At 44.8% G+C, this 239672-nt stretch overlaps 8 protein-coding genes across 37 annotated transcripts in view; 2 read left to right on the top strand and 6 right to left on the bottom strand.

Moving 5' to 3' along the window:
- Window positions 1–10298, bottom strand: part of MAPK8IP3 (mitogen-activated protein kinase 8 interacting protein 3) — a 71191-nt gene extending 60893 nt beyond the window's left edge. For 16 of the 19 annotated variants that reach the window (XM_059861617.1, XM_059861609.1, XM_059861618.1 and 13 more), the window contains exon 1: window positions 9886–10295. In XM_059861617.1, the coding sequence (XP_059717600.1) occupies window positions 9886–10203 (318 nt within the window). In that variant the 5' untranslated portion in view covers window positions 10204–10295. Of the gene's footprint in view, window positions 1–9885 lie in introns of all 19 variants that reach the window. The other 3 variants (XM_059861610.1, XM_059861599.1, XM_059861611.1) reach the window with 2 other exon arrangements.
- A 17245-nt stretch (window positions 10299–27543) lies between these two features.
- Window positions 27544–37903, bottom strand: JPT2 (Jupiter microtubule associated homolog 2). The gene is made up of 5 exons (XM_059861630.1): window positions 37725–37903; window positions 31931–32079; window positions 31330–31472; window positions 30676–30721; window positions 27544–29909 (listed from the first exon to the last, which is right to left on the bottom strand). The coding sequence occupies exons 1-5, from the start codon at window positions 37766–37768 to the stop codon at window positions 29725–29727; spliced, it is 567 nt and encodes a 188-aa protein (XP_059717613.1). The 5' UTR covers window positions 37769–37903; the 3' UTR covers window positions 27544–29724.
- Window positions 37904–41576: 3673 nt separating this feature from the next.
- CRAMP1 (cramped chromatin regulator homolog 1) lies at window positions 41577–90727 on the bottom strand. Of its 5 annotated transcripts, none has more exons than XR_009488668.1 (22): window positions 88709–88822; window positions 87888–88237; window positions 78757–78950; window positions 77162–77315; window positions 74187–74270; window positions 71683–71731; window positions 64256–64341; window positions 63463–63586; window positions 62275–62356; window positions 59958–61217; window positions 57577–57751; window positions 55182–55363; window positions 54449–54523; window positions 53165–53246; window positions 52372–52476; window positions 51552–51730; window positions 50947–51015; window positions 49416–49650; window positions 48918–49082; window positions 48118–48263; window positions 45399–45813; window positions 41577–43617 (listed from the first exon to the last, which is right to left on the bottom strand). XR_009488668.1 is itself a non-coding variant. In XM_059862020.1 (21 exons), exons 2-21 carry the CDS (start codon window positions 88234–88236, stop codon window positions 45649–45651), a joined length of 3960 nt encoding a protein of 1319 aa, XP_059718003.1. In that variant the 5' UTR covers window position 88237; window positions 90421–90727; the 3' UTR covers window positions 41577–45648. The 5 variants fall into 5 exon arrangements, 3 of the variants coding, with proteins under 3 accessions (XP_059718003.1, XP_059718002.1, XP_059718001.1); XR_009488667.1 differs by having other exon boundaries at window positions 45344–45813; XM_059862020.1 differs by lacking the exon at window positions 88709–88822 and adding an exon at window positions 90421–90727 and having other exon boundaries at window positions 41577–45813.
- Window positions 90728–94708: 3981 nt separating this feature from the next.
- IFT140 (intraflagellar transport 140) lies at window positions 94709–179752 on the top strand. Of its 3 annotated transcripts, none has more exons than XM_059861691.1 (30): window positions 94709–94833; window positions 98724–98899; window positions 100008–100229; window positions 103666–103787; window positions 104448–104590; window positions 108655–108830; window positions 111875–111966; window positions 113096–113202; window positions 114359–114507; window positions 121553–121756; window positions 122151–122223; window positions 123363–123454; window positions 124249–124376; window positions 125841–125958; window positions 126543–126670; window positions 131179–131326; window positions 132919–133050; window positions 135300–135496; window positions 170892–171069; window positions 173236–173426; window positions 174438–174533; window positions 174879–175011; window positions 175102–175245; window positions 175636–175764; window positions 175971–176153; window positions 176847–177053; window positions 177220–177432; window positions 177511–177677; window positions 178625–178766; window positions 179297–179752. In XM_059861691.1, the coding sequence occupies exons 2-30, from the start codon at window positions 98753–98755 to the stop codon at window positions 179495–179497; spliced, it is 4362 nt and encodes a 1453-aa protein (XP_059717674.1). In that variant the 5' UTR covers window positions 94709–94833; window positions 98724–98752; the 3' UTR covers window positions 179498–179752. The 3 variants fall into 3 exon arrangements, with proteins under 3 accessions (XP_059717674.1, XP_059717673.1, XP_059717675.1); XM_059861690.1 differs by lacking the exon at window positions 94709–94833 and adding an exon at window positions 94865–94992; XM_059861692.1 differs by lacking the exons at window positions 94709–94833; window positions 175102–175245 and adding an exon at window positions 94865–94992.
- Window positions 135792–163965, bottom strand: TMEM204 (transmembrane protein 204). The gene is made up of 3 exons (XM_059861703.1): window positions 162875–163965; window positions 149904–150059; window positions 135792–137955 (listed from the first exon to the last, which is right to left on the bottom strand). Exons 1-3 carry the CDS (start codon window positions 163152–163154, stop codon window positions 137711–137713), a joined length of 681 nt encoding a protein of 226 aa, XP_059717686.1. The 5' UTR covers window positions 163155–163965; the 3' UTR covers window positions 135792–137710.
- Window positions 178966–199648, bottom strand: TELO2 (telomere maintenance 2). Of its 5 annotated transcripts, none has more exons than XM_059861696.1 (21): window positions 199204–199648; window positions 198483–198760; window positions 197917–197985; window positions 196807–196954; window positions 196325–196427; window positions 195507–195575; window positions 194506–194647; window positions 193061–193197; window positions 192251–192339; window positions 190899–191009; window positions 190095–190180; window positions 189750–189847; window positions 188731–188847; window positions 187704–187775; window positions 187002–187172; window positions 186252–186343; window positions 185336–185435; window positions 184758–184822; window positions 184045–184160; window positions 181003–181113; window positions 178966–179308 (listed from the first exon to the last, which is right to left on the bottom strand). In XM_059861696.1, the coding sequence occupies exons 1-20, from the start codon at window positions 199524–199526 to the stop codon at window positions 181010–181012; spliced, it is 2490 nt and encodes an 829-aa protein (XP_059717679.1). In that variant the 5' UTR covers window positions 199527–199648; the 3' UTR covers window positions 178966–179308; window positions 181003–181009. The 5 variants fall into 5 exon arrangements, with proteins under 5 accessions (XP_059717679.1, XP_059717680.1, XP_059717678.1 ...); XM_059861697.1 differs by lacking the exon at window positions 178966–179308 and adding an exon at window positions 179597–180136; XM_059861695.1 differs by lacking the exon at window positions 178966–179308 and adding an exon at window positions 179597–180196.
- A 143-nt stretch (window positions 199649–199791) lies between these two features.
- RNPS1 (RNA binding protein with serine rich domain 1) lies at window positions 199792–208421 on the bottom strand. Its single transcript, XM_059861701.1, has 7 exons — window positions 208356–208421; window positions 205072–205227; window positions 204605–204796; window positions 203327–203429; window positions 202626–202779; window positions 202027–202168; window positions 199792–200871 (listed from the first exon to the last, which is right to left on the bottom strand). Coding segments are annotated over exons 1-7 (855 nt in total). The 5' UTR covers window positions 208358–208421; the 3' UTR covers window positions 199792–200765.
- A 3451-nt stretch (window positions 208422–211872) lies between these two features.
- Window positions 211873–224882, top strand: LOC132335297 (uncharacterized). Of its 2 annotated transcripts, none has more exons than XM_059861700.1 (4): window positions 211873–212099; window positions 220715–221677; window positions 221809–221981; window positions 222708–224882. In XM_059861700.1, the coding sequence occupies exons 2-4, from the start codon at window positions 221293–221295 to the stop codon at window positions 223083–223085; spliced, it is 936 nt and encodes a 311-aa protein (XP_059717683.1). In that variant the 5' UTR covers window positions 211873–212099; window positions 220715–221292; the 3' UTR covers window positions 223086–224882. The 2 variants fall into 2 exon arrangements, with proteins under 2 accessions (XP_059717683.1, XP_059717682.1); XM_059861699.1 differs by having other exon boundaries at window positions 211873–212070.
- The last annotated feature ends 14790 nt before the right edge of the window (window positions 224883–239672 follow it).

The following is a 239672-nucleotide window of genomic DNA, read 5'->3' on the forward strand; positions in this document are numbered from 1 at the left end:
CCAGAAGATACAGAGAGACCCTCCCACATCTTGGACGCTGCTCCAGGCTCTGCCTCAGACAGTGTTCACCCATCCAGCTGCTCTCTTCTCCGGGTGGGACTAATGACAAGGTTAATTGGGACAGAAGATGCATAAGAAGAAAGGGGTGCACACAGAAGAGATGGGCTTCTGGCAGAGCAGCTGGCCTTGAGAACAGCCTTGACCTTATTTCCACCAGGATGGACAAGAAGAAAGAAGGTATGACTGTGAAGTTCTGAAGATGACACTAGACCAGGAGGTGTCACCAGCACTAAAGAGAACAAACTACTGGAGGGAAAAACGGAATTATACTGGAGACCAGAGCAGTGCAGGGCTGAACAGCACTTGAGTGCATGGGCATGGACATGAGAACTACCAGTTGTGCTGAGAGGAGAAGGGCGGAGAGGAAGGAGCTGATAATGGCACCGTCAGCTAATTGGCCTCACAGTGACATGCTGTAGGCCAGGTGCAACTGCAGCCAAGAAGGCCAGAGAGGAGAGGGACATGCTACTGTCTCAGCCACTCCACGTTATATAGGCCACATCAGACTTACTAATGAGGGTGAAAGCCCTCACATAAACTTTATTACTAACACTTTGATGTGGGCCATCTTCATCCTCCCCAGAGGACAAGAAAAAGAATGAAGGTGGGAAAGATGCCTTTGCTAGATGGAACATTGTATCATTTTCAAGTAAATGAAGACTGACTGGGGATTTTTCTTGAAACTTCAGTAACTGCAATCCCTCTCCAGACTTGATGGGATAAGGGGGGATGGCTTTAAACTAAAGGAGGTTAGACATTACAATTAATTATTCCCTGTGAGGGTGGGGAGGCCCTGGCACAGGTTGCCCAGAGAAGCTGTGGTTGCCCCATCCCTGGAAGCGTCCAAGGCCAGGGTTTGGATGGGGCTTGGATCAACCTGGTCTAGGGGGAGGTGTCCCTGCCCATAGCAAGGGGTGGAACAAAATGAGCTTGAAGGTCCATTCCAACACAAACCAGTCTGTGATTCTATGATTTAAATCCATCTGCAATGGCAGTAAAGCCAAATCCTCCCAGACTTCTAGGCTTTTCTCTTACAGTTGCTTCCTGAAACTCCAGTAGTAACTTCTGCCTACATATACCTGGGGAAATCCCAAAAGTATCACAGACAAATCAATCTGCAGAGCCGTGAACAGAAAGGGACCAGGCAGCAGCTGCTCCATTGCACCAGAGGGAAAAAGGTTTCTCATAAAACCTCACTTGGGGATCACATTTTGACTTATGCAGTTAACCCTGTTGAGGAGAAACCTGGCCATCACCTCTGATCATCATTATCAACTGATACTCAGATTACCCTGAACTACTTTTTAAATAAATTGCAGCTTGCAGTGCTTGCTCACTATTTTACTTTCAAGGCACTTTTTAGTAACACACTGATATTTATGAATATTAGTAATTGCCATGAGCTTGAGTGAGGATTTGTAAGAAGGAGTGTATGGATACAGATTTTTTTCAGTCCAAGATTAGCGAGAATAAAGGTTACCAAATGGCAAGGACTGATTGGCATAACATGTGAAAAGCCTGATTCCTCACGGAGAAGTCATTTAGAAATATGCATCATATGGCCAGTCTCTATTGGAAAAACAGAATCACAAACTGTCTGTTACACTCCTTTAAATTAAAAAAACTTGTAAACAGAAGAGTCTCTAAATGCATTTCACCCCATCAGTGTAGAATTCATACAATTTGTTGGAAAAAATTGTAATAACTAATCATGTGTTTATAGCAAGTGGCTTTCCAACAGCTGATGTCCTATAACATCACCTCTAATAAGGCAGAAACATGTATAGTTTTCACCAAAAAAATTTATTCTACACACAAACTTTTGATGGGGAGAAGATCAAAAAAGGCAAGGGAAGGACAAGTTGCCTCTGCATCTCTGGAACATAACCCCAAAGCATTTGTACTTCAGCTCTCAGTCTGCATTGGGTACCCTCTATCAGACCAGCTGGGGAGAAGCCAGCAGCGGGACACACCTCACTCTACAGCTCAAAGCCAGCACTGGTTGATGAGCCGAGGTCTCCAGAACAGCACAGCACATTCTACATCCTTCAGCATGCCTCCCTGCTGCCAGCCAGGGTTCCACCTGTGCTGTCACCCCACCCCACAGCCAACCATGCCTGCACCGCCCTTCTCCTGTAGAGCCACACACAAAGGATAAGACAGAGAGAAAAGGGCAGACTGCCACAACATGATACCAGGAAAGGGAAGAGAGTGGTCCCTGCCATGGTGTCCTGTGGGCAGGAGCGAGGGAGGCAGCACCTGATCCAGAATGGCAAGCAACACTCCTGCTGCTGGTAGAGGCAGCTCTCTATCCTCACTTTGAGCAGAGAAAAGGCATCACTGAGTTATCCCTCAACAAATGCCCCCCAGTCCACCTTCAGGGGAAGGAAGGAAGGAATTATTTCCTTACAGTTATTTGTATCAACATCAAACCCAGTCCTGCATCAGAAGACACATGATGGGATGGTAAATTTTTGGCTTACAATCCTATTCAGTTTAATTGCTACAGGTTTTGTAAGGCAAGGCATGCTCAGCATCCTAACATTGCCAACCTTTCACCCGGGGCATGTGCTGATGGTATGCCAATGCAGTGAGCCGTTGTCAATTTTAGGAGCTCTCTAAACAAAGATACAAAGTCTAATTTAGAAACGAGACGTTTATTCTGTGCAGGTTGCAAGGTGTAGGCTTCTACAAATCAAGCACACTCTGGGGTAAAAAGTTACATCTTTTATACAGTAAAATTTATATAACAAGCCTCTCTAATATGCATCCATGAGTACCTAACGCATATTTATTTGTATGGCAATTTAAAATAATACTTGAAACACAAAGTTATTTTTCTTTATTAAGCAATTTCTATTGCAGAAGTTGTCAGACGACATGTTTACAAAGGTGAGAAAATTTAGCCTGGGGAGAGATAATTCAGCATGAAGACATCCTGAGGAGGCTGTAAGGATGGCCAGTGAGTTTCTTTTACCAGTTCAGAGAGAACATTAGAATCTTCATCTAAAATAACTAACCCACTTAGATATAAAGGTATCTCCAGAAACAATTTTATGTTGTTGGTTACTATAATTTTACAATCTTCAGTTGCTGAGTTTTATTCATAATCTACAATATTGTGTAATTGTATTGTCAATTGATCATTTGACCATGATCAATTCTGAATCATGGTCAAATGAAATCACTGAAAAAAAGGCATAAGAGAAAACTGAGACATGATGGTTAACATCCCCAAAATGTGAGCTTTGCCTCATCCAGAAGACACAATGGGATCACCACAGATACTTTCACTTGTGTTTCTTTCTACTTCTGAACAACAAAATGGATGTATTTTGGAAAAAAAGAAAAAAGTAACATAAATATATAAGCGAACATCTGCCTGCTCAGCAGAAAATTATCTTTACAAGTATCTCAGTAGTTCTGATGAAAATAAAGAATCTGGTTTCTCCAGGACCAACGACTTTTGTAAATCAAGACAACTGCAGAAAAGAATTCAAGGTAAATTGGAATAACCCTCTAATAACCACAAAGACTCTCAGACTTGTTCTGTGGGTGAAATCTGACAGTACCTGCAGGCTCCAGGAATGGACCAAGAGGGCCTAAAGGATATGGAGACAGATCTGGTACAAGGTGAACCTGCACTTCATGCTTGTCAGTTTTTTTCACCAGCCTATAGTGCAAAGGATCCAGCACGCTTGTCAGTTATTTTCACCAGCCTATAGTGCAAAGGATCCAGATAAAAGTATCTGGTCTCCCATATTCCACAAAGCTTTCCTCCATGGATGGTACGAGGTCACCATCAGGCTGCAGAAACTCCCATTAATCAGCTATTTGTAAGATCTGTTTTCTGGGTGGGGAAACAAAATGCCTTCCCAGGCTGCAAGTCATTCCACAGAGAAAACAGATATAAGGCAAGACAAAAAGAAGGACTTCTAGTGAACACCAGGGGCTGAAGCCCACAACTATGACTTTTGTCATCCTTCCTCCCCACCTTCTGAAAGAGATGGAGGGTATGAGGCGGGACATTATTTAATGTATCCGTTAACAAAGGGGGGAATTTTTACATGCTCTTGGGCCATTTGAGATGCAGACAGAAGCCAGCAAGCTCACTATATTGCCACCCAGTTGGAAAGTTCTTCAGGTACATGTGGCAGCCACAGCGCCCCTCACAAAGGACCAGCTCTTCCAAAATACTGCCACTGATCTTCAAACAAGACACCAGAGCCTTCTTATTACATAAAAATTACTTACTGGTAATTGAATGTGCTTATAAGGTAGATAACAATGCAAAACAGTAAGCTATAATGACGAGTGATGGCCACAGAGACATGACTGCTTCTTGTCGGAAAGGATGACAGCAACCACGTGCCTTTCAAGTACAAGTCCTACACTTTGCAATGCCAGCAAAGGGCTTTCACAGTTCACATCCTGCCCCTCGGGAAACACAGGCACCTGCTGGGTCCACCCAGCTTGGCAGAAAACTGGGGTTGCTAGTGGACGCCAGGTTAAACATGAGCCAGTGATGTGACCTTGAGTGTCAGGACAGTGTGTCCTGGGCTACGGCCAGCAGGTCAAGAGTGCTGTGGCCAGGGATGGACTCTCCAGCACAAGGGAGACAGGGACAGACTAAAGAGAGCACTGTGAAGGGCCCCAAGGATAAAAGGACTGGAGTACCTGGAAAGAGCAGACTTGGGGGTAGGGGGAGTTTCATCAATGTTTATTAATACCTGAAGGGGAAGTGCAGAGATGAAGGAGCCAGTCTCTCTCCAGTGGTGCCCAGTGACAGAACAAGAAGAAATGGGCACAAACTGGAGCACAGGAAGTTCACTTTAAACATCGGAAAACCAGTTTTCCCTATGAGCACTGGACAGGTTGCCCAAGGAGGTCTTGTAGTCTCCCACCATCCTGGAGATACTCAAACACTGCTTGGACACACTGATGAGCAGCCTGCTCTGGGTGACTCTGCTTGAGCAATGGGTTAGAGCAAATGAGCTCAAAGGCTCCTTCCAACCTCAGCCAGTCTGTGACTCTGTCAAAAGACCCATAGAGAAGCCCACAAGACAACAATGCTGAAGATGGCCCATTGGGAATGTTACAGGAGGCAGGACACAGTGCTCCAAGGGCTTATTGCGCTGCTGCACCCCACGCTGCACCCCAGGCAGCTCGAGGCAGCACCGCCCATCTCCCGGCCAAGTCCAACATCAACACAAGTCCATGAGAACTACAGCTCAGCAGGCTCTGCCACACATTTACAAGCAGACTCCTTTCTCCAAGAGCCTAGCAGAGGCCCATGACGCTGACATGGCGGCAGCACCTGCCCTCCAACACCTGCAGCCTGGAAACGCACCAACCACCCCAGCAGTCAGTGTATGGGAACAGCCACCAGTACTGAGACAGGTTTTCCCAGTGACATTCCAACGGAAGTTGCTCCTGGGTTCTGGGCTGCCACAGCACAGAACACCAGCTACAAAAAGCCTTCAGGAGGGGTCAGACCTCCTGATCAGCACCGAGTCATCTTCAATGATCACCATTTTAAACATTCTAATGAGCATGAACTTATGCTGCAAATCAAACAACATTCTTACTTTGCTACTAAGGCACTTTGGGTTCTGTGGACAGCCATCACCATTCCCTTGGGATGTAAATTTCCCTAGAAGCAGTTTTCATGTAACAAGAGGTCTGAAGGCACCTCCCACATGGCAGAGGCCCATCGGACTTTCCTAACTCCAAGAAGCCATGCTAACATACCCCAAACATCCCTGTAAAGCTTTTATGTGCATTCATCTTGGTATCAGTGCCCAGTGTGACGAACAATCACTGCAGAAACCAGCATTTAGGGCACACAGTGATGCTTGTATTCAAGAGAGAAAGAATACAGAACATTAGGAAAGCAGCTTGCATAAATTAAAATGTCTCATTAAGAGTGGACCCAAATAAGGCCTACTTTCCCTGGGGATTTCTGCAGACGTCCCTAGCCCTCTCCTCATTCCAGCTCTACACCTACATGCTTCCTGAGCAGACCCCAGAAAGGAACACCGTGTGCATGCTGGACCCACCTGCCCCAGACCCACATGCCAACTGTCCTGCTGCCACCAATCACTTGCACGCTGGCCACTCTGTCCCTCCCTTCAACACGCAGGACCTTCATTTAACCTTTCTCTTTCACTATTCACCAAAAAGACACCCCAAAAAATTCAAGTAATTTTATTTAACAAATATGTCTGAAAGCACCCACAAGTTTTCCTAAGTTATTTGGGGCAGCTCCTAAGAGAGCAATCACAACAGCTTTATTTCCTTAAGAGATCAAGCTAAACCAAATACTTAGCCAGTAAAAATAAGTAATGTCCTATGCACCAGTGCAAATACCAGGGCCACAAAGGTGACAGAGGGACTGGAGTATCTTGCACAGGAGGACGAGCCGAGAGGGCTGGGCTGCTTAAGAAGGCTCTGGGAGACCTGGTCAGTGTGCTCAAGTACCTGCTGGGAGGAAGCAAGAATGAGGGGGCCAGACTCTCCTCTGGACAGGAGGCAATGAGCACAAGGGAAACCATACAGAATTTCATCTGAACACAAGGACATACATTTTTCCTGTGAGGGGTCAGACACTGGGACAGGTAGCCCAGAGAGGCTACAGAGTCTCCATTAATGGAGATGTTCAAACTCTAATCAGGTCCTGGACAACCTGCTCCAGCTGCCCCTGAATGAGCCGGGGTGTGGGACCCCATCTAAGGAGATCAACAACACACTAGAGGAGTCTGTGATTCCACAGACCACCACACCGCACAAGCAATAATGACCCTACGTTCACACATATGTATTCTATGTTCGTATGAAACAGATGGAAGAAAACAAAACCACAGAAATCTGGTGCAATCCCATATCTTCAGTAGCTGGGAGGTCACAGAAAATTGCAAAATTCTGTACTAAGCTCCGCAACGACAGCAACTGACAGCACTGCCTCATGCCAACAAACTCCTATTCTAAATCCACTTGCCCAGATGTTTCTGCTGCCCTATTTTAGGACAAGTGAAAAACATGGAGTCTCTACAACCTAAGAATTTACAAAGTACAGCATGAATTTGCTTTTGGCAAAGATTGATTTAAAAGACAATATACAAAATTGTTTTAAGACAGTTATTTTGAAAAGGAAACATTCCTTTATGGCCTTAATGAAAAGGAAGTTGTTTTTCTGCCCGTGGCAGAGGTGTGGGAACTAGATGATCTTTAAGGTCCCTTCCAACTCAAACTATTCCACATTTCTATGATTCTGTGATTAACCCTAATTTAACAAACCGTACCTGTACAGTCTGTTCGTGCTCAACTGCTGCATAAAGATGAACAGCAAGGTGTGATGGCTCTGCACAGTGGTAATCAGCCAATACAATGCACATTTTAATGCCAGAACAATGTCCCCCTGTGGTTTCAATTACTTTGAATTTAATAAATTAATACAAAGTAACTATAACTCAGGTTTTTTGACAGGATATTGCAAGAGAACAGATCCATTTTTCATCTCCAACCTCTCAGTGTCAATTTAAATTGTAGTAATTGGCACTCATACACAGAGAGGAATCAAGACTGAGGTCAAATCCTGTTTCCAGGGGAGGATCTTCTCAGTTAGAAGAGAAGATCTCACCCAAGACTTGAGGCACAGCCCAGGAAACTGATTTGGGAGGTGGGATGGACAGTCCCTGGTCTCTAAGGCACTGTTTCAGAGCAGCAATGCATGTTCTGGGAAGAAAAGAGTTTTCTGGTTTTTGATTGTGTACAATTACCTGGTAGCCAGCAGAATTCTTTGTCATATACAGACTTTCAGCCCCATACGATGCAATTTACTGCAGCGTAAGCAGTGCATGGGAAAGAGGCATGGATAAATAATGTATTTTCTTATATACTGAGGGAAACAGGATCTGTGTAATAAGCATGGCCTTGTAATAAGGGGCTTGTAGAGCAGAATGCTCATTTATTCTCATAAGAAACACATTATCTATTCCTTTTTGATAACAATCTCCTTGAAGACACTTCTCCCACTTACTGTGTGTAAGGATGACAGAGTATCTTCTTCATCATCATCATCACCGGCACTTTTTAAATCTCACTTTCTAAAAATATCATTGGCAAATGGTATTCTGCCAAGGTTCTGAAATTTCCTTGCAGGGAATGTAACTGCCACCAGTACATTTGCTTCCAGAAAACACATCCTGTATCTAGTAAACCCAGAAGAGAAAGCCACCCCAGTCCAAAGATGCAAGATGATTCCAACTGGTCTGTTCCAACCCCAATTGGCAGTCCCATTTTCTTCCCATAAATAGTGCACTTTAAAAATTACTTCTCAAAAGCTGCAAAATGCTGTCTCTACACAATATAAAAAAAATAATGTACTCAGAATAATTTTTCGACCCCTACAAGCATTCAAAAGAACTTTAGGATCATTTATTAGTCCATTAATACATAATTAGAACTTGGGACTAAAACTTTTAACTGACTGGCTCTTGCTTTCAGTATCAGTAATGGACCACAAGTGTCCTCCCCACTGAGTTACCAAGCTTCTTGCCCACGATTATTAGGCAACACGAACATGTCTATGAAAATCTCGCATCTGCTTTACACCATTTTCCAGTTCAACAACTATTTCATTACTACCATTTCTTTTATTTTATTGATTGCCCCATATCAAATCAGAACTTGACTCCAAGGAAAGCAAATGAATCTTAAATCTGCTCTTCCTTAGTCTTAGAGACAGAAAAACCCCACTTTTGAAGAAGTTTAAAGGAGATGATGTGGTGAGGATGGACTGTTTTCCACCAAAGGGCTACCCCAGCTCACAGACTGTCACTCCAGGAGGCTGAACAGCAACCCCTATGGCTCCCAGCCTTCAAGGCTGAAAGGATGCTCTGTATTTCAGCAGGGACAGGCGCAGATGCAGCAAGATGACAGACTGCAGATCACCTCCCTTCTGTCTTGTCTACATCCGAGCCCCTGTAACCGGAGCATTCTTCTTCCCCTCCATCAGAGGGGTTGGATTTCTCATGAGTCGCTTCCAAACAACCCCACAGCTGGGCAACCCTGCCCCCGCTCTCCCGAGAGTGCATCCCACGCTCCAGGAAACAGCAGGTGCTGACTTGGGAATGATTTTATTAAAACTCAAGGCATAGTTTTGATACAAATAAGTTTCAAAAATAAGACCTTATACTCTAAAGGCAATTCCTTGCTCCAACGAAACAGCTTACAGCTGACGTTGAGAATGCTGGATGACTGCACAAATCGCCCATTTTAAAAACTATTTTTTACACAACAAATTATGCTGACCCCTCCGGATGCTGTTGGCGTTACAAACTGAATTCCTAATTCTGCAGGAATTCCACAGGATTGCAGCTATTGTGGTTGGGTTTTTTTTCCTCCCGCTATCACGGAGCAGCTCAGCCGCAGTGGCCCAGGCCCCGCGGTGCGGCGGAGGAGCCGGGCCGGGCCTGCCGGGGCCGGAGGAGTTCCGGGGGCAGGAGCCCCGCGCCCCCGCGGGAGGGGAAGCGCCTCGCCTCACCCGGGCCCGCCCCCGCACTTCGCTTCTAGAAGGTACCGGCGGTCGCTGTCCCGGGGCGCCCGGCCCCCACACCGCCTCCCCTCGAACCGGGCACACCGCGGGGGCACGGGCAGCAGGGACCCGCTAGTGGTGGCGATGGGGGCGATGGAGCGAAGGTCTGTGAGAGGTGGCCGAGGCCGCATCCCTGAGCCGCCCCCGCCACCCTCTCGGCCCTCCCGCTTCCCTGCATTGGGGCCCCCGCCCGGCCGTGGCCAAAATAGTCGCGGGGCGGCGGCACTCACCTCCTCGGCCTGCTTGCGCAGCGCCTTCTCCCGCTCGTACTGCGTGAGCAGCTGCTCGTTGTCCTCCCGCAGCAGCTCCAGTTCCACCTCGTGCTCCTGGTTGTCGGTGAGCACCGAGTCCAGGTTCTCCAGCACCGTCACCACCAGCGGCATCAGCTCCTTCACCACCTCCTCGTCGTAGCAGTGGATCAGTCGCTCGAACTCGCGGTAGATGCTGTTGGCGAGGCCCGAGACCCGCTCCGACATCACCGACCCCGAGCAGTAATCGTCGCCCGGGTACCCCCCCACGCCTCCATCGTCTAGCTGGATCTCCAGCATCCTGCCGGCCGACAGCTCCCGGCCCCGCTCCGCTTGCCTCTGCTTCGGGCCCAGCTGACGCCGCCGCCACCGGGCGCTGCCCCGCCCCGCCCCGCACGCGGCGTCACGGTCCGCGGACACCGGTCGGGGCGGAGCGCGGCGGCACCGCCCAGAGCTTCTCGATCGGGGGTGCGGGCTACCGGTGCTGAGAGCAGGCCCGGCGCCGCAGTGCTTCTGGCACTGGAGACAGGAGCGGTAGCGGTGACGGCGAGCCGCCCGCGCAGCACACCGCGCCGGCAGCGAGCCCGCCCGCGGCCGGTCCCGGGCCCCGCGGCAGACAAAGCGCCGCGCACCGGGGCTCCACGCAAGGCGCGATGGGCGCGCGCCAGGCCCCGCTCTGCGGCGTCACGCGCAGGGACACCGAGCCGGAGCCAGCGCATGCCCGGGTCGCGCCGCATTCTCGGACCCGCACTGGCTCTGGGAGGCGCGTTAGAGACCCGTTACAGCCGGGGCATTTGTACTTCCAAGATCAGGCAGCCGTAGTTACTACAGAGAAAGCAGATAAGGACCTGTTCAAGGATGAACTGAAACCCAGAGGGCCAAATTGGCCATCTCAAGTCTTCAAAGAAAATTCAGCACAACCACCGAATTTTATCAGTAGATTTCCCAAAGCAACAGCAGCACACACCACATTATGGCCAGAAGCTCCAGCAAATTACGGGCGGCAGCCTCCAGCATCCTCAGCAGGTGTCACAAAAGTCAGTCTGCCACATCCTGGGCTCAGCTGAGTTTGGGCTGTAGAGTTGGAAGAATACAGCAGAAATCATTCTTCTCTGTACTGAGAAGAGCCTGGCAGGAGAGAGAAATAGGCTCCCCTATTTGAGGGAAATTTGAGAAAAGGCTCCCCACACCTTCATTTGGCTTAGAGCTCTGACGAAGAGTGTAATTCCAAAGTCGTGACTAATAATCACCCTAACAGCTTCATATTGCACAAAGGGAAAGAACTTTAACCCTATCCAGAAAGCCTAATTGCAATGGGAATATCACATCTCAGTGGTAATTAAGAATTTTAAGTTTCATGAGTGTTTTGTTCTATGTTGCATCATTATAGCTGACTCCATACTGATAGATTCAGAGCATAACAGCTTTTAGACAGCTACTTTTACAGCAAAAACCTATTTGTCTCTTAAAAAAGGAGAATTGAAAGGGAAGGAATGGAATGGAACGGAATGGAACGGAATGGAACGGAATGGAACTGAATAGAATAATACTGAATGAAATAGGTGTAGCTCACTTGGAAGGGTCCCACAATAACTGAGGCTGAGGTGTAATTAGTTATGGGATGGAGCACCAGTAGATTGTGAGGCATCTGAATGTAACAACCAGATTTTCAAATGTTTCCACACAGTGCAGACCCAGCCAAGCGCATCAAAGGCACTGAGCACAAGAAACAAATGTGAAGAAACTCCTGCTCAAAAATTTAAAATTAAATAAGTCACCCATGTAGGGGCTTTGATTTACTCTGTCTTGTATGGGAAACTTTATAGACCAAGAGTTGTACTGTTATTCACAACAAACACAAGAGTGTGCTTTATAAAATGCAAGATTGTATTTAACATATTATGAATAAAAATGTACAGGTGAACAGACAGAGAAGCAAGGCAGGCAAAGAGAGAGGTAAGACTTATTCACTAATTCCATATTACACTGAATTTCTAATCTCCTGTAATCTCGAGAGCATGTAAAAACATTTATAAAGTTTTCTTGCATTTTGTCCACATACATAAGAAACTGAAACAGTGGACGTGACACAAACTAAAGTCTGTTGAACCACAGAGACTGATGAGCTCATGGCATTATCCAGTCTTCTGACTGTAATCCCAACAGGTCTAGCAGGCATCCCTGAGGGGAGGGGATATCAGCTGAAGTGCATCCTCCTTTCTACAACAGAATCCTGGTTCAGGTCCAGTGACATTGTTAAAGCTCCCGCTGAAAGACAGTGATTGCCTTAACTTAAACTGTACATTAAAAAATACATTCCTATATTTATAAATTCATAAATAACTTCAAGTCTAGAGATCAGTCAAGAAATGGCAGGAATGCTAGATGCTGCCATGCGTGAGAAAGAATTAAAATACCACTTCCAGATCAAAGTTGGCAAGCAAAATATTTGCTTATTCTACCATTTTGGGGTTTTATTGCATCTAGCATATGAGTTTATTGAGGATTCAAATTGTTACTTGCTTAGCACTAAAAGCAAAATAAAAACTGACTGTGCTATACGTATGCAATTGTGTTATGGCTGCAAGGACACTTTGCTGAAGAGCTCACCTTTCCAAGGAGGTAAAGGAAAGGCACAAGGAGTGAGGAATAGATAGAAACACTGAGACTATGCAAGGGAAATCAGGATTCTTTTGTAATAACCATATGATCTCCAATTAACTACTGGGTTTTTTTTCCCTTAGACAGGTAGAGCTTTGCTTTGTGAAAGAATAAGTATTTTTAGGTGTCTTGGTGTGGATATTCTCAGTTCAGTTGAGGAAAGAACAGAGATAACTTCTCCCAGTCTGAGCCTGGAAATCATAGAGGAAAAAATTAAAACAATTATTATCTCTCTTTCTGTAACCATTGTTTATAGATATGGTTCTCCAGAGTGTGCTATTCATAGTTCACCAATAGTGTGAGATGTTTCTACTTTGAGACCAATCAAGTATCACCTTAGTGAGTCACTTTATAAAAAGACTCGCTACTTTCATTAAACGCTTTTGCCTTCTGATCCACCTGAAGACTGGAGTCTTCTTTCCGTCCCCAACTCAACAGTGTCATCTTGGTTTGAAAGACAGGTGTCTGCCAAGGAAGGTGGGAACCTCCCTTGGAATAGAAAATGTGACTGCCTTCCCTCCAAATTATTATAACTCTGAAATTATGGGGCTTTCGGGAAAAGATATGATAAAAGGAATAACGGCTCTTTACTAGTAGATATATATATACATATAACAAGGCAAACAAATATCAACAATGGCAGTAACAGCAAACAAAAAACCAGAAACCCAACCACAGCCTTGTCTCAGCTGCAGGCACCTTCCCCTTTGGTGCACTTCTGGTCAGAGCCAGCAGGGGCGCTGGTGGCTCCTGGCCTGGCAGGGCAGGTGCGATGATTCCCCCGCTGCTGCAGGGGGCGCTGTGACGTGAGCTCAGCCCCTTCTCCACATGGCGATGGCCACTCAGCTGGCGGGGCAGAGAGAAAAGGGCCTTTATTTACAAACCCACAGTCCCAGTGCCCCTCCAGATGGGGAAATGGGCTGCAGCAGGAATCTCGGAGCACTGCCTGGAATAGCAGAGTTGTGTGCCCAGGGTGACAAAGAAAACGTAGCAGAAAACTTCAGCTTTAGCAGGAGCTGCAAGCGTTGGATGGACGCAGCATGTTGGGTTAGGTGTAGCACCAAGGCAGAGGCGGAAAGCAGCAGGCTGGGCAGCAGCAGCTGGGCTTCTCCGTAGCAGCGGCCGCACACACTGACGAGACATGGCCTCGTGGAAGAGGGAAGGGTTTGGGGTTCTGGGTTTTCCCTGGCGGCACCCAAGTAGATGGTGATGGTCCTTTCCAGTCAGATCAGGTATTACTAAGATCCCAGTTCAATGGCTGCTCTTAGGAGCAGAGGCTCATCCGCATTAAGGAAGAAAGCAGTAATGGGCTAGACTTCACAGTGGCAGCAAATTCCCCCAAGGTAGCAGCAGCTCAACTGTTCCCCTCTGAACCCGACAGTGAGAGAAGAGCCAAGCCCAGCCCCCTGACCCCCCAGCAAAAAGTCTCCAGCTATCTTTGTCCTTCCCAAGAGAAACGCCCCCAGCTAAGTCTGCAGCCAGCTGCATGCCTTCCCCCCCACCTTGGGCACTTCTTTTGTCTCTCTTAACTGCTGGTCATTATTATCTCTTAGGCAACAGATGGGAGAAAATTCCCTGTGTGGGGGAAAAAAATCCTAACATTAGGTTTCTACATTGATGGCACACAACCAACGAAAATATTATCTTGTTTTTAGTACTAAGAATTCACCTTCAATTAGTACTGAGCTGAAATTCAAGGTGTTGTTTCAACAGCAAAAGATGGACCACAGTACCATAGGACAGTTGTGGTAGAGGAAGAATTTATGTAAACCAGATTTTATGTGAGAAACAGAGTTCACTTTCTAGAATTTTTTAAAGTTTAATAAAGGATAAAAGAATAATTCAGTGCTGGGGTGCTTTTGGCCAAAGAGCACACTGGTAGCTTAAAATCATGTTCTCTATACACAGTTACATTGCTGGGGTTACATATATATTCATTATGAGAGGAATAGCAGATTTCTTTACAAACAAGCTGCTGGTAGATAAAACTAGCTCTGGAAGATAAAAGAAACAATGGAAAGGATTCCAATGATTGATGAATGGAAAAAGATATTTGCTTTTACAAATAAACTTTAGGTTTGCTGATAAATGAAATTAGGCATTGAGAGATGAAAGAAACAATGAGGAAGAAAACCCCCTAAATTTCGTAAGAATGAAAAATTAAAAGAGAGGGTTATACATTAGAAGGAAATCTTTAGTATCAAGCATATTGGGAAGTCTGTACCTCTCAAGTACCTCAGCCAATGGGAAAAGAGAGAAGGGAAATGCGGCCGGGAAATTAGGATAAAAAGAAGGCTGCATCCTCCAAAAATTGGAGAGATCCCAGGGGAATGCCCCATTGCATCTCCCTTTATTCGAATAAAGCCAGAAAGGACTGCTCTGTCTCCTTTTTGGACATAAACCTCTGGTGTTTGTGGATTAATTTTCTCAACAATTATCTTATAGATGAGTGAATGGTTAACTCTCACAATTAAGGGGTGAACATTGTATGTATGTTAAAAGAAGTTTTATAAATGTATAGTTATGTTACTGTAATGTGCTCCCCCCACACTATGTCTTATTGTGGTGGAACCTGGTGCGTTTTGTTCATGTTTTGTTCACTAAAGGGCTAAAGATAGAGGGAATAAAATACTTAGACCTAAAACCACGTGTAACCAAAACCGCATACAATCACAAGTATATTCTTGCTTTATAAACGCTTGCTTAAAATATTCTTGTTTAATAAGTGCTTGCTCAATAAACCATAAGTTCTAGAATTTTAGGCATGACCACTAAATAAGGAGAAGTCGACCAGAGGACGACCGAGGAAGACTAGCAGCCTTCATCAGACAACTACCAGCAGAGGAGGACCCCTTAGCAACAAGAAGACACGTGCGCAGAGTACTTTCTGGACACGTCCCCAACGAGAAGAGATACAGTATAAAAGTTAGACTGTATCGAACAGTGGGTGCGGCAGTCCTTGGCGAGCGGAGGCTCCCCTGTGTATATATTATTGCCATCTGTTAGAGGTGGGACAGTTATCTTCTGTTCACTGGGCAGTTTTCTTTATCTCTTCCAGACCCACCCTCCCTCCAGGAGATATCTTCTATTAACAGGGCCATTGAGTGCCACTGCATGGCTGACAAAATTCCATCATCCCATTGGGAGAGGCTCCTCCCAGGGGGAGGAGCCAAGCATTCCTACTTGGATAGAATCTGACGTTTGAACACCACAGCAGCCTTTTCCCACTGCATTCCCAGAGGAACAGCTTTCTTCTCCACTGCATTCCCAGAAGAAGACCATGCCCATCTGCACCACCACTGGACCTTCAGAGGAAAACTCCACCCTTCTCCAGGATCCCTGCTCCAACAGAAGCACACCTGGCACTGCAGGAGGGCTGCAGCCACCACTTCAATCGGACTGCTTCCAGAACCCTGACCAACAGGGGGTCAGGTCCTATTCTGTCAATGTTGTTTTGTATTACTGCATTCTTATTTTTATTTTCCCTAATAAAGAACTGTTATTCCTAGTCCCATATCTTTGCCTGAGAGCCCCTTAATTTCAAAATTATAGCAATTCAGAGGGAAGGGGCTGACATTTTCCATTTCAAGAGAGGCTCCTGCCTTCCTTAGCAGATGCCTGTCTTTTCAAACCAAGACATGATGTTAAAGAGGGAGTCGGGGATGGGGTTTTTTTGATAGATTTCTCAGATGAAAATAAAGCAAATGGGACAATATTGTATCTGAGAACCGTTTATTGGTAAAGGAGTGTTCCTACTGAAGGGGATAGAGACGTGAGCAGAGAGGGAAAAAGAGAGACGGAGAGAGAAACAGAAGACAGGGACAGTGCTACTGTAGGAACCCCAGCGCTCTGTCATCATCAGCATGGCAGAAGGTGTTGGTGTTGCCAGCCATAGCGAGCTGTGTGGTTTAAGTGGTGGCTCGGCGCGGCTTTCAAAGCGGCAGCGTGCCTCTGGCGTCGGCTGCAAGCCGCAGTGAGCCTTGCGCCACGCCCGTGAATGGCTGCGTGCACACTGGCTCCAGGCTGGTCGCTACGCGTTGGTATTGCGGTGGATGTGGTCGTAGCTGGGTGCAGGCGGCAGCAGCGCCCAGGAAACGCGGCGGGGATGGCTGCAGCGGCGGCGCCGGCTCCGCTGGGCAGGCATCAGCGTGAGAGGTCGCCGTGGCTATGAGCTGGTTCACGGAAATGGTGAAGCAGGGCAAAGCAGGTGCGGACAGGGAAGCAGGACCACCAGGATGAAAAACTGAGGAGGGAGGGGCCAAACCGACCCTTCAGGCGAGAACCCGCTTACTCCAAGAAACCCAAGGAATAATGGCTCTCGTTGTGTCACAGTTAACTGCTTTTATCCGCTAAAGCTCCTCCCATAGCCCGATTTCCTGGGTGTTCTTCCCAGGCATCGGGGCATTTGTCCCCGCAGCAAGTGTGGGGGAGGGGGATGTCGTTCACAGCCTGATCGTGGAAGCTTCCTCTGCCCTGACTGGCTGCCGGGCAAAGCCTTCCCAGGGACAGGGCTGCCAGCACACCTACAGCCCTTACAGGAATCTTCCATATGTGTAACATATGTTCAGGCATGTAGTATATGATAGCGATAATTCATGCTTTGTAAACGGTATAAAAATTATAAAGATCCAACCATGCCTCTGACCCCCACGGCCAGAAGCAGGGCTTTCTTTTCTATCAAAAGATTTCCCAGACTCACCCAGATAAAATCATGACTATTAACGAATGAATGAGTCTTTCCTGGGCAATCATCGACTATTTCCAGGAATGTCCAGAACATTCACAGAACGCACCTGGAAGAAATTACATCGAGGAATGGACGACGTCCTGGCTACAACTGAAAAGAAGACTATCTCGAGGAGCCCAGACAGCCATCCAAGCCTATGGACTGACTTTTGTACGGGACTGAATCTGTATAGTTCCCGTTATACATGTGTAGGAACGTACAGAAATCTAAGGTCATTTCTGCTCCAGGCAGAATAAGCTGTATATAAGCTGGCTACCTGGAGCAGTTGGGGTGACACTCTGGGGAGACGCTGACACTACGTCAGTTTGACCCAAGTTCACCCAGCGTCAAAGTCTGGGGTTGACGCTGTTTTGGCTGTGGCGGTTTTATAATATTCTATTTTTTGGTTGTTGATCTAATAAATTTATAAATTTTTTTTATAAATTTGGCTGCCAATTTGATCATTTACAACAAGGCATAAATAAAAATCAGGTTAGTCCCTCTCACTCGGTATCACAGAGGTAGACGTCTTAGGAGAGAAGCACAGAGGGGATCATGTGTCAGCCTGACAGTTTAATTTTCTTGACATATTTTAACATCTGCAGTCACAGATAGTCAGTACTTAATACAGGAGTACTCTCATGGAATAGAAACTTTGGAGTGAAAGAGACAGGAATGAAATGTGTTTGTTATTCTGTACTGTGGCCAGCAGAACCTGCTGATTCTGCAGCAGTGTCTGTATTGGTCCCAGCAGAAGATGTCTTGCACAAGGCTGACTGAAACCACGTTTAAATTACTATGAGAAGAAGAACATGAATTGCACATTTCTTAGTGTGAATCTTCTAGGGCTTGTATCTTTAGAAGAGTTGAGCTTCTCTCCTTTTTTTGGTGCAATGAGACGAGATCTGTCTCAAGTGGAAGGAAAGGGTTAAACAGCACATGAGTAGTCTACTGGAAGGGTGATGTTAGGGAGACTTGCTTCAGTGATTATAGAAAAGTGTGATTATAGAAAAGTGTTATTTACAAATCAAGGCAGTATAAGCCATCATCCACAGAGAAGACATGAATCTCTTGCAGAAGTTGAAACTGATTAGTGTCCTCTGATTCTAGCTTTCAGAGAGAAAGCTGTGGTGGGCATGGGGTGTCACATCCTGTCTGACATTTAGTTTTGTGCTCAGGCAGCATTTGCAAGCACAGCACAGTAGTTCTTTCAATACTTCTGTCAGTGAAGGGGTCAATAAATCATATAAAGTGTGCATTCATCTCAGAAGCTGTTTTGGCTCTTTGGAAAACAAAATGTGTACAGAAATCATTCTGAGAAGGACATCTGCAGCAGATGACCACTGTAAAACTTGCTTTGGTGTAGGCAGCATAACCAGACTCACTGCTCTGGAGCTGCTTGTGCTCACAGACCAGACTGCCAGGGTAACTGCAGCAGGTCACACCAATGAAGGGGTACAGCCTGGCTTCCTGTAAAGTCATGATATGTCTCCCCTGCTCTGAGGAAGTTTCCCAATGCTTTTATCTTGGGTTTATTGCACAGTTCTCCTGCAGGTCAGGAGCATCTTAGCCACAGGCCAGCTGAGCTCTGCCTGAGAGACTCTGGTGGCTTTAGCCTCACTGGCCTCAGGCAGTCCTGCAGCCATGGGAGCTCAGTGGCAAGAGCTCAGGGATTGTGTCAGGGTAGTGCAAGCTGAAGGCTCTTACTCTGTTTTAAGAGAATCCAGGCTTAGGAGTCATGGAGAAGTCTGCATTTTACATGCAGTGGGTTTTGTCATTCAGTGTTCTCCACTCCCAGGAATTTCCAACACCTTTTTTTTCCCCAGAAAGCGTGCTCTGTGTGCTGGGGTTTGTTTCAGCCCTCACAGTCAGTGTACTTGATAAAGTGGGTAGCTGGGCTTGGATGGTGTTATCCAACAAGAATCCAAAAAAGTGATAGGTGTTTTTTTTCCATCTCTGTCCTGGAAATCCCAGGTGTGGGAGCACTGCCACTGGAGTGTGGCAACAGGAGCCAGTCCTAGCCAGGAGAGGGCATTCGCACCCCTCGGTTCAACCTGGAGAGCAGGGCTGAGGACATGGCATCTGTGAGCCACCAGCCAAGAGTTCCAGAGAGCTCAGGGAGTACTCAGAATAGCAGTAGCTTTCTGGGCCAGTTATTTTCTGACTGTAGGTAGCTCAAAGGAGCATCCTGCTGGGAGGCTCCCTCTGAACTGCTTTCAGCTCACAGGATCCAGCATAGGAAATAGCTAATCTGGGCAGTACTGGTCTCTTGCCAGCCCTTCTCTTCAATTTCTCCTTGCATTGTCTAAGAACAAGCATTATGAGCAACTTTGGTCTGCAATTTTTATGCACCTTGATCTATTAGGTGGCTTCCTTCTCATGACAGTACCCTCAACTAGTTTCTGTAGTTGTGTTGTGACTCCTGTTTATACTGTACCTTTCTGCTGTGTTTCACTTAAGGATGTGCAGCGGACTCTTAACAGAGCCTGCTGGAAACAGTCTCTTACAGCCAGAACTTTTATAAAAATAAGAAAGCTTTTTTGTTTTCTTTGCAGAAAGAATGTTTTAGAGTCAGTACATCTTAAATTTTACTTAGAGGTGTATGAGCTGCCTTTTATTACCCTTTAACCTGCCATTACTTCTTAAATCTCTTGTGCCCTTCAGTTGCTTGCAGAAAGTGACAATGGTGTGAAGCTGGGCTATTTTCTTGGGGAGTGAGGGCACCTCTTGTTTTTGCAGCAGATTCAGGACATAGAGCACCTTCCCCTTCCCTACCAGATCCTGGTCCTCACCATCATGTTCTTCTAAAACTGCATCTTCCCCTTTGTGGCAGGCACCAGGTATTGTTCTATGGCTGTGGCCCACTGACTGACATGAGCCAACAGAGCCTTGCAGGCCTCAGTTTTGGAGGGACTAGGAAATACAGGGGTAATAGGCTTGTTCCTTCCACTCGTGAAATGTGGAGAAACATGCCTTTGACGCCTAAAGGTTGGAGGGTTCCTTGACCTTTTTTTCCCTTCATTGACGAGAGAAGCTTCTGAAAGACTGCAAAAATACCTTAAAGTAAAATGATTAATCCAATATTTAAAGCCTCAAACACTGCCAAAGGAGGATCAGAAGGATTTGGGAGAAGGGGAAGAAATACTCAATTTAAAAAACAGCCCACAGACATTTCACCTTTGTGATAGACCAGAAAAGTGGGTATCTCCTGAGCTGGGTGGGGTGCCAACATCACAGGCCTGGGGCAGCTCTGCCCTGCAGCTGCTGCACTCTGCTATGTCTGGAATATAACTGAGCTTGCTCAGCCTGGGTTTGTACAAGCAGAAGCCTTTGTATCTGGTGAAAGCTTCAGACTTCTTTTTTAATGCCTGCCTTTGCTTAAAAGAAAGCAGCAACCTGGCTATGTAAACTGAGACTCCTGCTTCTGTCCTGGGGCTCTGCCACAGACTTGTTTTGCTGCTTTGCTGGCCTTTGTGGATGATGTAGCAGCTTCTGTCAGATTATGAGGGTGAACTTTTGTATTAGGTAAGGCCTGCAGTAAAAAAAATAAAATTATTTTGTTAGTATTTCATTAGTGATTTGAAAAAGGCCACTGTGAAATCAAGACGGAAGAAATGTCATCAGCATGACAACTGATGGGAAGCAGCCATAGAGATAGCCAAATCAAATTTAAGTAGGTACAAGATCTTTAAATAAACCTCTGTAAAAGCTGTTAAACTGAATGATTGCAAATTCTATAAAGAATTGGAGGAAGTTTAATGAAATTTCTGCATGTCCCTACCAAAACTGAAAGGCTGGTTTTGACAGTTTTTTGTTGTTTTCTTTTTTTTTTGTAACCAGGTCTTCTTAAACGAATTTCCTGCGCAATTCCCAGTATTTCTCAATCCTGCCCCTCAGCATTCATCCCCTTGAACTGATAAGGCTTTTAGCCTCTTAAAAGAGGATGTCAAAACTTCACCCATGTAGCAAGGACATGCAATGGCACACTGCTGCTGTGAGCTGTGCTGATATAGGGAACACATGCTCCACTTTAACCTGCAGTTTCACTCTGCACTTGCAGAAGTGTCTTGAAAGTGTCTGAAAATACCAGCTCCTCTGTGGTGTGCATTAATTAAAAAGAAAGTAAACCATCAAAGGCTTGGCATTACAAAAGAGACAGAATCAAGCTTGTTTACAAGTCCTCTCATTCAAACTCTTCCTGCCCATATGCTTGTGCTCAAACTTACTTTCTATCAAAATAACCAGATCAAGAATACTAATATTATTTTATTGGCTTAATTTTAGTTTTAGCAAGTTTATCCAGGATAAATATTCTGGTTAAAATCAGCAGGCAGCCGATTACATTTTTGGGGTTGTATATGAAAGCTCCCTCATTCTCTCTCCAGCAGCTGGCATATTAATTGTGAGTACCCAAAACATGAAGCACTCACTGATAACTTGTTCCTGCTTTTTTGAAATGTCCGCTACAGCCCCCTCAAAGAGAATTTCACCTGTTGTGGCTGAACAAGGAGTCCTTTATATCCTTGCAAACTGCAAGATGCACCTTAACCTGACTTAAATGACAAGAAGTAACATTTGCCATTTGAAGTTTTTTACCTCTTTCCTGTAATTGTGCTATGGTAGCATCAACCCATGGTATATGGCTGTGTGTTTTGGGAAGTCTGAGATGGAAACAGAAAGGACTGGGATAAGCTTTGCAAGTAGATGGGAAAGGACAATCTGCAGGCAATCAGGCCCTGTTTTGTCAAACAGCTTCCACTCCTTATTTCCATAATTATCATGGTATGATGTTTTCCCTACCCCTTTGTTAAAACCTGGTGTTTCGCTTCAGTACCAGACACCTAGTAACACTTCAGTCAGTTCAGAGGTATGCAAGAGGTAGAACAGCTGCTCTGCTACACTGCCAACAGCCAAGAAGTGCCACACCACTGCCACTCCTGCCAGCCCCCTTTGCGCAGCCCCGTGTGCCACTAGGACCCGTGGGAAGCAGGGGCCCCTGGAAGAAGCTTTCCGTTCATTCCCTTCACCAGAACCATGCTGGACTGAGAGGTGTCCTTGCTGTTGTCCGTGCCATGCTGACTCTACCAGTCTTTGCTCTCCTGGTATTCGCGTCTGTGCCCCTGCTGGTCTCTACCATCTGGCTGGGGATCACTTACCCCCTCGCTACTGCGAGCTCCCAGCTGTAGCTGGGTGTATTGTGGCTACACTCCTACATCTGGATGGCATATTACTGCTGCCCCGATTTCCTGCTGAGCAGGTTTCGCAGCCACAGTTTGAAGTCACTGGCTCTGCAAGCCTGACATCTTTGCTTAGTAAACAAATAACCCTAAAGAATCAACATGGAGCAGAAGGCAGAGCACAGAGCAAACAGAGTTTGAACATCTCATGGATGGAGACTCTGCAGCGTCTCTGGGCCACCTGTTCCAGTGTCTGACCCCTCGCAGGAACAATGTAGGTCCTCGTGTTCAGATGGAATTCTGTGTGGTTTTCCTTGTCCCCACTGTGTCCTCTCCAGAGCAGAGTCGAGGACCCTCATCCTTTCTTCCTCCCAGCAGGTACTTGAGCACACTGGTCAGATCTCCCAGAACCTTCTTGAGCAGCCCCAGCTCCCTCAGCCCCTTTCTCCTGTGACAGATGCTTCAGTCTCTTCATCACCTTTGTGGCCCATCACTACATTCCCTAAATCACATCTGTCTTGTACTAGGGAGGCCAAAACTACACACAGTACTCCATGTAAGGCCTCATCAGTATTTTAACACAGACGGCAAATCAGACTCCTGCTAGACTGTGGTTTCAAAATACCCTTAGGCCTCCACTTGCTGCACTACTCTTTGGTGCTGAAATCCTGCACTTGCATTTTTCCAGAGGAAAAATCCCATTATGAATTTCCAGCTGTAATTATGAAAAACCACATGCAGCAGGGCTGCAAACTAATGTTGGAAACTTGCACACAGAAGAAAATATGTGTTCAGAACTGATTTGTGTGTTAATACCCTGGCTTAAAAGTAGTGACTTCAGCCTGGTCTGCTGAAGCCATCAAATTTCTTAGTTCATGCCATGTGACACAGCAGCTAAACGCAAAGGGGGTTGGTGCTGTTACAAGTGCTGGGATAACCACTCAAAGTCCTGTACTTACTCTTTCATGGGAGAAGCTCACTCAAAAGCCAGCCACTCCTGTTTGACATCCCACATCTACCTCCAAATTACTAGAAAAGGAACTTCACTCTTCTGTTTTGAAGAGTTGTGACACACTTTCCTTGAAGTCTGCCAATGATTAACAAGATTCTCCCTGGTGTAGCACCAAAGCCTCACTACCTGTTCTGCTGGGTGTCACTGGGAAGCATTCCTGTCCCTCTCCTGTGTTCACTGCCTATTATGGAGAACTTCTATTGGCTAGAGAGGGTTTTATAGAAACCATTGAGCAAAGATCCTTGCACTTGCTTACAAAAGCCCTGTCACAGAATCTGAAGATATGGGGACATCCTGGTGACCTTTGGGTCTCTTGCACAAAGACCATCTTCAAGGTGGGAGGACTCTACTGGAGCCTCTCACAGGCAGAGTTCTTCTGGACAGGCTGCTCCTGTCTTTCAGCTCAGATGGACAAAACTCAAAGCTGACATAAGAGTAGGGAGGGAGATGATGACCCTTCCTTGAACAGTACCTGCTCACCTCTACTGGGCACACTGATTGCTTAATCTTACTCAGGTTTTTTCAGTAATGACCCCCTGATGACCAAGAAGCCACCTTCACTTTGCCTGTCTTCCCCATTTTTGCTGGATACCTGCAGCTGGGATACCAGAGCTCAGCTCTAAGCTTTCAAAAAGGCAATTGCAAGGCTCTCATACTTTGATTGAGCTTGTCATGGAAATGAAAGGGTGGCATTCACAGAGGTCAACATGCTGCAAGAAATGGAAGGAAACAATCAGTTTTTGTTTTTTGTTTAACTTTTGTAGTGTCGCACTGATCATGATTACGGGTAACTGAAACCCCCACCCCTTACACTGTCCCCACCACCCTTAGACAACCTGGGCCTTAACATTTAAGCTGCACATATTTTCTGGCAGAACATTCTTCTTGCCAAAGACACAGTGGATTGAGACTCTTAAAATACAGACTGAAGCCTGAAAGTGGACATTAGTTCAGGCAGTTCACACTTGGACTTGTGCTGCCCTTCATGCCCAAGTACATGCTCCCAGCAGCCAGGATGTTAAACATTGACACAGTAGAGCACACATTTATGTAAGTCTGTGGGACAAGACTGGAGAAAAAGCCATCATCTTTATGATCTTCATGAAGGACCTGGTATAATGATAAGTTCCCATTACTTCAAGAGGCCCCTGTGCTTCTGATACACCTGGACACAGAGTGGTCTGTGGTTTTGGCTTAAGTGGCACATGGCACACACACAAGCAGCAGCACAGGAGGGGTCACAGAGAAGCCAAAGGCAGCACAGCTACTGTTTCAAATATCCGTATATGTAGGAGGGAGGAGGAAAGCAGTGGGTAAGAATTACAAAGTAGCTGGACCTAGAGAGGCTGATAAGTAAAGCAAATTTCTGCATTCTTGCTGGCTATGGAGAGTATTTTGATCTGCTTGAGGAAGAAGAGGTTGTCCTGCTAGCAATACAAGGAACTTGAAAGAAAGGGAAAGCCAATTCAAGATGAGACTGTCTTAATTCCCAGAAGCAAGATGAAACTACAAAAATAATCAGAGCTACTAATTTAGCCCAATAATTTAAATCTGCCTATTCCTGCTCACCAACTACGTTCAAAAGGAGGAGTGGTGACTGGGCAGACTAGGCAGCCAGCTTAGCCTGCTGGGAGGCTTCTAGGCATCAGTTTTTGGTCAGCAATGAATTGTGACCCAGTCCACTTCTTGCACAGCTGATAAGCAGTAATGACAGAAACAGCTTGCATGTGACCAATCTCTTCCCAGTCAGGATGCTGTGTCCTGTCTTTGCTCCTTAAGAAACAATGGAAAATTCTAGCCTCAATGACATTTAATCCATCACCTTTTCCAAAGGGAAGTGAGACAGGGTTTCAGCAGAGCTTCAAGCTGAAATTCAATAGGAGACATATCAGGGGCTTGCACAAATCACTGGGTGGCCAGCTCCACCACACAATCACCCAGATAGCTAAGACATTTGGACATCCATACACCACTGTGATCATATTATACATAAGCAACTCTGACAGCCTTCCAGGAAACATACTACAGCAGTTACTCATTTAGTGCTTAAATAACTGTCTCCACACATCACTACTTTATGTACCTTCTCTCACTAGACAAGCTCCAAGAATGTACTTGGGATATTCCAAGTCTGATTAGCCCATATAAATAATTCAAAAAACTCACAGTAATGCTGCTTAAAACACCAACAGAGAGGACATTAATCTTCCTCATTGAGAATGCAATGTAGGATGTGATGCAACAGAGGGACAGTATCAGACCATGCTAGCTTACAAGGTTTTGCACAGTAGCCAGAAGTCTTCACAGGGAAAAACATGCATGATCTGGGTTAACTGGCACTTATGGGGATCAGGAGTGATGACACACCGCAGCTGGGCAGTTCACTAGAGCTCTGAAGTCTTGTCCAGGACACACGCAGTGACATATTTAGGGACTAAGCAACACATAGGCCTAGAACCACACATGACTCATGAAAGCACACAAGTTTTCCTGTAACCACTTCCTAGGCTAAGCCCACTATGGACACCATACTTCTCCTTCCCAGACTGAAGCAGCTACTCCAATAATATTCTGTCCCAAGTGTTTAGCTCCCAACCAGCAGCTTTGGGGAAAGCCACAAGGTAACACACACAGTTGCAAACTGGAGCTATACTGCAGTCTACTGTTGGCCGCAGCTCAAAGGAAAAACAGTACTTGATTGCTAATGTGCTATTTATCAAGGACATTGCACATTCCTACACTGTGCAGATCCCACCTGTTGTGTGATTTCAGGGTTAACCTCAGAAACCTGGGTCCCTCTCCTGAAGATTCCCTCCCAGGTGTGTCAATCACCTCTCCTTTTCCCTCCCTGACTCCTGCTGAGCACTGTCTGTCAATCCTGGAATTCCAGAAGGGCATCAAGTGATTGGCAGATTCAAAGAATACCCTCTACTCCTGGGGGGGAACTGGGCCATCCAGGCATCCTTTCTCCCTTAAGACCTCCTCTCCTACTGTACCTGGTTGGTGGCTTCCTACCCCTTCCCCCCCGCGCGGTTTGGGGAGTTCTGTTAGAGCTGTTGCTGGATTCAGAGGCCTGTGGGCCAGAATAAAAGCTCTGGATTGAAACCCTCCATCAGAACCAGCTCCTTTCCTTCACCATTGCCTTAAAGCTTCTCCATCAGAGGTAAACCTGAGGAGCGGCCCCTCTTACGGAGGAAGCTCCATCCTGCAGCCACTGGAGCTCCTGCATGCCTGGACTTGTCTCCACGTGCCCAGCTGTAAAACGCAGCCAGCCAAAAGTGTCTCTGGGGTGAAACACCACAGTTGCTGCTATTTAGTTCAGCAGCAAGGCCCAGACAAGCTAAGGCACACTCCATCCAGCAATACTGGTAAAAATACCAATACCCACCCAAATTGTACATGCTTCAGAGGAGAGTTCTGAACTGTAAATGGCCAAACACAGAAGTCACAGCCAGAGGGCTGGCTGAGAAGCTGTGAGAGCATCACAGCCTGGAAGTTCAGGGATCAATGCCACAGACACAAAATCCTGGCTGAGAGGCCACTGCGTCCAGCTCACCCAGAATTGTAATGTCAGTAGCTGGAGTTCCCTCCTCTGTCAGCCAAGGCAGTCTGGCACATGAAGGGTGTTTTTTGCACTCTCTAGAAACACACAAGTGAGGGTATGACTTCTCCAAATAAAGAATACCCCTCGCTCAAGGGGAATTACTATGTTTTTCTACAAATAGCCTTAACTATTTAAAATATTTGAATATTTAATTATATTTACAATACTGCTGAAGAACATAACAGAATCCCAGTGTGGTACAGAACATCAAGGAATGTTGCCCACAAAAAGGCATTAAGCTGAGCTCTTGCTACTGTACTACCCCTCCCCAGGGATAAGAGGTGTCTGTCTCATGGGCAGCCTTGGGCAGGATGTCACAGCTCCTGAGCACCGTCCCATGTACAGAAGGCCTGAAAACATATGTGCATGTTTCCCACTTCAGACCATAAAATTCACCAGTCTATCTATGGTGAAATACAGTACTGACTAATTTATAAAAGCAGGCATCTATAGCACACAATGAAGTAACAAAACACTTGTTTATTGGTAACTGCATGTTCTGTCACTTGATTTCCAATCCCATTCTGTCCCACAGAAATGCTCAGATCAATCTTACTTGAAGAGCTGAAAACATTGTTTCCATTTCAAAGAAAGAAATGCAAGAAATTTAACATAGTTTAACTAATTTAAGGCCTAGTTACAATTTGCTCTTTAAAGGACAGGCACTGAAGCCAATGCACATTAGGTACTAAATAAAAGATGCCAAATGCTTGGCATTGCAGATAGCATCAGCTACACCAGAGCCTGCAAAGTAGGAAGCAGCTTCTGGTTGACTTTTCTATATAACAGGTTCCTGTCAAGTACTGGAACAAGGAACTGAAATGGCTAATGCGTCTGAGACTCAGCCAGAGGCTGGAGAGCACAGACTCAGGAGGAGGTGGTAAGAAACACATACTTGGAAGTAATGTAAGTCCATTCCAGGGTTGCAGTTTGAACTACTACCTTGTTTTTCTGGGGGGAAAATTAACAGGCAGCTCCAAACCAATCTGAAAGTTGCAAAGGCATTTGAATCCCTACTTTCCATGGCTCTTTCTATCCTAGCACTGCCCCATATGTTTCACTATTTGAAAAGGCAACTAAGTCTTAAAGCAGTCAGCCACAGCTGTGACAAAAGGGAGCTGTGCAGCCTAGGAAGCATTACAATCACAGAAAGGCTTAGCACCTGGCCCAGCATCCCATCGCAATGGCAGCAGTTCCCACAGAATGTGGGCTAGACAGCAGTGGATATACACAATAAGGCCACTTGTTCTTTGGTGTACCTGAACAACGCCTGTTTTGATATGTCAGATTTAAAAGGTCAGTATTCAATATATTTAACAGTAAGCACCTAGAGTTAACAGTCATATATCAAAGCTCTGGATATGATAATAAAATCCATTCAGAGAACAAATCCTCCCCCAAAAACATCTGGGCAAAACATGCACATCTTCCAAACATGATTTATGACAGATTTTAGTAATACAAACCTTCTGTTTGTGCTGGCTTTGATCTTCCAACTAAGGTAATCTACAGCAAAATCAACTACAACTCTAAGCTGGGGAGAACTCACATAGCTTTCCCAACAAAAATCTGAGACAGTCAAAGGCAAAGATAAGGCTGATGAAAGACAGGAGAATTCACTAACAGACTCAGCACGGGCAAAACCAATGGGAAATTCACTGAGGAGGAGACAGGAGAACTGTCCTGGTTTCCACAGGGAGCCAAGTGAAAACCTGTGCTGAAGCTAAGCCCTTTCTACAAAGGCTGGGTCAGAGAGACCTTGCTGACACCTCAGTGTACTCTCCATGGTAAACTTTCAAGTTGCCTCTGTTCAAAGAGTACCATAAAGCTATTGTTTGCATCCAAATTTTTACCAGAAAACATACAAGCACTCAACTAGAAGCACCTACATGAAACAGCAAGTTGGACTGCCACATGTCAAAAACTAGTCACAGTAATCAGCAAATTACTAAAGGCATCCAAAAGACCTGAATACCTAGGCAGGGGAAGACCACAATCTTTACAAACATATGACTGTTTATGAGTATAAAAGAAACTTTCAACACATTTTGTCCTTGTATCAGCAATCATGTGCTGCAAGCAAGAAAGAAGAAGAAGTGATGACTGAAGACACTCTTAACCATGTCAGCACTACTCGTTCCAGCAGAACACATTTACAGTCACATGACTACAAGTCAGCTCACACTGGAAGCAGCATCCCATTACCTAGGGGAAAGCCCAGCCTACCTGCTGTACTCCAGAATCTTCAAGTGTGACCTTCAGGCCCCTTCCTATTCACAATGTTGGACATATTGACTGTACTGTATGGAAGCCTGATTCCACAAGGGCGTCCTGAGCCACAAGCTAGTTAGTTATGCTCTTATCTAACAGTCTGAGGAACTCACCACTAAGTAGCACTAATTTTTCACAAAAAATTACACTAATGTCTGGCACTGCCACCCACCCAGGCAGGCCAGTACTCACATCTTCCACAAGGCACCCAATTCCCTCCCCAGCCCTTCCTCCCCAAATCATCTTTCCTATGTACTCTAACATAACCCTCATCCATCTGCCTAAGAATCTATCCACAAGCAATAGTGTATAAACTGACCTCACCGCCACAGACAAGAGTTTTTCCATTAGTGACAGTGACATGATGACCCTAATAGAACGCAATGCTGGATTTCCCCCCTGGTGGATTGAGGACTTTGTTGTGTGAGCGTGGCCTTGGCCCTAGTCGGGGTTCGTGACTGTCCATCTTGGGTTCTGGCTCCTTGCATCGCTCCTCTTTGCCCAGAGCTTTTTTCTCGCCTCCGTCTTCCAGGTGTGGTTTGATATTTTCTGTAGCTATATTAAAGAAAACATAATAAATAGATCATCAGATCACTCACTATTCTGTAGTGCACAATGTGCCTCATCTTCAGATGGCTGCATTTTTTCCCCACATCTCCCATCCACAGCACATGAAGGTTTCTCATTACCTGTTAATTTTTCCTGAAGGAAACATGTATTAAGTAAAGAATTTCACTTCTCACCATAATTCCTCTCTTCTTTCAGCAATCTTTCTAGTCTTTCATATCCTTTTTAAGGATATAAAGACTGAGCAATACACCTTCAGAATTATTTTGGCAGTTGCAGGCAATTGAGAGATACAAGGTACCAATAAATCTTTTCATACTGAGCTTGAAAGCAGGGATCCCATAATTCTTTAACAGTTAGCTGAGCAATAATAAATTTTGTCAGTCAGCTGTTTATTATTTACAACTACAGGAAGCAAAATTAGCCATTTGAAGGAGATAGCAAGAGAGGAAGTGGTAATCTGATAAAACGTTATGCCATATTCAGATTCCATACATATTTGTATATACACAAACATGGTATCAAGCAAAGTGTAAACACACAGACACAGAGTATCACAACTCACACCGGTGTTCTTCTCATTAAGAGGAAGAGAACCATTTCCCTGAGACAAGCAATTAGATTTCTGACTAAACTTTTCAGTCATATTATCCTAAAAACATGAGACTAGGCTAATGCTTAAGCAGAAGGACAAGAAACTTCCTCATAGCTTATCTTCCCAAAGAGAACAAAGAAAATAAGTTCTCTTGCTGACCTTCTAGCTTCTTTGGTACTTCCTCTTCTTTTAAGACAATGTGATCCTGCAAAGAAATCAAAAACTATCTTAGTGTATTATTATTCTCAAACAGCAAGTCTGTCACAAAATCCCTCTGGAAATTTTGCTTCATTTTTAAGTTTATAGATCACTTATCAAATAAAAGCAAGCTGTGTGCAGCCCTCATCCCTTCCACTTCTACAGAACCTCAAGAACAGGGGAACAAATCTTCTATGTTAAGGCAAGATGTACATCTCAGACAATTCATTGAAACATGGATGAAGAGGCTACATTAAATCATCAAAATGGTAAGCACAGCAGTGGTGGGTTAACTGCTAGACTCAATTTTAGAGGCCCTCTGTCAAGAGCTCCAGGTGTACCTCACTTACAGGAAAGACCAAAGGCTTTTTTCTTTTTTTTTTTTTTTTTGAATGCACATCCACAGTCTAATTAATATTTTTACAAATAACTGCAGAGATCTGATACACCCAAAATAACAAGCTATCAAAGAGACTTTGGAAATAACTGTCTAACTCAAAGTCACTCCATGCACATTCAGTTCTGTTCTTAGGGAGAGCATAGGCACATGACAGAACACTACAGGACCCTGGAGCTGCTTGCTTCTTGATCTGACAGCAACGGAAGTACAAATACCTTGGGTTTGTTAGGGTGTGCTCGCACAATGCTAGGAGAGACAGGAGACCCAAAGATATCGCTTGTCTTCCCACCAGGTGGATTCAAGCGTGGACGAGGCTGAGCAGAACTAGAGTCCTCAAAAATGCCACTTTCTTTTCCTCCTGCAAGGCAGTTGTTAAGACTTTTTTTCTAGATTAGTTTTATCACGTTATATTAAAAAAATAAAAAAATATATAATTCAAGGACTTCTACAATCCTGCTGCCTAGGGACTTAGTCGTATTTCCCTAGTTGAAATCCTTCATTACAATTCACCTGCAGGTCTCAAATTGAGCTAACTGCTGACAACTCTACAATAGAAGTGGTTTCCTTTCATCATTTCTTAGAACCTCAATTTGAAAAGAATTTATACTTGAATAATGTGCTAAAAAGTCTGCGAACATGCAAATCACTGAAATATTCATATATTCAGAAGTTTGAAGAGATTTGTTGTTCAAACCTACTCAGTATATAAGAATGCAACATAAAAAGACAGATCCCAGTGTTCCAGTTTAGGAGCACAAAACCATTCTATGCTGCAATTCAGAGGCCAGTCACACAGAAAGAGGGGGCAGCTTTTACCTGGAGGGTTTGTTCTTTTTGGAATGTTCTGAGGTTTTTCTGATGCTCCAAAGATATTGGATGCCATCCGGTGTGGCCTGCTTGAAGAAGACACTTCTTCTATACTCCCAAAGAGATTACTAGAATCTCCCCCTGGGGGCTTCAATACCCTATATCACAGAATAAGAAACAAGATATGAAAGTTCAATTAAAATTTATAGCATTCAACATATTTGATATCCCCTTCCCATTCTCTCCTTGTACGTAACTATCCTGATTTTAATTTACTTTAGGTAATTCTACTATATCCATGAATATCTACTTTTCAAGAGCTGTTTTAATATTCTTAAGTTCAGCACAAATAATGCCAACCTACTGGTCAGTCAACTTGATCATTAAGGTATCTATGATTACATGGAATGATCCCAACACTGCCACCTACACAAATGGCTACACTATCTAAGGTGTTCCAAAAATAACAGAGATCATGATGGGTAGGATTTTAAAAATAACCATTACAGAATCAGACTTTGTGCTAAACTGCACATACCAACTTTGAATCTGTGATACAATTCATACCCACTGACTTTTAAATAAAGGCAGACATTTCATAACTACTAAAGAATTTGCTAGTCTCAACCATCAGTTATCATAATAGCTGCTGTAGTTTAGAATGGAGAGACAGAATACCAAAAAGTAAATTCTTTAGCAGTCAAGCTGCAAATTCATTAAAACTAAAGCTTTGCACCAGAGGATATCAAATGGATCCGCAGAAAAATTGGAGCTTACAGCAGAAATCATCTGACTTCTTTCATGCTTGTCCTTCAGTAGTAATTCCATGGTTAATGCCTAGATCTTGTTCAACATACTACAGGTCCCTTCCCAAAAAGGAACCAAATGACTATCTGGGAGTAGAATCAGTGGAAATTAATTGGAAAATTAATTGGAAAATTAACAGAAAAAGCAAAGGAAAGAGATTATTACCTAAATATGCCTGAAAGAAGTTCAGAAAAAAAAAAGGGCCTGGGAGTGCTGGTGGACAGTGGCTGAACATGAGCTGGGTGTGCCCAGGTGGGCAAGAAGGCCAATGACATCCTGGCTTGTACCAGGACCACGACAGCAACCTCTGCTGGGCACGGTGAGGCACCTCAAACCATGGGGGCAGTTTTGGGCTCCTCATGACAATAAAGACCTTAAGTGGCTGGAGCATATCCAGAAAAGAGAATGGAGCTAGGGATGGGTCTGGAGCACACATCTGATGAGAAGCAGCTGAGGGAGCTGGGGAGGGGCTCAGCTTGGAGAAAAGGAGGCTCACGGGGAACCTTCTGGCTCTCCACAATTCCCTGATGGGAGGCTGGAGCCAGGGGATGTTTGGGCTCTGATCCCAGGGAGTAAGGAACAGGACAAGAGGAAACAGCCTCAGGTTGGGCCAGGAGGCCCAAATTATCAAAAATAATTTTTACAGTTTCATCTACCAATTCCCACAGTCTTAGCAGCTGAACAAAGGTAGCAGCTCAATTATACTACTTCTAATCTTAACCCATGATCTATAACCTAAAGCAACCTTTGCTTTAGACCAAGAGAACAGTTATAAACTGCAAGATCTTGATCCCACCCTTACATTTTAATTGAACACAATTCAAATGTAAGCGAATTATTACAACCCCTACTCTCCCTAGCCCTGTGACAGCAGAATGTCATCAGAAGTGAGCTACACCAAGTATAAAATGAGGTATCTCTTAGTACCAAGATCTATTCCAGTTTAAGATTTAATTTCACAAAAGTAGAGATATTTGGCTGCTCTGTCAGAAAATGAGCTTTGTGTGCATTTCAGATCTCAAGATGCAGAACATAGTTTTAGGCCTTTTGGGAAGGAGAAAAAAGTTCCTCTTTTGGTTTGGGAACAGTTTATATACTCAGCACTAGCCTCAGAGGGACTGTCTTTGCTGGCCAATATCAATATTTTAATTCTTTGTACGATTGTGGATTTAATAAATGCCTTTAGCTTAAGGAGTAACTAGAATTTAAGCAGACAGGACAACTCCTTGTCCAAAGCACAGGTTAGATCACACAAAGCTTATTTACAATTTAGTGTCCAAGAGACTACAGATCCAACTAGCCTCTGTGTTCTCCACATATATTAGAAGACTTAAACCCACAATTAAAGCAGATATTGTATAGGTAAATTATGTATTTCAAACATTCACAATGGTCCAGAAACCATGAGGCAGTTTAAGTACTTAAAGTGGGGAGAGAAAGAAAAGGGAACTCTACAAATAAGTAGTTTAGGAAGGGGTCTCCTCACACATAATTTATTTTTTACTTTACCCATTCTTTTCAGCTATTTTTGAACTGCATTTAGTCCTTCTTGCATTCCAACTACACTAAGTATACCAGCAAAAAAACTGAAAGGAAGTAAAAAGCTGTTTATACAACTGGAGTCTCTTACAGCCCAGATTCATTCAATTTACCACACTGTTTCCTTAACACATGCCTACAAGCATAGGAGGGAATAATAAAATAACTACATTCAGATTTTTTTAAAGAAATATAGCCAGTCACAAGAATCAAATTACTTCTCTTTCTTGCAATGGGTTTTAAGACCTATTGCAGAAAGAAATTCTAGAGAAAATCCATTTTAAGATTAAAAGTCTTGATAATTCAGTAAAGAAACTTCATCAAAATAAATCCACCACTGATTAATCTTACCCTGTCCTCTTATTTTCCATTTAGTAGCCACACTATGCAAACCCTACTGCTGAATAATTAACCAGAGGCACCACTGGTGGCACTTACAAAGTAGAAATCAGCACAAGTACCTTTTCTGCCAGAATCATGCAAAATAATGTCCTGACGCTACATACACGAAGTGGATTTGCCATCTCAATTTCAAGAATTTCGAAATGCTGGGAACCTTCCTTCCAAGCATTACATAAACTTTCAAATGGCAGTGACACCAGGTTAATAAAATTTGAACTAATACAAAGTCAGATAACTAAGTAATTGACAAGAATTGCCAAAAATAACCTTGAAGTACGGCAACAAAGTCTGTCAGCTGATGCCAACAAGAGGAGAGGGCTTTGCACTTGCTTCCTCCAACCAAATATGTGGGAGACTACAAAGCTATTTTCTTTCTGTGTAGCCTCTAGAGCACTGCCGGTCTCCCTGTACTACCACGTGGTTAGTTCTAGAGCAGTGAGACATGCAGGTCCCCCACACCAAGCAAGAAAATCAGATTTCAACTGTAAATCCTACCAAAGGAAAACAGCACACTAAACTCAGCTAGCCAAGACGAGCTGCTACAACAGAGTACACAGAAATTTAACATATAATTTAACATATGTATAGTAACTTTAGTTTATACTTTATAGTTATTTTAGTTTACATCAGTATTATGCTAGTTTATACAGAGACATTTTTGTTTCTTGTAGCCAGGTATGTTGGGTCTTTATTCCTTTGGGAAGGTATTGCTTTATTCTTTCAAACCATGAAAAAACAACACTTTGTCTTCTACAAAATCTAAATCTGCCTTTCTCTCCCTCCCCTCCAGCAGACCAGAAGTTTGTGAACTCCTCTAAAACAGCTAAATCAAGAGCCCTATTCTGCAAGTTTAAAAGCCCCCACTAATTGCTTTGTTCTCTTCTGGCAGATTTGAAGAATTTTAATTAATTTTTCTGGTCTTTTTTTTAATATCCCCTACATCCTAAAACACTTGAATTTGAATGCCCTTTCCTCATTAAGCCTTTCAGCCAACCTATAGAAGGCTTATTTATTACTTCAAGACACCCACTACATAATATTTTTTTAATCCTGCCTGAAAGTTAAACACTGAAGTTTTACCAGTTTTTAGACTGTTCTAAGACAGTAGATAAGTGCTGCATTATGCATAAGAGGCTAGCAGAAAGCAAGTGTTGAGGTTTGGAACCGCAGGCTCTAAATCAAGATAGAGGTCCTGGGGTGCTCCTGATGTGGGATCAATGGAGATTCACGCCTCATTAAAGAGCTCACTCACATACAAACAGCAAGCTGTGTTATGAAACCATGCTCTTGCTCTGAAAGGCCCAAGATACTCAGCAGTGGCCCCGATGGGAATTGAGGAACATGAGTACTACATTTCCAAGATGGTTGAATTTACCATTGTCAGCTCTTTACAATGGCTGTGAAACTGCTCATATACAGGACAAATCGAGTGTATGTTAATACAATGCGTCTTTATAGCGGACAATAGCAGAATGATACAACTCTGTCCTGTTCTGCTTTTAGAAGCTCTTAAACATGTAGTACCATGTTTTATTTTGAAAAAGCAAAACTTGCTTAAAAATACAGAGTGTCATTGTTAAAGTTTAAAAAAATAAAACTAGGCAGTTAATTATATTCAGCAAACTAGTTGCTTGCTCTATCACTGCACACATTTATAGGATCACTAGAAATACATTTCACTGGACATTTAAGTGAAAGTTTTCACTTAAAATCTTCTTAGTATAATTTATTTCTAACAGTAATACCCCTGTGCTATGAAGTTCTCAAAATGCAAACACTTGTTTATAATTTTCTAGGCGTGATTTTCACACTGGGAAGACTTTTCTTCCCCACTCCCACAGCTGGTGGTGGTTGCTGCAGGGATTTGGAATTAGGCTCAGATTTAAACAGAGCAACTTCTATGTACCAAGAACTGCATTCTCGCTAAACAAAGTTTTGTTCAGGAAATGAACAAAAGCCGTTTAAGCCGTGTCTTTCAACCAGCTACTTTTACCCTTCATGGCACAGGCCATGAGTCGACATAGTAAATGCCTCAGAGACCACGCTGCACACCCGCTAAAGGAAGTTCCTGCGGCGCTGCCACAGTCTCTGGTACAGAGCTGTAGTGGCTCCAGCATGCTCTCAGACACCACAAAAACACCCCAACACGGCGACAGGGAGGAAGCTGTAAGGCCACCTCTGCTCGCTGTTAACTAATACGTTGCAATGGTCTGCCTGGAAACCCAATTTATGCGTTAAACATAGTTTCAAAATTACCATGAAAACAGACACTTCTCAGAGACTACACCAAGGACAGAGCATCCTCAAAAGTCTTCTAAAACCATGTTACAGCTTGGAGCGACGGGAATACGGGAAAATTTACAGTATTCTTAGACAATTTCGAAACCCTTCCTCCTTCCCCACGCGACAGCCTCGCAGATGGATTAATTACTGCACTCACGCCCTGCAGTATTCAGGGTAACTGCCCTCCTCCAAACAAAGCAATATACTTCATCTTGGTAGGGCGAAAACATGCCGACATCTGTAGGCGTTTGTGCAGAGAGAGTAGCTGGGGCCCCTCGCTCTCCGTGAGTAGAAACACAGCGGAAGAAGGTGTTCCCCAGCGCTGGGTCCTTCTCTCCGCGCTGGAGTCCCGGCAGGAGTTCTGGGGTCGGGCCGGGAGCGGCAACTGTGGGTGCCCCGCCCGGCCGGGGACTCTCCTCGCGCGCCCCAAGCGCGGCCTCAGCCCGAGGCAGCACCGACGGCAGCGCAGTGCGGCCACTCCCCGCCCAGCCCCGGGGCGCGGCACAACTAAACGGAGGGACGGCGGAGGCGCCAGCCGCGCGCAGGCTTCTATCCCGCGGTACGGGAGGTATGGGGCTTCGCATCCGCCCGCGGTGGCCAAGAGGTCCCTCGGGGAAGCCCGATCTCCTCGACTAGAATACTATATCCCCGACCCTCCACCCTCTCTCCCTCACGGTCCTCAGCTGGAGCCCGCACCTCCCGCGCCCGAACAAAGCCCCGCCGCCGTACGACTACTTCCCCCCGCCCCGCCGAGCGTCCCCCACCGCCCCACCTGGAGCTGGGCTTGGCCGGCTCGGCCTCAGCGCCCTGGAACATGGTGGCACTCGGCAGCTCCGCTCCGCAGCCGCGCTCCAACCGCGCCGTGGGGAGGCCGGCTGCCCCGCCTTGCCCGGCTATTGGCCGATTTAGCTGCCCATCATGACGAGCAGCCTAACGAACGCAGTTCACTCACTCGAGATCCTGCTGTTCGGCCAGCCTCGTAGAGGGAGGGAAGCTTAAAACGACCCGCGTCGGCGCTCATCCTGGATGCCTTCCATTGGTTATTCTGCCCGTCTGTCAAACGAAACTGCACAGCCATTGGCTGGAGGAAGGGCGGGGCGGGCAGCGGGAGGGCATTTAAAGCGACGGGGTGATGAAGGGGTGTGGGCTGTGTTAGTGGGAGGGGTTTGGTCCTGGCCGCGGTCTTATGTGAGGGTTTCACCTTGAAGTGGCGATGCAACGCAGAAAACAGAAGGAAGATCATCGAATGGAATAGCCTCACGGAGGACTTCGTAGCCTTCGTATCCTACCCAGCGTTTCCGAGTTCGAGGATAGCCGAGCGGCGAGCCCCGAGCCGCGCCCGCAGCCGCCGGCAGCCCTCGGGAGCCCCTCAGGCGCGGGGGGAGCGGTTCGGCGCGAGAGATTGAAGCCGACCCGGGCAAGCGAACCGGACATGGAGCGGGAAGGGCGCTGCAGTGCAGGCAGTTTGCTCAGTTTTCTGGTCATTACAGTTGTTGAGAGAACTCAAATATATGGTACCCACTCAGCAGGGAACTGAGCCCCCTAAACTCACCAAAAAAGATGCGGTGTCTCAGACTGAAGTCCCAAAAAAACCATGCTAAAACCCCATGTAGCCACCCAGGCTTCAGGCTGTAGTTAATGCCTGAGCCTGTCAGTGGATTGTATCTGTGATGGACAGCTGCATCAGATAAGACCAGGTGGATGACCTGTCCAGCCTGGTAGCAGAGCTACAAGACAAACTAGAAAGGTTGAGACGTATTAGAAAATCAGAGAGGGACTAGACTGGTGGGATCATGGCCTTCCTAAGACAGGAGCATCCAACAGAAAGGAGATCCTCTATCCATCCTCCAGCAAAAAGCAGGTACCAGTTGTGAAGTGAGAAGCAAGTGGAGGGCAATCCATACTCGGGGAAGCAAGCAAAATTCTTCTTTGCCTGTCTTGCTTTTCCCTCACAATACCCTCATAGGCAAACTCAAGAAAAGTGGGTTGGATGTGTGGACAGTGGGATGGATTGAGAACTGCCTGAGTGGCAGATCCCAGAGGGTTGTGATCAGTAGTACAGAGTAAGGAGACTTGTCACTAGTGGTGTCCCCCAGGGTTCTCTGTTGGGCTCAGTGCTGCATAACTTGTTCATCAATGATTGGATGAAGGAGCAGATGTGTCCTCAGCAAGTTCACTGCTGATACAAAGGAGTGGCTGATATTTCAGAGGGTTGTGCAGGCCTTCAGAGGGACTTCAACAGCTTGGGGAGGTGGGTAGAGAAGAACCTTCTGAAATTCAGCAAGGGGAAATGCAGGTCCTGCACCTGTGGAGGAGCAGCCCTGGTCACCAGTACAGGCTGGGAGCCGACCCACTGGACAGCAGTGCTGCAGAGTAGGACCTGGATGTCCTGGTGCACAGCTATCTGTCCCTGACCAGCTGTGTGCCTCGGGGCCAAAAAAGGGCAATATTGTCCAGGCCTTAGAAAGAGTATTGCCAGCAGGTCGAGGGACATGATCCTGCCCCTCAACTCAGCCCTGGTGAAGCCACATTTGGAGCATTGTGTACACATTTGGGGCCCACAGTGAGACATGGAATGCCTTGAGCAGTTCTATCAGAGTGCTACTAAGTTGGTCAAAGGTCTGGAGAATCTCTCTTATGAGGAAAGGCTGAGGGCATTGGACCTGTTGGACCTTGAGAAGAGATGGCTGAGAGGGGACCTCATTAATGTGTATGAATATCTGAAAGGTGGGTATTGAGAGGATGGACCAGGCTCTTCTCTCTGGTGTCAGCTAGTAAATCAAGAGGCAAAGGCAGCAACTGATGCCCAGGAAGTTCCACGCCAACATGAGGAAGAACTTCTTCACTGTGCAGTGACTGAGCACTCAACAGGGTGCCCAGAGAGGGTGTGGAGTTTCCCTCATTGGAGATATTCCAGAGCCATCTGGACACAGCCCTATGCCATGTGTTCTGGGATGACCCTGCCTGAGCAGGGAAATGGGATCAGATGAGCCGCTGTGGGCCCTTCCAACATGATCAATTCTGTGATTGTTGTGTGTTGGGCCCCTATACCTCATCTGGCCTTGTCAGTGTGCACAGGGGTTTGTCAGCACAGCGTTGAGCAGAGTCTGGCTGCTGTGATCCACCCTGCTCCCTGGCATGTGTCATGGTTTGTTCAAAGCTCTGCAGCTGAAGCATGGGATGACTGCCATATGAAAGCCACTGGCTGTCTGGACAACCTGTACTGGAAGGAGATGGTATAGCTGCACCTGCAGAGCCGCATTTACATGGCCTTTCTAACCATTTTTCATTGACTGCAACATTACAAGCTAACATTTTCAGCTGAAGGTTTTATTTCACAGCTCTACAGCTGTGATATGTCAACAATTAAAAGCATAAATTTAGCAGCATACTGCTGGTTTTGTTTTGAAGGACTGAAAAAACTAAATCAAATAAAGCTAACAAAAAAGCATGAAACATATGTACTATCACTGCAGCATCTTGTTTTGTTAATAATTTTTCAGACTCATTCCTTTTGTTTTTACAGTCTTAAATTTTGGTCATTAAGGACAAAATTAGCTAAATTGCGAGAGAAGATTCAGTAGCAGCTTTGACAGAAGGTGGAAAAGATTTAAAGGTCTTTTATGCTGATGAAGGCTCACAGCCAGTGGAGGGGAGAAGCTGCACAGGAAGAGCTCAACTTGGTCACAGCCCAATTTTCTTAGTAAACAAGTGGGAGAGATAACTATGCACTTTTTAGATGGGAAGGAATTATCAAAATAATACTAATAAATCTTATGTTGAGCTTTTTAGAACATTCTTAATTTCTGATCGATTATACACGTACTTTCTCAGTGCAACATTAAAGCAGCCTTTTTGTATGTCATAGAGACCAAAATCCTGTAAGTGTACAAAAAAGAGTTAGTTACTGACCTAGATCACAGGAACTTCAGGCCTTAAGTCCAACTTGCCCAAAGCAGAGTGTGCTGGGTCAGCCCACCTTTCTATGGGTTTTAGTTTTATCTTGGAAAACTCTGAAGATAGACTATGCAACCCTATCAGGGCTTCCTGTTCTTGAGTGTCTAGGGTGAAAAGGTGTTTCTGGTAGTGGCTGTATAAAACATGATGGCCTGAATACAACCTCCACAGCCAAGATTCTGCCTATCTGAAACTGTGGGGAAAAAAAACAAACCCAAACCCCCAAGATAGACAGTATCATTTTTATTGTACCTTCTTGGTGGTGGTGGTTGGATTTTTTTGGTGGTTTTCTTGTTTGTTATTCTCTCTTTCTCCCCCTTGTTTCTGGTGCCCATGGCTCAAGACAGGCCATTCACGATAACCACCCCTCTGGTTTGCCACATTTCTGAAGTTCACCATGAGCAGATACTAATGAGAATGAAAGCTATAAAGCAAAACAACACTACCAAAATTTTCTCTGTTCATGGTGAGAATCATCAAAATTCTGGGATGGGAGATGCCAATGGGAGTTAGGCAACTGATTTCACTGCAATCAAATCACCCCGAAAGACTTGGCCTTATGGACAAATCTTAACTCCCACCCCCAAAAAGCCATGATCATGTAAATAAAGCTTAAATTAAAAAAATCTGAGAGGACCTGAACAGCAAGGAACACACTGAACACAAGTTAGATCAAGTATTAGTATGTATTTATGCACAAGAATAAAAACAGCTTTACAAGTTGAATTGGAAATTTAAACAGAAGAAGTTTAACAGCTTTTGTATATTATATTAAATAACCAAAACACCTTTTTCCAAAATTGGTAAAGAATAAATAATATAATTTACAGTATGGTACAAAAAATAATCAGTAAGGACAGGCATTTTGCTTTATACATACACTATATAGGTATATTTATAATCTATAAAACAAATTCACATCTCAAACAAGCCAGAAACCTTAGATGATATGGCTTAACTATTATTAAAAGAAACAGCATTACATTTTGCTGCCAGAACCATAAGCTCTAAAGCAGTTATCACGTTTCAATAATTACTGATAACTTATTGCCGTAGTGCTTGCCAAGGTTTCACTTAGGTAACATTTACAACTTGCTGTGAAATTAACAGATTGAAAGGTTTGAAAAGGTTAAAAAAAAGTGCAGTACTTTCCTTATAAATGCATCTGAAGTCTGGGTGTAGAAAACAAAATGCAACTGAATTTCCACTCTGGGATCTGCTGTCAGTAAATGAGATGTCTTTATAAGTTAGATTTGAATCAAGCCACTTACTTCAATTAAAAAATACAGAGGGCGTCAAAAAAAGGCTTAACAATGCTGTATGAAAAACAATTACTATTCCTATGCTTAGTAGATTTAGGGATGCAGTATAAAATGGACTGTGTGAGTGATCAGAATGCAACACCCTGTACAGATCTCTGTCAGATCTCTGCACACACACTTGGGAGGATCCAGCCTTGGGCTATGGTACTACTCTGCACCCCGCCCATGGTGATGAGACACCCAATCCTCTGCCCTTTACCTTGTCAGCTACTCAGAACTGCCTTATGGTCACTGAGAGGGAAAAGCCTAGAGCAGTTAATCCTAGACCTGGAGACTGCTAGTGTCCCTTAGTCCTCTCCAACTCCTCATAGTGCCCCAGGAAAGTACTCACCTAATTAAGTCACTTCTACCTCAGAAATGATACTGTGTGCATTTCAGCGTCACTTGCTTGGATGTCTGCTTAGCCTGACATTGTCCCTCATACAGATTTTGTTACTGTTGTTGGGGAAGCTGAAATAATTAAAATTGAAGAAGTTTTGAGTATTACCACCCCCCCTCACCATCAGTGCACGCACATGCACATGTGTGTGTGTGTATACACCACCTCCTTAGCAGTCTCAGGCACAAACTGATGATGACCACTATTGTAAAGTATGTTCACCTATAATCTAGAGCTGGTCTGATCAGAAATGTGTTTAAATGGCCTTTCATATAGTAAGGGTAACAAATACTGCATCAATTCAGAATTACCACAATGATCTTAATTATTCTTAAGTTCTTCCCTTTTCCTCAAAGGACTTTATTCTTAAAAAGCAGTTTGCAATGCATTACATTTCTGAAATCAAACTCTGCTTCATAATGCCAACTTTTAAGGGGCTGATGGCAAACACTTCTAACCCAGCATTCTGAGTGCTGAACTGATTTCTGTAATTTATACTCTGTTATTACTGGGTGGTTCAAGCCCACTTGTAGAGATTCAGGGTATTAGAAGTTTTCTGATGTCATGGCATCATCAAAAATAGCCACTTGTTCTGCCTTCCTTCTGCAGTTGGGTCCTTTCCCCTGGGTAGGCTGAGGCAAGGCAGCTGACAGCTCCTTGTATCGCAGGCAAAAAGCCTTCACGGATCAGGATGATCTGCTCTGCTCTCCACTCCTGCAGCAGGTACAGCAACACTGGGCTTTATGCTAGGCAACTCCAGGGCCAAACCCAGTGTCATATCCACTGTGTTACCAGCATCAGTAGGGAAGATGAAAAGTTTGTCAAGTTACAAATACACTGGAGACCCTCACATTACTCTTGCAATATTAAGAAGTTTTAAGAATGAGAGTTCAGATTTCTTTTTAGACAGTACTTGATTAGAATGTAACACATTTCCTCCTGCACGTTCTGTAATCCACAGCCATAGTAGGTGCCTTCTACTTTTGTCCTGCAAATCTGAAGGATTTCTGGAGACACAGCATACAGAATAATCAGCATTAGTAACGGAGGAACCCAAAACCAAGAGGGAACAATCTGGGAAACTCCAAACCAAAACACAGCTAAATTATAAGTAAAACTGAAAAGTTTTAGTGGGCATGACTCTTGAGAGTAACAGGTGTCTTCTCTATACCAGGGGGGGAATGCTCAGAACAAAACAGGCCCCAGCATTCATTTCTGTGACAGCCTTCAACTTTTCCTATTCCAGGTTAATGGGATTTCCTGACAATTCTATCAGAATTCTCAAACTAGGCTCTGTGTGCATCAGAAAACTTGTTCAATTTTCTCCTAATGACAGAAAACATGAGGCCAACTCTGAGAAGATAAAAATCATCTGCCCAAAGCAGAGTCACTGCATTGTGAGCAAGTTACAACAGACTCCCAGTCAAAGAAATGCCTCCTACGAGTAGCTAAAGGCAAGCAGAACTACATCCACCAAGTATAGTGCAAGTTGGGAAATGAACCTGCCATAACAGCCTATGGGATGGAGAAGGGTTGTTTATTCATTATTAATACAAAGTTGAGGTCTATATAGGAGCAGCGCTGAGGAGAGGAGAGGAGAGGAGAGGGAGAGGGAGAGGGAGAGGGAGAGGGAGAGGGAGAGGGAGAGGGAGAGGGAGAGGGAGAGGGAGAGGGAGAGGGAGAGGGAGAGGGAGAGGGAGAGGGAGAGGGAGAGGGAGAGGGAGAGGGAGAGGGAGAGGGAGAGGCCTCCTGAGTTACAAAGCTAGAATTGACGGACAACCAGCTCCCCAGAAATTAACTATGGATTAACTATTAACTTGCTATCCTGTTGAACCCACTGGAATCAGTATCAGGGTTTTTCCTACAGTAAAACACAACATTTAATGCACAGGGATTTGAGAGAGGGGGTGCCAGACCCACTCACGCCTGGGAGTGACTGTAATGAAGAATGATGGTGAGGTACTACAGAGCACCCAGAGTTCACAGAAGAAAGAGGAAGTTGGGAAGGAGTAAGGGATCAAGCTAGGACTTGACACTTCTCTTCATAACACAAAACCGATCTCAACGGCTTTAGCATTAACCTAGTATTTATTCCTATATATTACAATATTCTTTCCTATTTCCTCTCCCAGGTAAATCCTCAGTTTCTGTGAAGATGACAATATTTACATGTTTCCAGCAAAGCCAAGACAAATTATGACAGAGTTTTCCTAGTGTAAGCTCTTTTGCCATGTTTCCAGACCTAAAAAGCAACTGTTCTTCAGGGAGAGCAATGAAGCACTCTCCCACTCACAGGGTTAACTGTGCCATGTGCTGAAGAATCTCAAAGGTTAAGAATATGAGTGCAGTCAGGGTGATGATGATGATTGTGATGTGATGGGGTTTAAAAGTAGGGGATCCAAGCAACATGGGAGGAGGGCAGATCAGAGCTTCCCTACCAAAGAAGCAAGCAGGTGTGAGCCCTGCTGAAATGCTCAAAGAGCCAAAGGAACAGGGTGGTCTGTAAGAACACAGCATCAAGGAGTGGAAGTGCCCTGAACAGAGTGCAAGAACTTCAGTTTGACTGAATGGTAAGAAGGCTGCCAAATAGGATGTGCCAAGATATACAATGGTTCCCCTACCCACGCTACCCTTCATCCTCCACAACTTTCACAGGGCTCAGAAGGCGTGGCATTTTGATCACTATGCAAACAATAATTCATAAACAGGAACTTGTAGCAATCCCATCCCTACCTGAGCTGCTTGCTTAGGCTATTCCAAAGTACAAGTTCAGGACTGTCCCACAAACCTGCAGTCTTACATCGCTGATGCAGGGACACACTATCTTCTGTAATGTTATTCCATGTTCTATCGTTGACAGCATATTGCACATTCCAGGACTTGCAAGTATTTCTTGAGACCTTTGAAACAAATGCTTCTCTCTTAGAAAGAAGCACACAGGACAGGGATAACTCAGACTCAGCTGCTCCCTCGTCAAGTTCCAGCTTTGCAAGCTCCAACTTAGCTGAACAGTCTGCACCAGCCTGCTGGTCATTCCCTTAGTGTGACAGATCCCCAGTGGGGGGACCACCACCTCCTCCATCGAACAGGATCTCCCTGCGAGTGGGCTCAGGTATTGACAGTTCCTGGGCAAGGTCATTAAACCGAGATATGTAATCTATGCTGTTCTCATTCATCATGCAAGCCAGCTGGGAATCCACCACCTGGAAGAGACAAGGAGGGAAGAGATGAGCTACATGTCAGGGGCAATTTCATGGAATAACTGAGGTTAGAAGGGATATCCTGAGAGCATTTTATCCAACCATCTCACTTGAGCAGGGTCAGCTTAGAACAGGCTGCCCTGGACCTTTGGCAGGTATTGAATTATCCCCATGCACAGACATTCCAAAACTCTCTGGGTATCCTGTTTCCATGCCTGACTACCTCAAAACAGATCTCTTGTCTTCAGGCGGAATTTATTGTGTTTCAAATTTTGCTTGCAACCTCTCATCCTGAGAAGTGTCTGGCTCCCTCAGCTTCCTTCCCAACCTCTCCTCATACGAAAGAGACACTCTATCTCACTTGACCTGAGTTAGAGAACAGCTCTTCTCATCCACAACTAAATGGAAGCTTCTAAAAAGCCTAACCACCTATAGCCTCAATGGGTCTCACCTGCTCCAATTTTGCATTAAGGTGCACAGATCTAAAGATATTACCTCTACCACAAGAGCTGCTCTCCTGTGCATAACATGGAGGCTTACCTCATTTTCTTCTAAAGGGAGTTGGTAATACTGAGGGCTGCAATGTCACTTCAAAACCATGCAAATAGATTATTATCATATATTTCTTTAATTAGAACACACTTTGACAACTTCTTACCACCAAGCAAACAGAATCTTCATATTTATGCCAGAAGTGGATCTCTGTTTCAGGTTTGAAGCTGCCAACGTCACACCAAATTAGCATGAGTTTGCTGCAGCTCCTGGTTACATGGTCTGTACAGAACCACCTTATCCAAATCCAAAGGGCAATAATAGAGAAATGACACATTCCTTCCATAAGGGAAAGTCCCCAAGAAATTACAAGTTATGTGATGTTGTAATGAGTTTAACAACTAAACTGTGGGACAACTGAGACTGGAAGGGATCTGAACAGGTCTCTAATTCAACCACCTGCTCAAAGCAGGTTAAACTATAAGGATAGATCAGCTCACTCAAAGCTTTATTGATGTGAGCCCTGGAAAGCTCTGAAGACAGTCACTGCATAACATCTCTGGGCAACTTGTTTCCTTGCCTGCCTATTGTTAAAGTGAAGTTTTTCTATAGATAAAGCAGAAGCTTTATCAGTTCAGCTTTTGCTTGTTTCTCCCACCTCCCATCACCATTCTGTAAAGGGCTTGCTACATCTTCCTAACGACCCTACTGCAGGCATTGGCAGGCACGGGTCCCCTCCCGCCCTGAAGCCTTTTCTAGGCTGAAGAAGCCCAGACATCACCCTTTCTTCACTGCCTGATTCTCCCGGTAAACCTCAGCTGAGCTTGCTCTGGTTAATCTCTCTCTCCTATATATTGGGTATTCAAAACTGGTGACAATATTCTAGGCATGATCTGCAGGTAGACACTACTACTCTATAGAGTACAGCATGTTAATAATAATTTTGTTCAATATCCTGGCCATGCTCCTGTTAAAAACAGCTCATGATATCATTGGTCACCTTTGGTTCTACACCTTTGGATCCCCCCTGGATCACGCCCAGTTCGTGTCTGAGGTACAGCAGAGATGCTTCCCAGATGGCAGTCCCCAGCTGATACTGCTGTGGGGTTATTCCTTAGTCCCTTCCTAGGGCAGGACTTGGCGTTTTCCTTGCTAAGCTGCATAATGTTCCTGCAGCTCATTCTTCCCGTCTGTCCCTCTGAAAGGGAGCTCTGTCCTTGAGTGTGCCACAGCCTTAAAAACTGCTGGGCTTCATTCTACCCCTTCAGAAGAGTTCAAAACAAAGGGATACCTCTGCCAACAGAGACAAGTAATTCAGCAGCACAGAACCTTCTGCCATCCTCTCAGGTGACTTGCTATTAGCCATGTCCTACTTCTTCCTTCTGGACCTATCTGTTTTTTCCTACCAGGCTTCCAACTATATTGTAGCTGCATCACTATTAATCTTGCTCTTATCTTTAGCACTTTCAGTTCTTGCTCTACAAAGCAGAACACACACCAGAGAATGGTTGACTCTTTCTCTGTCAGAACAAAGGTATATCCCACAGGTGAATATGACCTCCCTCAGCAAAAACAACCTGGGTTGAAGGCACTTACAGCAGCTTCTCACACCAGCTCTGGTGTTGGATAATTACCCTCAGATAATTTTACATCTTTCTGTTATGACTGTAATTCTTCTCTACTGAGCTGAAATGCAGGTGTCAAAGCACCTCTGCGTTTGAAGTATCTCAGGAAGGTCTGAGAGACAGTACCTAGTAACTGTAACTTCCAGCACTGCAAGAGGAAGCAGACTCTGACTGTAATTTGCCGACATACCTCTGCCACATCTGCGAGGGACCGAGACACAAAGGAGTCCCGTGAGTTTCCATCCAGCAGGCTGGGTCCCAGTAAGGAGGTGCCACTGGTGTTCCCAGCTGGAGTTGGTAACATTTTTCGACCCTTCTCTGGGGAGATGAAACTTGCTACAAAGAAAAGGCACATCAGTAAGTCACTGCACTGAGTGTTCTTAACTGGGAGGATAAAAAAGAAGGGCAAGGAAATTCAAAATGGAGGACATATATCCATTTCATTCCTTCTTTTAAAAATTATGTGTTGCCAGCATTGATACCACACTGCTAAGAGTAAGGATACTTATTACACTGGCCCCATGAATTATTAATTAAAAAAAAACTCTCAACAACTAAACCTCAACCAAACCCAGTGGGTGACCTCATGTCTTTGAGATAGTACTTATCAAGCACACAACAAAGACTGTTTTTCCACCAGCAGAGCCAAAGACATCTGTTCATTTTGGCACAACAGTCCAAATGTCTCACACCCTAACTGATGAGTCAGGCTCCAACAGACTACATGGAACTGCCAAGGAATTACTTGTCCCAAGCTACAGGCCCCAATCTAGCAACAGGATCTTTTCAGGAAGAGACTTGTAAAGAGAGAGAAAATATACTCAAGGCAACACTGCAGAAATGAAAGCAAGAAGTAATTGGAATAATTCTACAAATGTCCTACTGGGTTTAAAATTTTTCAAAGGATTCACTTCTGATAAAGAATGTTGGGTTTTTTTTGTTAACAGGAAAACACTTTTTGATTGCACTTCTCTGCGTCTGGACACTTACAGAACAAGCTGCTAAGGGAGGAGTCTGTGGAGTCATTGGGGTACCACTGGGGATCATGGGTGGGAGATGCAATCCAGTTCTGCTGAGGACTACTGGATGGGGACGGAAGACTTTTGGAGCTGTCACTGCCATTCAGCTTTGCAGGAGAGAGAGAAACACCTTCACCTGTAAGCCGATGTCAGGGATCACAAATTCAGTCAATATGGTAAAGTTACAGAACACAGCAACAATTTTTGTTTAGAAAGGAAAAAAACCCCAAACAACAACAATAACACCCCCCCCCCCCCCCCCCATATTTGCTAGAAAATAAAGGTTGGGCACAGAATTTTATTTCCAACAGATATTTGGAAACAAACAAACAAACAAAAAACAAACCCACGAAAACCTCATAATCTGGAAAAGTTTCTGCAGCTATGTAAGATGTTTTTTTAAAGGTTTTTTTTTTAAAGGGAGTTTTTTTAAAGTTGATAGACAGACTTTAGCTGGTCTTAGACTTACTGTATTGGCCAGAGCTAATGGCTATTTCAATGATGGAATCACTGATCTGAGTGGCAGGTTCGCCTTGGGAAAGCACATCTTCAGGTGGTCCAGGCAGGGAAATATCCAAGAGAGCAGAAACATTGGGAGGCGAGAGCCGAGTACTGGAAGCTTCTGATGAGGGAAGTGGAGGGGTGGACAGACCATTCTGGAGAGAAGTCTTGGCCAGTTCTGGCATAGAAAGGACTGAGGTACTCTGTTACAAAAAATGGAATTAAGTGTTCATAAATTTATTAAGAACACAGAAAACTAAAAAGGAACATTTTGGTTCTTGAGTATCAGATTACAATCAGACTTCTAAGGGAAAAAATACAGTAGATATTATGCCTAAATTAGAGGAATATACTATTTATATAATAAATCTGCATTTTTTAAATGAAAAGTACCTGTAAGCATAAAAAAATATGCTTCAGCCCATATCCTTCCAAATAATCTGAAAATATATGAGTCTGTAACATTCCAAAGACAGCCTACATAACAGAACAAGCATAATCTTACAATTAACATAATTTTGATATATCTACAAGATAGTTCCCAATAGATATGTACTAATTTGCCTTTGTGTAGGCAAACTTCTTTGCCTTTAACTTCTGGAAGAGAATACACATTTTTTAAACTGGTAACTCACATTTTTTCACTTTTTGCAGCCAGACCTCCCAAAATTCAACTGATCTTTAAGGAGTCTTATTACCAGTACCTCATCGAAGAACTGTAACATTTTTTTGATGTAGTGTATACACAGCTGTCCTAATAGCAAGAACCAGAACCCAAGGCCCCTTTACCACAATAAATGCCTCATGGGTTCATGTCCTAACATCTTAAAAAAAATCTTAATGTCTTTTATGCTCTCCAATCAAACTAATTTTTTCACATGCAGGCATCATAGGGAGCATGGAAAATGCTTCCACTGAAGAAAAGAAGAGCCTGTATTGTGAGGCCTAAAAATCCAGCACCAGGTCCTGGATCCTACCGGAGTAAGAGTCTGGGGACAGGATGACAACACTCCTGCAATAGTGCCATCACAGTTACTCTTTAAGCATCTGTCTATGTCTCACTGGATCCTGTACAATGAACAGTGAATCTCTGGAAAGGATGCTAACATTACAATCACAATTTTAGTCCTAATAATCCTCCTTTAGCTACATGGAGGTAGCAGGACTGCAAACTGCTGAAATGTCCCCCTTTGATGTCTAAAATATGCACATAGATATAACACAGCGATTATAAACTCCTCCACTCTGTTAAGAGATTTGTAAAGCTTGTTTGTCCCTCACAGGTGAGGGACTGTCACCGTCACTTTGATTTTAGTGAATGGCACACACACCTATTTAAGCAGCTTTCCTAAGTTTCTTTAAACTTCTTCAGATGCTAGGGATTTCACGTCCACCAGACAGTACCAGTGGTGCACAATTACCAGGGAGTACGGAGTTTTAACTAGCAATAGCAGAGGTATTTTCACAGAACATTACCCATTCCAGAGCACACACTGTACCTGGAAGCTATCCTGCTCGGGCCGGGTCGGCAGGCTGATGTATGGCACCCGGCACCCTGGGCCTGAGCCCTGCAAGCACAACAGAAACCACGTGAGTGACCAGCTGGGCAGGGAAGAGATAAAGATATCACAATTTATCTGTGCTCTTCATATATCTCATATCTTTCAAAACTGTACATCAACTCCCTGAGAACATAACATGGACTAACACGCGTCTGGGTCTCAATGAAAGAAATAGCAAGGAGAAATTACAGTTTTCATTCCAAATACAATCCCAAAAAGTCCATGTTTTGCCCCAGATTCCCTCCTGAATTTCTAAAATGCCATCATTTCTTTTCAAGCGAGATTTCTGGATTGGCAAGTTCAATGCTCTACCAACTGCAACCCATTTTACAGGATAGAAATTCATTCAGTGAGATGATGCTTTGATCCCTCAACCCCAAATACACAGTACACAACACAGACTGGGTCTGCCATGACAGCAGCGTCTAATGGCAAGCCCCAGGAGAAAGCTCACTGAGGAGTTGTACTAATACAGCTTTTTTATACAATGAAAGAACAAGACAGTTAAGCACTTGAAAAAAGCTTGTTTAAGTGCCTCTGACCTCCGCAGTGGTGATGGAGCCTCCATTCTGATGTGCTACTGCTGGCTCCTGCCCTGTCACTACTGTGGGCACTGCATCCGGTGACAATGGAGACACACCTGGCAAACCATCTGCATCCAGGACAGGCATGGGACTACCAGGGATAATGCCAGCACTTTTAGCTGCCAAGTCAATAGCACCTTGGGTGAGACAAAACACCAAAAAACATATCAAGCTTCTCTGTCACTTTGTTACGATTCTCTAAAATATGATTTTTTTAAACTTACTCAGAGTCAAAACTGCACCTATGTAAAAAAGCAGCAACGGTAATGATCTGATCATCTGGGTCAGCTGCTTCTCTGCACCAAGCGTAACACTGCTTTTAGCTAAAATGTTTCACTTTTCTGCCCTGTTCCAGCCTCTTATTGGTATATCAAAATAGCTAAGAAACATCCCAGCTCCCCTCCCATTCTTTTCTTTTTTTTCTTTTTGTCCTCCAAATTGGAAAGTATTTATGTAATTTCCAGAAATTTTCTATGTGTTATTAGAGGAGGTCTAGAAACAAGAGCCTTATTTTGTTATCTTGCCTCTGACAGCCATGTAGACTCTGTGTAAAAATTGTAGGTTGCTGTAAGGGTCAACCTCACCCAGACCTTTTAAAATCCACTTCAAACATCTGAATGTCTTCTCATCTCAAAAGAATCCTCTAGGTAAAACATACATGCAGACCCTGTTTTAAAGTCATTATTGTTCTAGTTATGGAACCCACTTTCTCCTGTGAGACAGTACCTGCCTGGAGGACACCAGCATGGGTTTTATTGCAGAATTCAGAATTACTTACTAGACAGATGGTTGGTGGCCTGTGTTGGAAGAACTTTGGGCACAATTGGACGAGAAACAGCAGCTTTAGTCAGGGAGGACTGGATTGGCCGAAATGAACCTCTCCCTGGAGGGAAGCATTAATATCTTTCAGGAAAATGAAATCTAACACCTTTAAAGCAGAACACAACACAATTCAATGGAAGCAAATAAATTCCAAACAGCAGCAAGCTGCAGGAATGCAAGTAGTGGAGATGATGGAACAGAGCTAAAATCGCGACGTGAGCTAAGCAGGCTGCATGCTGCTGCATGTCTTGCCATGGACATGCAACAGCAAGAGCTGCTGTTCCATTGGAGCTGCTCTCATACTGTCAGTGAAGACAACCCTTTAGGCCTCATGCTGCTTTTCATGGGGGATCACCTGTACTACCACTGTACTCAAGAGCGTACCAGCAGAAAAGGACATATGGGCAGTGGATTGCTTATGCTGTATAAAATTCAGACAGTATCCCAGGTACAAGGCAAAGTCCAACAGAAAATCTAGACAAATTATTACACCCTATAGAATAAAAATTCCTATCTAAGTATTTTGTCTCCCTGTTGAGAACTCCTTGCTCTTCTGTGATTTCAATGTTGGGAAATTGAAGGAAAAAACTTTTTAAAAAGCATGACTTGCTTCACAATGATCCAGGAGAGCAATTCCATCATCCTGAAGGCTAGTGACACTGTCATTTTGAAAGAGTATTTTCTTTTTTAATTACATTTTTATGCAGTTTTAAGGGACACTTTTCAGTTTGTAGAAGTGCTAGACTCACCTGTAATGGATGAGTTGGATAAGATAGAAAAGGAACAGACATGCTGGGATGGATTTCCAGATGGTCTAGGGAGCAGTGTTCTCTATGTGAGAGAAACAGTAAACCAGAACAGATTTAAACACAGACAGAGAGTAACACTCATTGTATAAGTTACAGGAGTTCACGAGACCTTCCAGAATAGCAGAGTATTTCTGTAGCATTACTATCATGCACCAGACACAGCAATGTGATCAGTGTGCTCTTGGGAAAAAAGCTACAGGAAGGAATTATGTGTTTTCTCTGTGAACTACTAAAATAAATTATTTCCACATGGAAAATTCTCAGAGAAATGCTGATTAGAACTATAATCCTCTCTGATTATACTTGCAGTGATTTACAAATCTCTCTCATAAGTGATCTTAAGCATGATACCTAGTCTGTGTACAAACTGATCTGCCCTTAAAATTCAGCAAGTGTAGATGAGTGAGACAGCTGTGTGTGCTTGGGAGCTCTTAAAACACATGGAATTGCCCACATCTGAAGATCTCAGAATCAAAAATAGTTTGGGGTAATTTCTACATCCCCTACTCTCATACAAAACAGAAGAGAAAAAATGGTATAGTGACACTTGTTAACTTTGTTTTCCGCAGTTTACTATTATTTAGGTTTCAGATTTCTTTTTTCTCACCTGCCTCTGGTGTCCCTGTCACATGTGCCTTTTCCCAGCGTTATCAGAGCAGTCTGAAGGAGGGTAATACTTGTCTGTCACCAAAGCAACACAACAACCAGCCATTCCTTCCATACATCTTTTTCCAAGTCCCATTTTTTCCCAAGAATCATTGTTCTTTCAAAGTGTCTTATGGCTTATTTCACTACAGAGGCTTATATCCACCACAGTTTAACAACCACTACTGAGCAGGAAGCAGGAAAAGGATATAAAGGAAAATGTTGTAGTTAAGAGGGCTGCCAGCTCAGAACAGTACAGGGACAACACTGCCTATGCCTCAGTGCCAGAAGGCCCAGGTAGCAGAACCTGCTTCCAGGTTTCAAAAGCCTCTTCCAGAGGCTTTTTTTTTTCTCCAAACTGCCTCAGGCACTGGACTTCCGCTGTTGTTGATATTCTTCATACAGGGAATGTAACATGGGTAGTTACACCAGAGACTGAAGTGTTTGTTCCTTCATAATTTCAGCTTTATATTTCCAGTGCATGCATGAGGGAAATTCAGGGTTTTTTTGTTATGTGCAAATTACTACAGCCTTACTGATACTCAGGGAGCAAAACAGGCATTTACATTTTGCTCTGACCTGTACTACCAGTGGCTTCCGCAAGTGCCTGTTCCGTAACTTCCTGGGCTTCGGAAGGAAGAAGTCCGACTGCATCTGGACAAGAACAGGAAATGCATTACAAGTATTTTAGGCATCCAGACACAGAATAAGTTATATCCTCCAAATTCTTATTTTTGATAAAGATGAATTAAGAATTAACCAAAATACTATGTTTTGTTTTAGATAGCACAATATCCTTCCTGCTAGAGTCAGAATATTTTCCACAAAGGATGTATTTTTTCTTCTTTTTTTATGGAGATAAAGCTTTGTCCCAAAAAGCCATTTCATAACCAACTACTTCAGCTTCCTACAAAATTCTTACTGAGACTGTGTACATAAAAATTAGAATTTGACTTATGTACAGCAATGAGGCTGTGTTACAATTAGCTACACATCAGAAGGGGATAAGTTTTTGCTAAATCTGGCACATATATTTGCTGGAGCAACTTAATTAAACAGCAAATAAGTGTCTCAGGTTGTGTGATGGTATTCAGATTTGAATTACCTGAACACATAATGTCAGTTCAAAGCACAGTCACATAGTCAAAATCTCACTCGTCTCATTTAATACAAAGTTAAACCTAAACATGGTAAGAAGCACTGCTTCACAAGGCAGCCCTTACTTTCTGGGGAGTTCAGAATCCCTGTGATACCTCCAGGAAGCTGGCTCATGCACACCATGCTGCGTTTTCTATTCAGTCCTCTCACTTACACTGATGGTGTCCAGGTGCTGCCGGAAGGTCAGCTCTGCCTCCTTGCTGGGTAGGAACAGCTTCCCATGGCGGCTGTTGGGGGGCAGGGTTGTAGGGACTGCAAACAGTCCACTGTCGGCCTCAGTGCTCCCAGAACTTGAAGGGCTAGCCACCAAGAGAGGTCTAGGGAGGTTTCTCAAACCTAGAATATTTTAACAGCAATTTAAATGTAAAAAAAGTGAAAACAAAAAGGAAGTAACTCTTCAGTAGCTGAAGGGTCGTAGAGAGCTGGGACTTAAGGATTCAGGCTTTGTCACCAGCTGTTTCCAAAATCAGGGATCTCTCCATATTTCAGTTGTCCCACCTGCAAACTGACAGTATTTAACTGCTATGAACACCACTGATATTCACTTGCTTTGAAATTCTTGGAAGTATGGGATTAAATGTAATTTTACACTACTTAAGAAACTAGAATTGAAGCCCTATTTTCAGCACCACATAGACTGTGATAATCAGTTTATCTGTTCGGCTTGTAGGCATACCTGAGGACCTATCCCAGTAAACAAACTATACCTACCATTTCTTATGTAGGGGAAGATAATACAAACACAGAGCCATTTTACAGTGTTTATGATTTATTTATACTCCCCACCCCTTCTTTCCCTATAGTAATTTGAAATGCAACCCCAATAAAATCAATCTGGTCATGGAGCGGAGATCAATTTACCAAAGACTTTCCCAAAGATAGACTGTCTTCAAAATACATTTGGCACAGTGAAATAATGGTAACTTGTCTGAGTAAAACTTCCCCATTTATGTTTAAGTTTAAAAAAAAATGTGGTAGGATTTCCCTCTGCACACAGCCAGCTTGGATGAGAGCCAGCATTGTTAGCCTGTCACTCTGAGGTAGCTAAGATCTACGCAGGTGCTTTACAGCACCAGTTAACCCAGTTAACCTGCTCCTGGGTTCACTGCTTCTCAGAGCAGGGGTGTGAAAAGGACTGCCTAAAAATCACAACTGGTCCCAGTACTGCCAACATCATCACAAACTTCCTGAAGTCATAAACATTTGGTGGCAAATGCAACTGGGCTGAAGCACAGAACCAAAACTCTTGGCCTGTATGACTGGGGCTCACAGGTTACAGCAGCCATACCTCCTATTAAAGAAAAGGCAATTCATAATCATTCTCTATGTTATAATCATAGAATCACACAACTAGTTTGGGTTGGAAGAGATCTTGAAGCTCATCTCATTCCACCCCCTGCCATGGGCAGAGACACTTTGACTATCCCAGGTTGCTCCAAGCCCCATCCAACCTGGCCTTGAACACTGCCAGGCACCCAGGGGTGGACACAACTTCTCCAAGCAACCTGTGTCAGGGCCTCATCCCCCTCACAGGGAAGAATTTCTTCCTAATATTTAATTTAAACCTATAGTGGCAGGATGACACAGAAAATTTTCAGTAAATATTTATCAACAGATTTTACATTGGGCATTTACTTGCCTGTTTTGTAAGCTGATATTCTCTTGAGATCTCACACTCTGTGCCAGTCAGCATGTACTGGTTCAGGCTGGAAAGGGGTCAGTTTTCTTCAGTGGCAGTTTTGGATTTGGTTTGCAAACAGTACTCATAATTCAGGGATGCTTTAGTTACTCCTGAGCAGGACTTACACTGGTCAAGGCCTTTGCTGCTCCCCACCCCACACTGCCAGTGAGAGGGCTGGGGATGCATGAGGAACTGGGAGGGGACACAGCCAGGACAGCTGATCCCAGCTGATCCCAGTGATATCCCACACCATGGAGGGGGTCATGCTTAGCATAAGAAGCTGGGGGAAGAAGGAGGAAAGGGGTGGACATTCAGAGTGAGGGCATTTGCCTTCCCAAGTTACTGTTACATATGATGTAGCCCTGCTGTCTTGGGGATGGCTGAACACCTGCCTGCCCAGGGGAAGCAGGGAATGAATTCCTTGCTCTGCTTTGCAAGCACAGCATTTGCTTTCCCTAATTAACTGTTTTAATCTCAAACCATGAGTTCTCTCAGTTTTACTCTTTTAGTTCTCTCCCATTCCACCAGAGGGGAGTAACTGAGCAGCTGCATGGGACTGTGTTGCTGGCTGGGATTAAACCATGACACAGCTCCCAAAAAAACCCAAGCATCTTCTCTAAGAGTGACTAAGGAGAGTTCTTCTGGATTGTGATCTGCATTACTGATATGCACTGTTATTCAAAATTCAAAGCAGCACTGGATGTAGGACAATTCTAAAGCAAATGAGCACACACCAGTGCTCTCAGACAGTGAAGTTCCTAAGAGTAAGAGCACTTCTCCTTCCAGTGTTCCATCTCCGGGAAGTTCTCATTATGGTGTGAGGTATTAGTGAGTTGATTTCATCAAGTGGATTTTTAGGAATACTCACCTGAGGAGCTGGAAGCAGCACCAGGAGAAGAAGTCTTGTTGCGTAGGGCAGACTGATTCCGTGAGCAGCCAGGACTCCTGGTGTTGATGGCAATTACCTTTCCCGGGGGAGTCAGGGCCTGCTCCTCTTGAGCAGGCTTTATAGGTGATGTGGCAATGGAGCTCATCTCAGGTGTCTGAAAATGCACATTAAGTGAAAATTGTGTGCTGGTACAACAAACGTATTGTGAAACTCACTGTACTTAGGAAGACTTAAAATTAAAATCTAACACACTACAACACCTTAAAGTACTGTAAGCAATACCTCCTAGTGGGCGTGAGGGGCAGCTGAAATTATTTTCCTGCCCATTTAGCATTGTTGGATGTCACCAATTCAATACATTAATTTATGTTACAATTGGGTTAACACTCAACAAGCTTCACGCAACGTGCTGGATCACCACGGGATAGAAAGAAAGAGAAAAAAAATGGCGCTGGTTTTAATTCAGAGCAAAGCTATTTTTCATAAACTCCATACAGAGGGCTGCTCTGGTGAGAAATACATCCGGACGAAAACATTTTAATTCTCTCTTAATTCTAATCAAGTAGAGCTTTCAATTTTTCCCCTTCCCTTCTCTTTCACACTGTAACACAGCTCTAACAAGAGACACGTGCGCTTCAAAAATTTTACAGGCCTATCCAGTTGTTTCATTAAGTTGTTTAAACTGTTTTCTAGAAAACCCTCCCTTTTTAAGGAATCTATTTGCAATCACAGGCTTAAAATTACACCCACTGCTCAACTGCAACACCACTTCACAGTTTATTTTATGCTGATGATCTTCATTTAAACAATGAACCACAGCACAGCTGGCTGCTTTGGCTGTTACAGATTATCTGGAGAAAACAGCAGGCACGCACACAATCAATCCTTCCTCTTAAAATATCCTGTGGCAAAAATACCATAGTTCCTGTCATTATTTGATGAAATGCAACTTTCAAGACATCTACAGTGCTTTCAGTCAGGCTGTAAATATCTTCCTGGCCTTTGCAATATCAGTGCCACAATGTTCATGTTTCAAGGAGAGTATGTTTTTCTGAAAAACAGTGAGAGTAAAGCGCTATTTGACAAATTAAAGGTTGTGTTCCTTTTTTTTTGCTGCAATGTACAACATAGAACATATCGTTGAAGAGCTCCTTTACTGTTCAGTAGTTCTATGCTACTATAAGACAGCCAAGAGTGTGAAAGTGACAGAAAAACACATGCAAATCCTAACTGCTGGTTCCTCCTCCCTCTTCAATTCCTCTCCCCCTATGTCTCAGGGATGTCCTTCTTTATAGCTTGTGACTGTTTCATCATGTCATGCCTAGCTGTCACCTGTGTCACCAGAAGTAAAAGTAGATGCCAAAGAAGAGACAGTAGCCCAGATCTGTGAGATGTCAGACCAAAGGCCTTTGCAGTTTAACCAAAGTCTGTATCTCGAGCAGCATCTGAACAGAGATGGGTTTAAATTTATAAAATCCTTCATTCCATGTCTGTAGAATCAGAATCAAAAGGAACTTTGAGTGGAGTTAAATCAACAACAAACAAGGATTAAAGAACTCTGTGTTTGGGAACAGTGATACATTTGCATCCTGGGTGGAACAGAATCTTTAGCTCATCGTATCTACCAGAGGCCTTTGAGCAGATCTGCTAAACTCTGTGTCTTTAAGATATTTTACTAAGTTTCAATTGGCTACACTAGGTGGAATTGGCTGCCCAGGTATCACTGGGGCAAATCTTAAATACAGGTTTACAAAGCACAAGAAGGAAAGCAAATTCATTCCCTAAGGCTTGCCTAATGACTGGGACTGTTGAACAGGTATCCCGGAGTCTAGGAACTTTTACACAAATCCACTGAGGCAGGCACAGTTCTATTGACTCTGCTATTCTGAGGAAATACATTATTTTCACTCTCACACTGTGTAATTTGAACTACATAAACACTGAAAATCAATGCAGTTTTCACGTGCAGTAATAATCTCATCCAGGCATCCCACAAAAGGTTGGATTAGATGATCTTCCAAGGCCCCTTCCAACCTGGGCTGTTCTAAGGTTCCATGAACCTGAGAGAGAACACCTCACCTCTCAACTGATCTTTTGAGTAATCACGTTCAATGTTCACTAGAACACCAGTGAGACTCATAGCAAACCAGAAGCTAAAAGGCAGTGTAAAAAGCATATTGAAGCAAAGTCCACCCTGTGGCTAGCTGTCTTGTGTGGTGGTTTTTGTATAATTTAAACCCAGGAATCTCCAAAGCTCTTGACATGGCTAGTTACCGATTTATTGTGAAAGCACAACTGGGCAATTATTCCCCAAATGAAACTAGAGTTTAGTATCTGGAGCATGAACAAGAGCTACTTACTGATTTGGGATTGACTTCAGTAGAGATGAGTCTCAGAAGGCAATTCAAGAGTCTCTGCTTGTGAAAGGCAGGACATGCAGGGACAGCACTTGACTCAGATGTCTGCCCTCTAGCATGCTGGGTTTCTGGCTCCAAGACAGCCAACCAGTCATATTCCAGCTGCAGCTTGTTCGGTTTGCCCATCATGAGGTAGACTTCAGCCAGTGTAAGGCTCTCAGAGGTTCGCAGACTCCATCCTTCTTCTCTAACTTGTTGGGAGAGCCGACTTGGGTCATCCTTGAGAGACTTTGTACTGGATTGTCCCTGAGGTGGAGGTGGAAATGAGGAGCCCAGCTTCTCTTGAGAATCCTCCATTACTGCATCTGTGATATCCTTGGTACAAGTATCAAGCTGCTGGCCCTGGCTGTGGCTGGCCTGAGTTTCACATCTGCTGCTGCCAGGGGAAGCCACACCACCTCTCAGCAGCTGGGAACAAGAGTCAGAGGTCTCTGCACTCCTCCTGCTTGGAAAAGCCACTGGAGAAGCATTACCAGCTGCTGAAGCAGTCTCTTTCCCATGCGGTTTGTCTGTGCAGGAACATTTCTCTGGGACAATTAGGTCCTGGCAGGACTTCATGTACCGTGGGAATGGATCGAGCAGAGAGAGCTCCTCCACATCAGGGATCTTGCTGCAAGCACACTCTGAGCTGCACGAGGGTAGCACACCTGCTTGGTCACCAGCCAGGGCCTCCCTGCCCTCCATGCCGGGGGCCACTGAGCTCAGCTTTTCCTGGTGCCCTCCTGGATCCTGAAGTCCAGAAAGCGGTTTCTGGAGGGAATTAGTGATGCCAAGATTTGAGGCTATTCCTTCCACCAGGACAGGCTCTGGGGCACCATCTTCAGTGCTTGCAGAAACTTCAGCTGTAGGCTGCAAGGTTCTGCTGGGCTCTGCAGTGCTCTCTCCCCTTCCCACACCCTTACCTTCCATCCCCCGCAGGTATTTCAGCTGTCCCCTTGCTGTCCCCTGACCACTCTGTATGCCAAGAATTTGGGCAGGGGGGAGTAAGTGAGAGTCTTTTGTGTTCTGTTTGCATTTGCCCGTTTCCTGCCAATGCACGGTACAGAAGGCCTTAGAGTGGACCACTCTGGCTACCCCAGGCAGTGGAGTGATGGTACAGTTCTCCCCTGGAAAGAGATGGAGCATCACTTTCTCCTCTGAGAAGCTGCCTCTTGTTTCTGAGTCTCTGGAGTCTCTAAGTTGCTGTTCTTCAAGTGTTTTACGCTGAAAAAGATGTGTCAAAGAATGTAACAGTCATCTGCCCCTTCCAAAAAAGCACCTGGGAGCCTATTTTGCAAGTTAAAAAAATAAAATAAAATAAAACCTAGCTGATCAAGGAAATGTTCTCTATTCGCACAAATTATAGTGAAGACAACTATAATCAGAAATTAGGTCCTTTGTGGTGATAGTGACTGCAGCGAAGACCTGCTACAAGCCCAAATAGCCATTTCAAACAAAATTACCTCTCTGTTTCACACACCACTGTAATTGTAAAAAAAAAAAAAAAATCCCAATCAACAAACCCTAACAAAACCAAGCAAAACCTCTAACACTGCACAGCAAAGCAGCCTCTTATAAGTGCAGCAAACTCCACCTTACACACTCTGACATCCTTCAGAATTTCAAGTGCTATGTCGCTGCTTCTTCCAGGCTCACAAATTTAACAGAAAAGCCTGAATGAAAGGCCAAAGAAGAGGATGAAACCTACAACTCAGAAGGACTAGTTTCAGAACAGAACAGTTGCTAACTCACAAATCTTTCTATTGCATGGATCAAATTTCAGAGGCAGGGACACCCTGAATGCTGTATGGCTCAGACAGTGCAGAGATACATTGCAGGGAGCAGCAGCTATCTCAGTAAGAAGCTAAAGTCTATATTGGTGAAACTGCAAAAAGTGCAAAGATCTGTCCTTAATCTCTTGGCTGAAACTGGAAACAGAATTGTCAGTTATTATCCAGGCTGTATTGGGGTCACCCAGTGATAATGAACCAGACTAAGATCACTGCTTGAGGAAATTAAATACAGGCAGGAACATCCTTTTTTCTTAACTAGCTTCTATGGGATCATAACAGAGAAGAGTTGAGGTAAAAGGAGAACACTATGGGATCTCCCACAAAAGCTCTCACTAGTGATGCTGAGAATTTATCTGCGTCTTTACTAAGCAGGGACTGGTATATTTATGAAGCAGAATCATTTTTCCGATGCAAAACTGAACTTGGAATAGGAAGCCAATTTCTCCCAGGACACAGCACATGGAACAGACTGAGCAGGAAAAGGATACAACCCGCACTTCATGTAGAGCCCACTTCTGCTTCAGGAATTCAAGGAGGCTGGAGACCTTCCGATGTAACTCCACGATCATCCTGTATGCAAGAGAAGCAAAGCAAGGGAACAGAGAACAACTGTCAGCAGAAGTTCCAAGTCCTAACCTTGATGCTAGAAGGGGAATTAAGGAAAAAACTGGCATTCTATAATGCCAGCACAAAGAAAACTCCCAAGTGCTAAGAAAAAAGGCCACAACAAAAAGCATATGTTATCCCACAACTTTAAAATTTAGGTTAACTGTCAACTGTGACAACTCACAGATTCTAAAAGCCTGTCAGATAAACCTGACTGCCATGATTCAAGAAACTATTTTTTTCCAGACGGAAGAAGATAGGAAAAGACGGCAGGACTTAGCTGAACGGCAAAAGTGCAGGCAAAGCATGAAGCTACTAAATAAAGTATAAAAAGAAAGAGAAAAAAGGGCACAAAAGACAAAAATTTACTTTTTGAAAGCATTTTACTAAATCAACCTAATGCAGAGAAGAGAATTGATATTTTTATCATGATCTTGGGTCACTACACTGAAGTGCTGCATTTGAAACAACAACTCAACATCACAGAGGCATCATCTTTGCTGTTCCAAGTTCTGGACTAGATGTAAGGACCAGGATGAACAGCCACTGATGACACTGACCAGCTGCACCAATAGTGTTTTGCAAGGGAAAAACTACAAACACTTTCCCTGCTACTTTAATCATTGGGTGCAGGTGAAATGTTCAGAGCCTTGGTGCAGGCACCTCTGACCACTGTGTATATTCCCTTCTCTCTGTCTGTGGTACATGCAATACAAATTTTAGTAGAATCACAGCAACTATCTCCATTTTACTTGCCCTCTGCTCTGACATAGTTTGTACCACATTGACAAGTGGCACAAACTATACTCATCTCCAAAGCTAGTAGCTCCTTCAAAACTCAAAATAAAAGATATAAAGAATGATGGTTATCTAATTTTCCCACGTGAAAACTCATGTTTATGAATCATGCACTGGTTGGACAAAGACTTCAGACTAAGTACACTTAGGGAAACTGCATTATTACAGATGAACTGCCCAACTGGCAAAGAGAACCTTGAAGAAAGAGGAAGGGGCTAGGATGCTGCTCATCTATTTCCCTATTCTGAGTACCACAATCAGTTCTCTATTACCTAAGCCGTGGGTTCTGGGCAAGACTCTGTACTCGAGCCCATGCATGATTATTCCGTGGCTGCAACTCCACAGGGACCTTGAGGGGAAGTCGTACTGGCTTTTGGTCCTCTTCATCACTCACACCTGAATGGAGATGAAGCACAAAGGGTCAAAGCAAGGACAACTCAGTCACAGCACTGTATGCTCAGTTACACAATACAAAAGATCAGACACCACCATCACCTTCAGACAACCTGGGCAGCTCAGCTTCACCAGTGGAGCCTGCTTCCTTAATTACCTTTTCTTTCAGTATGTTCTTATCCTTGGACACTGTAGTTGTACTGGGGATTCCAGCTGAGCAAGCAGTGTCAAAAATCAGATGTCTGGAAACTTTGAGCAAGTACAATATTTCAGATCTTTGAATATACTTACTTGGGAATGAGGAAGTAAACAAAAAACCCAAAATGAAATCATACATAGCTGAATAGGAGAAGGTAAAAAATTTAAAATGTTCAATACAAAAGACTATACTACTGCTGATTCACTAGCACCTTCACATACAGTGAAAGCAGCAGTGAACTGGTCTGATGTGGGTATTTCCTTTTCAAGTTAGCTGGTAAGAAAACTGCATGAGTCCTGAAGTTACTGGGGTTACAAAGGCAAACAGGCCAAGACAGAATACTATGCCCAAGACAAACATGCAACAGCCCAAATTTCCCTGCCAGTGATGGACACACCAGAACAAGCCTGCTCACTTTCTATGCTTCCAGCCATCTTCTAGAACACCTTCATGTTCCAGCACCTTTTACTCACCATCTGGATCACAGAGTTTCTTCAAAGCCCTGCACATGGGAGCTTTGATACGCAGGTTTCTGCCTTTGTAACGAACAGTTGTAGCCCTGGATATAGGGAAAGACAAGTATTTAGAGGAACCAGTAACAACAGTATGTGAATACAGACCTATCCATCTTAGGCCCTGTCCTCTTCCTCATCCTCATATAGGACTTGGACTCAGGACCGGAAGAGATAGTAAGCCAGTCTGCAGATGATACAAAATTGGGAGTAGCTGTAGACTCCCTTGAAGGCAGGGAGGTCCTGCAGAGAGAGCTCAACGAATTAGAGGACTGGGCAATCACCAATCACGTGAAGTTCAACAAGGGAAAGTGCTGGCTCGTGCACCTGGGATGGGGCAACCTTGGATGCATGGACAGACTGGGGAATGAGATGCTGGAGAGCAGTGCTGCAGAGAGGACCTGGGGGTCCTGGTCAAGGGCCAGTTGGAGCTGAGTCACCAGTGCCCTGGAGCCAAGAGGGAAATCCTTGTTCTGGGGGCACCAGGTCCAGCACTTCCAGCCAGGCCGGGAGGGGATTGTCCCACTCTGCTTTGCACTGGAGTGGCCTCACCTTGAGTATTCTGTTCAGTTTTGATTACTACCATATAATAAAGATATTAAACTATTAGAGAATGTCCTAAGGAGGGCAATGAAAATGGTGAAGGGGGAAGCCATATAAGGACTGGCTGAGGGCACTTGGTCTGTTTGGCCTGGAGAAAAGGAGACTGAGGGGAGACCTTGCAGTTGCAACTTCCTCATGAGGGAAAAAGAAGGGGCAGACACCAATTTCTTCTCTGTGCTGGTTACCAGTGACAGGACCCAAGGAAATGGCCTGAAGTTATGTCAGGGCAGGTGTAGGTTGGATATTAGAAAAAGCTTCTTCCCCCAGTACTTGGGCACTGAACAGGCTCCCCAGGGCAGTGGTCACAGCACCAACCCTGACAGATATCAAGAAGCATTAGGACAATGCCCCCAGGCACAGTGTGACTCTTGGGGATGGTGCTGTGCAGGGCTGGAAGTTGACCTTGATGACTCCTGTCCCTTCCAACTCAGCTTATTCTGTGATCAGGGACACAGAGCAAAACACCATCATGGCTACAGGAATGAATACAGAAATGTAAGGGTCTGTAGTGCAAGTCCACGGAGCATTCAGTCTTTCCTATCACCTTATTTTTCATTGTGGAAGCGCTACTCTTGTGACTCTCCTCTTCCAGACATTCGCGAAACACTTGGTTGTCCACCCAGGCAGGGACTTCTGTTTTATAAGTGGACCAGGATCATGTTATTTTGTTTCAAGAGTACCCTCACAGACAGCTGCTCCATAAAAGGCAAGTGGTTTTGATTTAGTCTTCCCTTTAGACTTATGACTCTTAATTATAGGAAGAAAGAGTCTGAAGTCCTTGCAAGTCTTTTATTTGGAAATACGATCACCATATCTGGTGCAGACCAGGTCTAAGAGCTTGTGCAAAAACCTAAACAAAGTAACTTTTTACAGTATGATTTCACTGGTTTCCTTTCAGTATCACTTTAGCAGTTTCAAAGATCCTTAAAAGTCAGAGGTCATTTTTGTTTTCACACAATGAAACTACTTGATTTCTTCACTCCATCAGTCCTGTTTTCTTTGTAGGGACTTAAAGGGCAGACATTGAGCCCAATCAAATTACCCAATGGCAGTATTACTACCTAATACTCAAAGCATTAAGGATCAGATGGCATAGAAGCACCAGGATTGAATGCCAGTCCTCGTAGTAAAACAAGATAAAGAAGAGTTCTATGCTGTAAGTAAAACACCATCATGCAGGAAGAGCAGTTATCTACAGTGCTAGGAGGAAAATTTGCAAAAGGGCAGCAGAAGTGGAGGCAGACCTGAGAAGATGGAGCTGATGGGGTGAGCAACTAAAAAGTTTCCATTACTGAACTGTGAATTTCTATAGATTTGGAATACCCCTGGGCTGGAAGGGCAGATTTCTTTTCAGCTTAAGTCTTGGAAAAAATAATTGTTTGAAGACAGTTGGTCCCACCAAGTCCCACAGTGTAAAGTCTCTGTCAGTGTCTTCCACTGTAAAGACTCTTAGAGAAGGACACAGAAACCCTTGCAGACATCTAATCAATAAGTTAAGGTAAGGACAAAAGTTAAAACCTCCTCCTGGGTACCTCAGCCTTAGCATGAGACTCCATATCCTCTTGTATTTATCCTTATATTAAAGTGTAGATATGATTTTATGAGAAAATCAGCATTTTGTACAATGATCCTCTTCCCTATTTGTAATCTGTTTTAATACAGCAAATTCTTTTCACTACTTGTGCAAGCTGAGACTCTCCTCCTTGATTTTAGCTAATGCAATTCTTTATTATCAAATGTGCCCTTGAAGCATGTGAGTGAAGAGTCAGAAATAGCAGTATTATTATCATCATAATTATTACCTTGACAATTATAACAGTACAAGTAAGAAGGGGTTTGGGGAGAGAAACATTTTTTATATTAACTGATATGACTATATAAACCAATCAAGTTTTGTGGAAACTGTTTCATCGCATGAGTGGAAATTTATTGGAACAAGGGCTTGGCTGCTCAGAAGGCCCAGAAGGTTTGATCTGCCTGAAACAGCTGAGCTATTTAAACTAAGAAAAATAAGAAAGAAGTGCTGTTGTTCATTTTTATATTTCCTATTTCTGTTCAAGAGCCCAGCTAGTTGGTCATAAAGCATTTATTGTTGAGTCAGGCTTCCTGGTAGTTGTTCAAGCTCCATTTGTCTGCCACCTGTGCAGGTGGACCTTGGGCTGCAGGTATCCACCATCTGTTACCATGGAGCGGCTTATAAATGAACATGGATCAGCATTACAAACGCCTGAATGCATCTCTATCTGTGCTTCAAAGGGCAGAGAGATGAGAAAAAAAACAACCAACCCAACCAAAACCTAAGATAAAAGCCAGAAAAGAAGTGTGAAAAATATAAGTATTTTATGGAAAAGATATTATTTGGAAAAAAAAAAAAACAAACCCAAAAAACCAAACAAAACAATGAAACACTAGGAGGGAAACCACATTGGAGGAAAACAAACAACTGCAAACCTGCTGATACCTATATGGAGAAGCAGGAACTACTGCCTTCCCTGAGAACGAGGGGAAATGGCACAGTTCAGAAGTCAGCAAGCAAAGTACACCACTCAATAAATGAAGAAACATTTACTTTAATGCTTTGTCATAAATGTGACCAAATAAAGACTTCCCATGCAAGTTTTCACCCTGCCACTACAGCACTCTTCCACAACAACAGCGATCAGTGTTATTTCCATGGTTCCCTCACACGCGCTTTAGAATATCCCAGCTCCCCACATTCAGGTGCTCTGCTTCCCCTAATTCCCTTTTCCACTAAGCACTTCTAGCTTCAAGCAATCTAGGACAGAGGCTAAAGAATAACTTGTTATCAAACTAATACAAAAGCAGATATATTTAGACACTATAATTTTCTAATTGAAATCTGTAGCTGGGAGGCTGGAAGAAGACTATTTCTACAAATTTAGGGGAGAGCACAGTAGAACAGTCAGTCTGCAACAGAACTACTTTTAGCTTCAAAATCCCTTTTTTCTTCTGTTACCTAGATTCTGGATGTCTCCAAATGCAGAAAAGGGTCTTAAAAAACATCACTCTACTGACTATGCATTCAGAATTACCTATCTGACTTGACACCAAGAGCACAACCCGCCTACTTAAAATGGTTTGGTTTATATACTACTTTTTTCAGTATACTAAAATGGTTTGGTTTATATATTTTTTTTTCAGTATGAACTGTTATTTTATGATCAAGATTTTCATAGAGTTACAGATTTCCCCTCAGCATGCCAAAGAGCTTTCCCAAGAACTGGAAGACAGTGAAGAATCACTCCTATCCCACATAATTCAGATTCAGAATCTGAACCAGACAGAACAACAATGGTTTCTGTCTTTCTTACCTTGTGTTATAAAGAGCCTCTCAGGTTGGGGGGCAAAACCACATACACTACAAGACACTGAAGAGTGCTCTGCTTAACTGGTGCACCATTACAACATTTCTTTAATTAGTTGTTTCTTGTGGTTTGGTTGTTTGTTTTTTTTTAACATACCCAAAATTTCTACATATTTACAAAGACATTGAGAAAATATTTGTGTTTGTTCGTATGTAGTTTTTTATTAAATGTAAAGAGTGTTGCAAAACCCAAGTTAAATAATGCTTCCCTCCTAAAAATGAAACAAAACAACAAACCTTCAGTTTACGGTTATTTAAATTAGTTACTGAGCAGTTCTGCTATACCACTATAAACCTTTTTTTCTCGTTATAGATCCTAATCAATGACATAATAAATGTGTAGTAAAATAAAAATGCTGTAATAAAAATCTTAGCACAAAGGACTGGACAGAGAGTGGTCCCGTCTTTCAGCAGCTAGAGCAGGCCAGTGTCGCCCTGAGTATGCTGAACTGCTCAGAAAAGTTACAGAAGCTGACAGAATAATTCTTAGCTCCCCCTTGCATGTATAAAGATGTAAATTACAATCTATTTTCTGCAAGATTCCCCATTTATTCAACAACTCCTGTACCACTGGGTGTTGAATAGCCTCATTTGCCTGTTTCTGCCATTCTGAAGCCAAGTACAGAGAAGTACAACAGCGAATAGCCTTAACTCCAACAGCCAAACAGGGATGTGCCACACAGAGACTTTGCCAGTACTTACCAGGGTCAGCTGACTGGAGTTGTCAGGCACTCCTTAGCATCCATGACCTGGGTTATAAGCTCAACTAGGAAGCTTTTAACTACGGTTTTCTTATGAGTCCCTGACAGGGTCATGTGTTTTTCCACACTCCATGAGATTAGTACAGAAAGGAGAGATGCAAAATGAGCACTGAATTAGAGCATGTAACTCCAGAGTCAGGAGATGTGCTGCAAATAAATTGCCATGTAGCTCCTCACAACCTTTCTTGACTTTTCTTACCAATTAAAAGAAGAGAATGTTTACCTACTTAAGGAGCAGATGATCGGAATAATGCATTCCCCATTTTTAATCACTTTGGTTTCACTTTCATTGCTTTCCTCAGTGACAAGCCTTACAAAGTGCACTGCATTCAGAAGAGGAGTGTCACACTTGAAAGAAACATGTTAGGTACTGGAAAAAGAGCTGATTACAAATAGGGAAGAGGCTGCACCATCACTGGTACCATCACTGAGCAAGATGAGAAGTTGAACCAACCAAGGTACATGCAGCATGTTTGCTTCTGGGAGCTATGAGGCTGCCCTGCACGTGCAGGTGGTGCAGACATCCAGGTGGTAATGAAGACACAGTTTGCTCTTCTTCAGCTGATGAGGTTCACCACCAAATGGGGTAAGGGATGCAGGAGAAAAAGGGAAACAAAAATGGGCCTCCCAGATGCAGACAAAAAGCCTATGCAAAAGCAACTAATTCTGAACTGGTTAATGTTATGTACACTTTTATTTTGGCCTAGAAGATTAGCATTAATACTTTCAAATGCAAAGATTCCTCTTCCCAAAATGGCTTGTTACAAGACTGGCTTTCAGGAAGTAAACACCTAGACTTCACAGAAATCACTAGCCCTCATTAACAATTAATTAGAAGAACTGAAGCCTGAATCATGCAAAGTGATAGACTGATACTACAACTCACTAAACATCATCAGGCTCATTTGCTATGCTTTAGTTTGTTTGGATAACCCAGTATAAGAAAGAGGCTCTAGTATAGCACAGAGTTACTAAACAAACTGCTGATACTCTGAACCATAAAGATATTCAGGAAACTACAGATAAGGCTCATCCCAGGTCCACTTCAACTGGTAACTCAAATTTAAAGAGGTAATTTGCTTTAAGAATAATGCTGTTAAACAAACTGTTCATATTTTCCTAATTGTACAAAACCCAAACCACATGGGAATTTATCTTCTAATTTAAAACCTTGCAGTTAACAGAGGAATGAACAAGTGATTCAAGCATCACATTGAAGACCATCAACACAAGCACACTGTACAAACAGCATTTCCCAGGAGAGGAAAGATGGTTCAACTCCTAAGAAACTGATTCTGGAAACTCCATTTGAGAACATGAGAAAGGCAGAACAACAAATATCCATATTTTGCAAGGTAAAGTCAAAAGACTGCAGCTGCTGAGGGGTCAAACTCCTGTTCCTGCCTACAGTGAAGTTTACTTCATCAATAACTTGCCTACTACGATGAACACCCTAAAAGCAAAAATGTAAAAGGTAAAAGCAGACCTGTAACAGACAGAAAATAATGATTTTTCAAATCACTTTTAAAGATGGGGTCAAGGACACATCAATGCCTCCTAAGTAATCACATGCCTTGTCCTTTGAAAGAGATTTCACTTTAAAAGACTTAAATTCTAAAAGCTGAACTATTTTGGAAAAATTTATGCACAAATCAGGTATGCCCTCAATCATAATACACAACTTCTAACCCCTTCTGCATTCTAGGAGTACATCAAATCATAGACTGCACCCCCAAATCCCACAATACTCTACAAGTGAAAGAGAACACTCGTTCTTAATGTCAAGGAGACACCTAAAGTCACTGAGGCTGAGGCCTCCAATGTGCTGAAGGGTCATTTCAGGTCTGATAGTCAGGACTTGTGAGCTCTGCTGAGGTAGAATGGTTTGGACATGAACCCTCACTGCAAGAAGGACATTTAAGGGGCTGGAATGTGTGCAGAGATGGGGATGGAGTTGGGGAAGGGTCTGGAGCACAAGTCTGATGAGGAGCAGCTGAGGGAGCTGGGGGGGCTTAGCCTGGAGAAAAAGAGGCTCAGGGGGACCTTCTGGCTCTGCACAACTCCTGACAGGAAGGGACAGCCAGGTGGGGGTCGGGCTCGGCTCCCAGGGAACAAGGGACAGGACAAGAGGAAACAGCCTCAAGTTGTGTCAGGGGAGGTTTAGATGGGATACTGGGAAAATTTCTGCACTGAAAGTGTGGTCAGGCAGTGGAACAGGCTGCCCAGGGCAGTGGTGGAGTGACCATCCCTGAAGAGATTTAAACGACCTATGGATGTGGCACTTGGGGACAGGAGTTAGTGGTGGAAGGGCTGAGGTAATGCTTGGACTTGATGATCTTGGATTCCAACCTAAATAATTCTATGATTTCCCTGAGTGAATCCACATGGTTAAGTGCTGTAGCTTCCGTAAAGAATTCTCATTTAATTATTTTATTAAACTTTACCCATAATTTCTTATTATTAACAATTAATGGCTTCATGGAAAAGGGGAGAAATATCCTAATACAAAACATACTAAGAATGGAAAACATTAAACTTCAGCTCTTGAAAATTAAAAATGCCCCAAACTTTGGATGATCAATACAACATCCAACTGAACAACACAGTTTTATGAGTGTCAGGAGTAAGTTCTTACTTACCCGGCTTGAATGAGCTCATTGAGTTTAGCTGCGTTCTTGTCATCCATACCTTTCCAGTAAATGAGATAACACAGTGAATTAGGATTTACACTGTTAAACCCATGGCCTTCTCTGTGTCCTGTTGGGTTTTCAAAGCTATTACATTTTATTCTCACATAGGATTAACGTGCATAAATGTGCTGTCACATAGCTCTTCTGGAAAGTTTGTATTTTCATAACATGCAAGCTTTAAATGATCCTTGCCACAAAAATTACTTTTTGCACATGGATTAAATATTCCTAGTTTAGGTACTACAGCCATCTTTCAACACTGGGCTTTAATCTGACATTGGGTTATTAAAAAGCAAAGCTTCTTCCTGCTCAGTCTCTGTTACTAAGGCAGCAAGGCAGAATGAAACCGCACCCTAGTGCTTAACACAACAAAAGAGTAAATAAAAATAGTAAAATGCATGTGCAACCGCCCTCACTTTTTTGTATGCATTATAGAGCATGTTTTCAGAGAGACATTTTGGTAACTCGATTTATATGACAGGCCCAGATCTATTCACTGAACAATTAACCTCCCTCTGGCAATGCTAAAAGTATTTCTGGAGTGCTTTTGTGTCTCAATAGCTCTCAGTAAGTCTTATCCACTAATGTGACCGTGAATACCACAAGAGGAAAAAAAGACGGGGGAGAAAGAAGAAACTGCTTTCCATGGCTTCAGAGTAGACCTGTCATAAATGGGTGTACAGTCTTGCATCTTGAGTACATTTGGTCCTGAAGACAAAAATTTTCTAAGTGACAGTGAGTAAAGTATGTAGCCAAGTCCCAAACTTCTAAAAAGACAAGCACAGAGGCTGCAGGCATTGGTATGGTGACTGTGTGAAATCTTACTCCCAGTCATAGCAAGAAGGGTCTGCTTGTGAAAGAGATGTGGGTACTGGAAAGAAACACTAACACTGATCCCTGCTGACAGTGCAATGTGCCTTGCTTCTGCACTTGCTTTGAAATCAAACAGCTCAAAATTGCTTCTCCAAGTTGAGCACTGCTTCTCCAATTAACACACTGGAGATTTTAAACAAACAGAATAAAGTCAGTATGAACATTCATAACAGTCTCGTTCATTACCTGTTATAACAGCAATCCCAGGTAAGGGAATAATATAGCCAAAAACCTTTCCCAAAATCCTACAATCCTTTTAGGAATTGTACATGTTCACTCATGAACACTTTCATGTCCATTTCACCTTACAACTAGTATGACTTCACAAAGAAGTGAAGGTATTTTGATGGTTTTCCAAGTCTCACAAATTAAACAAAGCAGGTAGAAGATGCGCTATGATGTAACACTGACTGCAAAAAGCCTGGGGACAAATGAAAAAATACATGGATAAAAAGGTGTATGCACAAACTGGCATGTTTCTCTGCCCATTCTTCAAGGCAGTCATGTCACAGCTCTCTCTGGTCTGGAAGCCATGAAAACCATAGGAACCATCTCCTGGGGCTCATCCCCCCAGTGTGAACAGTAGGGTAAGGTAGGGATCCTCTATTTTACTCAGGTGAAATTCCACCTGCAGCTCTGGGGGTCCCAGCATATGAAGTACCTAAAGAAATCTTAAAAAAACCACAAAAAACAAGGAAAGACTTTTCAGCAGGATCTGGAGGGACAGGACAAAGGTTGATGGTTTTAAACCACAGGAGGGGAGACTTTTTATTACAAGTGTGGGGAGGCTCTGGCACAGGTTGCCCAAAGAAGCTGTGGGTATGTTCCATCCCTGGAATGTTCAAGGCCAGGTTGGATAGCGGTTGGACCAACCTCGTCTAGTGCAAAGTACCCCTGCCCATGGCAGGGGGTTGGGATAAGATGGTCTTTAAGGTCCCTTCCAACCCAAACCACTCTGTAGTTCTGTGAGCCTAAGCTCAGGTATGTTGCAAGTGCAGTTAATCAACTGCTAGCAAACAGCAGAGCATTGTTATAGCACATACTCCTCCATCTCCACTCACTGATATGGACAAAACTGGACTCTGGGACTGACAAGATCAGAACCCATCTTGCTTAGCCAGTAAAGTTATTTCCAATTCTGATTTGTGCCTTTTCATCTTCAGGGTACAGTGAACAAACATTTAGAGAAAAACTTAGAAAAAGACACCATCCCAGATTTTGACTGCATGGGCACAAATAATTCCGGGTGTAAGTAGTATCATTTACACCCTTAATTGCTTAGGTTTCAATAATAACAGAATAGATCATCTAAGCTTTGTGTATGTTTTCCTATCACTTGTGGGCAATACATGCACAGCATTTTGCAGACAGATAAAACTAAAGAAAGCTATCAAAGTGGACTAATGCAACAGACTAAAAAGGTCTGTAAAAATAAAAATGCATTTAATCAAGAAATAACACCAGAGATTACAGCAACAGTCAAGAACTTAAACGTGGAACTGAACCAGACACTGCCAACCTCAAAGGTAGTAACTTCTGATTCTATAATGTAAAAATAACCTGAAGTCATTCATACTCACATCCCCCGATCTTTTTCCTTAGTTCCCCATAGCAGATTAAGCCATACAGCTCCAGGGAAGATTTTTTCAGCCCCTGAGAAAACACTAAAAAGCAGAAGAGGCGTCAGTGAGATGCGGGTTGCAGATATGCACAGCTACATTGCAGATGCTCATTTCAACACTAAAAAGGAGAGGATTTGTATTTTCAATGATGAGACAAATCACAGAGGCAAAATTAAGTTCTGGTTCAAGAAATACTATAATGGGATTGGTTCACCAACTTCCTTTTTATGGCATTTTTTAGATTACAGGAAAACAAACTCCATGGAATTTAAACAAATACGTAACTGCTCAATATGCAAAATAAAGCTAATTCATAATAAAGATAGGTCTAGTATCAACTGTTTACAAATTCTAAGGGAAATGTCCACATGCCCCCAAGCAAATGCATACAGAACACTTTTACATGAAAATTCAGGGTAGGTTTGGATTTTCCAGATGACAGATTTTTTGGGTGCACAAACACATCCTAAGAGATTTGACACAAATTCTAGATTCTAAATTTTTACACAAAAAATTGCTGGCATTTTCTTCAACTTTGCAAGGGTTTTTTTTTTGTCCTTTCTCTTCAACACACAAGATGCGGACATTACTGCTAATAGACCTAAAGATCTGTGACAGCAAGGACAATCTTGTGATTTACAAATCAAGTGAAAAATATTTATTCTCATCTATTCAACAAAACTTTAGTTCTCTTTGATCCCAAAATCCAACCACACATATTTCTACTAATACTAAACCTAATCAAACTACAGCACTGACTGTTAAAATTCCTTCAGGCAATGAGATTCTAGGCCCCAAAGATATAGATACACAACTGATTTTTATTTTAAAAATTCTTCCATACTGTGTTCACTGCAACACTGGCTTTTAAATAAAATACTAATGGCTTCATCTTAAACTGCTGCCTTATTTTGAAAAAAGGAACTCCCAAATACACCTTGTGCCAGGTTATTGAGATACTCAAGTCCTCCTTTAAGTAACCTAAGCTCAGGAACATAAAATTTCATCAAAAACTACATATTCATAGTATAGTATGAGTACAGTATGTACTATCATACATAGTATGATACTAAGTATGATACTAAATTGTACACTAGCTTTGCATTCCTTCAGCTTCTTTCTAGCCATATCCATTTCTCCTTAATGACTTACTTTTAATAACCATTATTTTTAATTTTTAGTGCAGTTAAGCAAGACCAAGTGCTGGGTCCTACACTTTGGTCAAAACTCCCTGCAGCACTACGGGCTGGGGACAGAGTGGCTGGATAATGGCCAAGCAGAAAGGGACCTGGGGGTGCTGACTGACAGCTGACTGAACATGAGCCAGCAGTGTGCCCAAGAAGACCAATGGCACCTGGCCTGGATCAGGAATACTGTGGCCAGCAGGACAAGGGCAGTGATTCTTCCCCTTGTACTCAGCACTGGTTGGGCCACACCTTGAGTGTTGTGTCCAGTTCTGGGCCCCCCCAATTTAGGAAGGATGTTGAGATGCCCAAATGTGTTCAGAGAAGGGCAACAAAGCTGGTGAAGGGTCTGGAACACAAATCCTGTAAGGAGTGGCTGAAGGAATTGGGTTGTTTAGCCTGGAGAAAAGGAGGTTCAGGGGAGACCTCATCACTCTCTACAACTCCCTGAAATGAGTGCGTAGCCAGGTGGGGGGTCAATCTCTTCTCTATCACAAGTCACAGAATGAGAGGACACAGCCTTAACTACATCAGAGGAGGTCTAGGATGAAAATTAGGAAGTTCTTCACAAGGATGATTAAGCATTGGAATGGGCTGCCCAGGGAGGTGGTGGAGTCACTGTCTCTGGAAGTGTTTATGAAAAGACTGGATGTGGCACTTGGTGCCATGATCTACTTGACAAGGCAGTTATAGTTTGGACTTGATGATCTCAAAGGTCTTTTCCATCCTAGCTGATTCTGTGATTAAGAGATTGTATTTTACACTAGCTTTGCATTCCTTTAACTTCTTTCCACATCCATTTCTCCCTGAAGAGTTATTTTTAACTTGAGAGGCTCTGGCCACAAACTATAGATGAATTTACTATCCAAAATTTTGCTGATATTTAGGAGTTATTCAAAGACCAAAAAATTCAACCACCACAAATTGCCATGTTTTATGCATCTTAGCATACACCATCAGAATGACCAGAAAACTCTGGAGACTATTACTTAATCACAAGCTAATGGGAGAAATTACATTTTTGACACAACTGAATCTTACTAAAATCTGGTCACTCGAAATACATTTCTTTAGCCTGTTATTCAGATTAGGCCACCCACAGACTAAGTTGAATCCTCTCTGCCCATTCCTAAGTAGTATGGATTTGATAAAAATCCATTCTCAATTATAATGTTACTGCTATAAAACACCACCAGCGGTTTACCTGACTTCCTAATTTCGTTTTCATTAAACCAGTTGCAAAAGGAGGGAAAAGAATTGGAAGGGAAATATGGCACTGGGAATCAAAAGTTATTGAACCCGTGGTACAATTTCAAAGTTCTTTGAAGTGGGAGCAAATATGTCACCATTTACACTTGTATTGGACTGTGATTTGTTTCTACCTTTCCCCAAGAATTGCAAAGTGGTGCTGTGTCAGTGTGCTTGAGGGAGCCATGCCTGATTAATGTTTAGGCAGGTCTTGAAGTTGTGTTCCTGAGAATATAAAAAGATTTCCTTGAACCTGGTTTTCCCCCAGAATTAACAGCAGGATCTGCATTTACTATGGTGTGGTGAATTCACAGAATAGTAGTGATATAAACACCAGGTTTTGGAAAGCATTTTTCACAAAACATGAACCTTGATAGGGCCATGCTAACAAAAGTAAGAAGTGAGACACTGAACTCCCCGTTCCTCCTCAGTATTTATTTCCTCCCCCTTAAAAGGCAGGACTGCAACCCTTGCACCAAGCCCATTTTGGTGCATACTAACCATTGTCAAAGTCAATGTACTTGGAGATCTTGTGCCAGGTGCGGTAGTAGAAGTGCCGGACCTGCTCCTTGTTCTTCACCATGCTTGCTGGTTTGCCTTTCTTCTTGTATTTCAGGGCAATGTTGTTCTGGATAGCTTCAAAATCCTTCCCATGCTGAAGAAAGAATAAATCAAATAGAAATACTCAAATCCGAACTTGGATCTTGTTGTAAGCCAAGTCAAACAATGTGAGGGGCTTTGGGGTTCTTTGTGGGAAATTGGACTTCAATGATCATAAACAAAACTTCTGGGGACCACAACTCAACTGTGAAAGAATGACACTGGCTTCCTTTGTTTTATATAAAATGCAACATGGATACCAAATTAATTACTTTCCAATTTCTTTAACGGTTTCAAAATAAAAACAGTAAGTTGCTAGCAAATTGAAAAAAATCACCCAACTTTACTAACGAATGTGTTAAGTAGCAGGACTGAAAACATTGATTTTCTCCCTGAACATTCTTTACTTTCCTCTGTATTCTCCCCACCACTTCTGACTAGAGTAAATGAAAAACATACTATATTTACCAGCTGCAGTTTTATTTACAGTATATTTCATGCTACTGTTACTAGGAGTAAAAAATTTGAGTTTCAAAAGACTTGATTTTATACACATTAACTCCTGCTATCACAAAATTTTTGTATTTGGAAAATGTTGGAACTGATTTCAAGATAAAGTATGAAAACCTTTCCTGAAAGGCAGCACCACAAAATGAATCGTAGGAGGAACTGAACAAACTGAGTCTCAGATCAACCTTAAAACAATTTTTAAAATATTTTCCTCACTATTCAAAAAAAAAAAAAAAAAAAAAAAAAAAATCAGTGAAGTGGCTTAAAAATTACTTGCTTCCCAGGAATATTACCGCAATTCAGAGGAGTTAAAAACAACCACTGTTCCTTTTGTCCACAAAACATACGTATGTGATACCATACCTATGATGAAAAAAAAAATTTCAAAAATATGCACATGTGCAAAGAAAACTCCCCATCACTGCTTTTGTTTTTACATTTGGCATGTAGTTTCAAAACAGATAAACTGTTGAAATCAACACAGGAACAGGTCAAGCAGGAATCCATCATATACAACATAAGAGACAGAAGATAAATGATGTAACTTTTTGTCTCTCAGCCCAAGGACTGAACTGGCTCTAGCCTCTTCAAGGCCAAAGATTAAATACAATTCTCTTTTGAACAGAGCAACTTTTCTTGTTTGGTATTATTACAGAGCAAGTGTGTTACTTTTGAAAGTTCAGATGGGGACATTATTTAATTATTTTTCATTTGAAACAGAACCATATTTAAATAACAACTGAAGTTACTATAAACATTTATTAATAAAACATAGAAATCTTTCCTGTGTATTTAAAGAAAAAAAACCAAGAAACTTGACACTTTTGACACATAGCTTTGACAGACAGCTGTTTTACAGCCTCATGTATGGCCCTACAAATGCTCATCTGTAAGTGGCCTTCTGCTCCTGCCAATCTCACCCTAATCAACCTTCTTTAGGAATATCCAGACTCTAACCAAACTCTGTTATTTTCTTCTACATGTACCTCATACAGTCCCTCAAAGAAAGTATTCTTGTCCTCTGTGCTCCATGACTCCCACTGCCGTCGGACCTTCTTCCCTTCTTCCTTCTCTCCTGCTGAAGAACCCAGGTTCCTTGCTGCTGACTTGGAATTCCCAGCAGGATTGCTGGGAGGAATTCCTGACGTGCCACCAGGTGCAGCCCCTCCATTATCTGCTGCTGTAAAAAACCATGACCAGAGTGAATATTAACCAACAGGAGGATTCATGGATACAGGTAAGGGAGTAATTCAGAATTTTCTCCCTTTTCACTTGAAATACAATGGGCAAATAACAAGCGTAGTTTTATAGGAATAAATTTCAAAGCACAAAAAACAAGGGGAAGATTTCAATGGCTTAATTTTTTATTTCCAGAAGTAACACAGATAAGCAGGAATGTACCAGAGCAGCCTCTACCAGATAACCCTTGCTGATGCTTATATGCTGGTGAGCTCTGCAGTCACTGCCCTGCAGCCAGGGGGACCTCCTGAGCAGTGCTGAACAGGGAGCTGAGCAATGGAGCAAAGTGATGTCCATGAGGAAAATAGGCAGAACGGTGATATCCTTGTCTTTGGTTTGATCCTGCTGCCTCTGGAATAACTGTGGAAAGGGAAGGATTGACAGATGTCGACTCTAGTTCACCACACAGTGATAGATCAGCATTTCCACAATCTGATCCACAGTGTATGATCCTCAGAGCACCACGCCTGACATGGCCCATCTAGTAAAACTCCAGCTATCCAGAGGATGGCAAGTCTCAACCCATTCTCCTTTCCCAAATCCTGCTGTGGCTTTCAGAAAAAGGCACAGAGGTGTAACCTTGATTGTCCCTTTGTCAGTTATCAGCATCCAAAGAACATGGAAAAAGAGATATGAAGAAATGAGAATAATGCTTTATAAAACTGAGAGAATTTGCTGCTTACTCAAGTAGGGACCTGGAAAGAAAACGGGACAGAAAAATCTATAAACAAAACATCATGCCTGGTTTGACACAGTATATCAGAGTGCTAATCCAGAAAATAAAGTAAACTCCCCAAAATGCACCCGTTTTTTTTTCTGTAAAAATATAAACATTCCCAGTAACTTATATTTCCAAAATAAATTATCTTCAATTTTATTTTAAAAAATTATTTAGGATTTGACTGTCCTTATCGATGCAGACATGTACTTAATAAAACAGAAGTCTTTTAACACTAAACATTCATTGCTCATTATAAAGAATGCTCCTTACACTTTCCTTTTCTCCAGTTGGCCCTTACATTTTGTGTTTTACCTCATGATATATTCTCTTGCCTTAGCTTATTTGCTTATACACCCAGCTTGTACAGTACAGTTGTCCCAACCGGTTTCCCTAACTTTTATATATATCAACATAATTCTCTCTTTCATAATCAGGCTTAAACAGTTCAGTAATCTTTTCAAACTCAACTTCATGAAGCAGGTTTTTTTACCTGACAAAGCCAGGGTTTTATATATCTATATCTATATCTATATATCTCATTCAAGAACCCAGAGATCCCACTATGACAATTCTAACAGTATTTTTTTTAAGCATCAGAAGAATCAGCTGTTACAGGCCCACCATGCTTTAGAGATTTAAAGACTTGTATGTAAATCTTAACAAGTCAGTTGCAATTTGAAAGTAATTCCTTTGGGTGACAAAATAATATTTCTCCAAATCCTAGAGAAGGTGGTTCGCACAAGTAATGGAGAATATTTGAAATCAAACCTGGAAGAGAGCAAGATGTGTGAAAGTACATTTTTGTCATGCATACAATAAATATTTTCTTGATATAAAATATGATATTGTGACTATTTTGGAGTTAATGTTTCTTTTATTTCTAGAGATGACTATTTGCCTCTTTTGAAAAGATTACTGTCTACCATAGGGAAGCATGCAAGGCAAAACATGAAAAACCATTAGACATCTAGAAGAAAATGCACTTATAAACAACTTCTCAAATAAACAGCTTCTTTACTTCCAAAGTCTTCAGCCACTGATAAAATAATTGAAACTTAAGCCATTTAATTCTGGAACTGTGGAGGTAAATCCTTTTAAAAAAGGAAACCACAAGAAAAAACTGATCGCTTTAACAGATGGCTGAGACAACACACACAGAACTGACACTTCCTCACTCTGTAAAGTGAGATTGGAATATCACAATTTGCACAGTAATAAATACATATCTTTGGTCAAGAAGGGGAAAGTCAAACCAGTCAGTCCCCAAAACTCAATCTCCAATCTCCTGTTGCTACCATCCCCCAACACAGAAGATGTCCCTTACCAGAAGAAAGGTACAGGATTTCAGTCCAGAGTTACTATTCTTATCACAGATCCCTAACTACTGAGAAATCCTTCAGAGGAAGAACAAACGCAGGATTTGGGGGTTTCATTTGTGTGCTGGGTAGTTGGTTTTTATCTGGGGTTTCTGGGGGGGGGTTTATTTTTTTTTTAATACTTACTCAAGTAAATAAAATCTAAGTAAGTTGCTTGAAGAACAGATCTTACCAGGGATTTTCTAAAGATTGTTCAGTGCACAAAGTTTTCCTTATTAAAAAGCATAAGAAGCTAAAGTGTCAGTGAAGATTTTATGGTCTCATTAGAATTTAAAGTTCAGTTAATGTTCATTTATATTTTAGTGGTAGGTAAAAGATGGACTGAAGATTTCTATTGGACATGCTGAGGACTGCATGAATTCAACTTCTACAAAGAACACGTAGCTCATAATTGATCTTTTTTTCCTTTATGCACACTTACTATTCCACAAGACAAACTGTAGTCCTGGGAATTTTATCAGAATCTTTTTTGTTTTAAACTCTTTTATAAATTACCGTCCAGACAATTGTTCAGAGTATTGTATATGAAGATCTCAATATCCTGTCACTTCTACAGAGCTCCTACATGCAATTCAATTTTTTCAGGAACAAAGGCACTTGCTCTATCATTCCTTTGCATAAACTTTCTCACTGCTGTGCATGGTAATATTTATCATCGGGTTATCCCAATCCATCTTAGAGTATACTGAACCTTGGTATGGCAATGGAATGTACTATATTCTAAAACAAAGAACTATAGACCAGTTCAGGATAAAAGGCAAACACAAGACCAGTCATACATCAACAAATCATACATCAACAAATCACCCCCCATAAATTCATTACTTCAATCTTACTATATGCAATTCTTGTAACATACAGAACAGCTAACAAGCTTTCATCCTCTCACTAATGATTGACGATTCAATTACTAATTCCCAATAATGGATGATCTAAAACTTCATCAATGCATTAAAACAAGGAGCTCCCCTGAGGCCAGCTATACAATTACTGCTGCAGAATGCTGGGGAGAAGGAGGGGACTCACTCTTAACAACCTGCTGGGGTGTTTGTTCAATGTGAAATCATTTATAGAAAAGACAAGACAAAGACGAGCTGGACATTCTCCCGCTGTCTACTCATCTTGCATCTCCCAGCCAGTGACCTAGACAGCCACACCACTCCAGCTATAACAACTCCTTCCCTTCGCTCCAGGTGCACCAGATCACCAGCACCTGTGTACAAGGTACAAGGCAGTCATTTGGATATGACTGCCAGCATTTTCCCTCAGCCTTCAACACAGTTTGCAAAGACTTCAGGTTTTTGTACTCAGTATTTGAACTGCAACGCCCAACAAAATCATGGGTCAGAACACCAGTGTTCCAGAGAAACTTATTCCTTCCTTTTGTCCAGTGTTCTCTACCCATCTATATGTCCCATTATTAGAACATAATTTATCTGTGACTGGCATATGATCACATCAAACTGCATTCCCATGGAAAAAGCTGTCTCTGTAATTCAAAGCAAAACATAAACACTTGCAAAAATTTATATAAAGACATTTAAAAACTGCAGTTTCAGAATCTGATATGAAAATGACAAACAATACGTTTTAAATAACAGACACTGATAGTATTAGGATCTCATAGTGACTACTGCCACAACTTCTTCCTTCTAGGTAGCATCTCAGAATCTGCCTTTCAGTCTTCCACTGACAGCTCTTACAGGCCAGCTGATTCATATCTTCTGTGACAGGTTACACACAGACAGAAGTTGGAATCCCCAGAGTAAATTCTCACTACACCCTTGTATCCCAACATACAGGCTGGGTTACAGGCTTAGCTCACAACATCTTAACTTCTTCAGGAGTCACCAGTCACTGTAGGTGGAGCATTCATTTGGGAATATCTTTATAAACAAGATGGGGCATTCACACTCTTGCCTGCTGCAAGGACTAACTCACTCCCCAAAGTGTGGGATGCAAATGTCAACTTGTAACAGACAAGTTCCCAACAAGTCAAGCTTCATTTTGCTAACTTTGTAACTGGAAAGGAAGTTTACACCCTGCCTCCACAGTTACAGGGTCTACAGCACAGACACCTGAGAAGGGCAAGTCTAGAACAGCTTATGCCTTATGGCAGGGTTATGCCATAGAGTGTTCTTGTTGTGAATTAATATCCAAAGTTTGAAACACAGACTCACAGAATATTCTGAGTTGGAAGGGACACACAAAGATTATGGAGTCCAACTCTTACATGAACGGCCCATACAGAAACCTGTGACCATGTCATTCTTAATACCATGCTCTAACCAACTCAGCTAATCTCAGGCTCATCGGGTGACTGTCCTACACAGACAATGGTAGCCAGTCTTCTCCTAACTGCTACTAGTTAGAAAATTAGAGATAGTTGAATGTGTTAAAAGCATACAGAGTGTCAACTGTCAACTTGAGCCTTCTAACAAACCTATACTGAAAGCTTGCTTCTCTCATAGCACAGGATCTCTTTAGTACACAATGTATCAAAGGCAGCACTATCTAAGCTAACCCACAAGAGCTATTAAAAAAATACCCCATGGTTTATTACACATTTGGCCACTCCTCCATCTCCTGTAAATCACTATTCTCTTGCTCTTCCTGAAGAAAACACCCATAAATCTCAGTATAAAACTCCACTTAACACTGTGGCTGTGCAGCCTTGCAGGCAGGCATCTGTCAGAGCTCAGTACCTACTGCAGAAAAGGAGAAAATCCTCCTCTTGCAGGATGGGATGAGATACTGTGGAGTCCCGGTCCTGAGCCACTTTGAAAGGGAGCAGGGGACAACTGGTGTACATGGGATGGCAAAGAATGAATCATGTCAGGGTAGGATGGAAGGAAAGGTACTAAGTGCAAGTGAGATGGACAGAATTAAGGAGAATGTCAGAACGGACTGTGCCAGTAGTTTTTAAACAGTGATTCGTGTCCTAGTGAAATAATGCTGGAGGAGCAACATCTCAAATAATGGTTACAATATATTCTGCAACACATGAACTCAGGAAGTTACAATAGAACACTTTGTAAGTACATACATCAGGTTTTTTGGTATCTGCATCCTCTCTACAGAAGACCGTAGCTGATTTAACCCACATGCTACCAAACATGAAACTCTAGCACACTGAAACAAACCAGACTGCTTTTTAGCAAGTTCTATACCATGCCAAAAGACTGAACACTTTAATTCAACTAAGCTTTCAGCTGAATAAGTCCTTTTTCAGAAAAGAACTGATTATTACCTCAAAACAAACACAAATACTTGTTTGAGACATTCTACACATTTTAGGAATAAATCCAGAACAGCATGAAAGACATCTTCAAGCTTCAGTTCATCACCATTAGGTTAGTCCTCCTGACTTCATTCTGCATTCAGAAAATGGATAAAAACATAGAAATGGCAATACTCTACTCAAGTTCAAACTGCATCTACAGCACACTGTGGTCGTGCATTCCATTATGTCTTTCACCAACATGGTCACAACACACACACATACATATTCCATCCACTCTGGCCTCATGGACCAAAGCCTCAAAACACACCTTAACACCTGTGCTCAGCGACCACGTAGCATACTGGTGTTTGAGAAGCAAACTCTCAGACATCCCTCTTTTTCAGCAACCTTAACTTGGTCTGCATCTCCTTCCTCAACAGACCTCTCTGCATTGGAACTCCCCCAATAAACTGTCTCAACACCACTAGTCCTTCAAGTTTCTGCTATGGTTTCATGCAAGTTACTTGAAGACTTCCTTTCAAGCTTTCATGCTTCAAAAGTCATCCATGAGTTGAGGTGTAGACTACAACCTTGAAAATACAATTAAAAGTTGATGAACAGAGTATGATAATAATTCTAAAAAAACCAGCAGAGATTTAGATATTTGTGCAGAAAATTTGATAAACCTTCTCACAATTCCAAATGGATTGGTTCCTGAAGTGAAATAGTTTCCAAACTGTATTTTACTGTATGTATTTTTGTAATTTTTGCCCTAAACTCAAAAGTGCACCTCAGTACACAAAAAGCAAGAGGCAGGATTCAAAGGTGCAATTAAAGAGTACATCAGGGCAATCTGACTATTAGCAGCATGTTTACACACTCCACGAGGCAGAGGGAATTATTATGAGCAAGTTTCCCAGAACCACAGTAAGATAAAGTTGAAAAGTCAGCAGCTGCTGAGTGGGCACACTCTTTTCACAGTTTATATCCAAGTTTATCAATAATTTGTCTGCTACAATTAAGGACCCTAAAAGCATGAATGCCAAAAGTAAAAAGGAATTTGCAACAAAACTATTTTCAAAACTTTTCTGAAGACAAACCTTCACCTGCTGAGCAACCACAATTTGAAAGAAAGTAAGTGCATTGATCACACTCCTTAAAAATTCGCAAGTGAGAATCTTCCTTTCAGAATACACAGGTTCTAGAAGTAGAATCACTTCAATAAAATGTTAAGGGTTACACAGCATTATTGAATGCCTGTGACAAAAACAAGTTTCTGGTTTCACTGGACCAAGCATAGGCATGGTCTGGTCACTCCAGTTGGCCACTGTCAGAGTTACTCGTGCAGCCATCACCTTGACTTTGACATAAACAATGCAAAAGCTTCCAGGTTCAGAGCTGATGCACTCCAGCTTTTCATAATTTTTATACTTACAGAGGGAGGAGAAAGTTAGTGGGACAGCTAAGGAAAGGATTTAAGTCCAATCTTTATTAGTCATCTCCACCCTTCCATTCATTCCCTATCAGAAGCTGGCTCTGTGACACACTTCGCTCGGAACACAGAGCACTGATCATAAGGCATTCCACTAGGGAGAATTTAGACAAGCCTGGAAAACCTCTCATTAGGCATCTCTGAACATAAAGAGCTCAAATTAGAAAGGATCCCACTCCATGGCTCTGCTCTCCAAAATCTAACAATTATAATCTCAACCATATCAGAGAATTCACTCAATTGGACACATTCACACCAAATCTGGCCAGGCAGAGCTGTGACTGGTCTTAAAATTGAAAAAGTGAAAGCACAGTCATAATTCTACCACTGTCACTCCTGATGAATTTAAGAAGTTCTCCCAGACCTGACAACATAGTACTGTGATTGCAAGCACTACCCATGACTGCTTACTGAGTTAATATTTTCTGTTCTGTATGTAATTTTCTTATGTTTGTTTTGGAGTCTGAATTGCAAAAGTGAATGAAATTTCTTTTCCTATTGTGTGGATATTCTTAGTTAAAATCATTCTGCTGCTCTAGAATTGGAAATAAATGTTCGTGTACAAACATGAATATACACTTACACAAACACATGTATTTGTTCACACATGTATGGACTTCCAAATCAGTGGAATAATTTCAAATGGATATATTCAACTTGTGAATCACAGACAAGACATATTTCAAAGAAACACCTCCTCACATCCAATACTATTTGCAATCCTGGAATTAATTATACATAGCTAAACACTCCTGGGTATTCCGTTTGTTTGTTTATTTGGTTTTGTGCAACTGGAAGAAAAATTATGTAGGCCTTTCTGTTCTGTCCTCTACCACCACACAGAGCTTTCATTTAACATTCAAGAGATTAAAGAGGACTTACTAAGGTATTTAGAAATACTTTAGTCAATTATAGCAACTGTCAAGCAACTGAGTTGAAGAACATTTTTCTGATATAACAATAACTAAAATATCCCAATTTGCACTGCTTTATTACTGCAACACAAAACTATTGCAACTGTAATGCTTACTTAATGCCCAGCACGTGCACACCCCTGAGATGGACAAGAGTGAGGTAACCTCCAACACATTTATGCTACATGGAATTATACTTCAATTTAGCAGACAAGAGTAAATTTCATTATTTTAAATGTTGATGCAATATTTGAGTGCTGTTTTTCTCAAAAATTAACAGAAAATAACACTTGAGTACTTTAGCACATGATATCCAAAATTAGGCTCAAGCACAGCTCAACTGCAGTGCTGAGATGTCATCAGTCACTGCTCTGCACACACAATAGCACCAAAATATTTAAATATCCCTGCTGCCTTCCACCTATTCAAGTTAGAAACAGCACCAAAAAAAAAAAAAAAATCAAATTCTTGTGTCCAATGCTAAGTGGAAAAGCAGGTGTATGTATGGCTGTACCTACAGACCTTCAGATGTATACAAACCAATCTTAATAAAAACCTCAAATCACACAGATGCTCAAACTGTTGTGAAACAGTGAAACAGGACTCCCAACACCTCAGAAATATGCCAATATGCGTACTTCATTGCTGTTTCCAAAATAATTATTTGGATAATAGAAATAACTGAGGGAAATCACCAATATCTTGTGGGTGGGATTTTTTTTCCTATGCTAACTAGCACCCAGTGAATATTTTGTTACTATCCAAGAACAGAATTCAGAGCGCAGCCACTTGATTACACAACTAGTTAGAGTCTGATTCCCTAATCAGAATACAGGAATTTCCCAAAACTCAAGAGAGATGAAATAAAGACATTAAAGATTTGATTCAATAATGTAGAATTTTTCCCTCCTCCACATAAATATCCAGACCCCCCCATTTCTGGAAGTGCAGAGAGGACAGTGGGCAGCAGAGAAGCTGAAGCCTTGGGACACAAAGATTTCAGCGATGAGAAACAAGCCCCAAAACACCTTCCCAAAACCAAACAAAAGATGGCATCTTCGGAAAGAGAATGACATCCCACAGCCCCACAGGTGCCTCCCCTCTTTGCCATCCCCCTTCCCTGCATGTTTTTAGGGTGTCAAAACACAGTACCTTTGCCTTTCCCAGCAGTGCTGCTGCCTACCGAGGAGGATGCCTGGGAATCCTTCTTCAGTCTCTTGCTCTGAGGTCTGACACTGGACCTGAGAAAATGATGCTGGTCCTGGCTCTGGGAGGGCTGGAGAGAGGCAGGGGCCGTTGACAAGCTGGGGTTCGGTGGGGGGCTGCTGGTAGTGTTGCTGTTAATGATCTTCTCTTCTTTCTTTGTGCTGCTGCTGCCTGGAGCTGCCTCTCCTCCTCCTCCTGCCCCTTCTTCTTCCAGGGACTCCTCATCTCCTCCTGCTCTCTTGCCCAGCTTTTTCACCCCTTCCTCCCCGCTGCTCTCTCCCAGTTTCACTGTCATCCTGCGGTGGAGGAGAGGGGAAAAAAGAGGGGGGGAACACAGTCAGGCCAGGGAGCCCCCCGGGGAGGCAGAGAAACCCCTGGGCTGAGAGGGGAGAAGTTTAGCTGCAGAAATTCCTCTCAACATGGCCGCCGTTGTTTGTTACTAAATCCCCTTTCGTTTGCTGTCCCGACCCAACAACCTGTGCCGAGGGTGGGAGGGGGAAAGCCCCGCCACAACCCCTCCCAAACCGGCCCAAACGGCAGCCAGGGGCCCCCGGTAGCCCCCCGTCTCCGTCCCAAAGGGCTCGGGGCCGCCTTTGGCCGAGAAATCGCCCGGCCAAACTCGGGCGTGTGGCAGCGCTCGCCAGCGCCGGAGGAGCGGCAGCCGCTGGGCCGGCGGAGCAGAACAGAGCGGGGAAGTGCTGCTCCCCCATCCCATCCCATCCCACCCCTCCGCGGCTCCCGGGCCCGGGGCTCTTCTCTCTCCTCACCGCGGAGCCGCAGCCCGGCCCGCCGCGGGGGGGGGATCCATGCTCCTGGATGCGGCGGCGGCTTCTCCTCCTCTGTGCGTGTGTCTGGGGCTGGGACTGGCCGAGGCTCCCGAGGTTCCCGCTCCCCTCCGCCCCCACCCCGCACCTCCCCACGCTCCTTCCCGCCGGGCAGCCCCGACCCCGCCGCTCCCGCCGACGGCAGCACCGTGGGCCGGGTCTGTTCTGTCACCGGGAACGGGCAGGGACCGGCTCCCCAGTCCAGCACCTCTGCCCCCGCCTCTGCTGGGAGAGAATTAATGCCACCCCATTTTCCCCCCTATTTTTCTTTCTTTTTTTTTTTTTTTTCCAATTTGGAGGGCAATAAACTTCAGATGCACCTACAGCGGTTGTGCACCCTTGCCTCGTTGCTCCTGACCATGGAAAGACCCTGGCAGGGCAGGGCAGCCCTGAACCCTTGTGCCAAGGGAGCATCCCAGGGCTTTCAAAGGCATCTGTCAACTTTTGGACCTGACATTGGGACCAGTTAGTTGCTGGGATGACCACTTCTTGTGCTGACTTCACAAATCCTCTCAATTTTGAAGGCTTTTTTCAACTACTTGAAACAAAACGTCAGATATGGACACAAGCTTAAAGCATTAAATCACATTATCTGTTAAAATCCAACAACTGCTTTAGTTTCTCCTAAAGAGTGTAAAAATATTACTGACAGCATATCTAAAAGAAGTCAACTTCCAAGAAAGAACCAGTTGCACCCAGAAAGGAGCAACACTTGGGATGCAGCTGCCTTGACACCATGGCAGGAGCCGCCATCCAACTTCCCTCTAGGGAAAAGATAACCAACAAGAGGAGGAAATTCCAAATATCACAAACACTGGAATCACTACAGATTAGGCTGACACCAGGATAAAAATGTTCAAATTAATGAAGATGCATCAACGTGATATGGCATATAAATCCATCAAGTTACTGCTTATGAGTTGTATTCCTACTATTAAATTTTATTTTTCTGTCTAATTTTCAGCTAGAACACTGAATCCATCCAGAATTGTGTTGAACAATGTTTTGAAATGCTCAATAAACTGTTCTGAACTGTGGATCTAAACTCACACTGAAATTTGGTTATTTAGTCACCTGACGGGTTCCTAGTTACAGACTGGTTCTTCACTCACCAAAACCTACAGTCTCTAGTTATTTTGAGGACAAAAATATTCCAATTCTGACAGTGTGTGCTCAAAAACTTTGCATAAGCAAGGTTTAAATAATTTCAAGCTTGGTTTTATTACTGCAAATTAAACGATGCACTCACCCACTGGCCTCCCCCAACAATTAGCGGGGAGGAAACAAAGACACACTCCTTGGGGACAGCTCCTCACAAGACCCGAGGAGCACATCCCAGGATCTGCCCCACTTCTCAACTGCTGGCTCCTTCCAGCATTCTGCCTAAGCCGTGCAGTTTCCCCGTTATAGCTGCTTTCTCCTTTCGTTTTCACCTTCTTCCTCCTTTCCCTTTTTCTCCCAAACTGAAAATTTCTTCAGCCTAGCTACTTTAATCATCTACACCTTCGTGGCCGTCCTTCCGCTGCCTCCCGTAAGAGCCGCAGAGACGCGTTCCCAAGCGCAGCCGGCCCGGAGGGGCCAAGCAGGGCCGGGCCGGTCTCCCTAGAGCCAGGTGCGTCCCGCCCCGCAGGCTCCATCCCCCGCCCCTGCCTCACCTGCCGCATCAATGCCGTCACGCAGCCTCCGCGCTCCGGCTCCTCCGCCGGCGGCTGCCTCGGCTACTCCGGCACCCACAGCTCCAGGCACCTCCGGGCTGCGCCCACACCCGGCAGCTCCGGAGGCGGCCGGCGCGGAGCCCAGCGGCCCTCCCAGTTTTGCTGGCGACGGCAGCCCCGCTCGCGGCAGTGGGGACGACCTCTTCTCCGGGCTGCTCCCAAACCCAGCCGCGGTCCCAGCGCCGCCAGGCTCGGCCGGGCTCGGGACTGCGCTGGGCTCAGGGCGGGCGGCGGCCGTGGCGGTTCCGGTTCCTCCTCACCCTGCCCGGGCCAGGGGCGGGGCCGCGGCGCGCGGGACCAGCTGAGAGCGCCGGCGCTCCCCGCCCTCCAAGCAACGCGCCCCATTGGCCGGCGGCGAGCGGGAGCGAGGCGGGGGCGGAGCCACGGCCCCAGCGCGAGCCAAACAAAGCGCGGCGCGGGGCGCGTGACGAAGGCTCCGCGCGGAGCAAGAGGCGGCGGCGTGTGTCGACTGGGGGTGGGGTGAATCCCGAGAGCTGGCTGTTGATTAGCTGAGTGAAAGGCCAATGGAGAGCCCTCTAGCTGAGCCCTGTGGGCGGGATCCCGGATTCCCTTGGGCAGGGTGATTTGCACGCGCCGTGGTATTCGCGGCTGCCGGGCTGCGGCGCTGCATCTGCGCGCTGCTCCGCCGCGCTGCCCCCGGCGCCCGCGGCTCTCCGCTGCCCGGCGACACCGGATCGGGCCGGCGGGGCCGGGGCCCGCTGCCCGGCGACACCGGATCGGGCCGGCGGGGCCGGGGCCCGCTGCCCGGCGACACCGGATCGGGCCGGCGGGGCCGGGGCCCGCTGCCCGGCGACACCGGATCGGGCCGGCGGGGCCGGGGCCCGCTGCCCGGCGACACCGGATCGGGCCGGCGGAACCGCTGACTCTCGCTCCCTTCGCCGGGACCCCAGGAAAGCCGTGGGGCCGCTCTCCCTGGGGCAGCTGGGACGTTCGTGGGCTGAATTTGGGAGCAGGCGTCCCCCCCCGAGGCCCTTCGCTGGACCTGAGTTTGCTGCTGGTCATTCTTCTTTTCGCAGTGGGGGCTCCTTGATGTGGACTGATACTCCTGTGTGGTGAATTCACGTTAACTGCTAACCAGGATAATTTTAAAAAATCTTATAACTGATACTGCATGAGATACTTTTCCCTTAATAACGTGTTTGTGGAAAGAACATTAGATCATCCTCTTTTTTGAATCTTTATAATTTTCATAGCAGGAAAGGGTGCCTTAGTCCTCTTCCAAGGAAAATCTTTGTAAGTTTAGAAATAAAGCCATAAGTACTTAAACCTCATGGTGGTGTCCAAATTCTGGAAAATTGGGCTCTCGTGGAGTATGTTGCAAGTAATTGTCTATGATGGTAGCAATGTAACATGCCTCGATCACCGTGTTATCACCCGTAAATATGCTGCAATTGTGTATTTGTGAGTAACCAAGTGGACTGCTCTAAATGGAATTTGTTAAAAATAGTTTTTCTCCAATGCGAGCTTTGCATTTAAATTTACATCTTAATTGTTTGGGGTTTTTTTAAGAAATTATTTTCCAATTTTGTTATACTCTCGCACAAGATCATATAGTTTATTTTTCCTCCTTGGCCACAACCAAACCCAACAATACTGTTAGGAAATGGATTCTGCACCTCCACTTCCATGTATTTCCATAGTGCTTTTCAGAGAGATGTGCAGTTATGTTCAGCTCTCTGGTTGAAGGTTTCCATTCTCTGTATGTAAATAACTTTCCCTGCTTGAATAGCCTCATTGCCTCCAGTGGACTGCTAAGGTGTGAAAATGCTCATGTGTCTAAATGTTTGTGAGAGAAAAGTTGACTGGAAAGGAGTTGGACAAGAGCTGAGAGGCAGGGGGTAGGGTGAGACACCAAAAGACACCTGAGCTTCCATTTGTTTGGTTTTGATCATGGCCCTTCCTCGCTATTCTGTTTTTACAGACCTGCACAGCTACAAAATGCAAATAATCTTCCATTGTTTGTTGTCATGGTTTTCTAGGCCAGGCAAAAACATTAACTTGGATTTGTCCCACATCCTGTGTATTTTAAGGTATGAATAACAAATTGCATTTTTACTAGAAAATAGAGCAAGCGATGCTGAACTGTTCAGCAGAAGGACAAAGTTAATATTTTAGATTTGTTAATTTTTAAAATTTTGAATCTAATGTGCACGATCATTGCAAATTATAACATGGAAATACTTTTTCCAAAGATCCTAGGTGTAAAAGCCACCAATATAGTGGATGTTCTGTATTTTCCTTTTAGATTACTTAGAAGCTAGCAGATTTCATTAATAATTTATTTCTTCTTAAAAGGCTCTGAAATTGTTTATTCTGGTAGAAAATAATGGATGATCTTTGTGTTGCTAAAGCAGTTGTTTCACGTGCATGTAAGAAGATTTAAATAGAAGGACAGACTGCTATTGTTAATCCCATATTGCTTACAGAATAAGGAAGCACCTAGTCTTGCAACTTTGTTTTCTTCTTGGTGTAAGAGGTCAAGCCCTTAGGGGAAGGGAGGAAATGGGCTGTGAGGAACTGCACTACTGCAGCCAGACCTGAGACTTAAGGGAGGTGTATCTTTTATCATACCAGGGACTTGGAACTAAATGATTTTTAAAACGCATTTCAACCCAAACCATTCTATGGCTATGTGACTTTATGAGTAGAAGGGAAGATGTTTAGATCCTAGGACTCCACATTCACTTGTCTATTTATCATAGAAGCAAGGCTTCTCTGTTGAATATTGAAGGGCAGGAAAGCTTCATTTCCAGCTAAGCATGCATAAGTAGGATAAGTAGGAATATGTAGTTATTGTGAAAAATATTGTGCAACATTGAACCAGACAATTCTGAGAGCTGTAAAGTGGTCACTTGAGCAGAGACAGTCAGTGGGTTGTTTAGACTATTTTTATTCCAGCCCAGAAAGGGATGTTAGACTAGATGATTTTTGAGGCTCCAGCTGGCTGTATGTTTCTCACTTGAGTGTATCATGTATTTGCAAGAGTTTTCATGACAGCTTGGTTGTCTGAGAAAACAAGGCACCTGCACATGGTCTGCTCAGATCCTCAACTTCTAGTCTGATGAACTCAAGGCTACAGTGAGAACAATTGGCTGGGCAAAGGCAAGAGATGAATTTCTGACTCTGGGAGTGGCACCTGAGTGAGCTAACTGGGCTACTGCATGTTCAAGGAATCCACCACGAAGAGATGCCATAAATGACTGTTAGAGCTGATGCCTTGTAGAGGGAGAAGATAAAAAGCTCCAGGAAACAGGACTTTGTCAGTTCTGCTGCTCTGATCTGTGAGAGTTGCTCACTTCTAACAAGGTCTAAAGCCAGTGTTTTGCCCCTCTACCTGAACACTGCCCATAATTCTAGCAGATATACAGTGTGTTTCAATGTACTGTGTACTTTTTCCTACTTGCTACCAAATGCAGAGTTGGGGTTTTTTTTGTGTTTTTGTTGGTTTTGTGGGTTTTTTTCTTTCACAAGAGTCCCTGCTTATTTGGGAAAGGAAACTTATAAACACCACATAAATGACACATTACACGTGGCCAGTCAACCTCGAAATATACAGGAGCTGCTTGTCGTAGCTGTACCAGGCGTGGCTGCTTTTCATCAGCTTGCATAGAAGTGTTGTGACTTCAGAGCAATTACAAATGACTATGGGTAGGACAGTGCTGTGAGGATTTGGTGTTGAATTTTTTTCAACCTTTTTGAAGGTGTTAGGCAAACCTGGCTCTTAGGGCTGGCTGCAGGCCCAGTCGGGGGGAGAGCTGGGAATGGAGCTGGGCTGTACCTGACATAGGTTGTAGGCGTGCTGAGGAGGTGTAGGGTGGTAGGAGGGCTTTACGGGGTGTCTTCATTTAGATGTTACTTGAAAGACTTAGTCGTTAAGTTAAAAACTTTTCCCCCAAAAACTCTGAAAGAGCCGCTGAGCTCCGGGCGGTACAATTAAATACGGTTACCTTACGCGTCTCTATATCACGGAGGTTCCGCCTGGGTCATACTCCGTCACAGCAGGTGCTTGATAGCGTTGGGGATCGGGAGGGTTTGGGGAAGGATCTCGATTCTCGGGACGGCGGCACAGTCCATCACCTGCGCCAGACAAAGCTACTCACAGGTCAAGCCACCAAACCCTGAAGACGCCTCCGAGACCGTCGGGGACAGCGCAGCGGGACCGCCGCCGGATCCGCTGCGCTCGTCACTTTCCGCCACTCTTCGTGTGCCGCCGGGTGGCCTCGGCCATTCCCGTCACTCCTCGGCTCCGCTCGGCTGTTTCCGCTCGCGGCTCGCCCCGTTGTCGGGGTAACGCAAAGCATCGCGGAGCGAGTGCGGCCTACGGCGCGGGCGGTGAGCGCGGGGGCGGGAGAGGGCGGCGGGCGCTGCCCACGGGTAGGGGAGAGCGGGCGGCGGGCTCTACCCGCAGCAGCCCTCGGCGTGTCGGCCGGCTCTCCATGGTTGTGTCTGGGCCTGGCCCGCGACAGCGGGGTTGGTCGTGGTCGGCCGGAGGTAAGGGGCGCTTGAGCTGCTGACGGCAGGGGCGGCCGAATCCGCCCGCGGGCGACAACGTGGTGGCGTGGCCCGCGTGTTTGTCCTCTCGGAGCCGTGGAGTTTGTGGAGCCCCTTGTTCTGTGCCGGCGATTGGCGATCATGGCCCGGACGGGGGACGCGGGCAGGGCTCGGTCCACTCCGGGAGCTGCCCACGGCAGCAGCGGCCGGGCTCCGCCTGGCACAGGATCCCCCCCTTCTGCCTCTGTGCGGGTGCAGGATTCAACCGGGTTTTTGCTTCATCTGTTTTACTAGTTAGAGAAGATTGTAAACAGTCGTTAACCATCTTTTTGTAGCACAGAGCAGTTTTGTATTATCTTTTTTTTTTTTTTTTCTGGGGCTGGCTCTTTTAAACAATTTCAAATTTTAAAACCAGCATTTCTCATAGGTAGAGGTTAAAGGAAAGACCTTTGACTTTGCTTTGGTAACTTGAGCCTTGCTGGAGAGTCTTGTTAAGGCAACTTGGACAGAGACCCCTTTCACCATGTGTGTGGTGACTGGGGGCTGATGAGTCCATAGCTCCACAGGTACAACAAACCAAGTTGCTATCAACCTCGATTAAATGTGCTAATAACATGTGACAGAACATAAAAGCAGCTTTTAAAGTATTGTCCCCAAAGACAGAATAGCATATCTTTTTTTCCTGATATTATTTTGTGAAATATGTGCACGTGTTCTGGCTCGCTGCTGTCATTTGCAGTTGTTAATGTTGTCTGTAGTGTTTATCTCTGTGAACCTCATGAAGTTCAACAAGGCCATGTGCAAAGTTCTGCACTGGGTTGGGGCATTCCCCATTACCAGTATAGTCTGAAGGATGAACAGATTGAGAGCAGCCCTGAGGAGAAGGACTTGGGGTACTGGTGGGTAAAAGACTGGAAATGACCTGGCAATGCACACTGGCAGCCCAGATACCTCCGTGTCCTGGGCTCATTGCCACAGCCTAGGCAGCAGGGAAGGGGGCAATTCTGCTCCTCTGCTCTGCTCAGGTGAGACCTTCAGGTGTACCTCCCACTCTGGAGCTCCAGCGTGGGAAGGACGTGGAGCTGGTGGGCAGAGTCCAGAGGAGGCACGGAGATACTCCAGAGTCTGGTGCCCCTCTTCTCTGGAGACAGGCTGGAGAGCTGTGGGTGTTTAGCCTGGAGAAGAGAAGGCTCTGTGAACACCTCATTGTGGCCTTCTAGTATTTTAGGAATCCATGCCAGTGCTGGTAGCTCAGGGTGCAGTTGCAGTGCAAGCTGCAGGTTGAGCTTTGGGTGGCCAGAGCAAGAGGTTGTGAACTGCTGACTACATAACATAGGGCATGGGGACCTGTGGCCCAGCCAGGTGAGGCACATTCAGAGACACTCAGCAGCAGCTGTCTATTAATTCCAAAAGTTAAATTAATGAATTGAACAAGAGATGCAATTTGGAAGCTTGATAAACTTATTTCTGTCATTGAAGGGGACTGAAATATCTGAATAATAATAAGTAATATTGATAACTACAGATGGAAGGAACAACTAAAAGTAGACATTACAGCTCTATGGCTAGTGTGATAAAACAGATTATTTCATATGAAATGCAGCTTTGTTTTCATTTAGGCATCTTACATTTTTATTTTAATCTGAAGTGAAATTCTTTATTATTTCAAATTTTGAGCCCATCTAAAGCTCATAGTCAAATATGGAGTAAATCCTTCCTCTCTTAGAGGAAAATGAAACAGATAAAATAAGGAGTAAAGTAGTAGTATGAACACAGAATTCTGGAACAGTACCAGAGATGTAAGAAAACTTTTAAAATACATGAAATCAAGACAAAAAACACTCCAAATTTTATTTGAATGGTTTGTTGGGGTTTTTTTTTTTTGAGTGGTGATAAAACTGGATCCATGCCATGCCACTTTGGGAATGCTGAGGATTTTGAAGGATTGTACAGATAAAAGTGAGTGGATCTTGTTGGAAGATGAAATGGTTTGTCCTTAAGGTGACTGCTCTTGTCTGCTCTCATAACCAGTAGTTGATGTTGTTCCTTGTATGCGTTAGAGGCAAGATACAGAACTCCCAATTTACTGAACAGAGTTGTCCATGTTTCTAAATTAAGTGCCCAGAAAATTACTTATTTGAGGCGCTGACAGAAAATTTAAAGAAAAGAGACCTTAAGAGTCTGTTGATGCTCATTTTACATGCTGGTGGCTTAGGCAAGTCTCATTGCTGTGCATGTGTGTGCCTGTGGATTCTGAACTCATGGCTTACCTGTGCAGAAGAAAACATCTCTTCCCTTTAAATGTCACAGAAGTCTTTTAAACGTTTCATGCTTGGGGGCTTTTTTGTGTGTATGTTTGTTTGTGTTGTTTTCTTGGAGGTCTTGTTTTGTTTTTCACTGGGTCTTGGCAGGGTTCTGTACCTGGGGACCAGCCCCCAGGTTGGGGGCTGCCCTGCTAGGCAGCATCCCTGTGGAGAAGGACCTGGGGGTCACCAGCTGTCCTTGACCAGCTGTGTGCCCCGGGGCCAGGATGGTGGATGCCGGGGTGTGTGAGGACAGGCATAGTTAGTGGGTTGGGGAAGGGATCCTGCCCCTCTGTTCAGCCCTGGTGAAGCACATCAGGAGCACTGTATGCAGTTCTGGGAGCCGGGCCTGTTGAGCCTTGAGAAGAGACAGCTGAGAGGGGACCTCATCCCTGTCTGTCAGTGTCTGCAGGAAAAGCTAAGAGATTGGACCAGGCTGTGCTCCATGGGGCTCAGCAATGGCACTAGAGGCAATGAGCAGAAACTGGAACACAGGAAGTTTCATATAAATATGGGGAAGAACTTCTTTACTGTGTGGGTGATTAAGCACTGAATAGGCACTGGATGCCCCAGAGACGATGTGAAGTCTCCCTCATTGTGGGTATCCAGAATTGTCTGGACACAATCCTATGCCATGTGCTCTGGGAAGACACTGCTTGAGCAGGGAGGTTGGACCAGTTGACCCACTGAACTCTGTGACTCTCTGATTATTTGCTAGGAATTTGAGGTGTTTTGCTCCAGCTGTTTTTGTTTTGAAACTGAGCTGACTGGATCCCATGACACTAATCCAAAGACCATTTCTGTCTATAAATTATTACAAATTGTTAGTGATGCCCTCAATTTCTGACCCACAACACTGAAAAGGGTTTTGTTCTCATTTTCTTTTCTGTGCAACATCAGCACTTACTTTTTTCATTCAAATGTTGGTAACAGTTCCACTATAAATAGCAGATAGTGTGATTTCAACAGTACAAGCTCCAAAGTGGTGACAACTGTTGAAACTTACTTTGAAAGCTGAGACATGAGACTTAACAACATAAAAGAGTTCAGTCTGTGCATTAATTAACATCTTTGAATATGAAGGTACTGGAAGTAGCTTTCTGGTAAATACTGAGTTATTTCAGAGTCCTTTGAGGTAGGCCAGCACAAGCCACTTGTGAGACTTGGTACTGGCTTATGCCCACTGTAAATCTACAGAGTGTGAAGCTCAGTGTTTCTCCTTTTATTTTTAAATGCCACTCTGACATTCTCATGTCTGTGTAGTATATGCAAGAAGATGATGCTGTAGTTTTATTTTCCCCCTTGTTTTAACCCGTATATATGTCATTATATATAGTACATAAATTCAATATAATATAGCATTTATGTAGTGTATATGTATTATCTGCATAAGCAAACCTGATAGAGATATTTTCATTCCTTGTACAGGTGTGCAGTCTGAGACAGCTGCTGTTTTTATGGCTGTGTACGTGGATCATCGAACAGATGCTCCTGATTCTGTTGCCTCCCCTTCCCATATAGCATGGCATCCACTTCATCCACTCCTGGCAGTTGCTTCCATCAGCACAGCAGGTGGGGGCTGTGTGGATATCTACCTGGAACAGGTGAAAAATCAACAGCTTTGCTTTTTCTCTTGATATAGTCACAGAATTGCAGGATGGTTTGGATTGGAAGGGACCTTTAGGATCATCTTGTCCCAGCTATTGCTGTGCACAGGGACACCTTCCATAGACCAAGTTGCTCTAAGCCCCATCCAGCCTGGCCTTGAACACTTCCAGAGATGTGAGATGTGTGAGAACTCACACAGCTTCTCTCAGCAACCTTTATCATTGTTCTAATTTAAAACTTCAGATTTTTAATCCCTGTTTTTGGAGGCTTACAAATCCTCCTGAAATATCTCTGGGTTTTAATTACTGTCTATGTCCTGTGCAATACAGAGTCATCAGCCACTCATTATATGTATTTTTAAAAAGATCTTCATAAATTACTTGATCTTTCCTTTGAAATTTGATGTTTACAGTCTATAAGTCTTGTTTGTGATGATTACTGATTTGCTTTTCGCTTCTCATAGTGTGAGAATTTCAGGCTTGTATGTAAATGAACACATGCTGCTGCTGCTGCTTTTTAACTCTAAAGTGAATAGAACATACTAAGAAATGGAAATTGAACAAATCACTCTACCACCACAAGACTGAACTGATTTTCTGCCTGTAGACAGATATTTCTTTTGTATACTCTAACTTTTACATGAGAGCCTTGTGTAAGACTTTGGTTTGCATAATTTTAGAGAAGTAGCACTAAAAGGTATCTAAGTGTGCAGCAAACTTACTGAAACATGTAAATCTCTTAATATGATAGCCTATAAAATGGGTACTTTTCAAAGTGTATTCTGAAAAATTGTTATCCAAGTTTAAAAAATGGAAAAATAAATACTTAGAGATGCTAGATGATTCACATGAAATATTCTTTTGAACCATGCCTAAAGGAGGATCTGACTTTAAGAGTTGTTGAAGCATTAGATTATTCTATGTCCTTAGTGATGTGCTTTCTTCTTTTTCAATAGCTGGAATTTTTTTTTGCTTTGAAATGTGCTTGAAGCCTTCTTATATCCTTTATATGGGAGAGTAAGCTTGATATTGACTGGGCTATGAATTGGAAGGTGTGGTTGCTGAGTTTCCACTGAACTGAGCTCACACTGATTTCTGTTTGCAGGGAGAACATGTGCCTGATTCCCATGTTGAGAGAAGCTTTCAGGTCACATTACTTGCCTGGCACCCTTCCAGACCCATTCTGGCATCAGGATGGGAGACAGGAGGAGTTCTGATACTGAACAAACAAGACAAGGAGCAGTACACTGTACCCCCAGATCACAGTGCCAAAATCACAGTCCTGAGCTGGAGTACAAGTGGTACCTGCCTTGTGTCTGGGGATGGGGTGAGTAGCTGAAATGCCATGTGGGTTGGTGTGGAACACAGTCTTGGAAGCTCTGTAATAGGAAAGGATCATGCAAAGCAGATCCATAGGGAAGGGAGAGTTGTGTGGGAGGGAAATTTTCTTTCCTTAGGTACAAATTAAAACTGTTAAGGAATAAAATAAAGTCTTAGTATTTTAATTTTTTCCTACAGTATTATTCTACAATTAAAGAATTGCCATTCTGTAATTTTTCTTTAAATAAAATTGTGTTGGATCTCAGTGAGTGCTGAGTGTTGATGAAGGTTTAAGGGTATTTCATGGATGGAGTAATAGAGGTGTAGACCATTTGAATTCTTTTGCTCCTGTCCATGCACAAGTTCTAGGGCACTCAAGAATAGCCATTGAGAAACAAATTCCAGGTACAGCATATTCACCCACACTGAGTGCCGAGCAGTGCTCACAGGAAACCCATGCTAATCTCTCTTTCTCTGGTTTTATGAATACCTTAAAATTGTGTCAAATTGATTTTATTGGGAAATGTGACACTATTTCTCGATTAGCTGGTTGCCCTTTTAAATAGTGAAGTGAGAAAGTAGCTATTGAATATTCAGGATTAAGTATTCATAGAATATTCTGATTTTGCCAGTTCCTGAGTCAACCAATGAAGAAAAAAATGGGTTTTTTTCCTGTATTTTCCCTGATTCAAACTTGAGCTTGCCCAAGAATTTCAGTTCTGCTCTTACCTATATGTTAGAATTCCCAATATTCTTATTGGGAAGAAAAAAATATTTTAATTCGTTGTTTGTAAACGAATTAAAATAATAATCCCTGCTGCTGCATTTGACATGCAGAAATGCAGAAATTCAAAATTGAGTAAAAAGAGAATTTATCATCTTCTTTATTAGAAAAGAGAAGGTTCTGCCCAGGCAAAAGATGGGCACATCTCAGTGTAGCTGAGGCCTTAATCATAATGAGACAATACATCGATATAGACAGAGCTTACATTTATGAACAAAATACTTTTCAAATTGATTTCAAACCAGTGTCACTATGCTATGGTCTGAGGTGCAGCACAGATATACTTCATTTCCTACATACGTATCCAATAGTTTGTACGTTTATTTTGAATATTTTTCCCATGAGGGTTTCTATTTAGGAAACCTCCATTAGGTGAGTGCTGCCAGGGTCATGTTCTGCTTACATTAGAGGAAATTCTTTAGAAAGAATATAAATATTTGGATCCTGATTAAGTTTCTGTTTCACCCAGCGGCTGGTTGGGCCCTGGAAAGGCTCCCCAGGGAATGCTCAGAGCTGCAAGGCTCCCAGAGCTCCAGGAGCCTTTGGACAAGCACTCACGCACAGGGTGGGATTGTAGGGTTGTCTGTGCAGGCCAGGAGCTGGGCTTGATGATCTGTGTCAGTCACTTCCAACTGAGCATATTCTGTGATTCTGTCTTCACTAGGATTTCTGTCATCGTACATCCTGAAATGCAAGAAAGTTATTTGAAAATAACTTCATAAAGTTGGAATAGGATACTGTGAAAATCAGAAGCTTTTATTTTGTTTTAAGTAAAAATAACATTAATGATTTCTCAGTGTTTTGATCACACTGGGGACCTAGGTGCTTTCTATAATGAAAGCCTGTTTGTAAGGTAAATTGCTTTCATACCAAGTAACTAAAGCTAAAGCTTTGGGGTTTTAAAAATTATTGGGGAGATATAGGATAGAATCAGAGAATATCTCCATTTGGAAAGGACATTTAGATAGATGATAAGGTCAATGTCCTGTGTCCTTTAAAAATATCATTTGAAAACAGATGAGTTCTGCATCCTTTCCAGTGTGACTTAGGAGAGGTTGTGAGCCTTTTTTGTTTCCAATCTCAAGTGCTCCAAACTAAGAATTGAGATTGTGCAAGCAGGTTATCTGGATACAGGCTGGAATATCTAGAAGGAGGCAGAACAAAGGCCAGCAGCATTAGAAAGCTGCAGGCTTTTCCTCCAGCTTATAAATGGTGCAGGTGGTTTTAGCTGGGATCCTTGGGAAATGGTGGCATATAAAGCTGATGGAAGAGTGAGAGGAGGAACCAACAAGGTTGTTCATAGGATCCTGTGATTTTCAGCGGTAACTAGCAAACAAAAAAAAACCTATTTTTTTTTAGTTCATAAACTAGTTTTATGAACTGCAAGTGTCCTCTTGGGAGAGGAGTGCAGCAGTGTCACAGTTGCACAGCTGAGTGGCATTCTTTAAGCTGCAAGACACATAGCACTTAATAAACAGTTTTGGATGGTATAACTATTGCCATCTTACCGTTGAAAAGAAGTTAGAACTTTGAATCTTAGGAAAAACAGAAAGAAATGTTACTTTGGAAGGCCTCGGCTGCATCTTGTGTGGCTTCTAGTTAGAATTGTGAAGAATAAGTGACCACTGCTACCAGTCTTTCACTTCCAGGAAAAGGATGATACTTCATTGAAAACAATAAATTAAAATAGAGCAAATTCTAATACCACTTCATGGTTGTCTATCTTAATGAAATAAAATGAGATTGAACTTGATATTGAAAATTGTTCCTGGGTTTTTTTATGTAGTGCTTACATGGAAGTTTCCTAAATGCAGTTTGGTTTCATAAGCACTAGCATAACAACAACAATAAATAATCATCTTAGCATTCCAGCTGTGAGGATATACAGTAAATCAGTTTGTTGGAATTTGTCCTCATTCTTTCCAGTCACCAGGTGTTTATTGCTCCTGAGATGGCACTGCAGGGTGGGAGTTATGTCAGCACCTGTGCAGGCTCGAGGGCTGGCCTCTGTTGACCACTGTTGAGTTAATTAGCTAACCAGGCTTCCTTTCTTTAGCATCTATGATTTTTCTAGTTACTAGATTATTTTTCTAAAAGTAAGCTCTTGAATGTCTGCTCCGAAAGAGGAGGAAAGCTCCAGAAATTAAAAAATTGTGCCCTTAGTCTTTCTGCACCCTGTCACTTTACATGTCTAATCATATACCCATGCTCATCTACATCAGTTTTATATGCACTTACTGAGGGATGCATATGCTCTGCTATTCTTTATTTCAATTGCTAAAAAATAAGCTATTAGACTACTTGCAAGAAAAAATGTGGAAAAGATGTTATCAAGACAAATATTTACATCTGCTACTTGCAGAAGAAGACCAAGACTGTTCCATGTAATTGCTCTGGCAGTGTGATTTGACTAAAAAAGGATAGGACTAACAAGCTTTTTTTTAGATAATTTGATTTTAGGGGAGCAAATAATATAATGTTAAAGATAGCTTTGATTCCCTGTGGCTTAGTTTTAAGTGGGCGTTATTCTATGTGTCAGCTAAACAAAAGGAAGGGTGTTGCTCTGTCAATAAAACATTTATTTTTATGTGCAGTGATTAGCTGGAGTCTGAATTCTCATCTGTGTGCAGAGGGTGATGAATTAACTTGTCTTTTCTAGCACGGTGTGTTGTGTCTGTGGAAGATGGACCAGCGGGGCAGGGTGCAGGGGCCTGCCCTGGTTAAGCAGGACTATGGGAAGTGCTTGTGGCACTGTGTCTTTCGGCCCCCCGCTCCTAGCGAGTGAGTATTGGCCCCGTCAGAGCTCTGCTAGACCAAGTCTTTGTCTTGTTCCACGGAAAGAAAGTCCTACCCAGAGATGAACTATTTTAAAATATATTCAAAAACGTTCTTCTCCTGTCTGCCCTATATTTCCAAGCTCTTCTCCCACCCTGGTAGCTAACTCTGTGTCCTGTGTGCAGTACCTGGATTTCTTCTCCACATCTGTCTGTTGCTGTTGACTCTTCTGTCTTGGTTCTTCTAATTAGCAATATTGCTGATTGTGGAAGGCTATAAACACACTGGAAACACAATTATCATTATATTATTGTCAAAAATAATTAAATTAAAAGTCAGTTCTTTAAGATTATTATTTCTTTCCTGTCCAAGCAAGAAATAGGAAGCAGCTGTCGTGAAAAATAAGAGTTTTCTTTGTCTGGGCTTTTCTGTCTCACATCTCTGAAAAAACAGTGATGTGTTTTGAAAAAAAAAGGTGAAACAATGCAAATGATAACTAATCTTGAAATTTTGTTTTGTATCTTTTTGAGTTTGCCCTTTTGTCAATCAGAGTATTAAACATCTTTGTTCTCTTTATACAATATGCTCCATTAACTGCTCATCCATTCTTTGAGACTGAAACTACAGTTATGAAAAGAATTGAGAATGAAGTATCTCTCTTTGCAGGGACTTTATACAGCTGGCAAAAGCCGCTGTGAGTGGTGATGAGAAAGCCTTGGACATGTTTAATTGGAAGAAAGCTGGAGTAGGACTGCCTCTGAAAATGGCAGTCCAGGAAGGACTCTCCTTTTTTATCACTTTGACAGATGGTAAGAGCAAAACCACTTTTCCATTTGGCTGGGAAGTTGTTTCCTTAGAGCTTCAAAATAGCTCAGTGCATGATGGTCTTATTTTCATATGTCTGACACCTTTGGTATATTCATAAATCCCTCATATTCATATATTCAATAGGGTAGAGTATTCTATAGGAATTGTAGAATGTTTGGTAAGAAATGAATAAAACTACTAAAATCTCATCATATTCAGGGTGATCTTGTTCACAAGATCACCAGAGGTACTGGGTTAGTCACGTTCCTGAAGAAGTGAGTATGAGGAAAATCTCTAACACACAAGTGTAGATGAAATTAGCTTTTGTGCAAAGCTTCAAAACAATGCGTGTGTTGTGGGTTCTTTTTTCTATAAAAAGGCAAATTCTGCTAAAACATACGTCTTAAATTCTCAATTTTCTTTTCACTTTTTTCTCATGCTTTGAAATGGTGCTTCAGTCTCACGGAACAAAAAAAAGTTTGAGAATCTGTTTTGTTAGTTTGCTGCCTAATATAGTTTCTTCTCTGCATTTTCCTCTTCCTTGCCTTTTACTCTTCCCTGTCTTTTCCTATCCTTTTTAGTCTTCAGGGTACTAGTTTGGTCTAAGCAAACTTTCTTCCCACCCCAAATTTTTTTGAGATGCCATCTCTCTGTAATTTGCTCTCTCTGAACTGGAGCCAGAATGTGTGTGAGAAGTTGCATAATGGGTGTTTCTGGTACGTGATTCGAGTCATCCTGCTGATTCAAGTGTTAACTGTTCTGAAAACGTTTCAGTTATGCTGGTTCTGCAGTTCTGTTACAGTTTGATTCAGTGTTGTACCAAAACTGGCCCCCCTTGTTTACATCAGTACAGCACCAGTGCAGCTTGCAGGAGGGGCATGGGCCAGCTGTGTGGTTGGTTTGCAGTGTATCTTCCTTTAATGTGCTAACTCAGGCCTCTTTACTAGAAGGGTACCATTTAAATGGAAAATGGACACAAGGTGCTTCCTAAAGATACAAGGAGAGAAGCTTTGAGAAGCTGTGCCCATGGTGTCCTCACCTTCAAAGCCGCTGTTGTGATGGTGCAGAGCCCCATCGAGGGACAGGCCGTGTGTCCTGCAGGTGCTGCCTTGGCTTGGGCTTCTGTCTCGGTGTGAGACAAGTTAGGAGGAAACGTCCTGAAAGGGACATCTCCTCTGAAAAAAGGCAGGTTTGCTGCGCACCCTCTTCCCATCGCACGAAAGGAATTTCTTGGAGAAAAGGGATAAAGACTTTATTTAACACACAGAGTGCACGCAGGCACGGGAACAAGAATGAATAATGTTAGATACTCAAACCTTCTCGCTGCGGAGAGAACTGGTGGATTTTGGAGTCCTGCTTGGCTTCTCCCGGGGTCTGGAGCCGGGTGTCCCTGCAACCTCCCCACACCGGGCCGCTGCGGGGGGCTCCCGTGATGGTCTGGTTTTTGGGACTGGAGCAAAGCTGAACTGTTCCAGAAGAAGAAGCCACAGTCCCGGGAAAAACTTCTTGACTCAGCTAACAAAAAAATGATTTAACTCTTCTCTCCTGAGAATGACCTGGGGGAGAATCTGCGTTTGAACACAAAACGCCGAAAGAATTCCCCCGGCTTCTCCCCCTCTCTTGGACCTAGCTTAAAGTTACAGAACCTGTGTCTGGGCATAAAGCAGACGAGAGGGGATACAGTATTATAAAGTCACCCCAAGACAGCCTCCTTGTCATACTTCTCAAATTTCAATCAAATGATACTGACTGTTCCTTGTGAGCAGCCTCATTGCTTGAGTTGGTTTGAGCATATGTATTTTGGACTCAGTTCTTAATCTGATCTGCTGTAACTCCCCAATGTCCTGAGAAGGACTTGGGGGTGCTGGTGAGTGAGAGCGGGACATGCCCCAGCTGTGTGTGCTGGCACCCAGAAATTCCCTGTCTGCTGGGCTGATCCCACAGTATGGGCAGCAGGGGAGGGGGGGATTTTGCACCTCAGCCCCACTCAGGTGAGACCCCACCTGCAGAGTTGCTTCCAGCTCTGGGGTTATCAATACAGCAATGACATGGAGCTGTTGGAATGAGTCCAGAGGAGGCCGTGGAGACGCCCCAAGGGCTGGAGCCCCTCTGCTCTGGAGCCAGGCTGGGAGAGCTGGGAGTGCTCACCTGGAGAGGAGAAGGCTCCAGGGACACCGCAGAGCCCCTGCCAGGGCCTAAAGGGGCTCCAGGAGAGCTGGAGAGGGACTTTGGAGGTCATGAAGGGGCAGGACAAGGGAATGGCTTCCCACTCCCAGAGCACATGGTTAGATGGGATATTGGGAAGGAATTGTTCCCTGGGAGGGTGCTGAGGCACTGGCACCGGGTGCCCAGAGCAGCTGTGGCTGCCCCTGGGTCCCTGGAAGTGTTCAAGGCCAGGCTGGATGAGGCTTGGAGCAACCTGGGATGGTGGGAGGTGTCCCTACCCGTGGCAAGAGGGTTAAAAAGAGATTCACTTTAAAAGTGGAAATTTAAACATTCTTTTTAATCAGATCATAGCTCTTACGTTTTAGTGTGGATTCTTAATGTTCATTCTTATACACTTGTGTTTTCTGCTTAAGCTCTTGGGGGAAGATGCTATTTAATTTAATAGGTTTTTTGATCTGCGGTGGTATAAAATGTTGCCCTTATATAGTTCTGTGATCTGCTAAGAAATTATGTGAATGTGACTTGTGATGTGTCAGATTTTAATGACATTGGTTTGGGAGATTTTTGGAGTATCACTTGCAAACAACTGTAGTGCTTGTTGGGAGTTTTGCTACCTAAACCTGTGCATGCAGTGGACCAAGGCCAACTGTATGAGATTCAATAAGGCAAAATGCCATGTGCTGCACTTGTGTGACAGCAACCCCACAGAGTGTTCCAGGCTTGGGGGAGAATGGCTGGAAAGTGCCCAGCAGGAAAGGCCCTGGGGGTACTAGTGACAGCAGCTGAACCTGAGTCCAGCTGTGCAAGAAGGTCAGTGGCACCTGGCTTGGATCAGCCACAGTGTGTCCACAGGCCCAGCACAGAGACCACCCCCTGTGCTGGATGCTGCTGAAGCACCTGGATTCTGGGCCCCTGGTGACAAGAGAGACCTTACGGGGCTGGAGAGTATCCAGAGAAAGGAACAGAGCTGGGATAGGATCTCAAGCAGAAGTCTGATGAGGAGCAGCTGAGGGAGATGAGGGGGCTCAGCCTGGAGAAAAGGAGTCTCTGGGTGGACTCTGGCTCTGCACAACTCCCTCAAAGGAGGCTTCAGGCAGGTGGGGGTTTGGGCTCTGCTCCCAGGGGGCAAGGAGCAAGGGGAAACAGCCTCAAGTTGTGCCAGGAGAGGGCAGACTGGAGAAAGGAATTTCTTCAAAGGAAGGGTTGTTAGGCATTGGAATGGGCTGCCCAGGGCAGTGGTGGAGTGATCATCCCAGGAAGTGTTCAGAAATTACTAGATGTGGCACTTCATTGTATGGTTATTGGTCAAAGATTGGACTTGATGATTTTAGTGGCTTTTTCAAACCTTAATGATTCTGTGATTCTATGATTATACAACTTAATGACATTATAATGGCTTTTGAAATGTTGATGGGTGCATTAGTTACCGATGTTTTTAGAAAAACACTGTCCCATTTGCCAGTCAAATTATGGATTAAATGAATTTGGTGTGTGGTGCAGTGTTTCCTAAACAATGGAAAACTTCAGGTCCACAGTTTTCTGTCATCTCAACTCTGCTGTAAATTGAACAATTCTTAGCTGCCATTCTTCTTTCACAGATTTTTTTCTAAGACTGAAGATTTCAGATGCTATCATTCGTACAGAAAGTTTATTTGCATTTTAAATTATTTAAAGTATTCCCCTTTGGATTTTATAAATGGGGAAAAATATGCTTTGGTTTATTGCTCTGGTCAGCTACCGTACTGTCTATTCTGAGAAGAACTAGAAAGTGAAAGAATTTTTGTTATTTTTACATTTTCAGCACTTGAGGAATGTTTTATTAAGGCAGAAAGCATCAACTTCGGCTTTTGTAGCTAAAAGATGTCAACTAAAATCTGCACCTTGTTTATTTGTGCTACAGGTTCTGTGCACTATGTGAATGAGAAGGGGAAGACAAGGCAGGTGTTGTCTACAGACAGTCTGGTCCGAAAGCTCCTGTTACTAGAGGAAAGAGATGTTTTACTTGTAATAACAGAAACTCTGCAGTTGTCCTTACATGCAGTTTCTCCCGAGGGAGAGGCAGAAGAGCTTATGAAGGTAAGAGTCATACTACAGGATAAAGTTGCAATTCTTATTCTTTATAAGTTTGTTTTGTTTTTTGATTATTACTATTTTGCTTTCAAATGAATCAACTCTCATATTTGTTTCTCAGATAATAAGTTGATGAGAAGCAAAAATAGCTTATCTAAAAGTGGAATAGAATGATGTGATACTGAACTTGGAGAGATGGTTTTCATCTTGTCTTCCTGTTTTTTCATAGTTCTTTTAATTTTGACCCTATCTTAATTCTTTTACACTTCCTTTCAGTTTCTTAGTGAATTAGAGAAAAATTGGAAATTCTAGTTGTCCTGGTTGCAGAGGTGGGTGGTGCTTAGCACCATGTAGGTGCAGCTAAGTTATTCTGTACCACCTATATCATCACTGTTTTCGGGGAGAAAACACACAACCCCATTAAGTGGGCACCATTCTGCCTTGCTCTCTCTCATGGGAAGGTTGTTGGCATCAGCCCTGCAGACTCTGTCTTCTGCCCCTGCCATCCACCCTCTTCTGTTTTCTCTGAGCTGCAGCTATGGGATACGGTGCTGAAAGGGAAGCAGCAGAACACAGAACTGACATATGCTGAATGGTGGCACCGAGGGGGAGACCGTGGGCAGAGGACAGGGAAGGCCCCCAGTCCAGCCAAAGGGAGCCCAAGCCCATTCCAGCTAAGCCAGGCCAAAAGGAGTGCAGCAGAATTTCAGGGAAGTGGCAGGAACCTGTAGGCTCAACCCCCAGTATGGCGGAGCGGTAGAAGCAACGGTGCATGCACTTGTGTGGAACTGAGCCCAGCAGGGCTGCAGTGCAACCCATCGTGGATGACTCAGCTTTTGGGAGGGTCTGTTTGCCATTGTTTCTTGTTGTCTTGGCCTGGGAGGGGCAGGAAGCCTCTTGCCATACTGCCTTTGTTTGCGACAGCATGCGGAGCCTGGGGAAGTCGCGTGGATGCAACCTATGGGGAGCATCCACCATTTTGGTTTTGGTCTCAGCAGGCACATAAAACTAATTTTTTATGTCTAAAACATCTTCTGGTTTTGGATATTTTAAAAAATTCATATTGCTGTTACTTTGTGTTTCTTATTCCATTGCTTTTTGCTTTAAGAAAATTATCTCAATCCATAGTCTCTGCACGTCTCCCTCCCTTACCGGAAGGGGCAGGAGAAGGGCCATAGCTTATTTGGCATTTAATTTTTTGCTGGTGTTAAGCCACCACATTTAATTAGTGCCCAAGGTAAGGCTCAAGAGGATTGAGATAACTTTGATCGAAGCATTTGTGTTTTAGGTAGAGAGCTCCGTGGTTCTAGTGTTGCTTGGTCTGTCCATGTGGGTACGATACCTAGCCCTGCATATACTCCTGTATATGTGCTGTGTACCCACCACAGTGATCTGTTTCACAGTGATCTGGGAAACATGCCCTCATTGATATGTCTACTAGGTTTCCTCTGTCCAGTGTGCACCATGTTAAGATTTTGGACAGAGATTTCTAGGGAAGTTGTCCAGAAACATGTCCTGGGATGGATAGTCTTTAGTAGTGTGGCATGTGGGAGAAAATGGGCCAGCTTTTGAAAGAGTACTCTACTCCTGGTTCAGAAGTCCACCCCTGAACAGCTACAGGGCCCTGATAAAGTGTTTGAAAGAGAAGTGCTGTGGCAGTTCCAGAGAGGTGTGAAGTTATGGAATGTGCTGGACCCTGGCTACTATTTACTGGACACTGCTTGTTTTTATACAGCACCCTCAGAGGGAGAGGGAGGAAAGCAAAGCAACAGGCACTATGGCCATTTAAACTGCAGCTTACCCACAAGAGCAGCCTGTGCTACGAGCAGTTGCCTGTATTCAGAAGAAGTCCAAGACCAAAGCAGTTCATGTAGTGGGTGATGAAAAGGAAGCAGGGCCCTCACAACCGGAGGAAGAGACAGGGCCAGAGATAATCACCCAAACCCTATCCCTGCGTGAGCTGCGAGACATGCAAAAAGATTTCTCACTCCAGTCAGGTGAGCCCCGGTGACCTGGGTGCTCTGATGCTGGGCTGTTGTGGCCCATGATATGAAATCAGATGGTAGTGACACTTTGCAACTGGGATCCATGTCCTGGGATGCACGTATTGACCACAGGATTGGGAAAGGACCAGAAACTCTCAGCCTCTGGACGCAACTCCTGTCAAATGTGAGGGAATGGATTTCCTTGGAAAGATTACCTTTTAGTGCACTGAGACAAGTGGAACACTATGGAGCAAGGTATCTGGTGCCTAAGAGAATTAGCTGTGCTGGAGATGATATTTTCAAATAACGAGCAATTCCTTACTAATCCAGACGATATCCAGTGTTTGCAAAACATACGGCAGAAATTCCTACCGAGTGTGCTGATGTCATATGCCAAGTCATTGGGAGTGATGTCATGGAAAGAAGGAGAACAAAACTTGGACTGTTTGGTTACCAAACTCCAGATATATGAAGAAACTATCTCCACCCCATTATGGGCCCGTGTCTCCTCAGTGGAAAGACTGACAGAGAATCTCCAGAAATTAAAAGTGGAAATTAAAGAGAAAATGTCTCACACCCTGCCCTGTGCTATTACAAATGTTGCTTGTGGGTAGACCCCAAACCTTCACTTTTCTAAGATTTTTTTTCTTTTTATCCAAGACAGAAAAACACTGGACACTTGTGTATTACAGGAGTGTCCACTTCTTATCGATCATTACTTACATTTGACTAGAAGTAAGATCTGGAATTTCACATTTTAAAGGAATCTTTATTTAATTTTAAGAGAAGTTCTAGTGCAAGAGCAAAATACTTCTCCTTATCTACTTAATTAACCCACTACAGGGTTTCTTTTATTAAATTTATACATTGCAGTCTTGATGATAGGTGATCATTGTCAGAATCATCTGAATTCACTGTCTGAATATGTCTGTCTGAATTGACAGATGGGTCTAGTTGTTTTCATATTTTTACTGTTCAGCCAAACTGTGGAGTTCAGAGGCTTGGTGTCCTTCAGCATGCTCCTCTGACCTTCTGTAAATGTATTTATTTGCTTATGGTTAACAGGTGAAGTTGAGTGGGAAGACTGGTCATTCTGCAGACATGATTCTAGTAGACCATAGCCTGGTTGTTACAGCACTAGGTGAGACAGTCATCAGGTAAGAATGAAAGTTGTTCTGGCTGCCCCTGAGAAGGGCCAGCTAACAGGTACAGTCTGCATTGAACTGAGTATTTTGCTGAAATGTTGGTTGGGTTTTTTTTACCAATAATGAAAAACTCCGAACATTTCCTAATTTTGTTTGTAAAAATAAGTAGAGAAATGAAATGAAAGATGTTTTTCCCAAGGACAGAAACTAATTTGGTATGGCTTGCTTTCTCTCTAGGTATTTTATTTTGTCAGGCAGTGCTACCTACTCAGTTCCTTCTCTGAGTGCTGTTACTGGTTTATTCTGAAAATAAATCCAGTTGGGGGTTTTGCATGAAAATACAGCCCCTGTGCCGTTCTTGCCAATGTTACTTTCTGATCCTTAGGAAACTCATGGCATCAGCAACCAGAAAAAAAAGTGCTTACTTTTCAGGATGTTTATTTTACTGTAATATAAGACAAGTATTGCAATTGCTTCTTTCCCTAATCCTTCGAAGTATGTTGCTTTGCCATGCTGTTATGTTACTGTGTTCTGTAGTTTTACCTTTTTTGCAATCTTTTCTTCCTTGTCTTTACTATGACCTGTTCTACCTGTTCCTCTTACCTTTTGGGAGGGTGGGAGCGTTCTATTAATATCAGTATTTCCCTTTATTGAGCCTCTGTCTGCTACTATCAGACAGAATCATTTGTTCATTTTGTAAGAATGCAATAAAGGCCAAGTATCAAGAAGGAATAGCTTTATGGCAGTATTTAGTTCTAGAAAATAAATCTGGAATCCAAAGGACTACTGACTAACACAGGAATATTCTTAAAATAGAGTAGAAGCAAAATTAGGGAGAAAGAAAATTGCAACTGGCCCTCCCTTCTTTCATTTTTTTTAAAGCTGTGCTTGCTTCTGACTTCTTTCTTCATAGGAGAATATCCCAAAACATGTTGCAGATTAAAAACTCGAAGGAAAAGGAAGGGGATTGTAAGAAATTCACACTCCCCAGGCAGCTTCTGACAATTTAATTTTAAAAGTTAAATGATCTAGGTGTTGTGGAAATAGCAAGTTAGTGCCATGTATAGCATCCTATTGACAGGGTTTGGCAAGACACTTGGAAAGAAAAGCATTGTTAACACTCTTGTTTTGTGTGCCTTAGGTTCTGGGATTTGGATCAAGATGAGAACTATGTGCTCTCCCTAGATATGCAGTTTGGCTTTGAGGGGGGAGAATGTATTAACTGTGTATCTTACTGCAGTGCTAAAGGTGAGAAATAATGTGGCAGCTGTGATCTCTGGTGCTAAACCTTGTCAAACCTCAGCCTTCCATGCCCTGTAATTATTTCATTATGTTTGTCTTGTGACTGAGGATCTCAGTGGTAGTATGTGACGAAGATTTTAGTTTGGATCAGAAATATGCCTTGAAAGGTGCAGGGAAATAATTTGATACTCAGCTACACTTGGACTCATGTGGAGCTGTCTTGTGGCATATGAGCTGGATTCCCTTTGACACGAGTACCCCTGGAGTACACCTAATGAACACCAACATGTTTTGGGCATTCAGTCTACAAGCCTGCACTACAGCTAGTGCAAAACAGAGCTTAGTGACATGTATCATGTAAATGCCAGGTCCTTACAACAGGTCCTTGTTAGAGACCTGCTCCTGGACACCACCTTGTTTGCTAGTGTAGGCAAAGCTGGTATCTGCTGCAATGGTTTTCAGTTGTTGGTTGCCCAAAGTGACTACAAAACTAACTACTTAAAAATAAACACAAGCCATTGGGGGAATGGCTGAGGTCACTTGGTTTGTTCATCCTAGAGGAGACTGGGGCACAGGGAGCAGCTTCCTCATGAGGGGTGGATCTGACCTCTGGTTTTTGTGAGCAGTGACAGGACCCAAGGGAGCAGCCATAGCTGTGTCCAGCCAGGGGAGGGTTAGACTGCATATCAAAACTTTCTCCCCCAGAGGGTGGTCAGGCACTGAACAGGAGGTGGAGACGACCCCAAGGCTGCCAGAGGTAAAAGAAGTGTTTGGACAACACTCTCAGGCACGTATTGGGATTGCTGGGGCTGTCCTGTTCAGGGCCAGGAGCTTGATTGGATGACCCTTGGGGACTCTTCCAGCTCAGGATATTCAATAGTTCTATATTCTAAGAGAAGATTAAAATGAAGTAATTGTCTCATGCATTTAAAAAATCACTAGAAGATGCACATTACCATGTGGAACTTCTCCCACTGGTTCTTCAGAAAAGTTCTCCAGTACAGGACTAGGATGTTGGTTTGCAGTGAGGAGAGAAATGCTGCTGCTAGAAAGTGGCTTCTCAGCACTCAAGAGCCAGGTTTCACTGCCTGTTACATTGTGTAATGTGGGTTTGTTCTTCTGAAGTCCAAGGTGAAATACCTGAAATGTTTGTGAATGGCAGGTGTCTTGGCAGCTGGAACTAGCAAGGGGAGAGTAGCAATGTGGAAGAAAGCAGCAGGATCTCATCAGAGCACATGGGCTTTGGAGGGCAAAGAGAAGTGGAAGTTCCAGGCATCTACAGAACTTGAAGGAAATGTCACTCAGATAAAGGTAAGAAAAGGAAAGAGCCTCCTGGAGTGTTAGTGGACTTCACAAACCTGAGACCATCTTTGTGCAACCAGTGAACATGATCTCTATCATATGGGTATGTGTTCCAGAGGCTGGTCCTCCTTCAGAAGTTGGAGGAAAAACCCTGAGAATCAAGTAACTTTTAAAATTGAAATGGGTAGAAATACTCCCTGTTTGTAGCTAGTCTCTCTATCGTATGGCTCACTGGCAAAACCTTTGGATTCAGCTCCCTGAAATTATTTTCTGGAAAAAAAAAAAGGATTATCAGGAATGTCAGTTTTACTTAAATTTATTAAAAAGGCAAGAAAATCTGACTAAATGAATGATTTTATTAATTTTTTTTCTATTTATCACTTTCTTAATCTAAAGTTTCATCTCACTGGTAGTTGTAAAAATAAAAATATATATTTACAACCAAATATTCTTTGGTGAGATGTGCCATCTAGGAAGGAATGCTATATATTTTAACATACTGTCTGTTAAATGTCGGGACGCAGCATTTTTATTTATTTGGAATAAATAATTTGTCACAATGAGGTTAAACACTGTCATTCTTGCCTAATAGCATTTTGATATGCACAGAAGAGAAATGCTGAGTGTAACAATCATAAATTTAAATTTTAAAAGTCTTATATTAATGAACAGCTTTTTTTTTGCCACCAGCATTCTGCTAAAAGGCAAAGCTTGTGCTTTAGGTTTTCCAACATCTTTGGTTGTTGGGCTTTATACCATATTAATTTTTTTTTTTTTTTCCAATTTTGAGTGTTTCTGTTATACTTTACATCATTCTGTTGCTGTGCTCCATATGTGAGAACAATGCCAATTAATTTTTATAAGGAAAGAAAATCAAATAAATCTGGTGACTTTCAAGAGAAAGTAATTTTATATTTCCTATTATTCTGTTTTGTCATAAGAGTGGAAAATATTTTAAAAGTAATGGTATTTGCTTGCTCTGTGTTGGTATAGAGTGAGGGTCTGTAACACCATCCTACTTACAGAGTTAAAACAGAAGTGCTGTGAAAATGGAGAATCCAAGTGTTTTATTAACAAGCCTCAGTAACAAAAGATCCAGGACTCAGGAAATAAAGTGTGCCATAAGTATCTCATACATCTAATAGGTACAGGTGATTGTGTCAGCTTTCCCATTCAAGCTTCTTCCAGGTAACTGGATATGGAGCACCATCCAGAAATAGCGCATCCCCTGCAGCCCCTGTAACTACACCGAAGGGGAAATTGGTCATTGGGCTTTTTAATTGTTTTTTTTGTTTGTTCTGGTTTGGTTTTTTTCCCCTAGTAAAGAACTGTTATTCCTTTTCCCATATTTTTTCTTGGAAGCTCTATATTTTTGAAGTTATAATAATTTGGAGGGAGGGGAGCAGCTTTCCATTCCAGGGAGGTTCATGCCTTCCTTGGCAAACACAGGTCTTTTAAGCCAGGACATTAACTGGTGACCAATGTGGGGCTCAAGGGCATTGAGAGGAAGGGGTGAAAAGAGAATACTAATTCTTGAGTAACCCATTTGTGTACTGGATGTAGAAACCTTGTTGGGCAGCACCGTGTGGTCTAGCCTACCCTCGTTTGGTTGGCATATGATCATGGCTGTGTTTTTCCTGTTTGCAGGTATTCAAACATGGGTCCTATAACTAAGGCCACTGTGGCTGTTACCCTGTTTGTAGAATGGGTCAATAAGGTGAGGAATTCAGCACTTGTAAACGTCTTCTGAAATGTGGACACAAGGCTATATAACTATCAGAGATGAAGTCTGTATCTTTGGGGTTTCCTTAATAATGATACCTATTGAGAGGAAGCAGCACAGGGGGAAGTTTTCTCCCAACCCTTCACTCACTTCTTTGGGCCTACAACCACAGCTTTTGAAGAGTTAAACTTTCCCTTAGAAGTTAAAGATATCATATTCTTTTTGATGTTTTTATTCTGTGAGGTCCATTCACCATTCAGAGACAGAGTGAGGTTACCTTGTGTAGCTGCCCCAAAACCTGCCACAGAGGTCGGGGACACTGCCCAGCAGAACCACTGCAGTCAGAGGGAAAGGTGGATAGTGCAGTAGTGGAACAAACAGAGTTACAAATGTCCATGTTCCAGCTAAACCACAGGGGCAGCCACAGCTAGCAGCAGCAGTTGGCCCTTTGCAGTGAGGAAGGATAAACCAGTTTGGTGTGCCCAGCTAATGATGATGCAGAACCAGGGCCCTCAAAGCCAGCAAAGGAGCCTGAGATCATCACTGAGTCCCTGTTGCTTGACAGTCTCCACAGTCTCTCTCTGTGAAAAGATATTACATGATTGGGGGTGAGGCTTTTTTGGCTTGGTTGATTCAAGTTTGGGACCTTATGCATACAGGCATGCAACTTGATGGTACCAAAGCAAGGCTTTTGGGATCCTTGGCCCAGGGTGTGGCCGTTGAGCAGGCTTTCATGAGGGAGTCAGGACTCCTTTCTTCCCGGGTGTGGCTTCTAGCAAATGTAAGAGAGGCTTGTTTACAGGGGCAGACTGCAGGAGCGCCGTCATAAAAAGCCATGCAAGACCATGGAGGAGGGATTCAATGCCTGAGAGAAATGGCAGTGTTGGAGACACCTCTTGGAAGGAATGGACAATGTGATAATGACCCTGACAAGGTCAGGTGCATAGTGCAAATGTGGCGGACTCTGGCACATCAGGGACCATCTGAATACTCCAGTTTGAAGGCAAACATGCATCTCAGGGGCAACCAAGAGACAATGGGCGCTGTAGCAAGCAAACTTAGGAATTACGAGAGTAGGGTCCAAGGCCTGATGCAGACCCACATCTCTGCTCTAGAGACATTGGTCGAGAGTCTCAAGGATGATAGTAAAAAACTCAGGGAGATTTACCTTAGCACCAGTACAAACCAGAGCCCTTGAAGTCAGGGCCGGATGCCCTCCAGACAGAGAGAGCAGGTATACCCCACCAACTGACTTAGGATATTTCCTACTCAGTCATGGAGAAGACATGAGATGGTGGGACAGGAAACCTCCCTGTGTCCTGGCACCCTGAATACAAGAACTGAAGGAGGAGGGAAAAGGGAAGTCAGTGACAGTGAGTGCAGTACCAGTTTCCCATGGGCAAGTATCTGACCCACTGGAAGGTACCTCTCATATGTATTCACAAGAACTAGTGAATACATAGAGGGGTCCTACCTCTAGCCAGGTAGGGGCAGCAGGGGACAACCATGTCTACTGGACTGTGTGGATCTGATGGCCTGGCATGTCAAACCCACAAGAGTACAAGGCTTTTGTTGACACTGTTGCTCCCTGTATGTTAATGCCACCAGGATGTGTGGGGTCAGAAACAGTCTCTGTTTCTGGGGTTACAGGGGGTTCTCAAGAGCTGAGGTTGTTGGAAGCTGAAGTGAGCTTGGCTGGGAAGGACTAGCAGAAGCGCCCCATTGTAACTGACCCAGATGCCCCATGTATTCTGGGCATTGACTACATTAAGAACGGATACCTCAAAGACCCAAGAGGACATTGATGGGCTTTTGGAATTGCTGCTGTGGAGACAGAAAGAACTAAGCAGCTAAACACCTTACCTGAACTTAGAAAATCCTTCTGTGGTTAGGACTTTTGAAGGTAGAAGAACAGCAAGTACCAATTGCCACCTCAACAGTGCATTACCAGTAGTACCAAAAAAATCAAGATGCCAGGATCCCCATTCACAAGATGATCCATGAGCTGGTGAGCCAAGGAGTGTTCAGCAAGGCCCACTTTTCCTTTGGCTCCATTGGGCCTGTGTGCAAGTCTGATGGGGAGTGGAGATTGGCAGTGGACTATTGTGGCTTGAAGTTACACCATCACTAAGTTCTGCCGGACATGCTGGAACTCCAGTACGAGCTGGAGTCCAAGGCAGCAAAGTGCTTTGCCACCTTTGACATTGCTAGCACTTTTTTCTCCATTCCTCTGGCAGCAGAATGCAGGGCTCAGTTTGCTTTCACCTGGAAGGGCGTGCAGTACACCTGGAACCGACTGCCCCAGGGGTGGAAACACAGCCCCACCATCTGCCATGGACTGATCCAGACTGCACTGGAGAAGGGTGAGGCTCCAGAACACCTGCAGTACATCAATGACATCATCATGTGGGGGAACACGGCAGCAGAATTCTTTGAAAAAGGAGAAAGGATCATCCAGATTCTCCTGAAAGCTGGTTTTGTCATCCAAAAGACTAAGATCAAGGCACCTGCTTGAGAGATCCAGTTCCTAGGAGTGAAGTGGCAAGACGGACGGTGCCAGATACCCACCAAGGTCATCGACAAGACCATGGCAGTGTCTCCACTGACCAGCAAGAAGGAAACGCAAACTTTCCTAGGTGGCATAGGTTTCTGCAGAGTTCACATCCTGGGGTACAGTCATTTTGTGAGCCCTCTTTACATGGTCACCTGCAAGAAGAACAATTTCCACTGGGGCCCTGAACAGCAGCAACAAGCCTTTGCCCAGATCAAGCAGGAGATCGCTCATGTGATAGCCCTTGGCCCCGTCAGGACAGAACCAGAGGTGAGGAATGTGCTCCACTCTGCAGCCAGGAACAATGGCTTGTCCTGGAGCCTTTGGCCGAAGGTGCCTGGGGAGACTCTGGGCCAGCCACTGGGATTCTGGAGCTGAAGTTACAGAGGGTCCAAAGCCATCTACACCCCAAGAGAAGAGATCCTGTCAGCCTGTGAAGGAGTTCAGGCTGCCTCAGAGATGATTGGCACAGAGGCACAACTTCTTCTGGTACCCCGGCTGCCAGTGCTGAGGTAGTTGTTAAAAGGAAAAGTTCCCTCTATCCATCACACCACCGATGCTACATGAAGTGGATTGCCTTGATTAACAGCGGCCCTGTATTGGAAACCCAGATCACCCTGGGATCTTAGAAATAATTATGAATTGGCTTGAAGGTGAGGATTTTGTTCTGGCAGATGAAGAGCAGGAACAGGTGATGTAAGCCGAGGAAACTCCACCATACAATCAACTGCTGGCTAAGAAACATGTTATGCTCTTTTCACTAATGGTTCATGTCACATTGTAGGAATGAACTGAAAATGGAGCCCCAGGTGACAACTAACAGAAGGTACCAAAGGAGAGGGTAGGTCAAGCTAGTTTGTGCAACTCAAAGGCATCCAGTTGGCCCTGGACATTGCTGAATGAGAGAACTGGCCAATTACTTTTACACTGATTTTTGGGGGTTGGCATATGCTCCATGGGGGTGGCTGGACAGGTGGAAGAAGGCCAGCTGGCAGTGTAGAGGAAAGCCAGTCTGGACTTGCTGCAGAATGGCAAGACATTGCCATTTGAGTGGAGAAGCTACCTGTGAAAGTCTGTCATGTGGATGCCCATGTCCCCAAGTGTCGGGCTGATAAGGAGAACCGAAAATGAAAAGGTGGATCAGGCTGCAAAAATCGAGGCGTCACAGACAGATTTGGACTCGCAACACGAGGGAGAGCTGTTCCTAGCTCGATGGGCCCACAATGCCTCAGGCTGTCAGGACAGAGGTGCCACCTATAAGGGGGCGTGAGACTGAGAGGTAGATCTAACTGTGGGCAGCATCTCCCAGGTAATCCATGACAGTGGAATGTGCACTGCCATCAAACAGGCCAGGCGGGTATAGCCCCTATGGTAGGGTAGGCAGTAGTCCAGTGTAAGTGTGGGGAGGCAGAACGATTACATCATACTGCCTCAAGCCTGCCAGGGCAAGAGCTATATGCTCCCAATGGTAGAAGCCACCACTGGATGGTGGGGGACCTACACTGTGCCTCACACTACTGCCTGGAGCACCATCCTGGCCTTGAAAAGCAGGTCCTTTGGAGACATGGTACCCCTGAGAGGATTGAGTCAGACAATGGGACTTATTTCAAGAACACTTTATTAAACACTTGGGCTAGAGAACATGATATTTAGTGGGCATACCACATTCCTTACCATGCACCAGCTGCTGGGGAAGTTGAGCAGTGCAATGGACTACTAAAAACAACATTGAAGACAACAGGACATAGGACCTTCGAGCAGCGGGATCTGCCCTGAGCAAAGGCTACAGGGTTAGTTAACACAGAGGTTCCACTAAGCAAGCTGGCCCTGCACAATCTGAACCCCTGTGTACCGCAGGTGGTGATAAGATTCCAGTGGTACATATGAGAGGTGTGTCAGGAAGGACTATTTGGATGAATTCTGCTTCGAGCAAAGACAATGCCATTTGTTGGGTTGTCTTTGTCAGGGACATGGTTGCACTTAGTAGGTGGTGCAGAAACATAACATTTACCTCAATGGGACCTTGTTTTGGGGTGAACTGTCTATGATATTGTGCCTGTATCCATATCTGCATGTATGTATGTATGTATGTAATTAGGATAATGCATGTTAAAAAGTGTAAGTTCAATGTAACGTGTTGGTATGAGAAAAAAAATTGGGGTGGATAATGCTGAGGGTTAGGTTTTCTCAAAGGAATTGCTTCCTATTTGTTGTCTGCCTGAGGCCACCATTAAGCCCGGGGAGGCTCAGGGCTCACAGTCGAGCCTGCCTGAGCCGTGGCAGAGCCCCTGCAGACCCTCCCCTCGCCCCACGGGCCACCCGCTGGTTGTGGTCACAGCTACAACCGGGGGAAGTGGCTTGGCTGGTGGGAGAACGTACGGCTCTTTCCTTTGTTGTTTTTTGTTTGTTCTGTTCTATAGACATATATTTTCTAGAAAAGAACTGTTATTCCTTTTCCCATATTTTTTTTCTGGAAGCCCTGTATTTGTGAAATTATAATAGTTTGGGGGGAGGGGGCTATCTTTCCATTCCAGGAAGGTTCCTGCCTTCCTTGGCAGGCGCATGTCTTTTAAACCAGTACACTGGGTAAGAAGCATAATAGTTTGAATCTTTCATATTTCCCAGTCATTCCCTTTAGTTTGTATTTGCATAGTAGGACTTTGCATATGTATAAAAATATTTATTCTATCTTTTCCCGTGTTACTTCTCTTGGGACACTGCTGTGGCAATTCAAGACTAGAGATGAAATGGTGTGTTTTTTCTTTTCCCATTATGTACAGTGGGGGTCCCGAAAAAACCTGCTGGCAGTGAACAACATCAGCTCCGTGGTGATCCTCAGTGAGCAGGCCATGTTGGCACATTTTCATCAGGAGGTGGCCGTGGTACAGGTGTCTCCCAACCTCTTCAATGTGACAATCTTCAGCACAGGAACCACTCACAGCCTTCGTGTTGATATGAATGCTAGTGGAGTCTTTGCTACTCAGGTTAATTGGTTTGGGTTTTTTGTTGTTGTTGATTTGCCTAATCAGTTGCCTGATTAGGTTTGTCAAGACCAAACTTCCTAAGTCTTTAAGATAAGTCTTTTTTTTTAATATTCAAACCAGTGTGTTATGAAGGTATTGTTGTAACAGTAGCAATGGTGCTGCAGTGGAGCTGGTTCTTTCTAAGACAAAGCAGGAGTCAGAAATGCTCTAGGGTGTTCACCAGAACCCAGAGAACCTCTGGGCTGCTAAAAGCCTTCAAACCCAATGACCAGAGGAACTAGTAACTGGTGGCTAGTGTAGGGGAGTTGTTGCCATGTTACTGCACGATTTCCTGCATGCTTCCAAAAGGAACTAAAAGCATATATTTATTTGGTGTTTTGTTTGTTTGTTTTAGGATGCCATAGTATTCTGGAATGGGAAGCAAGTGACTGTCTTTGAGTGCTCAGGAGATACCTTCAGAAGTGCAGGTTGGACTTAAAACATTGGTCAGAGTCTGAATGCTTCTTTTCTTCCAAAGTTATATGTTCATTCATGGTAGCTGATGCACTGCAAGCATGGAATCAAAGAGCGGTTTGGGTTGGAAGGGATTTTAAAGCACATCTTGTTCCAACCCCGCTGTCATTGGCCGGGGTACCTTCTTCTAGACTGGAAAAACTCAGGGCTAGAGAAAGCTTTTATATGATATAGCTAAATTACATTATAGAGGGCCTTGCACAAAACATTGCCTGAGGCTAGAATTACTTGTTTTTGTATTTAAGTACACCATTGATTTGATCAAGAAGAACAATTTTTTCCTACTTTTGTAGCTGTGACTCCTGTTGCCTTTACAGATAAGACATGACAATGACTATTGAACGCTTTTCCACTTTGCTTGAGAGAAAGTGTAATCAAGGTTACATAGCACTCACATAGGAACTGGTAAGGAGGCTTTTTGTCCCAGCTCTCAAGAGAAGTTATCCTGTAAATTGCTCTGTACAGTGCCAAGTAGAGTAAATTAGGTTTTTAAATGATTAATTCTCCCTAAATATTTCTGCCTTGAGAAATAAGTGGTGAAGAATTCCATCAATTCCATCCTAAATCTTGGGATTTGTCTTTTAAGAATCATTAAGTGTTTTCTGCTTGTCTATATTTACTGATATATTTTATAACTTTTCCCATGCTGAATCATTGCTTTATTACCACCAAGGTCCTAACAGTCTAACACTTCTGAAGTTATTGCAGAGCCACTGTTCTGACAGAGATTCTGTTATCCCTCTTCAGTAGCAGTTCACAGAAGGGAAAAGTGAATTCTCTTACCAGAACCTCACACTACACTTTTTTTTTTTTCTTTCTCTCACTCCTCGTATCAGCTCTTTGCCCTTCCTTTCTCAATTGTTTCCATGGACAGAATGTACTGACACCTGTTTGTAATGGGAACCCCAGCTTTTAAATGTAGTGGCAGTATGGAAGAAGGCTAAAACACCAAGGTGTTGGGATTCAATAGTGACTGATAGATCAAAACAGAGATTTGGTGTAAGGTAGTGGAAATTGTGTGCTATAAGTTACTTTGTTTTTCTTTTTACAGAACATATTTATTGTAATGATGGCTCTGTTGTGATTGTTCCAGGCTCTTTCCTTTGTGACTCTCCAGTTCTGTCTGTTCATGGAGAGAATCTCTACACAGTGGAGCCGTATCGGATTCAGGTCCGCACTTGGCAGGTAAGGAGCACCGTGAAGGGGATAAAAAGGCCTTGTTGTTTTCAAAGATTGGTATTAGAGCTTAAAAGTAATGTGCATGATCTTCCTAAATCTATTAACTCTTCCTTGTCGTAATACAGTACTCAAATATATCTTGAGTATTTCAGCAGAAAGATCTTTGACATTTTGTGCTCTTTAAAAAGTCTGCCACTCTGAACATTACTGCCGTGTAACTAATAAGTATTTACAGACTTTAGGATGGTCTAAATTGCATGCAGGTTGAGATACATATACTACTTTCAGGAAGATGATTGTACTGAATATTCTTACAAGATAATGAAAAATATCGCTTGCACATTTTGTGTGAACCTTTGCAGCCTCTGCTAGTCTGTGAGAACCAAAAAGAGAAATCTAATTATCAGAGTTCTGTGATACATAATTTTATTTAGGAAACAAATACTATATTTTAGAATGGGTGTGATTCATCACATAAATATAATGTATTTGTTTTTACAGCTATATATTTAAGGACTTTCAGGGACTTGATATTTCTGTATGTCTTTCACTTGGTAAAGGTTGTGTTACCAAAGAGGAAATTATTGCAGAATGATGCCTTTAAATTTAGACTTTTTTTGAGGTTATGTACATACCTGAAACCCAGATTGCATTTGTGTGTGTGTATGTTTCTCCAATTTGCTTGGAGTGATTCATCTAACATAGAAGTTCAGCAATTTGTGACTCAACTTGGTGACGAACTAAGTCCTTTCTAGTGGCGCTGTGGCCACACAAACCTGGTGTTACACATTTCTTCCCAGGGCACAGTTAAACAGCTGCTCGTGTTCTCTGAAGCAGAGGGGAATCCGTGCCTCCTGGATGTCTGTGGGAATTTCCTGGCTGTGGGAACTGATCTGGCTCACTTGAAAATCTTTGATCTCTCACGCAGGTATTAATAAGGCTTTTAAAAGAATCTGTTTATAGTTAAGCGTGTATTTTGTGGGGAATCTTTAGCTGTTTTTGATTTGATGAAAAGCAACAGTCCCTTTGAATCGTGAGACAACACATGCAGCTATGTGAACTGCTGGCAAATTTCCAAAGCAAGGGAGGAACCATGGAATTATTAGGCAAGTCACGGATTGATGAGGATGATGATGATGATTATTATTTTAAAAAGAGGATACCGTGAGGGATATTTGAGTGCATTTTAAAGTGTGTGGAGAATTTATGGAAGATCAAGCTAAGGATGTCCCATTTCTTTTAGTATCTTGAACAAGACTTGAATCTCAAAAGAGCTGAAATAAAGCCAGGTCTTGTATCTCCTCATAAATCAGCAAACTTCTTTCAATGAATCTATGGAACCTAGAACTGTGGAGACGTTTTCTTTCTCCTGTTTAGGTTAAGGAGTTTACCTGACTTTTTTCAAAGGTCGCTGTACTCTCATAATGACGAATGTGAAAAAGATACTGACATGATGTTCATTTTGAAAATGTAGCTGCTGATGACAAACATAATTTTGAAAAGCTGAAAAACCTGAAGAATGAAACAGATTCTGTTCTTCTTTGCATGCTGTCACCAGAGAAATGCTAAAGTCTAGTTAGTTGCCATCTGGAAACTACTTGGGTTGAGATCACACATGTTCCACCTGGGACAGTTTGAAGGTTATTAGATTCGAGCAGGTTATAACTAGCATAAATATTGGATTATGATGTTTGATAGTGAGAAAAAATAGATCCACTCATGCATGCTATGATAAATTTTTGCATTTGGTACTGAAAATACCCTTTCTCAAATTATGACACTTCAATTTCAGGACACCATAATTGACTGAGAACAAATGTTATTTTTATAGAGTCAAACTTGTTTTTTTCATGAGATTGTATTGTAGCTATAAATTGCTGTCACTTTTTGCTGCATTCTTTCGTTTCATGAGATTTGTCCTCTTTGTTGCTGACTGATTTCTGGGTTTGTATCTATACCAGCAATAAAATCCTTTTGAGATAATAAAATATATAAATATGCCCCGCTAATGACATTTCTTTACTTCTGCTGCACTGTGTGCTTTCCATACACAGAACTTTTATGTGATGGGCTCTATTCAACATTCATGGTACTGTTCAGCTTATTTCTGTAGGAAACAGGCCTCTGAATTGAGAATTATGTTCAGATGTTCTTGCTGTATAGCCATGTTTTGGGAATCCTGTAGAAGCACTGATGTTTATTCCTGCTGAGGAAAGAGTGTCTGTTAACTTAGTCCTGAAAGACATTGACAGCAATCCTCTGGAGAGCAAGTGGGAGTCTGGGGCAGCTGTCTCATATAGTCAGAGTAGTTTGCTTTTAAAAGTCTTACCCATAACTTGCTAAATTGCCAGTTGCTTGCCACCATATAATTGAAGTTTATTCCTTCCCACAGAGAGGCAAAAGTGCACTGCAACAGCAAGAGTTTATCCAAGCTGCTCCCGGGCCACGGAGACATTTTGTCTGTGAAGTGCAATGCTAATGGCAGCAAAGTCAGCATCCTTGTCAGCAGGGTGAGGCACAGCTCTTCACTCACCATCTGGGACTTTTCCGTTGGTTCAAAGGCTGGTGTGGGTCAAGATTACTGAGGACTCAAGAATCACTTCTCAGAAATAAACCTACCTGGTCCAGGCAGTGTATTGAGTCATCTAATGAAGTGTCATGTCCCAGCATTAATTAAGCTCTCTTAAGGCTTTGTTCTGTGTTGGGAACAATTCAGAAAAGGAATATTTTAGTTACAAAAGCTGCTTTGTAGCATTTCAAAGGAATCCAAGTTTGGCTTGTTGGAATAGAAAAAGAACCAGGAATTTTATGGTGTTTCTTAGTAAGAATGACCTCATGTGATTACCAACAAAGAAAGCTGAGGGCATGAAGCATACATGGTGGAAGCTTCTAGCAGCCTCTCACAGAAGCTACCCCTGAGATGCGTGCCCCCCCACCCCTGCAGCCAATCACCAGGCTATGCCAAATCAACACATCCCAAAAGCAAGCTCAAAATAAGCAGGAGGGAGTTCTTCAGCCAACATAATGGGATAAACTTACCTAATTCTTCTTTTTGACTGCATGCTCCAGCACCCTTTGTTTTCCTGTCTTGTAGGCGGATGGGAACATTGATTCCAAGATCTGTTTCTATGATGTTGAAATGGACCAAGTTACGCTCTTTGATTTCAAGGCTGGACAGGGAGATGGTGGAGAGAGCCTTTCTGCTGGACAAGGCATTGGCAAGTAAGGAGCTTTTGCTTCAAGAAGAATTAATGGTGGATTTAAGATGGAAGTCTGCCCTATGGAGACAAGCATACCCTGATTCTGTCAATCCTCCGTCTTGGGAAGGAGCTTGTACGAATTTAATTATTTGTATCTAAAGAACTAATTAACACTGAATTATATGTCCATCAAGCTGCATCCCTATCTATTCCAATAGTCCGAGCTAGGGAGTGTAATGGTTTGACATTGGCCAAACACTAGGCACCCACAAGAGTCATTTGCTTACCCTTGTCTTTATAGTTGGGCAGAGAGGAGGGAAGAAAAAAAAAAAGGGAATTAACAAAGGGTTCATGAGTTGAGATAAGGACTGGGAGAAAAACCCTCTAAGGGCAAAATGGGTTTAAATTTAAAGGTATATTTATTATTAACAAAGTCAGAGGAGGATCATGAGAAGTAAAATAAGTCCTTAAAACAGTTCTTTTACCTCTAGCCCTTCCCTCCTTCCCACCCTTCAGGGAGATAGGACATGGGAGTTTTGGTCAGTTTGTCACTCAAGATCTTCTGTTTGCTCAGGGAGAGGATTCTTTCCTCTGCTATGCCATGGGGTCCCTCCCACAGGCAAACAGTCTTCCCAAAACTGTTGTGGCTTGTCCATGGGGTGCAGTCTTTGAAGGATACACTGCTCCAGTTTAGAAGCAAGGGCTCTCTCTCTCTATTCAGGTCTTCTACTAGACTGCAGCTTTCTCTAGCATCCACCTGCTCTGGCAGGAGTACTTTTCTCATGGGCTGTGTGTGGATTTCTACATCTCCCATGGACTTCATGCATTACCAGGCAGCAGTTTGTTTCAGCATGGTCCTCACCATGGCTTGCAGAGGAACCTGAGCTCCAATGCTTGGAGCACCTCCTCTCTCTCTTTTCCATTGACCATGGTGTCACCATGTTGTTCTCCCTCACGTGTCCTCACTTCCTCCTCTTCTTTGACTAGAAAAAAACTGCTGCTTGTTGGCAGCATTGTCAACAAGTTCCACTCATTCAAAGGTTCTTGCAGGATCCCGCAGTGCTGAGAAGTTGATCCTGTCTAGGCTGCACGTCAGGGAATTGCTCACCATGCTGCCACCCTTGCAGGGGCAGTGATGGCTGCCCTGGTGCTGCTGAACACTCTCCTGACGTGGGGGAGAAGCTGCCCTTGCCTTTCTGCCTGTGGCACAGTTGGCCAGGGATGGCCGGGCAGGCAAGGCTCGCCGTGGGCTGTGCTGGCTTGGCGCCTCCCATCCCTGGGGGAAGCCTGCGTGTGCACTGTTCTGATTCTGTTCTTAAATACCTTATCACAGAGGCATTACCAGCCTCTCCAATTGGACCAGCAGCATGTCCATCTCCAGAGCCATCAGAGATTGGCTCCGTCAGACATGGTGGAAGCTTCTAGCAGCTTCTCACAGAAGCTACCCCTGAGATGCATGCCCCCCCACCCCTGCAGCCAGTCAGCAGGCTATGCCAAATCAACACACCCCAAAAGCAAGCTCAGAATAAGCAGGAGGGAGTTCTTCAGCCAACACGCAGCTGAGCCAAGGAAATCCTTGCAAAGGCAGTAGAGAGGTTGAAGGAAGTGCTTGTGGAGATACTGGACAAATTCATAGAAGAGAAATTCAGGGAGAGCTACTAGCACTTCAGAAGCCATATCAAGCTAGAGATTTCTGAGGAGAAGATGATTTGGTGTTGGGGGTTTTGTACAGAGGTATTACATGAATGGAATCAGGATCCAGATCTTTAAATTTAAAAAAATCTTGGAAAGCTACCCTTCCTTGAAGAGTTTGCATAATAGGGAACTGAGAAGAGGACATTCTGAGGGTCCTTGTAGGAATAAGGTCTTTTTAAAATATAATAAAAATTGAGTTTGTGTGACTAAAAACTCATGACGTGTCTATCTAGAGCTGATGCCTTTCTGTTCATGCAAACTGTGCTGTAGGAAGTGCATTAGAAATTCTAGCAGCACAATGCAGTGCTGGTGGGAAGTGGGAATACTTGTGAAAGTATGCTGTAAAATTAGAGTACAAATTCCCATTTGATTTTACAATAATTTTTCTGATCGTATTTTTCTTAAGAAAAACCAGCATTGGAACAGGTGGATTGCTTTTTTAGCTACTATCTGCTATGGGTATTGCAAGCAAAGAAAAGGAATTACTCTCCTTTCCACTGAAAGCCAGAAGAAACTGCCCAGCTCATCAAAAACTAAGGCCAATGCAAATCTGGGGTCTTACATCCTGGTTAATTGTGGAGTAGTGTTGTCAAGAGTTAAGTGAGGAAATTGTTTCCAAGTGCAGTATCTTGTGTAGTCCAACAGAAGCCAACCCAAGCCAGGAATGCTGTTTCACTGTTTGAGTGTTAGATAGTGTCTGTGTGAATAATCCATTTATCTGTGCATCCTTTTGAAGGATCTTCAAATTCAGGTCAGTTCAGCAGAAAGTGATAATGATCTTGACCTCTTAAGCTTCTCTTTCCACATCCTGAGGCAAAATCTAAACACTCCCAGGTTTTTTTTGCCAAAAAAATTCTTTTTTTGATTTACTGATTTTGAATTCTATGGCAGGGAGAGGACTTAGGCCATTTCTGCACCTCTTTGAATGTCTCTTTCAATTTGCCCTCTAGCCCTACTCCAATCCTCCCCACAACTTCCACCCTTTAGTGGTGACAGCAAGTGAGAAAATACTTTAATGACGTCTTTGGTTTTTCTTTTAAATAATTTGACATTTTTTCAGAAGAATGAACACTATGCCATTGCTAAAATAGTGTGATTCTGTGTGTCTGGAGTCTTGACGTAGCTGGCACTGAAGCAGTGTTGAAATGCCCAAAGGAGGCACATGGGGGGAACAGTGCGGGATGCGGAGGTTCAGGGACATCACACCACAACCAGTATGATCCAGTGAAGCCAAATTTAGTATCCCTCAAAAGACAGTATTTGTAATAATTCTGTACTGTCTCTAGCTAATACATGACTGGCCAGGCCTAGCTGTTCATGTGTCTAAGATAGGGTGCTGATTGGATCATCTGACTTTTCACATGTCTGGCTGTGGTTTTCTGTCCCACCCATGAACTGTCTTTTTCCTCACTTTCCCAAGCTCACTGACAAACTTGCTGAGTCCATTTGACTCTTCTTGTATCCCTTTCAAGGATATACCGACCCCATTTTCTGAATATGCCCATTATTGTTTGTGAACGTGTCCATTGTCCATTATCCCAAGCAGGCTGGATTGTGCATCGGATGAATATGGCCATTGTTCCTCAAAAACTCCTCAATCTGCAACAAATCCTCAACAGAGGCAGTAAGATTTTATTTTGACTTCTGACAGAGACTGGCTTTCTCAAGTGTCCTTGGGTTCAGGGCAAATTTGGGAGAGAGCTCCTGAAGGGGCTCCTCTAGAAAAGCAGATTCAATTGGCCCTTCCCCCAACCAGTTCAGGAGAAAATACATCCTTGGAGAAAAGTGGAAAAACCTGTTTATTAAACAATAAAACCTAAACAATATTAAACAATAAAACCCCTTGCTGCTCCAAAAGAGATGACAAACTGAGAAAGTCCCCTCCCCAGATTCCAGTTCAGCTCACTCAGTCCCTTATCAGTCCCTCTGGCGCTGGGAATCTTGTGGGCCACAGGTACTAGCTGCTGGTTCTCTTCTGGGTGTTCAGTCCAGAGCAGGTTTAAAGAGGTCCAAAGGGAAAAAAAAACCCCACAGTCCAGGGAACTTCTTTGCCTCAGCTAGCTAAAACTAACTACAAGCAAAGGACAGCTCTGTCCCACTGTCTGTTCATCCACAGACAGCACAGTCCAGGAGCAGGAATGTGGAGGAGAGAGTGCAGTGTCTGAGAACAAACTGCATGCCTCTTCTCTGCCTCCTTCACTCTCACAACAGGTCTTAAAGGTGCAAAACCTATTATTCAGCATAAACAGAACAAGAGAACAAGACAATTTGGGATAAAAGCATCATATAGTCAACCAGGACACCAAGTCTGCAGGGGAAGTCCTTGTGCTGTTCCACAGTGCCTCAGGATTCTTGACATGCAGTAGTCAGGTGGTGGTTGATCTGTTCTCCCAAGTAACAATCAGTGGGATGAGAGGAAATGGCCTCAGGTTGTGGCAGTAAAGATTTAGATTGGGTATTAGGGAAAATTTCTTCTGGTAGAATTGTCAGGCATTGGAACAGGCTGGCCATGGCAAAGGTGGGAACACTTTCCTCCTGGGAAGTGTTCAAAAAACGTGCAAATGTGGCACTCTGGGACATGGTTTAGTGCTGAACGTGCTGGTGGTGCTGGGTGCATGGTTGGACTTGGTGATTTTAGAGGGCTCTTCCCATCTTAAAGCTTCCATGGTTTGAAGGCAGAGCTGAGGTAACCCCCAGAAAATGTCTGGTTAATGATCTAATACAGAGTTTAAATAACTGAGAATGATCCCTTGGCTAGAGCTTTATTTACACTCATGCAATGAATGGGCTGGAATTACTTTGTCTCTTTCTACATTTTTTCTTGTCTCTTGATAGGTTTGTAGTGGAGTATCCAGAGTTGCACAGTCACATCCCTGCTTGCCATTTCTGGGACCAGAGTGAGCCAAGACTTTTTGTATGTGAAGTAATTCCTGAAGCAGGCCTCCAACCTCCAGACCAAAAGAAAATCCAGACAGAGGGCACAGTATGGACTTTTTAATTTGTTTTATTTGTTTTACATGGAGTTTACTACCTGTCCAAGTAGTAAATCCTTCCTGCTTCATTAAAGGTGTAGGAGTGGGTAGTAGATATTAGTACATGCAAAAATGAGTAGTGAACCCTGTGTTTGCTGTCTGTGCTTCAGGCAGTCCCTCTATGGCAGGTCTCTGGCTTGGGCCAAGCTTGCATACAGTGAAGAGGAAAAAAAGGGGATTTCTTTAGCTGTGATAGAATTTTGGGAATGACCATAATGCAAGCTTCTATCTGGACTGCAGTTTTTCAGGTGACATTATTGGGTAGATGGATAAGCTAGAAGTTTGTAATTTAAAAAATTGCTGATTTTTTATACTGAGTACACTTTAAGCAGCAAGAATTGACTTGATAGAATAACAGGGACAGTACTGTTGAGGTGAACAGAGAAATATGCTCTTCTACCCAGTCCCTCCCATCTTCTGCTTTTCTGGAGAGATATCGTGCATTTTTATGGGACATCCCAAATTTTCTGTTATGGTCTTTTTTACATTAGAAAAACATTTTCATTTTTATTGATCAGAAAATATCTAATCAAATATTTCTTTCATCATACACACAAGTCTCCCCTTCTTCCCCTGCTATTGTACTTGTAGTGTTCCTTACCAATTTGTTTGTACAGAACTGCCTATCCTGCATAAACATTGCATTGATTTGAAACATCCATTTTAATCTCAAGGTTTTTGATTTGTGCCTTGTTTTAACTAATCTCATAAAATTAGATATAGAAAGCTCTTTGTGTCTTTTGTTTGTTTAAATGACCCTAGAAGAACCATGAAAAGATCACAGTAAACAGGGGAAATGGGATAAGGATGTCTCAAAAGGCCTGGCTAGGGTCTTCTAGCAAAGAGAAGAACAATTGACCCTAATATTACTCAAGTAAAAAACTTAAAAATGTTTGGCTTCTAAGTAAAGTTGAAAAAAAGATATAAAAGGAATGCAACTTTTTGCCCCTTATTCAACAGAACATTTTACTTTCTGCTTATGCCTTATTAAATGACTTAGTGAAGTTCTGCTGAAAATGAATATTATTTTAACTTGAGTCAGGTCGATAGTTAAACTGTTAGAGGAACTATCTTTGCATGGATGATGTATTTCCTGGGAACTCAAAGCAGTCAGTGAGCTGATAAACTTACAATGGGAATAATAGGATGTTTTTTAAAAAAGATCGTTTTTAAGGCTCCTTCCAACCCAGACCACTCTGTGGTTCTCTTATTCTGTGATTCTGTTTCTTTGCCCTGAGCCAGACCTCTCAGAGGGATGCCTGAAGCAGACATCTGTGCCAGGGCCTTCTCTCTTTCTGGTGGGTGCAGCGGGTTGCAGAGGCAGAGGTGGAGCTCCTGTGCAGGAGGAGCAGTCTGGAATGCAGAGCAAGGTGCTGGCTGCTCACTGCAGGGAGGAAGAGTGTGGCTCTGCCACACAGCAGCTGTGTGTCTGAATGGATAGGTCATACTATTGTCAAGAGAAGCTTCTGCCAAGTGAATATGGAAAATAAAAAGAAGGATATTGCAGCATAAAAATAAAATAGTGCTTTGCTTCCCTTTCCAGATGGATGTTTGGATTTTATCATTCTTCAGCACTGAAGAGCATGGCCTTTTGCTGCAGGACAGCTTTCCATTGCCTTCATCCTTCCAGCTCCTTCTTGGTATAGAGGTGCCCCATTATTACTTTGCAAAAAAGGTAAGGTAATCTCTAAGAATTCTTTCCCTTCCCCAAAATTCAGACTTTGCACTGTACAGGGATCAAATTTAACCAAATTGAGTCTGGGGTAGGTACAGCAATTCCAATGGCAGGGGATGCATCACATGTAGAAGAGGCATAAAGATAATTCTGATGCAGATGAACTTGACAGAATTGTGGAATGTGTAGTAAGATGGCTTTTAATGGATATTGTAAATGGAACGTGATGTACCAGTGTAGGAGCAACAGGAATTACCAGGTAATGCATTTGAAAAAGGGATGTGGAAAAAACTCTGCTTTATCTAGTCACTGTGTTTATTGCAAGTACAAGAGGGGTGTGTGTGTGAGATTTCTGTAGGCCATATGACAGGACATTTCATACTGGCTTTGGCAGAAGCACCCCACTTCCTTACAGGAATACCTGGGAGAGCAAGGATAGTTGTCCTGCACCATCAGCAAGTGCCTGTGTGCTTCAAATGCTAAGAATGCAGGCTCTAACTTCTAAAACTTGATTTCAATCCAAAATTGTTTGCATCTCAGGTAAATAATACTCTGCATAATTCCAAGCATAGTGGGAGAGCTGCAGCCTTTCACCTACAAATTGGTTTCTGGTGAAGTTCTGACCTGAGTTTCCTGGTGCTTCTTAGGATGATGATTTGCTCTGTTCCTGTCTTGTAGGGGGAGTGCAACAGAGCCCATTTACTATACTAATGTATTTAGTTTTGTAAAATCTACAGGAAATTAATATTAAGGAGACTTCTAATCCTCATGTAGTTTGGGAGCACTGTTAGACAGAAAGAACGTATCTACTTACTATGTTCAGCTTCAGAGCAGCACTTTGCAATTCATTTCTTTCAAAGCACTACAGCACTGTCTGTTGTCAGTCTTCCTGTGCGGACTGAGCTTTTCGTGTTCTGCTTGTCTTCTACTTTTCTTTAAATTGAAAGGTCAAATGTGATATGCTGCATTTTCTAATCTTTCTTTTTAGCATTTCTCTATCATGTCTCATGCTATTTTACTTTGATATTATGTTTCTTTCTTTTTTTTTTTTTTGACTTTGTATGGATTGTTGCTGCCACTAGTTGTGTTTTCGGAGGGGATGTATATATAAACCTGTGAGTATCTGCATTGCTTTGGTGCTCTTCCTTCATCCTCTGCTCCTCTCTTGTTTCCATTTTCTTGGTAGGTGGTTGTCTCTTTATGATGAAGTCACTTTTTACATCACTTGTATTGATTTGGGAAACCTAATTTTGTAAAAGAGCAGAGTCTGCTTTAAATACAGTAAATAAAGTGGATACAACAAGCTTTGTTGACCAAGTTTCATTCCAGGGTTTCTCCTTATTCACCATAATGTCTTTACTGTCCTGGTTCCAGAAATTCCTCATGTTCTAGTCAAACAGATTTGTGCTTTTGATTTCTGTCTTTTATTTTACCTGAGACTTCCATTGTATTATATTATAACACAACTTTTATTAGCTTCTGTATCCTTTAAAATCTAGGGGTTTTTATGTAACTATCCGATTAGGGTAGAGTGGACATGGACTTTGGTGTCCTTCATGATTCAGATGCTCTTTCTCTGTGCCTGGCTTGGGAAAGTTTCCTTGTTACACTCCAGACAGATCATTTGACATTGAGGATTCAGACTTTATTGGTTTTCTGCATGATGATTAAATTGCTTTGAGTTGCCTTTCAGTGGGTGGTGAAAGGACCCCTGAAGCTTTAAAACTGCCACTTGTAAGGGGAGGGATTTGAACCTGAGCTTCAGTATTCATAAGATTTACATGAAGGCAAAGATAAAATAATTTGGTCTGTATAGTTAACTTTCAGAACAGTGGACTAATATTTGAGAAGAGACTAAACTTGGAGAGATGCTTATCTGAAATCTTCAGAAATCTTGGAAGTTAACAGTTGCTATTATAATAGTTATACTATTAATATACATGTTTATATATATAAAAATAATAGTGACTGTAATAAAAGGAGGTTACCTTTCTGTGGTATATTACCAATCTCCAGTGATCACTAACATGCTGTGATTGTTCACTGCAATGTGATGATCTCTTTTATGATATTCCATATTTTGTGGCATTTTCTAGAAAGCTCTGAAACTTTGCAACTAATGATGCTATTGATTATGGTCCTGCAGATACAAAAAACTTGGACTGTGGTGGGAGTAATGCAATTAATTCCATGTGCAAAGGAGTAAGTTTCAACCTGCTTGATACCTATATGACACCTTCTCCTTTCAGCTGGGAGAAGCTGAGAAGGGAGCATCAGAGTCTGGCTCAGGAACAGTCTCTCAGATGGCTGCAAGAAGACCCATGAGAGATTTCATTGGGTTGGGAGACTGTGATAAGACCACCCAGGATGCCATGCTGAACTTCAGCTACTACCTCACGGCTGGAGACATGGATGAGGCCTTCAAATCCATCAAGCTGATAAAAAGGTATCAGAACTATTTGCATCTATTTCTTCATGGGTGCAGTTTATTTATGTTAAAAGTTTGTATGAAGTATAAATCCTCCTAGGTTCTCCTTACCTTTTCCCTCTCTGATTTCATTCTCCCTTTCATTTTTAACCAGATGAAACATCTTTATCTCACAGATATTTTAATGCATTCTCTGCTCATTCTTTGTCTATAATACATTGTGGATTATTTTTTGCTAAAGGAGAAAGAATTACTGATAATCTGCAACCTTATGCTGTGTGTAAATGGCAAAAATGTCATCACTAGAAGAAAATGAACATTCACAATTTTATTTATACATCTAAAATAATCACACCAATACTGAGTGTTACAGATTTACCAACCACATAGCTGATTTTTAAATTCACATGTACATTATTATAATATGTATATTGCAATATTAGAGGAAATAATATACTGTCTTTTAAATACTCCAATATTTTATTTTTAAAACCGCTGCATTTAATCATAACATATTATTTCTGGAATTACTTTTTTTTTCCAGAAAATTAATGCAGGCAGATGAATACTAATCTTAGTTGGTTTTTACAAACCTACTGCTAGAAGAAACTCTTTGTCAGCTTTATGGTATTTCCCCTGACAGTCTAGAGCAGTGCAGTTGTTCTAGAGCATCAGTCTTCTGTGGAGTGTTGCTCCTTTGGAACATGGTGTAAAGCAGCAGTCAGGGTTGAGTTTCTCATCACATCCAGACTGAGTGCAGAACAGGACTCAAGAGCCAGCTTGATGATCACATTTTAACAAAGTGTAGAAATAGTGATAAAGAAGCAAAGCAGTGCATTCAGCTGGGAGCAACACAACAGTCCCAAGGAATTTGTAACATTCACAGCTCATAGTCCCTCAAGCCTGTCACTAATTGGGCTCAGAGCAGCATTCTGAGGGCACTTACTTACAAGCCTGTCATTGCCTCAGGTTCCTGTATCCCTCAAATTCCTGCTTAATAGTTTTTGACTTCTGAAAATTATATGCATATGACTTTTGTAAGGCCATGTGCTTCTCAGGGTAAGACTTATAAACATTATACCTTATTCTAAAGGCATTAATGGCATTAATTTTTCAGTTCATTATCATATTAAGTTATCAGGCAGGTTGTTTTAAAATCTCAAAGTCCTGAAGTCCTGTATATTTGTCTTATTCTCGTCTTATTCTCCAGTCTGGGTGCTTGAGTGGCAGCTCTATTCTGTCTTTTGTGGCTCTGAGCATTGCTGGGCAGAGCTGGTGTCCTGTCCTAGCATTTTAATGCCACAGCAAATGTTGTAACTAGCTGGAGAGAAACTAAACCAATTTGGGCTGGAATATTTATTTCTCTTAATAATTCCCAGCAATGTATTTTAATCATGTATCTGATTATTAGGGAGTTTCAGTAGCCTTCTGTGGACATTTTCTCTCAATGTAATATTGAAACATTTTTTTCAGCAGCATATGTGGCCTGTTGTAGCTGCGTACCCTTCTCATTTTTAATGTCTGTTTATGCATAGGACACTAGCAAACCTACACCTCAGGATACAAAAGAAGTGTCTGAAAAAAATGCAACTTAATTATTCTGTAATCCCTTTCCTTACATAAGAATAGTTAGAGCTGCTTTTGCTTTTCACTGTTGGTCTGTTCTGGGACTTGGAGCAGGTGTTGCAACTAATGAGACTCCGTTCCTTGTAGAGTGGTGAATAGAAGGACTAGAAGCCATGAAATCTAGGCAGCTTTTAAACCCATCACTTAATCTATAGTGAGTTTTCTGCTTTCGCAGATTGCCTGTTAACTCCCAAGCTCTTGTCATTGGTCTCCTATAGCTTTTTGTTTTATTTTTAAATAGCAGAAGAACTTGATGCAGACAGAGAAGATGTGTTTGGTTCCTTCTTTCCTGTATTCTCATTGCACACACTTGGTATCTTCTCCAGCTGACCCTGCTGCCATGCAGCCAACCCAACAATTCTGTGCAGTACAGCAGAAGGAGAGTGCAATATAATATTTTATATATTTATATATATATATATATAAAATTTAGGTGTATTATACATATGTATATAGATGGAGCCCATCTGAATAATGATCGAAGGCCTCTGCCCACACAAGTGAACGTTGTGATGTCTTTCAGCCCTTAAATTATAGCATATATTTATAGAAAATAACTCCAGTGCAGATCTCCTTGGAGCCCTGTTGCCTCTCCAGTGTGCTCTTTCAGCACGGTGACTCAACATAGTCATTTTCCAAGCCCTGGCGGAAGCGAGCGGTCAGGGTGCGGCTGATGACGATGACCCGGGGCGCCATGCAGTCCTCGCGCCTGTGCAGGATGTTCCAGATGAGAATGGCAGCTGCCAGCGTGGCCAGGAGGCAGGCTCCGATGTTCAGGTAGCAGGACCACGAGAGGCTGCTGTATGGCCCGATGCGGTAGAACGTCACCAGTCCGATAACCAGAACAAAACCTGCAAACAGAGCAGCGAGTTCTTTTTAATGAGTTATTCTCTTGAATTTCTGTAGTGGCAAAATGCCATAGAATCTCAACATTTACAGACTCACTCATAAGCTTTTCCATCCCTGTTATGATGTGCTGGATGTGTTTTTGAAGGCACATTTGGGCCTCGTGATACATGCAAAGAGAGTGTCTCAAACAGAGGCTCAATACTAAGTTTTAATCTGTTCACTCTGATTTAAATTTCTTACACCCACTGACCTGTATTTCACCTTGGGTTTTTTCTCCTATGCATTTGAATCCCTACACAGATGTCCTTTTTCTTACTTCCATTGCCAAAAGAGAAAACTGCTGTATTAATGATGATAATAATAATAATTTTGAAAGATCTTTTTTTCACAGTATATACTCTTATTGTGAAATTTTAAAATGTTTATTAAGGTAGGCAACTATGTAAACTGCAAAGATGATGAATAGCTAAATATCTTACAGAAATAATAAAGAGCAATGTACAGAAACTTAAAAAAGGGAAGGTGAAATAAATGGAACTTTGTGGTCCTACTTTTTCCTCCTGGAAAAAGGTGTTATGAGGCAGTAGTAATGTCATGCCTCCAGAAGCTACTGAAGGCAAAGTTTCTATTGTCCTCATAACTTTAAGCACAGTACTAAGTTCCCTAAAAGGTAGGTAATATTAGAGTAATTACAGTGCACTTGTCAAGCATTTCCATTCAGATGTCACAAAGTGATTTACAAAAAAAAAAAAAAACTAAAAAAAGGAAAAATTTCTCAATCTCTTTGGTGGTTACATTACTGATGATTAAGAATGTTATTTCAAAGTGAGGTTGGGTAACTGTTCTAGTCATGCAGGAGACCCATGTCAGATCAAGGGGCAATCTGCATCCCTTTACACCTCCTTTTTAATGTTTCACCTGCCCATTCCTTGAAGAATGCATTGATAACCACCTGATTACTTTTCTGCTCTCTGTTTATTGTATTATCAAAGAACCATACACTCCCAAGATGGTTTGGGTTGGAAGGAACCTTAAAGCTCTTTGCATTCCACCCTCTGCCATGGGCAGGGACACCTCCCACTATCCCAAGTTTCCCCAGGGCCTGTCTAAGCTGGCCTTGGACACAGCCAAGGATGGAGCAGCCACAGCTGCTCTGGGCACCCTGTGCCAGGGCCTGCCCACCCTGCCAGGGAACAATTCCTAATTCCCAATATCCCATCCAGCCCTGCCCTCTGGCAGTGGGAGCCATTCCCTGTGTCCTGTCCCTCCATGCCTTGTCCCCAGTCCCTCTCCAGCTCTCCTGGAGCCCCTTTAGGCCCTGGCAGGGGCTCTGAGGTGTCCCTGGAGCCTTCTCCTCTCCAGGTGAGCACCCCCAGCTGTCCCAGCCTGGCTCCAGAGCAGAGGGGCTCCAGCCTAGTCTCTCTTCCTCTACCTACTGTCAAACAAAACTACTTTTCAGCTTTTTAAAAGAAATTCATGGATGTAATCAGATTGAAACAAACAAAAAGAGACAAATATGCCTCACTAACAAAAACTAAATTTCTCTTTGTTATCCTACACACTTCCTTAACTGCTACCATAGCAAAGGAATGTCACTGTCAAAGTGACCCCTTCATGAAGGAAGACTGGAATAAATAAATATCCTTGAACAGCCAGAACATATCTGGACACCATCTTCCTAAGTTCATGGGCCAGGAGAAGTCAAGAGCAAGTCCTCGTTGCTGTATTCTTTTTTCTCAATTAGCCACAGTGCCCGTGCCTGCAAACACTGTCCCCGTGAATACGTGGCAGTGGTGTGACCCCTGGCCCTGGTCCTTGATTTTCCATGAAAGAGCACATCCTGAGTGTGCATTGTACCAAGCTTTTTTCTTCAAAGAGTACTAGTAGTGCAGTGAAGATGGAAAAGGCACAAGTTGCATACAGATAAAAAACACAGAAGAGGGAAATGACATAGTAGGAGGGAAAAAATCAATCATTGCTTAAAGGTGTGACACTTGTACTATTCTGAGAATCAGTAAAATGAAGGCTGAATCCACCTCCTCATAATACAAACACTGAATGAATATTCCTTCAGGAGCTGTCTGGCATCCTTGGCTTTCTTGGGTCTGCCTAGAAGGTGCTTTGTAACAGCTGCTTGCTGCACCTTCTCCTCCTGAGGTGGCACTGTGCCACAGCTGGCATGTCCAGAGAGGGTTTGTAGTGAGGCACTTCTCTGGCTGAGGACAAATAAGGAGAAATAGGCTCTTATGGGAGGAGTAGCTCTTCACTGCTCTTTCCCCCTCTGATGTTCAAAAAGCCTAATGTACCATGGATGGGGTTTAGGTTGTTGATACGGTTGTAAGGACACAGTAACTCCTTGGTTTGTCAGTAGATCTGCTAGTTATTTTATGGTTCAGCTCAGTTATAAATAAACAAGTTTTATTTTGAGAGAATGTGGCTATGTGGAGCACATTGAGTTGTAGAAATCACCGATCCATACAATAATGGTTTGCTGTTGCAAATTAAATATCTTCCCTTCATTTCCAGTGTCAGTCTCCAAGTTCAGTTTGTCCTGAGGCACATGGTAGAGAAGACAGTGAGAGATCAGGTTCTGTTTTGTGAGTGACATCAGGTTTTTTAAACTTTCCTCTGAGATGGCTCCGTTCTCCATCTGTGGAACCAGGATGATACAACTTCCTGTGTTTATTTTGTATTTCAGAGTATTGGGAGCAGAGCATGCTAGTTGTGATATGCTTGTAAAAAATTTGGATATCTACATCTTCATTTATGTCTTATAAGGACGATACATGCTGATACTGCTTTGCAATCCACTGTTTAATGGATGATATATAGCCATTTTCTTATGAAGGTAGGAAATCAAGAGGAAAGGAGATGCTTGAGCCTCCTGCAGCTGAGTTGACCAGCTTAATCTCCTTGTGGTTTAAAATTGGCAGGAAGGAGGGTATTGATATAAATCAAGAGACCCATCTTACTTACTTTGGCACATGAGAAGGCTTTGTGTAATCAGTTTTCCTTTTCAGTTCTCCTTTCAGAACTCATTTTAAATTCATACACACTTTCACAGGGAATCCATGAAGTGGTTTTTTGTTTTTTGGTTGGTTTTTTTTTTTTTTTTTGGTTTTTTTTGTTTGTTTTTTTTGTTTTGTTTTGTTTTGGTTTTTTTTAAGTGTGAAGAAAATCATAAAACCTTAAGCAGGTGGAATTTTGAGCAGGAGCTGTTTGGACCAGTGACCACTTACAGGTGCCTCTAAGGGACAGTTATAAATATTAACAAGTGCCTACTTCCCACTATCTTGCAGTATTTTTTTTGAGGCTCTCCTGGCAGAGGGACATGGGTTCAGGAATACCAGTTACACAGAGTAACCCTGATGCTGTGTTGTGTCTTGCAGTTTAATTCCCATTGTAGGAGTATTTTCAATATTTAAAAGTTTTTCCAAATACCCAGATTTTAATGAAATTATTTCACTTTGTCTTTCTTGCTTTTGTATTACTTATGGCAAATTTCTGTCCTAAATGGCGTAACATCCCCGTGTTCTATCTGATGGAGCAATTATCCACCAGGGAAAAGCACTCAGGCTTCCTTCCAGGTCCCCAGATAAAACTATTTTTGCCAGAAGGACTGTTTTCCTTCACAAGCCCTTTGCCTGATCCCTGCTCAGAGGAGCAGCCCCTCAGGCAAGAGGCTTTCCCTCTCAGTTCTGTGCCAGTGGCTGAGTGGGGTAAAGGGGCTGGGTTTGAGAGCTCCTGGAACTGACAGATCGCAGGAGCCAGTTGCCAGAGCTCTTGTGAAAATGTGCATTCTGTTTCAGATCCTTTGCTGTAGTTTAGAGAGGAACTGACATTAAGAACAGACAAACACATGACAGAGGCAACAGAGATGGAAGCATGTTACTATAGATTTTATACAATTAGTTTTACAGTTCTGCAAGAGTCACAGAACTCCAGAATAGAAATGTAACTGAGAAAGTTATTTTCCAGCATGATTTCATACTAGTATGGCTTGATGTGGGAATTATAAATGTAGGAACTCCAGAGCAAAGGCTGAAGAAATCATAATAATCCAAAAAAACTGAGCTTGCATAGGATGGTGCATTTCAAATTTTGATGATTGCTGCTTTTGTGAAGATGATGATGTGTGAAAAGCCTAAAGTTTGCTTGGATGGATTTTGTCCGTAACAGCTTAATCAAACTTGGACTTCTTGAAGCAAAGTGTTCCAATGTGCTACATATGTTTTCCTTGCCCTTAGAAGAGTCTTGTTGTACACTGGCCAAGAACTGGGCTGGAACATTTAGTTGGTTCTCTAAATGACTGGGCAAAAACATGCAGTTCACATATTTGTGCCATATAATAGCTAGAAGTATCCCTATAAACATTAACCTTGTTGTAAGAATAGTCTCCAGAGCTGACTGTGGTGACTTTGCCCTTTTTAGATAGGTATTTGTAACAATGTCTGAATTCAGTTCCAGTATTCCAGTAAAACACCTAGAGGAAAACAGTTGGCTTCTCAGACTATTTCCCATAAACAGCTCTACTAAAAATAACCAGAAAATTGCTCTCTTTGCCATCAGGATTCCTGAGTTCACAGTGTGCAACACAGGTTGACAAGGGCTGCAGAAGGGACATATTTCTTTGAATTTATTTATGAAAATATTGACCATTTTAATCTGATTTTGTTTCTTTTCTGTTCTGTAGTGATGACAGGACTTTGAGATGCATGGCTCAATTTCCCTGAATTAATTTAAATACATCAACCAGTTTCAGATAATTTTATTGTATATTGTCTCAAGACTGCACAGAGGCCACAACTTCACTAAAAATCCTGAGGAGAATACTTGAAGTGCTTTTTTTTCCCATAGAGCTGCTGTTTATCTCTGGTTGTTTCCCATGTGCAGCAAAACAAGCTGGGAGGGGGGTGGCTTTTCCGCTGGGGAAGGAAACAGATAACGAAGTCACTCAGAAGACTTTTGGTTGGAGCAGCAGTGACTGTGGTAGTGGGGGTGGGTTGGGAGAATGTTACTTTTTGAACTTACATTTCAGATCTGTATGCTGGATTTCCTGTTTGACTGAGGCTTGGCTGCAAGCCAACTACAGAATTCTAGCATTTTAAAAAAACTCTAATAGTCACTTTTTTATTTCTGTGATAGTTTGTTGGGGTTTTTTTTCTGACACCCCTGGATTCTTACTCTTCCTTTTTATTAGTACACTGATAGTGCATTTGAAGAAATACACATTGTTTTTTCTAGTTTACCAGAAAGTCTCTATTGGGGCTTATAATCCTCCTCTTTACAGCTTGTCCTGGAGGATGACTTTTGCTGTCAAGAAAAGGGAGAAGGAAGAAAATACAGCAGCCAGAGTGTTGAGAATACACCACCCACGCTTGTGCAGAACTGCAGACAGAGAAGGGAAATATTTCACTCCTTCTCTGTGTACCCCACCAAGTTTCACAGCGACTCATTGAGCTGTGATGAGTCATGTGCCTGAATGGGCTGTTTGTAGGAGCTCAGCTGTATTTATCAGCATGAGATAGATTCACAAAGTGATTCATATAGGGCTTATGCTAATTTTTTATTTATAAATACCTTTTCTTGTATCAGCTGGGCACATAAGAAGTTATTATAGTTGAAGGCAAATATGGGGCCTCTGGAACAGTCAGAGCCTCTGGTGCTCTTCATTGTAGCACCAGGCTGAATGATGCTTTGGTCTCTAATGCCACAGGGAATTAGAGGGTGACTATTAGAGTCAAGTGACCATTGAGGTTTCAGTTGTACATTAAGTACTATAATTTGTTTGAGGTTGGGTGTTTTTTTTTGTTTGTTTGTTTTTTGTTTTGTTTAGTTCTAATTTAAAATTTCCTTCCAAGGATTTTGGTAGCATGTAACATCTTAGAATTAAACTCACATTAAAGAATGTGAGTAGCACAGCTTCTCAGGGGTGATAAGACCCTTTTGTTGCTCACTTTTCTGAATTACAAGGGCTTTCCACTTGTGTTCTTTGAGTTTGTCAGTCCTTGTCTTTAACCTGATGGGAGATGTAGTCAGTGTAAGGCAGTGAATCCTGCCTTATGTAGGAAATCTTTAACCAGTTTAGGTCTACTGACAGTGAATTGCTTTTGTTTGTTACTTTTTGGAGGTTTCCTTAGAAATTTTGCCAGTCTTTGTATGAAATGGTGAAAAGTATTCCCAGTGAACTAGGCAGAATTCCTCTTGGGCAGCTCTTTAAATAAGGAGGAATGTGCAGACTCTCCCACTTGATGTCAGCTGTTAGTATTGGCCTCCTGGGTCCTGAGGCAGCTGCAGCCAGTTAAAGGTATGCTGTAATGCAGCAGGCCTCATATCAGGCACAGCTATGGGCTCCTGTCTGGAATCAGAACCATGGAATGTTTTGGGTTGAAAGGAATCTTTTAAAACCATCTCTTTCCAGCCCTCTTGCCGGAAGGCAGGAACACCTCCCACTGTCCCAGATTGCTCCAAGCCCCACTCAGCCTGGCCTTGGGCACTTCCAGGGATCCAGGGGCAGCCACAGCTGCTCTGGGCACCCTGTGCCAGGGCCTGCCCACCCTCACAGGGAAGACTTTTTTCCTAGCATTTAATCCAAATCTTCCCCTTTCCAGCTTAAATCCATTCCCCTGTCATTGCTGTCTGTCCATGTAAGAAGTCACTCTCTGTCTTTTGTTCAGCACCCTTTATGTACTGAAAAGCCACAATAAGTTTTCCCCAGAAGCTTCTCTTTTCCAGGTGAGCACCCCCAGCTCTCCCAGCCTGGCTCTGTAGCAGGGGTGCTCTGACCCTTGGAGCATCTGTACTGCCTGCTCTGGGCCCACTCTAACAGGTCCTTGTCTGTCTCATGCTCAGGGTCCCAGACCTGGCTGCAGTGCTGCAGGTGGGGTCGGCTTGAGCAAAAATACCCTGTGCAGAGAGAAGCAGTTATTGACAGGTGAGCTTTTTGGACATTTCAGCATCATCTTCTGCTTCTACTGTTTAGGTGCTCTGTTCTTCTCTGGATACATCAGAGGGTAAGAACTGCCTAACTGGATCCAGCAAGGCAGCTGGGTTTGAAGCAGTTTTAGGAGCCACCTCCATGTATATATAAGGTGCATGTTCATAAGCAATAACGTGAACATTTGTGTTGAGATCCTTCCCGTCTCACACACTTTTCTCTGCATTACATGGTCCTTATACTTGCATATCCAAATTATATTTATCTGTTAATAGATTTTTTTACCGTATTTCTGATCAGAATGTGTGCCCTTGACATTGAGATGCTACAAGAACCTGCCTGCTGCTCTTATCAGAGTTGAGCCTTAAAGAATACAGGCAGATCTTCTTTCTGCTGCAGCTGTACCAGATGAGGAGTTCACCACACTTCTTGTGAGCTACCATCCTTCCCAGTTTGCTGGTTCAGCTGCTCCTGGGAACTATTTCCAACAAAATAAATGATATAGACATCCAGACTTTAGGATCTTTGCAAATGTGCTTCCTTTTGCAAATGTGTGAAAACAAAATCACTTTATTGTGATATTTGTGGTCTGCGTAAAGAATGGGGAAGTTTGGTACTGAGGGTGAAATAAAATTGACAAATAATGAAAATATTTAGCACAAATCAAGCAGTCAAATTCTCTATTTTTGCTATGATTTTTAGGTTACTTAGAGCATCTCATAACTTGCTTCCTTTTCAGGAAGTTTTAGTTTTACAGTTCCATAGACTTCATCTTAGAACAGATCTGGCTTGAGGGTATTGTGAAACAAAAAAGTGGAAGGAAGTAATACAGAACTCAGGATCACACTGCTACAGGAATATCTTCAGCCATGTTTTCCAATGGCTGCTGTGCTGTTCTTTTCTACATAGACATTTTCTGGATATCAACTGATCTAAAGTGGTTGGAGAAGATGATTCAAAAACTGTCTGATTTAGTTTTAAGAGCACAGACATTAGAGTATGCCTGAGCTCAGCTTTTCCATGATGCATTAGGGGTCTGGAGCCAAACACTTTCATCAGAAAAACATGTTGGGCAAAGCTGGAATGCAATGCTTGAAATTTAGGAAAGATGAGACTAATTTATTTGGCTGTAAATTATAGGCTCAGTGGGAACATGAAATTTTTAATCTTCAGCATGTTATGTATTAAAGTTATTTAATGCTGAAAGCAGACTGGCAAAATATTAATCATGATTCAGGTTTATTGCAGTCTTGGACATTCAGAAACCAGGATGAGATCTAATGTAAAGGATATTCTATCCCAGATTTTTCCTATTTAGTTTCTAATATTTCTCTCTGAAGTCTGTGATAATCATCACTAGACATGATCAAGACTTGGCTGGAGCCCCTTAAGGCCTGATCCTGTCTGGGAGGTTAATGTTTGTAGTAGTTCAGTGTCCTCTGAAGTGCTCTTTCTTCCCTGTGCTTTGGTATGGATTTCCCTTTCCAACAGCCCTTCTGTTGGCTGTTATCCATCCTATATTCACCACATGGAGTTTGTAACAGGTCCTTGGAAAAAAACAGAAACCCCAAAACCCTCTAGAGGAAAATTTCTGAGCATTGACACAAAATTCCATGTACAGCTCTGGTTCCATTTTCACTAGGAACCTTTTCCAAAGCAAACAGATCACTTTCCTGTGAACAGGGGGTGTGAGGCTGCGGAGCTTTGGAGCTGTGTGAATCCCATTGCTGTCCCAAACAGCATTGCTGTTTCCTCTCTCCTTTGCTTCCTGGGGCTTGATTTTGTGTCAGAGGTCCATCCTTTTTGAGTGGCTGTCAAATGCTTGTGCAGGTGGCAGAAGTGAGGAAGTGGTGGAGTCTGGGGCCGCTGCAAGCTCCAGTGGATCTGAGATCATTGATTTGAGCTTGTGATTGACTTTGGAGATAATACCTAGCACTCTTAGTTTGCTAAGCCAACAAGAACTTTTGGTCAGGCCATGGGAAATGGTAATGAAACCCACACAGCTGAGTAAAAACAAGAAAATTGTGGGTTGAATCTTTCCCCATAATACCAGATTTCAGTCTGCCAGTGACCACTGCGGTTCTCTTCAGCACTTGTTGGCATATTCCAGGATGAAAGGTATAGATCAAGGAGAAGGTGGAACTAGAGAGAACATGATTCAAGATAATTTCTGAAATTACTGAAAGGATGAGGAACTGCAGAACAATTCTTCAGATTATTTGGGTTTTGAAAAGGAAAAAACCAGAAGGTTGGTGCTAGTGTTCTTTCATTTGAAAGTATAATAAACAGAAATTTCACAGCCAGTGCTTCAGAAATGTTAAAAAGATCTAAGTTTGTTCATTCTTAAACATTACCTGCCCTTCTCACACAAATGATCTATCTGACCTAAACTACCTTGGCTTTAACTCCCAAAATGAAGCAGGAGAGAGCCTTGTAGGGGTTTCTCTTGGATTGTTTGCATGGGACAAATGCTTTTAAATACAAGTCATATTTACTGTTCTGAGGTTTTTGCTCCATATTGCTCCTTTTCTTTGAGAATGACTGAGAGGTTCCTGTCTCAGAGTGGAGACTCAGAGCCTGAAAATCACCTGTGGCTCATATGACGTGTGGTGGCCACTGTCTTCCCCTTCAACATGGAACTCTCAGTCTCCAGATGCAGCAGCAGCCCTTCATCAGAGCAGTGGATTTGCTGGGCTTTCTCACTGCACCTGGGTTTTGTCTGATTTCAAAGACACGTGATCTATAATGTCTAAAATGCTGTCCCCTGAGCCCAGTCCAGGGAGTTTAGTGAGTGCAAATTCCCAAGGAATCAGCAGTTGATGTAACACTTTTCTGGAAAACTAAGGAGGTCTCCAAGAAGTCTTCTTTTATATTGGGTTAATGCAGATATAATGACTTCTTCCCACTTTTTTCACAAGTGTGCATTCTAGAAGACTTCAGGTGATTGTTCTGGATATCAGGAAGGAACTGGTTTAAACGTAAAGTTTCAGTTGGATAATGAGATGGAAAATGAATATCATGACTTCAAGGCAGAAAACCATCTGATGATGGTAAAGGAGAGCGTGGCATAACTGCAAAGGAGGCTGGGGAATGGGGCAGGGATAATCACTGTGTTATTTCTGCAGATTCACACAGCACAATATCTGTCCTCATATCACAGGCTGCCAGATCCATCCCTTTTGAACACAGACAGACAGCTCGACATAGGCTCCTTGATCCAAAAGCTTCTTCAGCCATTCTCATTAGTGTTCTGTTATCACTCTGACTGTGGCTTTTCTCCCATGTGTCCTCCCAGCACCAGGGATTTCAAGGTTCAGCTTGCATAACAGGTAATAGCAGGCATTTCCTCCTCCTGTGTCGGGATATCCTGGCGCCCTTCAGTCTCTTTCTGACTGTGTTTAAAACGGACTCCAGCACAGGAAAAAAAAAAAAAAAAAAAAAGGCAAAGAAAAAGAGCCCTGTCTAAAATTAGCAGCCATGGTAGAAGAAAGGCCCATGGCAGTCCCCTGTGCTGTTTGTCAATGAAACAACACATCCAAACAGGGCCAGAATGCATTTCCGCTCTGGAAAAACAGGTCAGGCTTGGAGAGGATGGGGGAGTACAGCAGGTATCACACTGAAATTCAGGGAGAACTATTCAGAAGGTATCCCCAGTTAGACAGACACAAAGGGGCTGCAGGGAGGGCTATCGTGGCAAGGTTGTGTATCTGTCTTTTGGAAGCACTGTCTGGGTGCTTGAGGCACGTGCTGCACCTGGAAGATGGATCAAGTGCTTTGAGAGTTACAGAACCTCTGCAGTCTCCTCCTCTCATCTGGATTTCAGGTTCCTCATCCTTAGTAGACCTAAAAACACCTAACAATTTTATTGCCATGAGACTGTACTTAAACCACCTAGGCCAGATTCTGATCTTGCATTTTTGAAAACTTGAGGTCTCTGTAGTTTTATGCCATTCTTAATATTTTGAGTTGTTAAAGTCAAAATTAAAACTTTAAATAAAATGGGTTGCTTTATTATAACCTTACATTCTTTACATTAATAATATATATATATACACACACATCTATTATAATGTAAAGAATGTATATAAATATATATATATAAAAGTAAATATTGTATTATTTTATATATATATAAATGTTGTATATATATATATATATATATATATATATATAAAAAAATGTTGTATTTATATATATATATATATATATATAAATGTTGTATTTTTATATATATATAAATGTTGTATTTTTAATCTGATCTTGTAATCAGCTTGATTGTTACTCCATTAATGATAGTTTCCTGCATGGATATCGTCTAGGATTGGATTCTTACTGTAATGAATGCTGAAGTTACTTACTTTATGTAATAATGAAAGGTGTTATTGCAGAATGTTTACACTTTGTTGCTACTGCTGTCAAAATGGAATTGTGATAAACCCATTTCTTTTTTTCCTCATGCAGTTCTGTATACAGTCCATGAGAACTGCAGTGGGAATTTATTTATAGCAGTCAGTGGTATGAATTGACTTTGGCTTTCTTTGCTGGATTGCAGATGTATCTGTTTGTCAAAATCCAGCTGGTGGTCATTGAGTAAAATTCAGTTAGCTAAAATAAAATAATCATGTTTCAACAAGGCTTCAAAAATTTGCTCAGCCCTTCTGCTCTGCTTTCTTGAGTTCCTTGAGTATATTTTGCCCTGCTAAATTGTGGGATTACTGTGTATCCAGTTTGTTTCTTTTATGTTTGCCTTCCTGGTTTCATAGGAAATAATAAAGGCTTGGGGTTTTTTTGGTTGGCAGAAGCCTCATTATGATAGATCCCAGATAAAAGCTTCTGTTCAGGTAGTGCAGAATCTCATGGGGAGAGCTTGTCAGAGACAATGAACTTGCTTTGAGATATAAACCTTTTTGCTATTCTTTGTCCCTTGAAAGATGTATAAAGCAAGAAATACTTTTCCACCTGGGTTTAAGACAGACTGAGCTCTTTTCCATCAGCAGAAAGGAGTGCACTTACTGGCAAGTTGGAAGACAGCAGCTATGGCCTCCTCCCACCACTGGGTATCCTGGGAGATGATGGGGAGCTCCTTTAGCCCCAGGACGAAGAGGAGCTGGCCAGCAGTCAGAGCCACTGTGGCAATGAGGTTGCAGGCACGCATCATGTCGAACTGCACTAGGAAAACAGAAGCAGCATAAAGTCACAATAATATAAAATCATGAAAAAGAAAATCCTGACCGAGCAGGAGTATAAAGTTTATCAGTCCACAGAAAACAATTCTTAGACAGCAGTCCCTTTTCCCAGCAGTCCCTTGTTGTAACTGCCTTCCTTGTGGTCTGATCAAGAAAGGATTTTCTTCAGGATATTGATTCCTTCCTTTAGTTGCTCAGCATCCCATAAGTATTGCTTCAGTGCATGGAACAAGCAGCTAAATTCCCACAATGGCCCACTGGTGGTGCTGGAATTCTCTTCACTGAAGATTCTACCTAATCCATAGCCAGAATTGTTTGGGGCAGGATTGATGTTTGGTTTTTGTTTGACACAGAGTGAAATGGAACCATAAATAGTTTTTCAAGACCCTAAAATAATAATCATTGCTAAGACAAACCAATAACACCCTGAATTTCTTTTTCCCCTAGTCCCTCTGTATTTTCCTAAAAAAAAATCCTGTGGATTTTAGTTCTTGGGTCTTACTGGTTTACAGGGTCATTGTATAGAGGATTCTTAATTTTTCCTTTTTTAATAATTTATTAGTCTTTGGGATACACTGCAAAGATCCTTATATTTCCATCTGTGTAATGAGGGAGATGGTTGAAATGAAGATCTCAAGGCTTGGCAGTTCTGAATGAGGTGTTAGGGCATAATCTGCAAGTACAGGTAAAAAGCTACAATTTTAAAAATAGGGTGTGTGGTGTGTGTGTGTGTGTGTATATATATATATATAAATTTCATATATATCTAACAGTTAATTTGTGGGAGAATGTTGTAGAGGTCTGCTATTGACCACCTGGCCAGGACAATGATACTGATGAATTATAGTACAAGGAATTAAGGGATTTCTCTAGATCATCTCCCCTGGGCCTTAAGAGTGATTTTAAGTTTCCAGACATCAACTTGGAATATCAAACAACAGACACAGAGAGAGTCACGAAGTTTCTGAAGCATGTTAAAGGTAACTTTGGGTGCAGGGACTGAAGGGCCAACTCAAAAAGGTGCCCTCTGAGATGTGCAATTTGTAAAGAGAGACTTGTGGGCAAAGTGGTGACCTCTTAACAGTGCAGGAACCATCACTTCTAAAGCACAGGGAATCATGCAGGCAGGAAAGGAGGGTCTGGCTGAGCAGGGATCTCCTTGGGCTGAAAAGGAAAGCGTGTAGGCCAGGGTCCGTACTGAACACCATGACAGGGAAGATGGCAAACTCAAAATAAAAATGACGTTGAATGATGGCAGTATGCCCAGGGCACGGGGACCAGGATGATGAAAGGCCTCAAGGGTAAGATACACAGAGAGTGGCTGAGATGGTTTGGCCAGTTCAGCCAGGAGAAGAGAAGGCTGAAGGGTGACCCCATTGTATTCTGCACCTGCCTCACAGTGGGGAGGTGCTGATCTCTGGTGCCAGGACCTGAGGGAGTGGCTGGAGCTGTGTCAGGGGAGAGTTATGTTGGTTGTTAGGAAAAGGTTCTTCCCCCAGAGGGTGGTTGGGCACTGTGATAAGCTCCCCGGGGCAGTGGTCATGGCCCCAAGGCTGCCAGAGTTGTGGCTTGTGTAGGATGCTCTTAGTGATCTGTTTCAGTTTAGGGTAGTCCTGCAAGCAACAAGGAGCTGAACACAATGATCCTTGTAGGTCCCTTCCAACCTGAGGTAATCTGTGCTTCTCTGTTAAACGCAGCAATGATTACAGACACAGACATCTGCAGTCATGGCTAGAAACCTGATTAAAATGTGTCTCCCAGCTGGCTGCTGAATGGCTTATATCAACTGCAAAGTTGGGTCCTTTTAGTCAGACTTTTTTCCTGCTTTTCCTGTTAACCTGATGGATGTCCTGTTTTTATCCTTTTCCTTCTTCTCTAGCCTAAGGTGGGAGTTACAAATATCATTATTCCACATAATTGCTAATGTGTCATTGCTATTGTGAAATAGAAGTAGCAGCATGTGTAAGTTGGCATCTACTAGAGAAAGACTCTGGAGCAGAATTTTAGGAGTGTTTTAACTGGCTTTAGGTTTGGTGGATGCACTGACTATCAGAAATTGGTTCCTGATCTTCCAGGGAGACTGCTAGGAAATGCAGAAAACAAAGCTTGATATAAACAAGAGTAAATTTAATTGTGTTAATCATGAAGTCTGACCTACTTTTGCGTTTACCCTTTTATTTTCCCCTCATAGGCTGTCTTCAGCTTCCTGTGTTCTAAGTAGCAACTCATGATTTAATTAAAATTTAATAAAATATAGTATTGTATCTGAGGAGTTCGTTAAGAACCATAGTCCATTAAACTTTTTCCATTGAATAAAATGTTAAGACGGTAACACACTAAGTATTTTTGGCTTTTCCTAGTGAGTTGATTTCTGATCAGTTATTCAGAAAATTTGTTCAAAGATTTTGTGTTTAACTTCTAAAGTTGCCCTTTTAGCATTGGCAGCATTTCCATCTCTTGCCATTTTCAGTGCTCACAGATCATGAAGCGTGTTGGATGGATAACAGAATCACAGTCAGATGAGCTTTGTAAACACCAGTAAGTTCAGTAAATTCAGAGTGTTCTGTTTTTCCACTCAGATGGACTTCTCTGATGCTTTGAGCACCAATGTTTGCTGAGAGATAGTAATGACTTTCAAAGGAAAAGTGCCCAAAGTAAGAGCAGGTTTGCAGCCATTATTAGTACTTTCATTTGGTGACAGAACTATCTGTAGCCTCAAAGTAAAAAATTGTTGCCATAGTGGATTCTCTTGCCTTGTCTGTATATAGTATGCAGAAGCTCAAAAAAAAAAAAAAAAAAAAAAAAGCCTCTCTATATAAATAACCTTTAAAAGTCTGAAGTTTATGCCAGAAATACATACTGGCCCCTGACAGAAATTAACACCAAATTTTTGCTTTTGCTGCTATTTGTGACTTTTTAAACACTTAACTGTAGAACAGACTTAAAGCTTTGCCACAGGTGATGTGATATCATGCATACTAAAAATAGTAAGTTTCTGACTGTGACTCAGTTGAACTTCAAGCAAATTTGTAACAATTTGATCTTTACAAAATAGTTCTTTGATCATTGTCCTCTCCTGCAGCTGGAAGGGCACTGAATGGGTAACATGATCTTTGCTGCTGTTAGTAAGAACTCCACACTTAGGGATGCTTATTGGCCTAATACACTAGCACTGCTCAGAGAGATGTGGGAATGCAGTGGTTGTTTTGCATAGCTGCTCCTGTTAACCAGAAAGAAGGTTGCATGGTCCATGGAACTGCAGCAGGCTGATGATTTGTAGAATAAGAAGGATGTAGCTGGTATGATTTCATTAAATGGGAAGACAATTATTTTTATAGAATAAAATATTTCAACCTGAGTACCTTCCCATCTCTCATGTGAGAGATGTTGGTTTATTCTAACAGGTTTAATGTATGATCTGTCATATTTTGGTTTTGTTCTAGAGTTGCAATGATTCCTCTTGGGGAAAAAAGCAAACTTAGGGCTCATTTTCAGGCTAAACAATTGTATGACTCCTAGATCATCAAGTCAAGCTGTTCCTCCAGCACTGCCAGGGCCCCCAGTAACCACATCCCCAGGTGCCACACCTGCTAGATCCCTCCTGAGGGATGGGGACTCCGCCCCTACCTCAGGCAGACCATCAAAGATATATAACTCTCATAATAATGCATAAAGCCCATTCTTCTTGCAGTAGAGCTTGTTAATTGTATTCAGCCTGAAAATGTGAGGTGACTGTGCTTCCTTACTTACCACTGTGACTTTGCATGCTGTCAGCTCAGCACATTGTTATTTTATTTTGTATGTGCACAACCCTAAGCTGAGCCTCTGCACCAGCACCTCTGGCCTCTTTATAGTGATGACAGCCAATGGACAGTGTAGATTAAGAAAGGGAATTGAGTGTGTAATGTTAAAGTATTTCTTCAGAGCTCAGCCCAGCGCCAGTGAAGAGGGAAATCTTGTTGAGGAAGGCCAGGCCACAAAGCTGTTTTCCTGCTCGAATGACTGCTCAATCCAGGAATAAATATTTCTAATATCTTATAAAACTGGCTGCAATATAGTTTTTGTAAAAGCTGGGGAATTTATTATTTACCTTTGTGCTCTTTTACTCTATTTTAAATTATATGTACAGCAAAAATGCCTCAATAGCCAGCTTTATAGTCTATTTTGATGAGTTTTCTAGAGATTTAATAATTAGTATCAATTTAGGATCAGCTGTTCAACTATTTCAGCTTCATTTATAGTAGCCATGATTCCCGTGTCACTTTTTGTGGTCACTGCAGACTTCATCAACTTTTGCATTTTGTTTGCTAATGGCAGTTTGTAAAACCAGATGGTCATAGTGGGTTTAGTGTCTGCAGTTACTGGTGGCATTTCTGTTAACCCCTCACTTCTAGAACCTATTGCCTAAGACTGTCATGCCATAGGTATTTTGGATATTCTACTTCTTTTGTTTTGTTAAACTCATTGTTGTTAATGTCACTCGTCTCTTGAAATTTAACTGTGATGGAGTTCCCTGTGGCCAGAGGTGGAGGTTCCCTGTAACTAGAGGTCAATAATTCCTGCAGAATAGACCTAGGCACTGCAGAAGGTGTTCATTCCTTTGTGTGCATCTGACAGGTGAAAGAGGGAGGACAAGCCCTCCATCCATACCTTTTCACCTCCCTTAAGATGCAGCTTGGCTGTTGAGAGCTGGAAAGGTTTGGAGCTGAATGGCTTCAAAAACTCTGCTCTAAGTATCTGCTGTTCATCAGCATACAGTGCTAGTCTCTGCCTTTTTCCTTGGAGCCCCATTTTCTCAGAGAAGCAGTTAATTCCTGGACAGGGCATCCAGCTGGGACTCTTGTCCAGCCAGGGGTGCAGGCTTAATGAATTCTGCCTTGTTTAAAACAGGGATCAATCAAGAATCAAACCCCAAACTCTAAGGATGAGACCAAGTCAGATTCCTTGTTGTTTTGCTCACTTCCTAAACCATCTCTATCCATCTGGATTAGAGATGTTAATTTGATTTTCTTATTTACAAGCAGCAATTCTGTTGTTTTGATCCATGATAGCCCCAGAAGCGTTGGTGTTATGTTCCAGGACAGACCCAGGACTGTTTGCAGAAGTGGGTTAGTCATACTGGAGGGTAATTTGCAGTGCTTTGGGATGGTGAGGAAGGGCAATCTCACTGTAAGATCACATTATGTTAATTGCTTAAAATGCAAGCATTTCTTTCCCTTTTCTGTCTGCATAGAGGAGAAAAAAAAAAACAGTTAAGTGGAAATTCAAGCATTTTAACGTTTAAGCAAAATGGCTCAAGATATTTTCATAGTAATCTAAAACTCCCCCTGGGAAAGACCCTCTTGATAAACAAAAATTTTAGCGCAAACTTTAATCCAGCTTCTGTGAGGAAGTTATTAAGAAGAATCTAATGACCACACATTTATTCAGTGCATGGGGACAGTGATGATTCCCAGCATCTCTGTATGGCTTCACAATCTCCTGATGGCCTCTGAGATGTAGGAGCTGACTGGGAATGTGCTGTTGTCCCTGTCCACTGTGGGACACTAAATCTGTTGCATCTCAAAAATGGTACTTAAATTCTTAAATTGCTTAAACTCTTAATAATGCAGGATGGGTTATGCTCAGCTGAAGATGTGCCACCTTAGCTTGCGGTGAAGCTGATTGCATCTATGATTACATCCATTCTTTAAATCTCCCGAGGGATAGTGCTTCTTGGTTTTGTAATGAACAGAATTTTTAAAAAATATTCTGTTGATGCTGTTTCCTATGGTTCTTGGATTTATTTATTAATCACTTGGTGAATTATTGAGGACGCATTCTGACATGTACTTGTTTGTCCTTTTAAGTGCTTCATGTTCACACCTTACTTTATTCTGGAAGGAGAATGAATGGTTGTATTTCTGGAAAGAGATTTCTAGTTGATTATAGATGAAACTGGTAATGCTCCTTACACTTAAGTTGCTTCACTTACTTTTGTTAGAACTCATTTTCAAATTCTTGTGACTGTTTGGACTTCATCTTCTTTTATCTCCTGATCAAAAATCTAACTAGATAAGTAATTAGGTTCTCTAATATAATCAGAGATTCTAACTGAGCATGCTGTTTTCCTCTTAGAACTTGATGTTTTGCTGAGCTGTTATCCTGAGATAAAGAATGCATCATATTTTTCAGCCTTTTGTAGTAATTCTTAAAATCCACATTATAGGGACTTCAGAAATGCAAACCAAGAAAAAGCCAAAATAGTGTGCTTGAACTTAAATGTGTGAAGGGCAAGAGTCAGAAAGAGCAAGGCTTCTGTCTTGCTGACTCTTACTTATGGTCTTGCTGTTCATAAACCTGAGTTCCAGCCTGGAGAGCTGGAGTCAGTATTAAGAAATAATTTTAGAAGAAACCCTTGAAATTTAAAAAAAACCCCACCACTTCAGTCAAACTTCTGGCAATGAATAATGTGTTTCTTTTGTTTTGGATGTCAGCAAAGGGGAGATGTGCTGAGCAGTCTCTGCAGCTGCCCTGGAGATCAGCTGAAGCTGTGCCTTGGACACCAAGAGCATTATGAAAGTGCAAAGTACAACTGTGCTTCATTTTACAACACAGGCATAGGAGGTCAGCACTCACTGTTAAAACAGTTCTGAGATAATAGGGACAATAAATAGAACCACTGTAATTATCAGCATCATGCTGTGCCTCCCAAACCTGTGCTGTATTTATAAAGTCTTTGACATTTAATTTCTTCTGTCAGTTTAAACATGTGGTATTTATATTGCTAGCCTCTTTGAGTATGAATTAGGAAATACATGGGAAAACCTAAAAAGTACCTGTGAAACAAACTAAGCTGAATGTTGGCAGTATCTCAGTGCACCTCTGCATGACTGTGTCACTGAGACCATGGGAAGGTTTAAAGAGATGCTTCTGTGATGCAAATGTATTTTGATGGTCTGAATAGTCACTGATTTTTTTTTAAGTGAAACAGCTCTGAATTTCTTTTTTGCCTCCTACCCATTCCACATGATTATGTTGTTTGCAGGTCTTACTGACTTTGTCCTGAAAAAGGAAGTCTCGCCTGCTCTTCTTGAAAAGTCTTTGCAAGTAGCCATAGAGCTTTCAGCAGCAGGAGTCTTCAGTACATTCTGTTGCTGGATGAATGTCTTAAAAATTATGGATGTGTTGGATATCTCAAAAATTATTTTGCTTTTTTCACCTCCTGGGAGGCTTTCTGGAGCAGGCAATTTATGCCTTTTTTTTTTTGTTTTGTTTTGTTTTGTTTTGCCCTTAAAAAATAGTAATTTAAGGAAGAGGAAGGGAGCAGGGAAAGCCCAATCTGGTTTTGCACAATTACAATAGTGTTCTGATGTGACCAACTGGTGGAATCTTCCAACCCTTTAAGTATTTTGGAACTTGGCCATTCAGCTCACCCAAGTGTGAAACTTCAGATTTGAATATTTATTTTGAAAGGCAGACAGATGTTGCTGGGGAGAGTTGGTGGGTGTTTTTTATAACAGCTTCACTTGTTACTTTTGAAGACATGGCTCCATTAATTATTTTCAACATAAGCAATTGCTTATGGTTAAGTGATGGGCCTTTGCAAGCCCAACATTGAGAGCCTTCAATACAGCAATCAGTTTTAATAGGCACAGCTCTTTCTGATGAGATATGAGTTGTCTAGAGATCATGATTTGCTTCTTTATAAACCTCAGCAGGGTATTCTGATAAATGCATTAATCTGAAATTTTCAAAAGCTCCAGAGCCATTTTCACTCATAGTGGTTTAATTTATTTCAAAGTCTTGATGGCAAGAGTAACCAAGCTCCAATTGCTCTGACAATATTTCTGTGCAACACTTGTGGATGTACTGCACTGAAACATGTATTAAGTTCATTTTCCTGTCCTGAATCCCAAGCAGTTTTGCACTTTTCCAAAATGAGTACACAAAATTGTACCCTGACATTAAAATGAGCATTCACTCTAAATTGAAAAGCTGTGTCTCTCAGAATTCATCTCTACTGGCCTCCATCATTAAATTAGTAGTGTCACTTATTTAAATGTTGCTCATATTTCAGATGTTGGGATGGGAAATCACAAACCCTGAGCTGCCAGCTGCCTGTGCTGCCTCATGTCTGTGGAACAGCCTGAGCAGTCATTCATGCTATGTATATAATGTGTATAATTAGGTTTGGGGCTTTTTTTAATCTGATGGTAGTTCCTGTGTTCTCCAGATGTACTTGGCCTCCTTTCTGGGTTTCTGTGTATGGAAACATAGATGTGTAGACAAGTTAATGCATTTACAGCACACTCTGCTGCTTGACTCAGCCTGGCTTCCAGCCTGCCAGATTTCAGAGAAACTGGAAATTTTGGAGACATTGGAACTTCATGTAAATGCAGAGGATGTGGGCATTAAGGTGAATGGCTGCCTCTGTATCAAACCTCAGCTCCTCATTCCCACTCTGAGCAGCTTCCTGCCTCAGCCAGCAAGTGTCCCTGTGTCCGTGTGTGTGCAGCAGTCGCCCGCCCAGGCTGGACAGGTGTTTATTTGACAGCACTGAGGCAGTCGTGTAGCTGCTCCTGATCCCGTGCCTCTCCCCAGCATCAGTTATACTCCTTGGGAGAACTGCAAGTCCACAAGCAGTCCAGCTCTGAGCATCAGAAGTTGAAACACACATCCTGCTGTTGCAATTTTCCTAGTGTCTCCTGCAGCCCGAAGAACCCAGTGAGGTTCTGTATCTTTTAAACCCCTCCCTATTCCTGAATTTCCACACTGTTCCTAATGTTCTTTAGACAAGGAGGGACAAACTGGGGCCTTGGCTGATGAATAAATCATCTCCCTGTGCCCATCCAGAGATAGCTCAGAGCACAGCAGAACTTAAGGGTATGTTTGAACCCTACGGCGTGATTAAAAATATCTAAGATGCTTTCAAGCAATCCAGTGTGTTCATGCAGTATTCCTGGCATGGTACTTGGCCAGGATCTAGGTGGCTCTGAGAAGGGTTCAGTGCTGCTGTAGCTGCACGTTCTCACCACTCAAGGCAGCTCACGTGCCCCTCTGTGGGGCCACATTGCTGGGTGTGCTGCCCTTGCTCACACGTGGCATGGGCACAAAGCTCACTGCTGACTGCTCATGACTTGCTGTCTTACTCCAGCTCCTACTGAGACTACTACCTCTGGGCTGTTTTTGAAGCATAAAGAGATGCAGGCAAAGCATAATCTTTCAAAATTTTTCAACAGCTCTGAAACTGCAACTCCATAATCTTTGTCAAATGTCTTTGCCTACACACAGGTGAAAGGAGAGTTAGGCTACCTGGCCAGGTTTCCTTAAAGTGTTTGAAGAGGGGCTATACAAGCTGAGTTCTCAGTGAAGTGTTCAAGTTTGTATCATTCAGTGGTTTGTCCAAGCTATAAAAACTTATATTCATGTCCTCACAGCTGGGCTGATTCTCGACATAGGTGAAGGTTTCAGATCTGAGAGTTTATTACCACTAAAAAACGAGCAATCTCACCCCTCCTTACACTTTTATGACTTAGTGTTAGCAGCAGCACTTGTTGGACTCTGATACCACTGCTTAATGCAATAGAAAAATATCCACCAAAAACCCTCTCCCACGCCATGTCCAAAACTTCCATCCCAACCTGGGGATTCTTTTGCTGTTAGTCATCTGAACCATCAAAGAAGCTTTTCAGCATCACAGGGGGGGTTTGAAAGAGAGGTGCAGGGCTGCACAGCAAGAGGGAGAAAGAGAAAGGTAGATAAAGAAGTGAAAGAAAGGGCCTGGGATCTCCACTTTCAGGAGGAGTGAGGTTTGAAGGACAGACTTGAAGTGCTTTCCCACGGAATCATTTGCCCGTGCTTCTGATGCTGTGCTTGCAGAAGTAGTTCACATTGCAATGCTTCATTTCCCTGTATTTTTAATATAATTCACTCCTGCCCCTGGCTTTTTTTTTGGTTTTTTTGACATTTCTAGGAAGAAATCCTTCCCTGTGAGGCTAGTGAATTCCTAGCACAGGTTACCCAGAGAAGCTGTTGCTGCCCCTGAATCCCTGGAAGTGTCCAAGGCCAGACTGGATGGAGTTTGGAGCAACCTGGGCTAGTGGGAGGTGTCCCTGCCCATGGCAGGGGTTGGTATGCAATGGGCTTGAAGGTTCTTTGCAACCCAATCCATTCCATGATTCCGTGATTTCAGTGGGAGAAAAGAGCAGGCAGAGAAAGTCAGTGAAAAGCAGGTTCTAAGAAGGTATTTCTCTCTGCCAGGGAGAAAGCCAGCTTATAGTAGTGCCTGTAGTTGGCTGCTGGATACAATACTGCATGTATAGGAGTCTTTAGTATATGGACAAGCAAATTCCCAAAGAGTTTACAGTTTTTCTGTTGAACTGTGAGATAAATAGCTTGCTTCTCAAATATGTATGTCTGTATGAGTATATAAATACATTGTTTTACATGAGCTGGATCGTGGCCTTCTTTGCATGGCTATTACCAGAACAGCTTTTCTGTATTGTTAACAAATGGCATCCAAAATACTTTGTATTGAGGTAGTATTGAGGAAGGCATTTTCCTCCTTCATGTAGTTAGACAAATGTATATATATGCATACACACACACCCCTGCATGTCTGTGTTTTATCTACAACTGACAGATGAGGATTGCCATAGATATTACTAAAATAATGTGTGATTTCTTATGAGAGAAATTCTTTAGGATGACAAATCCATGGATGCAAGATCAGGCTCATACTAACCATGTGTACATCCAGGGAAACAAAATTGTCTCAAAAATAAATGTCACAGTCGTGTTTCCTACTGAGTTTGTCATGATAGCTGCAGAGGAGGGATTTTCCTTTAAATGCTTTATCAAGATTCAGAATTGGCCTTTGCTTACTCTTTGCTTCCAGATTAAATAGGGAATGGATGCTTTACTCCTAAACAGATCAAGTCCCTGGGCCTCCTTTAAATTATAATTTTAACAGTGGTTGTCAGATAATTCTTCTGAGCACTTGACCATGCTATAATTATTACTTGGAAATTTTCAGATTTTCTGTCACATTATCCTACTACTTGACATCAGAAAGTGCTGCCCAGATGGTTCTGCCATGAAGCTAATTCCTCTCCTTGCTAGGTACCACACACCACCTGACCTGCACACAGCAAGAAATACAAGCTTGTGTGTTAAAAATGCTGCAGGAGCCAAATTCACTGTGCAGGAGCTCATTCCAGTGCTGAGTACATAACATGTACTTTTACTGTTTGTGAATGATACACATGTTCTTCCCGTTAGAATATGGTTTATCAGTATTAATTGGGGAAGTGATTCCAGAGATGAAGCTGCAAAAATGCATCTAGGAACTTCTCCCACAGTCTAATCCTTTTTATAGCCATTTATTGTTATAAAAAGTTCTTTCACTTAGAAATATTGAAAGGGTAAGGACTTTAAAACATTTGAGAAATGTTCTGGTTTTGATTTATGCAGGCTCAGTATTAGCAAATGATGTTTCTGTATCATTTTATTGGAAAATATAATCTGTAATAGGTCCACATTAAAGCATTTTAAAAAGAAATTCCTCTAATATTTCTTTGGTTTCTCTCCAGAGGGATGTAAGAAACTCCAAGGACCAATTTCTCTTTCTCCACCTTTCAAACCATGAAAAAAATCTGGTTTGAAATAATGTATTTACAGATGCTGTAACATACCATCCCTCAGAGGTGCCAGAGCTGTTTTTGAGCATCCTTGAAATCTTGGGAGAATCCTGTAGTCTGTCAAGGCATGGACTTTATAGGCATTTGTTCTGTTAAATTCCATGCCTTGAGGGGTGCAGCAGAAGCACTGATTCCCCTTTGAATGGCTGCTCACAGCTGCTGGGAGTGGAGGGGTTCAGGGGAGAAACCTCTTGGCACCAGGTTAGTTGTGGTCCCAGCCACGGTGTCTGCAGGTATTTTGAACAGCCTTTAAGGTCCCTTTCCACCCAGGCCTTTCTGTGATCCTGTTCCAGCACAGTTCTGCTCTGGGAGAGCAGGTGGTACCAGTAATGCTATGAATGTGATACGTAAGGTTTATTATTTATTAATCAGTTCTGTGATTTTCATGTCATCCAGTGATTTTCCCTAGCTCTGTGTAAGATATTTGCATTCTTCAGATCCCACAATCTGTGAAAGCGCAAAATGAAAAATACACCGTGGGTAATGATTTTTGTAGTCACCAAATTGTATATTAATTGTATTTTTTCACCAAGAAGCACAGTTGCACATTTTAAGACCTTTCTCAGTATTTTACATGTTTTTACCACAGCTATTTCTGACATTTCTGCTCCTGACATTTCCAACAAAAGCAAACAGAAGGGAGAAAGAACTCAACATGTTGTTCATTGCAATATCTTTTTAAGTTTGGGTTTGTGGTTTTTTTTTTGTTTGGTTTTTTTTTTTTTTAGTTTTAGGGTATTCAGAGCAACTGTGGTTGCTGTTGTATTGAGGAGGAAGGGATATCTTATGACAGGGGCCCAGGAGGGAGAAGTGAGCCCAAGATGTCTCTGAACTTTGGGCTTACACTTCTTGGATAATTTTTTCAAAGCAGATCAGTTCCTGAGCTAAATAAACCAGGCAGCAGCATGCAGATGGCTGGTTTTGAGGGGGAACGAGGAGTTTAGTTCACTGGTAGACAGGATACTTCTTATTTTCTGAAATTAATTTATTCGGGAATGAATGTGAAGAGATGTTTAGACTAAGATAACATGATTCCAGGGTTAGGCAATGGAACTCGTGGGGACCCAGATGCACCCTGTCAGTTGTGTCTGCAGAGAAGATAAGAGGCTGCACTTACGTTTGACAGTGCTGCGTGACTCCTGGAAGCCAGCTGACTCTGAACCCCAGGCCAGGGCTTCACAGTCCTGCTGCTCCCCGTGCCCGTGCCTGGCACTGGTGCTCGCAGCCCCTCTGCTCCGCTCTGCCAGCCAGCACATCCTCCAGAGCCCCACAGTGCGCTTGCGCCCGTCCTCCAGCGTCTGGTACACCCAGTTGGGGGTAAAGGCAGCTGCGTTGTTAAGGATGAGGGAGACCAGAGCTACCAACACAGCTGTGGCTACCAGTTTGTGGACAGTCATATCTGACTGTCAGCTTGCTGCCAGACTCTAATTGCAGACAACACGAGGTCCCAGTCAGTGTCAGCACATTGAAATTGGGCTGGGAGCAGGCGGCTGCACTGGGTGTTATGGGACACTAGAGGACATCACCGTTCATTCTTGAAGTCAATTCCTGAGGGATTTCTGACCAAGGAAATGAGAATTTTGTGAGGTAGATAGGAGAATTCCATAAAATAAGAACACAAAGAAGCTTTGTTACGTCCTTCCCAGCGTTAACTTATCCGCCTTCTTGCACTTTGATAAGTAATGCCAGTCTCGTGCTGAACTGGGTGACAGGGAGGTCCATTCCGTGTTGGATGGGGTGAATCCAGACAGAATCCAGTCTCAGGGCAGGAGAGCCTGAGCTGAGGTGGGGTAGAAGAGGTGGGCTGGGATGCTCCCTATAGCCTGCCGAGCGCTGGGTCCTCCAAGCCGACCAGTGCTGCTCCAAAAGCCCACGTTTGGGCGCAAACTTCAGAATATCCTGCAAACGGTGACAGATACCATCCTCTCAAAGGCAAGCCGAGCCAGAGGGGAATGCGGTCATCCCAAAGGTGATCTGCAAGTCCGGAGTGTCTCGAGGAGGTTGCTCTGCCCTGTCCCTCTCAGAAGAGTCGAGCTGTGAGTGCCGGGACGAGAACAACCACTGCGGTGAGGAAAAGGCCCCCCCACCTCCCCACCAAGAGGAAATGGCTGTTTTTGCGGCTCGGTTTTGGTGAGCCTCAGGGCGTAGCCGACTGAAAAAAAAAAAAAGAGCCACTGCCACGGCAGTCAAACATTAACAGGATGCGTTTCCTGAAAGGAAAAGACTATGGAGACTTCTAAAGTTGTCCCTCCTCCCCTCGGAGAGCCCCCTCCCATGCCCCCAGCAGGGCTGCCGGGACCCGCGGCGTCACGGAGAGCGCAGCAGAGCTCCTCGGGAAAAGGAGAAAAGGAAATCCCAGCTTCTGCCCTCGGGGCATCAGCTCTGTGAAAGCCGATCGAGGAGAGGGATTTTGAAATACCGTTTACTAGAAGCAAAACAATATTGGGGTTCGCTGCTGGACAGCGCGACGAAAGCGCTGCGGGGTGCGCTGATGTCCGCGTCCTCTCTGCACCTCGGGAGGGACCGTGGCAGATAAATAGGAGGTGTCAAATCTCGAGACTCTCGGCCCGGGAACAGCCCAGTTTGGGGGTGTCTGCAAAGGCAGGGGGCAGGCGCTGGGGTGTGAATGAGGCTGGGAGTCACCGCCCGGCGAGCCCGAGTCCCGGCGTGCCGAGCCTCGAGGGCGGCTGCCCGCCGCGCTCGGTGCCCGGGGCGCCAGGGCTCCGCTGCCCTGTGCGTGCCGGGATCGCCCTGCTGGCAGGGCTAGTGGCTCCTCTTCCCAGGGCAGGAGCTTCTCTGATAAACCCGTAAAGAGAGTTATTGAGGGTACGCCAAGCTGTCCTTGTACCTGGGTGTTTCCAGAGCGGTCTTGCCCAGACTGGCACTCCAAAGGGCTCTGCTGTTCCCGTCGGCACCGGGAGGAGGACAGGGGTGCTGGGGGGCACTGCCCTGCCGCCGGCTGGTACTGCCTGGGGTTGTGCCCCTCCTGAGCTGAGCCTGGCACAGCTCCTCAGGCTTCACAAGTCCCACACGAGTGTAGCATTGCCTTGTACACGCTGCACCGAAGGCAAACCTCCGGTCGGCGCCGAGACCTGGCGCAGACCCACCTCGCCGGGCATCGCTGCACCTGAGGGGCTGGCACGGGAGTTCCCCTCCCGGTAATCAGTGCGTTAGATTACAAACTGATTTCATTTTATAGTGGCTCCATCTTACCAAGACAAGAGGCTTTGCCCCTAACCGACCGATCTGCTCCGACCCTATACACAGAAAGAAAAAGGTCTGAAATTTTTTGCAAGGCAGCATTTTCTTTTCAAGACTTGTTGGTGAGAGAAGGGGGGGGAAATTCCAATAAAGCTGATATGCTCCTATAATTAGTTTTCAGGTACTGAAGTTGAATGTACTAACCTGGCTATGAACTAAGCCCTCCTCCATGTGCTCTGATAATTTTTAATATTTTAAACAAAATAAGTTTTAAGTACGTTGAGCATCTTCATCCCTTGAGAGCACTGTAGCATCTTTGGTTCCTCTTTTCCCTGTGATTGATCATGTTTCTGTACATTTCTGGTTTTAGAACTTCCAGTATAAGCACAGCAGTGTCTGCCATTCTTCAAATAAATTTCCTACCAGCAATGACTGTCTTTGCACATTTTAAACCCCTTGGATTACTTGTTATTATGATTCTGTGTTTATTATAAGCCAGGCATTCAGCAGCAAGGCAGATGATGTTTACATGCAGTAATGCCAGGAGAGATTTACCTTTAGGAAAATGTCACACACCTGCTTCTGCCTCCACCCATTTGATTTTTGTGATTTGATGAAGTCTGAGTATGTACTTTCAGGAGGGTCCAAGCTTCCTTCTCATGTAACATTAAAAACAATAGCAATTATATTTTACAAATCAGGCTGAACAAATCAGTCTAGTCATAGAATCATAAAGGTTGGAAAAGATCAAGTCCAGCTGCTGCCCCAGGCACCGACCCATGTCCCCAGGTGCCACATCCACACAGCTTTTAAATTCTTCCAGGGATGGGGGCTCCACCACTGCCCCGGGCAGCTGTGCCAGTGCCCGACCACTCTTTCCATTAAGAAATTTTCCCTAATATCCAATTTAAACAGTATGGGAATCCTGATCCTTAATAAAAAGCTTCTGAATCGTTAGTGAATGCTTCTTTGCTGAGAGGCAGGCAGCAGGATGTGCATTTTGCAGCACTCAGGCATTCTGTGGGGCACAGGGTTTGTGTCATGCAACCCACATGGAGCAATCTCTTGGTGGTGGTTTTACAAGGGAAACCTTGGAACAAAGCTTTGTGTTCAATGGGATATTACAGACACATTCTGTGGAGCTGCTTTATCAAATGGAATGTTTCTGCCAGGGAAGAGATTTTAGGAGTAGCCTCATCAGCTTTCAGTGTTTGAATCATACATGAAAAATGCCTGACTTTTCTTAGAGTAGCTCATATAATATCATTAACACTACCTAGAGTCTCATTGAACTGTTACAACTTTTCATGTATTACTTAGTTCCTTGTTGTCTTTTAGCCCCATGGAAAGTTATAACCAGGATCCCATAAATGTGTTTTATTTTAAAAGCATCAAACCTAATTTAGCTACATCAGCTAAACCCTTATTTTCACGAGTCCTTAGAGTTTTCCAGTCTATTGGAAGATGTCCCTGCCCATGGCAGGGGTTTGGAATAAGATGGTCTTTAATGTCCCTTCCTACCCAAACTATTCTGTGGTTCTGTGATTATCTATAATATAACATTATAGGATGCAATAAGAATTTGTTATGTATAAAATATATAATGTGTGTATTATAGGGTCCAGTTCAACAAAATGTGGCCCAAATTGAAAAGAGATTTTTTTTTGTTTATCCTGATCAATGTTCATTTTCTGAATATAGCCCATTAAATAGAGGGAGAAAGGGATTTTTAGTGAGATGCTTCAGACACATGATAATATTCCATTTTTTTCTTTAAGCTTTAAAGAATATTCAATTTTTTCTTTAAACTTTAGTGCTTTAGGCAATGAAAAATATATGGGAACCAAAGGGTTTGTGAGGACTGTGGATGTTGTAAACACAGTTCCACAGAAAAACAGATGTGAAGGGTCAAATGCAAAGCAAGGAAACTTTCATCAAATATGTGGTGAGATTTGTGTCCACTCTTAAGAGGCATCAGCATTTGCTTCCCAGTGTGGCCTGGAGCCTGGGAGCACGGGGTGCAGCGGGGTATCCCTGTGCCTGCTGGGGGCTTGGGGCTCCCAGGCTGCTGGGATGCCTTTCCACAGCTCTGCTCCCACTGCTGCTGTGCCTGGGCTTCATTAAATGTCCAGCTTTGGCTGATGAAGTACAGATGTGAGAGGCTTTCCAAGGGGGTGAAAGGAGGAGGGGAAGAACAGGAAATTCCTGGAGTCACAGTTGGGGGCAGGGAAAAATATTACTTGGCATTTTTGTATGGACAGCAGGGCCAGGCCTGGAAAGTAGAGTTGCTGCCTTTTAGGGATGCATGGAGAGATTCTGCTCTCTCACTACACTGGCAGCTGTTTCGAGATAAACTGTAGCTTTCCCTGAGGTTTAAGTGAACCTGCTCTGCACCTCTTGTTTTTTGTTCCTTCACCTGATCCACGTCCATCTGCCCATACTTCTGAGGGGCAGCAAAACTTGCCCTGGTGCTGGAGGTGTGTGCTGCCAGGGGGGTTGTGCATCTCATGGCTGGGGTTGGTCTTCATGAAATGCAGAGAGAAAGGGAAGTGGATTGTGGGTGCTGCCAGGATCCCCTCCCCTTACCTACCCTCTCCTCTCCAGGTGCCTTATCAGAGCGCTCTCCCTCTTCTGCAGGATTTGTCTACTGGGAAGAACCAATGTCTGCTGCAGTTCCCTGGGGACCGTGGCTGTTGCTCTTGCCTGTGCAGCTCTAAGCAAACCAAATGGGGTATGGGAACTGCTCTGGGCAGAGCAAGGCTGGACTCCTTGGGTAAAACACTCCTTCAGGTGTTTCAGCAGGGTGGAAGCAGGAGAAGGGATGGGCAGAGGGAGTCAGTGGTCTCACCTGCCATGGGTTCTTGTGCTGGTGAGCTGCTCTGATCATGTCTCTTAGAATCTCAGAATCGTGGAGTGGTTTGGGTTGGAAAGGACCTCGAGGACCATCTAGCACCAACTCTCTGCCATGGGCAGGGACACCTTTCTTTCCTGTCCCTCTCATCTCTTGCTGTGGTCTCTGTGCTGGGTGAGTCCATGCAAGATGTGCTCTGCTGTGAGCACTCCCAAATTCAGTGTCTTTGGTGCAGTTTGAGCCTGGTGTGCTCACCCCCTGCCCAGCCAGGGTGGGAGAAGGCAGTGCTGGGATAAAACCAGCTGCAGAGCATATTGACTGCAGATGTTTCTCCCTCTGTGTTTGTTGCTGCCCACGACATACCCATGGCTCAAGACTCTCGGGTTCATTTTGCAAAAAAGTGTAGGAGAAAGAGGTGGGATGGCAGAACTCCAGCTCCTCAGGTAGAGGTACCTTGGTGCCTGCATGGCCCACAGGCAGGTGCATGGGGGGCAAGAACTCCCAAAGAAGAGTCCTAGGGGCAGCAGCCTCTGCTGAATTTTGACGTTGGCAGGAGTTGTTGCTATCCAGGAAAGCATAAAACAGCTGAGAGATGATGAGCAACATCTCCTAAATCCTGCTATGACTCTCTGCACGCCATTATCTTCTACCTTTGTACTTTAAAATACACTGTGTAGTCTGTTTCCTCTCAAAAGTTTCCACTCCCTGTAGTCTAAATAAGAATCTCATCCGCTTGCCTGTTGGAGCCCATGAACTCTCATCTTCCTGCGTGGAGGGAGTTGAGAGCTGTCAGAGCTCTGGAAAAGAAAGGCTTTGATTTCCCTTCCGAAACTCGCTGTTAGTCAGCTTGACAAAGCCCAGCACAGACGTGCTTTCCTTCACCCCAAGCCAGCTGGCTGTTGGCAGCTTCTTCTGGCATGCTGCAGAGCTGGGGACATGTCCTTCTCCCCAGGTGTTGTGAAGCACAGCTGGGCCCAGCTGTGCCCAGGCACAGCCTTGAGCAGCTTTTCCTAAGGACAGAACTCCCATGGCTGTGTTGGTCAAAGCCAGGTGAACATAACTAACATCAGGTTGATCATGTCAATGATGTTTAAAGGTGTTTTTCCCAGTTTTCCCAATTCCAGATAGAGATAGTGTCTGGAATAAAAGAGAAAACTTCCAACTTTTCAGAAAGTAGGAAGGTTACATCTGCTGACACAAGGCAGCATTTTTGTATTGAGTGGCAGTGGTTTCTGTGAGGCCCTTCCAGGTCTGAAATTACCATGCTTTATTTCAATGTTCCTTTTGGCTCCTCAGCTGGGAAGCTTGGACATGTGGGAGAGGAGCACGAGGAGGCTGTGCTTCAATGCCACTCAGTTGTAAGAAAGGCGGCACGCAGACATCCACTTTTGCTTTTCTAAACCAGAAACACTTCTGATCTTTCTGAAATTTGTCCCTGATTTATCACTTTCATTCCTTATTTTTTCTATGCTGTTTGTGTCAGTGAAGGCTGTGCTACGTATGTTGATTAATACCTGAAACCTTCATATGAGTTGCACTGCAAGTAAAAGATGCTCTAATTCTTAAGTAAATTGTGCAAAGAATTTTTCCTGTGCCTTTTCTTAGTGTATGAGCGTGTCATGGTTCACCTGTTCCACTGCTTCCCAGCTTGTCACTTTCTCCTGTGTATGCAGGGCTTTCCCACAGCCACTGGACACAGAAAAACATTTTAATAATAGGAAAACTGGAAGGGAATTTGGTGGCAGGTCATAAAGTGTCATTCTGTTCTATTGTTTTATTCTCTTTGCTTTGCTTTTAGAATTTAGATCTTTACTTTGTGCTGTGTTGGTGCCTGAGCACTGCACAGACTGTAGTGCTTCTGAGGCTGACATTGAAAAAAGCTTATTTTGAATGCTCATGGTTATTAGTCAAACATACTGCATGAAATTGTTAGGAGTCTCAGAAGTGAATAGAATCTGTGAAAATATTTGCTTGTCCCACTCTGTGATGGTCAGTTCTCTTGTGCTCCTTCTGCTGAGCAATTCTGCCAGCCATTCCAGCTGGGAGCATGGTCCTCAGCCCATCCTGCTTTGCCTGGGCAGGGGACTTTGCAGTGGTACCTCCAACCTCATAGCCCTGAGTTCTTGTTCTGAGCATCAAAAGCTTTTCTTTTTGTCTGTTTATGCAAGTTTTAAATTAGAACATCGTTGTTTGGTGATTTTTCTACACATCATTCCCTATAACTGAGTACAACCATTGAGCTCCCAGTAGTTGTTCAGTATTTAAACTACTCCAGACTGCAACAGGAGATGTCCAGTGTGAGGTTAAGGCTTTTTTCATAATCCTAATTTTGATTTCTGAACATCAGTGTGGGAGTTGTGACTGTCTATAGGTTGCAGCTACAGCAGGATGGGCACATGATAAATGTTTATATTCATGCAAACATAGAATCATGGACTGGTTTGGGTTGGAAGGGACCTTAAAGACCATCTAGTTCTAACCACCCCTGCCTTGGGCAGGGATGCCCACAATTCCCAGGTTGCTCCAAGTCCTGTCCAGCCTGGTCTTGAACACTTCCAGGGATCCAGGGGCAGCCACAGCTGCTCTGGGCACCCTGTGCCAGGGCCTGCCCACCCTCCCAGGGAAGGATTCCTTCCAATCTGAATCTCCCCTTTTGCAATTTAAAGCCATTCCCCCTTGCCCTGTCCCTCCAGGCCCTCATCCCAGCTCTCCTGGAGCTCCTTTAGGCACTGAAAGATGCTCTTAAGTTCTCTTCAGAGCCTTCTCTTCTCCAGGCTGAACACCCCTAACTCTCTCAGCCTGTCTCCAGAGTAGACATGTAACTGCTGTTGTTTAGACATTGGTGTAAATCAAAGTCCACAATATTTCCTTAAGGTTGGGGTCATTTAGCTCAAGAACTGACCTTTGTGTGTGAGCCTGCTTCTGTTCCTCTTCCATCTTCACACAGCTGCTGGAGTCTCTGCTACAGTCAGCCCACTCCCAGCGTTCTGATGGTTTCCCCTTTCACTCTGCCCCCTCACACCTCACTTGCCTTCCAGGTGACACAGTAACAGCTCTCCTTTTCTCTCCTGTTTTCCCACAGTGAGGCTGTCTGGGAGAGCATGGCTCGCATGTGTGTGAAGACTCAGAGGCTCGACGTTGCCAGAATTTGCCTGGGGCACATGGGTCATGCCAGAGGAGCCAAGGCACTGCGGGAGGCTGAGCAAGAGCCAGAGCAGAAGGCCAGGGTGGCTGTGCTGGCCATCCAGCTGGGCATGCTGGTAAATCCCACAGCCAAGCTGTGAATGGTTTATATCAGGCTCTGAAAAATTACTCAGTGAAAGAAACTGCTGACTAAAGGAAACATCTTTTAAAGTTTTTTTTTATGTGTGCAACATTTAACAGAAATCTGCTTTCTCGGAGCATAAGCCTCTTCCAACCTTACTCATTCTAGGTTTCACTGGATTTTAAGAAGGCTGTATTTTATTATAGTTAAAATGTTTCAACAAACATGTTTTAAGCTCTGATATGGAGCTCTGATATTTAATTTCTGGTATGGAACACAAGTTCCAATTTGAACTTATTTGTTTCTAGAGTGAAAGGCTAGAGCTGTGTGCTGTCACAGAGTGATGGCTTACCAGAGGTTGTTGAAGGAGTTTAGGGAAAATAGACTTTTCCTGTGGGGCTGGAGAGCTCTGGTCAGTCACATTCATTGCCTGTGCTGTCCCAGGGATGCCTAGTCACCCAGATTTCTATCCTGACTTCTCCCACTGTGTGAGCAGGAACTTGGCTGGATCCAGCTCAGACAGAGGACAAGATCCAGCGGTTCCACATCTGGAGCCCAACCTGGCAGCAGACACACCCCAAAGCAGACCTTGTGTCTCATGTCTGTCTTCATTCCCCTTGACTGCAAGAGAACAGAGATCTAAGCTGGGTTTGAGACCAGCATTGTCATATGGATTGAAAACTGACTGGTGCTGGTTAGAGAGGAATTAGTATTCCACCAATTTAATACCTTTAGCAATGGCCCATAAGAAAGCCAGAAATTTTTCATTTGGGAACTGTCAGAGATCCAGGCATATGATCTGTCAGAGGGAGAAACTGGAAAAGAATTTATGAAATAACCCACAGTCTATAAGAAATACTGAATTAGATAAAAAATAGCTATGACAGCAAAAATCAGTTTGGGGCCATGTTTGGGGAGATGCCAAATCCTGGGGCCTGGATTTGGTAACTCCTGTCTGTGCATTCAGGGCAGCTACCACTGGAATGATAACCTTCAGCCTTTAAGTATCTCATTGCAGAAGAAATAGTTGATGAACTGGGAAAGGTTCAGATGAAATCAGTGCAAATTTCTTAGCTCTTGGAAGGATTTCACAGAAAAGGAAGTCTTGAAAATGGCCAAATAATTAGAATTTGGCTTGAAAAGGTATTTAGCAATCTATAGTTACATGATGAGTATGAGAGCGAGAAAGAGACAGAGAGTAACTATTCTGAGTTAAAGGTAAGGAAAAAAGGAAAATTCAAACAAAATGTTTGTAAAGGCTTCCTGGCAGAGAAAACTATGAGGCTGAAAAGTGTCAGCGTTTCTTCTCTTGCATATTTAGATCTGTTTGGAGAGGTGGAAGGTAACTAAAGCAAAACAAATGCAGTTCTACTGCTTTTTTTCCATCTTGTGCAGAGTCTTAGGGCAGGCATCTTCCTTTTCCACTTTCTGTGCTTTTTTTAATTTGAAACAATACAAGACAGAAAGCATTTTTCTGTCTTGGACAGATAATCTCAATTTACTAAATATAGTGTTCAGCTGGACAGTAGTTGGGTGGAGCAGGAAAGTGCTCCTTCCACAGGAGTTAGAACCTCTCAGAGAATAAAAATAATAGTTCCAAATTTGCTCATCCTTGCGTCAGCACCAGCAAAACCCTCCTGTTCTAATTCTTTAATAAATTATTAACGTTTATTCCCAGGAATGGAGCTCAGTTGTCCACAAACAGCATTGCTACCTCTGAGATCTGCTGGGAGGCCACAGGGGTTCCCTGGCTTGCAATACCTTAATTCTCAAACCCTGAGAGAATTAAGGATCTTCTCTTAAGCCCCACCCCTGGGTGGGCAGCATGATCGGTAGCTGTACCCCACTGAGCTTGTCTCCTTTTTTGGTGATTCTCACTCTTGATGACAGCATTTGATCATTGATGACTTGATTGTGTCACTCCCCTCTCTCCCAGGCAATCCTGTACAATAAATGCCGGGATCTGAGAGCTTTCCTCATTTTTACATAACCATCCTGTTTCCCAATCACGTGCTGTGCCAGGCCAGGTGTATTTAGTTGGTTAAAGCCTCTGAGCGAGCGACTGCGGCTTTAATTGCATTGCAATAGGAAATGCTCCAAGGAGTGCCCGATGTGACTGAGGCTGGGGCTGACGGGGATTTCGGGGTTCCTCTCCCCCCAGGAGGACGCAGAGCAGCTGTACAAGGATTGCAGACGCTATGACCTCTTGAACAAGTTCTACCAGGCCTCTAACCAGTGGCAGAAGGCCATTGAGACGGCCGAGGCTCACGACCGGGTTCACCTGCGCACCACCCACTACAACTACGCCAAGCACCTGGAGGCAACTGGGCAGCAGAATCTGGCACTCACTCAGTAAGCACCAGCTGCGTGTAGCTGGGGGACTGGGAGCCTCTTTCTCCTGTGGAGATGGGTGAAGGAGGATGTTTGATGATGACCAGTAAAAATTAATTAATGTCTTTTCTGTTTCTGGTGCCTTCTGTCTCACAGAGTGAAAGCGTTCCCAGGGAAACCTCCCAGCACCCTCCCATGCAAATAATGTGTAGTGTCTTAAAAAGTCAAGAGTCTGTCTGAGTCAGTAGTGAAAACCCACTCATATCCAGTCCTGTGTTTGTCTCTGGAAGACCACTGCCATCTTTTCCATGAAAAAACCAATTATTTGCTTTTCCTGAGAGTCCCAGACACAACTACTGGAGCAGAATTTAGTTTGATTCGGTTGCTTCTGGTGGCTGATGTTCTCCTGTGACTGCCAAGTCCCATGAGAAATTAGGGGAGGGTATTTTTGATGTCTTGTGTTTCTTGTTTGAGATTTTGTTTTTATATGAGTTTTCCAATATGAAAGTTCCCATCATCATCATCATCATCCAATAAGTCAGTTCTGTTCAGAATCAAAGCAGAACTCTGCTGTGCTCAGGCAGACCCACTGATGGCCATGGTGGGCAGTGGGGTTAGGAGACGTGGGTGCTGGGGAAGGGCAGTGACCTCTCAGCAGTGGCAGAGGCTGATGTTGCAGTGGCTGGTACAGTGTGGAGCCTGGGCCAATTGTGACCTGTCCAGACAAGTGTGTTTGATGCTTGGGGAACTTTCTGGAATACTTCTTTGGGCCATTACTGGCACTTTTAAAGTATTTTGTGTGCTGTGAAGATCACACCTCCCTGCTTCCAAGTGCCTGGCAGTACCACTGAACTTTTAATTTTTGATGGTGCTGGTGGACTGCAACTGGTTTTACAGTGAAATGACTTATATAGCTGAAGCAGTTGTTGCCAGTGTCGTCTGTTGATGGCTGGCAAACATGATTAAATAGATTAATAGAGAGCTAATAAGGAGGTTGACATTTCACATCTAATATGTTCTTCTTCTTTACAGCTATGAAAAGTCAGACACACACAGGTTTGAGGTACCTCGAATGCTCTCTGAAGACTTACAAGCCCTGGAGAACTACATCAACAAGATGAAAGACAAGTCAGTGCTATGCTTGTTCCTTCTACACGGGCTGTCAGGTCTGACATACAATTTGTGATGAGTGCAAGGATGACAGAGTGTGAATCTTAGTCTCATTCAACCCCTGCCTTATCCACTATGACCCTCCAACAGCTTTTCAGGTTTATACTGCACTTGCATAAGAGCTGCCCCATTGTTATCCAGGCTAACTTCAGCATAGTGCAGATCTTGGGAATGTCGCACTTGGGCTGGGGTAAGCCATGAACACTCTAAGAAGTGTGTTCAGTCTTCAGTTCAAGCTCTCTAGGAGTGACAAACAGCATCTGTCAGTTCTCATTGCTGCAGTTAATATTGTTGCTTTTCTAGGAGCCTGTGGAAGTGGTGGGCACAGTACTTGGAGAGCCAGTCAGACATGGAGTCCGCATTAAAATACTATGCACTGGCTCAGGATTACTTTTCCCTAGTCCGTGTTCACTGCTTTCAAGGCAACATTGAGAAGGTAAGGCAGCCTGGCTTCCACCTGCTCCCAGAGCTCTCATTCCTGGGAGGAGCATGGACATGAAGTAAAGCTGTACAATTCCCTCTGCAGGCCGCTGAAATAGCAAATGAAACGGGGAATGGGGCAGCTTCCTATCACCTGGCCCGCCAGTATGAGAGTCAGGAGGACATCAGACAGGCCGTGCACTTCTACAGCCGGGCCCAGGCGTTCAACAACGCCATCCGCCTGTGCAAGGTACCGAGAGGTGCAGTGTGCCCCCACCAGCACAGGCTTCTGCCCTTTGGGAGCTTCAGGTGTTTGTGCCTGTTCTGCCCCATAAGACGCTGCCTGCTCTTGCACAGCCCATGATGAAGCTGCTCCTGGTTACCGCTGACCTCTTCTACCAAAGGTGGATCAATAACGCCTTGGTGGTTTGGAAATGTATTTTCTTAAACAGCTCATCAGAAACTCCCTAAAAGAAATAATCATAATCAAAGCTAAAAATCACTTGGGTTGTAGAGTTTTTACACAGAAGGGGGTGAGAGTTTAATACTGTGGGACAGCATAAAGACACAGACTTGCCAGAAGTTGGAATTACAAAATTTTTGTGTGCACACCCAGAGCCAAACCCTTGCTTTTGAACAGGCGAATAATTTAAATGATCAGCTGATGAACTTGGCTCTCCTGAGCTCACCAGAAGACATGATAGAGGCAGCCTGCTATTATGAGGAAAAAGGCGATCAAATGGACAGAGCTGTTTTGTTATACCACAAGGTAAATGTTTTTTAGTGAAAACTCCCAAACTTTACACTGAAGCAGTTCCTACAGCAGAGGAGTGTTAAATCAGCTGTGGTGCTTACTATGTCCTGCTTATTAGTAATATTTTCATGGTGAGTAATGTTTTATTAAGCCAGGGTGTCCTGTGAACTGGCTCTGTATTGCTGATTCTAGTCTTTGAAGCCTCATTCCTAATGTTGCAGGCGGGACACTTCTCCAAAGCCCTGGAGCTGGCCTTTGCCACGCAGCAGTTCGGGGCCTTGCAGCTCATTGCTGAGGACCTGGATGAGAGATCTGACCCAGCCCTGCTCGCCCGCTGCTCTGGGTTCTTCATTGAACATGCTCAGTATGAGAAGGCAATGGAGCTGCTGCTCACAGCCAAGAAGGTGAGCTGAGCCCTCTGGTCCCCTCTGCAAGGTAGAGGAGCACCATAGGTGTGTACCTGCACACAGCCATTCATCTGTGCAGAGAAACAGGTATCAGAGACACTTGTAAAGTTTCAAGATTCCTCCTAAGCCAGTGATTCAGAGGCACTGGCAGCTCAGCCTTGCCAAATTGCTGGGCACCAGACCAGTCTGTGCTCACTTCTCTTTAACAAGCTCCCATGGTCAACTTTCTTCTGCACTTTGCAAGGGTACCATAGCCCTTTTCTGGACTACAAGCTTTGTGTAGCCTACTCGGAATTTGTTCCTATATGGGAAGTACCAAAATATTTAACAAAATCTTTCAATTTATTTGTACTTGCTAAAAATGTTATTATTGATCGTGCCTAACAAACTTGACTTGTATGTCTCTGAAAATCTCATGTTCAGAGTCAAAATGGCTGAACCTTTAATGGCACACTTGTGTGAGAGCAGTGTTGTCATGGAAAAACAAACATGTTCTTCTTAGCAACCAAATGGGACAGTGTGTGCCCAAACAGGGGCTGATGTTGAGAGACATAACTACAGCCCAGTGTTCCAGACAGAGCATCCTCAGCTACTTGTGCATCCAGCTGATTTCCATAGGTTACACCACAAGCAAATGTGAGGTATCCTGGTAGTGTTTGCAACATCTCATTGCTCTCTTGCTCCCATCAGTACCACGAAGCTCTGCAGCTCTGCCTGGAGCAGAACCTAACCATCACCGAGGAGCTGGCTGAGAAGATGACAGTCTCCAAGGAATCCCAGGATCTCTCTGAGGAGTCCCGGAGAGAGCTGCTGGAGCAAATTGCTGACTGCTGCATGAGACAAGGCAACTACCACATTGCCACCAAGAAATACACACAAGCAGGAAACAAGTTAAAGGTCAGCCTGGATAGCCTCAAAAGGAGGGTGTTTTGAAAAGTAAACCTTGAAGCAGACTTTCTGCAGTAGCTACCCAGATGAAACTTCTGAGCCATCTTGATGGTGTTTTTGCATTCACAGTATTTTCCCTCTCTCCCTCTGTGCCACTCTTTCTTTCCCTTGCCAGGCTATGAGGGCATTACTGAAATCTGGAGATACTGAGAAAATTATCTTCTTTGCGGGAGTTTCCAGACAGAGAGAAATTTATATCATGGCAGCCAACTACCTGCAGTCACTGGACTGGCGTAAGGACGCAAAGATTATTGCGAATATCATCAGCTTCTACACCAAAGGAGGGGCCCTGGACCTCCTGGCAGGTTTCTATGATGCATGTGCTCAGGTACTGTCCTTTCTGTGACTGCTGGAGGTGTTTGGTTTATTGGCTCTGGAGCAAGACCATTTCTTTCTCCTCTTGCAGGTAGAAATCGATGAGTATCAGAACTATGAAAAAGCCCACAGAGCACTGACAGAAGCATACAAGTGCCTTTCCAAAGCGAAGGCCAGAAACCCTGTGGAACAGGAAAGCAAACTTGGTCACCTGCAGAGCAGGATGAGTCTGATGAAGCGGTTCATCCATGCTCAGAGGTGAGCTGCAGCATGGATAGCACAGAAACTAGCACACCAGAATAGAAGTTGTAACAGCACCTAAAGTTTAATAAATAATTTGCAGCTTGCTGCAAAAAAAAAAAAGCTACTGATACATTTTGATACATTTTTCTAGCAGGGAAACCATAATGTGATTTTTAAAAGTGCATTTAAAATGTTGCATTAAAGATAACCTGAAAAGGAAGGATATATAGACCAAGGGAGGTGTAGCCAGAAAGGTGATTATCATAAAATCACAGAATCACTGACTGGTTTGCGTGGGAAGGGACTTTAAAGACCATCTTGTTCCAAAAGTCTGCCGTAGGCAGGAACACCTTCCACTACCCCATGTTCTTCTAAGCCACCCCCAACCTGGCTTGGAACACTTCCAGTGATTGGACAAGCACAGCTGCTCTGGGCACCCTGTGCCAGGCCTGCCCACCCTCCCAGGGAACAACTCCTTCCCAATATTCCATCTAACCCCACCCTTTGGCAGTGGGAAGCCATTCCCCCTTGTCCCCAGTCCCTCTCCAGCTCTCCTGGAGCCCCTTTACGCCCTGGAGGAGGCTCTAAGGTCTCCCTGGAGCCTTCTCTCCAGATGAACACCCCCCAGCTCTCCCAGCCTTGGGTCCAGAGGGGCTCCAGCCCTTGGAACACTTTCATGGCCTCCTCTGGGCTTGCTCAAGCAACTCCATCTCCTGCCTGTGCTGGGACCCCAGGGCTGGAGGTAGTTCTGCAGGTGGGGGTCTCATCTGAGCAGGGCAGGGTGGAATCTCCCCCTCCCTTGCTGCCCACACTGGCCAGTCAGCCCCAGGACAAGGGGGGGTTTCTGGGTTTTGTGTGGACTTCTCTCATGAAACCTTATGGAGTAAAAACTCTTCCCTGTCCTTGGCTGGACAAGCTGAATGCTCTCCCTGGGCTGTGACACTTCCTTTTCCTCTTCCTAGAGTTTACCCTGAAGACACTGAGGAAGCAGTCAGGCAGTGTGAACTGCTCCTGGGTGAACAGGACTTGGACAATGCCATCCGGCACGGCGACGTCCTGGGATTTCTGGTTCAGCATTATGCACAAGTGGAGGAATTCCATACAGTAAGTAAAGTCTTAATTCTTCTAACCTACAGAAACCATATTGTCCACTGGTACAGCTTGGTGGAGCATGGCTCTCACACTGTAAGATATTCCATGGTAGGTGCCTAAAAGCACAGCAGGGTGAGTGAGGCACAGCTCAGAAACTTTACCTCTATTTTTCATTCTGTGGGAGAAAAGGAAAGCTCACAGGACACAGAGCGTAATTGGTGGTAGATTCTTAACCATTCTCAGTAATTCAGTGGGAACAGAAGGTAAGTCTGGGTGCGTGCCTCAGCAATGCCACCACACTGTGTTTGTGGCCAGAGAAGAAAACTGTAAAATGGCAGTTATTTGAAGAAATAGTGAATTGCTCCTTCAGGGCAGATGTGCCACACACCCTGTGAGCAGGCCCAGTGCTCTGATGAAACATGAGGGTGCCAAGTGCAAGTTCCCCCAGCTGCACTGATGAACTTCACTTTTAATGTGCCAAGTGCAAGAAATGGTTTACTGTAGCAGTGCTCCCTCTGACAGTGACCTCTGCACTCCTTTAGGCTTATCGCTACCTGGAAGAGATGGAGAAAAGAATTCCAGCCTCGAATCTGAGCTACTATGTGTCCCCACAGACCATGGAGGCTGTGCACCGAGGAGCTGGCGTTCCCATCTGCAGAGCCCAGGCCCCAGCACACTCTGGCCATGGCAGCATGGACAACAGGGAGGAGGAAGAATTCGCTGATGAAGTGGAAGACCCATGACAATGATCATTTACCAAATGCAAAGCTGACTTTATTATCAGCTCATTTATTCCATCCTCATTAGGGGGCCTAGATCAGTCACATACTGTTGCCACACAATTTTGGTTATTACCAAGAAATTTATTTTTCCTGCTTGACTGTACAAGCAACAGTATTAGAGTTAATATGTTCTCTCAAGCACAGCATACAGCAATTCACATGTACATTCTGTTAGAAAGCTGGTTTTAGTATTTTAATAAATTTGAGGCAGAAAAACCCAGTAAGAACTTCCTTAGAAGTGAAACCTTCTGAAAACAATCCCCATGCCATCTGGGTAGGAGCTTGGTTAAAAGTCAAACTACCCACTCCTGCAGGCTGAAGGCAGAGTTTCCCCAACAAAAGCTTCTCTGTTTAAATACATCAGAGTGTCATGTGGACTAGAGCAACTCCTTACAGACATCTGAGGTATACCTCAGAGTCACAGAATGCCTGGTTTGGAAGGGATCCTGGATGCCCCCTAGTCCAATCTCTGCTCAAGCTGGGTCACGGAGTGAGTGAAGCTTCTTTCTTGCTTTGAAGCTCCTTCTCTTGCAGTTACATCAAGCCACTCTGTACTAGTCAGATTTCTGGAGGTCAGTTTCTTCCCTGGCACAAGCACGACTGAGAGAAGTTCAACATAAGAACCAAGGTTCTGCTCACCTCTCTGCCTGTCACCGAGCCCTGCCAAGGAGTAGTTACCAGGTCACTCACATTTCTTACCAACTAGCCCTTACACTTAGAATGATTTTTCTTTTTCATGTTTTGTGACTTGCTTCAAAACTTGGGGGGAACATGAAGTTTCTAAATTGCTTTCAGGGAAGAAGGTTTGGGGAGATTTGAAGGTCAAAATCTCAACATTATTTATTCTTTAGTAGAAACTTACCTCTGTACTAAGATTATACAAAAAGAATTCCCTGTCTTATTCCTTCCTAACCACAGCCCAGCTCTAGGTCAGGCTGTTAAAGTCTGGCACATTTTCAGCTCTTTAGTGTAGTTATGCAGTGCTTGCATCCCGTCAGCAGTGCCATTCCTTCCACCCCTTCCAGCAGCAGACCAACAGCTGACCCCCCACACTCCAGCTGCTCAGGGGCATGTGAGCCTTCGTAAGGGGCAGGTCACAGTGGCAAGTGGCCCTCCCCAGCCCTCCTGTTTTTTTGACAAGAAGGCTCTGTGAGATCTTCCCTGTATTTTTAGCTGAGTGCTCAGACCTGCCAAGGTTATAAATAGCTGGGGTGGGGGCTGGGGGTGCAGGAGGATGGCAGCACTCGCCTGCCTTCCTGCATCTGTACACGCTGTACCGGATACCCAGAGCTCACTCGACTGGCCTACACTACAAAGTCCAGATGTCAAGTCAGGCTTGCTGGCTTACAGCTCAGCACCCTTCCCCCTTCTTCCTCTCCTCTAGCCAGGTGACTGCTGAAGAGGCCCCAGCAGTGCCCAAACACATCCAGCTGGCAAGAGCACAAGGTAAAGGTCATTTCTGTTACCCTTCAGCTAGGAAGGAACAGCTTCAAGTTTCTTTTTCAGGTTCTCCATTAGCAGCAAGTTTTGCAGGGCCAGCCTTCTGCAGTCCCCATCAGGGTCTTTCTCCATCACATCTGCAAAAGAAGCAGCCACTGTTAATTGGAGAATGGGAAAAAGTGCCCCTAACACTTCTCACTATTTTATTGACAAATCAGCGAACTAAAGAGCATTTGCACCTATGGCTGGGCTGGAGACTTGCAGGAAATGCATCAGGCCAGAAGGCCGAGATGCACAAACTTGATCATGTAAAGCAGCATGAGTTCAGCCAAGCTCTGACTGCCACATGGGGTAGTGCTCCAGTTTTGAGGGAGAAACAAACAGTCAGGTGGTCTGAAACATTGTAGGGATAATCTCCATGCCAGAATTTGTACTTGTCACCTTGAGCTACACAAATGCTTTGTCCAGCTGAGCTACAAGCGTGAATGAAGTCTGCAGCTAGAAATCCACTTTCTCCAAAGTCTGAAGTCTCCACTCTGCCATTCTTGCAATCTAAAATGGTCAGTGCTCCTGAATTTGGGGTCATGATGCCAACAGGGAAAGAAGGAGACAGGCCCCAAGGTTCAGCATATTCTCCACTCTGAGTGACCAATTTTCTGATCAATGCATTCCACACTTCCCACAGCACATAAGGGCGGCGTGAGGCAGTTCCCAGCAGCTGTTATTCCAGGGGCCCTTCATGGGCCTGCAAAGTAACAACCAGGATGCATGCAGGATGTCTGAGCAGGGGAGCCTGGAAGAGCAGGGAGCCTGTGTGAGGATATCCTGTACGCAAGAGTAGTGCTGGGAGCCCGGCACTGTCAGCCCAAACACATGACTCATGTCACTGGAGCACAGCTATTTATAATCTAGGGAGAGCTGCAGCCTGGTGCTTCCATACTCCCTCTGCAGAAGACAAAAAGGAAGGCTACAAGGCAGATTGGAACAAGCTCAAAAGCTCAGAGTGCTGTTGGTGCTGTTTCTGTTCCATGAGCGTGGACCTGGCACTGCTGGGACTGCATGGGAGGCACAGGGCACCAGTGTCCTGTTGGTCCTGACATAAACCTCACTTACCCATGACAGAGCTGCAGAGCATTTGCAAGGGGTGGGGAATTCCCTCCAAGGCAGCTGCTGAGGAATCAAAGGGTTCCTCAGGGAATGCCCTTTCCTCGGGCATTTCCTGGAAGCATTTAGGTATTCCCTCCCTCCCCCAGGAAGGATCAGGCTGTTCAACAGCAAGTCCAGCATGGCAGCTAAGGATAAGGATGGAGAAGTCCAAAGTGGATTCTTGTCTCTCTCGGTAGCTGACATGTCCCAAAGCACCCAGTGCAGACACTGCCAGGGCTGCAGCCAGCAGTCAGTCATGGGACACACTACAGCAGTTTGCAGAGGTCCAGATGTAACAACAAGCTGAAAGTCTGTGGATTTCTACTAAGCACTTCATGTGTAACATTTCCTATCCCGCTGTTCATCACTGTGCTTTGGCCATGGGAGAAACACAGATGCTTTAAGCTAAAACCCAAAGTGGCTAAAAGGCAAAGTAGTCAAGGCTCCCGTGCAAGACAGCTTGTCATTTCCAGCTAGAGCACAGCTAATACATGACTCCTCTTGCAAACCTTGTCTGGAAGAGTCATGAAGCAACAGCCAAGTCCATGAGCTCAGGCCTGTGATTCAGTCACAGAAGCAGGTCTCTAGTGCCAGACTGGACCTGTTGGAGCAGCAGGGAGGAACCAGTACCTCCCTGTGAACTGTTTCCTCAACAGCCTTACAATAAATAGCAAAGGCACAGCCCAAGAAGCTGGTGTGTTTTAGGAAGCAGCTCCAGAAGCCCTTTAAATTGCACTTAAATTGCACCTGACCATATGTGAAGCTGAATTCTTTAAGGCTTCTGAAAGACTCCTACAGCAGTTTTCCTTTCTCTGGTATACCCACAACAGTTATCTTACCTGCTCTCATTCCCACCAAGAATAACCATGCAGCTTTCATGCTAAAGCATTAGATGAAAAGACAGAGCTATTACACTACCTACAAGCACAAGAAGATGCTACTATCTTGGTCATCCTCCTCCTCCCCAAAATAACTCACTGCAAACAGATTATGCAAACCCTCATGCTGGAAACACATTCCTGAAAGGCTTTACTTGGTAACACCAGTGTTAAATGCAGAGACAAGCAGATTCCTGAGAGCACATAGTGTCATGGGAAAAGTGAAGTCTTCAGCAGCACATGGCAGCTCTCTTCCGTTCAAAGGGCACAGAGCACCCCAACCTGCCAGGATCAGAGGCCAGCTGGGTCAGTGTTGCTTCCTGCTTGCTCCCTGTGGGAAGCAACTCACCGAAAGTGAGAATGGTGAAGGAAACCAGACCAGGGAATCACAAGAATCACCCTCACAAAACAGTGAAGGCTTCAACATTAGCTGTTCTTTTCACTCCAGCTCACTGCAGCACCTGAGCACTGATCTGTGCAGCTCCAGCCTGCCAGAACCCACAGACACAGTTTGTGTGGATGCAAGGTGTGCTGGGTACAGCATTTAAAATAATTTGCTGTCTTTTGTAGCTTTTTCTTTCCATTGACAATAGGAAACTAGATACTAGGCCATGTTCCTCTTCCTCCTGTTTTTAGCTCTAACAACACCCCCCTCAGGAGCACAAGGTGTAAACAGCCTGTAGAAGCTTTGTGTGTTCCTGCTGGCCAAAGTCACTGCCTGGGTGTAACAGGCAACGTGACAACACTTCCTGCAGCTTCATGAGGTGGGTGGTTGGCTGCTCAGATGGAGAAAGGAGGCACAGACTATCTTTGGGGATTTTTCTGGGTGGCCTGTGAAGACAGTCACAGTTTGTAATGCCATATCCAGTTCTTGGCTTATGCCTCAGGTGCCCCAGTGCTGCATCCCTTACAGCACACGTGGTGCTCTATTTGCTGACCATGCAGATTTCTGATGCACAATGCCAGGACATCACTGCTGCCATCACAATTAAAGAGAAAAGTGCTGCTGCAAGAAAAGTGCTGCTGCACCCCACCAGGTCTTACCTCCCAGCCAGGACTGAGTCTCCAACAGCTCTTCTGTCATGTCTTCCAGAATGCGTTCGGTAGGGACACTGAGGAGCAGGGAGGAGACACAGGACAAAAGGCCCTGGCGCACATACCTGTGGACAAGGACTGAACTGGTAATGCAGCTTTATGCTCTGCACTCATTTCCTCACCTCAGGGGCTCTCCAGTTTCAAATGGCACGACAACTTTTGCCATATTCCTGCTGCTTAGGGGTGTAATCTTGCAGTGTCTCACATACAGAGCCCCTGTCATGCTGTGCACAGGAGCCTAGCACAATTCAGAGACCCAGACACATCTGAGAGCAAAATAGAAATTGGAGGTTTACAGCCTTTTGGCTACATGTCTTAATTCCTTTCCAAGACTGAATGCTGGAATTGAATCTAAAGTTTTCTGAGCTCCCTGAGTAAACACAGGGAGAAAACTACCACATGGACAGGTAGTCAGGAAATTTGTCAACCATTCTATAGGTAATGGCTGTACTGCCACACCAGAAGACAGCAGTGAAGTTCATATGTTGGGTTGACATTAAACACAGTGATAAGAACACACAGCTGGAGGAGAGCACAAAGTAAATGCATTAAATGACTGACACTTTGAGCCAGATGCTTGTCTTGGACAAAGACAAACCATGACTGGAGGCTGGCTCACTGCTGATCTTTAAAAATGAGAGCATACAACTACAGTAACTCACGAGTCCGTGTGGAAACGCAGTGCCCAAACAAATTCCAGCAGTGCCTTTCCCATTGCTGTCACTGCCTGCAAAAAAGGATTGTGACAGCAGCACTGAATACCATCCACACTGCCCTGTAGAGCTGGCCTCAAGACATACTGCTCATGGAATCACAGTATGTCTGTCCTGAGCTGTAAGGAACCCACAAGGGTCAGGAATCCAACTCCTGCCCTGCACAGGACACCCCAACAATCCTATCATGAGTCTGGGAATGTTGTCCAAATGCTTGAACAAAAGTTTTCTTAAGATCAGATACAACTGAATTTATTTTACAGATGTGGAAACTTTGGCAGTAAAGTGAAATAATGTGCCCAATCCCCCCAAGAAGTTGTCAAGAAGCAAAAGACAGTGCAGGGGTGGCTTGAATCCCATGTTTATTTTCCAACTATTTCTTCCCAGCCCATTTCACAACTTCTCAGCCCACTCAACTTCAACTTGCTGCCAGTCTCAGTGCAGCAGGCCCTGAAGCACATGGCTAACCCAGAGGACACCTCAAGTTCCCAGGCTGGAAGTCACCCCTTCCCTCTGCCCTTCCTTACCACAGTGTTGACAGCCAAGTACATCAGGACTGCTAAAGTGTGAAGCAGTCTTCCAAGGACTAGGTGATCTTCTCCCAGAAGATCAAAGGTTGTTAGAGGCCTGCAAGCACAAGACACAGAGTTGTGTAGCAGTGGGAAGGATGATCAGTGCCTCTTTGGAACAGTCAGGAGGGTTATGCACGGGGAATTGGCCCCAAAAGCCTGAATCCCTACAGCAACAGTCATTATACAAGCACTACCAGGTTAACAGAGATCAGAGCTGTTTGCTCTCATCTTTTCTCCCAGACCAGTATCATGCAGAGCAATATCCTCTACTTGCACAGCAGGTATCACACATTCTACCAACAGGCTTTAGACCTATAGGCAAAAGCTGCCCCCACTGCCATACCATTACAACTGGTATTACAATCATCTTGGTTATCATGGAACTGATTACTCAGCCTTCCTTAGGTTCACAAAGACGTAAGGGACTGACAATAAACTATGTCCTGTGTCCTCTGCTGTGGCCTCAAAGACCAGTGCAGGTGATAGGCCAAACCAGAGATGGAGCTAACTCTGGTTCAAGACTGCAATCTGAGCTCTGTGGTTTGTGTGAACCAGCCCACAGTAGAGGCTCAGCCAAGACAACTGGTGTGGTACTGCCAGAATTACTTGTCTGTGTACCTGCTGATGGATCTTCACTTCTGCAGGGTCCTACATACTCCTGCCCCACAAGATTTCAAAGGATAAGTCCAAGAGACCACAACCCACTTCTGCCCAAGCTTTGTGAAGGACCCAAGTGTCAGTGTGGTGTCACTGGGCTCCTGCGCAGCTCCCTGGCTGTAGCCTGCTGCTTTGAGGCAAGCAGGACAAGCTAAAAGGTTCACTCTGGCAGTTGCTATGTCCGTATCCCACATCCTAAGGTGTTCACACTCACCTGTCAAAGTGCTGAATCAATGGGAAAAAGAAATACCCAGCAACAGAACTGAACTTGTTTGGGCAGGAAGCCAGTTCCACACGAGACTGACCCTGTCCAAGAGAAAAATAAAGTCTAGGCACAAGATACAGCATCCAGCTCTTCCACTTCACTGGGCACTGTCAAGACTACAGATTCCTTGCAGCCAGCCCATCCTCAACTACTGCTTGTATACCTATGGCTTCCAGGTTTCTGACTGGATTGCTCGCTTCCCACTTCAGATCTAAACTCCCACTCCACATCCAAACATTTCAATACAATATGCCTCAGTACTGCTCAGTTAGATATAACAAGAACATGCAAGGGATAAAGAAGTTTTGGAAGACAAACTCTCCAGGCTGACCACAGCGGAATTCTGGAAATTAGGAAACTGGCATCAGTTTATCTCCCTGGAAAACAGGAAGGCTGAGGACAGTGTAGTCCAGAGGCAGCTACTAGTCTGATGGAGGCCCTGGGATTGCAAGGTGAAGTCACAGCTCCCTGCAGTGGCCACACAAGCTCAGAACAAGCACAGAACAACGACTATCTCTCAAAACCAGATAAGGAATTTCAGGTTTATCTTCCTCTCCCTGCTGGAGAGAGGAAATCCAAACTTTCCTTTGGATTGGGTCCACTTTCACAGGTATTTTGCTCTTTCCAGACAGAGCTTACAGTAACTCCAAGTGTCCCTGTTTTCTGGTGGATTTTACATTAGTTTGCCTCTGGCCTCACCGTAGCAAATCTCCGAGTCTTGCTTTTGATCCTCTCATCAACAATTCTTCTCCAGCCCTTAGAGCTGTCACTCCCCGGAAGGAGCTGGATACAAGGCTTTTGGACACCAGAATGCTTGGTCTTCCCATGGAATTTGGGACAGGACAGTTCCTGAGCTGCCAAAACCAATACCTAGATAAAACAGAGAGAGGTTCCGTTAAAAATGGGTAATTCCTAGGGAACAACAAAAGCGTTACCTGCATCCAAACTGACAGGAGCAACAAGGCAGAAAGGCACAACAGTTTTAGAGTGAAGAACAGCCGGAAACTGACCTCCAACAGCCACCTGGCTCTGAGGTACTGACCAAGCACTTGGTCACTCAGCCCTGAAACAGAGCGGTGGCTCCTCCTTCAGACTCAAGCGTGGAAGGAGTCACAGACAGATCACGGTCTTCCAGAAAGGGAAGATAAAACAGACTGATGATGGGAAAGTGACCAGTGGCTTCTCCCAGGCAAGTGCCCAACACATGCTCTGCATTCTGTGGGGAGAGATCCCTGTGTGATGGAGTGTAGCAGGGTTAGGAATGAGGGGAATGCCAAACACTAATAGTAATCTAAGAGATTCCCATGCCTCTGCCTTCTCCCATAAGCACTAAAAGGTAATCCCATTACACCTCAGCAAAGTGGAGCAGACAGAAGGAAAGTGGGAAGTGAGAGCACTCACATCAAGGATGTCCATGCGCTGACGGAGACTGTAGTTCAGAGAGTAGAACTGGGAGGTCAAGTACTTTGCAACCTGTACAGAAAAATCAGGGTAGAATGAACACAGACCCATGCTAGAAACAGCCTTCCCATTAACTCTAAAAGCATTTAATTTCACAGATTCTGCTTCCTGTTAGGTAACAGCAAGCCTCCAAGAGATGGGAAGAAACACACAGTGTAAATGGGAAATTCAGACACTTCCACCTCTAGATTCTCCCCAAAAAATCTGAATGACAGATGAGACTGCATCACTCTTCTCTCCCTCCTATGCAGAGGTACACAAACAACCACCACAGCAGCTAGGAGACCTCACTGTGGCCTTTCAGTACTTAAAGAACATTACAGGAAAGAAGGACGGAGGCTTTTTACTGGGGCCTGGCTAGCATAAAAGATAAAGATTTTAAACTGGCAGAGAATAGATCTAGATTGGATGTTGGGAAGGAATTCTTCCCTGTGATGGTGCTGAGGCCCTGGCACAGGGTGCCCAGAGCAGCTGTGGCTGCCCCTGGATCCTGGCAGTGTCCAAGGCCAGGCTGGACAGGGCTTGGAGCCACCTGGGACAGTGGAAGGTGTCCCTGTCCATGGCAGGGGGTTGGAATGAGATGGGCTTTAAAGATCCTTTTCCACCCAAACCAGTCTCTGATTCCCTGATTACAGTCACCAGTCAGGTCTTTCTCTGTAGAAGGCCTCTGTGCCTCAGCTTCCCTTTACGTGAAACCCTTCAGTACAAAAAGTTCTTATCTGATCTGCCTTGTCAGGGACACTCAAACCAACAGCCACCAAACAGTTCCTCTGTTTGACAGGGTGTTCTTTTTCCCACTGGTTCAGACATTCCTTGCAGATGCTTCAGAGGCATAAATGTTGTTAGATCTGAACTACGTGTTCTACCACACAGACAACTCCCTCTATCAAATGAGAAAGAGACTTCAGCTGCTTCAATTTTTGCCTGTGCTTCAACTGGAAGAAGGAAAATAGTAGGAGGAACTCACAGGTATCGGGTCTGTGGTTAAAACAGCTACTTGAGCTCTTTGACGGAGCTCCACAAAGCCTTCAATGCAGGTCTTCTCCTCCAGATGCAATAATATTTTTGCCAGCTCCACGCTAACCTGCTCAAAGTATGAAAAAAAGAATCAAAACCCTGATGGTGTTTGGGTTTTTACTCATAGGAGTTATGGACCACTTCTAATGGTCAAACAAAGACAAGGAAGTATTTTGTTTAGGTAACATGTCCATTCCTTAGGAGGGAGAGAAAACACATTAAGCCAAATGCCATCAGACTGATTTCCCAAAACCCTGAGCAGATTCTCCACCTGCCAATTCTCTGTCCACATTTCACTAGGACTGTTTTGGAGAAGTAGCAGCATCATGACATTGAATGAATAGTCACTGTAACGGATGTGTTAAAGGGTACAGCAGCACAAACCTTCTCTTTCTCAGCTGGTGTCTCTAACACTTGCAAGTATTCACTAGCAGACAGCAGTGAGCACTCTTCACACAGTGACCTTAGCCCACGTTCCTTTCCCCTGAGCTTTTTATCTTGACCAGTACAATCCAATTACTCCCTCCACAAGACATTATGCTTGTACAAGCAAATAGGGAAAGTGCATTAGAGTTTGCCTCCATTTTTGGTGGGGAATAACAATTAAATTGAATTTCAATCCAAAATGGCTGCTCTGTAAGCTCATTTTTTAGTGTTTTCCCTGCCCAGCATAAAGCATGGAGCTTCCTCACACTAGCAAACAGTATTTGTAGAATGTTTCACTTTGAGCACTGGAGACAGCAGGGTGCTGCCAGCACTTCTGCTGCTTCTCTGTTCCGCTGTGCCTCACCTTCAAGGCAACGATTTCCTTCTACTTCCAAGCTGAAAGCTTGAGGATGTGTACCTTTAACCCAGTTACACACTAACTAGGCCTTCTGCTCCACTGGCAGGTTTAGTCTCCTCAGGACAGCAAAGGAATAGGCCCTCAGGCAATACAGCCCTCTTGTAGCCTAGTTCATATTACTTCACCTCTCTTGTTGCTGCTGGATTCCTCCGAACCAAGCTCTCAAGTGCCTTGATTGTAGCTTCCCATTTGTCCACATCTTCAGATCTTGATCCAGTCAGAACTGAAATCAAAGGACAAACAAAAGTTATTAACAGAATGGCTGTGTTTGGGTATATACCCAAACTTCCTTCTGCCAATCATTTGTCTTGGTACAGACACTCAGCATGACCAGCATTAGGAACTAAACTGAAATTACTCAAAAATTCTATAGCTTTTTCAAATTAGATCAGAAAACATAAACCTATGCAAGAGCTCACTCTCCCAAGCTCAGTAAGAAAGAGATAAAGACTCAGCCCAAAATCTCCTACCTTCAATACAGTCTCGGATATACACAGGAGTCTTAATTTTTAGCTCTTTATCCTCAGACATGTCATAAGGGATGAGGTCATCATCACTGTAAAAGAATTAAAGATAGGGATTAGTTTATGGGGTGCAGATGTTCTTGCTTTACCCAGATAGCCAAACAAAGAGAAAGAGCCAGTGCATACACTGTCGTAACCACATCACTCCTCTATCACTCAGCAGCACTGCTGAAACCTGGCCTGAGAGGGATCCTCGGGAGTTTTAGGGAAAGAACAGTTCTGTGAACAGATCTGGAACTGGATATCCTGGCCAAGGACAGGATACAGATGACCAAGAGACTAGAAACTGACTCTTGAGAGTCTATTTTTTATATATATATATATATACACACACATATATATATATATATATATATACACCTATATTTCCTTATAGATTTATATATATAGAGAGAGAGAGAGAGAGACAGACAGATAAAATATATATATATATAGATATAGATATATTTCTTCATATAGTGACAGAATAAAGCAGATCCACTATTAAAATGGGTAAATACATCCACAATTTCCAAGAAATATATATCTAAGTCAAACAGAACAAATACAGTGGTTGCACACAACACAGGCCTTGCCTAATTTACTGACTAATGCAATTTTCTACACAAAGCCCTGCTCTGCTGCAAACCACTCAGTTGAACAAGGTCAGAAATCACAACAATTGCCAAGAAGTGCATGAGGTACTGACAGACCCTTTTCCTCCACATCTGCCACTCATTTTCCATTTCCTCCCTGTTTCTTGCCCCGTACCTGTCAAGTTCAGCATCTGACTCCTCATCTGCAATCACCGGGGCTGCTGCACAGGATTTCTCATTACTCTCTGGTACCAAAGGCAGTGCACCACCTGCTTTCTCACCCCTGCTGTGAGGAACAAGAAATTTTAAAATTGATACAGTAACAGTTCTTACAAAGAAGAAACTACCCACCCTACCAACCCTTGCTGCCTAAATAGAACAGTAGATAATTATTCCTGCTGCAGTTTCACACCCAGCTTGGCTGACACAAAGAACAGAGTACTGAGAATGGAGTAAGGGGAGAAAAGAAGCAGAATCTTCTAACAGAAAAGCAATGGATTAAAAAAATTGAATTGGCTATTTTGCTGAGTTCCCCTGCACAATACCTGGGACTGCTAAGGAAAGACTCCAGTAACCAGATCACACTGGCTTGCACCAGATTTGAAACTGTGAATGAAACTGAACTGAAAGTAGGTTTAGATTGGATATTACGAAGAAACTCTTCCCTATGAGGGTGGGCAGGCCCTGGCACAGGGTGCCCAGAGAAGCTGTGGCTGCCCCTGGATCCCTGGAAATACACAAGGCCAGGTTGGACAGGGCTGGGAGCAACCTGCTCTTAATGGAAGGTGTCCCTGCGCATGGCAAGGTGTGGAATGGAATGGACTTTAGGGTCTCTTCCAACTCAAAACCATTCCATGACTCTTCAAAATGGGGAAAAAAAAAATTAACAATTTCTAGGCCTTGCATAGGATGAATACAATAATTGAGAATATTTTTTCTGTCTCAACCTATTTCTGTGGACTTTGGCATTGTCCTTTCATCTCTCTGATTTTCAAAACGAGTTTCTAACAGCTGACTATGCTGATCATGCCCCTAAAATGGCAACAATAAATCTTTTGTACTTCCCTGGAGTGCTGGACAGCTTCATCTGCTAATAACATAAGGTACTTCACCCCTCTGCTGATCAGAAAGTGCTCCAAAGAGCCTCAGCAGATGCTCTGGAAGCTAAGAGCACTGAACAGCCAGTCTTTAGAGTGCTAGACACAGCAGATTTTAGTCACGGGTGAATGGGCTGGGGGCATACAAAACACATACCAGGGTTCCAAGAAGCAAACAGATTTGATTGTACCAAAGGGCACACAAGACCCCTACACCACAGTTTCACCACATGCAGCTATCAACAGGCAATTTTAATACACACTACCAACTGAATTATGAATATAACTAAACCACATGGTAAGAAGTTGGTGCATTATGATGTTTAAGAATACATAAAACATCTTGTATGCTGTACATGGTTCTTGTGTGTAATGGGAAAAAGGCATGGAGAAGGGCAAAAAGACAGCATGAATAGTAGCAACAACTTACTCATCATCTGGAAGGCTGGGGACAACACAGAATGATGGAGTCTGCACCAGAAGGGACTTCAATTCTCTTATTTCAGCGTCCTCTTCATACTAGACATTCAGAATAACTGTTGCTGCACTCTATTACTTACTGCAAATATGCCCAGCATTCAACATTTCACCCTTGTAGTGCACATGGACTAAATCATGAGCAGATGAACCCTCACCAATCCTGTTTCAATCCCTGTGCTGACAGCAGCAGGCAGCTGTAATATTTGTCCTTATATTTCAGAGCAGTACGTGATGACACCTTGTCTGAATGTTATTTCCATATTTCAAACATTTAATAAATGGCAATGTGACAGGAGCAATGTGGCAGGCTTTTAAAGAATTAATGTGATTTATTCAGACAAGTCACATAAATTCTACTGGAAAGAGCAGAGCAAATATCTCCCTGTCAGTCTTGAAAATCCCAGCTCAGAACAGATATTTCCACCATGTCAGCTATGGAATGCTCACCACTGCTTTAGTTTTGAAGCTCCCTCTCAGCTCCCATGAATCAGATTCTGATTCCCTCATGCAATAAGATAAACTTTAATTACCAAGTTTATCCTAACCTCTGCCAGTAGATTGCACTCCTGAGGTATCTCTCAGCCACCTGACCATTACATACAATTGTTTTTTTGTAAACAGATTCTCTCTTTTTGAAGGTGTGACTGCCTCTCCTTATTTCCAGATAAAAAAGTGCTACAATGCCCTGAATCATCTGGCTTAAAGCTTTTACTTCCTCTGAGCCTAGCACACGAGTCATAAGTTTCAGTGAAACCTTCACCTCAAACTTCAGGACAGGCCCCCCAGTGTTTATGCTCCGGCTGATGCTCTCTGCCACCACCATGCCCAGACGCCGTAGTTGGGGCAGGCTGCTCTCCAAGTGGCATTTCACACCCTCCATCATGCTCGTCAGAAGCTCTGAAACAAACAACCAGAAAACAGTGCATGTTTGAAATTCTAAAATAGTGGCAGAAGCACCCACAATCTTTAGTGCTTGCCTGAGGGCAGCTTCACCCACTCACCAAACAATAATGGACAGAGAGGGTCCTGAACTGTGACTTCCTTCCCTGCAGTGTCAGTGGGGCCCTTCAGCACCAACACAGCAAACCCTCATCCTTCCACGGGGGTACAAAGTCAACAAAACATTACAATATATTCTAAATTTGCAATATTTTGGTTCTCACTGAAACAAAAAAGGATGGTAAGCCAACCTTTAGTTTGGCTTCAGAGCGTTTCAGAGTCACTTAAATAAATGTTATGTTTTGAGGACATTACAAGCTCTGAGCACTACAACAATCACATAGAGACAGATATTTGCCTAACTTTAGATGAGCTCAAACAGGCAGATAACACAAGTATTTCTCAGCCCTCAGGGAATACCAGTTGCCAGCTTCACCAGGCAGGCTTACTGCTGTTTGACTGACCTCCTTCATCTCAGAAAGCTTATCCCTCCAACAGCTGTCAGACAAAAAAACTGACTATGAAACTACAGAACTGGTAATAGATATCAAGTCGCTTATTCACTTAAAGAACAATTAATTCTAGAATGAAACAGATGAGCAAGTCTTGAAGTGAACCTTCACATCCCCCATAGGTCACACACACATACATAAGTAATTCTAGATATTTTACAGACTTTTTTTTTTTTAAATTCCAACAGAAACAGATATGCTAGGTCAGGACCCCAGTGTGCTATGCACTGTGTGAGCCAGTGACTAACCTGCTCACTTCACACTGAGGAATGCCCATGGACTGTCAGGCACCAAGCTAACAGCTTTTTACCCCCAGTTACTTTCCCTGCCTGTCTGGAGCTGCACCTGGGCTCCAAGGTTAATCCTGTAAGTTACAAATCACACCATTCCTCTCATTGGTCCCAAAGTCAGTCCTTGTTTTCCTGAGACAAAACTTCAGGGTTTTTAATCCACAAGGTTTAAAAGGTTTTAACAATTCTTGTTAAAAATCTTCTTCTTCTTCTTCTTCTTTAAACCACAAGGGTTTTTTCTCACGTAAGAACCTTAAGGCAAAGATAGACCTTCCTCAATTCCATAACCTTGCACTTGGAATTCTATCATATCAATGCTAAAGAGGACTCCAGCACGTTACCCCATTTGCAAAGGTGAATATGGGACAATTCTGCTTATCCACAGATCAAAACAAGATATTTTTCTACATGTAGTAAGACACTCTGCTAAAGAAATCTAAGCCCCACTTCTCATATAGCCTCACCTTGTCTGCAGCTTGCAATTTCAGGCTCCTTCAGGTTGGAGAGGCAGATGAGGATGGCCTTGCTAATGTACAGCTGCTGCTCAGCTGGGGAGTGTTTCACAGCACTGCTGCTGCTCCAGGTCTCCAACAGGTCCTGCAGCACCTACACCAGAGAACTCAGGTTGGCCTGAAATGGATCTGTACACAGAGGTCATTTTTGAAGCACATTTTTACTCTCCCTACAGAGGGAAAAAAATACAAATTTTGTATTTCAGAGCTCAAAACGTACTGTGTTTGACCACCCAAGTACTGCACTTTCACTTAAGATATTGTTAAATATAATGGGTTTTTTAATTTAAAAGTGATATTTATTTCTCCTTAATATTATACGCAAAGCATATAATGCAAAGTATTATTATGAAAAACCAGTATAATATGATAAGGTTTTATCTGAGTTTAGTCCAATTTTAGATAACTGCCAGTCGTTCCATATAATCTTAGAACATGTAAATAGTGAAAAAAAAATTTTGACAAAATGCTAGGGATTTCCAGATACACAGATTTCATAAAAGTTTCATCAAACTGCTGACTTGGAGAGGCAGAATATCTGCCATCTCCACTGAGGAAAATGTGCATGAGAGAGATTCTGAAATATCAACCATTTGGTAAACAGACAACTGTCCACCAATGTGATCCCCTGTTGCCATGTGCCCAGCCACATAAACAGAGTCACTGAGGAAGCTGAGAAGGACAGAGGACATGGGACATCTGTCAGAACCCAAGCCTCACCTGTTTTGCTACTTGGAAGACAATTTACCAATTAAATATGAAAAATGAATGCCGGCAGCGCAGAAAGCTTTGATTCATTTATCACAGCTCACTTGTGATATAGCTGGGCTGACCTCACTCTATGAACAGCAACCAGAAAGGCTGAGAGAAGAACCAAAACTGTGCTCCCCCAGACACACACAGAGCAGAATGTTCCCCATCAGACACCTCATCAGCCACGCACTGAACCTTACTCTGAGCAACAAGGGGCGCCGGCTGCTGTCCAGGGCCAGGTAGCCAAGGAGGTTCTGCAGCACTGCTGTCTGCAAGGAAAACCACAACTCCTGCTTCAGCTGGTTAAAACGCTGTCACACAGCAATGTCAAGTGTCTGTTTTAATTTAATACATTAAACTTCATTCTAAGGGACTAGTTCTAAGGGACATTCAGAGACAGAAAAGTAAACAAATTTTAAAAAACAAGCAAGCACACATATGCAGTTGCTGATGAAATACATGAAAAACCGTAACAAAAATACAGTGCAGTGTTTTACCAACAAAACCAGCACAGTCCCAGGCAAACATAGAACTCATGAAGTCTAAAGAACATCTCTCACAACAGCATCACAAGCCACAGTATAGTTCCTAATACCCCATGACAAACTTAGGTGCACAGGAAAAAAACCCAACAGTCCTTGTCTCATGTCTTTAATAGAATTCTTATCCCCAAGGGTCAGTCCTGGCTGTTTCAATCTCCTCTTTCAGATTCTAAAATAATTTATTGCCTTCAACTCCCCAAAATTCTGAAATTTTGTGCAAATAATCACTTGGTTCCAGAGGAGTACAGTAATTTCACTAACCACCATTAGCCCTGAGAGAGCACATGAATCCCTTGCTTTCAAAGCTACTGTTCACCACCCCCACTCTGTTACAGCTGCACAAATGTAGGGAGACTGAGGACTCATTTTAGAATGAAAAGTTAAACCTTAGTCAGAGTAAGAGCTCAGCTAAAAACTACATTGGTACCAGGGAAAACCTGGCACTACTTCACTGCTGCTCCCCACAGAGTCCTCACCGTGTGGCCATATTGCAAGAGCAGCATCTTCTGTGCCACCACAAAGTGAGCCTTCTTGTTCTTCACAACCAGGTTACCCAGCAATCTGGACAAGACATCTGCCCTAACAAGACAACAATAAAACATTAGGAATCGATGTTATTACTGCCATGTTGCTCCTAATCATAGGAAAATCTGAGAGCAGCTATTTGCAACTAAGTCTCTATAAAACTTCTAAACTCAGATAGTGATCCAGTAATGTCAAAGAATGTTTCCCTTGTTTTTCTTGGTTTTCCACTGCATGTCAAGGTGAAGACACTTGAGAAATGGTGTAGGTTCTCCCTAAGAGGCAACAATCAACTACTTTATTCCTTGAGTCTTTTAGGAAATGGCAGTGTGAAAAACCACCTACACAAACAGAGCACCTATCAGAGACCAGTTCTGCAAGTACTTGTGACAATTCCTGCCTTTGCTGTGGATCAGGGAAAAAGCAGAGTTCTTACCCGGCTGCTCTCTGCACAAAACCAAGGACCACTGCTTCCATCCAGCGCTCTGGCACACATTCCACCAACTGCCAGCATATCCTCTGCCAGACGCAGTCTGACTGGGTGAGGTCTGTCAGGCGGGGCACCAAAACTCCCAGAATTTCCTCTGAAGCACAAAACAGCAAAAACCCCAGATGGGCAGGACTGGTACAACGGCATTGGAGACTAACCTGAGAATTTCAAGACCCTCACAACACGAAAAAAATACAATGTACAGTTTGAAGTTCTAAATTTTTCCTGCAGTACAAAGTCAACTAGAATCATGGAATCATTTAGGTTGGAAAAGCTCTCTAAGACCATTGAGTCCAACTATAACCCAGCACTGCCAAGGCCAAGACTAAACCATACCCCCAAATGACAGATCCACATGACTTTTAAATCCCTCCATGGATTTAGTGACTCCACCACCACACTGGGCAGCCTGTTCCAATGCCTGACCATGCTTTCCGCAGAGAATTTTTCCTTAATATCTGATCTAAACCTCCCTGGCACAGTCTGAGGCCATTTCTTCTTCTCCTGTCCCTTGTTCCCTAGGAGCAGAGCCTGACCCCCACCTGGCAGCACCCTCCTGTCAGGGAGTTGTGGAGTGAGAAGGTTGCCCCTAAGACTCCCTTCCTCCATGCTGAGCCCCCCCAGCTGCTCTTCCTCTGACTATGCTTCAGATCCTTCCCCAGCTCTGTTGCTCCTCTTTGTTCATGCTCAAAACAGAAATGGAGAACTGACTGGTAAGAACCATCCTAAGCACCCTAAGGAACTGGCCAGAATTCTTCATCACAGTAGAGCCAGAAAATCTTACTTCTTCTTCTTCTTCCCCAGCCCTGTTAACTACTGCATTCAGTAGCTTCAAAGTTCTTAGCAGTGCCAGACCAACAGCTGCTCCCACAAGACAGATCTACCAGACACAGCTGAGCAGCCTCAGAGAGCAGTTTGTGCAGCTCAGCTCGGAACAGCTCCAAATCAATGTACTGGTCTCCCATTCTTCCCACTGATCATAAGTCATCCTCCCATGTTAATAATACACTACAACACTTTCCCCCCCTCTCCAAAAGTACATAGTAAAACACTCACTTTGCCATCCATGAACACACACCTTCCCCAAGACATGAGAAACAAAAGAGATGGAGCAGTCCAAGCCACCTGGGATAAAACAGACACGAGCTTAAGGAAGTGTGCCACCAGCATCCTCCAACCGACCTTCAGCAGGAGGAGCAGACTTCCAAAAGTGCAGAATTCTGAAAACACACTGACTTTCTCTTCAAGCATCATCTCTTCCTCCCTCCACTACGTGCCTTCAGGCATAAACTAGCATTCAGTATCAGTTACAGTGACAGGCAGAAGGCTAAAGCAACTCAGTCCCACTTTAACAGCATGGGAATGGCACGGATAGCAATGCCACTGGTTGATTCAGTATCACTCACATCTCCCAGATAATTCCTTCAGAATACACCAAGTGACCACAACAAAGTTTTAGCAACAGATGATGCTGTTTAATTGCTTGGAAGATTAAGGCTTTCGGTGGATTCCAAAAGGTCTCAGTTATCATCTGTATTTCAAGCAGCAGACATGTGGTCCATGCTCAAAACACTTCTTCAGAAAAACGCAACCTTACAGTACAGTCATCCTTTCAGCCTTACCCCGCAGAGAGTCAGAGATCTTCTCTAGCACCTGGAGAACTGCACCACCCAGGAAAGGGAAGTAGTTCTGTGGGAAGAACACTGGTGGGTTTTTCCCCTGGAGTTTATTGCTCACATGCTCGGGCAAACAGACGATCTTGCTGAGCAGGGCGCCCTGCAGTTCCAAGCAGCCTGCCTGTGCCTGCGGCTGACAGACCTCCCACAGTAATGCTGACATCCGGCCCTGCTGCAGGAACTGCTCCAGGATCCCAACTACCTCCCTCGGGTCAAGGCCAGAGCTGGAAGAAAATAACTGTAAGTTCCTGCCTCTTTTAAATGGTAAAAATGAGATTTGCCTCTACTGCTTTTCTATTGTGGTATCACTACTGAAATGAGGCAGTAGCCTCTGCTCTGCTACACTGGATTAAAAAGTTAAAAAAAAAAAAAAAAAAAAAAAAAAAAAAGAAAAGCGATTCTAATATCTTTTTATCTGCAACTTCCTCGACTCCAAACATTCAGGACTTTCAACAACCACGACTGACAGAGCTCTGTGTCTGCGGGACGCACAGCATGGTGTGGGGTCTGAAAGCACTCAGGGCAGGGCAAGGGCTGCCCGCGCTCACACGCATCCCCGTCCCCCTGCGCACTGCAGCCCAGCTGAAAGGCACCCCAGCCATCCCTGCTGCGCGCCGAGACCAGCCCTGGGGATCCCCGCCCGCCTCTCTCGGGGAGCCGGACTGACCCCGCAGAGCCAAGGGCCTCCAGCAAGACGCAGAGGACAAGGCCAGGCGGGCCCTCCAGGAAGCAGCGCTGCCACAGGCCCTCGGGCCGAGCCGCGCCAGGCGTCCGGACCAGCCTGCGCAGGAAGGTACCGAAGAGCGCCCGCTCCCGCTCCCCAAGGGTGGCTGGGCCCCCTGCTGCCGCCAGAGCGGCGCGTACCGCTCCCAGCGCCGCCACCAACCCCTCCCCAGCCCGGCCCAGAGCCGCCACGGCCTCCCGCAGGACAGACTCCAGCCCCGGCTCGAGAGCGAGTCCAGGCCCCGGTGGCGGCAGCGCCGCCGCCATGCTGCTGAGAGGAGCGCGCAGCGGCGCCGCTTCCGCCCGCGCCGCGCGGCAGCCAATGAGCGGCGGCAGCCAATGAGCGGCGGCAGCCAATGAGCGGCGGCAGCCAATGAGCGGCGGCAGCCAATGAGCGGCGGCAGCCAATGAGCGGCGGCAGCCAATGAGCGGCGGCAGCCAATGAGCGGCGGCAGCCGGCGGAAGGGGCCCGAGCACCGCCCCTGCGCAGGCCCCGCCCCGCGCACCGTCAGGCAGCGAGGCTGCACAGCCCTTCGCAACCCTACTGCTTTATTCAGTAACTGCTTGTCCTACACAAGTACAAACACAACATGGCCCAAAAGGATACAAAGTTATACAAAACAAAAAAATCTGTATAGTATTGACTGTACAACAGGTGGTAAATTCTTTGCCTTTCCCTGTGAGAACCCCAGTTAATCCAGCCAGCATCATGGCTTCAAGCCTCCCTCCCTGCTTTGCAGTTTCCAAGGGGTTGGTGCTCAGTCGCTCATTTGGGATTTGTAAAAGCACACTGTTTCACTGTGGGCTGAGTAGGAAGTTTCCACCAATACCCTCAACGAAAAGGTGAACGAAATCACTTAAGGGGGCAGCTACAGAACACTTCTTAGGCTTTCCAGCTTCTTCTCTATAGTGTCACGCTCACTGGGCTGGACCATTGTTTCTGTGGTGATTGCCTGTTGTAAGCATTACAGAAGAGCTTACTCTGCAGAAACTAACCATCCAGGGGAACTGGCAAAAAGCAACAATTCTGTATTGAATTAAGTCTCAGGCAGGTCTGGGGCTAGAGATGCCCAGATAAAATCCTGGGCCAGCACCTGGAGATCAAGGTACGTGGCTCACTCTCTTACTCACTGGGGTTCTGAACTAGCTCAAGATTTACATGCTGGTCTGTACAGCGTGCTAAACGTTTACAATCACCAAGCAGCAGCTGCTAACTGGAGAAAGAGAGGCTGAAACATCTTTCCCTCCCTCTGTCTGGAAAAGATGTTTTTGCAGCCTTTAAAATCAAAGCCATTTTTAAATAATTTCAATTCAATGCCAGGAATCCAGAAGCCTCACAGTAAAGGTTACTGGCCAGGAACTGGTGTGCTCTCCTCTTACACTGTCTTCACTGCCAGGATTATCTCTCACTCCTCCTCACCCAGAATCATTATTAAAAAAAAAGGTACAATATTCCATCGGATGGGATTTAAGTTAAAAAGTAAAAAGCTGCCCAGTCCTTTTGCTTTATCTGGAGGAGTTTGAGCTGGAGCGGCTGCGATGGCGCCTCCGCCCGGGAGACCTGGATCGGGATCGCCGGCGAACAGGGGACCTGCGCCGAGGAGAGCGGGACCTGGCAGGGAACGAGGAGAAAGCTTCCGTCAGCAGACAAGCAACAGGCTCAGCAACCAACTTTTCAAAAACACTTCCCTGCCTCCTGCCAAAATCCCTCACACACCATGGGAAAAGAGCCTGAGCAAAATATAGCTCCATAGAGGACACAGCAGGACTGTTCTGGCCATCCTCCCTCTGCTTAAGGAACTGGAAAAATTATTAATACTTGAACAACAGACAAGAAACTTATCTTCTTCCTCAAGGAAAATGAGCTCAGATGCTACATCAGATCCTCCTTCACATGAAGTCATCTTTGACTCCTGAAAGAGTGATATTCAGGGCAAGGATTTACCCAAATCCTTTCAAATTACAAGGAAGCTCCTTAGAGGAAGTTTACTCCAGAAGTAGTTTAGCTTCAAGCTTCTCAGTACTACAACCAACAGTCATATCAGTATAGCTACTGCTATGACAGGTTCCAGGCACAGAATATTAGCAGAGCTAAGAGGACAGTAAAAGCTGGAGTAGGAAAGATAACAAAGGAGGCATACCTGCATCTCTGAGATCTCAGCAAATGGTGTGTTTAAAGGAGCACCAAGGAGCCTCCTGGGTCTTGTGCCACAGTAACTACTGCTCCTTTTTAAACCTTTTGCTACTGACAAGATATTTTGAACACATGTAAACACCAAAGACTCAGAACTTACCTGAGCACAATCAGGCAGCTCCAAGTTGCACAACTGTCAGATCACACCCTAGGGCCAGTGTACTCCGCTCACCTGACACAGGACTGCTTTTTGGTCATGTGCCCATTCAGAAATAAGGGAGGGAGGGAGGTACAAGGGCTTCCAAAAAAAAAAGAAGCTGGCACAGCCTGCCACAAGTGTTCTGTCAGCCAAAGTCTGTTCCCACTTCATCTTGAAGCCTTTATGCAGAAAGCACTCCACGGAACAGGCTCGGAAGGGTGAGACCCTTCCCAGAGACTGTGCTCAGGGTGCAGACCAGAGCAGGCACAATGGAGCTAATGAGTAAGGAACTGCAACCCAGGTTCAACCAATGCCCAAAATGTGTTACTGTCACTTGGCAAGGGAAAGGAAGTCCAACAGGACTGTCCCCATGCCAAATCTTTCAGCGATAGTGAGTTGCTACCGAGAAAGAAAAGCCTTGTCCCAGCTCTCACCTCCTCCTCATGCGAGGGGGGGACCTGCGCCACATGGGCGGCGGTGGCAGCATCCTCCTCGGGGGGCTGAAGCGTCTGGGAGGTGGTCGAGGCCGTGGTGCCAGCACAGCTGTGGCTGTGATCTCCTGACCGTCAATCTGACCTTTTTAGGGCATCAAGAAACAGGGAGAAGTAAGTATTTTTCAACCTAACATATACACATCATATAACTGCAACTCTCTGCTTGGTCACAAGCAACTGAAGTGGATCAGCCCACAGAGCTCCATCCTGCTCAGGGGCTATTCTGACAAAGTCCACAAACCTACTAGACTTCTTTATCTAATCCCACCAAACTGCAGTTCAGATGTAAACCTGGAAAGGTTTTCATGTAAGCTTAAGATTATTTTTTCACTGTTTAGAAAAAAAATATTAGTTTTAATAGTTCTGTGATTTCTTACATCTGTCCTGAACCTCGCAAAAGCCATTTGGGCTGAAAACTGACAGTACTTTACATCTGCTCACCAAAGACATCCCTGTCACCTCTAACTAATTTTCTGATCAAATCCATCTACTCTGAAGCTTTAAAAAAGCCCACAGGCTCCTTGCAGGTCAGTACCTACCTCCATCCATGTGTTTCAGGGCTTTCTCAGCATCATCTGGGTTTTCAAATTCCACATAAGCATAACCTTTGGAGAGGTGTGGGTTTAGCCTGTCAACTGGCATGTCAATCATTTTAATCTTTCCATAAGTGGAAAAAATTTCCATTATGTGATCCTGCAGAGACAGACAGAGCCTTATGAACACAGAGCACACTCACCAGCCAGGCCTGGCTGGCACAGAGCAGTAAATCCACAGCACATCATTTTTTCAGCAGCCTAAACCTTTTACCCCTGAGGACCTTTAAACTACAGTCTAGCAAAGACAACTCAAGCCAGCCCAGCTCTCTGCAGATCCTTTATCAAGAACTGCTCAATATCCTTTATGCCTCCAAAGTAATTTCAGCTTCCATATTCTATAGTTTCTATTCTGTCCCAAATTCTATAGTTTTCTTCCTAGTAAAGCAGGATATAAGGTCTGGAATACTGACAAAACAGGCAGACTTCTTACACACTACAGTTTCTCAGGCTTCATGGTATTTGACTCAGTAAAATCATATGAAAATTTTCCTCACTGATCAACCTGGACACCAAGAAACAATATCCAACAGCAACACCTTGGCAACTTCCTAGTAACCAAGGTTCAGAGAGCTTTGAAAGAGCAGCTCACACATTCTCACAGAAGAACACGAATGCCTGACTGCAAGGGAACGTGCCATTATTACCTTTGTCACATTTCTAGTGAGCCTTCCAACATGTACTTTTGTGGGTCTGGGTGATGGGCTCCGCCTCTTCCGTTCCTTTTCATCTCTCTTGGGTGGTTTGGACCTGATTTGGAAACAGAAAACATTACAGTTTTCAGGGAACATGCAGGACAAAACCAAAGCCAGTCATGATCACACGATTAAGAATACCATTTTTATTGAAGGGCATCTTTGTTCTGAAGAAGTTACAGTGTTGGGGTGGTGGTGAGGCTGTTCCACTCAGAAACACCTCAGGACTTGCATTTGTCTTGTCTTGTCTGCTTTTGCTTTAGAATCTTTTGAAATTTGAGGACTTTTTTTTTTTTGCAACTTTTCAACTTCACTGCAACTAGGGTAACAAACACAAAATTTAGCAAACACTTCTACGAAGTTGGGATCATAGCTAAAACATTTCCCAGTTGTAAACACAAAAACATACCTCGCCTCAACAACTGCAGAGACAAAATAAGGCCATAAAGATCACAGCATACCACAACCAGGCAAATGAACAGATTCAACTATTTGTGTTTCTGTATCTTCCATTCACTACAGAGGTCCAAAAACATAAACAAATCTATTTAAAATTAGCTGCATATCACAATGCCTTTGCAGTTAAAAAAAAAAAAAATCTAGAATGAAACTTTAATCTACAAAAAAAAACCAGTATGTAGAAAATTTATCTTTATGCTTCTTACTAATCTTAAAGTCCATCAATTGAGTGATACTGAAAACCCACACCGTCTTACACAGATTTTTATCAGCCTTCATCGCCTTACGCAAAGGAAAAACTGTACAGACATTAAGATAGCTTAATTCCCATGTTACCCTTACTGGGGCTTCCTCTGCCCTCCTTCCTATTTGATTTTTCATAAATAAGAATATAAATATACATATGTACACATATATGCTGGTTTTAGCCCTGACTTTTCTGCTCGTCGTGGCTGTAGTTTACAGGAATTGAACAACTTTACTCTGATCTAGACCCATACTACTAAGGCAACACTGATTACAACCGCCTCTATAAAATGTAGTATTTAAAATTTTTAAACTATTAAAAATTAGGTTTTTAATCTCTGTTCCTACAGGGCATATGTTTGAACTCTAAGGAAACCGAGCACATCCATTCTAACAAAATTCACATATCTAAGTTATGGAGAAAGCAAATGGTCTTCAGAGAACAATCTGTTCTGATCACAGTCTTGCATTCTACATGGAATTAACATGACATCTGGCAATTCCTAGAAGACAAATAAAACTCACTTGGAGCGGGACCGTCTCCTGTTGTCATGTCTCCTTCGAGAAGGACTGGGAGAGCCAGAAGAGCTGCTCGAACTGGAACTGCGTGAGGTGCTGGAGCTCCCGGAGCGGCTAGAGGCAGAAGAGGAACTTGAGCCACTGCTAGAACCAGTGCTGGAACTGGACCCTGAGCTGGAAGTTGAGCTGGAACGGGATCTGTTTCAAGGGGAGAAGAATAAAAATTAGTGGAATACCTAGAAAAACCACGGCTGAGAAACTTCTGACAATTACAAGAGAGTAACTGTGACTGTAACTCCACAGCTCACCAGAGAACCAAAGAAATTCATACCTAAAATATAAACTCTCTAAAGTTAGACAAAATCGCACAGTGACTAACACAACACAAACTTTCAACAGGCCCAAGAACACCACAAATAAAGCTACTGATTTCTGAAAATGCTGTCATTTGATACTCCCATAAAAGTATCCACCTGGTACTGCTGCTCCCACTGGAGGCACTGCGTCTCTTGCGTGTTTTGTCCCGACCACGATCCTTTTCACTCGACTCCTTAGCAGCTGCTTTATCCTTGGACCGGTCCTTCGATTTCTCTTCTGACCTGTCCTTGCGCTTGGTTGGTGAGGGAGCCCTTTACAGTAAATTGCAGAAAGCATTGCTTAATTAAAGAAAAGCCATAGACTACAAAAGCCCCACACCCAAATAAAGAACAGGACAGCAACAAAAAACACTGAACTTTGAACGTAATTCAGGATTACTGAAACTGTGGAGTTAAAGCATTAGGCAATTCCAGACACTTTAGAAAAAGTGCTAGCAAACTCTTTTTTAATCCTGGTAACTCCTTTTCCCCTTCAGAGATATCCATAGCAGCAGAATGGGCCCCATGTCTCACATCTCACTTCTTACTCCTGAATTCTGAGAATCAGTCCTCTCTTTGCTCTAGATCCAAAAGGAAACAGATTTAACACCTCTCTATTTAGCACTGAAATGCTGGGCATTAGTTGACTTCCTGATGTTTACTATATGAGGGCTGCATCCATCACAAAATCTGCAACATCTATAAACATGCAGCATTTTGATTATTCCATGTGGATTGTTTAAAACCTGCATTACAGACCTGCCTCTAATATTTTGATAACCTCTAAAGGAATGTGACACCCTCAACCACCAAGGAATTAAACGTTCAGGGAGTGAGTAGAAGAGTGCTGGAGCTGCCAGCCTTATCTGTAGCGGCACCGAACATGCACTGTAATGTGAGATGTTGGAAACATCTCCATCCCCACGTGCATCACAGGCAAACTCGGTGAACAAGAAAAGAACTTCGACAGCTCACAGCATCCAACAATCTTTTTGCCTCTGTGCTTGTGGTAAGCAATTACTTTATTCTCTGAATTGCAATTAAATGTATGGTTGGGAAGAGATTACTTCTTAACAGCCGAACTTGCTTTCCTGATTTTCAGCTTCACGGTTTTCCCTAATACACCAACTGCAAGAAACAATACAAATGAATATTCACAAACCCAGCTCCCTGCAGAAACCAAGAAACACCTTTCTGCACAGAGGACAGGAAACGGACACCACAGATGTGCCACTGGCAGAAGCTGCTAGGAAAGGAAATGTCTCCTCTAGCACCAGTACAGAAGAAAGCAGGCTGTCCCACGGGCGTTGCAAAGGGAGCCAAGACAAGCAAACCTGTGTATGTCACTCAGCTTTAGGACATTTCTATCCAGCTCTGCGCCTCTCCAGTGCAAGGTCTGAGGGGGATGCAGTTCATAAAGCCACTGCATGAGCCCAGCTGGGTGGTACAGAACAGACAGGTTCCTGGTTTCACAAGACCAGAAAACCTAAAATTTTCCTTTCATAAAATCACAGAATCACTGACTGGTTTGGGATGGTGTGAACATTAAAACTCATCACTTTCCAACGCCCCAGCTATGGCCTTCGCTACACCAGGTTGCTCCAACCTGGCCTTGAACATTTCAAGGGATGGGGGCTTCTCTGGGCATCCTGGGCCAGGACCTCACTACCCTCACAGGGAAGAATTTTTTTCTAATCTCTAACAAAAAACTGCCCTCTGTCAGTGGGAAGCCATTCCCCCTTCTCCTGGCACTCTGGGCCCTTGTAAAACATCTCTCTCCATCTTTCTTATAGGTTCACTTCAGGTATTGGAAGGCTGCAATTTAGGTCACCCCAGAGCCCATTTTTCTTCTTCTAAATATCCCATAGCCAGGTTTGGCTTTTCTCTGCCTACACATCAGCTCCTCCTGCACCTGTGGACTATCAAAGTCATAATGTTATCAGCATACAAAACTATCCGTTAGTGCTCAAGAGTCAGATCTGGTTTTACCCCTTTTGGGAGAAGGGAAGAGGAAACACAGATAAAGACCAGCATGTTTGCTGTTACCCAGCCTGCTGCTGAGGGAGGAAACAGAATCAGAGAATCAATAATATTGGAACAGACCTCTGAGACCATCAAGTCCAACCTCTGACCCAACACCACCATGTCAACTAGACCAGAACACACAGTGCTGCATCCAGTCTTTCTATAAACACCTCCTGGGATGGTGACTCCACACTCTCCCTGGGCATCCCCTTCCAGGGGCCCAATCGCCCTTTCTGTGAAGGCAATCTTCCTTATGTCTGACCTAAGCCTCCCCAGTGCATCTCAAGACTGTGTCCTCTTGTCCTGTTGCCCACTGCCTGGGAGAAGAGCCTGACCCCCACCTGGATACAATCTCCTTTCAGGTTCTACTGCTTACTGCTCCTTGGGACAGGCACTTATGAGGCAGATCAGACACATGGCTTATTTGGTGCATCATTCACTGAATGATGCACTAAATAAACAGTCTCCAAACTAACTAGTGGTTTTAATCCTTTCTCAGGAATGCCACTGGCCAAACTCACTTTAGTTGGAAACCTCACCCTACCTTGAGGGCATTTTCACCTGCACAAGTTCAGGCATTCACTAGAAAATGTGGAAAAACTAAATCACAGTCCTCACACAAGGCTAAACAACACTGCATTTCTAAGCGACATGCTTCTTCCTTACAATCAAAAACCTCTCACTCTGAGTTTAAATAGCTGGTTTAGGGGCAACCACCGCAAACCAGAAAGTCTCAAGAGCAATCGACACAAACCAAACGTCCATCTCACACACGCTTCTGCCTTAGAGACAGAATCTGCACACTCAGAGCAGCAGTTCTGTGGCAAAGGAAGCAAACTCGCTCGCCCTCAGGCTTCCCGTAAAGCTACAGGCGAGTCCTTTACTGACAGTTTGCTCCATGTCTTCAGCTGCAAACCGGCAGAATTTCTGGTGTGTGAAGGGTTCGGCGCCCGGCACTTGTCTGCCCTCTCCGGCCGCTCGGCCCAGCTCCGCAGCCGGCGAAGCGCGGGGCAGCCATATCCGCACGCCGTGGGTCCAGTACAGCGCCCGCGGGGCAGGGGGCCGCGAGATCAGCACAGCAACCGCAACCCGTCCCTCGAGCCCGCACAACGCTCCTCCCGCAGGCCGGGCCGCGGCGGCGCCGACACCCGGGCCCAGTTCCCCGGCCGGCCCCGCCCCGGCCCTCCCTCCCCCGCCCTCCCCGCCCCCGGCCGCGGGAGGCCGCGGCTCCGAGGCCCCATCCCTGACCCTCGCGCCGCCTTCGCCTCTCGCCGGCCCCAGCGCGCTGCCCCCGGCGCCCCGCACGGCGAAGGGGCCGGTCGGGCCGCGGCCTGGCCGGATGGACGCGGATGGCGCAGCCCCCACCCTGCACTCACATCTTCGGGGCCGCCGCCGCTCCGCGCCCGTCGCGCGAGATTGACGCCAGCGGGCGGGAAGGGGCAGTGCCGGCGCGCGGTGATGGCGTCATGGGGGGCGGGGCAGGCGGAAGGGCCTGAAGCGAACCGGAGCGGGCCGGGAACCGGTGCTGCTGCCCGGCGCTGGAAGTAAGGTTCCTGCAAACCCTGTCCTGGCAATAGCGGCTGGGGCTTCAGCTCTGGGCTTTAAGAGCTGACAGCCCAGCAGTCTGCAGCCCCCACACGTGCATTCTGGCCCACCCTGTCTCAGGTGCAGGTTCACAGCACACCGAATCTGGTCGGAGGTGCTGGTGGGTGTAGGGACAGCACTACTGTGAGGGGATTTGCCCTGTCAACTGCAAGAAAATTGGGAAGAGGAGAATGAAGGACTTAAGATGGAGCACCATACAGTGGCATTTGATGTCTTGGGACGGATATCCTCTCTCTCTCTCCCTGCCAAATGTGTTTGTGAACTTAAAAGGAAATTTGCTACTGCCGACCCTGATCCTCCGACCTCACCACACTGGCTGCCTGACTTTTGACTTCAGATGAACAAAGCCAGAAGTGTATTTTGACTTCATCCCCTATGCAGGGTCTTGAAAGTGACAGATCTTTCTGAGAAGCAGGAGTGCTGATCAGCTAATGCATATGGCCACAGGCATGTCTGTTAAATTTCTAATGACAGAAGTGTCACTTCTTGAATGCACTGGAAGGATGTGTCCTGTCTACCTCCATCACAGGACATGAGTAAGACCAGGGCAGGTGTCTGTAAATTCGTGTGTGGCAAGAAGAAAAACAGGCTTATTTTCTGTTCTGCTGCAAAACCAAGGGGTATTCCATAAAACCTGGTATGGAACAGGTTCAGAAAACCAAGAAAACAAACAAAGCCCCAAAGAAAGCAAAAAGGAAGTTGTTCTTCTGTCCACGGCATCTTGTTAAAGGGCAGATTTCTCTCACAGGAGATTTTGTAGTCTACTAAAAGTTCACATGGGTTCAATGAGAAACTGCATTATGTCAAATGAGGACTATTAGTAGACTGTCATGATGAGCTTAGAATCATGGAATAATTTAGGTTTGAAAAGATCATTGAATCTTACTCCAATGGCATTCCCACAGTGCTGCCAAGGTCGCCACTAAACCACATCCCCAGATGCCACATCTACATATTTTTTTGAATCTTTCCAGAGAGGGTGATTCTACCACTGTCCTGGACAGCCTCTTCTAGTGTCTGACCACCCATTCTGCAAGGAGTATATCCCTAATGTCTGTGAAAAACGTTCACTTTCCTGGTAAAATTAAAAAAGTTTAATAAAAAGACAGTAGGAGACAGAAATAAAGCAAAGGGTTGAAAACAGTGGGGTGCTTGGCATTCAGCCAGGAGCACACTGTTATCTTCCCAGATACCCCCAAAATACCTTTTCCATTACATCAGCCTGTTGCATATTCACAGACTCTTATGCATATTCCTATTTCTCCATAAACTAGTTTACCTACTCCAGGAATTATTTTGCAAGGCCCCTGATTGGGTCTGCCTTTTTAGAGCAGCCTTTCTTGGCTGTGGTTTTGGTCCGTTCCCTTTCCCACTTCTAGTCTGGGCCTTGGTCCATACTTTCTTCATGTTATAAATGAGAAGCTTGTCTAGGCCAATATTCAAGCAGCAATCAATTCGTTAATTAATATGGTAAAGTATGAGCAATCCAGTGCTGGGTACAGTGGGGAAGTTTTCCCTCCAACTGCACACTGATAATTGGGGCTTACAGCTATTTAAGGGGTACTCATAAGCTTTCCCAGCAGTTTCTATTCCCAATTTTTACTCATCAGCAGTTTCTATTCCCAATTTTTATGTCACAATTCTATACACTATTGTGATTAAGTTTTTCTCAGGATGTGTCCCAGCAAAAGGAGTATCCCAGGTGGTGGTGGTTCAGTTTCTGAAAGAAGGAAAAGTCTCCCAGATGGTGAGGTCCAGTCTCCAGATGTGGGTCCACCTTTTGATTGCAAGGACTATAAATCTCATAACAGTGATGTCCAGCTTCCCTTGGTCAAACCTATTAATCCTTGAGTTGATGTTCATCTTCCTTTCTCAAGCTGCATGTTTCCTTTTTATATATTCTAAAGCTATAGTTTCAAAAGATCCTTACTATAAGCAATATTCTAAAATTATACCTCAAAAGGTTATTATTGCAAAACTCTTTAAGGCTTAACTACAAGCAGAAAGTTCCTGTCAAAAAAAAACCAACATCCTTAAAGCTTTAATTCAAATGTTCCTAAATCAACTTAAGACTTATAAAGGTTAATTGCAAACAAAGGATAGGTTCAAAGGCCTTCTTCCATGCTTTATTTTTCTCAATTATTATTAGAATTCGTCTTTATAACTGTCTCATGGTTGATTTCCACACATATTACAATCACAAATACACACGTTGCCTGTATGTACCTGACAGGAAATGCAGCTTTGTATTTCACATTCAGATGGCAGACGGATAGCTGCCATATCAGTAGCAGGGTCCTCATGATATGTTCACTGGATGTTATCCCGACCAAACAGACAGTTCACTCTTAACCATATCAGCTACCTCTACTACTATGTCTGAGTTTTTGTTAATAGCAGAAATAAAAGCAAAGTTATTTTAACATGGTACATGTAGCATTCATCTTAATATTTGCGAAAAGCCAACAGTAAACTATGTATTTATAACATATCCAAACAAAACCACCCCTGGTGCAACATGAGGCCATTTCCCCTTCTCCTGTCCTGCGTTCACTGCGAGCAGAGCCTATTGCCCACCTGTCTGCACTCACAGTGTTTAACTTTCTTTTCTCTCTCAGTTATGGAAAAGCCATGAAGGCTAACTGATCCCAAAATCCTGCACACCCTTATTCTCCTAACAGCTATCATCTCTCCAGGGCTGGGCAGGTACGGTCGCTGACCCAGCAGTAAAATAATAGCACTGTAAAAAGGTTTGCTGCCAGCAGTTAGCTGAAGCGGGTTCCCGCAGAGCTGTGAGCCGCAGGGCCAGCCCCGGGTGGAGGTGGCACCTTGTGCGGGTTCTGATCCGCTTCCAGAGGCCGCTCACGGCTGGCAGGACTGAGCCTTTCAGCCAAACCTGAACGACGAGAGACATTTTAACATCTCATCTGGGGGCACTAGCAGAGCTGAGAACAGCTCAAAGCACGTGTCTGCTTCAGTTCAAGAGCGAACGGCCCCGCCGCGGCCTCTGCCCGCGGCCAGCAGCCCGGCGGGCACGGCGCAGCACCGTCCCCCCTGTCATCGAGCTGGCCTGGAGGGGGCCTGGAGGGACGGCAGCGCTGCCCCTGGGAGGCTTCTCCTCCATCCTCTGCTCTGGCACGTGTGGCAGGCAGGCCTGGGCTGTGCTCCGGGACCATACACGGGTCTGCGCCCCAAGGTGACGCGGCCCCCGGCCGCCCTGGAGCGCGGCCGCCCCGAAAGGGTTACGCGGAGCGCTCCGCCCTTCCCGTACATCGCTGTCCTCCTGGGTGACCTTCCCGGCAGCCCTTGCTGGCTCTGCCCCAACCAAACAAAGGCGACGGGAGGTTTTCAAACAGCCGCTTCCCTGAAAGTTGGCTGCGGTGGAGCTGGGCTGCGCTGGCACCTGACTGGTCCCGGCCACCGGAGAACGCGGCAGCGAGTTGGTGCCGTCGCCTGAGAGGACCCCGGCAGCCGTCGGGAGTCCCTGTACGTGGGTGCTCTGCCCATTTGCTTCTGTGCGTTGAGCTGGTTTGGGTGCTGGGAGTGGAGTGGGGAAGGATGAGCGGAGCTCCCGGCAGTGGTGCGAGCACAGGGAGGGTGCAGCACGACTGGGCTCCGCGGCCCTGCGGAGGCTGGTGCGCTGCTGAGGTTCGGTGTCGGAGCTGGGAGTGGCATGCCCCATCTGAAGTGCTGTCCTCCAGACGCTTCTTGAACTCAGAAGCCTGTCCAGCAATTTTCCAGCGAAGTGCAGATTCCTTTAAACACTGCTCATGTGTTGGTGGACGAGCAGGAGATTAAATAACAGAGCTGTGTGAGTGCTGCTCTTGGCTCTTAGTTCCGTGCTTTTCTGTCCCTTCCCTCCTGCACTCCCAGGCTTGTGCTGAGGGCAGGCCATTTACAGCGATCTCCCCGGGTGAACTGCTCTGCTCCGGTGCCAGTGGGTTGGGGCTAATTGTCTCTAAACGCTGCCCGAGGCCGAGGGGGCTTGTCCTGTGTGTTGCGCCTACTTGCAACTGGCGCTTCATTTGTCCTTCTTATTAATTGGCTTTGGGTTGTGGTGGCGGCTGCAGAGAGCTCTCCTTGAGACCCCGGAGATCCAGGCGATCAGTGGGTCATTCTGCCCTCGGCAACCCTGGCATTCCTTTATCACGGTGAGGTGCGAGCACCCTGTACCAGGCACTGCTTAGCGTTTGTGGGCATTGCACTGCAGCGCTGGCTCAGCCCGCAGCCTTGGATGCGGCTGTTTCCCCTGTGCTGGGAGATCTTTGCTCTGCCTCCTGTTCAGTCTGCCACTCCCGCACTTCTGTGAGACTGGGGTGGGTGTGTGTGTGGCTCCAGGGGACACAGTCTGTGTGGCTTCCTTAGGGTACAGGGTGGAGCATTTGTCTTCTGAGGACTTGGAAACTTTCCATCCAAATGTGTAGAAACAGCCTTAATCGTCATTGCAGGGAGTTGAGAGAGTTTCCAATGGCTGCATTGTTGAGTAGCTACATAGATTTGGAACAAGAAAAGTAGGAGATTTTGGGATTTCTCTCTAATCTGCAGAAGGGTGTGAATTTAGCAATTTAGTTGAAATACTTATAGGCCTATTAAGCCATCTGCCATAGTTTCTGAACAACTGGCCCTCTCTTGATGTCTAAGGCTATTCTTGCAGTGCACACTGGTATCTAGGCCATCAACAGGTTTAGGATTTCATGACTGTCTGCCCCTGGATGTGTCAGTGCATACATTTGTACGTTTCAGGGCTTTTGGCTTAAAAACTGTGCCTTGATGCTCATTTTCCTGCAACACTCTTCTGTCCTCATGCTGTAGGAATATACCTGCTCAATGCTAAACTTAGGCAAACGTCCTGGTTTCACCACAAGGAATAAATACTATGTTACACTTTGCAGTGATTTATTTGTTTCTTATTCAGGCATGTGAAAGACTAGAAATTCAAGGTGTGCTGGTGGCATAGCCAGTGTAGCTCTCTCTCTGCTGGAAGGGCTGTGTCTGTGGAGAGCAGTGACTCAAAGTACATAATACTTTACAGAGAGGCACAGGTAAAGGCAGGACAGTGAGATACTTGGTATTAATTGTTCTTGTCTGAATACCAAAGTTCACCTTGATTAATTTGTTTAGTGTGAGGACAAAGATAGATTTTGGAGCCAGAATGTGAAATCTAGCCTGCTCCTCTCCTACAGGCCTCCAGGTGCTCTGTGAAAGCATCTTGTTCCTTCAAGCTGTGGTTCCACAGTTCTTAATATGTGTGGATGCTCCAAATAATTTCTTGATACATACCCGACCTTTACCAGACACAGCATCACAACCATGCTGAGTTTGTCAGGTAAAAATGTTGAGGGTGACCTCTGGGTTTTGGGCCGTGGGAGAGTTGATCCAGTGCAAAGCCTTTTGTTCAAGGCTATCAGAGTGTGATTTTTTACAGTGTCTCTGCTCTGTGCTGTATGGCCTGGGACCCTTTCACTAATAAGGGAGGATTTTCCAGTATTCCCAATACTGTTCCCTTTCTCCCCTCAAAGGTGAGGTAACAGTACTAACAACACTCATACAGTATTACCCTGTGTTCTTAAACATCCCAACACACTCCTCTTTATCTTTCCACCATATCTCTGTACCCTATTTCCCAATGAGCTCCAGGCTGTAGTAGCATTGTCTGAGGCAAGGGCAAACTATGTGTACCATTGTACTCACAATTTTTTTTTTTTTGCAACCCCCAAAACTGTTAAAGAAACCTTGTGGAGATCCAACTTTCTTCAGTCTTCACATTCTGCACATCTTAGGGTATAACCATAAATTTTTATGTTTTCCATATGAGGATCTGATTTTTAAAGTGTGGCCAGGCAGGGTTAGCTCCTCAACTGCTCTGAAAACACAGCCTAAACAAATGAAGCAGTTGTCAGAGCAGGTGATAGAGCAAACCGAGCTGTGGGCTCGAAACAGCTCACTTCAAATCCTGGGCCAGACCCAACTCTTTCCCTCTGCCATTCTGATGTCTGAAGTACAACTTGATTAAAATCTTCTTCTGAGGTTATCCCTTCAGAGGGGAGCCAGCATCGTTCAGGTAGCAGCAGCATCATCTAAATTCATCTGACCCATCATCACCTTTTGATAAAACCTGTAACAGAGCTGCTCCTTCACCAGTTTTACAAAGAAAGGGTAAGGTACACAGGTGAGGTGGGGTGCTGCCTCGCTACACTCAGTGCTGTTAGATAATGTTATTGCTTCCATAAGGCTTGCCAAATCCCACAGAACAGTGGCAGTGAGTAAAATTGCAGCCTAGGAGAAATGACCATTTTTCCCTGGCACAGATCGTTCTGCTTTGGCAACATTTCAGCATTGGACACCTAATACTGTTCATCTTTTCCCGGGCTAAGTTCCTCTGAACCACCTTGGCCAGCCCATTGCCATTCCTGGGGCTGTCCTGTGCAGGGCTGGGAGCTGGACAGAGAACTACCCCTGTCCCTTCGAGCTGTGCCAGGCAGGCTCTGGAACAGGACACGGGGGGCAGGAAGCCCAGTGGAGGATTGTCCTCCCCGTGGACACATGACTGTTTTCAGAGCACAGTTCTCTGCAGGGTGAGGATTTGGGCATCCCTAGCAGACTCACTCCTTCCACAATTCCTTTGCTCTACTTGATACATTTCTTGCTGTCTGAATCTATATCTGAATCCCATGTAAACCAGCACTATCTTCCCTGTGCTTCTGGGAGATGTTTATAATAATTATTTTCCCCTCCAAGCTGATGCAGAGGGAAAAAGGACTCCTCTTGCCAGGTTTTGCAGCAGCTATTCAGAACACTACAGGAAAGCAACAAAACTAAGCAAGATGGATGAATGTCCCTCCCCATCTGCTTGCAGCTGCTCCAGCTTCCCAGGCTGTGCTGGGGGTCTGAGAAGGAGGTCTGGAAATCAGACACAAAGGAAAGTAAGGCAAGTGAGACAAGTGACAAGACAAGAGAACCTTGTCAAGCTGTTCCTAATCACAAGGCCCAGATCTGACAGATTTGGCTTGTGTCTCCTTACGAGGTCCATGAGGACCAGTGTTGCCAAAAGGTCCCTTGTGAATCCATTGTGAAGGAGGTAAACTGTTCCCCATGCCTTGGTAAACCGACCTTGCTGTGTACAAGGAGCATTGGAAGAAGAGACATAACCACATCCAACTTTGTTCTTCATGATCTGACATGGACCTTCTTAGGGCAGGAGTATTTTGCACTCTGTGCAGCACAGCAAGCCCTTAAGCTCAACATGCTTTGGGATGTTAACAGCATGAAATGTCTGTTTTCAATTGCTGAGACCAGACAGTGAGCTGTATCTTCTTGCTCTGCATCTTCATGCTCCCTTGTGGGTCACAGCTTTTGCTTCTCTCCTTTCTCCCCTTCAATCACATCTGTTATCAGCATCAGCAGTTTGTTTCTCTGGTGAAACCTGTTGGTCCACCTCTGTACCTGCTGCCTCATGACTTTGCTGCTCCTGATATAGTGGATGGGAGCTTGTTGCTCTGATTAAGACCATCTGTACCTAAATGCCTCCACGTCTCCAAGGCTGTTCCATCTTGTGGGCCAGACTGGCCACAGGCATGCTGTGGTGCAGCTGAAACAGCCATTGAGAAAACAGCCCCAGGGTAGCACAGCAACCTGCCTGTGCCATGTCTGAAGGATTAACTCTTCCTTGCTTCACCTCAGCATGAATTCTAGAAGCAGCTTTGCTTGTACCTCCCAAGGATAAAAACTGCCTGTGTCCAAGAGCAGCTGTGAGACAAAAGGGAGAAGTTAATCTTCCCAGACATGAGTCAGCTCCATGGTCACACAACTGATGTTTCACTCTTGGGAATCTGGCATTCAAAGCCAGGTAATCAGGGCTTTAGAAGAACTGTGGGAGAGACAGGTGGCAGTGGCTGGGGTGGATGTGTGTGCAGGCTGGTGAGGGAGCTTACCCCAAGGACTTGCAGGATGGGGAGGTCCTCTCTCTCAGGTTCACCTGGAGTGGGGGCTTGCACAAGCACAGGAACAAGTTGTGCAGAGGAAGAGCCTGCTTGGCTTAAGGCCAGTGGTTACATCACTTGACTTGTAGGAAGACTGAATTCATGCTCTTCCTCTTTTTTAGACCTTAAATCCACTCTGCTCTGAAAGGAAGCCTGGAGCATGCTGTCTTCTTTCTCCTCCTCTCTTGAGGCTATTTCATTCTGTGTGTAGTATTATCTGGGCCAGAGTGCAGGGGAGCTAAGGAAACAGTAGTGGTGATGGGAAGGCTGCTCCAGGCTCTAGGCTGTGTTTCTGTGGATGTAGCTGCATGCAGAGTTATGGAATGGAGCACTCTCAGCAGTAATACTGGGGTAAAGGGCCTTTCTCAGCTACAACTAAGTACATAAAGACTTCAGGCATTGCAAGCATTCAGTAGCTGCTGAGGAAAGGGTGGCTAATATGAAATTTGGACAGATACCTAAATTGGCAGGCTGGAGTAAAATTCCTGTTGCGAGTGTGGTGGTGCAACAAGGCAGATGTGTATGTCCAGCTGGCTGTGTAAGGTCTCAGAAGCCAACCCACTAAAGGGAAAAACTTGTAGACTGTGGTGCTGCATGGCAGCCCTCTCTGATTGGAGCTAATTAAACTGAGTGATCCAGTCACTGCATGTTCCCCTGGGATCCTCATCCCACTGCAAAACACAAGGGGGGTGGGGGGAAGACACTTTCACACCATGAGAAGCCATTGCAGCTTGCAGGGGAATAATCTGTGGCTGCAGAATGTGGGTTTGCCAAAGGACTTGCAGCTGTGGCTGGAACACAGTGTGACAGCCAGGGAGGCAGAGGCAAGCAGGATTTCAGAACAGGGGACTTCTATTGCCCACACTCAACTCATGGCACCTGGTCTTTGTATGGAAATGTGGTGCTGCTCTATTTTAGAAATAGTAAAGGTTGGGTCAGTCCAGATGAAACTGTTTCAGGATTTTCTGGAGGAGATGAACCGTCTCTGTATTCCTGACATCCACAGAAAGGGAAGGTTTTAGGGGCAGAGGGTGAGCTCACACAATTGCTGTGAATTTTCTTAGACAGATGTGCTCCCTTTTCCTATCCTCCTGCAAAACCACCACTGGAATTAATTTTTCCCAAGTGGTGTAAGAAACCATTAGAGGAAACGTGTCACTCCCATCCTGGCCCTGGAAAGCAAAGGGAACCTCATCAGTCACAGGTCTAGGAAAATCCTTGAATCTTTCCCTCTCATTGAATTGATTTTTCTTTTTCCTTGTGCAAAAATTATTGGAGAGTAACAAACACCTTGAAGGCCAGGTGAGTGTAAAGATCTCATCTCTTTTGTGAATGTGTAAGTTGATAAAGTGTGTGCATAGCACAGGCTGCAGCTTCCTGGGGAAAATACCCTCTGGAGAGGGAGAAAGAGGAGAAGGTGATGGACTCAGTGTGGAAATGGGGAGCCCATTTAGTGCAGGAAAACTGAGTTTGCAGCAAGGCCTGGATAAATAAAGTCATAAGTAGGGATGGAGCCAGGCCAGGTTGTTGCAAGGGCTGACTGTGGGATCTTATGAGTAGGCCTTGCACGAGTTGAAGGGAGCTTACAAGGAACATGAAGAGATGCTTTTTGCAAGGCCATCTGGAGATAGGACAAGGGGGAATGGCTTCAAACTGTCAGAGAGCAGGTTTAGATTAAATATTAGGAAGAAAGTCTTCCCTGTGAGGGTGGTGAGGCCCTGGCACAGGTTGCCTAGGGAAGCTGTGGCTGCCCCTGGAAGCGTTCAAGGCGAGCTGGACGTGGCTTGGATGAACCTGGGACAGTGGAAGGTGTCCCTGCCCATGGGACAGTGGAAGGTGTCCCTGGGACAGTGGAAGGTGTCCCTGGGACAGTGGAAGGTGTCCCTGCCCATGGGACAGTGGAAGGTGTCCCTGGGACAGTGGAAGGTGTCCCTGGGACAGTGGAAGGTGTCCCTGCCCATGGCAGGGGAGTGGAACAAGATGAGCTTTAAGGTCCCTTTCTACCCAAAGCATTCTGGATTCCTCTAATCAGGAGAGATAATGAGGTGCTGGAGTGAGTCCAGAGAATGGCAGTGAAGCTGGGGAAGGGTCTAGAGGGTTAATCTCATGAGGAATGCCTGAGGGAGCTGGGGTTGTTTAGCCTGGAGAAAAACAGGCTCAGGGGAACCTTATCACTCTATACAACTTCCTGAAAGGCTTCTTCTCCCAGGGAACTAGTGACAGGACAAGGACATAGCTTCAGGCTGAGCCAGGGGAGGAGTCTGGTTGGACTTCAGGAAAAATTTCTCATTTCTTCACAGGAAGGGTTGTCAGGCATTGGAATAGACTGCCCAAGGACATGATGGAGTCACCATCCCTGGAGGAGTTTAAGAAAAGATTGGATGTGGCACTTAGTGCCATGGTCTAATTGACAAGGTGTTGATCAGTCAAAGGTTGCACTCAGAGGTCTTTTCCAACCTAGCTGATTTCTGTGATTCTGTGATCTTGGAGGAAGTTGCTGGAATGCTGTGTTTTATGGAATAGACTCATGTTGCTTTCAGTGGTAACCCTTTTCCCCTACCTGACAGGGGTGGAGTAGCTGTTGTGCACTTTGTCCACCCTCAAGGTGTAAATGAGCAGGGTTGGAGCTGGTTTTTGACTTGCACTTATGCCTGCACTTGCCTCTTGCATCTCCTGCTCACCTGCTGGATTCTGACCCCCAGCCTGCTTTGCAGTGTCTTCTCTGAAATGGCTTTTCAGGTCTTGGTCTACCTCTGATCAGAAAATAGATTTTTTTAAACCCCTGCTGAAGAGGCAAGTGCTGTTCTTGAAGGGGAAGGAGCTTGGGTGAAGCCTTGGGTATTGATGGTATCTCCATGGAGCTGCTGTCCATAGCCATGCTCTACTGCCCTGAAGCCATCCTGGCCAAACTCCTCATCCTTCTGCTCCTCCAACAAATGGGGGGTTCTGAGGGAACGCTGTGAATTGGGAATGCTGAGCTTACGTGGGGTTAGCAGGGCAGGGATGGTCTGTGTGTCCCATGAACTTTTCCCCAAGCCCAGGAAAGCAGGGCAGGGCGGTGGGATCTCAGTTGAGGGCTGGGAAGGGGCTGAAAGGGATGAGCATGTGATGAAGGAGGGATTTGGGACATGGGGATGGTACACAGAGAGGAACACCTTCCGTGGAGAGGAAGCTGGAGAAGATGGCTTGTGGAGTTGGTGCTCCTCCAAGGTGGTCTCCTCATCTTCCTGTGAGGCTGGGTGAAGGCTGCAGCCATGACTGTTCCCTTTCCTGGCATTTATGTAAGTGATGTTTCTGTCACCAGCTGCTCAAACACTCCAGTGTCCTCTGGCCGTGCCTGGAGACACTGTGGGAGGAGGGCAGAGTATATTGTCAGGGCCCAAACACCTCATACCTGTAGCTTTAAGGTGGTGGTCTCTTTGGAGCATCTTCCTTTGATGTGGGGAAGGTTGAGAACTTCTGATCTTTTGCTCTTGCTCTGCAATTGTACTGTCCACATCCAAGGATGTCTGTTTTCCAATATCCACTGCCCCAGCTCTTATCTACAAGGTCCCTAATGCACACGAGCAGGGCATGGGGTGGCCTCTGGACATAAACAGAGCTGGATCAAAGTAGAGCATGTATCTCTGGAGCTAATGTGTCTTTCTTTTGCCATGGAACAAGTAAGATGCAGGGGGGCAAAACTCCTCTATCAAATTGACTACATTTCTCCCTGAGGCTGATGTCCAATAGTCTCTGTGCCTTCTTGGCCAACATAACACATTATTGTCTTTTTTAAGCCAATCCACATGTACCTTGGGAAATGTGGTTTGGAAGAGGTTCCTATATCCCATCTGCTTGGCAGTAGCCACTTGAGGTAGTCTCTAATCGGAAGTGTTTTGCTGCCTTCTGGGAGTTCCTGGAAGATACTTATTTCAGTGAAGTGAAACCTGAAAGTATGTCTTTTAGCAGCTGCAGCACGGAGGGTCCAAGAAATGCCTGCAGATTAAGGAATTTGGCAGAATGTGGAAAATACTCTCCACCATAGTTGTGCAGACAGTGGTACAGGCACGTACCTGGTGTGAGAGGGGAAGCACAGAAGTGCAGCCATTATATTTATAGTTGTAACTTCTTTTTGAGTGTATAAGTATTTGCGTTTGCTTCTCCCAAAGGTACAGGACGGTGTCATCTCCAGGCCCAAGGGCAGGCTCTGCAGCACCAGCAGTTGCACACGGAGTTTCTACAGTTCTGCTTGCTGTGAACTCTGGGCCACCAGGGAAGCGCAGTGGAGTGCTGCCAGCCTGGTGCGATGAACCGTCACTTGCCAGGACTCTCTCCAGGCTTCCTGAGACACCGAGTTGCTGCTTGAGGCCCTGACTGCTTCTGATTCCTCACTGTGCTGCTGGCAGGGTGGGATTGATGTCCAGTTTGGGACACTGGGCAGAGCCAAGCCCATCACCATCCTCTGTGCCCTTGGCAGACTGGGGGACCAAGCTGGATCCCTCTCTCTAAAGGGGCTCCAGGTGAGCAAGGGACAGGCTTGGGGCTGTCCATATTCACTCTGGTGGGAAGAGCCACTTCCGTCACCCTTTCCACGTGGGAACCGTGTCACTGCTGGAGATGGCACCACGGGACACAGAGCAAGGGCCAGCAGCCTGACAGCAAGGGGCTAGCTGAGCCTGAGCACGTCACGGGGCGCAGAGCTGCGGGGGTGCCAGCGTCCCCACGGGGATGTAGAGCCGGGCGCAGGATGGGCCGGCTGGATGAGCGTGCCAAGAGGAGGATCGTGGAGCTGCGCAGGGCTGGCCTGAGCTTCCGCAAGATCAAGAAGGTGCTGGAGCTGGATGACATCCGGGTGACGCCGCAAGCCGTGTACCTCTTCCTCAAGAGGAAGAGTGTGGAGCCGGGCTCAGCGGCAGCTGGCTGGGATGGGGACCAGCCCTGGCCCCCGCTGCAGGGGCATGAGGCTGAGCCCCCCAGGCTGCTGGGCACCCGGCATCCTGCACTGCCCACCGGGGATCCTGTGGGCAGCCAGGACCACAAGGAAGGCATCCAGATTGTCAGTGTGGCCTCACTCTGCAAGGACGGTGGGCAGCTCGGGGACACTTTGGCTGTGGGGCTGGCCTCTGGGAATGGTAAGGCCTGGCCCCACTGGGGTTTACCATGGCCACTTCCTGGCACTGCTGGGCTCATGAAAGGGCCCTGTTCCCCACTGGAGACCTCCCAAGGGTCTTTTTTTGAGGTGTTTCTCTCTCTGTTGTTGTAGGTGATGACAGCTCCACAGGAACAGCCCTGGCTCCAGGGACTGCTCTGAGGGGGCTTGCCCCCCTGCCCCAGCCACTGCCCATCCGAGGGCAGCTGGTCACACCCCCTACCCAGAACTCAGCTCTGATAATGAAAAAGAAGACAGTGGACAGGGCTGTCCTCCTGCAGAAAAAGGTAGGATGGCAGGATGGGAGAGTCCATGTGCTCCAGCCAAGAGCTGCTGTCATCTGGTCAGCCCTGCACAGAACCCTGCTGCATCTCCACCATGTGGTGCAGCAGGCTTCTGAGGGTGAAAGGCTCCCAGAGTGCCCCCAGCCTCTGCTGGCTGCACTCCCCAGCATTGCTAACCCTGGCACTTGGCAAATATATCTGGGAAGCCCCTCTGGGTGGGGGTAAGGCCATGCGCCCACCCGCCTCCAGCTAGCACTCACTGCTGGCCATGGAGATCCCAGTCACACCAGGCCTGGCCTCCAGCTGGCACCTCCAAAACCTGTTTTTAAGGCTTGGTGCCAGTACCATCTCAGGAGGTTCTGCCAGCCTCCCAAGGCTATAAAGCAAAATCCAGGGTATGTTGTTTCTGTCCGTGCAGAGAGCAAACACAAGCCTGGCATCACGTGTGCAGCCCCGCTGCTGTCCATCAGCACTCACCCAGGATGGATCAGCATGTGCTAACAACGTGGTGCACCCCGGGCTCTGATGGACCAGCAGCTTAGGGGCTGGGTGGGGCTGAGGAGCAGCACATGGTGAGGTCTAGAGGTCTGCAGCAAGGTGATGCCTTTCTCTGAGAGCTCTTCTCTGAGCTCTGTAGCTAAGTGCAGAATAAATCCCATGTTAAATGCCATTCAACGGGCAGCTGATAGTATTTCACATTCCCTTCTCTCCCGCCTCCCACTGTTCCAGGTCAGAGATGCCAGCACTCAGACTGCCTTGCCAAACTCTGTGGGTCCAGGGAATCACAGCCTGACTTGCAGCGGGCCAGTGCCCCCCAGTGCTCCCAGCTGCCCTGCCATCACCGAGAAGCTGGATGCTGTGCAGATGGAGGTGCAGAAGCTGAGCCAGGCCCTGCACGTGGTGCTGGAGCGGCAGTGCCGCCTGGAGCGCCAGCAGGAGCACCAGCAGCGGCTGCAGCAGGAGGTGCTGATGACACTGCAGCAGCTCAGCTCCACCGTGAGCCACGGCACTGTGCCAGCCACCCAGCCGTGTGGCCCCTTCAGCAGCATGGCCGAGCCCTCGCCCAGCATGCCAAACTTCAGCCAGTTCAAGATGGAGCTGATCTGAGCTCCCACAAGGCCTGTGTGTGCCAGCAGTACTGCGCTAATGGAGCCAGCAGGAGGAACCATCTCTCAGAGGCTGCCCAAGGGTTACATGCAGCACCCAGCAGATAAGGTCCCTGGTGCCTCGTGTTCCCAGCCCTGCTGACTGGAAGGGGCTGCCTGGCACAAGAGGCTGGACAGTGGAAGGCTGAGGCCTTGCTGCTCCTGTGCTGCTGATCCTGGCTGGCACTGGAGCTGGCTGGGGCCCATGGACCTCAGGAGAAGGCAGTTGCCTGCAAGGAGAAGATGCAGCTAACCTGGACACAGCAGGGAGGTGGGACTCTCAAGGATACAGGAGGCTTCCTTCTCATGAGGGTCAATGCCATGATGATCAGTCTTGCCCTCCCCTCCACAGAAGCTTGTTCAGTTAAAGTCTGTCTACGCCACGGTTCAGAACCAGTGTGGGATCAGAATCTGTGTGTTCCCTACCCCTCACCCGGCCAGTGAGCAGGCTGGATCTGTCTGGGTCACTGCCACAAGGCATGGAACTGCACAGGGTGCAGAAACCCGTGAGGTGAGACCAGCATTCCACACACGATGTTGTTGGAGCCTGGTATCAGCTGCTGCACCATTAGGGGTAGATCAGACTTGTAGGAAACAATATTTTACTGAGCAGAGTCCACCCTCCTCACCCCACAAACCAGCAGATCTGGAGTCTGGTACTGCTGCTGCCCACTGTCTGGCAAGATGTGGGCAGGACCATACCAGTGAGAGTTGCACCTGGGCAGGCTGCTGGTGGTGCAGTGCTGCTCTAGCAGAGCAGGTGATGATGCTGAGAACCCCCCTGCCTAGACCAGAAGGGCACAGAGGAGGCTGATGGGCCCTCACTGAGCAGTGGAGTCCAGAAGGACCAGAGACTGGCCTTGCCTGCCAGCACAGAGGTCTGATGGGGGGGGCCTTGGCTCAGCACCCAGCTGTGAATCCCAACAGGAGGCAGAGCACGTGTCCTTCCTCCACATCAGCCAAGCAGGCTTCTGTCTATGTGGGCACCACAGCTGGCACAGCCTGTGCCTATGAGAAGTCCCCAGCCTGTTTCAGAGGTCTCTTAGAGTCCAAGGTCAGAATTAAGAGGGGTGAAAACCAGGTGAGGTGTTTGTACATAGACACACACACGGAGCTACACGTGCGTGCAGAGATGTAGATGCACGTGGCAGGTTTGGGCAGCAGCCCCAGCACCTGGGGAAGCTGCACACCTGCTCTGCTGTCCCAAGACACATTGCTGGCCCCAGGGCTGTCAGATCCAGCTGTGCCCAGGAGAACTAGAAGTCTGCTGCCATCTGCCTGCGGTCATTCATTTGGATGTTGGTGTAATTTTGGGGATGTCTGAAAAGCAACAGATGAAGAAAAACACATGATCAGTTGCTCTGTTCTTTTGCACAAGGCAGCTAATCTGCACCTCAGGTTTGAAAAGAAGAGGCTGGATGACCAGCACTCAGCAGACACAGTTCCCTAATGTCTCTGTTAATGTTTCGGAGAAAAAGAGGAGCGGAACAACTGCTATTCCCTGGCACGTGTACTTAAAACCACGCTGGTTTCTGGAAGAGCTTCCCGAAATCTGACTTGGGCTATTTCTTAAATTATTAAAAAAACCCCAACCAACCAAACAAAAAATTATATATATATATATATATATATATATACACTGGGTTTTCTAGTCCCCAAATGTATTCTAAGAACTTTCCTCATTTCTAACTCTTGCACATCAGCACATCCAGTGCTAAAAAAACCCAGCAAAAATTAATAAATCATTGGGCTGGTTAAATAGCCTATCCACTGTAACATTTACTTCAGACAGATGTACAGCCTGAGTGTTCAGCTGCTGTTTGCCTCCTGACCACATTAGGGAACACCAAGTTAGTATCTAACGTGGTGTCATGTTATAACATGGAAGGTGTTTCCCACCAAGGTAATCCTAAGGTGTCTCTCATTTCCATCCTGCTCCAAGGAAGAGCTCTTCCCTGTGGCCACTCTTCTTCGTGGAATTTAGGTTTGCCAAACAAAACATCAATCCCACACAAACCTGAAGGGTATGGCTTAAGCAAAAGAATTCCCAGCTCAGGTCCTTTAAACAGTGGAGTTGGGGGGGTATGGGAAGAAAGAAGAATTGTGTTAGGAAACAGAAACACACCAGTAGCATTTAACAGCCTTAAAGCCCCATAATTTCCCCTCCATGTTTCCTCAGAGGTTTATCAAGAGGCAATGGGGCAAACCCAGAAGTCTGCAGTGTTCAACGCCCTGAGACTTGTGTGAACAATGGAAATTTTAGACGTTAGTGTTAATAGCTACTTCCCTGAGTCAAATTTATTCCATGGAAATTAACACGAAATGGCACAAAGATGATAGTAACCATCTTCTTCATCAAGATGAAGGTGAGGAAGGAGAATACAGAAGGTGGATTCCTGTCACACACATGGCAGAGCAAGTCCACTGACTTCCCCACCAAACAAACTGCTGCAGCTCCTGCAGATGCCAAGGCTGCAAAATATGCAGTGGGGATGAATCTGGAATTTAAGTTGTTCAGGAAAATAGTGAGATTTGTCTTCCCATTTCCAGAGCTCTTCCTCCAAACATCTGTATCATCACCTGCTGAGTTTTGGTGACCTCCCTGCAGCTCTTGGCCAGTAGAGATCAAACCTGGGGAGGGTTCCAGCCCATGCAACAGTACCAGCACAGTAAGAACCTGCTGCCTTCCTGCAATGCAGGGCCACTTCCATGTGAGCGGGACAGATCAAGAATGCACCCAGTCCTCCTGCTGCTTAAAATCAGGGCTGCAGACCACAGCAGTCCCACGGTGTGCTCCCCTGTGATCTTTCCTAGGAGAGTGCCAGCTGCAGAGGGACACAGCATCACATCCTTTGGCTATGGCTGCAAACGCCCAGGCTGTGAGCAAGCCTGTGGCCCATTGTCTTGGCCAGCTGAGCTGATGCCAGGGCTGGTGTTTCCTCACCAACGTGAGGACTCAGCAGCAACTCCAGAGAGTGAAGCTGACAGACATTCCACGAAAGAGCAGGCCCTGATGGAGAGCCTCTGAGGGGCAGAGCATTCCAAGGCACAGTTGCCCCTGAGCCGTTGTGCCTTGGAATGCTCTGTCCCGCAGCCCTTCGAGTGGCTGCTCTCAGACCTCAGCGGATGGGGAAGCCCCTCCACCACCTTCTGCTGCCCCAAGGACCCAGCCAGTGCTGTTCTCCCTTCCAGGCCCGTGACCAAAATCACCATCATCGTCCTCTGGCAGGCTCTTGCTCCTGCCCAGTCTTCAAAGGAAAAGGAACTGGACCAGGTTCTCTCCCCACGCCCACAAAGTGCCAAATTTCCACCACCCTTCGCTATTTCAGTTAAAAGTAGGAAGAAAACAGGAGCAACACACAGGTTTGTGCTCCTGTCTAGGGGTGGGCATGGGACGGAAGAAAACCCGCCAGGAAGGGGAGAAAAAGCAGGATAAAAAATGCACAATGCCCCGCAGCTGGGCAGGCTGGAAGGGCAGGGGCGCACTCCCGAGAGGAGGGGGCAGCGGCCGAAGGGGATGAGAAGGGACGGGGACAGGGATGGGACGGGAGGAGCCTCCGGGGGTCGCTCAGCCCCCAGCCCGCGCTCCCCGCCGCCGCCGAGGGGACCCGCCAGGGGAGGAAGGGGAGGAGGAGGCGGTGAGGGGGAGCCGTGCACAGGCTCCATTCTCAAAGTGGGTTCGCTCGTCTCCGTGTCCCAGGAGATCCCGCTCTGGTTTTTCCCGGCTCTTTTGCGGAGGTGGGGATGAACGGGCGGACGAGTGGATGCGCTCCCAGAAAGGTGGGTCCCCGGCTGCCTGGGCAGCAGGGCAGGAGCACCCTCTGACCAGGGGGAGCTTGAAGCCCCTCTGAGTTGCACTGGGATCCTGTTCCCTGGCAGATGGGGAAGGGGCAGGCCTGGTCTTCCTTTCCCCATCAGCTCCCAGGTCCTGCTCGCCCAGCTGTGTTGGTGGGGCTGCCCAGCCCCCTCCTTGGATCCCCACATGGGAGATGTGTGTAGCTATTGCCTCACTCTGCCAGACACAGGGACTGGAAGGAGATCCTGTGGATCCCGTTTGGGCTGGACTTGGTGCCCAACACTCATTTGGTGCAGCAGCTGCTCCTGCTGCTATCCCAGATCCAGCTCCTACTCACGACTCAGCAGCCTGATGCCTTCCTCTTCTCTTTGCTTCAGAGTAAGTGAGAAATTCTTCCAGAGTTTGTCCCTGGTCTTGCCAGCTGGGCTGAGTGGACTCTGCTCCTACAAACTCAGTGTCTTCATGGGATCCACAGTTATTCTCCTATAGTGCTCCCTGGAGTGTAAAACACTGCAACTGGTGCCTGTCCCTAGAGAGGGAGGGGCAGGATGAGCTTTCCCAGTGACCTAGACAGTCTCAGGCAGTTTGGAGTCTGCTGAGTGGTGCTGGGGCAGTTCCCACCCTCAGCCTGAGCAAAACAAACTCCCTGAGCTCATGGAGCTGAGTGCTGGTCCTGAGCACTCTCTGGGTCTTCCCCATGAAGGGTAGTGAAGTCAACAGTCCCTCTGAGAGAGTTAATTTAGTTGAATGTCACTCTTGCCCTGAGAATGACACAGGAACAGGCAGGAGGCAGGATTGTAGGAAGAGCAAAGAAGCTTTATTCAAGAGAACTGCTTGGCTAGTTCACAAAAACACCTTTCTCATACACTGTCCTTGAGAAGAACAAAAAGATGAAAACCACCATCTGCAGATTGTTTATACTAACAAGATATCACATCCTTACCCCTCCCTGGAAATTCTCACAGGCCACTGTGAGAATCGCTTGCCATTTCTCTCTCTGCCCTGTGGCATGCACAGTTGAACTATCACGTTTTTGAGCCATTGTACTTATGCAGTCATGAGGCTTTGGAATTACACAGGGTGGAGGAAGGGAAACACCCTCACCCAGAAAAGGGCCCTGACTCATCCCTTGCTGGATCCGGTGGCGCAGTCAGGACTCAGTCATGCCTGTGGTGGGTCCCAGATCTGCTCTGGTCCCTGCATGCTCCACTTGCTTCACCCACTGCTGCTCTGTGCCAATGGAGCACACACACACTGGCACCACATCCTGGTGGGCAGCTCCTGGATCCCCAGAAAGCTGCTTCCTCCCATCTCTGACTTCTCACCCACACCGTGGCCCAGCAGCCTGTGGAGAGGCACAGTCAGGTGAGCTCTGGGGAGGGACCAGACATCCCACAAGGAGATGAAGGGAGCCTCTGTGGAGCCACCAGCCAGTGGGGCTGCTGCTCTCACAATGAGCAGGGCTTGGTGGGGGAGAGCTGGGCCCCCAGAGAGAGGAGCAGAGGTGATGGGCAGCACCTCCAGTCCATGGCCACTCTGCTCAGGCATGTGGGCTGATGCCAAAATTCCCCTTGTGTCCAGTCTGGCTGGGAGGTGGATCTGCAGTGCAGGGCAGCTCTGGGCCATGCAGGCACGAGGAGGAAAGCTGCAGGTCTCACTGCTTTGTGGGGTCTGTGTCTGCTGGGTGGGCTGGGCACACTCGTGGCTGTGCTCCCTAACCCCCAGAGCAAGCAGGACGTGTACAGCCCTGCCAAACCTTTAGCCTCTTCACTAGGATAACACATCTCACTGCTGGAATGTGCATCCTACCTGTGTTCTGAACAAGCTCTGCCAGTCAGGCTGTTAAAAACAGGAAATCCAGGAAAATACTGTACAAGGGAAGATTTTCCTCATACAGAAATACCCCCTCAGCAGAGGAAGCTGCTTTGTTCAGGTGCTGGGGTGGGAAGGTCAGAGATGGCTGATTCTGAGTGCACAGGGGAGGAGCAGGAGTACCTGTTGGTGCTGCTGAAGCTGGGGCACACTGGAGGGACCTGTGCAGGACCAGCCACAGCAGAACCATGTCCAGCAAAGCCCCTGGGGCTACTTGGCCAGGTGTGTGTCCAGCATGGTGCACCGTGCCTCCACACACTCTTACCCCTGGCCCAGACTGGGCCTGTGGGTGTCACTGCTGGGCTCAGGAGACGCCAGGGATGAGCTCAGACCCAGCACAAGGCACAGCAACGCCTGTGGTGGTGGCACCCACCGTGAGCCTGCCCGGGTGGGTGCGTGGCCGTGGGTACTCCGGGCAGCTCAGCAGCACCGGGGGTGGGGAGGGTGTGGCCGTGTCACATCGGGATGGTCAGCTGTGACTGTGGGTGCCTCCTCCTGCTGCTGGGGTGGCCCCGGCAGAGCTGCTAGAGGCACATGGCCCAGGACAGGCTGTGGGGAGCCCCGCTCAGGGAGGGGCGCAGGCACAGAGCTCAGTGTTTGATCCAAACGCTTTGTTCAAGGGATCTGCACGTGCTTATGCACAGGACACACATTCCTCCGAGCTCCCGCCCTGCAGCTGCGGGAGGATTTCGGGCTCTGGCTGCTCTGCCCTGCAGACACCCCTCAGGCAGCGAGCCCGGCTCTCCGGCTGCTCTGCAAAGCCCCCCCGCGCTGCCCTCGCACGCCCGGAGCCCTCGCTGCCCGCAGCAAATCCCTCGGCGGCTGCTGACCCGTCCCCTGCAGGCTGGAAAAGCCCGGGCTCTCACAGCTGGGCCGGGGGGATGCTCCAGTGAGGGGGCTGAGGTGCGAGGTCCCAGGTGGCGTCTTACAGCACCTGCCAGGAGACCCTCCCAGCCTGGGATCAGCCCTCGGGGCCCGGGGAGCCCGCAGGGGCAGAGGGGCATGAGCTGCAGCCTCCCCTTGTTCCTCGCCTTGTTCCTTCCCTCTCCTGCCAGGGACTGCCCCGAGCAAAGCAGCCGGGGCTGGCTCTGCCCCTGGCGCTGGGATGAGAGAAGGAATGAATGGAAACGTGGAGCTGCTCGTGTCCCATGGAACACAGGTAATGCTCCCGAGCTGATCAGCCTGGTCCTGGGGTGTACTGTCCCTCAGCAGGATCTGCTGCCTCAGGTGAAGTGTGGCCCGTACCTTTCCTTCCTATTGAACCCCCCCTCCTGCTCCAAGAGCTCTTGAGGGTGAGCTGTTACTGTCTACCTGAAGGCTATTTTCAGTATCTTTATGCTGGTCACTTGCATCTATTCTAGATGAAATCCTGAGGAAATCTTTATTATTTATCCACCTCAACCTTCTTCCTTTCCCAGCCATGAATTGAGAGCTCTGCTGGGAGTTGTTTTCTTCTCTCAGCAGACAACACATATTGGTGCTGTGCTTCCCACAGGCTCTTCCTGGCACCTGTACCGTGGAAAGGACAGTGGATGCTCCTTTGTGCATCTTTCTGCCAGCCCAGCAGCAGGGACTTTTCACTGGCTGAGTGTCTCAGCCCAGCTGTGGGGAGTTCTCACCTCCCACTCATCTGTGCTAAGGGCAGGGCTCCCATAGAACTCACACCTCAGCCCAGGAAACCAAGGATGCCCTTGGCCTTTTTTGGCCACCAGGGCACACTGCTGGCTCGTGTTCAGCCGGCTGCCAACCAGTACCCCCAGCTCTTGTGCTCTGCAGTTCCTTGACCCATGGGACATGACAGATGGACAGAACTGTCAGCAGACAGGTGTCACAGGCTGTGGCCACTCCATCCTTTCAGCCAATGCAGTGATATATAACAGGCAGTGTGTGCTGGGGGGGGACACTTCCCAGCCACAGCTCTAAGCAGTGTCAGTCTGTAAGACACGGTCTGAAGTTTCCCTCATTTGCCTCATGACCGTCCCAAGGACAGAGACTCAGACCCTGAAGACCCTGACTGGAGTTCTGGCCTGGTTGAGGTGGATGCTTCCCAAGTGACTGTAGCTGTGCTTGCTGTGTCACCACGGTCTGACACCTGCTTCACAATCCCCACTCCTCTCAACAGCCCAGGAATTTCCCCATCTCCTGGCCAAATGCCACCCGCTTTAGAGAAAGTTTGACTTTCTGGGGTGACTTTAGTGATCCCCCATGGAAAATCCCTCATCTGCCTCATGAAGCTCCCCCCGCACCCCCCACCAAGGACTGAGACTGAGACCCCTATAACTCTGGCACAGGGGTGCTGGCCTGACTGAAATGGGATGTCTGCCCAGTGCTGCCTGCAGGTGTGTTCGCTGGACCAGGACTGGTTTCCCATGGGAACCAGTCCTGACACAATGGGTCCCGCTCACTGCTGGGACTGGTTTGTCCTGTTCAGAACTGGACTGTCTGTACTTGTTCTCAGTGGCCTTATCCTGCACTGTCCTGTGCCTGCTCCCTCAATGTACAGTCCTGCTCCTCTCCCGGCGGAGGAATTAACCTGAGTTAACCAAAGACTTTGATATCCTCCCCAACATGACCACATGGATCTATTGGCTGGACCACGAGGATTTTGTCTCTCTGTTGGTAGCTATGTTTCCCCCCCACCCCTTTCTCTCTCTCTCTCTCTCTCTCTCTCTCTCTCCTTTATTCCTTTCCAATCCTTCCATTGCATTTGCTGTGGTCATTCAATAAAAGGTGCATTTGTTTTGATTAATACTGAAATCCCCTCTGTGTTGTTTTTTTGCATTCTGAGATCAGTTGAGGAACCATCCTGACCCCCGCATGTGCTGAGGATTGTGACACAGTCTGAGGGTGAACAGCTGCTTCAGGCCTGAAAGAAGAGAACCAAAGCCAAACCAGTCAGTGAGGGGGGGATAACAGCTGCACACTGAAGAAAGGAAAAACTACAGTGGTGCCACCCTTGGAGAGAAGTACACTGTCACCAGTGGCCTCACCTTGGTGCTCATGGGCTGAGGATGCAGCAGTTCAGCCCACCCAAGGCCTGGGGAGCACACAATAGCTTTGGGACAAACTAGTGACAGAGTTCTTTGCTCACTTACGGCTCCAGCCCAAATGCCCATCTTGTCACTAGAGCAAAGTCCAAAGCCTTCAGTCCCCCAAGCTGAACCTTGCAGCAGTGAGCTGTGACAGCAGCGAGCTGTGTTCATGCTGGGAACAAGCAGCAGCCACAACAGAGCATCTGTCAATGTCCTTTCCAGCGTGCAGGGCTCACTGCCCACTCCTGAGGGGCATCCTGGCTGTGAAGGGCTGAGCCTGTCCAGTGAGTGCTTGAACAGACTCCAGAGGGGATTGACACATGCACAGAACCCTTGGCACCAGGAAGCATGGGGAGTTCTTGCTTTCTGCTGCATGTGGCCCTGACAGAAAAGGACACCTTCCTCTCTGCTCAGCAGCTCCTGGGAGATAGACTTCCTGAATATACTTCCCTACTCTGCTCTGGGCTAAAGGCAGACAGGAAGGTGCCTGAGCATCTGCACCTGGACACCAGCTGAGAATGGAGTAGCAGGGCTGGGCCCTGGCTCCCTGTTGAGACTCAGGACACGGCTTTGCCAGGAGCAGTACTCTGGGGAAGCAGGTCCCATTGATCCACCTTCTTCCTGATGTGGTGGACAGGGGCTGACATGATTCACCAGGGTCCCCTGTCCAAAAGTCTGGTGCATCCCTCCTCCCTGCTCCCCATTTTCCTCTGAACTTCAGCCTGCCAAGGAGAGGGTTCCAATTATACATCAGCAGATGTTTTGGATGCCTGAGGGAGGTGATTTCAGCTGCCAACACAACCTGATTCCTGGAGATTGGGTCAAGTCTAAGTTGCTATGACAGAGCATTGGTGTGACCTCCCTGGCAGAGCCGAAGCAAGGTTAAACCATGTCAGCACATGGAGGTAACAGTATATAATAATACACATGTATACAGCATCCTAATGCACTGTATGCAACTAATGTATGTACATATATTTGTGATATATAGGGCATACCTAAATATAAGTGTGTTTCTTCAACTGTGCTTACTTCCTTGAAATCATCACAAGTGTTAAACCTGTGCTGGAGGAGGTGGGAGAGGATGCTCTAGCTAAACACACACAGATCTATAGGTGTGCATACATTCCTCCATGCACTGTGCATCATACTGGGCACACAGCACTACTACAAGGTGTGAAACCATCTCCCCCAAGCTCTGGATTGCAGGGTCATTCTCAGACTGTATGAGCATTCCCCACTGAAACAAAAAAGAAATAAAATCCCAAGGAAAAGCTTTTTAATGGCTGAAGAACACAACAAGCATTCTTTCTTTTTCTATAAGCCCTATATCTCCCTTGCCCTTCTCCTTTTTTCTCTTCTTGCTTGGCAGTAGGAGCCCACACTGGGTTTCCATGAGTGCCATTTCTTCCTTTCCTGTCACTTAGATCACTCAGGAGTTCTCTGGTAATTGTTGGTCAGGATGAGGACTGCCACCCCCCCTTTTGGCATGTGGCCCCTCATGCAGCCAGAGCCCACCCTCGGGCACACGACATGTGCTGTGTGCCAAGAGTGCCAGCCACAGAGCCACGTCTCCAGGGTTATCTGCCGTGCCACTGACCATCCTACTGACCCCTCCTCAGGGCTCTGCAGGCACAGTGCTCAGGAGAACCATCCCTTGGCACTGAGCCTCATCAAACCAACGCCCAAAGACAGCTCTTTGTAGGTTTGCTTCCTTCAAAAACAAATGGGCCACAGGGAAATGTCCACCAGCCTGATGGATAGTGCAAGCACTTAGAGCTGGACTCTGGATGCTGAGAAGGACCCTGAATACTTGGTATGCAGATATTCCTGCATGAGATGGCAAAGCCAGGAGCAGTGCCCATCACTCTTGGCTGAAGTAGCAGAAGCAAATGCCTACATGGGAGAAGGAGATTTCAGCAGCCCCAATCTTGTTTGGTTTGACTCTCCAATCAAACCAAACCAACCTCTTCCACAATATTCTCAGTGTTTCCAGAAGGAGTGTTTTTTCCTGCTCAAAAACAAAACAAGAAAGGAATAACCCATCAAGTGCCCCTTGACCTGTCCCATGGATCTGAGAGAGGAAGAAGAAAAGAAAGACACTGAGGTGCTCAGACATGTTCCGAGAAGGGAACAGAGCTGGGGGAGACTCTGGAGCACAGTTCTGATGAGGAGCAGCTGAGGGAGCTGGGGGGGCTCAGCCTGGAGAAAAGGAGGCTCTGGGGGAACCTTCTGGCTCTGCACAACTCCTGACTGGAGAGGGCAGCCAGAGGGAGTTCGGGCTCTGCTCCCAGGGGACAAGGGGAAACAGCCTCAGATTGTGCCAGGGACGTTTAGGTTTATTGGGAAAACTTCTCCCCAGAAAGGGCTGTAGAGCACAGGCTGCCCAGGGCACTAGTGCAGTCACTGTCTCTGGGGAGTGTGGAAGACCTGTGGATTTGGTACCTGGAGACACAGGTTAGAGCAAGCAGTGCTGAGTTAATGGCTGACTTGATGATCTTAAAGGTCTTTTCCAACCGTAACGATTTCATGTTCTGTGAATCTATGGTTCTGTGAAGCAGTGGGGCTTTCCTGGTCATAGCTCTGATTAACACCAACACCATGGGGACTGAACTGTCACCCTCCTGCTCTCAGCACCATCGTGACTGTTTTCAGACACCCCACCTGGCAGTGTGGTGGCCAACCCACCCAGCCCAAGGCCTTCAGTTGTGCTGCCATGAAACCACATGAAGAGCTAAGTTACTCTCCACAAGGTGTTTTTTTCCTTAAAACAGATAACTTTCCTTAAAAGATAACTACAAATTGGCATTGTTTCCTCCAGAGTTTGGAGCAAGAAAACAGTTCATTCTTGTGCTAAACACCACTAATGTGACTGACATGTGCACAGAGAACAGTGCTCCCCAAACCAACAAAGTGATTGTGAGTGATATGTTTCAAATAAGCAAATACTAGAGATTTCTGTAAAACAAAGGAGTAAACTCTGACAACACACAACTGTTGGCATCAAACCCATCTAAACACACACTGTCCTCCTGCAGCTGCACCAGAGCTGCCTGCAGACATGTCCAAGTCTTCAGGAGCTGGATCTCACCCTCCTGCACCGAAAGAACAGATCCAGAAACCTGCTCACTTGGACCTGTGATGCCTCGTGAGGCTTTCCTGAGTCCAGCTGAATGATAAATGCAAATACCTCAAAATGCAAGTGTCATTTTCTAATCAATTCAACTCAGCAGCCACAGTATATCTGGAAAAAAGGTGAATTTGGAAAGGAAATGGGTAAAATGATCCTACAAATTTCCTCAGGGGTTGAGTTTATCAATGGCAAGACTGATCACATTGATCCGACAGGTGCTGCAGTATTTGATGCTTTGTTACTTGGGATAACAAAGGAAATCACAACACAGAGTCCATGAGGTGGCAGCAAATTTTAAACATTAAGAAAAAAATTAATTTAGAGAGAGAAAAATTAAGAACCTTTCAAAAATCATAATAAAGAACCCTTTTTGTGATCATAAGGGGGAAATAAAAAAACTGTGACTTGATTTAATTTAGATGAAAACTATCACCTGTAGTCCAATGCTATGTCAAATCCCTGCTGGCACTACCTTTTGTGCCCTCTGCTGTTGGTAGCTTCTTGCTGGGCCCCTTTTTTCCATCAGTTTGGGTGCTCACTGTTCTTTCCCTGCCCCCCACAGTATCCAGCTCAGAAAATCTCATGTCTTTGGTAGGAAAAAATCTGAATGCAGTGCACAAATCTCATTTTAATTCATCACAAGCTCCCTACTAGAGCCATACCTAAAGCTCCCTACTTTCCACGTTGTCCCACATGTCCTATAGCTAACCTGGCAGAGGAGGATGAGTGAGGGAGGAGAGCTGAGCTGGAGCAAGATCCAAGCAGTGGGGGTCAGTTTGCAGGTCCGAGGGCTGAAGCTTGCTTTGCTGCTCCTCAGTGAGTGCAGGTAGCACTGACAGCATTCTGCAGTCTGTCCACAGAGCTACACACCTGAGCTACACACTAGGAACTGGACAGGAGTGACTTTGGAGCTCTCATGCCAAGGCTGTAGGGGAGCATCCGTGTTAAGGTGGTTTTTGATTGTTTGTTTTGATTATACAGAATGGGCTGAGTTCAGACTGCAGGTTAGAGGGGGGGATTCTCCCCCTCTACACTGCCCGTGTGAGATCCCAGCTGCAGAGCTGCCTTCAGCTCTGGGGTCCTCAGCACAAGAAGTGCTCCAGCTCTAACAGGTCCGGAGGGACCACGGAGGTGCTTCAAAGGCTGGAGCCCCTCTGCTCGGGAGCCAGCCTGGGAGAGCTGGGGCTGAGAAGGCTCCAGAAGACCTTAGAGTCCCTTCCAGTACCTAAAGGGGGAATATAAAAGAGAAGCAGGGCAATTTTTTACACAGGCAAACAGTGATAGGACAAAGGACATGTATTCAAACCAAGCTGGGAAAGATTTAGAATTGGTATTAGGAGGCAGTTGCTCCCTGTGAGGGCGGTGAGGCCCCTGCACAGGTTGCCCAGAGAGGCTTTGGTTGCCTCTTCTCTGGAAGTGTTCAGGTTGGATCGGGCTTGGAGCAACCACATCCCACGTGGCAGGACCCTACAGTGTCATGGAACGAGATGAGCTTTAAGGTCCTTTCCAGCCCAAACTCTTTTGTGTTCTGTGATTCTACACCCTGGCACTGGTACTGCAAACAGCTGACAGCATTTTGGGTCACAGACAGGCTTTCCTGTGAGCAGGTACCTCTTAGGGACCACTCCTTGTATGCCTGAGAAATTACCCTTTCTGAACTCAGAGGAGCTCCTGCAGGTCACCAGTTTCCTTGCATGTGAGCTGGTGCAAGATCTGTTCTTCTTACTGGAACAGCCAGTCTGAGCAGCTGAACAGCCCTGACCTTTGAGCTGCAAGAACTCGTGTTCAGCATGCAGACCTCCCTGAAGGCAATGCTTGCTGGGGGCCTGCTATGTGGCCTGTTTGTTGAGCACTGCCTTACCTCCAGAGGGGTATTTGAACTTCACCACCCATCCAAGGGCTTTAAATCAACCAAAGAGACCACCTGAACCACCCCAGGGAAAGGCTGGCTCATCTGGGCTTCACTCTCACTGTCCAGCATCCCTCCAGCAGGTGAGAGGGAACAAACAAACAAATGGAAAAATACAGAACAGATGGGAAATCATATCCAGTTAGCTTCCAGACTGTGCTTTCCTTCTGGCACAGGTGTGCTGTGCCTAAAGGACTGCCAAGGACTGCTGCTTTCAGCTGGGGCATCTGAAGTGGTCACAGGGCACAGTCCTGCACTCCTGCAGGGCCTGCCTGTAACTCAGCCTGTGCCAGACTGTCCACAGCCTGCAGCAGCCTGCCTTTGGAAGCAGGATCCAGGTCATGGCAGAGCCAGGTGCCCCAGGAAGGGCCCCTTGGAGGGGGCAGCAGCAGCAGCCTGAGGGCATTACTTGGACAGAGACAGGTTGTAACAAACAAACAGGTTTTCCAAGATTTTTCCAAATGAGAGCTGTGGGTTTCCTGGGAACACCATTCAGTGGAGATGGCCACAACTTGAGGCCAGAAGCTGAACAGGAGCAGACAGGAATGGAGCCAGAGAGATGCTGCAAGGGCTGGAGTCCCTCTGCTCTGGAGACAGGCTGGGAGAGCTGGGGGTGCTCACCTGGAGAAAAGAAGGCTCCTGGGAGATTTTAGATCCTCTTCCAATGCCTTAAAGGAGCTCCAAAAGAGCTGGAGAGGGACTTTGGACAAGGGCCTGGAGTGACAGGACTAGGGGTGCTGGCTTTAAGCTGAAACAGGGTGACTAGAGATGGGGTACTAGGAAGAAATTCTTGGTTGTGCGTGGTGAGGCCGTGGCTCAGGCTGCCCACAGCAGCTGTGGCTGCCCCTGGATCCATGGAAGAGTCCAAGGCCAGGCTGGACAGGGCTTGGAGCAACCAAGTGTAAGTGGTGATTTGCTCCATCCTTCCTCAGACTTACTCCAAGGGATCAAGACACTGCACCTGAGTGTTCCACCAGCAGCTAAGCCAAGAGAAAACAGTTCCTGGGGGTCACCAGGGAGGGGATTGTCCTGCTCTGCTCTGCACTGGGGTGGCCTCACCTCAAGTGCTGTTTGCAATATTAAAAAGACATGAAGCCATTGGAGAGTGTCCAAAGGAGGCCATGAGGATGGGGAAGGTCTGGAGGGGCCATGTGAGGAGCAGCTGAGGGTACTTGGTGTGCTGAGTGTGGAGGAGAACTGAGGGGAGACCTCCTTGAGCTCTTCAACATCCTCCTGAGAGGCAGCAAAGGGGCAGCTCAGGGTTTGCATATCTAATTTCTAGGTGCCTATGTTTGCACACAGGAACTTTCCTCCCATGTATGTCTTGCATTAGACAAATTAAAGGTTAAGGCTCATCTCTTTAAAGCACTTGCAGGCTGTTCACTGTTGAAGACTGTCACTCCTGAGCTGCACATCTGCACTCACAACTCTTCCAGTGGCAATGCCAGGGCTTGTTGGAGTGCTGCAGGCTAGGGGGCAGCCAATGGAAGGGAGTTGGTGTGTGGTTAATTAATTGAGGTCATTTTAGGAATTTTACTTTTGCTCCTACCTTCAGTGCTCCAAACCACGCCTCTCTCCCAGTGCACCTACATTTAATGTCTGCACCAGGCAGTGTGAATATGCCTGAGGCCACTTCTGCTCACCATAAGAGGTTGGCAGGGATACAGCTCCAGAAGCTTGGAGCAGGGTACAGAGAACACAGTGATCAGAAATCCTCACAGTTGAACAGATTCCTATTTGCCAAGGGCTGGGATGCTGGCACTGTGCAGCAGAGCCTGGACAACAAACTGCTGACATGGGAGCTAGCAGGGCACACTGGTGGGCATGACCAGCTAAAAGGATGAAACCAGGCTGGTTTTGTGTATAGTAAGAGGTCACTTGCTTGTTTGTGGTAATTTTCTCCTGCTGCTCTGAACTCCTTTTGGGGGTCTCTAAAGCACACTATAAAGTCCTACTTAACAACCAGAGTCAAAGACAGGAGCACTGAAATGATCCCCAGATTTGACATGGTAAATGTGACACAGATGCTGTGGCCTTCCTAACCCCAGCTGGGAAAGAATAAACAGGTTGTGCCATGACTGGTGGCACCACAAGCAGGTGGAAAAACTTTGGGTGACAGCTCAGCACTAGCTCAGTTGCAGGGGATGTGCATCAACACTGCCTGATTCAAACAGCCAGGAAAGGAAACAAGAGCTGGCAAGACTCTTCCAATGAACTCTTGTTTATTATTTCTCCTAAAATAACATCAACTTTTTCCACTCTTTTCCCCAAGACCATCTTCTTGAATAGATATGTTCTCCCTCTCTTCCTTCACTTTGACTCACCCAGGTCTCTGAGCACATGCCACATGATTAAAAACGCCTCAGCACGAAGCCCCACAGTGATACCAAATGGGCAACATATGCAGCAATACAGTCAGATTATGAATAACTTGGAGGTTGAAACTTATTTACACAGTGTCCTTGAACAAATGAAATCCAGGGGGCAGAGCTCCTGGAGCCTTTTGAGAGCTAAGGTCCACAGAGGGCTGTAAATACCCATCCTTTGCCATTTCAATATTTCTACTAATTTGTGACTTTATACCCTTCATCTCCCTTAACCTGAATCCTACGTTCACTCTGAAATGGGAAATCAATTCAACAAGCCTAAAAATGGAAATGTGCATAGGATGACAATACTGACTCACTTATTCTCTGAATATTCTTTTATCAAGTCCTGAAAGCAAGTCCACAAAAACCTCCCACATGCTGCCTAACAAAGCACAAACAATCAAGTGCTCCTCTCCAGTTATCAGTCCTTCTCTCTGA

This window comes from Haemorhous mexicanus, chromosome 17 (assembly GCF_027477595.1).
Source record: "Haemorhous mexicanus isolate bHaeMex1 chromosome 17, bHaeMex1.pri, whole genome shotgun sequence".
Classification (NCBI taxonomy): Eukaryota; Metazoa; Chordata; class Aves; order Passeriformes; family Fringillidae; genus Haemorhous; species Haemorhous mexicanus.

Bases quoted from the DNA above. Each gene is read 5' to 3' on its own strand.
- JPT2 (XM_059861630.1), bottom strand. From the start codon at position 37,768: ATGTTCCAGGGCGCTGAGGCCGAGCCGGCCAAGCCCAGCTCCAG. The intron at 32,080-37,724 runs GTGGGGCGGTGG...TCTGTGATATAG, and splicing joins CCGGCCAAGCCCAGCTCCAG to GGTATTGAAGCCCCCAGGGG. The intron at 30,722-31,329 runs GTATTTGTACTT...ATTTCTTTGCAG, and splicing joins CACACCCTAACAAACCCAAG to GATCACATTGTCTTAAAAGA.
- CRAMP1 (XM_059862018.1), bottom strand. From the start codon at position 88,749: ATGGATCCCCCCCCCGCGGCGGGCCGGGCTGCGGCTCCGCG. The intron at 55,364-57,576 runs GTGAGTATTCCT...AAAATATTCTAG, and splicing joins TGCTGCTTCCAGCTCCTCAG to GTTTGAGAAACCTCCCTAGA. The intron at 53,247-54,448 runs GTCAGAGCAAAA...TCTCTCACATAG, and splicing joins GGAAGCCACTGGTAGTACAG to AGAACACTGCTCCCTAGACC.
- IFT140 (XM_059861690.1), top strand. From the start codon at position 94,938: ATGGTTGTGTCTGGGCCTGGCCCGCGACAGCGGGGTTGGTCGTGGTCG. The intron at 121,757-122,150 runs GTTAATTGGTTT...TGTTTGTTTTAG, and splicing joins GTGGAGTCTTTGCTACTCAG to GATGCCATAGTATTCTGGAA. The intron at 175,765-175,970 runs GTAAATGTTTTT...CTAATGTTGCAG, and splicing joins CTGTTTTGTTATACCACAAG to GCGGGACACTTCTCCAAAGC.
- TMEM204 (XM_059861703.1), bottom strand. From the start codon at position 163,154: ATGACTGTCCACAAACTGGTAGCCACAGCTGTGTTGGTAGCTCTGGTC. The intron at 150,060-162,874 runs GTAAGTGCAGCC...CTGTTTTCCTAG, and splicing joins GTCACGCAGCACTGTCAAAC to TGCAGTTCGACATGATGCGT. The intron at 137,956-149,903 runs GTAAGTGCACTC...CTCTGTTTGCAG, and splicing joins TGCTGTCTTCCAACTTGCCA to GTTTTGTTCTGGTTATCGGA.
- TELO2 (XM_059861696.1), bottom strand. From the start codon at position 199,526: ATGGCGGCGGCGCTGCCGCCACCGGGGCCTGGACTCGCTCTCGAGCCG. The intron at 197,986-198,482 runs GTAAGGCTGAAA...GTTTTATCCCAG, and splicing joins GATCTCTGACTCTCTGCGGG to GTGGCTTGGACTGCTCCATC. The intron at 186,344-187,001 runs GTGAGGCCAGAG...TCTCTTGGACAG, and splicing joins AGACTCGGAGATTTGCTACG to GGTCAGTCTCGTGTGGAACT.
- RNPS1 (XM_059861701.1), bottom strand. The intron at 202,169-202,625 runs GTAGGTACTGAC...TGCCCTAAAAAG, and splicing joins CCTGAAACACATGGATGGAG to GTCAGATTGACGGTCAGGAG. The intron at 200,872-202,026 runs GTGAGAGCTGGG...GTTCCCTGCCAG, and splicing joins CCCCCTCGCATGAGGAGGAG to GTCCCGCTCTCCTCGGCGCA.
- LOC132335297 (XM_059861700.1), top strand. From the start codon at position 221,293: ATGGGCCGGCTGGATGAGCGTGCCAAGAGGAGGATCGTGGAGCTGCGC. The intron at 221,678-221,808 runs GTAAGGCCTGGC...CTGTTGTTGTAG, and splicing joins GGGGCTGGCCTCTGGGAATG to GTGATGACAGCTCCACAGGA. The intron at 221,982-222,707 runs GTAGGATGGCAG...CCACTGTTCCAG, and splicing joins CTGTCCTCCTGCAGAAAAAG to GTCAGAGATGCCAGCACTCA.